We start from the raw sequence: 288,358 nt of genomic DNA, 5'->3' as shown, positions 1-288,358 counted from the left end.
AACAACAAATGTTGTCGAGGATGTGGAAAAAGGGGAATCCTCTTACACTGTTATTGGGAATGCAAGCTGGTAGAGCCACTCTGGAAAACACTATGCAGGTTCCTCATGAAGTTAAAAATAGAGCTATCCTAGGATGCAGCAATTGCACTACTAGGTATTTACCCCAAAGATACAAATGTAGTGATCCAAAGGGGCACCTTCATCCCAATGCTAATAGCTGCAATATCCACAATCGCCAAACTATGGAAAGAGCCCAGATACCCATTGACAGATGAATGGTTAGAGAAGATGTGGCATATATATACAGTAGAATATTACTCAGCCATCAGAAAGGATGAAATCTTACCATTTACATTGACTTGGATGGAACTGGAGGGTATTATGCTGAACAAAATAAGTCAATCTGAAAATGACAATTATCTTATGGTTTCACTCATATGTGGAATAAAGGAAACAGCACAGAGGACCATAGGGGAAGGGAGTGAACATTGAATGGGAAGAAATCAGAAAGGGAGACAAACCATGAGAGACTCTTAACTATAGGAAACAAACTGAAGGTTGTTGGAGGGGAGGTGGGTGGGGAGATGGGGTACCTGGGTGATGGGCATTAAGGATAGCACATGATGTGATGGCCACTGGGTGTTATATGCAACTGATGAATTGCTGAACTCTACATTTGAAACTAATGCTATTCTATAAGTTGCTTATTGATTTTAAATTTTAAAAATGGTCTGAAGACACGAATAGACATTTTTCCAAAGAAGACATACACATGGCCAACAGACACATGAAAAGATGCTCAACATCACTCATTATCAGAGAAATACAAATCAAATCTACAACAAGATATTCACTTCACAGCAGTCAGAATGGATAAAATTAATGGTGCAAGAAACAACAGGTGTTGAGGAGAATGCAGAGAAAGGGGAACTCTCTTTCACTGCTAGTGGGAATGCAAACTTGTGCAGCCACTCTGGAAAACAGTATGATGTTTCCTCAAAAAGATAAAAATAGAAGTACCTTATGATTCAGCAATTGCACTACTAGGTATTTACCCAAATTATACAAAAGTACTAATTCAAAGGGATACATACACCCCAATATTTATAGAAGCATTATACAAGATGGAAAGAGCCCAAATATCCATCAACTGATGAATGGATAAAGAAGATATGGTATATATATATACAATGGAATATTAGCTACCAAAAAGAATGAAATCTTGTCATTTGCAATGACCTGGATGGACCTAGAGAGTATTATGCTAAGTGAAATAAGTCATCAGAGAAAAACAAATACGATATGATTTCACTCATATGTGGAATTTAATAAACATAATAAATGATCATAGGGGAAAAAAAGAGAGGAAAACCAAGAAACAGGCTCTTAATTAACTATAGAGAACAAGCTGATGATTACCAGAAGGGATGTGGGTGGGGTATGGGTTAAATAGCTACTGCAGATTAAGGAGGGCACTTGTTTTGTGAGCACTAGGTGTTGTATGTAAGTGTTGAATTGCTGAATTCTACACCTGAACCTAATATTACACTAAATGGAATTTAAATAAAAACTTTAAGAAAATGTACTTAATATTTCAATTTTCTTAAATTTGCTAATACTTGTTTTATAGCCTACTACAAGATCAATTCTAGAAAATGTCAAAGAGAAAGAAGACCCAAATAAATAACATCACAAATGACAGAAGATAAATAAAAACCAACACCACAGAAATACAAACAATTATGAGAATACTGTGAAAAAAATAATCAAAGAGGTACCTCAAAAAATAAAAAAATAGAACTAACAACACAAAGAAATGGGAAAACATTCCATGCTCATGGATTGGAAGAACAAATATTGTGAAAATATCTATGCTACCTAGAGCAATCTACACATTTAATGCAATCCCTATCAAAATACCATCCACTTTTTTCAAAGGAATGGAACAAATAATCCTAAAATTTGTATGGAACCAGAAAAGATCCCGAAGAGCCAGAGGAATGTTGAAAAAGCAAAGCAAAGCTAGTGGCATCACAATTCTGGACTTCAAGCTCTATTACAAAGCAGTAATCATCAAGACAGTATGGTACTGGCACAAAAACAGACACATAGGTCAATGGAGCAGAATAGAGAGCCCAGAAATGAACCCTCAACTCTATGGTCAACTAATCTTTGACAAAGCAGGAAAGAATGTCCAATGGAAAAAAGACAGTCTCTTCAGCAAACGGTGTTGGGAAAATTAGACAGCCACATGCAGAAGAATGAAACTGGACCATTTCCTTACACCACACACAAAAATAGACTCAAAATGGATGAAAGACCTAAATGTGAGACAGGAGTCCATCAAAATCCTTGAGAAAAACACAGGCAGTAACCTCTTTGACCTCAGCTGCAGCAACTTCTTCCTAGAAACATCACCAAAGGCAAGGGAAGCAAAGGCAAAAATGAACTATTGGGACTTCATCAAGATAAAAAGCTTTTGCGCAGCAAAGGAAACAGTCAACAAAACCAAAAGACAACCAACAGAATGGGAGAAGATATTTGCAAATGACATATCAGATAAAGGGCTAGTATCCAAAATCTATAAAGAACTTATCAAACTCAACACCCAAAGAACAAAGAATCCAATCAAGAAATGGGCAGAAGACATGAACAGACATTTTTCCAAAGAAGACATCCAAATGGCCAACAGACACATGAAAAAGTGCTCAACATCACTTGGCATCAGGGAAATACAAATCAAAACCTCAGTGAGATACCACCTCACACCAGTCAGAATGGCTAAAATTAACAAGTCAGGAAACGACAGATGTTGGTGAGGATGCAGAGAAAGGGGAACCCTCCTAAACAGTTGGTGGGAATGCAAGCTGGTACAGCCATTCTGGAAAACAGTATGGAGGTTCTTCAAAAAGTTGAAAATAGAGCTACCCTACAACCCAGCAATTACACTACTGGGTATTTACCCCAAAGATATAAATGTAGTGATCCGAAGGGGCACATGCACCCCAATGTTTATAGCATCGATGTCCACAATAGCCAAACTAAGGAAAGAGCCTAGATGTCCATCAACAGAAGAATGGATAAAGATGTGGTATATATATATATATATATATATATATATATATATATATATACACAATGGAATATTATGCAGCCATCAAAAAAATGAAATCTTGCCAATTGCAACCATGTGGATAGAACTAGAGGGTATTATGCTAAGCAAAATAAGTCAATCAGAGAAAGACAAGTACCATATGATATCACTGATATGAGGAATTTGAGAAACAAGACAGGAGATCATAGGGGAAAGGAGGGAAAAATGAAACAAGACAAAACCAGAGAGGGAGACAAACCATAAGAAACTCTTAATCTCAGGAAACAAACTGAGAGTTGCTGGACTGAAAGGAGGTGGGAAGGATGGTGTGGCTAGGTAATGGACATTGGGGAGGGTAAGTACTATGGTGAGCACTGTGAATTGTGTAAGACTGATGAATCACAGACCTGTACCCTGAAACAAATAATATATTATATATTAATTAAAGAAATAACATTCATTATTTCATAATAAATATGATTTTGGCTTAAAAAAATAGAACTAGCATATGATCTAGCTATCTCTCTTCTGGTTATTTATAAAACGTAGATGTGATCAGTATTTTGAAGTGATGTTTACACTCCCATGTTTATTGTAGCATTAATTATGATATTCAAGATCTCAAAAAATCTTAAGTGCCCATTGACAGATAATTGAATAAAAAATGTGGTATATACATACAATTAATTATTATTCAGTCATTAAAAAAAAGAACTTCTGTCATTTGAAGAACATGAATAACTTGGAAGACCTCATTCAAGGGAAGCAAGCCCATCAGAGAAAGGAATTTTTTTTTATGATTTCATTCATATGTGGAATCTAAAAATAAGAAGTCAAATACATAGAAACAGTAAATGGTGGTTTCTTGGGCCTGGGGAGTGGGGACAATGAGTAGATGTTGGTCAGAGTGTACAAATATTCATTTATAAGATGTATGAGTACTGAGGAGCTAACCCATATTGTAGTGACTATAGTTAATTCTGTATTACATATTTGAAATTTGCTAAGATAATCTTTTCTTTTTCATTTTTTAAGGTCTTTATTTAAATTTCACTTAGTTAACATACAGTGTAATATTAGTTTCACGTGTACAATATATTGATTCAACACTTACATACAACACCCTGTGCTCATTACACAAGTGTACTCCTTAATCTCCATTACCTATTTAACCCTCCCACCCACCCACCTCCCTTCTGGTAACCATCACTTTGTTCTCTATAGTTAAGAGTATATTTCTTGGTTTTCCTCTCTCTCACTCTTCTTTTGACTTAGCTCATTTGTTTTATTTCCTAAATTCCATACATGAGTGAAATCATATGGTATTTGTCTTTCTCTGAATGACTTATTTCACTTAGCATAATACTCTCTAGCTCCATCCATGTCATTGCAAATGGCAAATTTTCATTCTTTTTATGGCTAATATATATATACATCTTCTTTATCCATTCATCAGTTGATGGACACTTAGGCTGTTTCAATGATTTGGCAATTGTAGATAATGCTGCTAGAAACATTTAGGTGCATGTAACCCCTTGAATTTTTATTTTTGTATTAGTAGGGAAATACCTAGTAGTGTAATTGCTGGCTGGGATGTAGGATAGTTATAGTTTTCACTTTCTGAGGAACCTCCATACTGTTTCCACAGTGGTTGCACCAGTTTACATACCACCACCAAGGGAAAGAGGGTTCCCCTTTCTCCACATCCTTGCCAACACTTGTTGTTTCCTGTGTCATTCTGACTGGTGTGAGGTGATATCTCATTGTAGTTTTCATTTGTATTTCCCTGATAATGAGTGATGTTGAGCATCTTTTCATGTGTCTGCTGGCCATGTGTATCTCTTCTTTGGAAAAATGTCTATTCATGTCTTCTGTCCATTTCTACTTGGAGTACTTCTTTTTGTGTGTTAAAATTTATATATTCCTTATATATTTTGGATACAAACCATTTATCAAATGTGTCATTTGCAACTATTTTCTCTCATTCCTTTTAGTTTTCTTATTTCCCTCACTGTGCACAAGCTTTTTATTTTGATGAAGTCCCAATAGTTTATCTTTCCTTTTCTTTTTTTTCTTGCTTCAGAAGACATATCTAGTAAGAAGTTGCTGTGACCAATGTCAAAGAAGTTACTGCTTGTGTTCTCCTCCAGGATTTTAATGGTTTTCTGTCTCACATTTACATCTTTAAACTATTTTGAATTTATTTTTTGTGTGGTATAAGAAAGTGGTCCAGTTCATTCTTCTGCATGTAGCTCTCCAATTTTTCAAAAACTGACTGTTGAAGGGATTTTATGTTTTCCATTGTATATTCTTTCCTGAATTGTCTAAGATTTATTGAACATATAGTTATGTGTTCATTTCTGCATTTTTATTCTGTTCTATTGATCTATATTTTTGTGCAAGTACCATACTATCTCGATCACTACAGTTTTGTAATATAACTTGAAGTCTGAAATTGTGATGCCTCCAGTTTTGCTTTCTTTTTCAAGGTTGCTTTGGCTATTTGGGGTCTTTTGTTATTCCATACAAAGTTTAGAACTGTTGTTTCTAGCTCTGTGAAAAATGCTGATGGTATTTTGACAGGGATTGCATTAATGGGTAGATTTCTTTGGGTAGGATAGACATTGTAACTATATTTGTTCTTCTGATCCATGTACATAGAATGTCTTTCCATTTCTTTGTGTCATTTTCAATTTCTTTCATCAGTGTTTTATAGTTTTCAGGTACAGATTTTTCACTTCTTGGTTTAGGTTCATTCCTAGGTATATTATTGTTTTTGGTGAAATTGTAAGTCGGATTAACTCCTTAAATTCACTTTCTGTTGCTTCATTATTGGTGTATAGAAATGCAACAGATTTCTGTACATTAATTTTGTATCCTGTGACTTTATTGAATATGTGTATCAGTTCTAGCATTTTTGATTGAGTATTTCAGGTTTTCTATATATAGTGTCATGTCTTCTGCATATAGTGAAAGCTTTACTTCATACTTGCCAATTTTTATGCCTTTTATTTCATTTTGTTGTCTGGTTGCTGTGGCCAGGACTTCCAGTACTATGCTAAATAACATCCCTATCTTGTTCCTGACCACATAGGAAAAGCTCTCAGTTTTTCATATATGACCCTTATTTTGTAAGGTATGTTCCCTCTAGACCTAATTGTTGAGGGGTTTTATCATGAATGGATGTTTTACTTCGTCAAATGTTTTTTTCTGCATCTATTGAAATGATCGTATGTTTCTTATCCTTTCTTTTATTAATGTGGTGTTTTACTTTGACTGATTTGTGAATATATGAACCACTCTTGCAACCCAGGAATAAATCGCCCTTGATTGTGGTGAATAATTTTTTAATGTATTGTTGGATTTGCTTTGCTAGTATTTTATTGAGAATTTTTGCATATGTGTTCATCAGGGATATAGGCTTGTAGTTCTCATTTTTAGTGCAGTCTTTATCTTGTTTTGGAATCAGGGTAATTCTGGCCTCATAGAATGAATTTGGAAGTTTCCTTCCTTTTCTATTTTTTTGGAATATTTTCAGCAGAATAAGTATTAATTCTTCTTAAACGTTTGGTAAAATTCTCTGCGAAACCATCTGGTCTTGGACTTCTGTTTGTTAGGAGTTTTTTGAGTACTGATATAATTTCTTTGCTGGTTATTGGTCTGTTCAGGTTTTCTATTTCTTCCTGTTTCACTTTTGGTAGTTTCTATGTTTCTAGAAATTTATTCATTTCTTCCAGTTTGTCCAATTTGTTGGCATATAGTTTTGATAATATTCTCCTATGACTGTTTGCATTTCCAGGGTGTTAGTTGTTATTTCTCCTCTCTCTTTTGTGATTTTTATTTGGGTCCTTTTCCTTTTCTTTTTGAAAGTCTGGCTGTAGTTTTATCAATTTTTAAATTTTTTTTCAAAGAACCAGTTTCTGGTTTCATTAATCTATTCTATTTTTTTTTTTTTTTTTAGTTATTTCATTTATTTCTGCTCTAATATTTATTATTTCCTTCCTTCTGCTGGCTTTAGGCTTTGCTCATTGTTCTTTCTCTAGCTCCTTTTGGTGTAAGGTTAGAATGTTTATTTTAGATTTTTCCTACTTCTTGAGGTAAGCCTGTATTGATATATACTTCCCTCTTAAGAGTGCTTTTGATGTATCCCAAAGGTATTGGACCTTTGTATTTTCATTTGTTTCCATGTATTTTTTTTTTTAAATTTTTTCTTTAATTTCCTGGTTGACCCATTAATTGCTCAGTAGCATGTTGTTTAACCTCCATGTATTTTTGGTCTTTCCAAATTTTTTCTTGTGGTTGAGTTCTAGTTTCCTTATATTGTGGTCAGAAAAGTTGCATGGTATGACTTCAATCATTTTGTGTTCATTGAGGTCTGCTTTATGAAATAATGTGTGATCTATATTGGAAAATGTTTCATGTGCACTTGTAAAGAATGTGTATTCTGCTGTTTTAGGATACCATGTTCTGAATATATCTGTTAAGACCATCTGGTCGAGTATATCATTCACAGCCATTGTTTCACTGTTGATTTTCTGTTTAGATGATCCATCCATTGATGCAAGTGGGGTGTTAAAGTCCCCTTTTCTTACTGTATTTTTATCAATGAGTTCCTTTATGTTTGTTATTGTTTTATATATTTGAATGCACCCATGTTGGATGCATATTTACAATTTTGGGGTCTCCTTGTTGGATTGTCCCCACTCTTATGATATAGGGCACTTCTTTGTCTTTTGTTATAGTCTTTGTTTTAAAGTCTAGTTTGTTCACTATATGTATTGCTACTCTGGTTTTCTTTTGACATCCATTTGCATGATAAGTGTTTCTCCATCCCTTCACTTTAAATCTGCAGGTTTCTTTAGCTCTAAAATGAGTCACTTATAGGCAGCATATAGATGAGTCTTTATTTTAATTTTTTAATTTTTATTTTTTTATCCATTCTGACATCCTATGTCTTTTGATTGGAACATTTAGCCCATTTGATATCAAAGTAAGTATTGAAAGACATGTATTTATCACCAGTTTATTTTTTGTTTTGTCATTGTTTCTGGGGATTTTTTTTCTGATCCATTTTTGTCTTTGTCACTTTTGATCTCTCCTTTGCACTCAAAGAATCCCCTTTAATATTTCTTGGAGGGCTGATTCAGTGGTCATGAACTCCTTAATTTTTGTTTGTCTGGGAAATGCTATCTCTCCTATTCTGAATGATAGCCTTGCTGGATAGAGTATTCTTGGCTGAAGATTTTTCCCATTTAGCACTTTGAATATATCATGCTATTCTCTTCTAGCTTGTCAAGTTTCTGTGGAGACATATCCAGCTAGTCTAGTGGGTCTTCCCTTGTAAATTAAGGACTTCTTTTGTCTTGCTGCTTTTAAGTTTTTTTTTTTTTTTTTTCCTTCATCACTATATTTTGCAAACTTAATTACAACATATCTTGGTATTGGCTGGCTTTTGTTGATTTTGATGGGAGTTTTCTGTGCATCCTGGACCTGGATGTCTGTTTCTTTCCCCAAATTTGGAAGTTTTCATTTATTATTTCTTCAAATAAATTTTATTCTCCCTTTCTTCTCCCTTTTCTCTCTTCTTCTGGGATTCCCATAATACAAATGTTATTACATTAATGGAGTCACTGGTTTCCCTAAGCGTGTTCTGATGTTGCATAATTCTTTGCTCTCTCTTTTGTTAGGCTCCATTACTTTCCATATTTTGTCTTCTAAGTCACTAATTCATTCCTCTGCTTCTTCCAGACTGCTGTTCATTGCATCAAGCTTTTTTCCAATCTCATTTATTGCACTCTTCATCTCTGATTGATTTTTTTAACTCTTTTATGTCTGCGTTAAGGTTCTCGTTAATGTTTTCCATTCTTTTCTCAAGCCCTGTGAGTATCCTTATGATTGTTGATTTAAATTCCCCATTAGGCATGTTACTTTTATCTGTTTTGCTTTAGATATCTGGCCATGGCCTTATCTCATTCTTTCACTTGGGATAAATTCCTCTGTCTCCACATTTTGTTTAAGTCTCTGCCTTCTTCTCTGTTAGAAAAGTCAGTTATGTCTACTCTTCCTTCTTCAGTCTGGCCTCTTTCCCTTTAATTGTGGAGTTTGTTCTGTCAATCTTCAGGTCCACTTCTGGAGTATTTAGGATGATTTGATAGTTATCTAGTTGTTTTCCTGGGATGAGGTAGCCTAGGTCCTCCTACTCCATTGCCATCTCCATAGGCTCCCTTTCCTTCTTTTATTAAGGTTGAATAATTGTATGTATATACAGGCACACACTTGATGGTCTTTAGGTCCTTACTTGAATCTGTGAAATGAGTTTTAGAGCATGTGATGCCCAAGATCCCTTCCAAGCACAGTCTTGCTCACTGTAACACCCCAGCACTTATCATATGCCCAGGAGAGCCACAACCCACTGGTAGCTCCATAGAAACTTCTCAAGCCCAGCCACCAAGTAGGTTTGGGAGGACAGAGCTGGGCAGGAGCTCCACATGCCACCTCTCCTCCCACTGACTCCTGGTCCATGGGCATGGGAGTCCTAAGATAGTAGATCTTAAACATTGTCACCACACACACAATAAAAGTACTATATGAAGTGATGGATGTGTTAATTAACTTAATTGTGGCAATTAATTCACTATGTACACATATATAAAATCATTACATTGTGCACTTTAAATATACACAACTTTATTTGTCAATTATAACTCAATAAAACTGGAAAAAAAAAACAGAAAAAGAAAGTGAATGACAACATACAATAGAAGAAAATATAAAAGAATTGTATCTAGAATAGATAAAGAACACTTATGACTCAATACTAAAAAGACAAAAGAAAATTAAAATGAGCAAAAGATTTGAATAGAAATTTCTCCAAAGATGATATACAAATGTTATATAAATACACATGCACATACATAATGCTTAACATCATGATAATCATTAGAGAGGTGGAAACAAAAACCACAGTTAGATGTTACTTCACAACATTCAAATGCCTATAATAAAAATTACAGAAAATAGTAAGTTTTGGTGAGGATGTAGAGAAATCAGAACACTCGTAAACTATTGAAGGCAATGTAAAATGATACAGCTGCTTTCTAAAACATTCTGGAAAATCCTCAAATAATAATAATATATTAACTTATAAATATTACCCAGCAATTCCATTCCTAGGTATATACCCAAGAGAAATTAAAATACATAACCACACAAAAAGTTGTAAAGAAATGTTTGTAGCAGTATTATTCATAATAGTCAAAATTGGAAACAAACCAAATACCCATGAAGTGATGAATGCAGAAATCAATGTGTTATATCCATACAAAGGAATATTACTATGCCACAGAGAAAATGAAATACTGAGTCATGCTACTGTGTGGAAGAATCTTGAAAACATTATGCTAAGTCAATGAAGCCAGACGCATAAAACCCCATATTGTGTGATTCCATTTATATGAAAGTGCAGAATAAGGAAATACATAGAGGCAAAATTAGATTAGTGGTTAAAGAAGTGATGAAAAAAGACTTAGGAGTTCCTACTAATGAATAAAGTTTTTTTAGATAAGAGATGGAGTAGTCTGGGATTAGTTTAGCAGTAAAGCTTGTAAAGCTTGGAAATATACAAAAAATGCACTGAATTATAGTTTTAAAAGGTGATTTTTATGGCATATTAATTACATCCCATTAAAAAAGAATAGATAGGGACAGTCTTTACAGAATTATATTGAGATGATCTCCTGAAGGAATGTTCCCCAGAATAAAGATACTGGTCCATTATGACTACCTGTATATCTAAGAATGTGGGCATAGTGTTAACTAAATCTGTTCTCTTCTAACTTGCCTAGTCATTCAGAATGCACCTCGAATACCCCTAGACTTCAGTGGTTGAAGTAAGAACATTTCTTGGTTCTACTGGCAGTCAGTCTTTGTATCTTGGATTTCAAAGACAAGAAATTCACATAAAAAGTGACTAGTTCTACAACATCATTCTTTCTTCATCCATCTATCTATCCTTTCATCCATCCAATATTTATGGAGTACCATTTACTGAGGATACAATAAAGAAAACAATGGTTTCTGTACTTTTGGAGTTTATCACCATGAATGCTAAGTGCAGTCATTCCATGAAATTTTTTTTTGATAAATCAACTTAGAATTAAAGATTTTCTACTATTAAATTCTACACCTGAAAATAATATTACACTGTATGTTAACTAACTGGAATTTAAATAAAAACTAAAACAAAGAAGCAAAAGAATTAAACTTATTCAGCAGACTGGAACCAATTTATGTTATTAGTTCCCCTTGTTCACATAGGTGTGTCTATTTAACATGTTTCAAAAAACATTCATAAACTGTGCAGTGAAATTAAAAAATAGTGGATTCAAAATATTGTTTAAAAGATAAAACTGGGTGTTGAGTTTGAGTTCTTTATAGATCCTGGAAATCAGCACTTTGTCTGTAATATCATTTGCAAATATCTTCTCCCATTCTGTGGGTTACCTCTTTGTTTTGTTGACTGCTTCCTTTGCTGTGCAGAAGCTTTTTATCTTGATGAAGTCCCAAAAGTTCATTTTTGCTTTTGTTTCACTAGCCTTTGGAGATGTCTCTTGAAAGAAGTTGCTGTGGCCGATGTCAAAGAGGTTACTGCCTATGTTCTCCTCTAGGATTTTGATGGATTCCTGTCTCACATGGAGGTCTTTCATCCACTTTGAGTTTCTCCTTGCATATGGTGTTACAGTCAAAAATGGGCAGAAGACATGAACAGACACTTCTCCAAAGAAGACACACAAATGGCTAACAGATACACGAAGAAATGTTCATCATCATTAACCATCGGGGAAATTCAAATCAAAACCACATTGAGATACCACCTTACACTAGTTAGAATGGCAAAAATTGACAAGGCATGAAACAACAAATGTTGGAGAGGTTGTAGAGGAAGGGGAACCCTCTTACGCTGTTACTGGGAATGCAAGTTGGTACAGCCACTTTGGAAAACAGTGTGGAAGTGCCTCAAAAAATTAAAAATAGAGCTATCTTATGACCCAGCAATTGCAGTACTGGTTATTGACCCCAAAGACACAGATGTAGTGAAAAGAAGGGCCATATGCACCCCAATGTTCATTGCAGCAATGTCCGAAATAGCCAAACTGTGGAAAGAACCGAGATGCCCTTCAGCAGATGAATGGATAAAGAAGATGTGGTCCATATATACAATGGAATATTCCTCAGCCATCAGAAAGGATGAATACCCAACTTTTACATCAACATGGATGGGACTGGAGGAGATTATGCTAAGTGAAATAAATCAAGCAGAGAAAGTTAATTATCATATGGTTTCACTTATTTGTGGAACATAAGGAATAGCATGGAGGACATGTCTTCTGCCCATATTTTGACTTGATTATCTGTTTTTTGGGTGTTGAGTTTCAAAAGTTCTTTATGGATCTTGGAAATCAGTGCTTTGTCTGTAATGTCATTTGTAAATATCTTCTCCCATTCTGTGGGTTGTCTTTTTGTCTTGTTGACTGTTTCCTTTGTTGTGCAGAAGATTTTTATCTTGATGAAGTTCCAAAAGTTCATTTTTGCTTTGTTTCACTAGCTTTTGGAGATGTCTCTTGAAAGAAGTTTCTGTGGCCGATGTCAAAGAGGTTACTGCCTATGTCCTCCTCTAGAATTTTGATGGATTCCTGTCTCAATTGAGGTCTTTCATCCATTTTGAGTTTCTCTTTGTGTATGGTGTTAGAGAATGGTTGAGTTTCATTCTTCTGCATGTGGCTGCCCAATTTTCCCAGCAACATTAGGAGAAGGAAAGGAAAAATGAAGTGGGGGGGGGGAATTGGAGGGATAGATGAACGATGAGAGACTATGGACTCCAAGAAACAAACTGAGGGTTTTAGAGAGGAGGGGGGTGGGGTGATGGGTTAGCCCAGTGATGGGTATTAGGGAGGGCACGTACAGCATGGAGCACTGGGTGTTATATGAGAACAATGAATCATGGATCACTACCTCAAAAACTAATGATGTATTGTATGGTGACTAACATAACATAATAAAATTAAATTAAATTAAAAAAATAAAGAATGGCAGTTACAATTACATAAGTATTTTTTTTATTTATTTACCTTTAAGCCTCTCATGAGTAATGAAGACTAGAGCAAGGTGCACTTCTAAATAATGAGTGGTGAAGTCCACCATTGCTTGTAATAATTAAAGAGAAAAACACAACTCTGTTTATAGTTTAAGTTCTTTCACCTCTACTTATCAGGTGGGCCCCTCGAAGCAGTGGTTTATGAAAGTGCTTAACTCCCCATTTTATAAATTGTTATGGCTGGCATGACCAAGGTACTAGTCAAGTGAGAAGATAGATACTGAGATTCTGAGATAGCTGATTAGATTGTGACCCTAGTTACCTAAGGAAGTCCAGAATGATAACAGCAAGAGAGATGAAGCAAGCCAACATGATTGGGGGAAAATATAGTCATACACAAAGGAGACAAACTGCAAACACACGTCAAAAATTTCTGAGACAGGATTAGTCCTGGGATGTAGACTTGCATATTTAACAAACATTTCTGCCTAGTTTTCTCATGTTGCAGTGTTCAGCTCAAAATAAGACTTAAATTATTATTGGTTTAGGACTTAAATTATTTTTTGTTTCAAAAGTAAAACTGCAAGTTGTAAAACTATATACTCCATATAGACATATATAATAATACATACCAATAGTAGTGTGTGTTATTTTAATTTATAATGAACAAAAAAAATCAACATATATAGTTTTTTTGCTCAGAATATTAGCCAAATTATTAATAGTGAATATCTCTGGAGCTTGGAATTTGAGGAAAAAAGATTTACATTTTCTCCTTTACACATCTTCATGTTTTATTTTTTTACCACAAACATGCATTTTTTTATTATGTAAGCATTATAATAAAGAAAAATCTTGTTAATTTCTAAAATAAAGTATTATTGAATGAAGAGTGGATAATCAAATGCCAGATGATTAACAGAAATATTTTATCTATGGTATTTCATATCTCTCCTGAAAATAAAATAATTTAATAACCTTGTTTAATGGCCTCATTGCTACCAACATATGCACGAAAAGTTACATTAGCTGCTGTCATCCCAATCTTGGAACTAGGCATTAAGTCACTTTGGATTATTGACCACCAATCACCTACAGCAAATCACCAGGTCAGCTTATACATTACAAGAAAATGCCTAAAATCCTAAAATAAACAGATATAATTATATCCAGTAGGGAACAATTCAAGAGGATAAAGTGAGTTTCTCCCACTACTGAGTATAATGTTAAGTGACAGAAGACAGAGAAAGACAAATACCATATGATCTCACTCATGTGTAATTTGAGAAACAAAACAAATGAACAGAGGGAAAAAGAGAGAAAGAGAGAGAAACCAATAAATGGGACTCTTAGTGATAGAGAACAAATTGAAGGTTACCAGAAGGGAGGTGGGTGGGGGAATGGGGGAAATAAAGGATGAGGATTAAAGAGTACACTTATCGTGATGAAAAGCAATTATAATAAAATAAAAAGTATATTTTAAAAAATGAGTACCTCCTCAAGGAAAAACTTGACCAACAGCAACAAAAAAAAAGTTGACCAACAATTTTAATCAGAATTGTGAGTTGTTTCAGAAAGTCTCCTAGTATAAGCAGATCCTAGGGGTCTGGACTTTTCTAAAACCAAACAAATAAAAAACTTGAGCAATCAGTTGCAGAATATAATTTTTTACCCAATTTAACTGTAGAAGGCAATGGATCAGTGGAACTACACTGCAATACATTAGGGAATGCTACCATCTTATGGTCAAGAGTGGGAAGTTGACCAAAACGTATGGGCTCAAAAAACAGTCGGATGGGAGGGAGGATAATTTAATTAAAAACAAGGAGACATAAGCTGTAAAAGTCATCAGTTCACACCAGTCAATTTGATAAGTTTCAAGGGCAAGTGAAGTTGATACAATTTTTTTTTTTAAAGAATGATTATATTCAAACAGAATGGGTCAAGGTACTCGGTGATCTATTATATAGACAACAGGTGCTTCTCATAACCTCATGCCTCAGCACCTGCTCACAGTGGATGTTCACTAGATGGCAATTTACTGGCCCATTCTCCCTTAAAGAAGAAAGGGTGTTTTCCCTCATTTAATTCCACTTTTTGTACTCCTCCTCTAATATTGTAACTGCTAACTCTTGCATAGATCTCCCCAGAATCCACTGGAAATGAATCAAAAGAAACATTTCTTAAGCACCTACTTTAGGAGAGGCCATTGACTGGAAGATCTGAGATATAAAATAAGACTTCTTCCCTCTAGGACAGCAAAGTCAATTGTTTAAGTTTTTGCAGGATAAAAATGACTGACTGGCTGACTGACTGACTGACTGACTGACTAAATAAATAAATAAATAAATAAGTTTTTGCAGCTTAAACTAGAATCAATTTTGTGAAATGTTATACTTAATCAAATTATATATTAGAAAAAAATGGAAGTTTTTTAAAAAATAAAAATTTAAAAAAGGAATAAAATGAAATTGTTTTCATGATATGTATGGAATGGAATGAAGCCCAAACTATTTATGTCTACTTTTTTTTAAGATTTTATTCATTCATTTGAGGGAGAGTGAGAGAGAGAGATCACTAGCAGGAGGAGGGGCAGAGGGAGAAGCAGGCTCCCAGCTGAGCAGGGAATACGATGTGGGGTGATCCCAGGGGCCTGGGATCATGACCTGAGCTGAAGGCAGATGCTTAAGCAACTGGGCCACCCAGGCACTCTGAAGCTGAACTGTTTGGTGCTTGCTCCCTGCTGGGGTATTTTGGGATGCAAGAAACAAGATATTCAGGCTTCCTCAGCTAATAGGGTTTATAATGAGTATGGAAACTCATTTTATTGAGATGTTAGGAGGTGAAGATGGTGGTGGAGTAGAAAGTTCCTAGGCTCACCTCGTTCCATAAATACAACTAGATAACTATCAAATCATCCTAAATACCCCAGAAATCAACCTGATGACTGGCAGAACAAGTTCTACAACTAAAGGTAGAGAAGAAGCCACATTTAAAAAGGTAGGAAATGTGGAGAGAGAGTTTGGGAGAGAAACAGATCATGGCTGCTGTGGTGGGGAGGGAGCCAAAGTCACAAAGAAGGGTGAGAGACTAGCACACAAAGGAGCAAACTGGGAAAATAGATTCCCATAGCAATTGGTTTGGAAAGTGAGAGAGGCTGATTTCCTGCATTCTTACAATCAGTGGGGCTTAAAGCCTGGAGTTTTAAGATCAGTGGGTTTGGCAGGGATAGAGTCCAGGGGACATTGGGTTTGCTCTTGGAGAGAAGAAAGGGCAAACAGCCCATGGACATACAGCAGGAAAGAGTGATATGGAGAGCACCTGGGGCACACAGTGGGAAGGTATTTGCTCATCTCAGAACTTGTTTCAGAGAGGCAGCATTCACAGAGAGACGCCCTCCAGGAACAAGAGAACTGATAGTCACCATTTCCCTCCCCTACACCTCAGCAGAAGCACAGGTCAACCTGTGGGAACTAGGGAAGCAATGACACTCACTAACTTGCTTACACCAAGCTCTACCCTGTGTTCTGGCAGAATCGCCCTTCCCAGTTATGCTTGCCTCAGACTCAGCTCAGTGTGTCTCTTCCCCCAGAAGAAGTCAGTTACATCTCCTGTTCTTCCCAAGTCCTTGCCAACACAATACATCCCAGCCCAGGAGTTTTGCAGAGCCTCAGTTCTGGCAGCAGTGGTGACAAGTATCATTCATAAGCAGACCTGAGCAGATGTAGTTAAAATGTGCCACATTCAGGCCAGGGGCCAAACACTGCCCACAACAGGCAAAGACAAACTCTCCAAATGACTGGCCTGAAGGATAACATGGCAAGGACAAAACAGCAGAGCACACAGAGCACACACTGGAGACATTCCTGGAAGCACCAGGCCCTGGAGAACAAGAGACAATACACAGCAGGCTGCTACAGGAACTTTTCTTCATGAGGACATTACCCTGAAGAATAGGAGACATAGCTGACTTCCCTAACACAGATAAACAAGCTCAGAGACTTAGACAAAATGAAGAGACAGAGAAATTTGTCCCAAATGAAAGAACAGGACAAGGCCATGGCCAGAGATCTAAGTGAAACGGATATAAGTAACGTACCTCATGGAGTATTATTTAAAACAATAATTCTAAGGATACTCAACGAACTTGAGAAAAGAGTGGATGATATCAGTGACACCCTCAACACAAGATTAAAAAAGAACCAATCAGAGATGAAGAATATAATAAATGAGATGAAAAACACCATTGATGCAATGAACAGCAGGGTGGAAGAAGCAGAGGATGGAATTATTGACCTAGAAGATAGAGTAATGGAAAGTAATCAAGCTGAAAAAAGGAGAGAAGAAAGAATTATTCAAAACAAGAATAGACTTAGGGAACTTAGTGACTGCATCAAACATAATAATGATTGTACTATAGGAGTCCCAGAAGAAGAGAGAGAAAAAGGGACAGAAAATTTATTTGAAGAAATAATAGCTGAAAACTTCCCTAATGTGGGGAAGGAAACAGATATCCAGATCTGGGAGGTACAGAGAACCCCCAACAAAACCAGCAAAAGCAGATCCACACCAAGACATTTTAACTAAATTGGCAAAATACAGTGGTAAGAAAAAAATAAATAAAATAAAAGCAGCAAGACAAAAAACAAAAACAAAAAACAGTAACATACAAGGGAAACCCCATAAGGCTATTGAGATATTTCAGCAGACACTTTCCAAGGCAGAAAGGAGTGACATGATATATTCAAGGTACTGAAAGGGAAAAATCTGTAGCCAAGAATACTCTATCCAGCAAGGCAATCATTTAGAATAGAAAGAAAGATAAAGTGTTTCCCAGACAATCACAAATCAAAGGAATTCATGACCACTAAACCAGCCCTCTGAGAAATATTAAAGGGGACTCTTTGACTGGAACAGAAAGACCATAAGTGAAAGCATAAAAAGTAAAACAAAAACAAAAACAAAAACAAAAACAAAAACAAAACAAAAACAGTAAAAAATAGGTATTTCTATAAAAATCAGTCAAGGTATTCATAAAATAAAAGGTTGTAAAATATAATATCAAATATCCGAAAGGTGGAGGGGAGAAGAGTAAAGAAGGAGTTAAAATTAAGTGACAATCAGCTTAAAATAGACAGCTATATGCTGAAGATATTATATATAAACTGAGTGGTTACCACAAATCAGAAAAACAGTAATAGATATGCAAAAAATAAAGAGTAAGGTATCCACATATATCACTAAAGAAGACAAACCACGGAAGAGAGGAAGAGAAGAAACATTCAGAAAAAAGCTATAAAAACTATCCCAAAACACATAACAAAATGGCAATAAATACATATCTATCAATAATTACTTTGAATGTAAATGCACTGAATGTTCCAATAACATAAGGTGACAGAGTGGGTAAGAAAACAAAATCCATCTATATGTTGCCTACAAGAGATGTATTTCAGACCTAAAGATTGAAAGTGAGGGGATGGAGAAACACCACGCAAATGGATGTCAAATGAAAGCCTGAGCACATATATCAGACAAAATAGACTTCAAAACAAACTCTGTAAAAAAGACAAAGAAGGGGGCACCTGGGTGGCTCAGTCAGTTAAGCGGCTGCCTTCAGCTCAGGTCATGGTCCCAGGGTCCTGGGATCGAGCCCCGCATCAGGCTCCCTGCTCGGCAGGAACCCTGCTTCTCCCTCTCCCACCCCCCTGCTTGTGTTCCCTCTCTTGCTGTGTCTCTCTCTGTCAGATAAATAAATAAAATATTAAAAAAAAAAAAAGACAAAGAAGGACAATATATAATAATAAAAGAAACAATCAAGAAGACAGAACAATTATAAATATTTATGCATCCAACATGGGAGCACCCTTATATTTAAAGCAGCTAATAACAAACATAAAGGAACTAATCAATAGTAATACAATAATACTAGGGTACTTAACATCCCACTTACATTGATGGACAGGTCACCCAAATAGAAAATAAACCAGGAAACAGTAGCTTTGAAGGACTCACTGGACCAGATGGATTTAATATATATATTCAGAACGTTCCATCCTAAAAGAGCAGAATACACATTCTTTTCAAGTGCACGTGGTACATTCTCCAGAATACATCACATATTAGGTCACAAAACAGCTCTCACCAAATACAAAAAAAAAAAAAAAAAAAAAAATCAAAGTCATACCATGTATCTTTTCTGACCACAACACAATGAAACTAGAAATCAAGCACAAAAAAAAATCTGGAAAGATCACAGATACATGGGGGTAAGAAAAACATGCTAAACAATGAGTGGGTCAACCAAGAAATCAAAGAAGAACTCATAGAAGAAATAAAAAAGTACATGGAAACAAATAGAAATGAAAACACAAAGATCCAAAACCTCTCAGATGCAGCAAATGCTGTTTTAAGAGGAACGTTTATCCCAGTACAGGTCTACCTCAAGGAAGCAAGAAAAATCTCAACTAATAACCTAACCCTAAATCTAAGAAGGCTAGAGAAAGAAGCAGAAACAAAATCCAAATCCAGCAGAAGGAAGGAAATAAGCAATAAAGGCAGAAAAATTATAAAGAAAACTTAAAAAATATAATAGAACAGATCGATGAAACCAGGAGATGAGATGGTTCATGGAAAAGGTCAACAAAATTGAGAAACCTCTAACCAAACTCAGGGAGAGAGAAAGAAAGAGAGAGCGAGAAGGAACTCAAATGAACCAAATCACATGTGAAAAAGGAGAACTAACAACCATCCACAGAAATACAGACAATTGTAAGAGAATATTATGAAAAACTATATGCTAACAAATTGGACAACATAGAATAAACGGATAAATTCCTAGAAACATATAAACTACAAAACTGAAGCAGTAAGAAATACAAAATTTGACCACACTGATTACCACCAAGGAGATTGAATCAGTAATCAAAAACATAACAAACAAAAGTCCAGGACCAAATGGGTTCACAGGGAAATTCTACCAAATATTTAAAGAAGACTTAATACTTAGTCTTCACAAAGTATTCCAACAAATAGAAAAGAAAACTTCCCTTCATTCTATGACACCAGTATCACCCTGATACCAAAGCCATATAAAGATAATACCAAAAAAAAAAAAAAAAAAAATAGAACTATAGGCCAGTATTTTTGATGAACATAGATGCAAAAAATATCAACAAAATACTAATAAGCAGAATCCAACAATACATTAAAAAAAAAATCATTCACCACAATCAAGTGGGATTTAGTCCCAGGATGGAAGGGTGGTTCAACATTTGCAAATCAATCAATGTGATACATCACATCAATAAGAGAAAGGATAAAAACCAAATAATCCTCTCCATACACATAGAAAAAGCATTTGAAAAAGTACAACATCCATTCATGATAAAAAAAAAAAAAAAACAAACAAACCAAACCTTCAACAAAATAGGACTAGAGGGGAACATACCTCCACATAATAAAGGCCATAAAAAAAAAAAAAAAACAGAGAACATCATACTCAATTTAGAAAAACTGAGAGCTTCCTCCCTAAGGTCAGGAACAAGACAAGGATGTCCAGTCTCACCACTTTTATTCAACATAATACTAGAAATCCTAGCCACAGTAATTAGGCAACAAAGATAAATAAAAGGCATCCAAATCAGTAAGGAAGAAGTAAAAGTTTCACTATTTGCAGATGACATGATACTATATAGAGAAAACCCAGAAACTCCACCAAAAAACTACTAGAATTGATAAATAAATTCAGTAAAGTCACAGGCTACAAAATCACTGTGCAGAATTCTTTGACATTTCTATACACTAATAGTAAAGAAGCAGAAGGAGAAATTAAGAAGACAATCCCAGTTATGACTGCACCAAAAATAATAAAATACCTATGAATAAGCCTAACCAAAGATGTGAAAGACCTCTATCTGAAAACAATAAAACATTAATGCAAGGAATTGAAGACTACACAAAGAAATGAAAAGATGTTCCATGCTTATGAATTGGAAGAACAAATATTGTTAAAATGTCTATATTACCCAAAGCAGTCTATACATTTAATGCAATTCCTATCAAAATACCAACAGCATTTTCCACAAACTGGAAGAAAAAAAATCCCAAAATTTATATGGGACCACAAAAGACCCCAAACAGCCAAAGCAATTTTGAAAAGAAAAGCAAAATTAGAGGCATCACAATTCCAGACTTCAAGTTATGTTACAAAGCTGTAGTGATCAAAACAGTTGGTACTGGCACAAAAATAGGTCAATGGAACAGAATAGAAAACCCAGAAATGAACCCACAATTATATCATCACTTAATCTTCCACAAAGCAGAAAAGAATACCCAATGGGAAAAAGACAGTCTCTTAGACAAATGGTGTTGAAAAAACTGGACATCCACATACAAAAGAATGAAAGTGGACCACTTTCTTACACCATACACCAAAAATAAATTAAAATGGATTAAAGCCCTCAATGGACACAGGAAACCATAAAAATCCTAGAGGAGAGCATATGCAGTAATTTTTTGGATATCAGCCTAGCAACATTTTTCTTGATATGTGTCTGCTGAGGCAAAGAAAAGAAAAGTAAAAATGAACTCTTGGGACTACATCAAAATAAAAAGCTTCTTCACAGTGAAGAAAATGATCACCAAAATAAAAGGCAACCTATGGAATGGGAGAAGATATTTGGAAATGAAATATCAGATAAAGGGTTAGTATCCAAAATATATAAAAAACTCATACAACTCAAAAACAGAAAAACACATAATTCAATCAAAAAATGGGCAGAAGACATGAATAGACATTTTTTCAAAGAAGACATCCAGATGGCCAACAGACATAAAAAGATCCTCATCATCACTCATCATCAGGGAAATGCAAATCAAAACTACAGTGATATATCATCTCACACCTGTCAGACTGGCTAAAATTAAAAAAAACAAACAAACACAGGAAACAACTGGTGTTGGCAAGGATGTAGAGAAAGGAGAACCCTCTTGCACTGTTTGTGGGAATGCAAAATGTTGCAGCCACTATTGAAAACAGTATGGAGGTTCTTCAAAAAGCTATAAATAGAACTATCCTGTAATCCAGGAATCACACTACTGGGTGTTTACTGAAAGACTACAAAAACCCTAAGTCAAAGGGATACATGCACCCCTGTTTATAACACTACTTACAGTAACCAAATTATGGAAGCAGCCCAAGCATCCATTGATAGATGAGTGAATAAAGAAAATGGTATATATACACATATATATATCACATGTATACCATATATATATATGTATGATTTTATTTATTTATTTACCAGGGAGAGTGCATGAGAGAGAGCACAAGCAGGGAAAGCAGCAGAGGGAGAAGCAGGCTCCCCACTGAGCAGGGAACCCAATGTGGGGCCCAATCCCAGGACCTTGGGATCATGACCTGACCCGAAGGGAGACGCTTAACACATTGAGCCACCCAGACACCCCAAAAATGGCATATGTATGAAATGCAATATTATTCAGCCATATAAAATAGTGAAATCTTGCCATTTGCAATGACACGGATGGAGCTAGAAAGTATAACACTAAGTGAAATAAGTCAGTCAGAGAAAGACAAATACCATGTATTCTCTCACATGTGGAATTTAAGAAACAAAACAAATAAGCAAGGGAGAGACAGAGAGAGAGGGAGGGGAGAGAAAACAAGAACCAGACTTCTTAACTGTAGAGTACAAACTGATGGTTACCAGAGGGGAAGTGGGTGGAGGGATGGTGAAATAGGTGATGGGCTTTAAGGAGTGTGTTGTGATGAGCACTGGTGATGAATGAAATTGTTGAATCACTATATTGTGCACCTGAAACTAATATAACACTATATGTTGATTATACTGGAATTAAATTTTAAAAAAACCTTTTGTAAAGGTAAAAAAAGAAAAAAAAAACCTGTGTTTTTTGTCAGTATCTTTCCTTTTTCTATTTTAAAAATTACTGTTCTAGTACATTTCCTATCAAAGCAAACTAGATTGCTTAGACCAGTTAAAGTTTTTTTTTAAACTTGATTAAAAAATAAACAGTTATTTCGCTCAGCATAACACCCTCCAGTTCCATCCACGTCGTTGCAAATGGCAAGATCTCATTCCTTTTGATGGTTGCATAATATTCCATTGTGTGTGTGTGTGTGTGTGTGTGTGTGTGTGTGTGTGTGTGTGTATAGCACATCTTCTTTATCCATTCATCTGTCGATGGACTTCTTGGCTCTTTCCATAGTTTGGCTATTGTGGACATTGCTGCTATAAACATCGGGGTGCATGTACTCCTTCAGATCCCTACATTTGTATCTTTGGGGTAAATACCCAGTAGTGCAACTGCTGGATCATATGGTAGCTCTTCAGAGAAAGACATGTATCATATGACCTTACTGATATGAGGAATTCTTAATCTCAGGAAACAAACTCCAGGGTTGCTGGAGTGGGGGGGGTGGGAGGGATGGGGTGGCTGGGTGATAGACATTGGGAAGGGTATGTGCTATGGTGAGTGCTGTGAATTGTGCAAGACTGTTGAATCACAGATCTGTACCTCTGAAACAAATAATGCAATATATGTTAAGAAAAAAAAACAGAAGAAGAAGATAGCAGGAGGGGAAGACTGAAGGGGGAGAAATCGGAGGGGGAGACGAACCATGAGAGACGATGGACTCTGAAAAACAAACTGAGGCTTCTAGAGGGGAGGGGGGTGGAAGGATGGGTTAGCCTGGTGATGGGTATTAAAGAGGGCACGTTCTGCATGGAGCACTGGGTTTTATGCACAAATAATGAATCATGGAACACTACATCAAAAACTAATGATGTAATGTATGGTGATTAACATAACAATAAAAAATTTAAAAAAAACAGTTAACCTAGTGATGTAATGAACTTGATTGAGACTTTCTTATTTGAGAGTTTTTTTCAATAATCACATCAATATAGGTTATAGACATAGACAGGCTTAAAAGGTAAGAGGGGGGCACATTACTACTAACCTCTCTAGACATCCTACTAGTTTCTACTGTTCTTTACAGCAGTGTGATTTAGGATCTTCATAGAAGAGGAATAAATAAAATGAACTGTGTGGTCTTGATAGAATGTAATGGAAAAATGCCAAGTTACCATACATATTAGGTAAGAATGAGGAAATACAGATATATAGAATGCCAAAATAACCATCCTTTTTTTCTCTCCATTTTACTAAAAATTTTCTCTAAAATTTAGCATCCATCCATTCATATATCATTTAAAAGTAGGTCACCAGAGACCTAGTAGTTATCCATTCTGCCTTTTATACTTTAAGTCAAATCAACTCACACAAATGCCCCACAACATAAAAACAAGTCACAAATACCCAAGCAGTTCATGCCATTTGTTCAAACACACTCCTATTCCTAAAAAAGTGTCCTAACATCCAGTTCTCTGTGTAAAGAGTTTGGAAGCTACCACTGTATTATAATAGCAAGTTAAAAGGCTGAACAGACTGAAAAATCAAATATTCTAGTATCTTTAAGATTGGTGAGGACACAGGGCAAACTGTCCCCAGAACTGGAGAGACCTACAGGCAAATACACAAAATAATAACTTACCAGAGTAGAGACTCATGAGCAGAAACCACAACAGGGACCAGTGCCAGGGTAGGAAAACTAGAAATGTAATTGATAAATTGCTAGAAGTTCAGTATGGACAATTTTGAGATTTAAAAACTCCAGGTCCACCAGTTGTAGAAAAGCCCCCACAATTTTGTATCCTTTAAATACAGGAGCTAGACCAGGCTTACACAGTAAATATCGGAGAAAAATCCTTTCCTACTTCCGGCGAGGAGAGAGGAAAAGGAATCATTTTGAAATATGCCAGAGCACTCTATTCTTAACAAGGCCTGCCCTCAGTAAGACCTAGTTAACCAGAGCCTAACCTGCTGTAATGTCATCAGAACCTAACTACAGTGGACAAAGTACCCAATAGAGTCAGCTCTGGCCTTCCACAGGCAAGGAGGGAAATATCCAACTCCAGCCAGCTCTAACCATCTGGTCCCACCTAAAGGGAGAGAAAAAAAATGTGAAGTTTACAATCCAGAGGCATAGGCCCACTAAAAGTTGGAGAATAATCACAGTATTATAGAACACTTCCCCTTACCCCACACCTCATCACAACATTATTAAAGGCCTGTTTTTAGCAGCTCCTTTTACCTTATACATTATGTCCAGCTATCAAGAAAAATTATAAAGCACACTAAAAGGTGAAAAACACAATTTGAAGAGACAGAACAAACATTAGAACCAGACATGGCAGAAATATTGGAATTATCAGACTGGGGATTTAAAACAACTATGAATAATATGCTAAGGAATTGTTTTGTGCTGGTCTCAAATTATTAATAACCAATATTGTGGCTGGACCAGACTAACCAGGAGCTTATGATTGCAAGATGCCCTCGACAATAACAATTAGGAAACTTTGAAAGAGACAGATTTATTGATTACAAATCCTGGAATTTACACAGCACACCCAGGGCCACACAGCACAATTGTGAGGGGGCAGAGAGAGCATGCACAGGCCTGGGGTTCTGGTTTAATTGGATTCAAGAGAGGGGGTGCTGGGGTTTCACAGTTTCATTCTTTAGTAGTAAATTCAAAATATGAGTGGAAATTTAAAGCATAGGAAGAGACAAAAAACAAAACAAGAAACAAACAAGCAGCCCAAATGGCTGGTTATGGAAATCAAAGGAGCTGGTGGGAGGGGGGCAGCAATTTGGCTCTTAATCACATCATGTGGCTGGCAGTGTGTTCATTCAGATAGCCATTTCTAAGTGGATGCCCTTTGAAGTGCATGCCTCAGCAATCAAAGTTTAATTGAGGTGCTTGCAACACAAAAAAAGAAAAATCAATATCAAGGAGTTATAAGGAGATTTACACTATAATCCACCCTGTGATGCTGCAGGCATCAGATTTAATGTTAAAGCTTTTAATGGACTGGGAAGAAGATATGGTAAAAATCAGGGGTAAAGGTGTGTTGTAAACAAGAAAGGACATGTTGAAATAGGACTACAATAGCAAATCCTATAACAAGTATAGAAGCAATAATCTGAAACCCAGTCTTAGCCGTTGTCCCAAACTTCAAGTTTCCAGTCATGAAAATAGGTCAGGGTTCTCATGGGCCCTAGGAATCTGTTCAAAGATTGGGTAATATTGTGGAATATTTTAACATCTTGGAATAGCTGGTGTAAGTAGGTTTGAACCTGACCTGAGTTGTTAGATTGCTCCATATCGCATTGAACCAGTCTTTTAGTCTTGAGTATAGGTCAGTTTAGTTAAACGGTCATGTCTCATTTCAGGAGGCAGTGAGGCAGATGTGTTCCCAAAGTTAGGCTTATATGGTACAAATATATATACCAGGTATGTAATAAGAGTCAATTCTATGGAAACAAAAGGAAAGCAATGGCTAATTGTTACAGGATTTCTTCTCCTTTACTGCCTGTGGTTCTTGGTCATGCCGCTTTGAAGAATGAAGAGGTAGACCAGACGAAGAGTGGTGGGCAACAAAGTAAGGTTTATTGAGCAATAGTAAAGTTTGAATGATAGTACAAAGCTCCCAAAGAGGGAGGGAACCCGAGAAAGTTGTCACCAGAGTTTCTAAGTCTAGGGGTTTTGACAGGTTTGTTGGTGGGCTGTATTAATCTGATAAACCCTCCATGAGCCTGTCACCCAGTCAGGTTTTTGTCATCTGCCTACCACATGGGAAAGGGTGGAGGGCTCCTTCAAGGGTGGTGTAAAATCCTTTTAATGGTAGTTTCCTCATAGGGTAAACCCCTTGTCCCTGCCTGCCTTTCTTCCAACTATCCATCATCATAATGATCAGAGCCAACTATAAACCCAGTCTGAATTGGCCAGTTGAGATTTCTAGATGTCATGCTCAAAACATCTTCGGATGAAGTGAGGACAGGCAGTGGCAACCTGACAGAGTATCCTGTTTTATAGTTTGAATGTCTCTAGTAATCTTTCTGAGGGGTGCACATAGTAATAGGAATAAAGACTGTCTATACATGAGCTGTTGTACTGATTTTGATGCAGTTTCTTTGAATGTTGTTGTGTTGGTGGGGTCCAGAGCTGACAGCCAAGAAAGAATTCTTGAGATGTCTTCGGTGCAAAATGATGGTTTTATTAAAGCATGGGGACAGGACTCATGGGCAAAAAGAGCTGCTGCCACTTCTCCCTGCTGCTCCCTGCTGCCCCAGGATTGTGAGGAGCAACTGATTATATATTTTGGGGTTCGGAGAAATAAAGATAAGGGAAGTTCCAAAAGGACTTCCATATGTTAAAGGAGACTCAGGATCCTGGAGGACTGTTATAACCTGCCTATCTCAAGTATTTGTCAACGGGCTACAGGTTATAAGGAGATTTAATTTTATCTACATTTCCTTCTGCCTCTGTTTCCCACATCAATTTCTCTGAAGTTTTTATTAAGTTATCCAACTTTAGCTTGCATAGCTTCAGAAAAAGGTGACATTTCTTAATAATTCCAAGTTAGAAGGATCGGAGAAAAATTGGAAACATTAGTTTGGAGATTTGTAGCCAGCTACTGCAGAAAACTAGAATTCAACGTCCAGTCCAGTTTACAGGCAAGCAACAAAATTTTAAAGACAATTAAGAGGACTAAAATATGATATCAACAAGGGTGTACTATAGCTTTCCACTGAAACATATTTTTCCCCCTATACTCACCCCCATTTCAATCAGAGATAATCAAAGTAAGACTGATCTGGCTGCAAAATAAATCTAGTTTCATTAAATTTGGCCTGATTATTTACATAACTGAAGCAAGAATAGTGATTGACTATATAGGCTCTTTTAAGTCTGCTTTACTGGACATTTTCACATGGAATGTCAGAGTGGACTCTTAAAAGCCTCTTGATAATAGCAAGCCAAAGATTTGCTATCAGACTTTGTCTGCATTATCTATGGGTTTGAGTAAGTTCTTATCTTCTTTTTTTTTTAAGATTTTATTTATTTATTTGAGAGAGAGAGAATGAGAAACAGATAGCATGAGAAGCAGACTCCCTGCTAAGCAGAGAGCCCAATGCAGGACTCGATCCCGGGACTCCAGGATCATGACCTGAACCGAAGGCAGTCACTTAACCAACTGAGCCACCCAGGTGCCCCAGTTCCTATCTTCTTGAAGTCCCTAAAATATCCTGAGGTTCCTGGGCCTGCCAGAAAATGCCCTTTCTTACTCACCTGGTAAGGCAGCTGAGAACTCTGGCAGCAAGGTACCAGGCCAACTTTTCCAAGGGGCTTTATTGGCTTCATAAATTCAACCTTAGTTCCTTAAAGATGTCTGGTCATATCTGAGTCCATGCATATTTCTCCCAGATATGGTATTCCAGTCAGAGACTTGGTAATATAGCCAATGTTTCCAATTATGTCCTATTACAAGAAGAAGAGATTCTTATTGAATTCATGCAAATAACTATATTGCCTTGAAAATAAGAATACTCACTGAAAGTTCAAATTCTAGAGGGATCAGTATAGATAAAAAAAGAAGAATTGTTTAAATTTTGTTCCCAAAAATATACTTTGCCAAATTGTGGTAAGTCATAGATAGCTTAGGAGAAGAGGTTTCCTTAAATCTGGAAAGAAACACAAAATTTTAAAGAACTAACAATCTTAAAACAAAAAGTCATAAAAATTTATAAACTGTGATCTGTCTATTATATCAGCTTCTGTAGATTGACAAATTTATGAATACATTTCATAATTTCTGGAAGCATATGATATTTTACTATAATTTCAACATAGTACTGGACATATTTGCTAACACACCCAAATATCTTTAGCTTCTCTGTAATAAGCTGGAAGTCAATAAAACTATGTTCAGTAATTAATGTTTCAGTATTTTATCTTATTTAGAAATAATCTAGATATTCAATTAATTTCCATCATTTAACTTAATTTAGAAAAACTCTAAGGGTGTAAGTTACTGAAGAGATATGGGAAACTGTAACCAAACCACCATGAGTTTGCTCCTTGGTCAGTCACAGATACACCAGACAGAGTTGTTGCACAAAGTAAACTTTATTTGCAGCAAATAAGGAGGTCCTGGGGAATAACTTCCAAAGCCATGTCTTCCCAAGTGAGGGATGCATGGGTTCCTTTTATTTAGGGCTGGATGAATATTTAGATAGGGAAGCCTTGCCATCATATGTAGAGGTGGGCATAAGGCTGTGCATCCACCTTAAGGAAACATGGTTATACATACATTGTATGTTATATGGATGAATTTGTGCTCCTCCTTGGGCAGAGATTTTAGTATTATAATGAGGTAAAGGTAGTTGTTGGTCATTCTAGAGGTCATTCCGTGGTCCATCTGGGCAGGTACAAGATGGGGATTACTCTCAAACTGGTCTGGTCGTCTGGGTTGGCTGGAGGCCTTTTCAGGGCAATTGCTATTTCTAGAGGGGTGGTTTCAGTTTCCATTTGCCTGAGTTAAGAGATAAGCTGGAAAGGAGCCTGGGTGGCCAGTTGGTTGAGCATGTGACTCTTGGTTTTGTCTGAGGTCATGATCTCAGTGTCATGAGATTGAGCCCCATGTGGGGATACACTCAGGGTGGAGTCTGATTGTCCCTCTCCCTCCCTTTCTGCCCCTCCCCCCTGAAAGGAATAAATGAATTTTTAAAAAGAGAGATAAGCTGGAAGCAAGAGCTTAAGGGAAAAGGTGGGACAAAGGTCAATGAGTACAAGCAGGTAGTGAAGGTCACGTCTTGGAGTCGAGCTGGTGACAAAACTATTTAAGTAGACATATCACAAAACATAATTGATGTTGAAAAGTTCACTTAAAAACTTTTACCTCATTGAAATTTATTTAATTTATTGATTCTTAACAATTAAATTTATATTACTTATGAAAATGTCATAAGACACTAATATGGCTAACCATCATGACAAATTTTGTAACAAAGATAAAATGAGCTTATTTGACTAATAAACTCAGGTGAAATAAAAATTGTATGTCTGTTTTATGTTTAATGCTGATAACTCTGAAGCCATTTTAATTAAACCAACTAACAACTATCTTTTATTTATTGAATGTTATCCCAGATCATGCAAACTTGAAAACCATTGGATCAGTTTCTATTATATTTCTTAGAGTTTAGAAATATTTAATTTGATAAGTACTTATTTTTCTTAAGCCAATTAAACAAAAGTTTTAGTATAAATTAATTTTGACAATACCATTCAGAGGTAGAGAAAATTCACATATATATAACACACATCCATAGACATACATAAACACAGACACAGACACAGAGACCCTATAGCTTCTATTCTAACAAATTTTGCCATGAATCAGATACATTACAAAATTAACTAGTATATATATATATATATATATATATATATATATATATATACACACACACAGCTGTATTCAAATTGTGTCTCTGGCAGATGGAACAAGTAAAATTTACCTGCTCTAATGACTAATTTTTTTACTAATATTTCTGTAGAATATTTTTAAGATTTGTATTTGTCATTGACAAGTAATCTTGAGGCTATGGATAGATTTTGGTCAAAAGAGCTATTATAGCAGTTGTATTTTAATAGGCCTCCCCACCCCCCCTTTTTTCGCCTTCAGTTTTAGGTAGTTATGGGTAATATTTTAGTTACCTCCTGGGGTGTTTATGTAAGATATGGCAAGATTTACAAATACAGGAACTCCAACAAGAAAGTCAACAAGTTACCATTAATACTCTCAATGACATTTCTACCTGGCTCAATCCAAAAAAACTGGTTCTCTGGGCTCAATCTCCCCTCTTGGTTTTACATAGCTATACTGCTTTTAATGATTTTCTTTCTCGTTATAATCATTAAGGCGAGCTGCTCCTGCTGTTCTGCCTGGAGGACCCGATACACACTTGTAGCAACCACACAGATCCTCTCCACCCCCTTGGTAGCCCACCTACAAATCCCAGTAAACGAAAAAGGGGAACTGTGGAGTTATTCTTAGAAAATGTATTGTAAATCCTAAAGGGTGATTGTGGAAGCAGCTGAAACATCAGCAACATTCCTGTTCTTGGACTAATGAACCCAATAGCCTGGTATGAACAGGATCCCATCATCTCCTGGGGCAGGGCATAGATTGGGAGCTATGAAAGAAAGTAACGCTCAGCTCCCCTTCCTGCCTCAGGCAATTGCTAGCACAAACATCCCATTCCTCCCTTATCCCATGACTGCCTCCCTGCGTGCCCTCGTGTAGGGGAAGGTGCAGGCCTGCTTTTCAGCTTCAAGATAATTGCCGTCTCTTTGTATTCTTTCCCCATGCTTTGAGAAATCTGTCCTTGCTTTTTTGATAATAAAATAAAATAAAAGCTATGTGCAGAATTCAGCTTCTGCTACTCTCCCTTGTAAAAGCAGCCCTGCACGACTGCTCAGATTGGTATCTGAGAGCTTTATTTCAGTGCATGACCACAATTTGAATTCAATTAATTAACATATAATGTATTATTAGTTTCAGAGGTAGAGGTCAGTGATTCATCAATCTTATATAATACCCAGTGCTCATTACATCACGTGCCCTTTTCTAGGTATTTATCCAAAGGATACAAAAATAGTGATCCGAAGGTGCACATGCAACCCAATGTTTATAGCAGCATGTCCATAATAGTCAAAATATGGAAAGAGCCCAGATGTCTATGGACTGGTAAACGGATAAAGAAGACGTGTTATATATGTGTGTGTGTGCATGTGTGTGTGTGTATAATGGAATGTATATATATGTGTATATATATATATATATATGTGTGTATATATATATATATAATGGAATGTGTGTGTGTGTGTGTGTGTGTGTGTGTGTAATGGAATATTACTCAGCCACCAAAAAGAATGAAATCTTGTCATTTGCAACAACGTGGATGGAACTAGAGTGTAATATGCTAAGTGAAATAAGTTAATCAGAGAAAGACAAATACCATATGATTTCACTTTTATGTGGAATTTAAGAAACAGAATTGAACACAGGGGAAAGGAAGGAAAAATAAAATAAGATAAAAAAAGAGAGGGTCAAACCACAAGAAACTCTTTTTTTTTTTTTTTTTAAGATTTTATTTACTTATTTGACAGAGAGATACACAGTGAGAGAGGGAATGCAAGCAGGGGGAGTGGGAGAGGGAGAAGCAGGCTTCCCGTGGAGCAGGGAGCCCGATATGGGGCTCAATCCCAGGACCCTGGGATCATGACCTGAGCTGAAGGCAGACACTTAACAACTGAGCCACCCAGGCGCCCCATCAAACCCCAAGAAACTCTTAACTATAGGGAACAAACTGAGGGTTGCTGGAGGGGAGGTCAATGGGGGAGTGGGGAAATTGGTTGATGGGCATTAAGGAGGGCACTTGATGTAGATGTAATGAGCATTGGGTGTTATATGCAACTGATGAATCACTAAATCCTAAGCCCTGAAACTAATAATACACTATATGTTAACTAACTTGAATTTGAAAAAATCTAAAAGAAAACAACAAAGAACAAATGAAATATATCTATATATATCTATCTGTATCTATCTATATCTATATCTATATCTATATCTATATCTAGATATATATATATTGGAATATTAGCCATCAAAAAGAATTCAATCTTGCCTTTTGCAACAATGTGAATGGAGCTAGAGAGTATTATGCTAAGCAAAATAAGTCAGTCAAAGAAAGACAAATACCATATGATTACACTCATATATGGGATTTAAGAATCAAAACAAAGGGGAAAAAGAGAGAGAGAGAACCAAACCAAGAAACAGTCTCTTAACTATAGAGAACAAACTGATAGTTACCAGAGGGGAGATGGTGGGGAAGTTGGTTCAGTTGGGGATTAAGGAGTGCACTTGCTGTGATGAGCTCTGGGTGTTGTATGGAAGTGTTGAGTCAATATATTGTACATCTGAAACTAATGTACCATATGTTAAGTAACTGGAATTTAATAAAAACTTTATAAAAAAAGAGAAAAAGAAAAAAATTGACAATATTCAGCATCTATTCATGATAAAAACTCTCAACAAAGTGGAGTGAGAGAAAATTTTTCTCAATATAATAAAGGCCATATATGAAAACCCACAGTTACCATCATACTCAATGGTGAAAAACTGATAAATTTTCTTCTAAGTTTAGAAACAAGACAAGGATATCCACCCTCGCTATGTTTATTCAACATAGTACCAGAAGCAATCAGACAAGAAAAAGAAATAAGAGATATCCATACTGGTAAAGAAGAAGTTAAACTCTCACTCCTTTCAGATGACATGATACTCTACATAGAAAATCCTAAAGACTTCACCAAAAAACTACTGGAAGTAATAAACGAATTCAGTAAACTGGCAGGATACAAAATTAATACCCAGAAATCAGTAACATTTCTGTATGCAAATAATAAAGTAGCAGAAACAGAAATTTAACAAAACAATGCCATTTATAATTGTACCAAAAATAATAAAATCCCAAGGAATAAACTTAACCAGAGGTGAAAGATCAGTACTCTGAAAATTATTGAAATGAAATTGAAAGAAATTGAAGATGAAAAACAAATAGAAAGATAGTCCAAGCTAATGGATTGGAAGAATTAATATTGTTAAAATGTCCATATTACTTGAAGCAATCTATATATTCAATGCAGTCCTTTTCAAAATACCAATAGCAGTTTTCACATAAGTAGTGCAAATAATATTAAAATTTGTATGGAACCACAGAAGACCCTGAATAGCCAAAGCAATTCTGAGAAAGAAGAACAAGGCTGGAGGTATCACATTATCAGATTTCAAGATATACCACAAAACTCTTGTAATCAAAATAGTATGGTACTCTAACAAAAATAGACACATAGATCAATAGAACAGAATAGGGACCCCAGAAATAAACCCATGATCATAATGTCAATTAATTTATGACAAAGGAGACAAGAATATACCATGGGGAAAGGATAGCCTTTTCAATAAATTGTGCTGTGAAAACTGGACAACTACATATAACAGAATGAAACTGGACCACTTTCTAACACTATACAAAAAATAAACTCAAAATGGATTAAAGACTTAAATGTGAGGCCTGAAAGCATAAAAATCCTAGAAGAGAGCATGAACAGTAAATACTCTGACATTGGCTGTAGCAACATTTTTCTAGGTATGTCTCCTAAGGCAAGGGAAACAAAAACAAAAATAAACATTGGGACTACATCAAAATAAAAAACCTCCACACAGCAAAGGAAACCATCAACAAAACAAAAAGACAATATACTGAATGAGAGAAGATATTTGCAAATGATATATTCATAGGTTAATATCCAAAATAAATAAAACTTATACAACTCAATACCAAGAAAAAAAAATAATATCATTTAAAAATGGGCGGAGGACCTAGATAGACACCTTTTTTCCATAAAAGACATAGAGATGGCCAACAGACACATGGAAAGTTGTGCAATGTTACTAATCATCAAGGAAATGGAAATCAAACTCACAGTGAGATATCACTTGTGCCAGTTAAAATGGCTAAAATAAAAATGACAAGAAATAAGTGTTGGCATGGACGTGGAGAAAATGGAACACATGCACTGCTGGTGGAAATGTGTAATGGTACAGCCACTGTGAAAAAAAAAACAATATGGAGGTTCCTTAAAAAATTATAAATAGAACTACAATATGATCCAATAATTCTACTATTCGGTATTTACCAAAAAAATAAAAACACTAATTCAAAAAAATATATGCACCCCTATGTTTATTGTAGCATTTTTAACAATAGCCAAGATATCAAAGCAACCTAAGTTCACCAGTAGACAAATAGATAAGGAAAATGTGACACACATGTACACACACACACACACACACATGCACTAAAATATTATACTGTCAAAATAAAAGGATGATATCTTGCCATTTGAGACAACATGGATGGACCTAGAGGGTATTATACTAAGTGAAATATGTCAGACCGAGAAAGACAAATATCATATGATTCCACTTCATAAATGGAATCTAAGGAAGAAAAAGAAAAACAAATGAATAAACAAAAAGCAGAATTAGACCTATAAATACAAAGAACTAATAAAGAGTTGCCAGAGTGGAGGGGGGTGGAGGGTTGGGCAAAATGGGTGAAGAGGAGAGGGAGATCCAGGCTTCCAGGTATGGACTAAATAAGTCATAGGAATAAAAGGTACAGCATTGGGAATACAGTCAATGATATTGTAATAGCAATGTAATGAATGGGACAGATGATAGTTACACTTGTGGTGAACACTGCAAAATGTATAAACTTGTCAAATCACTAAGTTGTATAACTGAAACCAATGTAACCTTGTGTATCAACTATACTCAAAAAAAAAAAAAAAAAAAAGTACCAGGCATGCAAAGAAGCAGGAAAATACAACCCATAGTGAGGAGAAAAATCAATCAATAAAAACAGTCCCAAAAGTGATGCAATATAATAGATTTAGTAGAGAAGCTGACATTAAAACAGCTGTTGGGGGGCACCTGAGTGGCTCAGTTGGTTAAGCGACTGCCTTTGGCTCAGGTCATGATCCTGGAGTCCCAGGATCGAGTCCCACATCGGGCTCCCTGCTCAGCAGGGAGTCTGCTTCTCCCTCTGACCCTCCCCTCTCTCATGCTCTCTGTCTCTCATTCTTTCTCTCTCACTCAAATAAATAAATAAAAATCTTTAAAAAATAAAAAAATAAAAACAGCTATTGGTATATATATTCTACATGTTTATTGCCTACCTGTAAGGTCATAAACATACTCTTAGTTAACCCACTTGATTTTTGTGTATATGCAAAATAGAAATCAAGATTCACTTATTTTTGTTACTATATGGATATCCAGTGAACCAAACATCAGTAATTGACAAAAAATATTTTCCCTTGCAATACAGGTGTCACCTCTGTCACAGTGTGTTCACATAGGAATAAGTCTCCTTGTTGTCTATTCGGTTTTGTTAGTCTAGTTTCCTAAATCTCAACAGCTTTTTTACATTTAGGACACTAAAGGAAAGTGCCACTTTCAGGTGTCATTTCTAGTGGTCTCTTTCCACATGTCCCCCAGTTGCCAGTGCATAAGATCCACCTGTTAGGCCAAATTGGCCATACCTACTCCTTTTTCTGCAACCTGGCTTAGACTCATGGGAAACTGGATGATATCTATTGTGCATAGTCTTACCCACAAGTAATTATGGAGGGTGTGTGATTTTTGCCTTCATTCAATTAGCAATGTCTCTGCATAAGGTGATTTCTCAAAACTTGTTCTGCCTCTACTAGAGTTCTCAAAGATTCACAAATAAATGAGATTCCCATTGCTCCTTCATTGAGACAACCTTAAGCATCATAAGTTTCTTAGGGCCCTTCATGTTTTGAATGTCTCCTCTTAGCAAACGCTTCTGTTGGGATTCCTAAAATATTTTTTTAGCATTGAACCATCTCTAAAATCATGCTTGCTCTGACTCTTGCAAAACACAATTACACATCTGTGAGGTCTCCTTCCAGTATTCTGTATAGTTGTCCCCTAGTTTTATTGAGAAATAATTGACATATACCACTGCATATGATTAAGGTGTACAGCATGGTGGTTTGAATTACATATATTGTGACATGTTTACCCCAATAGGTTCAGCAAACTCCTATCTTCTCAAATAGATACAATAAAAATAAAGAATTAAAAAGGGAAAAATTACCCTTCTGATGAGAACTCATTATTTACTATTCCTATATATATTATTCCTATATATAATACAGCAGTGCTAGCTATAGTCATCAAGTTGTACAGTACCTCCCTAGCACTTATGTTATCTTATAACTGGAAGTTTGTACATTTTGACGACCTTTTTCTAATCTCCTCTCCTTCCACCCTCTGCCTCTGATAACCCTAAGTCTGACTTATTTTTCTATGAGTTTTGGGGTTTTTTAGATTCTACACAGAAGTGATATCATAGTATTTTTTTCCTCTGACTTATTTCACTTAGCATAATGCCTTCCAGTTGTACTTTTTAAAATATGGCTCAGACTTTGAGTCTTAGTGGCACTCTTATCTATCTCCACTAGGGGTCATAACAGCCCCAGGCTTTTTATGTTGCTATGGTTTGAAAGTAACGATTTCATTTTCGTAACAAATGTATTGACTAGCAAGTGTATAATTTTAAACTGTACAACGATTCTTAATGATCACAGAGAATGTCACCAAAATTTGAATTGTCCAATCAAGCAATCACCACTCAGATATGTGCAGAGGAAGCTCACTTTATTTTCAAAACTGCACACACTGTTCTTGGCCCTGAAAACCCCAATCTGTCTAGAGCATCTTATTTGTAAACTATTCCATTTCAAAAAGTTCTAAGTAGTTATCAAAATGCCAGGCTCTTCATTTCAGTAGCTATTTCACACACTCATATGTTGAAATATTGAACATATTTTACATAAAAAAACATTTAGCATAATTCATAAAGCGAATAACCCTGTTTCATTGTGCATTAATTTTACAAAAATTTTATTTTTTTAATTTTATTTATTTGAGGGAGAGAATACACGAGCAGGGGGAGGGGCAGAGGGAGAGGGAGAAGCAGACTCCCTGCTGAGCAGGAAGCTGGTTGGGGGCCCAATCCCAGGACCCAGGATCATGACTTGAGCTTAAGGCAGACGCTTAACCGACTGAACCACCCAGGCGCCCCCCTTTTCTCTTTTCTTTTGGATAAGTCTGGCCAGAGGTTTATCGATCTTATTAATTATTTCAAAGAACCAGCTTCTAGTTTTGTTCATCTGTTCTACTGTTCTTCTAGTTTCTATTTCATTGACTTCTGTTCTAATTTTATTATATCTCTTCTCCTGCTCAGTTTAGGCTTTATTTTGCTATTCTTTGTCCATCTCCTTTAGATGTAAGGTTAGCTTATGTATTTGGGACTTTTCTAATTTTTTGAGAGAGGCTTGTATCTCAATGTGCTTGCCTCTTAGGACCGCCTTTGTTGTATCCCAGAGATTTTGAACCTATGTATTTTCATTATTATTAGTTTCCATGAATTTTTAAAAATTCTTTAATTTCCCTGTTGACTCATTCATTCTTTAGCAGGATGCTTTTTAACCTCCAAGTGTTTGAGTTCCTTTCAAATTTCCTCTTGTAATTGAGTTCAAGTTTCAAAGCATTGTGGTCTGAAAATATGCAGGGAATAATATCAATCTTTTGGCATCAGTTGAGGTCTGATTTGTGACTCAGCATGTGATCTACTCTGGAGAATGTTTCATGTGCACTCGAGAAGAATGAGTATTCTGTTGCTTTAGGATGGAATGTTCTGTACATATCTGTGAAGTCCATCTGCTCCAGTGCGTCATTCAAAGCCCTTGTTTCTTTGTTGATTTTCTGCTTAGATGATCTCTCCGTTGATGTGAGTGGGGTATTGAAGTCCCCCTCTATTAATGTATTATTATCAATGTGTTTCTTTACTTTGGTTATTAATTGGTTGATAAAATTGGCTGCTCCCATTTTGGGGGCATACATATTTACAATTGTTAGATCTTGTTGGATAGACCTTTTAAGTATAAGATAGTATCCCTCTTCATCTCTTATGACAGTCTTTGGTTTAATATCTAATTTGTCTGATATGACGATTGCTACCCCAGCTTTATTTTGAGGTCCATTAGCATGGTAAATGGTTCTCCATCCCCTCACTTTCAGTCTGGAGGTATCTTTAGGTCTAAAATGAGTCTCTTGTAGACAGCATATGGATGGGTCCTGCTTTTTTATCCAATCTGATACCCTGTGTCTTTTGATTGGAGAATTTAACCCATTTATCAGAGAAACTATTGAAAGGTATGAATTTAATGCCATTGTATTGCCTGTAAAGTCCCTGTTTCTGTAGATTGTCTCTCTTTCTTTCTGGTCTATATTACTCTTGGGGTCTCTCTTTGTTTACAGTATCCCCCTTAATATTTTTTGCAGGGCTGGGTTGGTGGTCACATATTATTTCAGTTTCTGTCTATCCTGGAAGCTCTTTATCTCTCCTTCCATTTTGAATGACAGCCTTGTTGGCTAAAGAATTCTTGGCTGCATTCTCTTCCCATTTAGTACCCTGAATATATCATGCCAGCACTTTCTGGCCTCCCAGGTTTCTGTGGATAGGTCTGATGTTATTCTGATGTTCTTCCCTCTGTATGTAAGGAACCTCCTGTCCCACGCTGCTCTCAGGATAGTCTCTTTTGCTCTAACATTTGCAAGCTTCACTATTTATTATATATAGGGGTGTTGATCAATTTTTATTGATTTTGGGAGTGGGTCCTCTCTGCCTCTTGGACACAAATGCCTGTTTCCTTCCCCAGATTGGGGAAGTTCTGAGCCATGATTTGCTCAAATATACCTTCTGTCCTTCTCTCTCTTTCCTCCCCCTGAGGCACCCCAATAATTCTGACATTTTTTTCTTTTCAGAGTATCTGAATTCTCAAAGCCTTTCTTCATGTGCTCTGTTTTCTCTTCGTGTTTCTCTCTTTTCCTCAACTACCTTCCTTTCCATCAGTCTGTTCTCTAGATCACTTATTCTCTTGTTTGCCTCATTCACCCTAGCTGTTAGAGCATCCAATTTAAACTGAATCTCAGTTATAGCATTTTTAAGTTCAATCTGATTAGACCTCATTTCTGCCCTTAGAGATTCTCTACTGTCGTTTATGCTTTTTTCAAGCCTAGCTATTAACTTTATAGTTGCTATCCTGAATTCCTTCTCTGACATCTTAACTTATATCCATATTGATTAGCTCTGTGGCAGAGAACATTGCCTCTGTTTTTTTCTTTTATTTTGAATTCCTCCTTCTAGTCATTTTGTCCAGAGAAGGATGAGTGAGCGAGTGAGCAAAGTCCAAAGTATCAACCATGACCCAAGCAAAATACACCCTAGACAAATCTGAAGTTGTTGGAAACCACAATAGTCAAGCAAACAAAACCAAAAAAAAAGCGGGGAGGGGGGGAACTATAATCTCACAGGGTCAACAAAGCAGGGTCCACTTGTTCCTGATTGAATTTTGGTGTCTAGGTTAGAAGACACTACATCCCAAAATTTCAAAGAAAGCAAAACTTGAATAGAGTGAAAGCAAAAATTGAATAGAGTGAAAAATACTAAAATGAAACATATATCTCTAAAATGTATGACCTTGATTATTTTGAGGTATGTTCCTTTTAAACCTACCTTGTTGAGGGTTTTTATCATGAATGGATGTTCTACTGTGACAGTTTTTTTTTTTTTTTTTTTCCTGCATCTATTGAAAGGATCATTCGGCTCTTATACTTTCTCTTATTGATGTGATGCATCACATTGATTGATTTATGAATATTGAACCACACTTGCAACCCAGGAATAAATCCCACTTGATCATAGTGAATGATCTTTTAACATATTGTTGAATTTGGTTTGTTAGTATTTTGCTCAGAATTTTTGCATCTATGTTCATCAGGAATATTGGCCCATAGTTTTTTTTTTTTTTTTTTTTTAATATTTCAAGTTTTCATTTAAATTCTAGCTTGTTAACATATCGTGTAATATTAGTTTCAGGAGTAGAATTTAGTGATTCATCACTTACATATAATACCCAGTGCTCATCACAAGTGCCCTCCTTAATACCTATCACCCATTTAGCCCATCCCCTCACTCACCTCCCTTCCAGCAACCCTGTTTGTTCTCTATACTTAAGAGTCTGTTTTCTGGTTTGCCTCCCTCTCTCTCTCTCTTTTAGCCTTTCCCCTATGTTCACCTGTTTTGTTCCTTAAATTCCACATATGAGTGAAATCATATATTTGTGTTTCTCTTACTAATTCTGCTTACCATAATACACTGTAGCTCCATCCACATCATTACAAATGGCAAGATTTCATTCTTTTTTATGGCTAAGTAATATATATAATCATGAATGGATGTTCTACTGTGACAATTTTTTTTTCTGCATCTATTGAAAAGATCATTCAGTTCTTATACTTTCTCTTATTGATGTGATGCATCACATTGATTATTTTATGAATAATGAACCATCCTTGCACTACATCCCATATATAAATACCATATATATAAACATATATAAATACCACATCTTCTTCATTCATCAGTCGATGGACATTTGGGCTATTTCCATAATTTGGCTATTGTTGATAATGCTGCTATAAATATCATCTAGGTGCATGTGCCCCTTTGAATCAGGTTTTTTGCATCCTTTGCATAAATATCTAGTAGTACAATTTCTGGATTGTAAATTACTTCTACTTTTAATTTTTTGAGGAACCTCCATACTGTTTTCCACAGAGGCTGCTCCAGTTTGCATTCCCACCAACAGTGTAATAGGGTTCCCCTTTCTCTGCATCCTTGCCAACATCAGTGGTGTCTTTATCTACTTTTGGTGTCAGGGTAATGCTAGTCTCATAGAATGAATTTGTAAGTTTTCCTTCCTTTTCTATTGTTTTGATTGGTTTAAGAAGAATAGGCATTAATTCTTCTTTAAAAGTTTGGTAGAATTCTCCTGTATATCCATCAGGCCCTGGACTTTTGTTTGTTGGGAATGTTTTGATTACTAATACAATGTCTTTGCTACTTATTGGTCTGTTCAAATTTTCTATTTTTTCCTGTTTCACTTTTGGTAATTTATATGTTTCTAAGAATTTACCCATTTCTTCTAGGTTATCCAATTTCCTGACATATATGTTTTCATAATATTCTTTTATGATTGTATTTATGCAGTGTTATTTCTCCTCTCCCATTTGTGATTTTATTAATTTGAGTCCTTTCTGTTTTATTTTTTTCTTGCTAAGTCTGGCTTATCAATTTATCAATGTTATTGATTTTTATTCAAAGAACCAGCTTCTGTTTTCAATGATCTGTTCTATTGTTGTCATTTTTGGGTTTTGGGGTTTGTTGTTGTTGTTTTTTTTACTTTCTATGCCATTTTTCCTGCTCTAATCTTTATTGTTTTCTTCCTTTTGCTGATTTTAGTTTTTATGTGTGTGTTCTATTTCCAGCTCCTAAGTTTAGGTTGTTCATTTGAGATTTTTCTTCTTGAGGTAGGCTTGTATTGCTGTAAACTTCCCTCTTAGAACTTCTTTTGCTGCATCCCAGAGGTTTGGAAATATTGTGTTTTCATTTTCATTTGTTTCCATGTACTTTTTTTATTTCTTCTTTTATTTCTTGGTTGATCTAATTATTGTCTAGTAGCAAGTTATTTAACCTCCACATATTTGTGTTCTTTCCAGTTTTTTCCTATGTTTGACTTCTAGTTTCATAGCACTGTGATCAGAATATGTGCATGGTATGGTTTCCATCTTCTTGAACTTGTTGAGGTTTGTTTTGTGGTATAATATGTGATCTCTTCTGAAGAATATTCTGTGTTCACTTGAAAAGGATGTGTACTGTGTTGTTTTAGAATGTAATTTTCTGAATATATCAGTTTAATCCATCTGTTCCAGTATGTCATTCAAAGCCATTGTTTCCTTGTTGATTTTATGTGTAGATGATCTGTCCATTGATGTATGTGGAGTGTTAAATTCCTCTACTCTTGTGTTATTATCAATTTTTCCTTTATGCTTGTTATTAATTGTTTTACATATGTTGGTGCTACCAAGTTGGGGACATAAATATTTACACTTGTTAGATCTTCTTGTTGGATAGTTCCCTTTATTATCGTATGTGCACTTCTTCATCTCATGTTACAGTCTTTGTTTTAAAGTCTAGTTTGTCTGATATAAGTATTGCTACTGGGGGTCTCTTTTGACATTCATTTTCATGACAGATGTTTCTCAATCCCTTCACTTTCAATCTGCAGGTGTCTTAAGGTCTAAAATGAGTCTCTTGTAGGCAGCATATAGATGGGTCTTGTTTTTTAATCTATTCTGTCACCCTATGTCTTTTCATTGGAGCATTTAGTCCATTTTCATTCAAAGTAATTATTGATAGATATGTATTTATTGCCTTTTATTATTTGTTTTGCGGTTGTTTACAAAGATTTCCTCTGATCCTTTCTTTTATTTTTCCTTGTTTTGTTGATTTTCTTTAGTGATATATTTGAATTTCTTGTCTTTATTCTTTGCATATTTATAATTGTTTTTTGATATTTGGCTACCATTAGCTTTGGATATAACAGCTTCTGTATACAGCAGTCTATATTAAGTTGATGTTCATTTGAATATGAAACCATTCTTTTCTCTTCTTCCCCCCACGTTTTAATTAATTTGTGTGTGTTCCTTGACTGAATTGTTACAGAAATATTCATTTTTACTGCTTTTGTGATCCCTACCTCTATAGTGTCACTTTTCATCTCTCCTTTCTGCTCAAATAGTCCCCTTTAATATTACTTGTATGGCTGGTTTTGTGGTCATGGACTCCTTTAATTTTTGTTTTCCTGGGAAATTCTTTATCTCTCTTATTCTGAATGATAGCCTTGCTGGATAAAGTATTCTTTGCTGTAGATTTTTTCATTCAGCACTTTTAATATATCATGCCACTCCCTTCTGGCTTGGAATGTTTCTGCTGAAAAATCTCCTGCTAGCCTTATGGGATTTCCCTTGAAAATTAATGACTTTTTTTTTCTTGGTGCTTTTAAGAAATTTTATCGTATATTTTTCAAATTTAGTTACAATATGTCTTAGTGTGGTTCTGCTACTGTTGATTTTGTTGGGGGTTCTCTGTGCCTCCTGGATCTGGATTATCTGTTTCCTTCTGCAGATTAGGATAGTTTCCAGCTATTATTTCTTCAAATAAATTTACTGTCCCCTTTTCTCTTCTTCTTCTGGGACTTCTATAATACAAATATTATGTTTGATGGAGTCACTGAGTTCCCTAAGTCTGTTCTCATGTTCCATATTTTGTTTTCTCTCTTTTCTTCAGCTTGATTACTTTTCATTTCTCTGTCTTTGGGATCACTAATTCATTCCTTTGCTTCTTCCATCCTGCTGTTCATTCCATCAAACATGTTTCTCCTTTTGTTTATTGTGCTCTTTATGTCCTGTTCTGTTATTCCCTATCTCTGTGTTAAGTGTCTCTCTCATGTCTTCCATTTTTCTCAAGTCCAGTGGTCATTGCTTTATGATCATTGCATTAAATTCTCTATCAGGCATGTTACTTATATCTGTTCTGTTTAGATCTCTGGCTGTGGCCTTGTCCTGTTTTTTTGTTTTTTTTTTTTTAATTCAGGATAAATTTATCTATCTCCTCATTTTTTTGCCTCTCTGTGTCTGTTTCTCTGTGTTAAGAAAGTCAGTTATGTCAACGGCTCTTGAAAGTAGTGGCTTTATGAAGAAGAGGGCCTGGAGTGCCCTGCAGTGCAGTGTATGTTGTTCACCAGAACCTGGCCTTTCATGAGAGGATCCTTTGTGTGTTGCTTATGCCCTACTTTTGTGTCTGAGTTATTTTTCCTTTGTAGTATAGGCTACTGCACTAACTCTTCTTGCTGTGAGCTATCCTTGCTCTCTGTGGGGTTAGTGGTATGCATACAGGCCAGCTCTGAGGGGGCATGTCCCCCAGGGAACCTGTGAGTGGAGTGAAAGTATTAGTAAAATTTTCGCTGGGCCACTAATCCTACCATGGCTCCCTTGAAGTTCTGTGGAGGGTGGGGGCTGAATGCTAGGGACTGCAGGAGTAGTGAGGCTGGGCAGGGCTGGGCCCAAGTGCAAAGGTGACTGGGGGTGTGCACCTTAGCAGGGCATGCTATGGCTGCTGGGGGTATACTGCTGGGAGAAGAACAGGAAAGTACCTAAGTGTGCACAGCTGGGCACTGCTTGCAATGGTGCCTAGACATGCTGTGTGATTGTGAGTGGGGCACGAGGCTGGGCACGGGGTGGATAGGGGTGCACAGCTGTGCACCACAGGAGATATGCATGGCATATTGTGACAACTGTGGACTCTGCAGTTAATTGGGACACATGGGAGTCTTTTACAAAATTTGCCCTAGCCCAGGGAGTGGGCTAGTCCTCAGGAAAAGTTGTGGACATAGTACACTGCTAATGGGTTAAGTAGCAAGTGTCTATGATGCCCTGCCCCTTGCAAGTGGCACTTTGTTTATGTTGGGGGGTGGGAGAGGAAAATGGTGCCCGCTGGCTTCCTGAATTTAGAGAAGTCCTCCTACATGCTTCAAAATCAATATGAATAGATTTATCTCCTGTTTGTCCCCAGCGTTGCATAAATTGCCTTTTTTATGTTGCCTCTCCTTGCAGGCTGCTGTTTCTTTAAGGGCAGTGAGGGAGATATCACTCACCCAGGTCACCCAGTGCTGAGTTAGCAGACTTTTAAAGCTCCAGGTTCCAGGGGCGCCTGGGTGGCTTAGTCGTTAAGTGTCTGCCTTCGGCTCGGGTCGTGGTCCTATGGTCCTGGGATCGAGCCCCGCATCGGGCTCCCTGCTCGGCGGGGAGTCTGCTTCTCCCTCTCCCACTCCCCCTGCTTGTGTTCCCTCTCTCGCTGTGTCTCTCTCTGTCAAATAAATAAAATCTTAAAAAAAAAAAAAAAAAAAAAGAACTCCAGGTTCCAAATAGCACTGATTTTATAAACTCATGTAGTTCAGCCAGTCTGTTGGTTTTTGTTTTTGTTTTTGTTTTTTTATATTTTATTTTTAAGTAACCTCTACACCCAATGTGGGGCTCAAACTTATAACCCTTAGAACAAGAGTCACATGCTCTACTGACTGAGCCAGCCATGCACCCCAACCCATCTGGTTTTTAAAGCCAAACCTTATGGGGATTAGTCTTCCCTGTGTGAGCTCCCTAGTGAGAAGGCTCATTTCTCACCTGCTCCATGTGTACAGCTCTCTCCCTGCTGTGGGCAGCCTCCCTCTGCCTTTCTGACCTTCTTAACCTTTAAGATGCAGCTTCTTCTCTATATTTGGTTGTGGAGTTTATTCTGCCAGTCTTTGGATTACTCTCTGGTTTGTTGACTTAGGTGTGTACAATATCTAGTCAAAAATGTTGGACGGAGTGGGCTCAGGGTCCTCCTACTCTGTCATCTTCCCAAGCTGCTCCTGTTCCTTGCTTCTTAACCTGAAATGCTTTTTTGTATTTTGATTTCTTTTAGTATTAGTATGCTTTGACGTTTTTTTAAATCATGTTTCTTTGTGTAATAACTATAGGCTTTTCCTTTGTGGTTACCATGAAGCTTATAAAAAATAAAATGTTAACCCCCTATTTTAAACTAACAAGAACTTTAATGCTATATCTAACGTTTACATGTTTATTTATTTTTCTCCTTACCTTTTAAGTTATTGATTTTACAGTTTACATATTTTTATATTGTAAGTAATAACAATTACTATAGTCATGGTTGTTTTTACTACATTTGTTTTTTTAACTTTTAAACGATAATTGTAAATGAATTATGCACTAGCATTGTCATATTACAAAATTTAACTTTTACTATATATTCATTATTACCAGTGAATTTTACACTACCTTTTTGAATTTTTATATTAATTAGCATCATTTCACTTCCACTCAACTCCCTTTAGCATTTCTTGTAAAGCAGGTCTAATGGTAGTGAATTCCCTCAACTTTTTCTGTTCAGGAAAATCTTTGTCTCTTCATTTCTGAAGGACAACTTTGCTGGGTATAGAATTCTTGGTTGGCTTTTTCCCCCAATATTTTCAAAATATTATTCCATTCTTTCTTGGCCTGAAAAGTTTCCATTTGCTGATGGTGTTATGGAAGTTTCCTCGTGTGTCCTTTTTCTTTTGCTGCTTTCACCATTCTTTCTTTATCTTTAATTTTGACAATTTAATCATAATGTTTCTCAGTGTAGTCCTATTTGAGTTCAACCTATTTTGTGTCTTTGGGAAATCATGGATCTGGATATCCATTTCTTTTGCCAGGTTTAGGAGGATTTCAGCCATTATTGCTTTATTTATTTCTTCATTTCATTATTTATGTCTTTATTGAAGAATACTGGACATACAATATTATAGTAATTTCAGATTATAGCATAGTGATTTGTCATTTATATATATTATGAAATGCTGACCATGATAACTATAATTATCTGACACCATATAATCATATTACAATATTATTGACTATATTGCCTATGCTGTACTTTTTATCCCTATGACTTATTTATTTTATAACTGGAAGTTTGTACCTCTTGATCTCCTTCTACTAATTCACACACCTCCTTCCCCTCTGGCAACAACCTGTTGGTTCTCTATATTTATGAATCTGCTTTTGTTTTTATTTTTTTCCTTTGTTTTGATTTTGGATTTCATATATAAGTGAAATCATAAGTACTTGTCTTTCTCTGACATTTCACTTAGTGTATTAGGTCTAGGCTTATCAGTGTCACAAATGGCAAAGTATTATTCATTTTATGGCTGAGTAATATTTCGTGTGTGTGTGTGTGTGCATGTGCACATCATGTATCACATCTTCTTGATCTATTTATCAATTGACATATACATAGCTTCCATATTTTGGCTATTGTAAATAATGCTTCAGTAAACATAGGGTACATGTATCATTTCAGATTAGTGTTTTCATTTTCTTTGGGTAAATATCCAGAAGTGGAATTAATGGTTCATATCACATTAATATTTTTAATTTTTTGAGAAGACTCCACACTGTTTTCCATAGCGTATGCACCAATTTACATTCCCACCAACACTGCACAAAGTCTCCCTTTTCTCCACATTCTTGACCACAGTTGTTATTTCTTGTTTTTTGATACTAAGCATTTAGATTGGTGTGAGATAATATCTCATTTTGTTTTTGACTTGCATTTCCCTGATGATTAGTGATGTTGAGCACATTTTCATTTCTCTGTTGGTTATATGTAGGTCTTCTCTGGGGAAACTTCTATTCAGGTCTACCCAATTTTTAATTGTATTTTTAGTTTTTGGGGTTTTTTTTCTGTAGAGTTGTATGAGTTCTAAGTATATTGTTCATATTTGACCCCTTAATAAGATATATAATTTACAAATATTTTTTTCCTATTAAATGGGCTTGACTTTTCATTTTGTTGGTTTTCTTCACTGTGCAAAGCCTTTCTGGTTTGATATAGCCCTAATTACTTATTTTTGCTTTTGTTTTCTTGCCAGAGGAGACAGATCAAATATATATATATATATATATATATATATATATATATATATATATATATCTGTTAACACCAATGTGCAAGAGTTCACTGTCTATGTTTCTTTAAGGTGTTTTATGTTTCAGGTCTTGCATCTAAATTTTTAACCAATTTTGAGTTTATTTTTGATTATGGTATGTGAAATTTGTACAGGTTCATTTTATGAATGCAGCTATCTAGTTTTTCCAACACCATTTATTGAAGAGACTTTCTTTTCCTCATTGTATATTCTTGTCTTCTTTGTTATAGATTAATTGACTGTGTAAGTGTGTTTTTTTTCTGGGATGTGTATTCTGTTCTCTTGATTTATGTGTCTATTTTTGTGCCAGGACCTTACTATTTTGATTATTATAACTTTATAGTATAGTTTGATTGCTCTTTTTCAAGATTACTTTGACATTATGGGTCTCTTCCAGTTCAACATGAATTTTAGTATTATTTGTTCTTCTGTGAAAAACCCTATTGGTATTTTTATAGGGATTGCATTGAATCTATAGATTGCTTCCAGTAATATGAACATGCTAACAATATTAGTTCTTGATATTCATGAGTATGGTGTATCTTTTCATGTATGTGTGTCAGCTTATATTTCCTTCATCAAAGTCTTAAACTTTGTAGAGTACAGATCTTTTACCTCCTTGGTTAATTTTTTTCCAAGATATTTTTTGATGTAATTTTTAATGGATTGTTTTCTTAATTTTTTGTTCTGCTAGTTCAAATGCAACAAATTTCTGTAAATTAATGCAACAAATTTCTGTAAATTAATTCCTGCAAATTTATTAAACCCATTTATTAGTTTTAATGGTTTTTTAGCAGAATCTTTAAGATTTTTCTCCATATAGCATCATTTTTTCTGCAGATACTGACAATTATATTTCTTCCTTACCAATTTAGATGCCTTTATTTCTCTTTACCTTCTGATTGTTGTGACTTGGGCTCCAGTACTATGCTAAATAAAACTGGCAGGAGTAAACAACCCTGTCTTATTACAGATCTTAGAGGAAAAGCTTTTTGCTTTTCATCATTGAGTATAATACTAACTATTGAGTTGTCAGATATATGGCCTTTACTAAGTTGAGGTATGTTCCTTCTATGTCCACATTTTTAGAGCTTTTATCATGAATGGATGTTGAATTTTGTCAAATGATTTTCCACATTTATTGAGATGGCCATATGATTTTTCTTTTTCATTTTAATAATGTGGAGTATCACATCGTTTGATTGGTAGACATTAAACCAACCTTGCATCCCTGGAATAAATCCCACTTAATCATGGCAAATGATTCTTTTAATGTATTGTTGAATTCAGTTTGCTTTTTTTTTGTAATTTTATTTTTTTGGTAGGTTCTTTGGTTTTCATATTAGAGTAATACTGGACTCAGAATAAATTTGGCAATATTCCCAAGGAAGCAAGATGGTAGAAGAGTAGGGGACTTCCTTTCATTAGGTGTCTTGAATTTAGCTAGATAACTATCAAATCATTCTGAACACTTATGAATACAACCTAAGATATAAGAAAAGAATTGCTGGAAATCTACAAAGAGAAAACGCAACCACTTTTTACAAGATAGGAGGTATGGAGAAGTGAATCTGAGGGGATTTATCAGAAGATAAATGGCTGGGGGAGGGATTCTCTGTAGGCTGGCTACCAGTGAGTGGTATAGCCCCGGAACACAAAAATCAGAACCTTTAGAAATCTGCTCCAGTGAGAGACATCTCTGCCTGAATGATGCTCAGGTGGTAAAGTGAGGCAGAATCTTAGGTGGTAGAGTGTGGCCTCAGAATACCCAGGGTCACAGAAAGAATGGGGGTGCCTGAGCCAGCAGAGTTTCTAAGCATTGGAGTAGGGAAATTGGTTAAGTTCAGTGAGCCCAGGAGGGGGCTTTAAGCTTGGTTCACCATAAAACATGAACCACAGCATGATTCAATGACAGCTCTCTGTGTGGGGGTCCTGCAAAGGGCAGAAATATGACAACCTTCCACCTTCCCCTGGGAGGATCAGTGTGGGTGCATACCACAGGAATCTGCAGAGTTTGGCACACACAAAAGGGAAGGCTGCTTATCTCTGAGAGTTTACTGAAGAAAGGGTACCATGAACTTTCAGCTCTGGGGCTGGAGATCAGGGAACAGCCATTTTTCTTTTCATCCTCTAAAGCAGCGTGGAAATCCTTCAGGGAAGAAAAGCCACTTAGCACAACCTGAAGCAGCTTACACTGAGCCAGGCCCCCTCAAGGGATGGTGCAACTCCACCCAGGCAAAGACACGTAAGAATCAGTGCAGCAGGCCCCTCTACCAGAAGACCAGCTGGAAGAACAGGCAAACACCAAGTATATGGAGCACACAGGACTGCAAAACTCCAGTGCTAGGGGAAAATAATATATGGAGTTCGAGGTTTTTTCTCATGAGTTGTTTATCTTTCAGGTTAAAATTTTCCTTTTTTTTTTTTTCCTTTTTTTTCCTTTTCAATTAGTTTCTTATTGTATCAACTCTTTGTTTTTAAATCATTTTTTTAATTTTTATTTATTTATTTGAGAGAATGAGAGAGAGAGTGTGAGCATGAGAGAGGAGAGGAGTAGAGGGAGAAGCAAGCTCCCCGCTGAGCAGGGATATCGATGCGTGACTTGATCCCAGGACCTCGGGATCATGACCTGAGCCAAAGGCAGACACTTAACGGACTGAACCACCCAGGCACCCCTAAGTCATTTTTTAACGTTCATTTTTTACACTTACATTTTATACATATATTCTTCATTTTTGGCTTCCTTTCACTGTATTCAATTATATATATAATATATAATATATATATAATTGAATATATATATATATATATATATATATATATATATATAAAGTTTGGCTTTCTTTACAATTTTGGGATTTAGTGTCTGCTAACAAACAGACCAAAATATACCTAGGACCAAGTGGATCACCCTGTTTTGTCCACCTGGGAGATTATATTCTCTTTTTTCCCTTTCATCCCTTTCCTTTTTCTTATCTTTTTTGGTTTCTGCCCTCTTCGGATTTATCTAGTGTGTATTTCTTTTGTTTTGTGGTTATTTTTTTATTTTTTTCTCTCGTTCATGCATCTGTCTCTGGACAAAGTGACTAGAAGGAGGAATTCACAACCAAAGAAAGAACTAGAGGCAATACTCTCTGACACAGATCTAATCAATATGGATATAAATAAAATGTCAGAGTTGGAATTCAGGATAATGATTATAAAGTTACTAGCTGGGCTTGAAAAAAAGCATAAAAGACACTAGAGAATCTCTTAGTGCAGAAATAAAATCTAATCAGGCTGAAACTAAAAATGTTCTGAGATGCTGTCTAAATTCGATGCTCTAACAGCTAGGGTAAATGAAGAAGAAGAGAAAGTCAGTGACATAGAAGACAAGTTGATGGAAAGGAAGTTGAAGAAAATTGAGAAAAACAACTAATGGTCCATGAGGGAAGGTTTTGAGAAATCAGTGATACAATAAAGTGACACAATATTAGAATTATTGGGGTCCATGAAGAAGAAGAAAGAGAGAGAAGGACAGAAGGTATATTTGATCAAATTATAGCTGAGAACATCCTTAATCTGGGGAAGGATACAAGCATTCAGGTCCAGTATGCACAGAGAACCTCCCCAAAATCAATAAAAATAGATCAACACCCTAACATATAATAGTGAAGCTTGCAAATTTCCGAGATAAAGAGAAAATCCTGAAAGCAGCTTGAGACAGGAAGTTCTTAACCTATAGGGGTAGAAACAATAAGCAGGCAGCAGACAGATCCCCAGAGATCTGGCAGGCCAGAAAGGGTTGGGATGATATAGTCAGGGCAATACATGAGAAAAACATACAACCAAAAAGTCATTATCCAGCAAGGCTGTCATTCAGAATGTAAAGAGAGATAAAGAGCTCCCAGGAAAAAACAGAAATCAAAAGAATTTGTGATCACTAAAACAGCCTTGCAAGAAATATTAAAGGGGATCCTGTAAGTGAAGAGAGAACCCAACAGTAACATATACCAGAAAGAAACAGAGACAATCTTCAGAAACAGGGACTTTACAGGTAGTACGAAGGCACTAAATTCTTATCTTTCCATAGTTACTCTGAATGTAAATGGGATAAATGTTCCAATCAAAAGACACAGAGTATCAAATTGAATAAAAAAGCAAGACCCATCAATATACTGTCTACAAGGGACTCATTTTAGAGCTAAAGACATCCCCAGAATGAAAGCTAGCAGGTGGAGAACCATTTATCATGCTAATGGACATCAAAAGAAATCTGAGGGAGTGATCCTCATATCAGGAAAATTAGATTTAAAACCAAAGACTGTAGTAAGGGTTGAGGAGGGTCAAGTATGTTAAGTATATCATAGTTAAAGGGTCTATCCAAAAAGAAGATCTAACAATTATAAATATTTATGCTCCTCACTTGGGAGCAGCCAATTATATAAACCAATTAATAACCAAATTAAAGAAACACTTTGATAATAGTACAATAATAGTAGGGGACAACAACACCCCTCTCATGGCAATGGGCAGATTATCTAAGCAGAAGATCAACAAAGAAACAAAGGCTTTGGTCCAGGTGGACTTCACAGATATATACAGAGCATTCTATCCTAAAGCAACAAAATACATTCCTCTCTAGTGTCCATGGAACATTCTGTAGAATAGATCACATACTTGGTCACAAATCAGATCTCAAGCAGTAACAAATGATTGGGATTATTACCTGCCTATTTTCAGACTACAATGTTTTGAAACGAACTCAGTCACAAGAGGAAATTTAGAAGGAACTCAAACACTTGGAGGTTAAGGAGCATCCTACTAATGAATGAGTGGTTCAACCAGGAAATTAAGAATTTAAATAATTAATGGAAAGAAATGGAATTGAAAACACAACTATTCAAAACCTTTGGGATACAGCAAAGGCAGTCCTAAGAGGGAAGTACATAGCAATACAAGCCTTTTTCAAAAAATTAGAAAAATCTCAAATATACAAGCTAACCTTACACCTAAAGGAGCTGGAGAAAGAACAGAAAATAAGGCCTAACCAAAGAGAGGGAGAGAAATTATAAACATTAGAGCAGAAATCAATGAAATAGAAACCAGAACAATAGAACAGATCAATGAAACTAGAAACTGGTTCTTTGAAAGAATTAATAAGATCAATAAACGCCTAGCCAGACTTGTCAAAAAGAAAAGAGAAAGGACGCAAATTAATGAAATCATGAATGAAAGAGGAGAGACTATGAAATGAGGCAATAATCAAAAATCTCCCAACAAACAAGAGTCCAGGGCCAGATGGCTTCTCAGGTGAACTCTACCAAACATTTAAAGAACAATTACCTATTCTTCTGAAGGTGTTTCAAAAAGTAGAAATGGAAGGAAAATGTTAAAACTTGTTCTATGAGGCCAGCATTACCTTGATCCTCAAACCAGACAAAAACCTCATCAAAAAGGAGAATAACAGACCAATATCCCTGCTGAACATGGATGCCAAAATTCTCACCAAGATTCTAGCCAATAGGATCCAACAATACATTAAGAGGCTTATTCACCACACCCACATGGGAATTATTCCTGGGCCACAAGGGTATTTCAACATTCCCAAATCAATCAACGTGATACATCACGTGAGTAAAAGAAAAGACAAGACCCATATGATCCTCTGAATAGATGCAAGAAAAGCATTTGACAAAATACAGCATCCCTTCTTGGTTAAAACTCTCCACAGTGTAGGGATAGAGGTAACATACCTCAATATCATAAAAGCCATCTACAAAAAGCCCGCAATGAAATATCATTCTCAACAGGGAAAAACTGAGAACTTTTCCCCTAAGATCAGGAACATGACAGGGATACCCACTCTCACCATTTTGTTCAACACAGTACAAGAAGTCATAGCCTCGGCAATCAGACAACAAAAAGAAATAAAAAGCATTGAAACTGCCAAAGAAGTCAAACTCTCACTCTTCACAGATGACATGATACTTTATGTGGAAAACCCAAAAGACTCCATCCCAAAATTGCTAGAACACATACAGTAATTTAGCAATTTGGCACAGAAATCAGTTGCATTTCTATACACCAGCAATGAGATAAAAGAACCAGATATTAAAGAATTTATCCCATTTACAAGTACACCAGAAACCACAAGATACCTAACCAAAGAGGTAAAGGATCTGTACTCTAAAAACTACAGAACACTTATGAAAGAAATTAAGGAAGACACCAAGAAATAGAAAAACATTCCATGCTCATGGTTTGGAAGAACAAATATTGTAAATGTCTATGCTACTCAGAGCAATCTACACATTCAATGCCATCCCTACCAAAACACCATTGACATTTTTCACAGAGCTGGAACAAATAATCCTAAAATTTGTATGGAACCAGAAAAGACCCCAAATAGCCAGAGGAATATTGAAAAAGAAAAGCAAAGCTGGTGGCTTCACAATGCCAGACTTCAAGCTCTATTACAAAGCTGTACTCAGCAAGACAGTATGGCATTGGCACAAAAGCAAACATATAGATCAATGGAACAGAATAGAGAACACAGAAATGGACCCTCAACTCTATGATCTACTAATCTTCAACAAAGCAGGAAAGAATATCCAATGGAAAAAAGACAGTCTCGTCAATAAATGGTGTTGGGAAAATTGCACAGCTAATTGTAGAAGAATGAAACTGGACCATTCTTTTACACCATATACAATTATAAACTCAAAATGGATGAAAGACCTCAATGTGAGACAGGAATCCATCAAAATCCTAGAGGAGAACACAGGCAGCAACCTCTTTGACCTCAGTCATAGCAAGTTCTTGCTAGACACATCTCCAGTGCAAGAAATGTCAGAACGACTAAAATTAACAAGACAGGGAACAACAAATGTTGTGGAGGATACAGAGAAAGGGGAGACCTCTTACTGCTGGTGGGAATGCAAGCTGGAACAGCCACTCTGAAAACAGTATGGCGGTTCCTCAAGAAATTAAAAATAGAGCTACCCTACGACTCAGCAATTGCACTACTAGGTATTTATCCCAAAGATACAAATGTAGTTGTCAGAAGGGACACCTTCACCCCAATGTTCATAGCAGCAAAGTACACAATAGCCAAACTGTGGAAAGAGCCAAGATGTCCATTGAGAGAAAAATGGATAAAGATGTGGTGTGTGTGTATATATTATATATATATATATATATATATATATATATATATATATATATATAGCCATCAGAAAGGATGAATACTTACCATATACATCGACGTGGATGGAACTGGAGGGTATTATGCTGAGAGAAATAAGTCAGTCAGAGAAAGAGAATTATATGGTTTCAGTCATATGTGGAATATAAGAAACAGCACAGAGAATCATAGGGGGAGGGGGGGAAACTTAATGGGAAGTTATCAGAGAGGGAGAAAAATCATGAGAGACTCTTAACTATAGGAAACAACTTGAGGGTTGCTAGAGGGGAATTGGGTGGGAGGATGGGGTAACTGGGTGATAGGCATTAAGGAGGGCATGTGATGTGATGAGCACTGGGTGTTATATGCATCTGATGATTTATTGAACACTACATCTGAAACTAATGTTGTAGTATATGTTGGCTAAATGAATTTAAATTAAAAAATGGTTTGATAAGAATAAATACAACTCTTCTTTAAATGTTTGTTAGAATTTACCTGTGAAGCCACCTAGTCCTGGAATTGTGTGTTGGGCGCTTTTAAATTACTGATTAAATTTCATTACGAGTAATCTGTCTTCATATTTTCTATTTATTCTTGATTCAGTCTAGGAAGATTGCATGTTTCTAGAAATTTTCCAATTCTTCCAGGTTGGCCAATTTGTTGGCATTTCATTTTTAGCAATAGTCATTTACAATCCTTTTTATCTCTGTGGTGTCAATTGTAACTTCCCCTTTTTTATTTGTGATTTTATTTACTTGAGTCTTCTCTCTTTTTCCTAATGAATCTTGCTAAAGTTTTATCAATTTTGTTATTTGTCAAAGTGCCAACTCTTAGTTTCACTGATTTTTCTATTGTGTTTTTAGTCTGTCATTTATTTCCACATTGATATTTATTTTTTTCTTTATTGTTTGGGCTTTGGGAAGAGGAGTTAATATGGTGAAGGAGTAGAGGGACCTTTAGCTTGTGTCTTCCCTCAAACACATCTAGGTAAATATCAGATCATTCTGAGCACCCAGGAAATCAATCTTAGGACTGAGAGAACAAAACTGCACATCTATAAGTAGAAAAACAACCATCTTGTGGAAGGTAGGATCTGTGGAGAGTTGATTTTGGGGAGAAAAGAACTGCAGGTGCTGCGAGGGGACAGAGCCCTGATTGCAGAGAGAGGACCAAGAGGGAGTGAGAGAGAGAGAGAAGCAGTAGGCAGGGGATTACAGTCTTCTTTAAAACCACTGACTGTGAAAAGGAGAGGGGCAGACTACCACAAGTTATTATAAGCAGCAGAGCACTAAGTCTGAATTTTTAGAAGCTTGTGCCATCGCTGAGGTCACGCCTAGTGGGCTTAGAGGCGCTACTGCAAGGTAGGAGGGCAGAGACCTGGGATCAAGCAGCGTGGTCTGAGGATCCCCTGGGTCACACAAGGAGAAACAGTTCCCCTTCTTGGAGTGCATTTGGGAGTGGTGGCACAGCCTCTCCAGGGACAAAAGAACTGGCGATGCCAACATGCTGCCCCATTCCCTAGCATAGGAACAAAGACACCAGCTGAGGGCAGTAAAACTTGGTACTGGATTTTTGGTGCGCTTTACATAAACTCTGAACCACTGCATAGTCATGTGACTGCTTTTCTGGGACAAACTGGGAAATGACAAAAGCACGGCGAGACCCTCCCCCAGAGGATCAGCACAGGTCTGCGCCACACAGGTCCCTAAAATTTGGAGTTTTGAAACATAGCTGTACACCTGAGATAAACCACGGGAGTACTGTGCCCCCTGGCAAACAGACCGCTTGCCCACAGGGTGAAGGCAGGGATCTGATGGAAGCTGGGGACACAAAGAGGGGTTGTTTGCTCTTCTGTGAGGGCTTCCTGAAGAGTGGTGGGCACAAGCTTCCCCGCTCCAGGGACAAGAGAGCAGGGTGACCAGATATTACACCCCCCAACCCAGCAGAACTGATCAACTTCAGTGAGCAACACAGTGCCCCCCAGTGGAGAATGAAGCTGCTTACACCAAGTCCCGCCCCTTGCACCCTGCAGCTGCTTCTCCACTACAGTCAATGCTTCCTGATAATCAACACAGCAGGCCCCTCCCCCAAAAGATCAGCCCAACCCCCTCACAAGCAGCAAGTCTACTCATCACAGAGTGCTGCAAAGCTTCAGCTCTAGGAGAAATGGAATCTAGCAACCTTTTTTTTTTTTTTTTTTTTGATATAGCTTCTTTTAACAAATAAACCAAAACACACCCAGTTAAAGCCACACAGTGGACAAGTTCCAATCAGCCCCCCTCTGCAGGAAAGGAGAAACTCTGCAGAACACTGACCTGAGGGTAGGAGAAGCCAAAACACAACAGCAGACTGCATATAGGACCCCCCCCCTTTTTTTTTTTGTCTTAGACCTCTTCTTAACATAGCCATTACTCTCAGGAGCAGGAATATAACAGGCTTTCCTAACAATCTCACAAAAAAACACACTGACCTAGACAAAGTAACAAGATGGAGGAATTCATCCCAAAAGAAAGAACAGGAAGAAGTAATGGCCAGGAATCTAATCAATACAGATATAAGTAAGATGTCTGAAACAGAATTTAAAACAACAATTATAAGTATACTAGCTGGGCTTGAAAAAAGAAGACACTAGAGAATCCCTTACTGCAGAAAAGAGAGAGACAGACTTTTAACTATAGAGAACAAACCAATGGTTACCAGAGGGGATGTCTGTGGGGGGATGGGTTAAATAGGTGATGGGGATTAAGGACTGCACTTGTGATAAGCACTGGGTGTTGTATAAATGTGTTGAATCACTAAATTGTACACCTGAAACTAATATTACATTGTATGTTAACTAACTGGAATTTAAATAAAAACTTTTAAAAATATTTAATGTGTTTTTTATGAGCCCATTCATCTTTTCAATTAGGCCTGCAGCAGTGGGATTGTATGGCAGGTGGGAAGTCCATAATATATCCTAGGACTCTGCCCATTCTCAGACCTCATGTCCAGTAAAATGTGTCCCTTGATCACTATCTGAATTGGCGTCACTCACATGCTCTCCGGCTTTGTTAATCCCTTTTTAGTTGCAGTACCACAGGCAAAAGCATATACAAATCCTGTGGAAGTGTCCCTGCAGGTCAGTGCACATCTGTGCATTTTCAATTCTGGCAAAGGGCCTGTGGAATTTACTTGCCAGAAAGAATAGTGTGTGTAGTCTGCTAAGTACACCCTGGTGTATGGCATAATGGCCTGAGGTGACATTGATGAAGTTCTTGTCAGCAGCTTGTAGATTGAAATATTTTATTTTTTAAATTTAAACTCAATTAATATATAATGTATTATTAGTTTTAGAGGTAGAGTTTAGTGATTCATCAGTTGCATATAACACCCAGTGCTCATTACATCAAGTGATCTCCTTAATGTCCATCACCCAGTTACCCCATTGCCCCACCCACCTCATCTCCAGCAACCCTGTGTTTGTTCCCTACAGTTAAGAGTCTCTTTATGGTTTGCTTCCCTCTCTGTTTTTGTCTTATTTTATTTTTCCTTCCTTCCCCTATGTTCATCTATTTTGTTTCTTAAATTCCACATATGAGTGAAATCATTTGGTATTTGTCTTTCTCTGACTGACTTATTTCATTTAACATAATACACGCTAGCTCTTTTCAGGTTGTTGCAAATGGCAAGATTTCATTCTTTTTGATGTCTGAGTAATATTCCATTGTACATATACACCACTTCTTTATCCATTCAACAGTCAATGGACATTTGGGCTCTTTTCATAATTTGGCTATTGTTGGTAATGCTGCTATAAACATCATGGGGGTCCATGTGCCCCTTCAAGTCACTATTTTTGTATCCTTTGGGTAAATACCTAGTAGTGCAATTGCTGGGTCATAGGGTAGTTCTATTCTTAACTTTTTGAGGAATCTTCATACTGGTTTCCAGAGTGGCTGCACCAGTTGGCATTCCCACCAATGGTGTAAGATGGTTCCCTATTCCCTGCATTCTCACCAACATCTGTTGTTCCTGTATTGTTAATTTTAGCCATTCTGACAGGTGTGAGGTGGTATCTCATCATGGTTTTGATTTGTATTTCCCTTATGATGAGTGAGTGATGTTGAGCATCTTTTCATGTGTCTGTTGGTCATCTGTAGGTCTTTGGAAAAATGTCTATTCATAACCTCTGTTCATTTCTTAACTGGATTATTTGGCTTTTGGGTGTTGAGTGTGGTAAGTTCTTTATAGATTTTGGATACTAACCATTTATAAGATATGTCTTTTGCAAATATCTTCTCCCATTCCATTGATTCTTTTAGTATTGTTGACAGTTTCCTTCACTGTGCAGAAGCTTTTCATCTTGATGAAGTCCCAATAGTTCATTTTTGCTTTTGTTTCCCTTGCCTCCAGAGACATGTATAGTAAGAAGTTGTTACAACCCATGTCAAAGAAGCAGTTGCTTATGTTCTCCTCTAGGATTATGATGGTTTCCTGTCTCACATTTAGTTCTTTCATCTCTTTTGAATTATTGTTGTTATGGTGTAGGAACATGGTCTGTTCTCATTCTTCTGCATGTTGCTCTCCAGTTTTCCCAACACCATTTGTTGAAGAAATTGTCTTTTTTCCATTAGATATTCTTTCCTCCTTTGTTGAAGATTAATTGACTATGTAGTTGTGGGTCCACTTCTGGGTTTTCTATTCTGTTCCATGGATCTATCTGTTTTTGTGCTAGTACCATAATGTCTTGGTGACTACAGCTTGGCAATATAGCTTGAAGTCCAGAATTGTGATGCCTCCAGCTTTGGTTTTCTTTTTCAAGATTGCTTTGTCTATTCTGTGTTTATCATGATTCCATACAAATTTTAGGATAGTTTGTTCTAGCTCTGTGAAAATTGCTGGTGGTATCTTGATAGGGATTGCATTGAATATATAGATTGCCTTAGGTATTATAGACATTATGAAAATATTCATTCTTCCAATCCGTGAGCATGGAATGGTTTTCCATTTCTTTGTGTCATCTTCAATTTCTTTCATAAGTGTTCTCTAATTTTTAGAGTACAGATCTTTTACCTCTTTCCGTAGGTTTATTCCTAGATATCTTATGGGTTTTGGTGCAATTGTAAATGGAATCAATTGCTTGATTTCTCTTTCTGTTATTTCATTATAGGTGTATAGAAATGCAACAGATTTCTGTAAATTGATTTTTTATCCTGCAAATTTGGTGAATTTGTATATCAGTTCTAGTAATTTTTTGGCAAATTTGGTGAATTTATATATCAGTTCTAGTAATTTTTTGGTATAGTCTTTTGAATTTTCTATATACAGTGTCATGTCTTCTGCAAACAGTAAAAGTTTGACTTCTTCCTTGATGATTTGGATGATTTATTTCTTTTTGTTTTCTGATTGCTGAAGCTAGGACTTCCAGTACTATGTTAAATAACAATGGTGAGAGTGGACATGCCTGTCTTGTTCCTCACCGCAAAGGAAAGTCTCTCCTATTTTCCCCATTGAGGATGATATTAGCTGTGTGGCTTTTGTATTTAGCCTTTATGATGTTGAGGGATATTCCCTCTAGCTCTACTTGTTCAGTGTTATTATCAAGAATGGATGCTGTATTTTGTCAATGCTTTTCCTGCATCTTTTGAGAGGAGTAATTCTTTGAATAATTCTTTTTTTTTTTTTTTAAGATTTTATTTATTTATTTGACAGAGAGAGACACAGCGAGAGAGGGAACACAAGCAGGGTGAGTGGGAGAGGGAGAGAGGCAGGCCTCCCGCGGAGCAGGGAGCCCGATGTGGGGCTCGATCCCAGGACCCTGGGATCATGACCTGAGCCGAAGGCAGACGCTTAACGACTGAGCCACCTAGGCGCCCCTCTTTGAATAATTCTTTTAATGTACTGTTGGATTCGATTTCCTGGTATCTTGTTGAGAATATTTGCATCCATGCTCATCAGGAATATTGGCCTGTAGTTCTTTTGTGTGTGTGTGTGTATGTGTGTGTGTGTGTGTGTGTGTGTGTCATGATTCATTGTTTGTGTATAACACCCAGCGCTCCATGCAGAACCTGCCCTCTTTATTTTTTATTTTTTTAAAAAGATTTTATTTATTTATCTGACAGAGAGAGACACAGCGAAAGAGGGAACACAAGCAGGGGGAGTGGGAGAGGGAGAAGCAGACTTCCCGTGGAGCAGGGAGCCCGATGCTGGGCTCAATCCCAGGACCCTGGGATCATGACCTGAGCCGAAGGCAGACGCTTAATGACTGAGCCACCCAGGCGCCCAAACGTGCCCTCTTTAATAGCCATCACCAGGCTAACCCATCCTCCCACCCCCCTCCCCTCTAGAACCCTCAGTTTGTTTTTCAGAGTCCATCGTCTCTCATGGTTCATCTCCCCCTCAGATTTCTCCCCTTCATTCTTCCCCTCCTGCTATCTTCTTCTTCTTCTTCTTCTTTTTTTTTTTTTTAACATACAATGTATTATTTGTTTCAGAGGTACAGATCTCTGATTCAACAATTATCTAGAATCAAGGTAATGCTGGGCTCATTAAATGAGTTTGTAAGTTTTCCTTCCATTTTTGTTTTGGAACAGTTTGAGAAGAATAGGTATTAAGTCTTCTTTAGAAGTTTGGGAAAAATTTCCCTGCAAAGCCGTCTGGCCCTGGACTTTTGTTTGTTTGGACATTTTTTACTACTGATTCAATTTCTTTGCTAGTTTTCATGCTGTTTAAATTTTCTATTTTTTCCTGTTTCAGTTCTGGTTGTTTATATGTTTCTAGGAATTTGTCCATTTCTTCCAGATTGCCCAATTTGTTGGCATGTTATTTTTTATAGTATTCTCTTATAATTGTTTGCATTTCTGTGGTGATAGTTGTGATCTCTCCTTTTTCATTTGTGATTTTATTTATTTGGGCCCTTTTTTCTTTTCTTTTTGATAAGTGTAGCTAAGGTTTATCAACTTTATTAGTTATTTCTAAGAACCAGCTCTTAGTTTCATTGATCTGTCCTACTCTTTTTCATGGGGAGGGAGTGGTTCTATAGCATTTATTTCTGTTCTAATCTTTATTATTTCCCTTCTTCTGCTGGATTTAGGCTTTATTTGCTGTTCCTTTTCTAGCTCCTTTAGGGGTAAGGTAAATTTATGTGTTTGAGACTTTTCTTATTTCTTGAGGTAGACATGTAGTGCTATGTACTTCCCTCTTATGACCGCCTTTGCTGCATCCCAAAGGTTTTGGACTGTTGTGTTTTCATTTTCGTTTGCTTCCATGTATTTTTTATTTATTCTTTAATTTCCAGGTTATCCCATTCATTCTTTAGTAGTATGTACTATAACTTTCATGTGTTTGTGGTCTTTCCAAATTTTTTCTTGTGGTTGACTTCAAGTTTCATAGTGTTGTGGTCTGAAAATATGCTTGGTATGATCTCAGTCTTTTTTTTTTATTATTATTAATTTCAGAGGTAGAATTTAGTGATTCATTAGTTGCATATAACACCCAGTGCTCATTACTTCAAGTGCCCTCCTTAATACCCATCATCCAATTATCCCTTCCCCCTACCTCCCCTCCTGCAACCCTCAGTTTGTTTTCTAGAGTTCAGCATCCCTTATGGTTGTCAATCTTTCTGTACTTGTTGAGGTCTGTTTTGTGACCCGGTATGTGATCTATTCTGGAGAATATCCCATGTGCACTAGAAAGGAATGTGTATTTTGCTGCATTAGTATGGAATGTTCTGACTATATCTGTTAAGTCCATCTGGTCCAGTGTGTCATTCAAAGCCATTGTTTCCTTGTTGATTTTCTGCTTAGATGATCTGTCCATTGTTGTAAGTGGGATGTTAAAGTCCCCTCATATTATTATATTCTTTTCAATGAGTTTCTTTATGTTTGTTATTAATTGACTTATATGTTTGGGTGATCTCATGTTAGGGGTATAAATATTTATAATTGTTAGATCTTCTTCCTGGATAGACCACTTTATTATGATACAGTGCCCTTCTTCATCTCTTGTCACAGTCTTTGGTTTAAAATCTAGTTTGTCTAAGGATGGTTATTCCAGCTTTCTCTGGATATCCATTAGCATGATAAATATTTCTCCTTCCCCTCAATTTCAATCTGCAGGTGTCTTTAGATCCAAAATGAGTCTTTTGTAGGCAGCATATAGATTGGTCTTATTTTTTATCCATTCTGATACCCTATGTCTTTTGATTGGAACATTTAGTCTATTTACTTTCAGAGTGATTACTGATGGATATGAATTTAGTGCCATTGTATTACCTGTGAAGTCATTTTTTTTCTGGAGATTTTCTCTGTTCCATTCTTGTCTTTGTTGCTTTGGGTCTTTCTTTCTCACTCAGTGAGTCCCCTTTAATATTGCTTGCAGGGCTGGTTTAGTGGTCATGAACTCCTTTAGTTTTTGTTTTTCTGGGAAACTATCTCTCCTTCTATTCTGAATGATAGCCTTGCTGGGTAAAGTATTCTTGGCTGCATATTTTTTCCCATTCAACATGTTGAATATATCATATCACTCTCTTCTGGCCTGCCAATTTTCTGTGGAGAGATCTGCTGCTAACCTTATTTGTCTTCCCTTGTAGGTTAAGGATTTCTTTCCCCTTAGTGCTTTCAGGATTCTTTCCTTATCTCTGTATTTTGCAAATTTTACTATGGTATATCTTGGTGTTGGCCTGATTTTGATGATTCTGATGAGAATTCTCTGTGCCTCTTGGATTTTTATGCCTGTTTCATTCCCCAGATTAGGGAAGTTTTCAGCTATAATTTCCTCAAATAAACCTTCTCCCCCTTTTCCCCTCTCTTCTCTTCCTGGGACTCCTATGATACAAATGTTATTATGGTTTATGAAGTCACTGAGATCCCTAAGTCCACATTTGTGATCCAATATTTTTCTTCCCCTCTTTTTTTTAGCTTCTTTATTTCCTATAATTTTATCTTCTATATCACATTCATTCCTCTGAGTCTTCCATCCTTGTGGTCATTATATCCAGTTGGTGTTGCATCTTGGTTATAGGTTTTTTTTAATTTCAGGCTGACTAGACTTTAGGTCTTTTATCTCTGTGGTTTGGGCTCCCTGGTGTCTTCTATGCTTTTCTCAAGCCTAGCTAGTATCTTTCTGATTGTTGTTTTAAATTCTGGCAGAGACATATTACTTACATGTTTTGATTAGTTCCCTGGCTGTGACCTCTTCTTGTTCTTTCTATAGGATGAATTCCTCCATCTTGGCATTTTCTCTAGGTCTCTGTCTTCCCTATGTTAGGAATGCCTGTTGTGTTTCCTGCTCCTGAGAGTAATGGCTATATTAAAAAAGATGTCATATAATGTCCAGGGCTTGACACTTCAGGAAGTGTTTCTAGCATATACTCTGTGCACTCTGCTGTTGTGTTTTGGCTGCTCTATCCCTCAAGTCAGTACTATGCAGAGTTTCTCCTTCCCAGCAATGGGGAGAATTTGGACCTTGTCCACTGTGTAGCAAGTTTAACTAGGTGTGTTTTGGTTTGCATCTTAAAAGAGGCTAGATCTTATTTCCCCTAGAGCTGAAGCTTTGCAGCTCTCTATGATCCATAGACTTAGTGTATGTGTGGGGTTTCTGCTGGTCTTCTGGGGTTGGGGCCTGCCCCTGCTCTGGCTCTCAGGCACACTAGCCCTAATTTAAAAGCACTTATATAGCACAGGGAGGCAGGGCTTAGTGCAAGCAGCTCAAGCCTCCACTGTGGGCACTGTGCTGCTTACTGAAGTCCATCTGTAATGATGGGTGGGGGAGGAAATGGCATCAGCTGGCTCTTTCACCCCCAGAAAGGGGATTTCATGACTGCCACTCTGCTGGAAACCCTCACCGAAGAGTGAAAAATTTCTCTTCATTTGTCTGAGGAATCCCTCAGATTCCTGCCTGTCTTCACCCTGTCTTTGTCTGAGCCATCTGCCCACCTTGGCACAATGCTCCTGTTGTTTTGTTTTGTTTATCTCAGGTGGGTCAGCTGTGTTTCAAAACTCCAAATTTTAGGGACCTGGCTTAGCCTGGACCCATACTGATCCTCTGGGGGAGGGTTTCTCCAAGCTATGGCTGCTGCCAGTTTGTCCCAGAAGGCCAGTTGCACAAATGCACAGGACCTTGGAGTTTATGGTAAAGCACAGCAAAAACCAGTGTCCAGGTTAGCTGCCCTCAGCATGCATCTCTGCTGATATGCTAATGAATGGGGCAGGTCAATGGCATCCTCCCGCTCTTTTGTCCCTGAAGAGGCAGTGCCACCTCTCCCAAATGCACTCCAAGAAGGGAAACTGTCTTTCCCAATGTGGCCCCGGGGATCCTCAGATCAAGCTGTCTGCTCCTGGGCCTTTGCCCTCCTCCACAGGAGCATCCCTATGCCCACCAGACTCCAAATGACAATTGGTATGGACTTCTAAAACCTCAGGCTTTGTGCTCCATCCATTGCTTGTTAAAACTTGCAATAGTCAGCCTCTCTTGTCTTCCCTGTCAATGGCTTTTCTTATGCAACGCCCTGTGCTCTGTTCTCTCTTTCTCTCCTCTCTCCTTGATCAAGGCTCCCTCCCTTCACAGCACTGGTGATTTTTTTTCACCCCAAATCATGTCTCAGCACTTCCTACATTCCACAATGTGGCCTCTTTTCTCCCTTTAGTTGTGCAGTTTCTTCTCTCAGTCCTCAGATCGATTTCCTGGGTGTTCAGAATGATTGGGTATTTATTTAGCTGTGTCTGAGGGATGAGGCAAGCATAGGGTCCTCCTACTACTGCTCCAACCTAACTCCTCCTCCCTACATAAGAATCTTTAAAACACATGGCTAAAGACCACCATTGGGAAGAAATCTCTTGGACATGTTTAATTTTCCAAACAATAGTTAACATTTATTGAATTTGTATTATGTTCAGTCACTGTGTTTTACATATATTATATAATTCTACCTTTAAAGCAGTCCTTTTGGGAAAGTCCCATTTATAGATAAAGAAATCAAAGCATTGAGATATTAAGTGATTTACCTAATGCCACATAGACAGTAAATGGTAGAAATAGGGTTTGAACATGAGTAGGCAAGTTCCATATATTCAATCAATATTTAGTCACCATTTTGAATGGTGAAAGTGGCTGTCATAATTAGTGTGGCCCTTTAACAAATTATAGTCATGTAAGGGCATCTCAGAGTTTTCAAGATGGAATGGACGTTAGAGATCATCTAAATTACCCACCTAACTGAAACTGAGTGAGGCCATTGTTACATCTTTTATTCTGAAAATGACAAGTTCAGCCACATCAACTAATCAAATTAAGCTAGAGAAACAAAGCTGAGAGAGAAAGAGCTAAGCTTAGATTCTGCTCAAGACCAACACTAATAGGTAAGTTAGGCTTTTTAAGGATTCCTTCAGACTATTTCAGTAAAGGGGACTAGCTCTTTAGAAAACTAGAAAGGTAACAAGACTTCCTAATGTTGTGTCTATTGTGTAGGTTAGTGAGAAAAAAGATATTTATTCGAGCAGAATTCTAAATGACCTTCCTTTAAGTCCCAACAACAAATTAATTCAGTATATGGAAGTGAAGGGACTGATTTGATTTACTACAAATTTCTGGAATCATAACCTGCCTTATTTAAAAGAAATCTAGCTGTGAACCTGTTATGAAAAGAGAGTATATTGGTTATAAGTTAATTAGAAAAAAATTTGTAGAGTATACTACTTAACATTTTTTTTTCTCTTACTCTATAAGAGCATCCTTCAAATCAGTTGAAAGGAAATGGACTAATTAGGTTTTGACTTTGTACCTTTTAATTTTGCTTTTAATTCAACAGTCCTAATGTAGTGAGAACCAGTATTTCTTTTATTCCAAAACCTCAGCCCCCAAAACAAGCTTTACTATTTTATTACCTTTACCTCTTTGCTGGTATAAACTTAAAAGGTAACTTCACTCGCTTGTGGAAAGAGAAAAGAGAAAAGGCAGCCTTTGCAGAGCCTCCTATGGAGTCCCTGAGAACTGTCCTGCCAAAAGGGATGAATGCCCACAACCATGCCACTCAGGCTGGGTGTCTTCACTACTTACTACACGCATGCGCACACACACACACACACACACACGCACACACATATTCCTTTAGGCCTTCAGGGAATTGTACATATTCTTTCTGTAAAACTACTCCCTGTCCTTTATATATTTTGTCAAAGGCCCACATGACGGAAGGCATATGGGACAGTGTTTACATACAATGGCATTGGTATCAAAGACAAATGAGTTCAAATTCCAGCTTAGTCCCTCATTAGCTGTGTTACCCTGGGTGATTTATTTGACTTCTTTGAGACTGAATTTCCACATCAGAAAAAAAATAGGGATAATAATAATACCTAATTTATAGGGATGTTATGTGGTTTAAATGAGGTAATGAAAAACATTTTGATCAATATCTGGCATATAGAAATCAATAAATGGTCACTGTTATTGTTACTCATTTCAAGCTATAGGTCTATTGTTTTTGCTTGAAGGTTTATGCTTATCCAGAGACCTCCTCTTACAATATTTTCAGTGCAAACATTTTTTTTTATATCTTCTGTCTTGCATCATCATCTGTTTCATATGTTAAATGTAAAGAAAAATAATTTTGTCTGGATAAAGTTGTGATAGAGCTTTTAGTTTTGACTCTGCCAAGAAAGTACAAATTGGTATTGTAAGCCCATATTCAAAATTTGGACAAGTTTTCTTTATGTAGTGTCTTTCCTCTGTGAAATCTTCTTGGAAAAAGCTAGAAATTAATTACTAATGTGTATCCTCTGGCCTGGCAACAACTCAAAGACTAAGGCTTTTGCCAAAGAATATCCAGGAAAAAACGTTTACAGACTGTCTAAACAGAAAGAATGACACCATATTGCCAGGTTAATAGTGAGATATGTGCTGTTTTCATGTTCACACATGGTCTTGAAATTAAAAGAATGCATTTACCTGCCAGACATCCTTATTTCATTAAGGTTCTAACAGCTTGAACTTTGCAGAAATCCTGGGGAAAGGAGCATCAGGACAAAAAGACTTAGAGAAGAAAATTTATGATTCCTGACTATTGAAATTTGTTGAAAGTATATGGGTCCTTGGGGTTAAATAATCAGTTTTTCTACTTTTTAAAGTATCTGGACACCTTAGATAATGATTTTGAGATGTCCTTATTTATAATCAATGACTGTCTAAATGATGTGGTAGAATGACAGAGGGAAAAGGAAGGATCATTTCTTGATGAAAAAACATGGCGGAGTTTGGGCAAGATGGCAGAAGAGTAGGGGACTCCATTTCAACTGGTCCCTGAATTTAGCTGGATATCTATCAAATCATTTTGAACATCCATGAAATCAGCCTGAGATGTAAGAATATATATCTGGATCCCTACAAGCAGAAAAGCGACTGCATTTTGCAAAATAGGATGTGAAAAGTCATACATCTGCAGGGAGATATCTGAAGATAAATGGAAGGGGGAGGGAGCCTCCATAAGCTGGCTCCTGGAAAGTGATATAACACTGGAACACAAAATCAGAAACCTTAGAAATCTGCTCTAGGGAGAAACATCCCTCTCTGAAGGGGGCTCTGGAAATGAAAAGGCAGAATTCTAGGTAGGGCATGGTGGTCTCAGGTTACAAGAGACCACAGAGCAAAAGGGGATTCCTGAAATGGTAGAGGGCCTGAGCATTGGAGCCAGGAAGCGGGTTATGGTCAGTCAGCCCAGGAAGGGAGTCTCAGCTCTGATCTCCATAAACCAGGAACCCAGCCAGTCGATAACCGCTCTTTCCTTGTACAGCCTGAAGAAATCTGAAACCTGCACCCATGACCAGGCAAAAACTCCAAGAGCGGTAGTGGCTGAGAAAGGGCTTTAGGGCAGAACCCAGACCTGACTCCAGAGTTTCAGGTGCAAGCTCTCTCCAGCCTGCAGCCAGCCGCTTGCGGTTTTAGAAACGCAAAGGGCAGAGGCACTCCCAGGCCCCTGAGACTGCCTCTGAGAGAGTAACTGTGGGCGCGCACCATGGGAGGCTGTGGTTTTCAGCCTCACAGGCAGAAGTGGAGACTGTTTCTCCTTGAAGGTCTATTAAAGAGGGCAGACTGAGATTTTTCTGCTCTGGGCCAGAGGTTTGCCTGCAGCCATTTTTGCTCTGATCTTCTGAAGAGGCACCCGGGAAAAGCACCCAGGGAACAAAAGACACACAGAAGACCGGTTTCCATTGAGCCCATCCACCAGACAGGGGGTGGGGCAACTCCACACAGGCAGGATTACCTGAGAAACAGTGCTGCAGGCCTCTCCCCCAGAGGACAGCTGGAAGAACAAGTGGATGACAATTCTGTGGATCCTATAAGACTATAAAATCCCAGCACCAGGGGAAAATTGTATATTGAGCTCCAGGTGTAGCCTGACGACCTGTTAATTTCTCAGATAGAATTCTCCTTTTCTTTTCTCTCTTTCTTTTTCCTTTTCTCATGCTTTTTTCTCTATTGTATTTTTCTTTTTACCTTCTCCTCATTTCAATTAGATGTCTATTAAATCCATTTATTTTTCTTTTTTTTGATATTATTAAATTACTTTATTTCTGAGAAGAGTGAATCTGAATACTTAAAGTTTTATATGACCACAATTTATTTTTATATTTATTTTTTTAATTTAATTTTATTATGTTATGTTAGTCACCATACAATACACCATTAGTTTTTGATGTGGTGATCCATGATTCATTGTTTCCATATAACACCCAGTGCTCCATGCAGTACATGCCCTCCTTAATACTCATCACCAGGCTAACCCATCCCCCACCCCCCTCCCCTCTAAAACCCTCAGTTTGTTTCTCAGAGTCCATAGTCTCTCATGGTTCATCTCTCCCTTTGATTCTCCCTCCTTCATTTTTCCCTTCCTTCTCCTAATGTCTTCCATGCTATTCCTTATGTTCCACAAATAAGTGAAATCATATGATAATTGACATTCTCTGCTTGACTTATTTCACTTAGCATAATCTCCTCCAGTCCCATCCACGTTGATGTAAAAGTTGGGTATTCATCCTTTCTGATGGCTCAGTCATATTCCATTGTATATATGGACCACATCTTCTTCATCCATTCATCTGTTGAAGGGCATCTTGGCTCTTTCCACAGTTTGGCTATTGCGGACATTGCTGCTAAGAACATTGGGGTGCATATGGCCTTTCTTTTCACTACATCTGTGTCTTTGGGGTAAATACCCAGGAGTGCAATTGCTGGGTCATAGGGTAGCTCTATTTTTAACTTTCTGAGGCACCTCCACACTGTTTTCCAAAGTGGCTGTACCAACCTGCATTCCCACCAACAGTGTAGGAGGGTTCCCCTTTCTCCACAACCTCTCCAACATTTGTTGTTTCTTGCCCTGTCCATTTTTGCCATTCTAACTGGTGTAAGGTGGTATCTCAATGTGGCTTTCTTTTTTAATTTAATTTAATTTAATTATGTTATGTTAAATACCATACATCATTAGTTTTTGATGTGGTGTTCCATGATTCATTGTTTGCGTATAACACCCAGTGCTCCATTCAGTACGTGCCCTCTTTAATACCTATCACCAGGTAACTTATCCCACCCCCCCCAGAACCCTCAGTTTGTTTCTCAGAGTCCAGAGTCTCTCATGATTTGTCTCCCCCTCCAATTTCCCCCCTTCACTTTTCCCTTCCTACTATCTTTTTTTTTTTTTTTTTTTTTAACATACAATGTATTATTTGTTTCAGAGGTACAGGTCTGTGATTCAACAGTCTTACATTTTGATGTAGTGTTCCATGATTCATTGTTTGCATATAACACCCTGTGCTCACTACAATACATGCCCTCCTTAATACTTATCACCGGGCTAACCCATTCAAAGCTCTTATTTCTTTGTTAATTTTCTGCTTATATCATCTTTCCATTGCTGAGAGTGGAGTGTTACGGTCCTCTACTATTAATGTATTATTATCAATATGATTCTTTATTTTGGTTAACAGTTGGCTTGTATAGTTGGCTGCTCCCATGTTGGGAGCATAGATATTTACAATTGTTAGATTTTCTTGTTAGATAGACCCCTTTAAGTATGATATAGTGTCCCTCTACATCTCTCACTAAAGTCTTTGGTTAAAAATCTAATTTGTCTGGCTGTGAATTGTGCAAGACTGTTGAATCTCAGATCTGTACCTCTGAAACAAATAATGCAATATATGTTACGAAAGAAAAAAAGAAGAAGAAGAATGTAGCAGGAAGGGAAGAATGGAGGGGGGGAAATCGGAGGGGGAGAAGAACCATGAGAGATGATGGACTCTGAAAAACAAACTGAGGGTTCTAGAGGGGAGGGGGGGTGGGAGGATGGGTTAGCCTGGTGATGGGTATTGAGGAGGGCACGTTCTGCATGGAGCACTGGGTGTTATGCACAAACAATGAATCATGGAACACTATATCTAAAACTAATGATGTAATGTATGGGGATTAACATAACAATAAAAAAATTTTAAAAAAATTAAATTATATGATAAGAATAATACAATATAAACATTAAATATATAAAAAAAAATCTAATTTGTCTGATATGAGAATTGCTACCCCAACTTTCTTTTGAGGTCTGTTGGCATGCTAAATGGTTCTCCATCCCCTCACTTTCAATCTGGAAGTGTCTTTAGGTTCAAAATGAGTCTCTTGTAGACAGCATATGGGTGGGTCCTGTCTTTGTATCCAATCTGCAACCCTATGCCATTTCATGGGAGCATTTAGGCTGTTCACGTTGAGAATAACTACTGAAAGATATGAATTTAGTGCAATCATATTACCTGTACAGTCCCTGTTTCTATAGATTATCTCTGTAAATTTCTGGTCCACATTACTCTTGGGGTCTTTCTTCTTTTGTAGAATCCCCCTTAATATTTCTTGCAGGGCTGGGATGGTGGTCACATATTCTTTCGGTTTCTGCCTGTCCTGGAAGCTCTTTGTCTCTCCATTCATTTTGAATGACAACCTTGCTGGATAAAGTATTCTTGCCTGCATGTTCTTCTCATTTAGTACACTGAATATGTCTTGACAGCCCTTTTTGGCTTGCCAGGTCTCTGTAGACAGGTCTGACGTTATTTTTATGTTCCTCCCTCCATACATAAGAAATCTCTTCCCCCAGATGCTCTCAGGATAGCTTCCTTGGCTCTAAGATTAGCAAGATTTACTATATATGCTGGGGTGTTGGTCTATTTTTATTGATCTTGGGAGGGCCCTCTCTGCCTCTTGGACATGAATGCTTGTTTCTTTCCCCAGATTAGGGAAGTTCTCAGCTGTGATTTCTGAAATATATCTTCTAGTCCTCTCTCTCCACCCCCTCGGGGATCCCAATAATTCTGACATTGGAACGTTTCATGGCATTATTGATCTAAGTTTGTTCTCGTGGGCTTCCAGTTGTTTATCCCAGTCTTCCTCAGCTTCCTTCCTTTCTATCAGCTTATCTTCTGGATCACTAATTCATTCTTCTGCCTCATTTACCCTGGTTGTTAGAATATCCAGATTAGACTTCATCTCATCCATAGCATTTTAAGTTCGGCCTGATTAGATCTCATTTCTGCCCTTAGAGATTCTATATTGTTGCTAATGGTTTTCTCAAGCCAGGCTACTGATTTCGTAATTGCTACCCTAAAATCTATCTCTGACATCTTGCTTATATCCATACACATTAGGTCCATGGCAGAGGCTATTGTCTCTGCTTCTTTTCTTTGTTGGGAGTTCCTCTTCATTCATTCTGTTGAGGGATGGTTGAGGGAATATACAGAGTCCAAAATATCAACCAAGACCCAAGCAAGATGACCCTTGGAAAATCCGGAGTGGTCGGAAGACACCACCGAAAAAACAAAGCCAAAATGAAACCCAAGAATAAAATTTATAGAATTAAAATTTTTTTAAAAAAATTTAAAATTTTTTAAAAAGTGTGGGTGTGAGAATGGGGGGCTATAATCTCTCCTTGTGGACAAAGTAGGGTGTTTCATTTCTTCCTGGGTGTATTTTGTTGTGTTTGCCAGTGGGCACTACTTCCCAAAATTACAGGGATAGTAAAACTAGTGTATATATAAAAGTAATATTGAATAGGGAAAAAAGGACTACACTGAAGTATATATCTATTTAAAAAATATAGGTGTGACAAAGTACAAGTTAAAAAGCTACTATGAAATATAAGTTGATATATTGAACATCTGGTTGAAATGAGAAAAAGGTAAAAAGAAAAAACAGAGAAGAAACATAAGAGAAAGAGTAAAAAGAAAAAGAGAGTTGTATCTGAAAAATACACAAGCCATGAGGCAACGCCTGGAGCTCAATATACTATTTTCCCCTGGAGTTGGGGTTTTACAGTTTTATGGGGGCCCTAGGGTTGTCCTCCTCTTGTTCTTCCGGTCTGTCTTCTGGGGGGAGGGGCCGGCCATGCTCTTTCTCAGGTAACCCTGCTTTGGCAGAGTTGCCCTGCCCCCTGTCGGGGATCTGGGCTCTGTGGAAACCGTTTTTTTGAGCTTTTGTTTTCTGGCGGCTTTCCGTGCCTCTTCTGAGGGTCAGAGCAAAAAAATGGCTGCACCTAAGACCTCTGTCTCAAAGCAGAGAAATCGCAGTCTGCTCTTCTCTGAACCCTTCAGAGCACACAGTTTCCATTTCTGTATGCCCTGCTGAAACCCGCAGCCTCTGGGAGCCGTGCATGCCCACAGCGACCTTCTCAGTGGTCTCTCAGGGACCAGGCTTTTCTCTGCCTTTTGTGCTTCTAAAACTGTGAGTGGTCCCAGGTTCTTGCGCAGCTCACGCAGCTCCTGGATCCTGTTTGTGCGCTGCTCTAATGCCCTTTCCCAGCCACTATTGCTCTGCGAGTTTTTGCCGGTTCCAGTGCAGGACACTTTTCTGCTCTGGCATTATATCACTTTCCAGGTGCCAGGTTATGGCAGCTCCCTCCCCTTTCTGATTATCTTCTGGTATCTGCTTGTAGATTCAGGACTCTGCCCTTCCTACCTTGGGACAGTCAGCAATTTTCTGCTTACAGAGATCCAGATATACTTACATCTCAGGCTGATTTGATGAGTGTTCAGAATGGTTTGGTAGATATCCAGCTAAATTCAGGGGACCAGTTGAAACAGGGTCCCCTACTCCTCTGCCATCTTGCCCCCCTCCTCTTGTTACTTGTTTTATGGGGTTTTTTTGCAGTTCTTCTTTGTTCCTGTTTTCTCCTTTTCTCTTCTCTTATGGTTTGGTGGCTTTCTTTAATGATATACTTGGATTCCTTTCTCTTTATTTTTTGCATATCTATTACTGGTTTTTCATTTGTGGTTACCATTAGGTTTATATATGACATCTTATGCATATAGCCATCTATATTAAGTAGATGGTCACTCAAGTTTGAACCCATTCTAAAAGCAATAAATTTTTACTCTTCTCCCCCCATGCTTAAGTGTATGGTGTCATACTTTACATCCTTTAATTATGTGAATCTCTAAACTGATTTTTATAGATATACTTAATTTTACTGTTTTTGTGCTTCCTACTTTTCTTACTCCTCCTTATGTTCTTTTCTTTCCACTCAAACTTCCCTTTAACATTTCTTGTAAAGCTAGTTTAGTGGTGAGGAATTCCTTTAACTTTTGTTTGGGAAACTTTTTATCTCTCCTTCTATTCTTAATGATAGGCTTGCTGGATAAAGTATTCTTTGTTGCACGGTTTTATTTTTTTGTCTTGTTTTTTGTTTTTTTTTCTCTTAGCACTTTGAATGCCACTCCCTTCTAGCTTGCAATGTTTCTGCTGAAAAATCAACTGATAGCTTTATGGGGGTTTCCCTTGTGTATAATTTTCTTTTCTCTTGCTACTTTAAAAATTTTCTCTTTATCACTACTTTTTGCCATTTTAATTACTATGTGTCTTGGTGTGAACCTCTATGGGTTGATTGTATTGTAAGGTGCTCTCATTCCCCAGATTAAGGAATTTTTCAGCAATCAATTCTTTAATTAAATTTTCTACCCCCTTTTCTCTTTCTTCTTCTGGGATCCTATGATCAGAATATTATTAGGCTTGATGGTGTCACTGAGTTTTCCTTAATCTATTTTCATTTTGTATTATTTGTTTTTCTCTCTCCTGTTCAGTTTGATTGCTTTCCATTACTCTGTCCTTCAGGTCACTGACCCATTCTTCTGCTTCCTCTAGTCTACTATTGATTCTCTCATGTATTTTTAATTTCAGTTTTTGTGTTCCTCATCTCTTATTGGTTCTTTCTTATGTTTTCTCTCTTCGTTGAGGATCTCACTAAGGACCTCCACTCTTCTTGCAAGTCCAGTGAGTATCTTCGTGACTGTTGCTATAAATTCCCTATCAGGCATATTACTTTATTTCATTTTGGTCTCTTGCTGTGATTTTGTCCTGTTCTTTCCCTTAGGACATATTCCTGTCTCCTCATTTTGTTTAACTGTGTCTGTTTCTATGTGTTAAGAAAGTCAGCTATGTCTCTTGCTCTGGAAAGTAGTGACCTTATGAAGATGTCCTATAGTATCTTGCAGAGCAATATCCCCTCTTCACCAGAACATGGCACTACCAGGGTGTCTATGTGTGTTGCTTGTGCCCTACTGTTGTGGCTGAGCCATGTTTGCCTTCATTCCAGTCTTTTGCAATAACTGTCTTCCTGTTGTGGCAGGGTTTGGTCTCTGTGTTATTAGTGGCCCAGTCTGGGGCCACCTTGGGCTTGAGTTGAGTCGGACCAGGTGTGTGCCCGAGATGAAGTAACAGTGAACTGTAGGGCACTCTCCTTGTGTTGTCCCCTGAGACACTTTCATTGGTGGTCAGGTCCACTGTTAGACCAGATGTCTGCCCTCAGGCCACTGCTGGAGCTGCAGTTGGACTGCTGTGTGTGGTTATCTTCTCCTCTCCCTGGGGTAGGAGTCACTTTGGAGTGGTGCTATCTCCTACTGGGGCTGCTTGCACTCTGCCAGGCCCTTGTCACACTGCCAAGGGCATGTTGGAGGGGGCAATTTCACAGGAGTACATTGGGGCAGGGCATGTGTGCCAGCAAGGTTTGCACTGGTCCTTTGTGGGATGGGACCTGCAGCCACCTGGGAAAACTGCTAAGGCTGGGATGGAGGAGGTAGGTTCCCAGAAGAGTGTGGGGGCTGGGGCACTCTGTTAGCAAGCTAGGTGGAGAGAGCTTTTGTGCTGTGCTGGTTTCTGTAGGTGTCTGTGTTATCTAGGTTGGTGGGGGTGGGGTAGGGAAATGGTGCCCACCTGCCTGTCCTTTTATTCTTTGAGAAGTTTCCCAAAGATTTCTGCCCTTCTAGCACATGTTCTGAGATTAATAAAATAAATCCCCACATGGCCCAGGCATTTTACAAGCTGCTGCTTCTATGCTTTATTTCAGTGGGGTTCTTTGTTGTCCTGTCTCTTTAAAAGCAGGGACTCAGTCTCCTATTACCCTCTTGCTCTCCCAGACCTGAGCTGCTGATTTTTAAAGTTCCAGGTGTTAGGCACCACTGATTTTAAGAATTAGCAAAGTTAAGGCCTCTGGTTTTCAAAGTCAAATGCTCTGGGGATTTATCTTCCCAGTGTGGGTCTCCCATGCCTGGATACTTGGTTGGGATGTAATTCTTTCCCCTCTCCATGCCCACAGCATCCCTCTCTCCTGTGGGCAGTCTTGTGGGTCAGTTTGGTTCCTGAACATATCTCCACCCTTCCTACCCTCTTAGATGTGGCCTCTTCTCTACATTTAGCTGTAGAGTCTATTCTGCCAGTCTTCAGGTCATTTTCCAGTTTATTTACCCTGATGTGGGTGTTATCTAGGTCTAACCATGGCATGAGGTGAGCCTAGGATCCTCCCACTCAGCTATCTTCCCTTTAAGTCCCTGAAAGTATGCTAAACTTTTAAAGGTGCCATGTCATCATAGTTCTCAAGCCTGGTAAAATCATGTGCTTATTCAAGCCCTAAACCAGTAGTTATCAAATGTAAGCATGTATCAACATTGCTTGAATTTAAACGCAAAGATCTCTGGGTCCCAGCTCCAGTTTCTGATTCAGTAGCTCTGTAGTATGCCTGAGATTCTGCATTCCTAACAAGTTCCTAGATGATACTAATGCTCCTGGCTTATAGGCCACACTTTGAGAACCACTGGCGTAAGTCAATTTCCAGTGCCTAAAGACATTGAAAGAAAGTAGGCTGCTAATGACAAATCTTCATTAAGGTAATCTAAATTCCTATTTTTGATGTGGCCATTAAGGGCAATGAATATAATTCAAGAGAAAAACAATAACAACAAGTGCTTAAAGATCAGGTGAGTAAGGGCCTCATTCCATTGCAAGGGCAAGAAGTCCTTATTCCAATCCAAAACTATTTTATATTCTATGGACTGAGGACCACAGCACTATTTCCCATCCTCCCATCGTCCAAATGATTTTTTTTATTCCAATAATCATGTTCTATCTTCCCCATTGTATGTTGGGATAGTTAAAATTTAGTTACATTTTTCTATGAATCACAGGCAAGTTGATCCAAAAGTTCATATAGAAAAATAAACACACAAGAATGGCCAGGAAAACATTGAAAAGGGAGATATTAAGGCAGAACTAGTCCCATCAGGTATTTAAACATTATACCATGAAACTTCCATAAGCAAAATACTGCAGCACTGGAGCATTGGAGAGTCAAATCAATGGGACAGAATAGAAAGTCCAGAGAAAAGACCTAACTACATAAAAATTGTAGTGTATGATAAAAGTAGTATATCTCAAATTACTTTGACAAAGTTAGTGTTTTCATAACTGGTGTTGGGAAAACTAGATTACCATTTGGAATGGATAAAAATTAGATACATTCTTAATACTACACACAAAGATAAAATTGAAAAGGATCTCAGAAATAAATGAAAAATATAAAAGTATACAAGTACTTGGGCGCCTGGGTGGCTCAGTTGGTTAAGCGACTGCCTTCAGCTCAGGTCGTGATCCTGGAGTCCCGGGATCGAGTCTTACATCAGACTCCTTGCTCAGCAGGGAGTCTGCTTCTCCCTCTGACCCTCTTCCCTCTCGTGCTATCTCTCATTTTCTCTCTCTTAAATAAATAAATAAAATCTTTAAAAAAAAGTATACAAGTACTGAAAGAAAACACGTGTTACACTATATCTTGGGTGTTGGGAAAGCCTTCCTAACTATGATTAAAAGCATTGCTATAATGAAAGACAAATATGATAATTCCGATTTAAAACATTTTTAGCATTTTTTCATGGAAAAAATATGATGAGCAACGTAAAAAACAAGTGACAAGCAGGAAGAAAATATTTGCAATATATATCAGATAATAGATAAAGGGCTAAAAGCCTTAATTTGTATAAAGGACTTTTAAAAGTTGAAAAATAGAGAAACCAAAACGTTATAGATACAAACATATGTAAATATATTAAACTTCACTCAAAATAAGAGAAATGTAAACTAAAAGTATACTGAGATGTTATTTCTTACTCCTCACCTTGACAAAAATACCAATGCCTATTAATACACTCTATTGGTGAGGCTATGGAAAAACAAGTCCTCTCATGCATTGCTGGGTAGAATGCAAAAGAGCATAACTCCTTGTCAATTTTTGCCATTCTAACTGGTGTAAGGTAGTATCTCAGTGTGGTTTTGATTTGAATTTCCCTGATGGCTAATGAGATTGACAAGACAAGAAAAAACAAATGTTGGAGAGGTTGTGGAGAAAAGGGAACCCTCTTACACTGTTGGTGGGAATGCAAGTTGGTACAGCCACTTTGGAAAACAGTGCGGAGGTGCCTCAAAAAGTTAAAAATAGAGCTACCCTATGACCTAGCAATTGCACTCCTGGGTATTTACCCCAAAGACACAGATGTAGTGAAAAGAAGGGCCATATGCACCCCAAAGTTCATAGCAGCCATGTCCACAATAGCTAAACTGTGGAAGGAGCCAAGATGCCCTTCAACAGATGAATGGATAAAGAAGATGTGGTCCATATATACAATGGAATATGACTCAGCCATCAGAAAGGATGAATACCCAACATTTGCATCAACATGGATGGGACTGGAGGAGATTATGCTAAGTGAAATAAGTCAGAGAAAGTCAATTATCATATGGTTTCCCTTATTTGTGGAACATAAGGAATAGCATGGAAGACATTAGGAGAAGGAAGGGAAAAATTAAGGGGGGGAATCAGAGGGGGAGATGAACCATGACACTATGGACTCTGGGAAACAAACTGAGGGTTTTAGAGGGGAGGGGTGTAGGGGGATGTTTGAGCCTGGTGATGGGTATTAAGGAGGGCATGTATTGCATGGAGCACTGGGTGTTATATGCAAACAATGAATCATGGAACCCTACAACAAAAACTAATGATGTACTGTATGGTGACTAACATAACACAATAAAAAAATTATATAAAAAATAGCATAACTCCTATGGAGTGGATTTTGGCAATAGCTAATAAAACTACATATGTACTTACCCTTCAATTAAGCAATTTCATTTTATAAATATACCTTGACCATACCACTTCAAAAATATGAAGATGTATATGCATAAGGTTATTTATGGCAGCATTGCTTATTATTGTAAAATATTGGAAACTATGTAAATGCCAAAGAATAAGAGTTTGGTTGAATAAACTATAGCACAGATACACATGCAGCTCTAAAAAGGAATATGGAAGATAGTTATGAACTGATACGGATTTCCAAAATACATTAAGTGAAAAAGCAAAGTGCAAGAGAACACATAGAGTATGCTGTCTTTTGTGAAAGAAGAATATAAGAAACATAGAAAGAATGAACTAGAAAACAATGAATTTGGTTACCTATAAGGGGTGTAGGAGATTAGGATAGGGAGGATACTGATAGAGGTGACAGTTCTTGGAGTATAACTTTTTGTATAGTTTTGACTTTTGGAAACATGTTGAAGTTCTACATATTCAAACAATAAATTTTTTAATTGGTAAAATATGTTTAAAAGGTACAAACTTTCAGCTCTAAGATAAATAAGTCACAGGGATGAAATGTGCAGTATGGTGACTATAGTTAACAATATTGTATTGCATATTCAAAAGTTAAGAGAGTAGATCTTTAAAGTTCTCATCACAATAAATAAACATTTGTATCTATATGTGATGATAGATGGTGAATAAACTTATTCTGATAATCATTTTGCTACATATATGTGTATATATATATATATATATATTTGCTATAATATGCCATATATATGTATATATATTTGCTATATATATATGCCATATATATGTTTGTCTTTTACTTTGCCCATGATATTTTTCCATGAAAAAATGTTTAAGATATTTAAAAAAATCTCTTGCAGAATTCTCATGCTTCTTGTCACATATTTATGTAGCCTATTGAGTTTCTCTTCTTGTCTTTCCTGTCATGAAGCTCAGAACTAAATTCAATGTTTAATTAAATTAACCATTAGCCCTGGCTGGTGGCATGTTTTTCATTTGCATGGGTTTGCATTTCAACTTTAATAGCCTTATTGCATACATGTGTGTTACTATAAATGAACTTGAATCTCTTTTAGAAGAAAATAAAATTAAATTAGTAATAGTGTCTGGCACAGAAACACAATATATAACTGTTAAGTAAAAAAAAAAAATGCATCTATTAACAAAGAAAATGTGTTTTTTCAGAATCTGAATAATTGGAGGTCAAATACAGTGGCTTACTTTAAAATAATGAAAAAAGAGAAAACTCTAAAATACCTATGTTCAGAAAATATAGCAAATGAGAGAAATGTGAGTCTTGAAGCAGCAAGAGAGAAAGGCATGGCCTGGGTTCTAACCTGTACTTAGGCAGGGAAGTGGGGCACAGGGATAAGGGAAGGAAAGATATAGAAAGAGAGGCCTCTATAGGCTTAAGTAGAGCAGGTTCTAATCCTAGAAGAAGCTAAAGTAAAAGGACATAAATTCTACCTTCAAAAATAGGTCCCCAATATTTTCAGTCTATCTCTCCAAGTAAATAGGACACTGGGGAATCATGGGAGAAACAAATTGTGGTCTGCTTCTTCTACTACTTACCGTACCCTCCAGGGCAACTTAAGATGATCAAATCAGCTTTAGCCTGGTAGGCCTGAATTATTTCAGGGCCCCACAGACCAAAAAAACACATTCCTTCCTTATCTTGGTAGCTAATGCTTAAAAGGAAAATGCAAAAAGAAGTAATACTTCAGTGAGAATAAGCTGCTTAAAGTATAATGATGTATACATGGTTATCAGATATTTTACTAAGGGGTTGGAAGGATGGAAGGCATGAAAGAGGCAAAAGCAGAAGAGAGATGCAAAAGAGGTGGCCAGTGGGAAAGCAGTTATTGCAGACTTCCCAAAGTTGCCCTAGGGTCTAACCTGTTTACCTTTAAGAAATTTAGAAAAATAGAAGATGTACAGAGATTTTGATTGCCAGCTCCAAATGCATTTCTGAACCTCATACAAAATTGTTTCTATATGTGTATGCATAGCTGCTACAACCTAACACTACAAATGTATGACTTTTGTTGGGGGGGGCAGAATTTATGTTATTCTACTTGATACCAAGCTTAAAATATTTTTTCCAATACCCAGAGACTAAGGTTTTAATTTGTTGTACTGTAGAAAAGGTTGTTACCTCAACTAACTTGCAGACAAATGTATTCTCCTGGTAAGTCCTAAAAGTATTGTAAGTTTTCATCTTCATTTTCTTAAATTACCTTGCCTTATAGGAACATGAGAAGAATAATACTAAAGTGGGTAATATTACAGTTCAGGAAATATCAAGGCAAATGCATAAACAAATATCTTGAAGCACTTTTTTTTTTCCAACTGGCTCCTAAACAATATTTAACAGCTTTTAATAAAATCTGCAAATAGCTGTATGTGTTTATAAAAGCAGACAGTTTTACATCTATAAATGATCAAGCAAGATCAACTGTAAAATGTTAGAAAGTTGCAGCCTTTTTATTTAGTACCCAGAGAATGCCAGCAATTTAACATGATATCGTGGTAAATGTTGCTCACAGAGTTTTAACAAGAACAAAAATAATTTCTATGTCATCTTTGGCATGTTGTAAATTCAAAATGATAGCCATTTCTTTAGCAGCACTGTGAGGGAAAGAAACAATGTAAAATGCACTACTGGATTTGATCTTATATGAAAAAAGTACAATGAAAACCATAATGTCAAAAGAAATAGTGCTTTAAAGAAAACATTTATAAAATAAATGATGGTATAAATTCCATAATGTAGTCAGAGAAAGAAATACAGTTATCTGAACAATTGGGACCTTTTTTTTTTTTTAATTGCAACTTTTGAGTTTTAAAGTACACACAATTTCTATTTAACACCACTTCTGCCTTGAGAGGTGTAATAAAATGCAAGTAAATATATTTTCTATATCAGAAAATAAGTTTAGGAATCCCAAAGTATATAGGAAGTGTTGGCAAGGCATTTTTAATTGTAACTTTAGCCCCAAACTTTGTTCTCTCTGCATAAACCTTATGTAACTCACAACTACCAACAGTACTGTTTTTTTTTTTTAATCAAATACAGAAAAACCATATTCTCTCCTTTTTTTTGTACTGTGGATTTTAATGCAAAATAAATTCTCATTTCCAAACCATGCTGGCATTTGGATATTTAACTAAGGTTTCTTCTATAACTTTTAAAATGGATGGGTTTTTTTGCTAGAATGCCTTTGTGATGTTAAAAAAAATTTTATTATATTAAAAAACAAACTTACATTTTTTGCTATTAGTGGTATCTATTTTCTGAGTGAATTTGAAAAGAGAACTCAAATGTGACCTGAGTAATATTAGTTTGATAGGAAAGAAAAAAGCAAATAAATCCAATTGGTCACATTATGACAATTTATTAATAAACTAATGCACTTAGTACGTTCTCTAGAACTGTTCTACATAAAATTAGATGTTTAATAAATACCCTTTGAAGAGTAAATTAGTTCACATAATTAGACAAATAGTACGAAAGCTAAACAGTCATCCAAGGAAGCTCTATTGTCCAAGGTTTAGAAATGTGAATATAGAACAAATCCTAACTTGCCAATCACATATATATTTATTTCTAAGCATTTAGCTAAGATTTCTTGCTGGTCAATAAAAAAGGTACATAATTTGTGGAATACATATAAACAAACTTGAATTTATATATTCTAAAAATACTTTCCCTTTGTATTTTTCTTCATATTTCAAAGAAACTTATCCTTACAATTTAGGACAATTTAGGACTACCTTCAAGAGTTAGCAACCAAACTGAATTTTAGGTGATCAAGCATTATCATTTTATTCAAATGATATGACGGACTTCACTATATTGTAAGGATAAAACCAGGAACAGTGCATCCATGAGTATAATTTATTTGTGAGTAATCACTATCAATGCCACTGCACTCTTGCATAGGAAGGCAGATAGCACACTACTGAATTGTTCTGTTAATTTCAGCAATCGTTTATATTGAGATACACATCAAAAATACCTAAATAAGCTTTGAAATGTAAGAAAATGTTCTAAAGGATTTTAATTGCAGTTGACTTAATATGGCTTGCATTCTTGTTGAGAAGATCAAGGATCTCTGTGTCCTGAAATGTAGACAAAGGATCTGCAGACTTGGACTCCACTGATAGTTTGTACTCAACATTTCTATGCTCTTATTTATCAATACAATAGGAATAGAGGCTGGGGGAGCTGGAGACTCCTTATGTTATAGGCTATGAACTATGAGAAGAATACAGATAGATATGCACTTAACAACTGTCTCTCCCTCCACACCATTCTATCATATAAGTTCATTGTGATTAAAAAGCTTGGAAGTTTCTTGGAAGAGAAAAAGTATACTGAGAAGTAGAAAGGATGAAGCAGGGCACAAAAGAAACAGTTTATGAGATAATCTGATCCTGGGGCATACTGTGTAAATTCCTTGCCCAGAAATATCTTCCCTGATAATAACTGATAAACAATTTATTCTCATCTGGTTAGATTGCCTAAAAATCCAGCAACTAGAAATTCATTAGATTAATGGACATCTTCCTTGAAAAATGCCAATTATTTATTAGCCACTGACAAAAAAAGAGAATTAATTTAAATGAGATCACTCTCCTTTCACACTTTTAGCTGAATATAGCTGCTCTGTGAGAATGGAAGTTCTGATTTGGGGAAGGGAAAGGGTGTGAGGTGCTTTTGGGGCAGAGAATCCTTCTGGAGTAAGCTTTAATCATGATGGAGTCCTCTGTGAGGTACGCAAGTAGGATAGCATGTGGGGACTGGAAAGCCAGGGAAAGAGAATATACAGAATGCACAGACATACTTTGCCTAGTTTAAATCCTAAGCTTTCTAGTTGATCTTAAGGCCAAGTTAAGCAGTTCTTTTCCTTATTCATATATGAAGGGCCTCATGCTGTCAGGAAAATACTATTCAATCAGTATGAGTAACTTTCTATGGACAGTACTACCTTAACATGATGTTTCAGTGAGGAGACATTGTAAACACCAAGCATCTGTTCTTAAGTTTGTGGGTTGGTTATACATAAGAAATCCCTTTGGGTTAACCAGAGGTTCTATCAAAATGTTTTACTATATGTAATTATCAATGACAATAAATTAAAAAAATAAAGTTTAGGCATTTCTGGGTCTAACAAAATAGGCTCAAGTTTGATTTTCATGAAATAACTGAAACCATTTTCCCCCACAAAATCACCACCACTAAATCTTAATTATCTTACCAATGGTTTCCTGAGTTTATTCATGATAATATGTGCTTTAGGATAATAAATTGTTGGCCTATCTGGGCAAACCTGCTGTTTTCCCTTTGAGGAAAAAAATATAATATCCTCTTCCTTCCAGAACAATAAAAACTCAAATTGTGCTATCATTAAATACTAGCAAGAACCATCAACTAGAAAGAAAAACAATGCAAATTAATTGTTCATGAATCCATTAAAAACAACAATATCCTAAAATTTTATAGAAAGGATTTGTTTCAGTGGTTAAGCATTTTAGAAGCCCCACCAAAAAAGCTCCCATTCACATCTGCCTTTTTTGCTCTAGCCAAAATGGACATTTTGGCTAGCTCTAGACATCCCTACCTGGATTCCTTCTACAAAATGAGGGTATATAGTTTGAAGACTTCCCTTACAGTAGGGTTGTCCCAATTACTGTTTTTAACCTACTTTGTTTGAACTTTCCAGCAGAAATGTTTTACACAATTATTGGGAAAATCCACTAGCATATCTGCATCCTTTATAATTTGTCAGTCCTCATTGAGCAATGAAGAATCATGTTGTTCATTGCTTAATTCTGTGTTCCTTTCATGAAAGGACTGTATGATAGTACCCTTCTGAGTAACCTCACTGAAAAATTAATTAAGATCAGCTACTTTTAAAAACTATTGATTATGGAAAGATTGAAAGTTATTTTGTGATAATTTTTCACTTTCCAATTTCACTTACCCTAATGCTATTACTAGAAAAGCATACATGGAAATATTATCTCTGTTCTGAAAAGTTCAACACCAAAATCATACCTCTTAGTTTGTTATATTAATTCCGATAAGAAGAAGGCATGACAGCACAAACAAGATGACAAGAGGAAAGTAAGTCAAAATATATGGACACAAATTGTTACATGCAAGTACTTCTAGTAATAAAGCAAAATGAGGAAAGAAAAGGCCAAATTGGGAAATAAAAATCCACAAGATATGATACCAGTCTATTTCTAAGTAATGTTTTCCATGTGGCATTAGATGTTTTTTTAATGTCTTTCAATTATTGCAAAAAGACATCTCAAATTAAGGGTATATACTTCTATACATCGCACCCAATAAACAGATTTTTGTACATGGAATATATATCACTTACATTACAAAGAGAATATGTATAGTTTCCTTTATTGAATACCGAAGTTACAAGTCTTCTAGCCTAAACTGTATACTTCAGTGCTCAGTAATCAACTTTCTCTCTGAATTAAACAAAATAAGATACACAGCAAACAGTACATTTAGCACTCACAAGTAGTTCATTTATATTCACTAAACAAAACTGTAATATCCTCCAGTTTACATTCATGAGTTTCTTTCTGTCAGTAGTAGTAGTAATAATAGTAATAGTAATAGTAGTAGCAGTAATGGTATTTTCTTCAACAACATGAAAAGATTCTTTAAAATTCCATCATTTAGAGAAAACAATATATATTACCCAGTGGTTCTGAATCATAAGTTTAATAAGACCAAATGTGTCAGACTTTTTTTATAAATACGATTAAAAATGTGTTCAGATTTTGTGTAAACCATTAATATTGCTTCCTTTTCAAAATGTCAGGTTATCTCTTTGTAGCATTATCTAAAGGTTTACTGAAATGCATTATACTGTATCATGTGTGCTAAGTCCACTACAATAAAATTTAAACTATATCACCATAGGATTCAAGGTAAATTAATATGTTACACTGTAATCCAATTTTGGAAGCCCAAAAAACAACAGTGTAGTTCATTATAAAAGGGACAGATAATGATTAAATCCAATTGATTAACTTGAAACTCAGCTTACATATCATGAAGGTAGTAGCAACACATGTACTTTATTTTCAAAGGCTTAACTATAACCTATTTAGTAGATTACAACACCAGTATAAAGCCTTTGGCTAAAAAATTTCTCAATTGTACTACAATTCCATTAGATGTAAAATTTACAGAGGACTTATTGAAACCTTTAATTCTTTTTTTTTTTTATTTCTAGATGAGGACATTTATGGGTAGTATACAGGTCTGTCTGCACACATAATTTGTGATTTAATTCTTCTGTAAAAACTTTGGCACCAGCTATATCAGGAGTTCACATATTAGCACAAATGAATGTAGTCCTTTGGTTGTACACAATAACAAGCTTCTATGATACATTTTTTTGTTTTTTCTTTTTAAAAAAGCCTATTCTTCAGGATCTGATGTTAAAAAATAATTTACATTGCTTGGCAAAATACTATTATATTTGTATCCTGATTATTGGTAATGATTCCCCAAATCATTATTTTATGAGACCAGAAAAACTATTAAAGTAACTTTTTTGAAAGGAATTTTACAAGTGAGTGTGCAGAAAAATTGTTAGGACCTTGTAGACACCAATTATATACGTGAACACTTGGACACTACTGCAAAACAACATTGTATGAGTACTGTGGACCTGTGTTTTTTAAATCTCATCTCCCTAAAAAAAGGAGGTTTAAATAGAATATTCAAGTAATGTAGCAGAAGATGATGCCTTTGATATAAGATTAGGCAAAAAGCCACACATTTAATTTTTTCTTCATCCAGTATGGCTGAGGTGAACACTAGAAATCTTACAGGCCAGTTGATGTTCGTTTCTTCATGCTGCGTCGCTGAGCTAAGTTTGAAGCAGCAACAGGCTCAAGGACTGGTTGAAAGGTCTTGTGAGTCAGGGCAGAATATGTGGTGACCACTGCTCCCTAAAATAATGAGAAATAAGACAAATTGAATAACAATCTTTGGAGGTAAAAAAATTCCATATTATATCATGAGAGATTTAACTAGAATACAACCTTATTTCTGAGGCAAGTAATTGCATACACTTGATCTATGCACTGATGTTCCCTTCATGAATTAATACCTGCTTATTTGTATATTTTTTTATTTCAATGACTATGCTTCTTCACATTTTAAAACATTAAAATGTATTCTTTTTATCAGCCTTTCATCACTCATGTAATTTGTTTTAAACATTTTAAGAATTTTATTTTTAATAGAAGTTGTATACATTTAAGACATGGAATATATTGTGATGTACATATATACAGTACAGTGATTACTACAGTCAAGCTAACATATCTTCTCTCACATAGTTATCATTTTTTGTGATGAAAGCATGTGGAATCTACTCTTATCAAATTTCCAATATTTAATACAGTATTATCAACTATAGTCATCATGCTGCACATTAGATACCTAGACTTATTCATCCTACATAACTACAACTTTGTACTTTGACCAATATATCCCCATTTTCCCCTCTTCCCTGCCCCTGGTAACCACCTTTCTACTCTCTGCTTTTAAATATTTGAGTTTTTAAAAATTCCACATATAAAAGAAATTATGTATTTTTTTCTTTATGTGTCTGGCTTATTTCATTTAGCATGTCTTCCAGGTTCATCCATGGTGTTGAAATGGCAGGATCTCCTTTTTTAAAGCTGAATAATATTCCATTGTATATATGTATACCACTATTCATTTATCCTCAAAGAGATCTCTGTGCTCCTGTGTTCAGCGCAGCATTATTCATAATAGCCAAGACATTGAAACAACCTAAGTAGGCATCAATAGATAAATGCATAAAATGCTAAAATCTTAAATCTAGGTTCAGTGTCTATAAATATGGGAATTTGCACCAACGGTTATTAATTTAGGAACTAATATCAACATTTTCTTTCCATATGAAACTTGTATTTAGTACACTTCTAGTCCCAGTGTCTCAAGAGCAAGTCAAACACAATCAAAGAATTCTTATTTATCATCAGAACGGCAACAGGTAGAGAAGATTAACAAGAATCCATGGTTGTTATTTAAAAAACAAAAACAAAAACAAAAAAATCTATAAATACACCTTTAAAAAATAAAGGTATTTAAGGTAATTATATGTGTTGTCAGTGAATGGCATGCAGGCTTTATTAAGCATTTAGGAGATGCATAAAAGTATGTTTGTTTTACCTTAATGACATGTGATGTATCATTTCTATTTGGCTGATCATTCAGCAACTGGTCTCTGTGGGTTATCCATGAGTGTTTTAATACTTGTTCTGTAGTGTATCGCTGATGTGGGTCCATATGTAGCATATGGGAGAGCAAATCCTAAAGTAAAATGAAAAAAATATATGTATACACTTATATGAAACTATTTAGCAGCAAAGGTTTTAATAAAATATATTATTTCACATTTTCTCAAAATATAAAAGCATCAGTAGCTTTGTGATCTGTTTTGTTTGACATATACGCAGGGAAAACCAAACCTATACTCTGCAGAGTTAACTGTCAGAATCTTCAAACAGATTTTTTGATATATGGTAAACCCTTATTTGTCATTTCTAAATCAGAGGATACCAAATCTGTGGAACTGGACTGTTAGTGAGGGAGGAAGAAAATGTAAAGTAGCAGGGGTTATCTTGGAATGTGCTAAATAGTCAAGGAGAAAAGAGGTATTGATCTTTGCTGGTAAGCTGGGCCCTAAAGTATAAGGGTATGTGTAGAATCATACAACATAGAAGGGAAGGTCCCATGTTGTTAATACACTCAATAGGTGATGGTTTAAGTATAAAATACTAAAGAAAGTAAGACATAAATCCAAGATTGGCAGCTGACTGCTAGCATTCTAGTGGTCAGAGTATCATAAGTTTCTCACAGACTAACTGTGAATATGCTTACTTTATCTCTATTACAATAACAAGTTGTAAATATAATATAACCTGATTATAAAACACAATTTTAAATATAAACTATCTCTACCAAGCATCTTTTAGAAGAAGGAAAAGTAAACTCTCCTTAACAAGCATCATCTAAAAAAAGTCATCATTTGTGAACATTTCATCAATAGCATAAGTAGTGAAACTAAAGACTCTAAGTAGTAACATCAGAATTTGAAAAATAATGAAAGTATGTAGGAGAATAAAACAATAAAAAATTTATTGGAGAAAGGACAAATATGCAAAAATGAATGGGGAAGTAATTTAGAAAATAACATTGAACTACTTCAATAAAACAGACCTAAATGATATTCATAAAAAATGATAAAAGTTCAATAGTCCAAGGACTTCTGCCTCTAGCCAAAATAGAATACCAGAGGCTGGATTCACCCACCTGTTTGAAACAACACTTCCCACCACACATACATACACACACACACACCAACCATAAAATACAGGAAACAACAGTTTTTCAGAGATAAGATATTAGGCAATAAAGGCAAGTGATCGCTAAGAGATGGGAAACAAATCAAGCAAGCCCTATGATTGCCCAAACTTACCACCTTGAGTGTTTTCAGGCTGTTGTGTAGGTAAGGGAAACCCAGGCAGTGCCTGGCAGGTTCCTTGAGTGGATGAGACAGAACTGAGAGTCAGGGAAGACCAAGGCAGACAGAGTTAGCAGGACTGACTACTAGAGTGGTGAGAGGAGCAGAGAAAATACTACAGAGACCTGTAGAGGGTCTTCCTCAATTATTCAGCAGATTATTGATAAAACAATATCTGTGGGAAAAACTATTTGAAAGGGTTAGAGGGAAATCAGAACTCATAGGGGTAGACAATATTGCTTGTTCTCACAAGTCAGACTGGAAAATCTCATAATTCATGGAGTATTTGGTAGAGTACTTGGAAGTAACTTGCCTGAGTAGTGTGTAGCCCTAAACACTGCTCTGGTCTTGCCTAAGAAATATTAAAAGGGAGACCCCAAATTATTAAATTGTTTCACATAACTTAATTGTGCCCCAGAATAAAGCTCAAGAATATGTGTAAGAATACAAAAGTGTCCAGCATACACGAAGGAAAAATTTACTATATCTGGCTTCTTATCAAAAATTGTCAAGCATACAAAAGAGAAGAAAAATAACATATGAGAAGAAACCAATCAATCAAAATTGGCCCATAATTGATACATATGTTAGAATTAGCAGATAAGGACATTAAAACAGTTATTATAACTCCATTCTATATATTAAAAATAGAGACACAGAAGATATAAGAAGTCACAAATCAAATTTCTAGAGATAAAAACTAAAATGTGAGACAAAAAATTTAAAATGAATGAAAATTTGATATGGTAGGTAAAAAGATTGGTAAAGACACAGCAATAGATTCTATCAAAAAGGAACACAGCATAAAAAAAAGAACAGAGCATCAGTGACCTGTGAGACAACTTCAAGCAGCATAATACACAAATGCAATTGGTGTCCCAAAAAGAAAGAAAGGAAGAAAAAATATGTGAGAGAATAATGTTTCCAAAATTTCCAAATTTTACAGAAACCATAAACCTACAGATCTAAAAAGCTCAATGAAGTCCGAGTGCAAGAAAAATAAAGAAAATTATATCAAGGACATCGAACCAAATTTCTCAAAATCCAAGGCGGAGAAAACTTTAAAAGCAAATAGAGATTAAAAAAAAAAAAAAAAAAGACATGTTACATATAGTGAAAAAAATATCAGAATGATAGAAGATTTCTTGTGAGAAAAAAAAAATCAAATAACAAGACAATAGAACTCCTGAACAACCAACGGGTCAAAGAAAAAAACAAATGGTAAGTTAAAATAAACCAAAACAGAAATAAAACATGCCAAAACTTATGGGATGGAGCAAAAACAGGTTTAAGAAGGAAAGTTTATAGCAATGAATGCCTACATTAAGAAAAAAAGAAAGATCTCAAAAAAGAAATAGGGAAACAAGAAAACTCTCAAATAACTCAACCTTATACTTCAAGGAACTAGAAAAAAAGAAAAAGCTCTAGAACAGGAGGAGGGACATAATAAAGATCAAAGCAGAAATAAATGAAATAAAGAGCAAAAAAACAATACAAAGAGAGAACTCAGAGCTGGCTTTTTGAAAAGATAAATAAAATTGACAAACCTTTAGGTAGACTAAGAAAAAAAAGAAGACTCAAATTAAATGCAAAATGAAAGAGGAGACATTACAAATGATGCCACAGAAATAAAAAGGACCATGAGACTACTATGAAAATTTATATCAACAAACTGGATGACCTAAAAGAAATACATAAATTCCTAGATATACATATCCTACCAAAAGTGAATCATGAAGAAAAAGAAAATCTGAATAGACCAATACTATGTAAGGAGACTAAAGCAGTAATCAAGAATCTCCCAACACAGAAAATCCCAAACAGATGGTTTCACTGGTGAGTATACCAAACATTAAAGAAAATAAATGCCTACCCTTCTAAAACTCTTCTAAAAATTGAAGAGGAGGAAACATTCCCAAACTCATTTTATGAGGCCAGCATTACCCAATATTAAACCCATATAAAGATACTACAAGAAAATACAGGCTGCTATCATTGATGACTATACATGCAAAAATTCTCAACAAAATAGTAGCTAACCAAATTCAACAGCACATTAAAAAGAACACACAACATGATCAAGTGGGATTTATCCCTGCTTTGTAAGGGTAGTTCAATATTCTCAAATCAATCAACATGATACACTACATTAATAAAGAAAGGTTAAGAACCACATGATCACTTCAATAGATGCAGAAAAAGCATTTGACAAAGTGCAACATCCATTCATGATAAAAGCCCTCAACAAAGTAGGGTTAGACGGACCATACCAAACCCAATAAAGGTCATATATGAAAAATGCACAGCTAATATCATCCTCAATGGGGAAAAACTGAAAGTTGTTACACTACAGTCAGGACAAGACAGGGATGTCCACTCTCACCACTGTTATTTAACATGTTACTGAAGTCCTAGCCACAGGAATCAGAAAAAGAAAAAAAAAAAAAAAAAAAAAAAGAAAGAAATACAAAGCATCCAAATCTGCAGAGAAGTCAAACTTTCATTAATTGCTGATGACATGATACTATATATAGAAAACCTAAAAGACTCCACCAAAAAATTGCTAGAACTGATACATGAACTCAGTAAAGTCACAGGATACAAATTCAATATGCAGAAATCTGTTGCATTTCTATACATAAGTAATGAAGCAACAGAAGTAGAAATCAAGGAATCAATCCCATTTACAATTGCACCAAAAGCCATAAGATACCTAGGAATAAATCTAACCAAAGAAGTGAAAGACCTGTACTCTGAAAACTATGAAACACTGATGAAAGAAATTGAAGATGACACAAAGAAATGGAAAACATTCCTTGCTTGTGGATTGGAAGAACAAATATTGTTAAAATGCCCATACTACCTAAAGCAATCTACACGTCCAATACAATCCCTATCAAAATACCACCAGCATTTTTCACAGAGCTAGAACACACAATCGATCCTAAAATTTGTGTGGAACCACAAAAGACACTGAATAGCCAACACAACATTGAAAAAGTCAAGCAAAGCTGGAGGCATAACAATTGTAGACTTGAAGCTCTATAACAAAGCTGCAGTGATCAAGACAGTATGGTACTAGCACAAAAACAGACACATAGATCAATGGAACAGAGTAGAAAACCTAGAAATGAACCCACAACTATATGGAAAAAAAGACGTTCTCTTCAACAAATGGTGTTGGGAAAACTGGACAGCAACATGCAAAAGAAGGAAACTGGAACACTTTCTTATACCATACACAAAAATAAATTCAAAATGGATGAAAGACCTAAATGTGAGGCAGGAAACCATCAAAATCCTAGAGGGGAGCACAGGCAGTAACCTCTTTGACATCAGCCATTGCAACTTCTTACTAGATATGTCTCCTGAGGCAAGGGAAACAAAAACAAAAATAAATTATTGGGACTTCATCAAAATAAAAAGCTTCTGCACAGTGAAGTAAATGATCAACAAAACTAAAAGGCATCCCATGGGGTGGAAGAAGATATTTGCAAATGACATGTCTGGTAAAGGGTAGTATCCAAAATATAAAAAGCACTTATAAAACTCAACAGCCAAGAAACAATCCAATTAAAACAATGGGAAAAAGATACCAATAGACATTTTTTTTCCAAAGAAGACATCCAGATGACAACACACATGAAAAGATGCTCAACATCACTGACTATCAGGGAAATACAAATAAAAACTACAATGAGATATCACCTCATACCAGTCAGAATGGCTAAAATCACAACACAAGAAACAACAGATATTAGTGAGGATGTGGAGAAAGGGTAATTCTCTTACACTATTGAGAATGTAATATAATATTAAGTCTGGAATTGTGATGCCTAGAGTCTTGCTTTTTTTTTCTTTATCAAGGTTGCTTTGGCTATTCAGGGTCTTTTGTGGTTCCACACAAATTTTAGGATTGTTTGTTCTAGCTCTGTGAAAAATGCTGTTGGTATTTTGATAGGGAATATGTTCAATGTGTAGATTGCTTTGAGTAGTATGGACATTTTAATAATATTTGTTCTTTTAATCCACAAGCAAGGAATGTTTTCCATTTCTTTGTGTCATCTTCAATTTCTTTCATCAGTGTTTCATAGTTTTCAGAGTACAGGTCTTTCACTTCTTTGGTTAGGTTTATTCCCAGGTATCTTACAGCTTTTGGTGCAGTTGTAAATGGAATCAATTCCTTGATTTCTACTTCTGTTGCTTCATTACTCATATATAGAAATGCAACAGCTTTCTGTCTATTGATTTTTGTACCCTGTGACTATACTGAATTTGTCAGTTCTAGCAATTTTTTGGTGGAGTCTTTTGGGTTTTCTATATAGAGTACCATGTCATCTGCAGGTAGTGAAAATCTGATTTTTTCCTAGCTAATTTGGATGCCTTTTCTTTCTTTGTGTTGTCTGCTTGCTGTGGCTAGGAGTTCCAGCAGTATATTAAATAAAAGTGGTGAGAGTGGCATCCCTGTCTTGTTCATAACCACAGAGGAAAAGCACTCAGTCTTTCCCCATTGAGGATGATATTATCTGTGGGGCTTTTTTTACATATGGCCTTTATGATGTTGAGGTATGTTCCCGCTAACCCTTCTTTGTTGAGGGTTTTAATCATGAATGGATGTTCTACTTTGTCAAATGTTTTTTCTGCATCTGCTGAAAGGATCATATGGCTCTTATCCTTTCTTTTATTAATGTGGTATCTCATGTTGATTGATTTGTGAATATTGAACCATCCTTGCAACCCAGGAAAAAAATCCCATTTGATCATGAGGAGTACTATTGGATTTGATTTGTTAGTATTTTGTTTAGAATTTTTGCATACATTTTCATCAGGAATATTGGCCTATGGTTCTCTTTTTTGGTGGAGTGGTTATTTGGTTTTGGTATGAGGGTAATTCTGGCCTCGTAGAATGCATTTGTAAGTTTTCAGTCCATTTCTAATTTTTTGAATAGTTTGAGAAGAAAAGGTATTATCTCTTCTTTAAATTTTTAGTAGAATTCACGTGTGAATTCCCCTTGTCCTGAACTTTTGTTGGGAGATTTTTGATTACTGACTGAATTTCTTTGCTGGTTATCAGTCTCTTTAAGGTTTCTATTTCTTCCTGTTTCAATTTTGGTAGTTTATATGTTTCCAGGAATTTATCCATTTCTTCCAGGTTATCCAATTTTTTGGCATACAATTTTTCATACTATTCTCTTAAATTGTTTGTATTTCTGTGGTGTTGGTTGTTATTACTCCTCCCTTATTTGTGATTTTATTCATTTGGGTCCTTTCTCTTCTTTTTGATAAGTCTGGCTAGGGTTGTTTTTCAATTTCATTAATTTTTTCAAACAACCAGCTCCTGGTTTCATTAATCTGTTCTACTTTTTTTTTTTTTTTTTTTTTAGTTTCTATGTGATTTATTTCTGCTCTAATTTTTATTATTTCCCATCTTCTTCTGGCTTAAGATGTTTTTGTTGTTCTTTTTCTAACTCCTTTAGGTGTAAGGTTAGGATGTTTATTTTGGATTTTTCTTACTTTTTGATATAGGCCTGTATTGCTCTATACTTCCTGCTTATGACCACTGTTGTTACATCCCACAGGCTTTCAACTGTTGTGTTTTCATTTTCATTTGTTTCTATTTATTTATTTTTTATTTCTTCTTTGATTTCCTGGTTCACCCATTCATTGATTAGTAGCATGTTATTTAACCTCCATGTGTTTGTGGTCTTTCCATATTTTTTTCTTGTGGTTGACTCCAAGTTTCTTATCACTGTAGTCTGAAAATATGCATGGTATGATCTAAATCTTTTTGTATTTTTTTGAGGCCTGACTTGTGACCCAATATGTAATATATTCTGGAAAATGTCCCATGCAGAGTTGAAGAGAATGTGTACTCTGCTGCTTTAAGATGAAATGTTTTCAATATACCTGTTAAGTCCATTAGGTCCAGTGTGTCATTCAAAGCCATTGTTTCAATGTTGATTTTCTGCTTAGATGATATATCCATTACTTTAAGTGGAGTGTTAAAGTCCCCTACTGTTATTGTATTATTATCAATATGTTCCTTTATTTTTGTTACCAAGTGTTTTATATATTTGAATGTTCCCAAGTTGGGGGCAAAAATATTTACAATTGTTAGATCTTCTTATTAGACAGTCACTTTTATATTGATATAGTGCCTTTCTTCATCTCTTGTTAGGGTCTTTGGTTTAAATTCTGGTTGGTCTGATATAAGTATTGCTACTCCAGCTTTCTTTTGATGTCCATTTGCAATGATAAATGTTTCTCTGTCCCCCCACTTTCAATCTGCAGGTGTCTTTCAATCTAAAATGAGTCTTGTAGGCAACATGTCGATTGGTCTTTTTTTTTTTTTTTTTTAATCCATTCTTATACCCCATGTCTTTTGGTTGGAGCATTTAATCCACTTACACTCAGAGTAATTATTGATAGATATGTATGTAGTGCCATTCTATCACTTGTTTTGTCATTGTTTCTGGAGATTTTCTCTGATCCTGTCTAGTCTTTTTCACTTTTGGTCTTTCCCTTCTACTCAGAGTCCCCTTTAATATCTCTTGCAAGGCTGGCTTAGTAGTCATGAACTCCTTTCATTTTTGTTTGTCTGAGAAACTTTATCTCTCTTTCTATTCTGAATGATAGTCTTGCTGAATAGAGTATTCTTGCCTTCAGATTTCTACCATTTAGCCTGTTGAATATATCTTGCTTGCCAACTTTATGTTGAGAGAGCTGCACCTAACCTGCAGTGTCTTCCTTTGTAAGTTAGGGACTTCTGTCTTCTGCCTGTAGGATTTTTTCTTTGTTGCTATATTTTGCAAATTTAACCATGATATGTCTTGGTGTTGGCCTGCTTTTGTTGATTTTAATAGGATTTCTCTGTGTCTCCTAGATTTAGATATCTATTTCTTTCCCCAGATTAGGGAAGTTTTTGGCTATTATTAATGAAATAAATTTTCTGTCCCCTTTTCTCTCTCTTCTTCTTCTGGGACTCCTATGAGTGTTATTATGTTTGATGGAATCACTGTGTTCCCTAAGTCTATTCTCATGTTCCACAATTCTTTGTTCTCTCTTTTGTTCAGCTTCATTATTTTCTATTACTTTATCTTCTGTATCACTTTTTGTTCCTCTGCCTCTTCCTTCCTTGTGTTCATTGCATCCGGTCTGTTTCAAATATCTATTGCATTTTCCATTTCTATTTTTTTATCTCTTTTATCTCTGTGGTAAGTGTCTCCCTGAAGTCTTACATTCTTTTCTCAAACCCAGCAAGTATCCCTATGATTGTTGCTTTAAATTCTCCATTAGGCATATTGCTTATATCTGTTTCACTTAGATATCTGGCTGTGACCTTATCTTGTTTCATTTTAGATGAATTCCTCTGTCTCGGCATTTTTTCTAAGTCTCTGTCTTCTCTGTGTTAGAAGAGCCTGTTTTGTGTCCTGCTCCTGAGAGTAGCTTTATACAGAAGAGGTCATATAGTGTCCAGGGTCTGGTGCTTCAGGGAATGTCTCTTTTATGCATTGCAGGCACTCGGCTGCTGTGTTCTGGGTGCTTTATCCTTCAGGCCAGTCATCTGAAGAGTCTCTCCTTGTGTGCAGTGGGCAGTGTTTGGTCCTTGGGCAGAGTTGAACTTTACTTAATACAAACATATATAGAAGAAATTTTACTCTAATATCTTCTTTTACTGCATCCCACAGGTTTTGGAATATTGTTTCTTTTTCTTTTGTTTGCAGAAATATTATATTTGATGTTTTATTTCTTAATTGGTCCACTGCTTGTACAATAGTGTGTTGTTTAATATTTACATATTAAATATTTAATAATTACATTGTAGATTTTCTAGCTTGGTTTTACTGTTGATTTTTAGTCTTGTACCATTGTGGTTGGAATATACTTGGTATGATTTCAGTCATCTTAAATTTGTAATATTTGTTATGTCTCCTTTTATGTGATTTAACCAGGGTATTTTTCTGTACTTGAAGAAAATGAATATTCTACTTTTCTTAGATGGAATGTTTTATATGTATCTTTTAGAACCATGTATTGTTAACTATGTGTCAATAAAAATGTTCTTGTTGAAAAAAAATAACTGAGGGTACTCGTTTAAAACAAAGTATATCAGAGTGGAAATGGGTTGGGGGATGGGTGAAATAGGTGAAGGGGATTAAAAGTACACTTATCATGATGAGCACTGAGTAATGAGGTATAGCACTGTTGAGAGTTTTCCCCCAAGGTCAGGAACATGGCAGGGATGTCCACTATCACCACTGCTATTCAACATAGTGTTAGAAGTCCTAGCCACAGCAATCAGACAACAAAAAGAAATTAAAGACATCCAAATCAGCAAAGAAGAAGTCAACTCTCACTCTTAGCAGATGATATGATATTTTTTGTGGAAAACCCAAAAGACTTCACCCCAAAACTGCTAGAACTCATACAGGAATTCAGTCAAGTGGCAGGATATAAAATCAATGCACAGAAATCAGTGGCATTCCTATACACCAACAACAAGACAGAAGAAAGAGAAATTAAGGAGTCGATCCCATTTACATTTGCACCCAAAACCATAAGATACCTAGGAATAAATCTAACCAAAGAGGTACAGAATCTGTACTCAGAAAACTATAAAATACTCATGAAAGAAATTGAGGAAGACACAAAGAAATGGAAAAACTTTCCATGCTCATGGATTGGAATAATAAATATTGTGAAGATGTCAATGCTACCTAGAGCAATCTACACATTTAATGCAATCCCTATCAAAATACCATCCACTTTTTTCACAGAAATGGAACAAACAATCCTAAAATTTGTATGGAACCAGAAAAGACCCCGAATAGCCAGAGGAATGTTGAAAAAGAAAAGGAAAGCTGGTGGCATCACAATTTCGGACTTCAAGCTCTATTACAAAGCTGTCATCATCAAGACAGTATGGTACTGGCACAGAAACAGACACATAGATCAATGGAACAGAATAGAGAGCCCAGAAATGGACCCTCAACTCTATGGCCAACTAATCTTCGACAAAGCAGGAAAGAATGTCCAGTGGAAAAAACACAGTCTCTTCAACAAATGGTGCTGGGAAAATTGGAAAGCCACATGCAGAAGAATGAAACTGGACAATTTCCTTACACCACACACAAAAATAGATTCAAAATGGATGAAAGACCTAAATGTGAGACAGGAGTCCATCAAAATCCTTGAGGAGAACACAGGCAGTAACCTCTTCGACCTCAGCTGCAGCAACTTCTTCCTAGAAACATCACCAAAGGCAAAGGAAGCAAGGGCAAAAATGAACTACTGGGACTTCATCAAGATAAAAAGCTTTTGCACAGCAAAAGAAACAGTCACCAAAACCAAAAGACAATCGACAGAATGGGAGAAGATATTTGCAAATGGCATATCAGATAAAGGGCTAGTATCCAAAATCTATAAAAACTTATCAAACTCAATACCCAAAGAACAAATAATCCAATCAAGAAATGGGCAGAAGACATGAACAGACATTTTTTTTTTTTTTTTTTTTTTCCAGAGAAGACATCCAAATGGCCAACAGACACATGAAAAAGTGCTCAACGTCGCTCAGCATCAGGGATATCCAAATCAAAACCTTAATGAGATACCACCTCACACCAGTCAGAATGGCTAAAATTAACAAGTCAGGAAATGACAGATGTTGGCAAGGATGCAGAGAAAGGGGAACCTTCCTACACTGTTGGTGGGAATGCAAGCTGGTGCAGCCACTCTGGAAAACAGTATGGAGCTTCCTCAAAAAGTTGAAAATAGAGCTACCATACGACCCAGCAATTGCACTACTGGTTATTTACCCCAAAGATTCAAATGTAGTGATCCGAAGGGGTACGTGCACCCCGCTGTTTATAGCAGCAATGTCCACAATAGCCAAACTATGGAAAGAGCCAAGATGTCCATCGACAGATGAATGGATAAAGAAGATGTGGTATATATATATATATATATATATATATATATATATATACACAATGGAATATTATGCAGCCATCCAAAGGAATGAAATCTTGCCATTTGCAATGACGTGGATGGAACTGGAGGGTATTATGCTGAGCGAAATAAGTCAATCAGAGAAAGATGTATCATATGATCTCACTGATATGAGGAATTCTTAATCTCAGGAAACAAACTGAGGGTTGCTGGAGTGGTGGGGGGTGGGAGGCATGGGGTAGCTGGGTGATAGACATTGGGGAGGGTATGTGCTATGGTGAGCGCTGTGAATTGTGTAAGACTGTTGAATCACAGACCTGTACCTCTGAAACAAATAATACATTATATGTTAAAAAAAAAGAAGATAGTAGGAAGGGAAAATTGAAGGGAGGGAAGGCAGAGGGGGAGACAAACCATGAGAGACTATGGACTCTGAGAAACAAACTGAGGGTTCTAGAGGGGAGGGGGGTGGGGGGATGGGTTAGCATGATGATGGGTATTAAAGAGGGCACGTTCTGCATGGAGCACTGGGTTTTATGCACAAATAATGAATCATGGAACACTACATCAAAAACTAATGATGTAATGTATGGTGATTAACATAACATAATAAAAAAATAAAGACTCATGCTTGGCAAAAAAAATAAAACAAAATAAAATAAAAGCTATGGTACTAGAAGTTCTAAAAGGATTTCATTATAATATTTTAAGTATTAAACTGTTCTGTAATATAGATTATGTAAATGTTAAGTTTCAGTATACTTGATTTTCATATTATATAAAAGAACTGGGTGAACAAGAACACCTTTGCTGTTATGATTAAAGGTTTATAGACCTCTCTCTTTCATTCTACTCACGTAAGGCAAACTAATAAAGCCTTTTTTCTCCAGAAAGTCTTCTCTATCTTATAGTAGAATGAAAAGAATACTGGACTGAAAATCAACTCCAGCTCTGCCATTCATTGGTGTATGACCATGGACAAGATAAATTATACACACCTTGGTTTATCTAACTACACAATGATGGACCAGGTCCCTTCCAGCTCCAGAAATCTATGACTTCGAAATACGTAAACAAAGACTCTTCTATTAAAAGAATGTTCAAGCCAAAATGAAAAATAAATATTTATGTAAAACCTGGCCACTTATTGCAAATTTAGTCATTCACAATAGGACAGTATCTATCTTTATATACAGACAGAAAAATCTTAGTGTGCAAATTAACAATGGAAGGTATATCTGAAGAAAAGATTAGTTTATGAAAAAGTATTCAATTAAGTATTATGCTAAGTGTGTTAGAAAATGTAAAAATGAGTATGACATTTAAACACTGAGGAGGAAGAATAAAAATGCACACAAATACATGACAAAGGAGAATGTGTTAAGTGCTCTAATAAAGTACATACAACATAGTAATGGGAACACAGTAGAGGACATGTAGAAGTTGCTTTTTTTACAGGAGACGAGGGAAGAGGTCATAAATAATTGTCCCATAAGAACTTCTACTGGTCAACTCTTTGTTGGTTAAAGGTCTATGTACTTGAAAAAAGTAACACTTTGTTTACTTAAAATATTATAAAATTTAGATAGAACAGTCTAATTAATCAGGTATTATTGTGTTTACATGGAGTGACACTATGAGATTTTCATTACTCTTGCCTCTTCTACTTTTGCTTAGTTTACAAGATACTTTTTGTCTTCCCTGTTTTACAAAAGGGAAGCAGTAAAATGCCAATGTTCTTGAAGCCTGCAGTTTGGAGGTGAGGAGTTAGCTGAAACTGTTGTAGCAATAAAACACATAAAACTATCACCTCTCACACCTACCACACTTTAACTGAATGAACAAAGTTTATGAACTCTGCATGGACAGGAGGCAAACAGAATCATCTTCTATATGCTTCTGGTGTTGGCATTCACCAATCGCAAGAAGAACATTTAAAAATTGTAATGAACTGCAATTAAGTAAAGCAACTGTCAAGAGATGATTGTAAGCCAAACCATGAGAGACTCTTGACTCCAGGAAAACAAAACAAAACAAAACAAAACTGAGTGTTGTGGAAAGGTAGGTGGGTGGAGAGTTGGGGTCACTGGGTGATGGACATTAAGGAGGGCACATGATGTGATGAGCACTGGGTGTTATATGCAACTAATGGATCATTGAACAGTACGCCAAAAACTAGTGATGCACTATATGTTGGCTAATTAAATTTAAATAAAAAAAAAGAAAAGAGATGATAGCAAATGCCACAATTCTCACAACTAAGGGGTGCTAGTTTAAGGAGTTATGGGCAACTGAAGAATAGTTTACCTTTATCACTAATTTAAAACAATCAAAAAAATCAAACTGTTAAAATGTACAGGAGATAGGTTTTTTTTTTTTTAGAAGGTTCATGTAAGTTCCTTTGCTCAGTATTTGCCACCATTTTCAGAAAACTTTCAAAGATAGAACTAAAGTCACTTGATCCATAAAAAGGGAATACATGAAAGACCTTGTGAAATATTTCAACAATATCCCCCAATATCTTTTCCTATGTTAATTATTCCAGAATATCACACTAAAAGAGGAGGTGAGAATAAAACTAAACTGTAATATGTATTATTATTTCTTTATTTTTTAGCAGGGGGAGCAGCAGAGGGAGAAGCAGGCTCAATCCCAGGACCCTGGAAGCATGACCTGAGCCAAAGGCAGATGCTTAACCAACTGAGCCACCCAGGTGTCCTGTATTATTATTTCTTAAGCACTAGACAGACTCAAACATAAAACACATGGAACATGGAAAACTGAAATCTAAGCATAATTGTCATATGAATCTCTATTTCAGCATTACATTCACTGTTGCTAGTTTTTTTTTTTTTTAAAGAAATGCAAGAGGATCATATGTATAGCTTTAAACATTGGACTTACTCCTTGGGAAAATGCATTTTCTGACAAACAAACTGGCTGACTAGAACATACATGTATTTATTGAATAATACTAGTAGTTTCAATCACTTTACATGGAGAAATACAACAAATTATAAATAAACCGAACTGCAAAGAAATGGAATTTTGGAGAATTTAGTCCCCAAATTTTATAGATGAGAAGACTGAGACAGCTAGTTAGTAGTTCACAAACTAATAGTCAGTACTCCTGGCTTCCAATCGGGTGTTTTTTTACTATACCACACAGTACACTTGTCTCATAGCCAATATCCAAACATAATTCCTTATGTGTTTTTCTAATGTTTAAAAGGTAGTTACAATCAAATCCCTGATTTATTTACTCTATAATAATTAGGATATGAGATTTACTCCACAATATACTCTACAGATAAGCTAGTATTCTTGAGACAGTTATGTTTTATAATTAGCAGCTATTAAATATAAGCAATTCCTTTTGTCTTAAATTGTTTTCTACTTCAAATTGCAGCTTAAAAGCTTCAGGACCCTATAAGCCACATGCTGACAGCCTTTGCATTTTTGTTTTAAAACTCAAAATTTTTAAATTATATATGTTAAAAGAGTTCATAGTCAAGGTTTGATCAATTTTTTTCCCCTAAATTAAATCAGGCCGGTTACACTGAACCTGTACAGCCTACTATGGCAGCCACTAGCCATATGTGGCTATTAAGCCTTTTAAAATGTGGGTAGTCCAACTTGTGGTGAGCATAGTATAGTGTATAAACTAGTTGAATCACTATGCTGTATACCTGAAACTAATGTAACATTGTGTGGCAACTATACACAAATAAATTTAATGAAAAAGAAAAATAATTTTTGAAAAATGTGGGTAGTCTAAATTTATATGGGCTCTAAGTATAAACTACATAGCAGGTTCTGAAGACTTAGTATAAAAAAAAGAATGTAAAATATCTTATTAATTTTTATACTGTTTAGATATTGAAATGATATATTGTGGATATACCAGGTTAAATAAAAGATATTCTTAAAATTAATTTCACCTGTTTCTTTTTTGTTTTTTAATGTGGCCACTAGAAATTTTTAAATTACATATGTAGCTTACATTATATTTCTATTGGACAGCTCTAAGTTTTCAATAATAAATATCTAGGTGGTACTGATAAAAAGTTTGTATATTCTCAAAGAATAAGTTAGCATTAAAACTGCATAATCACTAGTCAATGTCTGTGCTAAAGAAGAAATGATGTGTAAAAATACACTAAATACAGAAATCAGCTCTAGTTGGCTTTAAATTTGTGTTTTCCCCCAGTAGATTTATATTTTTAGTTTTGGTTAATACTGAAAATAGTTTATATTCCTTGAACACATATGAACTGATATGAGAGAAATATCGCCTAGAAGCATGGTAGAAAAAAAAGTCAGCCTTCATCTTGTTCAAACCACATATAAATGTGAGTTGACTTAAAAACAAATACTGACATATAACACCATCAGATACTCTGCAAATACAGACTAGGCTACAACTTAAAGGTTTTAGCAATTTAAAGTGAATGCAACAAAACAAAAGATATTTATAATTTATACCTTTGCTCCATCTGAAATATTGTCCCAGTTTCCACCACTCAATGAGAACTTGCCATTGCCTATACGTAGCAGTATCTCTTCAGGAGTATCACTGGGGCCATTAGCAAATGGAGTGTAGCTATTAATAAAATAGATTTTAATAGACATTAGGGCCTAACATACAAATTAAATCTAATTAAAAGTGAAGAGGATAAGACAACATGAAAATATTTACTACAGCAAATTGAGTATCATCTAATATTTTCCTTCATTCTTCATATCAAATTTTATATTTCAATGAACTTAATTCTAATGAATTAATTAATAGAGAGTCTTGCCTACATCGATATTTTTTTCCTTTGATCAGTTAATCAATGTAAAATAAAATAAAGGTGGCATTTCATGTAAAGCTATAGGCTTAAAATTGGACCAGAATAAAACATGCAAATTTTGTATTCTCCCAGGCATAAGTTAGCAAACCAAATATACCTACTATGAAGAAATCGTCAATTTTATATATTTAGAATGTATTTATCGATTAGTTCAAATTTATTCATTAGCATTTTATCAGTATTATCCACGGGAACAGGTTAACAATATTTTAATTAATGTCTATAAACAATGATTTAAATATTTATATCAATATAACAAAAAACCTCTATAGTTGAAGACAAATAGATTGTACAATGTTAAAGTAGTTTAAAAATTAATTATGGAATAACAAAAGTGATCAGTTTTGTAACATTCTAACAGGTGGACCTGAAAATCGTATTCAAATTTGGGAATAGAAAGGCTTATGGTTAAGAAGTATGAGGAAGATATCTTAATATGCTAATGCTTAATTCTCTTATGTAACAATTAAGTAGAGATAATTACTCTTCGCTTTAGTACTTCCTGTGGTCTATAACTAAATATTTTGTATATGTATATAGCATATCTATAAATATTTGGAATACACTGATATATGTAATTACCACCAAGTCAATAAATAATTCAGTCACAATATTCATAACATATTTACAACACTCCTGTTATGTCAAGAATATTTAAATTATATGAAACGCCTTCTTTAAAAAGTCACACCTAAGTATATTATATAATTACATTATAATTCTTCAAATTCCATTCTATGCCTTTTTCTACAGCCATATTTATTCTTTTTTTTTTAATTTTTTTTATTGTTATGTTAATCCCCATACATTACATCATTAGTTTTAGATATAGTGTTCCATGATTCATTGTTTGTGCATAACACCCAGTGCTCCATGCAGAACGTGCCCTCCTCAATACCCATCACCAGGCTAACCCATCCTCCCAACCCCTCCCCTCTAGAACCCTCAGTTTGTTTTTCAGAGTCCATCGTCTCTCATGGTTCTTCTCCCCCTCCGATTTCCCCCGCTTCATTCTTCCCCTCCTGCTACATTCTTCTTCTTCTTTTTTTCTTTCTTAACATATATTGCATTATTTGTTTCAGAGGTACAGATCTGAGATTCAACAGTCTTGCACAGTTCACAGCGCTTACCAGAACACATACCCTCCCCAGTGTCCATCACCCAGTCACCCCATCCCTCCCACCCCACCCCCCACTCCAGCAACCCTCAGTTTGTTTCCTGAGATTAAGAATTCCTCATATCAGTGAGGTCATATGATACATGTCTTTCTCTGTTTGACTTATTTCGCTCAGCATAATACCCTCCAGTTCCATCCACGTCGTTGCAAATGGCAAGATCTTATTCCTTTTGATGTACAGCCATATTTATTCTTAAATAACATTATTATTAAGACTAAAACAGCACTTATATTATTTGTAAATTACCAATAGTAAAATAATCCAGTTATTCCTTTTTCTTTTAGTATTTATCTTTTTCAGAGAAGGCTGCTGTGTATGTTTCTGTAGTTTAGTATTCTGTTGCTATTTATATTTTTTATAAAGCTCAGTCTTACTTAATCTCTATCACCAGGAAAGCCAGAATTCAAATATTTTAAAAATTTAAATCAGTATCAACAAGCTCAATGGGCAAACACCCATTGAAAGAAGAAATTATTTTATGTTCAAGTAAACATTTTCAAACCTTAATGGACTGAAAGTAAAATACCAAAATAAAAATATGTGCTTTATTTTTAAAAGTTTTAGTTCTAGTTGAAAATTCTTTTAATGTATATATCTGAATAATGCCTCATCAAATACCTTACTTCATGTTTTCACATTTTATAAATAAACAATAGATGATATTTTAAAATGTTCATAGCATTTTACTTAAGGCTATTTTCATCTATCCATTTCTTTACAGATAGAGATATATAGATGAAATTCAAATTATGATGTGTATTATTATTTCTTACCCAGCCAGCATCGTGTAAAAAAGGACACCCAGGCTCCAAATATCACAAGCAGCATCATAGCCCTGCTGCATAAGAACCTGAGAAAGAAATACACATTATCTGGTATTACTCAGTATAAATTCGGTTTTATTATCCAAAAGGCAGTTGTATTTCCAATAATCTCACAAATGTTCACAATGTAAAAGCTTAGATCATTTAAATCTTTTCAATAATAGATTCATGTAATGTCAAAGGCAAAGTCTTTTGCAATTAGCAAGCATTAAGTAAATGGCTATTAATAAGGTGATTGAGTAACATGGGTCATTAAAAAAAAAAAAAAACTTTGAAGATATGATCCCTGACCCTAATGAGTTTTCACTCCTCCTCTTAGAAAAACCAGACACAGACAACAAAATTTAAGATTAATATTGTATAGAGAGCCTAATATGTACTATACACAATACTGTCTTTTCATCCTGACACTGACTCTATGAGGTAGATATTACTCTTTCTATTTTGAAGATGAGGACACTAAGGCAAATATATTATAATTTGCCCAACATCACAAAACTAGTAAGTAGTACAGTTGGTATTCTTACTCTAGAGATTGTGCTTTTAGTATCTATGATAATTGCCTCCTTACCATGCAAAAGATGGTAAGATAATATATGCTCTCATGAAAGCAAGATGCATTTATATTTTACATCAAAGCCTTATATGTTTTGGGAAGAGCAGTATATTTCTGGATCACGAAAACACATTTGATACATTCCAAATGGTTTCATTAATTTTTCATGCAATAGTTCAGCTAGTTGTTCTGTGTCTTAGAGCTAGTGATTATATCAAATAATATGTTTATTATATATTCATGTGAGTTTTCTCTATGAAATTAATAAAGTTTGTTGAAAAATAAAGAGATGACATGGATTACAAGAACAAATACTATAGGGCGCCTGGGTGGCTCAGTTGGTTAAGCGACTGCCTTCGGCTCAGGTCATGATCCTGGAGTCCCGGGATCGAGTCCCGCATCGGGCTTCCTGCTCAGCAGGGAGTCTGCTTCTCCCTCTGACCCTCCTCCCTCTCATATGCTCTCTCTCTCTCTCATTCTCGCTCTCTCAAATAAATAAATAAAATCTTTAAAAAAAAAAAAAAAAAAAGAACAAATACTATAAAAATCTCTATAGTACCCAAAGCAATCTACACACTTAATGCAATCACTTAATGCAATCAAAACACCACCAGCATTTTTCAGAGTTAGAACAAACAATCCTAAAATTTGTATGGAACCACAAAAGACCCCAAACAGCCAAAGCAATCTTGAAAAAGAAAAGCAAAGCTGGAGGCATCACAATTCCAGACTTCAACTTATATTACAAAACTGGAATGATCAAGACAACATGGTAGTGGCACAAAAATAGACACATAGTTCAATAGAACAGAATAGAAAACCCAGAAATGAACCCACAAATCTATGGTCAATTAATCGTTGACAAAGCAGGAAAGAATATCCAATGAAAAAAAGAGTCTTTAACAAATGGTGTTGGGACAACAGGACAGCAACATGCAAGAGAATGAAACTGGACCACTTTCTAACACCATACAAAAAAATACACAAAATGGATTACAGACCAAAAAATGGATTAAAGACCTAAATTAAGACAGGAAACCATAAAGATCCTAAAAGACAACTGAGGCAGTAACCTCTTTGATACTGGCCATAAGAATATCTCTCTAGAGGGTGCCTGGGTGGCTCAGTTGGTTAAGAGACTGCCTTCGGCTCGGGTCGTGATCCTGGAGTCCCTGGATCGAGTCCCACATCGGGCTCCCTGCTCGGCGGGGAGTCTGCTTCTCCCTCTGACCCTCCCCCCTCGCATGTGCTCTCTCTCATTCTCTCTCTCTCAAATAAATAAATAAAATCTTAAAAAAAAAAAAAAAAAGAATATCTCTCTAGATGAGATCAGGCACGTTCAGGGTGGTATGACCTAACCTTACACCTAAAGGGGAAGGAGAAAGAACAGCAAATAAAGACTAAATCCGGCAGAAGAAGAGAAATAATAAGGAGGAGCAGAAATCAATGAAATAGAAAACAAAAGAAGAGTAAAAAAATATTTAAAAAAAAAGTGTTTCTTTCTTTACAATTTTGAGATGTAGTTTCTTCTAACAAACTGACCAAAATACACTCAGGATATAGTGTATTGCTCTGTTCTGTTCACCTGCCTGTTTATATTCCTTATTTTTTCTCTCTTTTTTGTATTTAAATTTTCATTTTACAGTTACATTCCATCCTTTCATTGTATTTAATTTATTTTTGTACATATATAAGTTTTTCTTTCTGTACATTTTGGGATCTACTTTTCCAGCAAAAGGACCAAAATACACAGGATCCAGTGTATTGTTCTAGTCTGTTCATCTGTCTGATTATATCCTCTTTAAAAAAAATTTTTTTTTCAGTTTCAGGTCTCTTCTGATTTGTTTAGTATATATTTCTCTGGGGTTGTTATTGCCATTTTAGCACTTTGTTCTCTTGTCCATCTATTCTCTGGATAGAATCACAAGAAGGAAAAACACACCTCAAAAAAGAGAACAAAAGGCAGGCAGTACTGACCGCCAGGGACCTAATCAGTACAGACATAAGTAAGATGTCAGAACTAGAGTTCGGAATACCGATTATAAAGATACAAGCTGAGCTTGAAAAAAGCATAGAAGACACTAGAGAATCATTTTCTGGAGAAATAAAAGAACTAAAATCTAATCAAGTCAAAATAAAACAGGCTATTAATGAGATGCCATAAAAAATGGAGGCTCTAACTGCTACGATAAATGAGGCAGAAGAGAGAATTAGTGATATAGAAGACAAAATGATGCAGAATAAAGAAGATGAGAAAAAAAAGATAACTACTGGATCATGAGGGGAGAATTTGAGACATAACTGACACCAGAAAGTGAAACAATATTAGAATAATTGGGATCCCAGAAGAAGGGGAAATAGAGACGGGCAAGAGGTATATTGGAGCAAACTATAGCAGAGAAATTCCTTAATCTGGGGAAGGAAATAGGCATCCAAATCCAGGAGGCACAGAAAACCCCCCTCAAAGTCACCCCAACATACAATAGTGAAACATGCATATCTCAGAGACAAAGAGAAAATCCTGAAAGCAGCTCGGGACAAGAGGTCCATAACCTAAGAAATATTAGACAGGCAGCAGACATATCCACAGAGACCTGGCAGTCCAGAAAAGGCTGGCATGACATATTCAGTGTACTAAATGAGAAGAACATGCAGCCAAGAATACTTTATCCAGCAAGGTTGTCATTCAGAATGGAAGGAGAGATGTAGAGCTTCCAGGATAGAGAGAAACTAAAATAATATGTGATCACTAAACCAGCCATGCAAGAAATATTAAGGGGGATCCTGTAAGTGAAGAGAGCCCAAGAATAACATAGACCAGAAAGGAACAGAGACAGTCTATAGAAACAGGGGCTTTACAGGTAATACAGTGGCAATAAATTCATATCTTTCAATAATTACTCTGAATGTAAATGGACTAAATGCTCCAATCAGAAGACATAGGATATCAAAATGGATGAAAAAATGAGACCCATCAATATTCTGCTTCAAAAAGACTCATTTTACACTGAAAGACACCTCCAGATTGAAAGTGAGAGGGTGGAGAACTATTTATCATGCTAATGGACATCAAAAGAAAGCTGGAGTGGCCATCCTTCTATCAGACAAACTAGATTTTAAACAAAAGACTGTAACAAGACATGAAGAAGGACACTATATCATAACAAAGGGTCTATTAAACAAGAAGACTGAACCATTGTAAATATTTATGCCCCTAAATTGGGAGAAGCCAAATATATAAACCAATTAATAAGAAAATTAAAGAAAATCATTGATAATAATACAACAATAGAGGGGACTTTAACACCCCACTCACAGTAATGGACAGATAATCTAAGCAGAAGATCAACAAGAAAACAAGGGCTTTGAATGACACAGAGGACCAGATGGACTTAACAGATATATACAGAGCATTCCATCCTAAAGTAAAAGAATACACATTCTTCTCGAGTGCACATGGAACATTCTCCAGACGAGATCACATAGTGGGTCACAAATAAGGTTTCCATGGGTACCAAAAGTTTGGGATTATTCCCTGCATATTTTCAGACAATGCTTTGAACCTGGAACTCAATCACAAGGGGAAAGTCGGAAAGAACTCAAATACATGGAGGCTAAAGAGCATCCTACTAAAGAATGAATGGGTCAACCAGGAAATTAAAGAAGAATTAAAAAAATTCATGGAAACAAATGAAAATGAAAACACAACTGCTCAAAATCTTTGGGATGCAGCAAAGGCAGTCCTAAGTGGAAAGTATATAGCAATACAAGCCTTTCTCAAGAAACAAGAAAGGTCTCAAATACACAACCTAACCTTACACCTAAAGGGGAAGGAGAAAGAACAGCAAATAAAGACTAAATCCAGCAGAAGAAGAGAAATAATGAGGAGCAGAAATCAATGAAATAGAAACCAAAAGAAGAGTAGAACAGATCAACAAAACTAGGAGCTGGTTGTTTGAAACAATTAATAAGATTGATAAAGCCCTGGCTAGACTTATCAAGAAGAAAAGAGAAAGGATCCAAGTAAATAAAATCATGAATGAAAGAGGAAGATCACAAACAACACCAAAGAAATACAAGCAATTATAACAACATATTATGAGCAACTATATGCCGACAAATTAGACAATCTGGAAGAAATGTATGCATTCCTAGAAACAGATAAACTACTAGAGACATAAACTACCAAAACTGAAACAGGAAGAAATAGAAAACCCGAACAGACCAACAACCAGGAAAGAAACTGAAGAAGTAATCAAAAATTTCCCGACAAACAAGAGTCCAAGGCCAGATGGCTTCCCAGGGGAATCCTACCAAACATTTGAAGAATTCATACCTATTCTTCTGAAGCTGTTTCAAAAAATAGAAATGGAACGAACTTCCAAACTCTTTCTATGAGGCCAGCATTACATTGATCCCAAAACCAAAGACTCCACCAAAAAGATTTACAGACCAATATCCATGATGAACATGGATGCCAAAATTCTCACCAAAATACTAGCCAGTAGGATCCAACAGAACATTAAAAGGATTATTCACCACGCCTACATGGGATTTATTTCTGGGTTCCAAGGGTGATTCAACAACCACAAATCAAGTAATTTGATACATCATATTAACAAAAGAAAGGACAAGAAACATATGATCCTCTCAATAGATGCAGAGAAAGCATTTGACAAAATACAGTATTCTTTCTTGATTAAAACTCTCCACAGTGTAGGGATAGAGGGAACATACCTCAATGTCATAAAAGCCATCTACGAAAATCCCACAGCGAATATCATTCTCAATGTGGAAAAACTGCGAGCTTTTCCCCTAAGGAGGAACACAACAGGGATGTCCACTATCACCACTGTTGTTCAACGTAGTACTAGAAGTCCTAGCCTCAGCAATCAGAGAACAAAAAGAAAGAAAAGACATCCTAATCAGCAAATAAGAAGTCAAACTCACACGTTGCAGATGACATGAAACTCTATGTGAAAAACCCAAATGACTCTACTGCAAAATTGCTAGAACTCATACAGGAATTCAGCAATGTGGCAGGATATAAAATCAATGCACAGAAATCAGTTGCATTATATCTATTAACAATGACACAGAAAAAGAGAAATTAAGGAGTCAATCCCATTTACAATTGCACCAAAGGCCATATACCTAGGAATAAACCTATCAAATGAGGCAAAGGATCTGTACTCAGAAAATTATAGGATGCTCATGAAAACATTGAGGAAGACACAAAGAAATAGAAAAAATGTTCCATGCTCATGGACTGGAAGAACAAATATTGTTAAATTGTCCATGCTACCTAAAACAATCCATTCAATGCAATCCCTATCAAAACACCATCGACTTTTTTCACAGAGCTGGAACAAACATTCCTAAAATTTGTATGGAACCAGAAAACACTCTGAATAGCCAAAGGAATGTTGAAAAAGAAAACCAGAACTGATGGCATCACAATCCTGGACTTAAAGCTATATTACAAAGTTGTAATCATCAAGAAAGTATGGTATTGGCACAAAAACAGACACATAGATCAATGGAACAGAAGGAGAACCGAGAAATGGATCCTCAATTCTATGGTAAACTAATCTTTGACATAGCCGGAAAGAATATCCAGTGGAAAAAATACAGTCTCTTCAACAATTGGCGTTGGGAAAATTAAAGAGCCACATGCAGAAGAATGAAACTGGACAAATTCCTTATACCATACACAAAAATAGACTCAAAATGGATGAAAGACCTAAATGTGAGTCAGGAATCCATTAAAATCCTAGAGGATAACACAGGCAGCAACCTCTGTGACCTTGGCCACAGCAACTTCCTTCAAGACACATCTGCAAAGACAGAAATGAACTACTGGGACTTCATCAAGATAAAAAGCTTTTGCACAGCAAAGGAAACATTTGACAAAACCAAAAGACAACAAACAATGGGAGAATATATTTGTAAATGACATATCAGATAATGGGCTACTATCCAAAATCTTTAAAGAACTTATCAAACTCAACACCCAAAGAACAAATAACGGAATCAAGAATTAGGCAGAAAACTTGAACAGACATTTCTCCCAAGAAAACATACAAATGCCAATAGACACATGAAAAAATGCTCCCCATCACTTGGCATTAGGAAATACAAATCAAAACCACAAGCGATACCACCTCACACCAGTCAGAATGGCTAAAATTAACAAGTCAGGAAATGATAGATGTTGGCGAAGATGCAGAGAAAGGGGAAGCCTCTTACACTGTTGTTGGGAATGCAAACTGGTACAGCCACTCTGGAAAACAGTATGGAGGTTTTTCAAAAAGTTGAAAATAGAGCTACCCTACAACCTAGCAATTATATTACTAGGTATTTACCCCAAAGATAAAAACGTAGTGATCTGAAGGGGCACCTGTACCCCAATGTTTATAGCAGCAATGTCCACAATAGTCAAACTATGGAAAGAGCCCAGATGTCCATCGACAGATGAATGGATAAAGAAGATGTAGGATTTTTGGGGCAAAGACGGCAGAGAAGTAGGAGATCCTATCTCAACCAGTCCCCTGAATTCAGCTGGATATCTACCAGACCACTCTGAACACCCACAAAATCAGACTGAGATGTAAGAAGATATATCTGGATCTCTACAAACAGAATATCATTGGTGGATGGTTTCAAGGTATGAAGTGGGGAGCCGTAATTTCGGAGGCAAATATCGGAAGATAAATGGAACAGGGAGGGAGGCTCCGGGATCCTGTGCCACTGGAGTGCAAAAGCCTCCCATGCTGGAGACCGGGCAAAGACTTGCAGACTGGTAGTGGTGGGGAAAGGACTTTAGGGCAGTCCCCCGGATTGAAACCTGGAGCTCCGAGGGCACAGGTGCGAACTGGGGGCAGCTGGTGGTTTTAGAAACACAAGAGTAGAGACAAGCCTGGACCTGGAGGCGAGGGCTGGGAGTGCTGCTGTGGGGCACACAACCCAGGTCACCACAGTTTTAGCAGCACAGACAGAAATGAAGACTGTGGCCTGGACAGCTCACTGAAGAACAGACTGTGATCTATCTGTTCTGAGGCAGAGGTTTGGAAATGATCAGTTCTGCTCTAAGTGTTGGAAGAGACATGGAAATCTGCCAGGGAAAGCAACCAGAGAACAAAAGCCCCCCCAAAACCGGTTTTCACTGAGCCCATACCCCCCACGCACAAACAGGGAGCAGGGCAACTCAGCCCAAACACGGTTGCCTGAGTAACAGCGCAGCAGGCCCCTCCCCCAGAAGACAGGCTGGAAGAACAAGAGGCCGGCAACCCTAAGGTACCAATAAAGCAGGTGCATCTTGCTTGGGTTCTGGTCAATAATTTGGAATCTGTACATCCCCTCAACCACCCCTCAACAGAATGACTAAGAGGAGGAACCCCCAAAATAGGAAAGACTCAGAGATCGTGACCTCTGATGCGGAACTGATGGATATGGATATAAGCTAGATGTCGGAAATGGACTTCAGGGTCACAGTTATAAAGACAATAGCTAGGATGGAGAAAACGATTAATGGCAACATAGATTCTCTAAGGGCAGAAAAGAGAGCTGATCTGGCAGAACTTAAAAATACTATCAGTGAGATCCTATCTAATCTAGATACACTAACAGCTAGGGTAAACAAGGGAGAAGAATGAATTAGTGATCTAGAAGACAAAGAGAGAAAAGAAGGAACAGGAGGAGGCCTGGAACAAACAGCTTAATATCCATGAAAACAGAATTAGAGAAATAAGTGATGCTATGGAACATTCCAATGTCAGAATCATTGGGATCCCTGAGGGGATGGAGAGAGAGAGAGGACTAGAAGATATATTTGAGCAAATCATAGCTGAGAACTTCCCTAATCTGGGGAATGAAACGAGCATTCTTGTCCTAGAGGCAGAGAGGACCCCTCCCAAGATCAAGGAGAACAGACCAGTGCCCCAGCAAGTAATAGTAAAACTCACAAAACTTAGAACCAATGAAACCATCGTAAGGGAACTTGGGGGAAGAGATTCCTTATGTACAGAGGGAGGAACATCTGAATAACATCAGACCTGTCCACAGAGACTTGGCAAGCCAGAAAGGGCTGGCAAGACATATTCAGGGTACTAAATGAGAAGAACATGCAGCCAAGAACACTTTATCTGGCAAGGCTGTCATTTCGAATGGATGGAGAGATACAGAGCTTCCAGGACTGGCAGAAACTGAAAGAATATGTGATCACTAAGTCGGCCCTGCAAGAAATATTAAGGGGGGGTTCTATAACAGGAGAAAGACCCCAAGAGTGATATAGAACAAAAATTTACAATCTATAGAAACAAGGATCTCACAAGCAACATGATGACAATAAAATCATATCTTTCAATAATCACTCTCAACATGAACGGCCTAAATGCTCCCATGAAATGGCACAGTGTTGCAGACTGGATAAAAAGACAGGACCCATCCATATGCTGTCTACAAGAGACTCATTTGGAACCTAAAGATACATCCAGACTGAAACTGAACGGATGGAGATCCATCTTTCATGGCAACGGACCTCAAAAGAAAGCTGGGGTAGCAATTCTCACATCAGACAAATTAGATTATAAGCTAAAGACTGTAGTTAAAGACACAGAAGGACACTATATCATTCTTAAAGGGTCTATTCCACAAGAAGATCTAACAATTTTAAATATCTATGCCCCCAACATGGGAGCAGCCATCTACATAAGCCAACTGTTAACCAAAATAAAGAGACATATTGATAATAATATGTTAATTGTAGGAGACCTAAACACTCCACTCTCAGCAACAGACAGATCATCTAAGCAGAAAATCAACAAAGAAACAAGAGCTTTGAATGACACACTGGACCAGATAGACCTCAAAGATATATACAGAACATTCCACCCTAAGAAAACAGAATACTCATTCTTCTTGAGCTCACATGGAACTTTCTCCAGAATAGACCACATACTGGGTCACAAATCAGGTCTGAACTGATACCAAAAGACTGAGATTATTCCCTGCATATTCTCAGACCATAATGCTTTAAACTGGAACTCAATCATAAGAAAAAATTTGGAAGAAATTCAAACACTTGAAAGCTAAAGACCACTCTGCTTAAGAATGTTTGGGTCAACCAGGAAATCAAAGAAGAACTTAAACAATTCATGGAAACCAATAAGAACGAAAACACATAGGTCCAAAACCTATGGGCTACTGCAAAGGCTGTCCTGAGGGGGAAATACACAGCCATCCAAGCCTCACTCAAAAAAGTAGAAAATCCCGAATTCACCAACTAACTCTACACCTTAAAGAACTGGAGAAGAAACAACAAATGATGCCAAAGCCATGCATTAGAAGAGAAATAATTAAGAGTACAGCAGAGATAAACGAATTAGAAACTAGAAATACAGTAGAGCAGATCAGTGAAACTAGAAGCTGGTTCTTTGAAAGAATTAATAAGATTGATAAACCACTGGCCAGACTTATCCAAAAGAAAATAGAAAGGACCCAAATTAATAAAATTATGAACAAAAGGGGAGAGATCACAACTAACACCAAGGAAATAGAAACAACTATTAGAAATTATTACCAACAACTATATGACAATAAATTAAGCAACTTGGAAGAAATGGATGTCTTCTGGGGAAACCTACAAACTACCAAGACTGAAACAGGAAGAAATTGACAACCTGAATAGACCAATAACCAGTAACGAGATTGAAGCAGTGATCAAAAACCTCCAAAAAAACAAGAGTCCAGGGCCTGACGGATTCCCTGGGGAATTCTACCAAACATTCAAAGAAGAAATAATACCTATTCTCCTGAAGCTGTTTCAAAAAATAGAAACAGAAGGAAAGCTTCCAAACTCATTCTATGAGGCCTGCATTACCTTGATCCCCAAACCAGGCAGAGACCCCATCAAAAAGAATTTCAGACTGATATCCCTGATGAATATGGATTCCAAAATCCTCAACAAAATCCTAGCTAACAGGATCCAACAATACATTTTTTTAAAAGATTTTTATTTATTTATTTGACAGAGAGAGACAAAGCGAGAGACGGAACACAAGCAGGTGGAGTGGGAGAGGGAGAAGCAGGCTTCCCGTGGAGCAGGGAGCCCGATGCGGGACTCGATCCCAGGACCCTGGGATTATGACCTGAGCCGAAGGCAGACGCTTAAGGATACAAAATCAATGCACAGAAATCAGTTGCTTTCTTATACACTAACAATGCAAGTATAGAAAGAGAAATTAGAGAATCAATTCCATTTATAATAGTACCACAATCCATAAGATACCTCGGAATAAACCTAACCAAAGAGGTAAAGGATCTATACTTTAGGAACTACAGAACACTCATGAAAGAAATTGAAGAAGACACAAAAAGATGGAAAAACATTCCATGCTCATGGATCAGAAAATAAACATTGTTAAAATGTCTATGCTGCCCAGAGCAATCTATACCTTCAATGCCATACTGATCAAAATTCCAATGACATTTTTCAAAGGGCTGGAACAAACAATCCTAAAATTTGTATGGAATCAGAAGAGACCCTGAATCGCCAAGGAAATGTTGAAAAAGAAAAACAAAGCTGGGGGTACCACGTTGCCCAATGTCAAGCTATATTACAAAGCTGTGATCACCAAGACAGCATGGTACTGGCACAAAAACAGACATATCGACCAAAGGAACAGAATAGAGAACCCAGATATGGACCCTCAACCTACGGTTAAATAATCTTCGACAACATAGGAAAAAATATGCAATGGAAAAAAGTCTCGTCAATAAATGGTGCTGGGAAAATTGGACAGCCACATGCAGAAGAAGGAAACTCGACCATTCTCTTACACTATACAGAAAGATAAACTCAAAATGCATGAAACATCTCAATGTGAGACAGGAATCCATCAAAATCCTAGAGGAAAACATAGGCAGTATCCTCTTCAACATTGGTCACAGGAACTTCTTTCAAGAGACATCTCCAAAGGCAAGGGAATCAAAAGTGAAAATGAAGTTTTGGGATTTCATCAAGATAAAAAGCTTCTGCACAGCAAAGGAAACAGTCAACAAAACAAAGAGGCAGCCCACGGAATGGGAGAAGATATTTGCAAATGACACTACAGACAAAGGGCTGATATCCAATATCTATAAAGCACTTCTCCAACTCAACACCCAAGAAACAAATAATCAAGTCAAAAAATGGGCAGAAGACATGAACAGACACTACTCCAAAGAAGACATACAAATGGCTACCAGACACATGAAAAAATGTTCATCATTCACCATTAGGTAAATTCAAATCAAAACTACATTGAGATACCACCTTACACCAGTTAGAATGGCAAAAATTGACAAGGCAGGAAGCAACAAATTTTGGCAAGGATGTGGAGAAAGGGGAACCCTCTTACATTGTTGGTGGGAATGCAAGTTGGTACAGCCACTTTGGAAAACAGTGTGGAGGTGTCTCAAAAAGTTAAAATAGAGCTACCCTATGACCCAGCAATTGCACTATTGGGTATTTACCCCAACGATACAGATGTAGTGAAAAGAACGGCAATATGCATCCCAATGTTCATAGCAGCCATGTCCACAATAGCCAAACTGGAAGGAGCCAAGATGCCCTTCAACAGAGGAACGGATAAAGAAGATGTGGTTCATATATACAATGGAATATTACTCAGTCATCGCAAAGATGAATACCCAACTTTTCATCAGCATGGATGAGACTGGAGGAGATTATGCTACGTGAAATAAGTCAAACAGAGAAAGTCAATTATCATATGGTTTCCCTTATTTGTGGAACAGAAAGAATAGCATGGAGGACATTAGGAGAAGGAAGGGTAAAGCGAAGGGGGGGTAATTGGAGGGGGAGACGAACCATGGGAGACTATGGACTCCAAGAAACAAACTGAGGGTTTTAGAGGGGAGGGCTGTGGGGGGATGGGTTGGCCCGGTGATGGTATTAAGGAGGGCACATATTGCATGGAGTACTGTGTGTTCTACAGAAACAATGAATCCTGGAACACTACATCAAAAACTAATGAAGTACTGTATGGTGACCAACATAACATAATAATTTTTAAAAAATTAAAAATAAAAATAAATAAAAATTAAAAAACAATGACTAAAGTAAAAAAAAATAATAAAGTAACTCAGGGAAGTAGGAAGTGGAATGTTGATGTAACAAGATTGGCCATGCTTAAGGAAAAAAAAAAAAGTGGCATATATATATACAATGGCTTACTACTCAGCCATCAAAAAATGCACTGACGTGGATAGAACTAGAGACTATTATGCTAATCAAAATACGTCAGTCAGAGAAAGATGAATATTATGTGATTTCACACATATGTGAAATTTAAGAAGCAAAAGGTGCAAAGGAGAAAAAAGGAGACAGAGAGGCAAAGCAAGCAATAGCCCCTTAAGTATAGAGAATAAATTGATGGTTACCAGAGGGAAGGTGGGTGGCAGGATGGGTTAAATAGGTGATGGGGATTAAGGAATGCACTTGTGATGAGCATTGGGTGGTATATGGAAGTGTTGAATCACTATATTGTACACCTGAAATTAATATTACACTGTATGTTAACTAACTGGAATTTAAATAAAAACTTAAAAATATAAAAAAAATGGATAAACCCACTGCTAAAGCTTTTAGACATAAAAACAAAATATAAATATTATTAATGCATTAACACTGTGAATTGCATAACCAGCAGCATGGACATTTTATTTATAAAAGGCTAAAAATATTAATGTTGGCTTTGACAATTACCAGACATAAATAACGAGTATCTATCTCACATAAAATTCAAGATATAAATTTTTCCTAGTCAAAGAGTACTTATAAGAACAATCAAGTGCACGTATTGAATGGAGCAGTGGGTGTTATATGCAAACAATGAATCATGGAACACTACATCAAAAACTAATGATGTGGGGTGCCTGGGTGGCTCAGTCATTAAGTGTCTGCCTTCAGCTCAGGTCATGATCCCAGGGTCCTGGGATCAAGCCCTGCATTGGGCTCCCTGCTCCTCGGGAAGCCTGCTTCTCACGCTCCCCCTGCTTGTGTTCCCTCTCTTGCTGTGTCTTTCTCTGTCAAATAAATAAATAAAATCTTGAAAAAAAAATACTAATGTAATGTATGGTGATTAACATAACATAATAAAATAAAATTTAAAAAAAAAAGAACAATCAAGTGCAAACTTGAAAAGCTAATATCAAAATACCTATATAACTAGCTTATGTAAGTAATAATAGGGACCACAAAGGCTCTAATGAATAACGAGTTATTGCTAAACAACTCACATCAGACAACTTCCATCCAATTTATTGTAGGTTCCTTTAAGTCAGGCTCATTTTTAGACTTCAGTACACATTAAACATTAGTAGAAAAATATCATGTGTTTACTTTTATAAAGAATAAAATATTTCTGGAGAATATTAATTTTTGCAATACAGTTATAGTAGAAAAGGACATCAATGAAGTAAAGCTTAGAAGGTTGATTGATACATATCAAAAAATGAACAAATATTTCTTCCTTATTAATAAGTCAAAATTGTACTAATTAGAATATCTCTTAGCAAATAAGGACTCTATTTACTATGATGAGATAGTGAATTTATACTCCCATAAATGCTATTATTTATTCAAATATCTGCATGGATACTTGAATCTTTCTGATTCTAGTTTAAAAGATAATGTATTTCATATACTTTATTCCTAATTTTTGAAAAGGTCTGAAATTTAGAAAGAAATCTTACCTAAAATCTCTGTATTTCATTCATAAAAATTATAAATATTAATTTATTGCTAGCAGAGGCTTCAGCACTTGATCATAAAACCTTTCAAAGTATTTTGAAAATACAAATACTACCCAAAGATAGCTGAAGTACTAATTATGGAGAAGTGGTCTCCAGGCGCCCACTTGAAAACCTTCACTACTACAGGGGAAGGGGTTAAGATGGTGGAGTATGAAGGGGACCCTATGCTTGCCTCATCTCTTGAAAACAGATAGATAAATATCAAATCATTCTGATCACCCAGGAAATCAATGGGAGGATGGACAGAACAAACTGCACAACTACAGGGAGAAAAGAGGCCACATCAAGGAAGGTAGGAGGTGCAGAGACATGATGTGGGGGAAAAAAATCACAGGTGTTGCAGAATGGAGGGAGCTCTGTTGACAGCAAGGGGAGAGAGAGAAAGATTGAGGAGTGCACAGGGGATTGCACAAGAAAAACATTTCCCCCAAACCACTGATTGGGAAAACAAGAGGGACTAGGGAAAACAAGAGGGGTCTTAGTTTGCATGAGGAGAAACAGTTCCCACTCTTGGGAGTGCATTTAGGAGAGGGGGCACTGCCTCTCAGAGGACAAGAGTTGGCAGGTGCCATTGCACTGCCTCACTCATTAGCATAAGAGAAGAGACACCTGATGAGGGAAGTTAACCTGGACACCAGCTTCTTGCTGTTCTTTACTATAAACTCCAATCCTCTGTACACTCATGCGACTGCCCTTCAGGGACAATCCAGCACCAGCCACAGTGTGGTGAGACCCTTCCCCAGAGGATCAGTTGGGTCCAGGCCATGCTGGTTTCCCAAAATTTGGAGTTTTGAAACCTAGCTGGCATGCCTGAGATAAAACACAGGATCACTGCGCCACCAGGTGGGCAAACAGCTCAGATACAGACAGAGTGAAGGCAAAAATCTGAGGGATGCCTAGGACACACAAGGAGAGACTGTTCATTCACTCTTCTGTGAGGGTGAACTGAACAGCTATGGGTGTGAACGTCCCTCTCTGGGGACAAGAGAGCAGACCGATGTCATTTCTCCCCTTGCCCATCAGCACAGATGGAATTCAGTGAGCAGCATAGCAACCACAGTGAAGACTTGAGCTGCTTACACCAAGCCCTGTCCCCCTGTGCTCTGCAGGTGCTTTTTCACTAGGGTAAGAGTGCCTGAGAGTCACATCAGCAGTGGGCTCCTCCCCCAAAAGACCAGTACAACCCCCTCTCCCCTGCACACACCAAATCAACTGACCATAGAATACTGCAAACCTTCAGCTCTAGTGGAAATAGGATTTGGCCTCTTTTAACATGCAGACAACTACTTAAAACTCGACACACACTGGACAAGGTCCAAACACTCTCCACTACATGCAAGGAAAACTGTGCAGGGGACTGACCTGAGGAAAAGAGCAGCCAAAACACAACAGCAGAGTGCACACAGCATACACCAGAAACAATTCCCGAAGAACCAGATCCTGGACAGTATACGAATTCATCCCAAAAGAAAGAACAAGAAGTCAAGGATAGGGATCTCATCAAAACAGATATAAGTAATATGCCTGAACCAGAATTTAAAACAACAGTCAGAAGGATACTGGCTTGGCTAGAGAAAAACACCAGGAGTCCCTCACCACAGAGATAAAAGACCTAAAACCTAGTCTAGCCAAATTAAAAAATGGTATAATGGAGATGTGAAACTGACTGGATGTAATGACCACAAGTAGGGAACAATCAGAAGAACAAATAAGTGATAAAGAAGATAAAATTGTGGAAAATAATGAAGCTGAAAAGAAGAGGGAAAGAAAAATACTGGACCATTAATGTACACTTAGGGACCTCAGCAACTATATGAAGCATAATAACATTCATATCATAGGGGGCCCAGAAGAAGAAGAGAGTGAAAAATGAGCAGAAGGTTTATTTGAGGAAATTAGAGCTGAAAACTTCCCTAATCTTGGGAAGGAAACAGATATCCCAATCCAGAAGGCACAGAGAACTCCCATCAAAATCAACAAAGCAAACTAACACTAAGATATATTATAGTTAAATTTGAAAAACACAGTGATAAAGGTAAAATCCTAAAAGGAACAAGACAAAAAAGAAGTCCCTAACTTATAAGGGAAGACAAATAAGGTTAGCAGCGGATCTCTCCACAGAAACATGACAGGCCAGGAGGGAGTAGCATGATAGATTCAACATGTTGAATGGGAAAAAATATATATGCAGCCAAGAATACTTTATCCAGCAAGGCTGCCATTCAGAATAGAAGGAAATATAAGTTTCCCAGATAAAAACTAAAGGAGTTCATGACCACTAAACCAGCCCTGCAGGAAATATTAAAGGGGACTCTTTGAGTGGGAAAGTAAGACCAAAAGCACCAAGGACTAGAAAGGAACACAGAAAATCTCCAGAAACACTGACTTTACAGGTAATACAATGGCACTAAATTCCTATCAATAATCACTCTCAGTGTAAATGAACTAAATTCTCCAATCACAAGTTATAGGGTATCAGATTGGATAAAAAAACAAGACCCATCTATAAGCTGCCTAAAAGAGACTCATTTTAGACCTAAGGACACCTGCAGATTGAAAGTGAGGGGATGGAGAACCATTTATCATGGTAACAGATGTCAAAAGAAAGCGAAAATAGCCATACTTCTATCAGACAAACTAGATTTTAAACCAAAGCCTGCTACAAGAGATGAAGAAGGGCACTATATCATAATAAAGGGGTCTATCCAACAAGAAGATCTAACAATTGTAAATATTTATGCCCCCAAATTCAGAGGACTGAAATATATAAATCAAATAATAACAAACAAAAAAGAACCCATTGATAATAACACAATAATAGTAGGGGACTTCAACACCTCACTTATATCAATGGACAGATCATCTAAGTAGAAAATCAACAGGGAAACAATGACTTTGAATGACATGCTAGACCAGATGGACATATAACGAATATATTTGGAACATTTCATCCTAAAGCAGCAGAATACACATTCTTTTCGTGTGCATAGGAAACAGTCTCCAGAAAAGATCACATATTGGGTCACGAATCAACCCTTAACAAACAGAAAAAGATTAAGATCAAACCATGCATGTTTTCTGACCACAACACAATGGAACTAGAAGTCAACACAGGAAAAAATTTGGAAAGACCACAAGTACATGGAGGTTAAGGAACATCTTCTTACTGGAGAATGAATAGGTTAACCAGCAAATTAATGAATATGTAAAAAAAAATACATGGAAGCAAATGAAAATAGGACAGTCCAACACATTTGGGATGCAGCAAAAGCTGTCAAAACAGGGAAATGTACAGTAATACAAGCCTACCTCAAGTAGCAAGAAAAATCTCAAATATACAACCTAGCCTTACACCTAAAGGAGGTAGAAAAGGAACAGAAAGTGAAGCCTAAAATCAGTAGAAGAAGGGAAATGATAAAGATTAGAGCAGAAATAAACGATAGAGAAACAAACAAAAAACAGAACATATCAATGAGGCTAGGAACTGTTTTTTTGATAGAATTAATCAAATTGATAAATCCCTAGCCAGTCTTATCAAAAAGAAAAGAGAAAGTACCCAAATAAAATCACAAATGAGAGAGGAGAGATCACAGCCAACACCACAAAAATACAAACAATTGTAAGAGACTATTATAAAACTGGGCAATCTGGAAAAAATGGATAAATTCCTAGAAACATACAAACCACCAAAACTGAAACAGGGAGAAATACAAAATTTGAACAGGCCAATAACCAGGAAAGAAATTGAATCACTAATCAAAAATCTATCAAAAAACAAAAGTTCAGGGCCAGATGGCTTCCCAGGGGAATTCTACCAGTTAGTTATTTAAAGAAGAGTTAATACCTATTCTTCTGAAACTGTTCCAAATATAGAAATAGAAGGAAAGTTTCCAAATTCATTCTATGAGGCCAGCATTACCTTGATTCCAAAACCAGACAAAGACACCACCAAAAAGGAGCAGGATAATATCCCTGATGAACACGGTTGCAAAATTTCTCAACAAAATACAAATCAAATTCAACAGCACATTAAAAGAATCATTCAACACCATCAAGTGGGAATTATTCCTGGGCTGGAAGGGTGGTTCCATATTTGCAAATCAATCAAAATGATACACCACATTAACAAAAGAAAGGATAAGAAACATATAATCCCCTCAATAGATGCAGAAAAAACATTTGATAAAGTACAGCATACATTCTTGATAAAAACCTCAACAATGTAGTGATAGAGGGAACATATATCAACATAATAAAGGCCATATATGAAAAACCCACAGGTAATATCATTCTCAATGGAGAAAAACAGAGAGCTTTTCCTCTATGGTCAGGAACAAGACAGGGATATTCACTCTTACTTTATTACTTAACACAGGACTAGAAGTACTACCTTCAGGAATCAGACAACAAAAAGAAATAAAATGTATCCAAATTGTCAAGGAAGAAGTCAAATTTTCACTACTTGCAGATGACATGATACACTCTGTAGAAAACCTGAAAGACTCTACCAAAAAAATACTAAAACTGATATAAGAATTCTGTAGAGTTGCAGGACACAAAATCAATGAACAGAAATCTGTTGCATTTCTATACACGAGTAATGAAGCAGCAGAAAGAGAAATCAAGGAATCTATCCCATTTACAACTGCACCAAAAACCATAAGATACCTAGGAATAAACCTAATCAAGGCGGTAAAAGATCTGTACTCTGAAAACTATAGAACACTTATGAAAGAAACTGAAGTGGACACAAAGAAATGGAAACACATTCTATGCTCATGGATTGGAAGAACAAATATTGTTAAAATATCTATACTACCAGCAATCTACACATTCAATGCAATCCCTATCAAAATACCACCAGCATTTTTCACAGAGTTAAAACAAACAATCCTAAAATTTGTATGAAACCACAAAAAACTCTGAATAGCCAAAGCAATCTTGAAGAAGAAAAGCAGATCTGGAGGCATCACACTTCCATACTTCAAGCAATATTACACTCAAAACAGTATGTGCTAGCACAGAAACATACACATAGATCAGTGGAACAGAACAGAAAACCAAGAAGTGGACCCACCAATATACTGTCAACTAATTTTCAATAAAGCAGGAAAGAACATCCAATGGAAAAAAGTCTCTTCAACAAATGGTGTTGGGATATCTGGACAGCAATATGCAAAAGAAGGAAACTGGACCACTTTCTTACACCATACACAAAAATAAATTCAAAATGGATGAAAGACCTAAATGTGAGGCAGGAAACCATCAAAATCCTAGAGGAGAATACAGACAGCAACCTTTTTGATATCAGCTGTAGCAACTTTTTACAAGGCATGTCACAGGAAGCAAGGAATCAAAAGCAAAAATGAACTATTGGGACTTCATCACCACAAAATGCTTCTGCACAGTAAAGGAAACTATCAAAACTAAAAGGCAGGGAGCAGCAAGATGGCAGAGGAGTTGGAGACCTAAATTTCGTCTGGTCCCAGAAATTCAGCTAGATAGGGATCAAACCATTCTGAACACCTACACCTATGAACTCAACAGGAGATTGAAGAAAAGAATAGCAGCAACTCTCTGAACAGAAAAGTGATCACTTTCTGGAAGGTAGGACGTGCGGAGAAATGAATCCGAGGCAATATTCAGGAAGATAGACGGCGGGGGGAGGGAGCCTCCGTCAGGTGGCTACTGGCAAGTGATAGAGCAGCAGAGCACAAAATCGGAAATTTTAGAAGTCGGCTCTGCTGAGGGAAGATGCTCCAGTGGCTAAGCCAGGGGTGGAACACTTGCTGGGACAGTGTGGTCTCAGGACCCTCAGGGTCACAGAAAGACCGGGGTGCCTGAGTGCGGCAGAGCTCCCAGGTATCAGAGCAGGGAAGCTGACTACAGAGATGGAGCTGAGGAGTGGGCTCTAAGCTCGGGGTTGCCATAAACCGGGATCTGCGGCACAGTCAGGCCACTGCTCTTCCAGCAGGGACCCAACAAGGCAGATCAGGGGAGACTCCCCTTCCTCCCCCCAGGAGGAGCGGCACAGGAGCGCACTGCAGGAATCTGCTGGGTTTGGAGACTCCAAATGGGGTCATGTGCTAGAGACGGAAATGCTCGGTCACAGGCTGGGTGAGCTCGGAGTGCGGCCGGAGACCGGGGAGACAGGAGTGATTGACTGCTTTTCTCTGGGGGCTCACTGAGGAGTGGGGCCCCCAAGTTCTCGGCTCCTCCGGGGTAGAGATTGGGAGGCCGGCTGCCATTTTCACTCTCATCCTCCAAAGCTGTACGGAAAGCTTGCAGAGAACAAAAGCTCCCAAGAGCAAACCAAAGCAGATTACTTAGCCTGGCCCCCAGCAAGGGCGGGGCAATTCTGCCTCTGGCAAAGACATTTGAGAACCACTGCAACAGGCCCCTCCCCCAGAAGACCAGAAAGAACAGCCAGCCAAGACCAAGTTTACCTATCAATGAGAACGGCAGAACTCGAGCACTAGGGGAATATTGCACATAGAATTCATGGCTTTTTTCCCATAATTCTTCAGTCTTTCAAAGTTAAATTTTTTAATTTTCTTTTTTTTCTTTTTCTTTTTTTTTTCTGTTTCTTTTTCCCTTTTTCAACCAACATCTTATCAATCCCTTTTTTAAAAAATCTTTTTTATTTTTCATTTTTAGAGTCATAATCTATCCCTTCATAGTAGTTAACCTTATTTTTGGTATATATATATAAGTTGTTCTCTCTTTAAAATTTTGGGATACAGTTTCTTCTAACAGACCAAAATATACCCTAAATTTTTAGTGTATGGCTTTGTCCTAATCTCCTGCCTGATCACATTCTCTCTCTTTTTTTTTTTTAATCTTCTTCTTTCTTTTTTCAACCAACTTATCTTATCAATTCCTTCTATAAAAATTTTATAATTTTCATCTTTACATTCATATTCCATCCCTTCATCATATTTACCCTTATTTTTGTACATATATAAGCTTTTCTTTCTTTAAAATTTTGGGAGGCACTTTCTTCTAACAGACCAAAATATGCCCAAAATCTAGTGTGTGGCATTGATCTATGCACCAGACTGATCATATTTGATTATATTCTCTTTTTGATTTTTGTTTGTTTGTTTTTTATCTTTTTCTCTTTCTTTTTCTTTATTTCCCTTTCTTTTCCCCTGGTTTCAGGTCTCTTCTGATTTGTTTAGTGTATATTTTTCTGGGGTTGTTGTTACCCTGTGAACATTTTGTTCTCTCATTCCTCTGTTCTCCTCTGGACAAAATGACAAGATGGAAAAAATCACCTCAAAAAAAAAGAACAAGTGGCAGTACCGACTGCCTGGGACTTAATCAATAGAGACATTAGTAAGATGTTGGAACTAGAGTTCAGAATGACGATTCTAAAGATACTAGCTGGGCTTGAAAAAGCATGGAAGATATTAGAGAAACCTTTTCTGCAGAAATAAAAGAACTAAAATCCAACCAAGTCGAAATCAAAAAGGCTATTAATGAGGTGCAATCCAAAATGGAGGCTCTAACTGCTAGGATAAATGAGGCAGAAGAATTAGTGATATAGAAAACCAAATGATGGAAAATAAAGAAGCTGAGAAAAAGAGAGATAAACAACTACTGGATCACAAGGGCAGAATTCCAGAGATAAGTGATACTATAAGATGAAACAATATTAGAATAATTGGGATCCCAGAAGAAGAAGAAAGAGAGAGAGGGGCGGAAGGTATATTGGAGCAAATTATAGCAGAGTACTTCCCTACTTTGGGGAAGGAAACAGGCATCAAAATCCAGGAGGCACAGAGAACCCCTATCAAAATCAATAAAAATAGGTCAACACCCCGACATCTAATAGTAAAACTTACGAGTCTCAGAGACAAAGAGAAAATCCTGAAAGCAGCTCGGGAGAAGAGATATGTAACCTACAATGGTAGAAACATTAGATTGGCAACAGACCTATCCACAGAGACCTGGCAGGCCAGAAAGGACTGGCATGATGTATTCAGAGCACTAAATGAAAAAGATATGCAGCCAAGAATACTATATCCAGCTAGGCTGTCATTGAAAATAGGAGAGATAAAAAGCTTCCAGGACAAACAAAAACTAAAGGAATTTGCAAACACGAAACCAGCCCTACAAGAAATATTGAAAGGGGTCCTCTAAGCAAAGAGAGAGCCTAAAAGTAACATAGACCAGAAAGGAAAACAGACAATATACAATAACAGTCACCTTACAGGAAATACAATGGCACTAAATTCCTATCTTTCAATAGTTACCCTGAATGTAAATGGGCTAAATGCCCCAATCAAAAGACACAGGCTATCAGATTGGATAAAAAAACAAGACCCATCGATATGCTGTCTGCAAGAGACTCATTTTAGACCCCAAAGCACTCCCAGACTGAAAGTGAGGGGGTGGAAAACCATTTACCATGCTAATGGACACCAAAAGAAAGCTGGGGTGGCAATCCTTGTATCAGACAAATTAGATTTTAAACCAAAGACTATAATAAGAGATGAGGAAGGACACTATATCCTACTTAAAGGGTCTATCCAACAAGAAGATCTAACAATTGTAAATATCTATGCCCCTAACATGGAAGCAGCCAATTATATAAGCCAATTAATAAGAAAAGCAAAGAAACACATCGACAACAATACAATAATAGTGGAGTACTTTAACACCACCCTCACTGAAATGGACAGATCATCTAAGCAAAAGATCAACAAGGAAATAAAGACTTTAAATGACACACTGGACCAAATGGACTTCACAGATATATTCAGAACATTCCATCCCAAAGCAACAGAATACACATTCTTCTCTAGTGCCTCTGGAACATTCTCCAGAATAGATCACATTCTAGGTCACAAATCAGGTCTCAACCGGTACTAAAAGATTGGGATCATTCCCTGCATATTTTCAGACCACAATGCTTTGAAACTAGAACTCAATCACAAGAGGAAAGTCAGAAAGAACTCAAATACAAGGAAGCTAAAGAACATCCTACTAAAGAATGAATGGGTCAACCAGGAAATTAAAGAAAAATTTTAAAAGTTCATGGAAACAAATGCAAATGAAAACACAACTGTTCAAAATCTTTGGGATGCAGCAAAGGCAGTCCTAAGAGGAAAGTATATAGCAATACAAGCCTTTCTCAAGAAACAAGAAAGGTCTCAAATACACAACCTAACCCTACACCTAAAGGAGCTGGAGAAAGAATAGCAAATAAAGCCTACACCCAGCAGGAGAAGAGAAATCATAAAGATCAGACACAAATCAATGAAACAGAAACCAAAAGAACAGTAGAACAGATCAACGAAACTAGGAGCTGGTTCTTTGAAAGAATTAACAAGATTGATAAACCCCTGGCCAGACTTATCAAAAAGAAAAGAGAAAGGACCTAAAAAAATAAAATCATGAATGAAAGAGGAGAGATCACAAGCAACACCAAAGAAATACAAACAATTATAAGAACATATTATAAGCAACTCTATGACAGCAAATTAGATAATCTGGAAGAAATGGATGCATTCTTAGAGATGTATAAAGTACCAAAACTGAACCAGGAAGAAATAGAAAACCTGAACAGACCTATAAACACTAAGGAAATTGAAGCAGTCATCAAAAATCTCCCAACAAACAAGAGCCCAGGGCCAGATGGCTTCCCGGGAAATTCAACCAAATATTTAAAGAAGAATTAATACCTGTTCTTCTGAAACTGTTCAAGAAAATAAAAATGGGAGGAAAACTTCAAAACTTGTTTTATGAGGCCACCATTAGCTTGATCCCAAAACCAGAGAAAGACCCCAACAAAAAGGAGAATTATAGACCAATATCCTTGATGAACATGGATGCAAAAATTCTCACCAAAACACTAGCCAATAGGATTCAACAGTACCTTAAAAGGATTATTCACCATGACCAAGTGGGATTTATCCCTGGGCTGCAAGGTTGGTTCAACATCCGCAAATCAATCAATGTGATACAATACATTAATAAAAGAAAGGACAAGAACCATATGATCCTCTCAATAGCTGCAGGAAAAGCATTTGACAAAGTACAGCATCCTTTCTTGATCAAAACTCTTCAGAGTATAGGGATAGAGGGTACATACCTCAATATCATAAAAGCCATCAATGAAAAACCCACAGCGAATATCATTCCCAATGGGGAAAAACTGAGAGCTTTCCCCCTAAGGTCAGGAATGTGGCAGGGATGTCCACTATCACCACTGCTATTCAACATAGTACTAGAAGTCCTAGCCACAGAAATCAGACAACAAAAAGAAGTAAAAGGCATCTGAATCAGCAGAGAAGAAGTCAAACTCTCACTCTTTGCAGATGATATGATACTGTACGTGGGAAAACCAAAAGTCTTCACCCTAAAACTGCTAGAACTCATACAGGAATTCAGTAATGTGGCAGGATATAAAATCAATGCACAGAAATCAGTGGCATTCGTATACTCCAACAACAAGACAGAAGAAAGAGAAATTAAGGAGTCAATCCCATTTACAATTGCACCGAAAATCATAAGATCCCTAGGAATAAATCTAACCAAAGAGGCCCAGAATCTGTACTCAGAAAACTATAGAATACTCATGAAAGAAATTGAGGAAGACACAAAGAAATGGAAAAACGTTCCATGTTCATGGATTGGAAGAACAAATATTGTGAAGATGTCAATGCTACCTAGAGCAATCTACACATTTAATGCAATCCCTATCAAAATACCATCCACTTTTTTCACAGAAATGGAACAAATAATCCTAAAATTTGTATGGAACCAGAAAAGACCCCAAATAGCCAGAGGAATATTGAAAAAGAAAACCAAAGCCGGTGGCATCACAATTCCAGACTTGAAGCTCTAATACAAAGCTGTAATCATCAAGACAGTATGGTACTGGCACAAAAACAGACACATAAATCAATGGAACAGAATAGAGAGCCCAGAAATGGACCCTCAACTCTATGATCAACTAATCTTTGACAAAGCAGGAATGAACGTCCAAGGGAAAAAAGACAGTCTCTTCAAAAAATGGTGTTGGGAAAATTGGACAGCCACATGCAGAAGAATGAAACTGGACCATTTCCTTACACCACACACAAAAATAGACTCGAAATGGTTGAAAGACCTCAATGTGAGACAGGAGTCCATCAAAATCCTAAAGGAGAACACAGGCAGCAACCTCTTCTACCTCAGCCGCAGCAACTTCTTCCTAGAAACATCACCAAAGGCAAGGGAAGCAAGGGTAAAAATGAACTACTGGGACCTCATCAAGATAAAAAGCTTTTGCACAGCAAAAGAAACAGTCAACAAAACCAAAAGACAACTGACAGAATGGGAGAAGATATTTGCAAGTGACATATCAGATAAGGGGCTAGTATCCAAAATCTATAAAGAACTTATCAAACTCAACACCCAAAGAACAAATGATCCAATCAAGAAATGGGCAGAAGACATGAACAGACATTTTTCCAAAGAAGACATCCAAATGGCCAACAGACACATGAAAAAGTGTTCAACATCACTCAGCATCAGGGAAATCCAAATCAAAACCTCAGTGAGATACCACCTCACACCAGTCAGAATGGCTAAAATTAACAAGTCAAGATACGACAGATGTTGGTGGGGATGAGGAGAAAGGGGAACCTTCCTACACTGTTGGTGGGAATGCAAGCTGGTGCAGCCACTCTGGAAAACAGTATGGAGGTTCCTCAAAAAGTTGAAAATAGAGCTACCATATGGCCCAGCAATTGCACTACTGGGTATTTACCGCAAAGATACAAATGTAGGGATCCGAAGGGGTACGTGCACCCTGATGTTTATAGCAGCAATGTCCACAGTAGCCAAACTATGGAACAAGCCAAGATGTCCATCGACAGATGAATGGATAAAGAAGATGTGGTATATATATACAATGGAACATTATAGAGCCATCAAAAAGAATGAAATCTTACCATTTGCAATGACGTGGATGGAACTGGAGGGTATTATGCTGAGTGAAATAAGTCAATCAGAGAAAGACATGTATCATACGATCTCACTGATATGAGGAATTCTTAATCTCAGGAAACAAACTGAGGGTTGCTGGAGTGGTGGTGGGGTGGGAGGGATGGGGTGGCTGGGTGATAGACATTGGGGAGGGTATGCGCTATGGAGAGTGCTGTGAATTGTGTAAGACTGTTGATTTACAGACCTGTACCTCTAAAACAAATAATACTTTATATGTTAAAAAAAAAGAAGAAGATAGCAGTAAGGGAAAAATGAAGGGGGGTAATCGGAGGGGGAGATGAACCTTGAGAGACTATGGATTCTGAGAAACAAACTTAGGGTTCTAGAGGGGAGGGCGGTGGGGGGATGGGTTAGCGTGGTGATGGGTATTAAGGAGGGCACGTACTGAATGGAGCACTGTGTGTTATATGCAAACAATGAATTATGGAACACTACATCAAAAACTAATGATGTAATGTATGGTGATTAACATAACATAAAAAAAAATGTGTAACTAAAAAAAAAAACTAAAAGGCAACCTATAGAATGGGACAAGTTATTTGAAAGTGACATATCAGATAAAGGGTTCGTATCCAAAATATATAAAGAACTTATAAAAGTGAATATCCAAAAAACTACCCAGTAAGAAATGGGCAGAAGACATGAACAGAGATTTCTCCAAAGAAGCCACAGAAATGGCTAACAAATACATCAAAAATGTTCAATATCACTCATTATCAGGGAAATATAAATCAAAAGTACAATGAGATACTACTTCACACCTATTAGAATGGCTACAATTAACCACACAGGAAACATCAGATATTGGCAAGGATGTGGAGAAAGGGGAACTCTCTTACACTATTGAGAATGTAAAATGGTTCAGTCCCCTGGAAAACAGTATGTAGGTTCCTCAAAAAGTTAAAAATAAAACTATCCTATGACCCAGGAATTGCAGTACTAGGTATTTATGCAAATACAAAAATACTGATTTGAAGGGACACATGCAGCCTGGTATTTATAACAGCATTACCAACAATAGCCAAATTATGGCAAGAGCCTAAATGTCTACCAACTGATGAGTGGATAAAGAAGATGTTATGTGTACACACACACACACACACACACACACACACACACACACACACACACAGGAATATTACTCAGCCATCAAAAAGAGTGAAATTTTGCCATTTGTATCTACGTGGATAGAAGTCAAGTGTATTATGCTAAGTGAAATAAGTAAGTCAGAGAAAGACAAATATATGATTTCACTCATATGTGGAATTTAAGAATGAAAACCGATGAACATACGGGATAAGAAAAAAAAGGGATGTAAACTATAAAAGACTCTTAACTATATATAACAGTCTGAGGGTTGCTGGTGGGGAGGTAGGCAGGGGGATGGGCTAAATGGGTGATAGGTATTAAGGAGGGCACTTGTTGTGATGAGCACTGGGTGTTATATGTAAGTCATGAATCACTAAATTATATTCCTGAAACTAATATTAAGCTATATGTTAACTAAAATTTAAATGAAAAAATAAAATAAAATACCTTCACTGTTACAATGATGAGAATGTCTTACTCTAATGGAAGTCTGTTAAGATAAAAAGCATCAATGGGCTGTATTTTACTCTGTGGATCTGCACTCATTTAAAAATATTTACCTAACCATTAACCTAAAAATATTTACCTTATCATTAATCGAAATACAGACATACTGTGTATTTTTCCTTTCAACGTCTGTTTTTGAGATGTTCATTTGGGACACATTTATCCCTAACCTTTTTCCAGTGAGATGTTTCCATCATACCAGGTCTACAAGATCAAGTCAATATTAAGAATTCATCCATTAAAATGGTTAATCTATACTCTTCTGTGTGTCTATTGCATAAATACATTAGAATATTTATAATGACTGTATATCCTTTATTTGATGAAAAGCCCAAATCTCAAATATTCTGTCCTCCTATCCTTATAAAACCATTAAAATATTCTAGAAAGGCTAATTTTTTCTTTTTTTAAAGATTTTATTTATTTATTTGACAGAGAGAGAGACAGCTAGAGAGGGAACACAAGCAGGGGTAGTGGGAGAGGGAGAAGCAGGCTTCCCGCAGAGCAGGGAGCCCGATGCGGGGCTTGATCCCAGGACCCTAGGATCACGACCTGAGCCGAAGGCAGACGCTTAACGACTGAGCCACCCAGGCACCCTAGAAAGGCTAATTTTTTAATGTCTAAGTTATATCTCTTAAAACTAGGGGCAGTGCAATGACCCCTTCTTGGATCATGTATGTGTTCTAATTTTTATTTTGGGAAATATAGTTTCTATATATTGTAATGTGATAAAAATTTGTACATTCATTATTCTATGTATTTAATTAAAATATAGATTAAATTACATTCTCCAGATAGGTACATAATTTTTATACGGCAAACCTCTTATCATAAAAACCCTGTAAAGCAGGTATTATGGTTCTTCAACATTAACATCTTAAAGGAAGGCAATAAATTTTAATATGGGAATTTTTCTTTATTAATATGTTATTTTTCTATTTTGTATATTTCTATTTTCATTATTAGATATACTACTTTTCATACCTGAAACTAATAACACTGCATGCTAATTTTACCTCAATAAAAATATTTTTCTAATATATACTTATTAAAATACAGATTTGTTGATATTTAAATATGAATGTCTTGCTATATCTGATGTGAATTATTATCCTGAAAGGGATAGTATTTGATATAAAAAATCAGAAAACATGCACATGAGGTAGGAATTTTTTTTTTTTTAAAGATTTTATTTATTTATTTGAGAGAGAGAGAGAGAGCACATGAGAGGGGGGAGGGTCAGAGGGAGAAGCAGACTCCCCGCTGAGCAGGGAGCCCGATGCGGGACTCGATCCCGGGACTCCAGGATCATGACCTGAGCCGAAGGCAGTCGCTTAACCAACTGAGCCACCCAGGCGCCCCCATGAGGTAGGAATTTATCCTCAAATTATTTTACTCTTCTTCTCTGTCTTGGACAATTCAATTTTTCAAACCTGAAGATTTTTATGTATCTTGCTTTGTGCTGAACATATGATAATTCATATGGGTTAGCATTATTCATAAGATATAAGAATAAATTCTAACTTACAAACAAAGAAATTATATGGCCAGTGCAATCCCTGATTCATTTTTTAAAATTTATTTTAGAGAGAGAGAGGAGAGGGAGAGGCAGAGGGAGAGGGAGAGAGTCTTAGGCAGACTCCATGCTGAGCTGGAGCCTGACTCGGGGCTCAATGCCATGACCCTAAAGTTACCACCCCAGCTGAAACCAAGAGTTGGATGCTCAACTGACTGTGCCAACCAGGCGCCCCCCAATTCATTTTTGATCAACCATATTTTCACTGCTGTGGGAGTTGCTACTGTCAAAGCTCCCATCCCCAGTATCAGAACTGACTGTTGGAGTTTGATAAATGTGAAACCTATACCGCTTAACCTCCCCAGACTCACCTTTCCTGACTCTTCCCTCTAAGATCTACATATGAATGTTATTTGCCAAGAAAAGTCCCCCTGCTTATAAAAATCCCTGTGAAGCTGTTTTCTCCAAGAATTAGATCTTAAATACAATCAGGGGTGGCACTGTCCTTATATGTTATGTATAATGTTAAACAATATAAATTACCTCTTGTTCAGCACAAACTGAAATACCTGAAAATCTATCCTGGCTTTATTACTAAGTGAATGCTGGGTCTTGAAAAACTTATTTAAAGTACTTTGAGCCTCAATTTCTTCACTTAGAATATTTAATATGTTGAAGATGGGGTTATCTCTATTCTCCCTCCCAGCTCCAAAAGTGTATGATTCTGATGGTAGTACATAACCCAACAGAAAAGAGTAGTCTGATGATTATACATTCAGGCTGTTTTCAGATGCTAGTTACTAGTCTGACTATTTATGTTAGAGGTTATCAGAATTCACTAATTTAAAGAGCTTTATAGTTGGGAAAGGATAAGATAACTCAGCTTTTACCTATCAACTGCAACATATTCATGACATCATATATATTCAACTAAAGGAAAAGAACAAAAGGCCAATACTAAAGTTTTAAAGAATACCTCAGGTGCTACAAAGTTTGCAGTGTAGCATGGAGTCAAGAGAAGTCCATTTTCCCCTCGAAGTTGTTTTGCAAACCCAAAATCACAAATTCTAATGGAGTCTGCATTGGCTGATTCATCCATATATAAAATATTACTAGGCTTAAGATCACGATGAACAACCTTGAACATAAAAGAAAAAAAATTACATTTCTATAGTGAACTAAACATCTATGAAATAAAACACTTTACTATCAACTATTTCCAGGAGAAGGAACTTTCTAAATCATAAAATTTTGAAAATGACACTTTCTCCAACCTTGATAGCCTTGACAGCCTGAAGTATACAGAAGAAATGATCTCTGTCCAATAAATGTTCCAGCTTCTATTCAAGCCATAAGTTTTGTTAATCATTTCCAATCTCAAAATATCAAAATTCAAGTCTCAAGTTCCATTTCTGGAAATAATGGACTAAGACCCTACTTAACACTCTCTTCTCCACAGTAAACAGCTCTAAAACTTGAACATAATTAAAATATCAACTACCTGAAGGTACTGGAGAATGAACAGAAGCAGACAGACTCTGAGGGAAGTATACACTTTGTCGAAGGAGGAAATATAGGGAACTATAAGCAAGGTTCCCATATCTGTGGTTTTTAGCTTAGGGTTAAGTGCAGTTCCTGTCACACAGTGATGGTGAAAACACATGTGGAAAAGCCCAGACTTTCTGGCTGGGAGGAACAGAAAAGAGATGCTAGGAAACTGAACGCTCAGGAGGAATTCTGTAAGGAAAAGAGCCAAAACTGACCCCTGAATCAAAAGTGTATAGAAGAGGCTCAATGTAATTCATACAAAGATAAAAGATACAGAGACCAGAGCTGCTGCCCAAAATGCAGAGTTTTCAGTGCCAAGAAAATTATCCACCAAAACAAAACAATAATAATCATTGAATAAAAAAACTAACAATACAAAAAAATCTACTTAATATTCAAATGTGCAGTATATAATCCAAAATTATCTGATATACAAGGAACCAAGAAAATGGAACACAGTTTCAAGAAAAGAGAAAATCTATCAATTCCAACTCCAAGATGAACCACATTGGACCTAACAGACAAGATTTTAAAGTGGCTATTATTACATGTGACATGATGAAGGTATTAACTAATTCCATGGTGGTAATCATATTGCAGCACATAAATGTATCAAATCAACATGTTGTACAACTTAAATGTACATAATGTTATATGCCAATTATATCTCAATAAAAATGTATTTATTCAAAATTCACAAAACAAATAAAGATAAAAGAAATATTAAAAATAAAGTGGCTATTATAACTATATCAATGAAGTAAAACAAAAACATGTTTTCAATGCATGAAATTCTCAGAAGAAAAACAGAAACAATGAGAACCAAATGAAATGTTAGAAATGGAAAATATTCTGAACTTCTCTATGTGATGATTTTCCTACTAATATTATCCACTTCAGTTATTCTAGTCTTATTTTTAATCAGCATTTTACTACACTGAAAGTTTTTTAAAGACAAGGACCAAGTCTTACTCATGCTTGAATCTGCATCACCTTTTACAATGCCTGGCATGTAGAAATGCTCAATATATATCTATTATTGATTTATTTAATTGATGTAAGAATCTGAAGGTTTCTAAAATAATAAAAAATAGTTATTTTACTTTTCTCAAAAACCCTGATCACCCTTTATTTTAGAGAGTGTTGATGAAGACTATCAAGGAATTAAATTATAATAGAATTATTCCTTTAGCACTATACAGTGTATATTTCAAAATATTTAAAATATACTCTCTTAAAACACACACTAAGTACTGGCTTATTTTTCTTAATTATAAGAAGGATCCCTATAGAATTTTCACTATGTCAATTCTGAATTGTTCATTTTTAAATTTTTTATACTTAAGTGAGTACATATGTACTATTACAATTGATTCAAACTTAAAATTTTAAATTATTTGTGACTTTGTTTACTTGTATAGCTGTATATAATAAAAATTGACCTTTTTCATAACTCAATTCATTTGCTTTCTTTATGAAGACATAGGAAGCAAAATAACAGACCTGTTCCTCCACCATAAATTTTAATACATTAGTATTTCAAATGCTTAGAATCCAAATTTGTTACTGTATTTGTAGGAGGGGTTGGCAAGGGTCAAGATATATAGTCCTCTGGACATTTTTCCAAAGAAGACGTACAGATGGCCAACAGCCACATGTAAAGATGTTCAGTATCACTCATCATCAGGAAAATGCAAATCAGCACAATGAGGTATCACCTTACAACTATCAGAATGGTTAGAATCAAAAAGACAAGAAATAACAAGTATTATCAAGGATGTGGAAAAAAGGAACCCTAGAACACTATTGATGGGAATGTAAACTGATAATAGCCATTGTGGAAAACAGTATAGAGGTTCCTCAAAAAATTAAAAATAGAAATACCACATTATCTAATAATTTCACTACTGGGTATTTGCCCAAAGAAAACAAAAACACTATTGAAAAAGATATAGGCACCCCTATGTTTATTGCAGCAGTATTTACAATAGCCAAGATATGGAAGTAACCTAAGTGTCCATCCATAGATGAATGGATAAAGAAGATAGGTGTGTGTGTGTGTGTGTGTGTGTGTGTGTGTGTGTGTGTGTGTGTAATGGGATATTAGCACAGCCATAAAAAAATGAGATCTTGCCATTTTCAACAACATGAATGGACCTAGAGGGTATTATGCTAAGTGAAATAAGTCAGACTGGGAAAGAGAAATACCATATAATTTTACTTTCAAGTGAAATCTGAAAAACAAATGAATAACAAATAAACAAAAAGCAGAATCAGACCTAAAAATACAGAGACAAAATGATGGTTTCCAGAGGAGAGTGGGTGGAGGTATGGGCAAAATGGGTGAAGGGGAGTGGGAGACACAGGCTTCCAGGTATGGAATGAGTAAGTTATGGGAATAAAAAGTATGGCATAGGGAATATAGTCACTGGTAATGTAATAGCATTGTATGGTGACAGATGGTGGCTACATCTGTTGTAGTGAGTACAGCATAATGTATACAATTGTTGAATCACTATGCTGTACACTTGAAACTAATGTAACATTGTGTGTCAACTATACCCCCTGAAAAAGATATACAGTCCTTTTACTGCCAGAACTTTATATGTTAGATACAGTATAATTTGAAAAATACTCACAACATGTCCTTGTCTGACTTTTAAGTTTGATTAGGTTTAATAATTTCAAAGTCAAGGTTAGATATATTTATATAATTCAAACCATTTTAAAACTAATATGCTCTTAAATCAGGGCAACAGGCAGAGTGAAGAGAATTAAAGTATTACCCAATTTCCTAAATCTCTAACTTTCACTACATTATGAATTTTATTAGGATATTCTCTATAGAAATATATGTTACAGGAAAATTCATTTTGAGTGGCATCTCCTAGATCTAATTTTATGAAGATATATAAGTCCCAAAATTGAAGGGGAGAATATAACTACAACTTACTCCTTGACAATGAAGATAGTCAACTGTCTTAGTTATTACAATCAGTACATCACTAGCTTCCCGTTCTGAGAAACATTTTTTTTTGAGAATACGGTCAAGTAGTTCTCCTCCTTTCATCAAATCCGTAACAAGGTAAACATATCTACCATCATCATAAACCTAAAAAAAAAAATTTTTAAATATTATTATTTATAATTATAATTCTGAAATTTTGAAATTATATTTACTTTCCTTTTCTAGTGAACCTCTATTGTTAAAAAAGGACATTAACCCCTTGCTGTTAATATAGTACAGGCTACAGAGAAGATTAAAATGGCTAAACAACCTCCTATACAGTCTTGAGACCATGTTAAACATATAATTGCATTAACTTTTGAAGTTGTACATTATACTTCATCAAATTATATAAATGGAACAATAGAACTCTGTGTCTCTCAAATAGCATCTATCTCATTTTTGACTATATTATAGCCACTTCTCTTGCCTACTAATAATAAGCTTCCTTCTGGCAGTAAATACATTATTTTTAAATATAGTCCTCACAGTCCATTATCTGATATGGTGTCTTAAATATTTCATTGAATTCAAATACTATATTAAGGAGAATAAATAAGAAAAATATGTGTACCCTTTCAGGGCATGTGAGATGTTTGTATACACAGATGTGCGTGTGTGTGTGTGTGTGTGTATGTATATATGTATATATACATATATATATATAACAAAATACTGCTTAAAGATTACAAATCAAAATGCATAATACTATTTCACTCAAGGAACAATCCATAATGCTATAGCCATTTGCTATATAATCAAAAAAGTAAAATATTTTAGAATTTGGCAGATTCCAAATCTCCTATATCTTCTATATTTATAGTACTACAGGATAATAAATGGTGCTGGTTATAATGTTGATTAGTTGACCAGTCAGAATATATTCAAGCCATCAGGACACTGTCATTTACCAACCATCATAGTTCCTTTTTGATGTTGTATAAGAAGGGTAGGAGTACAGAATCACGGGAAAAAAAAGAACTGAAGTGGCAAATTTAAGATTTTTGAGATTTTGTGGCTTAAAAGTAGAATATACCATAAACATGAAAAGTTTCAAAAAGAAAATAAAGTGTCAAGTCATAACTTCATTAGCTTAGCTGATACATAGATTTTGAATACCTACATCCTTTAAAGTAATAACGTTGGGGTGTTGTCCATAGCGCATCAAAATTTCAATTTCTTCTGAGGGGTCTCTCTTACCTTTGTCAATGATCTAAGAAATAAGTCAAGAAAAATTTCAGAGAAAACTAAATTATTTTCTTTGTCTAAAAATGAATGAAATATTTTCCATTTGGTTATATTTTAAGCAAACACTTAAGAGTGATGCTTGTTTCACATTATTTTAACATTTAAAAATTTCCTATAACTGAAACTTAACAATAAAAAAACAGAACACTTTTCTTTAACATTATATTCCACTTAACTGAAACTATATCAACTGATAATGTGATCCAAATGTAACAGTAATTGTCACAATTGCATAATCTTACCATACTATATTAAAATAAAACTATTTAAAACAAGACATTCATGAAATATACCATTCCTCCAAAATAAAGTCTTAGAAAGAAATTCAAATGAAAATATTGTCTTAAGACTTTTCCCCCATCTATGATGAGTACTGGGTATTATATGTAAGTGATGAATCACTAAATTCTACACCTGAAACTAATTTTACCATGTATGTTAACTAACTAGAATTTAAAAACTTGAAAAAAAAACTTCCCTTATCATCTTATCTTTGCTATCTCCACTTGCTCCACTGAAAAATGTCTGTAAGTTACCCTGTAATTTAACTTACATATATATATATATATATATATATATATAAAACAAACAAGTTAGGCTCAGAGATAATACCTTCACTGCAAATTCCATGTTGGTAGCTGTATGAATGCATCGCTTGCAAACAGAATAGGAGCCAACACCAATATCCTCTTTTAATTCATATACTTCAGCAAATTGTGTAGCATTTCCATTTATCTGTTTTTTTAAAGTAAAATATTAAAGAGAATGAAATATTTTCACAAATTTTATCTTCTCTTCTAAATATTCATTAATATGAAATCTTTTTAAAAATTCATTATAGAGAAGTTTTATCAGTATTTATAAATGGTTTAAGGAGATTCTTTGTTAATCCTAAATTTTAGGTTTTCTAGATCCCCAAAGCCAATACAATAAACCAACTAGTTTATACACTGCCATTACATTTTTCTTGTCAGAAAAGATTACATAAATATAATTAAAGGTTACTACTATCTGTATTTTTTCAAAACATATGGAGACATCTTTAAGTCATATTATACACAGAGATAAATTAAGAAGTTAAAAATCACTTAAAATGTTTAATGTCTTGAGGAACCCCCACACTGTTTTCCAGAGTGGCTGTACCAGCTTGCATTCCCACCAACAGTGTAAGAGGGTTCCCCTTTCTCCACAACCTGCCAACACTTGTTGCTTCCTGTCTTGTTAATTTTGGCCATTCTAACTGGTGTAAGATGGTATCTCATTGTGGTTTCAATTTGTACTTCCCTGATTGTTAGTGATTTTGGACATTTTTTTGGGATGAGCACTGGGTGTTATATGCAACTAATGAATCGTTGAACACTACAACAAAAACTTAAGATGTACTATATGCTGGCTAACTGAACATAATAAAAATAAATAAATCACTTAAAATTATTGTAAATCCATTAGCAAAAACTGAAAGAAATAGTTATCCCTACACCGAATAATCTGATTAAGTGGAATTTACCTGAACAATTGGTAACACGTTTGCACTTGTAACAGGAGTGATTTTATATTCTTCTGCAATAGAAGTTGCAACAAAGCTGAATCCTTTGAAGAGTTGATGAGCATTAGCACTAGCTGGCAAACCAGGAGAATCTAATGTCCAAATAATTATATTTAATTAGAACTACACAGAATTCTATGATATGAAATGTTAGCATTTCTTTAAATATAAAAGAAACCATTAAATGTTTCCATCAGACACTGTATGTTTTTGATTTACTGCATATTATCTGTCTCCCCATCTAGCTACTATGCAAGCCCCATGGATTGTAATTTTTGCCTGTTCTGTTCACTGCTGCATCTTCAGTGCTTAATACCTTCAATATTTGTTGGTATTCAATATTTGTTGAATGAATGTATGAAACAGATGCTACTCTATGTAGACCTCATTAAATTATAAACTTTAAGAGTCAGTGATATATCTCATCTTACCTCCTACTCCTTACCCTATAATGCATTAGCATGTCAAAGGACTTTTAAAACAAGAATGAAAAAATTTTACCCTTTGCTTTAACCCTTGCTTCCCTGATAAATATTTCCTATTTAAATCCTCTGTTTGAAAGATGCCCATGCAATGCTGTATATAAGATCCACACTTTCATATAAGGCAAACAAACCCTCTGCAAACTTAAAATTCATTTAGTTTCTACCTAAGAAGCTAGTTTATTTTTAACAATCTGATTGAATGAAAGCCCTGATATTACATATAAACATGCATTACCTTTAGGTGTTTTTGCAGTAAATTCAGGATCAAAACAAAAAGTATCATCCGGTTTTCCAGAAGCAGGTTTGAAAGGAGGCTGAACTTCTCTTCTATATAATTTCTAGAAGAAAAAACAGGATAACACAAAATCATATTAACACTTTAAAATTACTATATTTTCTAAGGGAAAGCAGAATATAATATTAATAGTCCTTAATAGAAGACTCACGATTTAATAAATAAAATTTTAACAGGCTTCGTATACCTGTTAACCAAATTCTAAAAATTTGAGAGATAATCACAGTCAAATGAGACCAGGAAACACAACAGTGATGCCAAAAGTTGCATACACAAAGAATGATGTTCAATTTTGGATATCAAAAACTGACTTTAATTCTCACTGGTAAAATAACCATGTAGAATATATCACAATGTGACCATACAGAAGTAACTAATAACATTCAAGAATTTCAAAACTAATAGATTATCTTCAAGAAGTATATATTTCACCTAAAATATTTTGTTGTTACATAAAAATATGTCTTAAATACACTGTTTAGAGCTATTATTAAATAATTTAAAAATATAATCTTGTCTAACAATTTAACTTCCTAAAATTTTGTTTTTGAAAGACCTTTAAAACATCTTAAAATATATGAAAATCTACTACCCTCTTTTAAAAATCTGCTTTTTTAAAAGGTCACAGTCCTATAGTGGAGGAAAATTAATAATTACTTTGATTTTCATTTATTTAAATATATAAACAATATATTCTTTTGTTATTTAAATTAATAGCAATGAACATAAACTGTTTAGATATAAGAATGATGTAAAAAAGGAATTGCGGTTGTCTAGTTAAGAAGAAAGGAAGAGTAGACAAGCATTAGGAAAAAAAATGACAAGCGGATATAAGGACACCAAGAAAGGGATGCACACACATACGACACAGGACAGACTCCCATGTAGCATGCCCACTGAGTGGCCTTTCAGGGTATTAATACTAATGGCTTATGTTGTGCAGTTGTACAATTATAAAAAAAATCATTTTTTCCAACTTTTAATTTAAACTCCAGCTAGATAACATACAATGCAATATTGGTTTTAGGTGTAGAATTTAGTGATTCAAAACTTACATATGACACCTGATCTTCATCATAACAAGTGCTCTCCTTAATCCCATCACCTGTTTAACCCATTCCCCACCTACCCACCTCCCCTCCAGCAATCTTCAGTTTCTTCTCTAAAGTTAAGTGTCTGTTTCTTGGATTGCTTCTCTTTTTTTCCCCCATGTTCATTTGTGTTGTTTCTTAAATTCCACATGAGTGATATCATATGATAATTGTCTTTCTCTGACTTTTTTCACTTAGCATAATACACTCTAGTTCCATCCATGTCATTGCAAATGGCAGGATTTCATTCTTTTTGATGGCTGAGTAATATTCTATTTTATATATATATATACACACACACACACACACACACACACACACACACACACACCATTCATCAGTTGATGGACATTTGGGCTGTTTCTATAATGGCTATTGTTGATAATGCTGCTTATAAACATTGGGGTGCACGTGTGAATTGAATTAGTATTTTTGTATCCTTTGGGTAAATACCTAATAGGGCAATTGCTGGGTCATTCGGTAGTTCTATTTTTAACTTTTTGATGAACCTCCATCCTGTTTTCAGGGTGGCTACACCAGTTTGCATTCCTACCAACTGCGTAAGAGGATTCCTCTTTCTCTGCATCCTTGCCAACACCTGTTGTTTACTCTGTTGTTAATTTTAGCCATTCTACCTGATGTAAAATGATATCTCACTGTAGTTTTGATTTGTATTTCCCTGATGATGAGTGATGTTGAGCATCTTTTCATGTATCTGCTGGTCATCTGTATGTCTTTGGAAAAATGTCTATTCATGTCTTCTGCCCAGTTTTTAATTGGATTATTCATTTTTTGGGTGTTGAATTTTATAAGTTCTTTATATATTTTGGATACTAACCCTTTATCAGATATGTCATCTGCAAATATCTTCTCCCATTCCTTAGGTTGCCTTTTAGTTTTGCTGATTGTTTCCTTTGCTGTACTGAAGCTTTCTACCTGTTAAGTGTGGTTATTCTCTCCTATTCTCAGTTGGGGAATGTGAAGGAGGGAGAAAAATGTACATAGATCCACAGATCTTAATTTGCCTTATCATTCACCCCCTTATCCATTTCTCTCCCTCCTGCACATTCCCCAACTGAGAATAGGGGAGAATAGTAACTACACTTAATAGGTAAAACATATGAGTAACAAAAATTTACTAAATATCATCCACACATCTACTGGTTCAAGGTAATTGTCATGACATCTATATCTCTAAATAAAAATCTCATACCAAAAAAAAAAACTAATTAAGTTTTATCAACAAAGTCCAAATATAACAATTTTATTCTTCAGTGTTAGTTCATATTAAAGTCACTCAGTAACAAATTTTCTACTGAACTTACATTCCAGTCAACATTTGCAAAAAAAAGATGTCTTTTGATTTCCTCAACTCCTTCTGAACCTATAAAAAAAGAAATAATTTTTTACTGGTATAATTTTTTTAAGCTTTCTACCTGGCTTCTCTGCTATTATCTGTACAAGAGTATATACATTTCATAGATTCCTTGCAGTGAAAATTTTATGATTTATCTGATATTTTACTGTGTTTTTTGAATTAATATGATAAAATATATCTGATGTTCACATTGAAGCACATAAAGTATCATGAAATACTGAAATGCCTCCCAAGTTAAATCAAAATGGTGTTTAACATATAATTAAAATTGAAGCATATTTTATTTCTTTCGCAATAAAACTTATGACCTTGTATCTCAATGCCAAATTAAAAAGTGCAACAGAATAAAGTGACATTGAAATTTTAACACAAGTCCACAAATAAAATGATAGGATCACATCTGGATCCAGGAAAAGGTTACCAGTACGTGGACAAATAATGAGAGACTATGGATATATTTACCTTGAAGATTTCTGGAAGGGACAGAATAATTACCTTCAAATATCTAAAAGGATTACCTATATAAGGGATAATTTTGTGAATTATTTTAGAAGAGGTACTCCACACGATATACATAATGATATGTATTAAACAGAAGTTCTGAATAACTAGACCACTCCATTCTTAAATTATGGACACAACAGAGTTTACTGGATCTATGTACATACAAAATGCAAACTTCTAGGTATAAATATATAGCAACAGTAAATGAACTAAGCCAGAAAACAAAGTTACAATTATTCTCCCAAAGCATGCAGTGTATTGTTATAAAAGCTAAGACAACAAAGAATACCCAATCTATTTGCTGGATTCCTTTTGAATAACATCCTTAGGAGACTTTGTGCCTCAGCACTAAGAAACTGAGGCATCCCAAGTTTTGCTCTGAAAAATAAGATTTTAGAAAATTTCACTTAAATCTAGCCATACTTTAAATTGACAAATCTTAAAAAGAATTTAAAAGAATGCTTTAACAATGACAAATAATGTCCCTTTTATGGTAGGAGAAGAAAACAAGACAGTGTGAAAAAAATGTTCTTTTGTGTCAGTTGAAAACAAGATTCTCAAAACTGAAAGCAAGGAATTTTTCCCAAAAGAAAAAAAATAATGTTCACACTTACTTTAATATCATATTCATGGTCTCATTTCTGTCTTTACCTTGAAATGGCAGAGTACCAGTGAGCATTTCAAACTAAAACAAAAAGTAACACATTAATTTAGCAGAACTTAGAATATACAATAAAATTCTTTAGGAAAAATATTGAGACAAGTAATACATGACCATCAAATCACATAGGATCTACATGATAGGTCAAAATAGGACCAGAAAACTAAGTCAATTAAGGAACTATACTTCTGGTACCCCACTACATATAGCCCAACTGATAGGTGACCATAGGAAATGAAACAACCAATTTTTTTCAGTATTGTCTAATCTGGTTACTTTCCCAAACCAAAGCAATTTGAAAATAGACACACAGCATTTTCTTTTAAAACAAAAATACGCTTTTAAAGCAAACATTGAACAATGAATGGAAAATAAAAATAAGCACTGAACCATTTCAAATTCATACATGCTTTGTACAACTAACTGGAATTTAAATAAAACTTAAAAAAAGAATTTCTACAAAAGGCTGATAAGCTCATGAAAAGATGTTCAACATTACTAGTCATTAGTGAAGTAAAAAGAAAAAAAGATTTAACTATTCTTATTCTCCTCACTGCCCCCCCCAAAAGCAATCAAAACAGAACAAGAAGCTACACACATACAACAATATCTTAAAAAAGATTTTTTGAGACAGTTGTACATGGCGTAAAAAACATTTTCCCTAAGAGATTTAACTGCAATGTAGATAATTAGAACATTAAATAATGGTATAAAAAAGACTAGATCTAAAAATTAAGATCATTATAGTTCACTAAAGAGAAAACTTTGTATCTCTAATATTTAAGTCTTTTTTCATTATTTTTTTATTATTATGTTCAGTAAGTTAACATATATCTCTAATATTTAAATCTTGAACTTGGATTCAGTAATGGCTTTCGCTTCAGTCCTCTGCTCATTTATTTGAATTCACAACCTTAGCTTATCCATTCCATTCTTTCCTATACACTGATGACTTTCAAATCTGTTCAAGCCTCAATCTCTCTCAAGTCCCAGTTCTCCCTCCTAAATCTATAGTAATGTTTCTCAACTGGAAACTGAGTAAGTAGGGGTAGGAGCCACAGAAAGGGAAATAAGAAAAAAGAAAGTATAGTATATAGGGATCATTGTTCTCAAGTTCCAGTCCCCTGACTCCAAACCTAAAGTTATGGTTCTCCACTGGGGACTGGAGGAGTAGAGATGGTAATGGGAATGACAAAAAGAAGGGGGATATTATATTGGAATCATACCTCCCCCCTAAATTAAACTGTATATTGGCTGACTGAGCATTGTTTTTTTCAAAGTCTCCAGATGATTCTGATCTTCTCTCCACTTCCTTCTCCTAATTTATTACTACCAAGGGGTTAACCACAAACCCACAGTAACCTATGCAACATGTTATAAATAAATTATTTCTCCATTCCAAAACCAGCTCCCCTTCCCAACTATCTCTTTTCTACTGAACTTCCATTCTTTCAATTCCCTAAAGTTCATAAATTTTAAAGTTATCTTTATCTTTGACCCTTTCCTTCTCCTTCATATGTGACATTAAATCAGGTATTAAGATCAGCCACTTCTTCCTTCCTTCCTAATATACATTTTTTTCTCTAATTACCATTTTGTTAAAGAATCTACAAAAGTTTCCTACTACTCAGAGAATTGCATGCATACATTTATATGCTTATAGTCTCATTTCCTCCACCTTCACCCTCATTCTCCACTACTATTCTAATATTCTAATTGGTTCTCCAGTTCTTTGCTAATATGATCACAATACTATCCTTCCTGAGACTTGGAACTATTTAAATTTTATCCATGCTTCAGGATTTAAGTTCTACCTTCTCCACTTTTCCTAAATCAACTTATATGATTTCTTGCCTGAATTTCTAAGGTATACTGTCAGACCGTTTATTTAGCTGTTCCAATTGTTTCCCCAACCAGATTGTATGCCTTCTTAGGTGATGAAAAATGTCAAATATCATACTTCAAGTTTACTCCTACCCCATTACCCTCCCCAAATGCCAGGTTTATAATAGGCACTAATACATTATTGTGTCATATAGTATTGCATTCAGTAGTAAATAGGCAAAATGGATTATCAGCAAGATGGATTATACAAGCAAATTGATTCAATAGCTATTCATTTATCACTCTACTTAATACTGCAAATTCTGTTCTTAATTTATACCAGATTAGTCAGTTTGTATGCCCACTATGCCAGGTACCATGGGTGATGAAAAGTAGTATGAAACATGATTGCTCTCCTCAAGAAGTTTACAGTCTTTCTAGGGACATACATGAAACAATTTGACAATAAGACAGTTTATGGTGAAGTGCTAAAGTCTGGGATACCTAATTAATAAAACATGTGACAGTTAAACATAGTATTCTGAAATCTAAAATCTGGAAAGTCTTTTTCTAAGTTTTAAATTTGAATAGCTTATAAAAGAATGCTGCCATTTACCTTTTCATCTAGGAACTTTAAAAGAAATCAGAATAACAAAACCTTAATTCTTACTGTGTAACAGCTAGCCAGTCACAAGTTTTTTAGTAATCATGAATTATCAAAACTCTATTCTCACCTGATACATTCCAAAATTTAAATTAAAATTCTAAATAATATTAATTTTATATTGGTATAATTAAAAGATTAACACTACTTACCATAAGTACACCATATGACCACCAATCAGCACTCTGGGAATGGCCTCTCCTATTTACTACTTCAGGAGCCATATACTCCACTGTACCACAAAATGAGTAAGCCTTCTTTTCTTGATCTACTGATTCCTTGCTGAGTCCAAAATCTATAATAACAATATGTTACAAAAATATATCTGAAGATATTCAGAAAATAGAAAATACCAAAAGAAATAAAATTATGTGTTAGACCTTAAAACAATTCATGGATGGCCTATAATTACTCTTAAGAAACCTCTCCTACGAGACAATGGAATGCAACCTGTATTTCATAATGATACTCTTTAAGAGCATTTAAAGATTGCTCAGTAAATTTCATCATCAAAATACATGTTTTCATGTCTATACTAGAATATCATTCAGCAACTTTGAGAGGTCAACAATTAAATCAAAGCTGTCATAGTGATCTAAGTTTTAAAACAGACTAAGACAAAAAGGAGGGAGTAACTTACACTTTTTAAAACACTAAAAAAGCAAAGTGTGCTTTGGTTTTGGTGAACTTCCATTTTTGTTTAAGGCTTTCAAGAGCTAAAGGTACTAATATATAAAAATCAATCTTATTCCTATGTACTAGCAATGAAAAATTGGAAGCTGAAATTTAAAAAGTACCATTTATAATACCACCAAAAAAACCCCAAATGAAATCCACAGGTACAAATATACAAAGTATATGTAAGACCTGTATGCTGAGAACTAGAAACACTGATGAAAGAAATCAAAGTAGATCTAAAAAAATGGAGAGACACATTGTATGCATGGTTTGGAAGATTCAGTGTTGTTAAACATATCAATTCTCCTAAAAACTGATCTACAGAGTCAGTGAAAGTTCAATAATAATGTCAGCAAGATTTCTTTTGTAAAAATCATAAAGCTAAACTTAAAATTTATATTAAAAGACTATAGAAAATACAATAGCCTAAATAATTTTGAAGAAATAAAAACTTTGAAGGACTTACATTACCTCACTTTAATACTTAACATAAAGCTACAGTAATCAAGAAAGTGTGGCATTGGAGAAAGGCTAGACATATATATGTCATATATAGGACAATATATATTGATATACATATTGATATATATGAATGCAAAAGGACACTGTCCAAGAATAGACTAACACATATAGTTCTACTATAATGCTTGTTTTGAAAAAGCAAATTCGTTCCACTGTGATTGATACATTAGGAAACAATTTGATCACAACACAAATTTCAAATGGGGTTGGCTTATGTGCGGTTTATGTGTAATTTTGTCTATAAGAAAACACTAGATGAGACACTATAAAACTGTACCTAGCTGAAGCAAGCCAGGTAGAAATAGATACACGCACATACCCCAAACATCTGCCAGCTATTTCAGCTCACCATGTGTATTATGAGCCACTCCTGTCCACCTGTAGTGTTACTCCCAATTCCAGATAATCTATTTTCTACTACTTCACAATAACTAACAAACTGTAACCTTTCTGACAACAATTCTACAAGCAAATTTCAGTATTTTTTTCAAACTAAGGTTCCTACTTATTGTAGTATTTATACATTCTTAAACATTTAGAATGTGTAAAACAATGCTATCATTTTTATCAACTTCCTATCTTTCTTTTGTGTGTCTGGTTATGTATTTGAGTGTTAAGCCCCCAACCCCATTTTCCCCATTAAGCCCTGTGCTTTTTATTATGTAATTATTCATAGTGGAGTGATTTTTTTTTTAAGATTATATGTGCTGCATTAGAACTGGCTATATATTGTTAATTGATTTCTGATAAAGGTGTAAAAGCAATTCCACGAAGAAAGTTAAGTTCTTTTCAACAAATGGTGCCAGAACAATGGGATATTAATATACAAAAACATCCTCATAACATAAAGAAACATTAACTAAAAATGAACCTTAGAACTAAATGTAAAACCTAAAACTGTAAAATTTTCAAAAGAATAAAAGGAGAAAATCTTTTTGATCTTGAATTAGGCAAGGATTTCTGAGATACAACATCAAAAGTAAAATTCATAAAAGAAAAAAAGTTGATAACTGGACTTTGTCAAAATCAAAACTCTTCAAAAGATACCGTTCAGAGAAGAAAAAAAAAGAAGCTACAGACTGGAGAAAATATTTGCAGACTGCATATCTGATAAAGCTCTTGTATTCAGAATATATTTTAAAAACTCAAAATAACCCCTTGAAATTCAATAATAAAACAAACAATCCACATTTTTTAAATGGCTAAAAGATGTGAACAGATACTTCTCCAAAGAAATAAATACACGAAAAGATGCTCACTGCCAGTTATTAGGGGAATTCAAATTAAAATCCTAATGAATACTACTACATGCCTATTAGTAGAGCTAAAATAAAAATACTGACAATACCAAGTAATGACAAGGATGCAGAGCAACTAGAACTCTCATATGTTGCTGATGGGTATGCAAAATGGTGCAACCACTTGGATAACAGTCTGGAGGTTTCTCACTGAGTTAAAAATACACTTACCATAAGACCAAGCAATCCCTCTCCTTCAGTATTTACTCAAGTGAAACAAAAATTTATGTTCACATAAAACCTGCACATGAATATTTACAGTGGCTTTATTCATCACTGCCAAAAACTGGAAACAAGCCAAATACCCCTTAATTGGGGATTAGACAAACCATGGCATCATCATAAAATGGAACACTATTCAGCAATAAAAAAATAAATTGATACACACAATATAGATTAATCTCAAATGCACTGTATTAAGTAAATAAAGCCAGACTCAAAAGGCTATTTGCTGTATGCCTCTGTTTTACATTAAATCATGGAAAAGACAAAACCTTAGGGACAGAAATTAGATTGATATTTGTCTAGGGTAAAAAGGAGGATTAACTTATGCGGAAATTGTGGAGGGTGATAGAATTGTTTTATATCTTTATGTTGGTGGTGGGAATAAAACTAAACGTATTTGTCAAAGTTTGTAGAACTATAGATGAAAAAGTGATTTTTAAAAATTAAACCTTATATTTTGAGACAACTGCAAATTCACATGCAGTTATGTGAAATACTACAAGAGATCCTATTTGCCCTTTACCCAGTTTCCCCCATGGTAACATCTTACAAAACTATATTACAATATCACAACCACAATATTGACAAGGATATTGTCAAGATAAAGAATAATTCCATCACCACAAAGATCTGAAGAATGAGTTTTACTCTAATGTAAATTATACCTTAATTCTATAAATGAAAATAAAGCTCTAAGTCCTATATTGCTCTCTTAAAATAAAATACCAATATTAATAATTAATTTTAGGGTGTCTCAAAATTAATTTTCTAACCATGCTCAATATTTTCATTTAAAAATCACTTACCCTTGTATAATAACTCAAATGCATTATGATTTTTACCATAATTTTAAAATATCTTTTCAATGGACTACTACTTTATTTCTCTACATTTTGAGACTTTTAAACTCTTGCACACTCCATTTCAAAGATTAAATGTAATAAAAGCTAGTCTTCGAGGTCAGTTCAGCCAAATAAAAGAACATACCTTGTAGAGAAGAACACTGGCTTCTTTGGCCATTCCAGAGAGGAGGAGAAAGGGAAGAGAATTTTCTTATCCTCCATTACCTTTCAGAGATTTATACCACTCCATAGAGGTCCTCTGCTGTACTTTCTCTGACAAAACTGACATTTAACACTAGAATTTGCTCAGCAATCAAGTGACAAAATATTTTACAGTAAGAATTAGCTACAAGATTAAATAAGATATAAGTTAATCAGTGATTTTTCCAAGCCACTAATTTGAAAACAAAATACAGAAATCAGCTACATAAAGGCTTTTTTTGGGGGGGAGAGGGGAAGTATATCTTTGTAACCTTAAATGACTCTAAGACTTCAAATTTTAAAAGCATGCCTAGAAAACAATGATTTCATGACTACTATGAGTAAAAGTAATCTCAGTGACTAATTTGCAGATAGCCATAAAAATTATTAAAATTATTTTTATGTATACATTCTCTCTTAAATATCCAGCTCAAGTACTGTGATATAAATTTCTGACACTGTATATTTTTTCTCCCTTCTCTTTATAGAAATTACCCTGTATTATGTCCCTCCAAAAACATAATATAGCAACCACAGATAGTTGAAATTGTGTTCAATTTATAGTTTTTAATGGGATATTATGAGTAAACATTATTTTCTGAACCAGGCAAGTCATATTACATATTTAGATTTTATATAGACTATGAGGTGGGGTGTTACAGAAAAAAAATAAGACACAAAAACAATATAAATAATATATTGGCATTTATGCAGATATTTTGGGGTATTCATTCTCATTCTGTTGATCTCCTGCTATACAATCATATTCTCGGTATGAGGTCAATTAGGCTAAAACCATAGTCATACCGAGGAACATTTATATAGTCCACTGTCATTCTAGAGTAACCTGTTAAACATTAGGTCTATTCTTTTTATCTAGAGGATTTTTAAAGTGGACAGATAAAAAGAAAGATATTGCCCCTCTCTTATGATTAAGGAAAACCTCCTAATTCTTCCCTAAGCCTAAGAAGAAACAATCTTGGGAAAGACCCTGCCTAGATGAGACATTCCTAAATCACTATAGCCCACTGGTATCAATGACAAACAGCTATCAATCTGGTACTTTTGACTGTAGCATTCAAGGAAGAAGATAGGAAGGACAAGAGGAAAAGAGGGAGAGGAGAAGGGAGGAAAAGACACACAAAAGGAAGAAAAAGAAAGAAAAAGAAGAAAAATAAAGTAAGAAAGGATAAAAAGAAAATAAGTTAAAGGAAATAATGAAAAAAATAAAAGTAAAGTATAAGAATATTTGCTGTGAATGGTCACACTTTAACCAACCTTATTGGAATAGTGTTAGGTTAAATCCATATGTTTATTACTCATTACACAACTTTGAATTGGGCTATAATTATAAAACAGTGTAAATTATCTAATATTTATTATTGTATAATTTTTAAAAGAAATATTAACACCATTTTAAGGAAAATATATTGAATTGTTAAACATATTTATATCACCTTTTCTTCCTGTTATAAGCCTCTGTCCTTTGCTTATAAGTTTACGTTTTTTTCTAACTAATCCTTCCTCCTCAGCCAGTTTAAGTCCAAAAGCTATAAAAGCAGAATTTACATTACAAGACTAAATATAAAACAATTTGACATCATTATTCACCCAAATAACCTTAATGTAGAAAAGCGATATAGGTCGAATTTATTCTATTTTTTTCCCACCTCCCTTCCTCAACTCCTGACAAAACAGGTATAGTTTATTTTTAAAAATGAAAAGAATTAAATTCTAATTAGCTTTGCAACTAAAACTTGATTGATATAAAATAAAAATTATATAATGCATAAAATCTTAAAACGCTACTGTTCTCTCTTCCTATTATTTTTCTTTCCTTTTCCCTTTCCAATCCCTTTAAATCTACGTTGCTTCTTTTATATATGAAAAAGAGAATCAGGCTATGAATCAAAAAGATTTACTAAACTTTATTTGAACTTTGTCACATCTGCCTGAGCCTTCAAGTTAACAGTTTTATACTTTATTTTTACATTGAAGCGGTATACTTAGGAATTTAAAGCAACTTACCTTTAAAGTGTACTGGTCCAAAATTCTCTGTAAAGACCACATCTTCATTTTAACATTCTGATAATTAAATAAAGATTTTACTATCTATTTATAACATAAGTAACCTTTTGAGATTGGCTCACTCAGCATAATGCCCTTGAGTCCATCCAAGCTGTTGCATATATCAAGAGTTCTTTCCTTTTTACTGCTGGGTAGTATTCCATTGTATGGTTGTATCAGTTTGTTTATCCATTCATTCTTTGAAGGACATTTGGGACATTTCCAGTCTTGGGCTATTATAAATAGAGCTGCTATGAAAATTCATGTATAGGTTTTTATGTGGACATAAGTTTTTATTTCTCTAGGACAAATGCCCAGGATGAGTACTGTATGGTTCTATTTATATCATATTCTCAACATAATAAAACTAGAGATGTAGAATAGATAAGTAGTTGCCAGGAGTTAGGGGAGGGATGTGGAGGGCATGATTGTAAATAGGCAGCACAAGAGAGTTCTTTTGTAGTTGTAAAACAGCTTTGCATATTGATTGTGGTGGTGGTATTCAAATCTATACATGTGATAAAAAGTCATAGAATTATACACAGACAAAAAAATAAATGCACACAAAAACTAGTGAAATCCAAATAAAGTATATGGTCCAATGAGTTGTACTATACAAATCAATTTCTGGGGTTTGATAACACACTGCAGTTTTATAAGATGTCACCATTGGCGGAAGCTGGGTGATGGCTAGACAGGACCTCTCAGTACTATTTTTGTAACTTATTGTGAGTCTATAATTATTTAAAAATAAAAGCTTTTAAAATTGGTATAATAACGATATTTTACACTTAAGAATCCTGTGAGGATTAGCACCTTGTGGTATAGTAAACCCTCAATATTCAAAATAAAGACAAATAAAACATTTTCACAAATAAAGAAAAAAATGAACCTCTGATTCTGAAACACTTGGTTTAAAAGTTTATAATTCATTATATTTCAAATATGATAACTACTTATGATAAATCTTTCAGTCTAGACTAAAACTAAGATGATGTGTTTTTATCTAGAAAGCTAAATGTCATTTGTTAATTAGGATAGTAACTCTATTGTATAATTTTTTGGTATTACAATTAGAACATATTGAGAGCTATCTTATCTACCTTTTAAATAAATTTTAGTTCACTAAAGAGATGAATAAAACACAAGTCAAGGAAAAAAGAAAACAGGCTTAGACAAATATATATTAAAATATAGAAAAATATAAAATGGGTTTAGGGTAAAATAAGAAAATTTGCATACCTGTTAACTTGATATGTCCTATTTCATCAAGCAGAATGCTGTAAATCAAAATTCACACTCAACAAGATGGAATAAAGTATTTTTATACAAAACATTTACATAAAAATCATCATAAACTTTAAAATAATATTTGATATACTGGAAAATATTTAAATGATTAATTTCGAATCAACAGGGAAATAAAATCAATGGGTATCTTATAAAGATTACTTTTTTTAAGTAAGTTTCATATAATTATATAATTCATATATAATTTCATGTAATTTTTAAATAAAATAAATAAAAGACTTTATGGAGAAAAAAGTAGTTATAGAAATACTGGTAACAGGGATTCATAAGAAGAATATAGCTTTACTTTTCTGGCTTCAGGTCTCTATAGACAATTCCTAATTGGTGCAGATGATCCAAAGCAAGGGCCAGTTCTGCAAGGTAGAATTTCACATCTTCCTCTGTAAACAGAACCTAGAATACAATAATTTACCATTTGATCCTTTTTCCAATATTGAATTTTTAAAATTTGCTTCATTAAAAACCAATAAACAGACAAATCTAGATAAGTAAAAAAAAATAAAAAATAAAAGAAGTAGATAGATTAAACTACTCTTTAAGAATCCTTCTCTTCAATATTAACTGTTTTAATGTAAATCTTCCTAAAGCATATTATGGAGTTTACATACCTTCTACACTGAAGAGTCAAATTAGCTTATGTGGAAAAAAGCTTTGTAAATTATGAAATGCTATGTGTGTAACCATGAGGTATAATTATTATAGGTTTAGGTCTATATTCATTCATAAGTGAGTGTTAAATTTACACACAAAATTAGGCACTACTCAACCATTAGATGTATTTTTTTTTCCATTGGATGTAATTTTTAAGATTTATCAAAGGCTTTTGATTGGCAAAACAAATAATTTGTCTAGAAATTGGTTATTTTCACTACAGAAATCTCTGAATTATTAGGAAAGTTCAAAATTTGAATGAAACATCATTAAATCTTATTAGTGACTTGCGCATTTAGAATTATGGCCATTGAATTACATAATACAGACTCTGGTTACTAGTAAAACTGCTGAGAATGAGCAGTTAAAGATAAATTTTGAAACTCTACCTACTTTTTATTAAAATGATCTATAGAAAAACAAAGATTGTGCATTATCTAACTTTCAGGGAGTTCATTTGAATATTATAATGGTAAAGTTATAAAAACATAATTTTCACTTGATACTTTTTTATTAAGAATAAACATATTTGATATTTTATTAAGAATAAAAATATTTGTTACTTATTTAACTTCTCAGGAAGGCTAATCAAAATTTTCATTTAAACCTAACACATAAGGAAATCCTTAACAAAAATCTTTCTAACTTTAAAGAAGCTTTGTCCAGGTTACAGTTTTATGGCAAGCATATTATTTTGTCATGAAGCTGTCTCTGAAAAGCCTCATGATAGACACAAATAAGAAACTTACTAAGTAGCAATTATATGCCAGTAACTTTACATTCATCATGTTATTACAACCTTTCAAACAACACTATGAGGTATATATTATCACCACCTTACATCTGGAGAAAGAGACTCAGAATCAGAATAGCTAGAATAACATAGCTAATAAGTAGGCCCACAATTTGAACTCAGGAATACTTATCTCTAAGAACTACCTCTTCCCAGAAGCCACTTCCACCATATGTTGTTTCAACTAATGCTTTCCTATTTACTAATCATCCTATCACCAATGAACCCATGAAAGAAAATCATCTAAACCCTAGCACCTTGAGTTAACCACTGCTAGTCTTTTGTTGTCTGCTCTTCAAATCATTTGTGCATGTGTGTTTTAACATATTTAAGATCACAGTATATATACTATTTAGTGGCTTCCTTTTTACCCACTTAATATTATAACATAAGCAGTCTCCCATATTTTTAAAATTTATTTATAGTTTTCAATAGTTGCATAATATCAACATACTAATTTACCATAATTTACCTAAATGTTCATTTGGATTATTTCCAGTTTTTCATTATTTAAATAACTCTGTAATATGCATATATATTTTTATATTTATTTCCCCAAAAAGAATTCCTAAGAAATAAAACAGGAAATACTGGGTCTGTGAAAATAAATAGTCCAAGATTTTGACATATAGAATAAAATTATTTTCCAAAAAGTTTACAATAATTTCTACTCCCATCAGCAATTTATGAAAGCATTTGTCTTACACATCCACAACAGCACTATTTGAATATTACTCTTCAAAAATATTTTTTAATTTGATACACAAAAATGCCACCAATTGTTTTAATTTAAATTTTGATTCCTAGGCTAAACATTTTTCCATGTCCTTTAGGCCTTTCTATTTTGTAAGTAAATTATTGGTAATGTTTTTGCCTATTTTCCATTATTTACTTACTGTTTTTTTCAATCAGTATAAGCCCTTTAAATATTAAAAATGTCAGTTCTCCATCACATTACTTGTAAATATTTTCACCATTCTCTGCTTGTTTTTGACATTCAGGAATTCTTAATTTTATGTAGTCAAATTTATCTATCATTTCTGTATGATTTTCCTTCATTATTTTAATGATTAAGGAGAAACCTCCACTAAGTGGTCAACTGCAAATTTGGCTGCATTTTCTTTTAGGACAATTGTTTTTCCAGATTTAACTCTTAAGTAAAATTTATCTTTGTATGGTAGAGATGAAAATTTAAAATGATATTCTTCTGAAATATCTAACTGATTTATCATATACTATTTATTGAACAATCAGTCTCTTTGCCATTAACTTGTGATTCTCCTTTATCATAATAACATATGGTAAATCATATACACCTGAGTATTTGGGGGCTTTATAGTATGGGTTTAATCTTGTGTTGATATTCTGATGTTCTGCTTATAGCAGCAGTTTTACAAAGTTTAAAATAAGAGGTAGGGCAAGAACAGTGTGTTATTTTCAAAATGTCTTAGTTTTTTTTTTTTTTTCATTTGTTTACTTTCCTAGATAAGCTGGTAAAATTATTCTGTCACTTTCAAACAAACAAAAATTCCCATTGGGACTTTGCTTGAAAACATTTTTAAACCTATAAATTAATTCTGGAAAAATTGGCAGCTTTATACTTATCACCATTCATCCAAATATATTTTCTTAATATTAGCAAAGTAAAACACGGCTTAAGAGTTTTGTGTGTTTGTCTGTGTGTTGGGGGGGAGGTGTTTGGGGGAGAGAAATTTGGGGAGGTACTGTTCCCTTTGAAATATATATGACATATAATATTCTTTAACACATACAAAAATATACTTTTTAAAGTCTTTTACTAAGGCATGAAGAACATGACCTCATTTTGGATGACATAACAGGTTTTTTGTGTGTATATACAAGTGAAATATAACCAAAAACAACTTCTTATTAATAAGTTGTCTATAGAAGTAACAAATCACGGGGCGCCTGGATGGCTCAGTTGGTTAAGCGACTGCCTTCGGCTCAGGTCATGATCCTGGAGTCCCTGGATCGAGTCCCACATCGGGCTCCCTGCTCGGCGGGGAGCCTGCTTCTCCCTCTGACCCTCCCCCCTCTCATGTGCTCTCTCTCTCTCTCTCATTCTCTCTGTCTCAAATAAATAAATAAAATCTTTAAAAAAAAAAAAAAAGAAGTAACAAATCATTTGCTAAAAGCCTGTTCAATGAATATACTAATTTATTGCCTTTGGCAAATGCATTTAAAATGCTTGCTCTTACCTAATATTCCAGACTTAGGAATCAAAACTTACTGACTGCACCTCTGTGCTAGTATGGGTTTAGATAGTCCCACATCGAGAATGAAGGTCTGAAGAGTTTAAAAGAAAATTAGAAATGACTAGGAGTAAAAATTTCTCAAACACATTCTTGAAAATTCTACACTGTAACACAAGAACTCATGAATTCTGGGGCCCTGTTTCACTGCTGCCATTCTGTGTCTTGACACAAGCTTTTAACAAGGTCATTTATAACCCTCCTTGGAAGTGGGTCCTAATTTATAACCCTCCTTGGAAGTGGGTCCTAGACAGACCCTACCATAAACTGAATTCTGTTCTATAATAAATAATATACCAAGATCACAGTCTATGTTCATGCATGGCATGTTCTACACTGGACGTAGACAGATACAAGCCAGAGACCTTAGCCACTTAAGCACTGGCTAGCATAGAGTTCCTTTTTCACAGCAAGTTCCAGAGCTCTGGGAATCAATAATAGCTCTCCCACACTCAACATCTTAATTCTGGAAGTGAGATGTTGAAACACTATCACCCAATTAAAATGCTATTCCCAGACTGCCACTTTAAGACAAAATGAAGTAGACAAGGACAGGATATATTTCCTGCCTGAAACAACTAAAACACAGTACAAAATCTATGAAATGACACTTTTCAAAACATTAGCCATCAGTCAACAAAGGACAATGAATACTGAAAAATGGGAAACAAACAAGGTAAGCGCTACAGCTGTCCTACCTTACTATCTAGAAAGAGTTTCCAAGCAGCTATGTAAGGAGAGTCAAGTCAGGCAGAGCCTATAAGACTCCCTGAGTTAATGAGAGGCTGGGGAGACAAGAAGGATAGAATTCACAAGATAGCATATAGAAAGGAGAACTTCAGAGAGAGAGAGAGAGACAGAGAGAGCGCTATAGAGTTATGTAGAGGTCTCCTTCAAGCATTTACCAGAAAAATGCTTAGGACACAGGAGTAAGGAAATTATCCTGAGCTAGAAAACAATCAATGAAAGGATTAGAAGACTGTTCAATGGAACTTACACAGGGCCAGGAATACTTCCTGTTACCTCCAACCACAGCAGAAAACCTCATATTTCACAGGGTATTGGACAGAGTAATCCAAAGTGTTTTGCTTCAGAGTGGTGCAAAATTAGTCCCTGATTAAATGCTGTTCTGGTCCAGTTTAACAACCTGAAAAAATCAAACTAGTTTTATATTCCAAAACAAATCTCAATATTTGTAAGAATATAAAAATATGATCACCTAACAAGATAAATTTCAGAAAGTCTGCCATCCAATAAAAAATTACCAATCATGGATCTGAGGAAGCTACTTGAGCCCAGGTAAGCCTAAGGGATTAAAAACAAGAATTCACAGAATTCACAAAGTAACAGGATAGTTCCTATTCTCAAAAGTGAGAGTGAAAAACTTCATAATTCACAGGGTACTGGTTTAGAGTACTAAGAAGGGTGATGTTTCAGTATTGGGAAAAATTAATTCTAGACTAAATTCTGCTCTGGTCCCACATAACAAAACTTAAAAGCAAGACTCAAAAGGTTAACTGTAGGGGCGCCTGGGTGGCTCAGTTGGTTAAGCGGCTGCCTTCGGCTCAGATCATGATCCCAGGGTCCTGGGATCGAGCCCCGCATCAGGCTCGCTGCTCGGCAGGGAGCCTGCTTCTCCCTCTCCCTCTGCCTGCCTCTCTGCCTACTTGTTCTCTCTCTCTATCTCTCTGTCAAATAAATAAATAAAATCTTTAAAAAAAAAAAGGTTAACTGTATCCAAGAACAAAGCTAAATACTACTTATAAGAAAACAATAGGGGGTGCCTGGGTGGCTCAGTCCGTTAAGTGTCTGCCTTCAGCTCAGGTCATGATCCCAGGACCCTGGGGTCAAGCCCCACATCAGGCTCCCTGCTCAGTGGGGAGCCTGCTTCTCCCTCTCCCTCTGCCTGCCACTCCCCCTTCCTTGTGCTCTCTCACTCTCTCTCTATCAAATAAATAAATAAAATCTTAAAAAAAAACAATAGTATCCAGAATATAAGAAAAATAAATTCATAAGGCCTATCATCCAATAAAAAATTACCATGCAATTTCACTGCCATTGAAGCATGAAAGCAGACATAGACATAAGACATACTTAAACCAAAGGATGTGGCTGTGTTCCAATAAAACTGTATTTACAGAAATAAGCAACTGGCCATATTTGGCCTGAGACCACAGATTCCGATTCCTGAGTTACAAATTTATACTATAAACACTAAAATAACTATTAAAGTAAAACAAAAAAGTGTTATAGATAAAAACAGTTAAATTAAAAATAAGGCAATAAAGGTGGGGGGGTCCAAATAGTGCCATAGGAAGATCCTGAACTCACCTCCTCCCATGGACACACATAATCTATGGCTACATATGGAAAAGTTCCCTCTGAAAGAGACCTGAGGGGTGCCTGGGTGGCTCAGTCAGTTAAGCGTCTGCTTTCAGTGTCCTGGGATTGAGCCCCACGTTGGGCTCCCTGCTCCCTGCTCAACAGGGGGTCTTCTTCTCCCTCTGCCCCTCCCCCTGCTCATGTTCTCCCTCTCACTCTATGTGCTCTCTCTCAAATAAATAAATAAAATCTTAAAAAAAAGAAAGAGACCTGAAAACTAGCTAAACAGATTCTTCACAAGAAATGGTAAAAGGCCCACACATTTAGAGGCTACAGAGGTGGACTGAGGAACATAGGCCAGGGGACACACCTTTGTGCCCTCTGTCAGCCTTGCTACAGCTCATTGGTACCTCACAGAAAGGAACTTGTACACTCATATGAAGCTCTAATTTTTGCAACTATAGCCCAAGGGACCCACTCTAGATTGCCTGGTCTGGAGGCTAGTAGGGTTTACAACTGCAGTCCAAAGGGATGTATATATTGGCATGCTTTAAAACTCCTGCCAGAGGACCTGGCTTTCAATCAGCCTGAAACTAGGTGCTGACTGAGATCTTTCCATTTGGAACACTGACAGGTCTTGGCACATCATCAAAACTGGGACCTATAAACAATAAATCAGGCTGCTTTGACAATAATGGTTTTGTTTTAAAGGTTTTATTTATTTATTTTGAGAAAGATAAAGACAAAGAGAGAGAGAGAGGAAGACAGAAAAGAGAGAGAGAGAGGTGAGAGGCAGAGAGAGAGGGAGAGAAGCTCAAGCAGACTCCATGCTGAGTGCAGAGCTGGACATGGGGCTTGACCTCACAACTGTAAGATCATGACCTGAGCCAAACTCAAGAGTTGGACACCTTACTGACTGAGCCACCCAGGCGCCCTGACAATCATGAAGGTTTAAGAGACAACCATGAGCTCAGGTATGGTTGAAAGATAAGATTCATCTCTTACACAAGACCACTCTTTCAAGACTGGGAGAAGTATATGTTTCACCTAATGTATATAAAAACAGAAAGTCAAGCAAAATGAGGAAATAGAGGAATATGTTCCAAATGAAATAACAAGATAAACCCTCAGGAAAAAAAAAAAACCTCAATTTAACATAGATAAGTAATTTACCCAATAAAGAGTTCAAAGTAATAGTTATAAAGATGCTCAACAAACTACAAAGAAAAATGGAAACACAGTGAAAACTTCAACAAAGAGATAGAAAATAGACAAAAGTACCAAACAAAGATCATAGAGCTGAAGAATAAAATAACTAAATTGAAAAATATACTAGAGGGGTTCAACAGCAGACTAGATGGAGCATAAGAAAGACTCAGTCATTTAGAAGACAGGGCAGTTGAACTCACCCAAAAAGAGCAGAAAAAGAAAAAATAATTTAAAAAAGTGAAGACAGCTTTTGTGTCCTATGGACAACATAAAGCAGAATAACATTCACATTATAGAGGTCCTAGGAGAGAGAGAGGAGAGAGAGAAAATGGCAGAAAATTTATTTGAAGAAACAATAGCTGAAAACTTCTCTAACCTGGAGAAGGAAACAACATCTAGATAAAGGAAGCCCACAGAGTTCCAAATAAGAAAAACCCAAAAAGATCCACACAAAGACACATAAGTAAAATTTCAGAAGTTAAAAATAAAGAGGTAATCTTAAAAGTATCAAGAGAAAAACAACTTATTACACACAAGGGAACCCCACAGGACTATCAACATTATTTTTCAACAGAAACTTTGCAGGCCAGAAGAGAGTGGCACAATATATTCAAAGGGCTGAAAGGAAAAAAAAAAAAAAAAAAAGAAGAACTGTACAAGAGTACTCTACCCAGTAAGATTAGCATTCAGAATTGAAAGAAAAATAAAGAGTATTCCAGATTAGAAAAAGCAAAAGAGTTCATCACCACTAAACTGGCCTTATAAGAAATGTTAAGGGACTTCTTAAGTAGAAAAAAAGGGTGTTAATTATTAACAAGAAAACATGTGGAAGTATAAATCTCACTAGTCAAGGTAAATACAGGAGTCCTCCCCATTATTGGCAAGAGATATGTTCCAACACACTCCTGAAACTGAAGGTAGTACCAAACCTTATACATACTACGTTTATTCAGTACATACATATCTATAATGAAGTTTAACTTAATTTTAGCATAGTAAGAGATTAGCAACAATAACTTATAATGAAAAAGAACAATTATAACATTATACTGTAATAAAAGTTACATGAATGCAGTCTCTGTCTCTCTCAAAATAATTACTATACTGCGCTCACCCTTCTTCTTGTGATGATTTGAGATGATAAAATGCCTAAGTGATGAGATGAAGTAAAGGGAATAACATAGGCATTATGCCATAGCACTAGCCTACTGATCTTCTGAGGATATGTCTTAAGTAGGATAATCTGCCTCTGGACCATGGGTTCCCATTGGTAAATGAAACCAAACAAAGAAAAACTGTGGACAATGAGGGACTATTGTATATAATAAAGGTGGGTTAATTGTTTACAACAGTAGTGTGAAGAATAAAAGACACAAGTAGTAAAAATAAAGATAAATACAATAATCGGTTAAGGGATACACAAAATAAAAAGATGTAAAATGTTACATCAAAAACATAAAATGTGGCAGAGGGAGTAAAAAAATGCATAAAATATATATGTATAGAGAGAGGGAGAAAAAGAGGGGGAGAGAGAGGAAGAAAGAGGAATAGATGGAGAAAGAGGAGAGAAGGAAAATGAGGGAGAGTGAGGGAGAAAAAGATAGAGATAGAGGCTGTTATATGTGAGCCCCATGGTAACCAAAAAGCAAAAACCTATCGTAGATAAAAAAGATAGTAATAAAGGAATCTAAGTGTTACACTGAAGAAAGTCATCAAACCACAAAGGAAGAGTGCAGAAGAAAGAAAAAGAAACTATAAAACAGCTAGAAAATGATTAGCAAAATGGCAGAAGTACCATACCTATCAATAATTATTTAAATATAAATGGACTTATTTTTTAAATCAAAGGACACAGAGTGGCTGAATAAATATAAAACAAGACCCATCTATATGCTGTCTACAAAAGACTCACTTTAAACATAAGGACACACAAACACATACACACACAGTCTAAGGACACACAGACTAAAAGTGAAGGCATGGACAAGTAACAAAATGGTAATAAATGCATAGCTACCAATAATTACTTTGAATGTAAATGAACTAAATGCTCAAATGAAAAGGCATAGGATGACGGGGAATAAAAAAACAACAACTATCTAAATACTCCCTACAAGAGACTCATTTCAAATTTAAAGACAACAACGATTGAAAATGAGAGGATAGAGAAATACTTAGCATGCAAATGGATGTCAAAAGAAAGCTGGGATAGCAAGATATATATTAAACAAAAAGACTTTAAAACAGAATATAACAACAAAGACACTATATAATAATAAAGGGGACAATCCACCAAGAAGATGTAACAGTTTTAAATATTTATGCACCAAAATGGGAGCACCCAAGTACATAAAACAGTTAAAAACAAATTAATAGTAATACAACAACAGCAGGGGACTTTGCACCCCACTGACATTGATTGACAAATCATCCAAACAAAACCAACCAGGAAACTGGCTTTGAATGACACACTGATTCAGATGGATATAACAAATATATTCAAAACATTCCAAACTAAAACAGCAGATTACACATTCTTTTCAAGTACACATGGAATATTCTCCAGAATAGATCACATATTAGGCCACAAAACAAGTCTCAACAAATTCAAAAAGGTTGAAGTCATACCATACATCATTTCTGACTACAACACTATGAAACTAGAAATCAACCACAAGAAAAAATCTGGAAAGAGCATGAAAACATGGAGCTTAAATAATATGCAACTAAATAATGAATGGAACAACCAAGAAATTCAAGAAGATTCAAAAATTACATGGAAACAAATGAAAATGAAAACAATGATCCAAAACCTTTGGGATGCAGCAAAAGCAGGTATAGGAGGGAATGTAATAGCAATACAGGCCTACCGGAAAAAGCATAAACACAGAACCACCTTGGGTGACAAAGCTGCAAAACAGGCTGCCTAACCTGCTTAAACAAAGAACCGCAATCCTGAGCTATGCTGGTCCTACCCCTCACAGTCAAGTTAGCCACAGTCCCAGGGATGAGGGCTCCTTCCCCAGAAGACCAGCAGAAACACCTGTCCACACCACGTCTCCCAACCAGAGAGTTCTGCAAGGCTTCAGTTCTAGTGGAAGTACCAACAGGACTCATTTATCAAGCCGACCAAAGCACACCTAGTTAAAATTCACCACACTCTGCCCAAGGACAAAACACTGCCCACTGCAGACAAGGAGAGCCTCTCCAAACGACTGGCCTGAAGGACAGAGTGCTAGAACACAGCAACAGAGTACACGTAGCACACACCAGAGACACTCCCTGAAGCACCAGGCCCTGGACACTATATGACCTCTGCTGCAAAAAGCCATTACTCTTAGAAGCAGGACAAATAACAGCTTTTTCTAACACAGAACACAGAGACAAAGAAAAAATTCCAAGATGGAAGAATTCACCCCAATGAAACAACAAGAAAAGGTCAAAGTCAGAGATCTCAGTGAAGCAATTATAAGTAACATGCCTGATGGGGAATTTAAAGCAACAATTCTAAGGATACTCGCTGGATTTGAGAAAAGAATGTAAGACATCAGGGAGGTCCTTGCTGCAGAGATAAAAGAGTCAAAAAACAGTCAGAAATGAAAAATGCAATAACTGAAATTTGAAACAGACTGGATATGCAATGAAAACAAGCATGAAAGAAGCAGAGGAACATTTTAGTGATATGGAAGATAAAATAATGGAAAACTATCAAACTGAACAAAAGAGAGAAAGAAGAATTATGGAACATGAGTAGAGACTTAGGGAACTCACTGACTCCATCAAATGTAATTACTTTATATCATAGGAGTCCCAGGAGAAGAAAAGAGAGAGAAAAGGGGACAGAAAATTTATTTCATAAAATAATAGCTGAAAACATCACTAATCTGTGGAAAGAAACAGATATCCAGATCCAGGAGGCACAGAATCAACAAAAGCAGGCCAATATCAAGACATATTGTAATTATATTTCCAAAATATAGTGATAAAAAAAATCATAAAAGCAGCAAGACAAAAACAGTCCTCAACTCACAAGGAAAGACCCCTAAGGCTAACTGCAGATCTCTCAACAGAAACATAGCAAGTCAGAAGGGAGAGACATGATATATTCAAAGTTGTGAGTAGGGGAAAAATCTGAAGCCAAGAAAACTCTATCCATTCAGGCTATCACTAAGAATAGAGGGAGAGATAAAGAGTGTCCTACACAAAAACTAAAGGACACTGTGACCACTAAATGAGCCCTGTAAGAAGTATTAAAGGGGGCTCTTTGAATAGAAAGGAAAGAAAAGGTGACAAAGACTCTTTGGAACAGAGAAAATCTCCAGAAACAATGAGAAAACAAGTGATAAAATGGCATTAAATACATATCTATTGGTAATTACTATGAATGTAAATGGATTAACACTCTAATCAAAAGGCATAGGGTGTCAGGGAAGGAGGAAAAGATGGCGGAGGAGTAGGGGACCCTATTCCAACCAGTCCCCTGAATTGAGCTGGATATCTACCGGACCACTCTGAACAATGATGAAATCGGCCTGAGATGTAAGAAGATATATCAGGATCTCTACAAACAGTATCGAAGGTGGTTGGTTTTGAGGTATGAAGCTGGGAGCCATGATTCCGCAGGCAGGTATCAGAAGATAAACGGAAGAGGGAGGAACCTTTGGAATCCAGCACCATCGGTACACGAAAGCCTCTTGTGCTGGGGACGGGGCACAGATTCACAGACTGGTAGCCGTGGGGAAAGGATTTTAGGGCAGTCCCCCAGACTGAAACCTGGCACAGCAGGGCCGTGCATGTGAAATGGGGGCAGATGCTGGTTTTAAAGCACATAGGGTGGAGCCACACCTAGATCTGGAAGCTAGGATTGGGAGTGCTGCTGAGGGGTGCACAACACAGGAGACACTGCAGTTTTTAGCAGCACAGACAGAAACGGAGATAGTATGGCCTAGAGAACTCAAAGAAGAACAGACTGTGATCTCTCTCCTCTGAAGCAGAGGGTTTGAAACGATCTCTTCTGCTCTGACTCTTGGAAGACATGCAGAAAGCCACCAGGGAAAGCCTCCAGAGAACAAAAGCTCCCCAAAAACTGTTTTTCACAGAGCACATCCCCCCCCAACAGGGGGCAGGGCAACTGTCCCAAACAGAGTTGCCTGAGTAACAGTACAGCAGGTCCCACCCCCAGAAGACAGGCTGGGAGAACAAGAGGCCAACAACACTAAGGTCCCTAAAAAACATGTGCATCTTGTTTGGGTTCTGGTCAATAATTTGGATTCTGTACATTCCCTCACCCATCCCTCAACAGAATGACTAAGAGGAAGAACCCCAGAAATAGGAAAGACTCAAAGACAATGACATCTGCCACCGATTTACATATGGATACAGATATAAGCAAGAAGTTGGAAATGGACTTCAGGGTAAGAGTTACGAAGATGATAGCTAGAATGGAGAAATCGATTAATGGCAACATAGAGTATCTAAGGGCAGAAATGAGAGCTGAACTGGAAGAAATTAAAAATGCTATCAATGATCCAATATAATCTAGATACTCTAACAGCTAGGGTAAATGAGGCAGAAGAAAAAATTACCGATCTAGAAGACAAATTAATAGAAAGGAAGGAAAAAGAGGAGGCCTGAGAGAAAAAGCTTAAAATCCAAGAAAACAGAATTAGAGAAATAAGTGAGGCCATGAAACATTCCAATGTCATAATTGTTCGGTTCCATGAGGGGGTGGAGAGAGAGAGAGAGAACTAGAAGATATATTTGAGCAAATCATAGCTGAGAACTTCCCTAATCTGGGGAATGAAACAAACATTCACATCCTAGAGGCAGAGAGGACCCCTCCCAAGATCAAGGAAAACAGACCAACACCCTGGCATGTAATAGTAAAACTCTCAAATCTTAGAACCAAGAAAACAGTCTTAAAGGCAGTTAGGGGGAAGAGATTCCTTATGTACAGAGGGAGGAACATCAGAATAACGTCAGATGTATCCACAGAGACCTGGAAAGCCAGAAAGGGCTGGCAAGAATATTCAGGGTAATAAATCAGAAGAACATGCAGCCAAGAATACTTTATCTGGCAAGGCTGTCATTTAGAATGGATGGAGAGATGCAATGCTTCCAGTCTGGCAGAAGCTGAAAGAATATGTGACCACTAAGCCGGCCCTGCAAGAAATATTAAGGGGGGTTCTATAAAAGGAGAAAGACCCCAAGAGTGATATAGAACAGAAATTTACAGGGACAATCTATAAAAACAAGGATCTCACAGGCAACATGATGACAATAAATTCATATCTTTCAATAATCACTCGCAATGTGAACTGCCTAAATGTTCCCATGAAATGGCACAGTGTTGCAGATTGGGTAAAAAGTAAGGACCCATCCATATGCTGTCTACAAGAGACTCAGTGGGAACCTAAAGATACATGAAGACTGAAAGTGAAGGGATGGAGATCCATCTTCCATGCCAAAGGACCTCAAAACAAAGCTGGGGTAGCAATTCTCATATCAGACAAATTAGATTTTAAGCTAAAGACTGCAGTTAGAGACACAGAAGGACACTATATCATTCTTAAAGGGTCTATCCAACAAGAAGATCTAACAATTTTAAGTATTTATGCCCCCAACGTGGGAGCAGCCAACTATATAAGCCAACTGTTAACCAAAATAAAGAGACATATTGATAATAATATGTTAATTGTAGGAGACCCCAATACTCCACTGTCAGCAATAGACAGATCATCTAAGCAGAATATCAACAAAGAAACAAGAGCTTTGAATGATACACTGGACCAGATGGAACTCATAGATATATACACAACATTCCACCCTAAAATAAAAGAATACTCATTCTTCTCCAGCGCACGTGGAACTTACTCCAGAACAGATCACACACTGGGTCACAAATCAGGTCTCAACTGATACCAAAAGTTTGAAATTATTTCCTGCATCTTCTAAGACCATAATGCTTTAAAACTGCAACTCAATCACAAGAAAAAATTTGGCAGAAATTCAAACACTTGGAAGCTAAAGACCACTCTGCTCCAGAATGTTTGGGGCAACCAGGAAATCAAAGAAGAACTTAAACAATTCATGGAAACCAATGAGAATGAAAACATATCGGTCCAAAACCTATGGGATACTGCAAAGTCAGTCCTAATGCAGAAATATATAGCCATCCAAGCCTCACTCAAAAGAATTGAAAAATCCCGAATTCACCAACTAACTTTACACCTTAAAGAACTGGAGAAAAAACAACAAACGATGCCTAAGCCATGTATTAGGAGAGATATAATTAAGATTAGAGCAGAGATCAATGAATTAGAAACCAGAAACACAGTAGATCAGATCAACAAAACCAGAAGCTGGTTCTCTGAAAGAATTAACAAGATCAATAAACCACTGGCCAGACTTATCCAACAGAAAAGAGAAAGGACCCAAATTAATAAAATTATGAATGAAATGGGAGAGTTCACCACTAACACCAAGGAAATAGAAACAATTACTAGAAATTATTATCAACAACTATATGCCAATAAATTAAGCAATGCGGAAGAAATGGATACCTACCTGGAAACCTATAAACTCCCAAGACTGAAGCAGGAAGAAACTGACAACTTGAATAGGCCAATAACCAGTAACGAGATTGAAGCAAAAATCTCCCATAAAAAAAGAGTCCAGGGCCTGATGGATTCCCAGGGAATTCTACCAAACATTCAAAGAAGAATAATACCTAGTGTCCTGAAGCTGTTTCAAAAAATAGAAACAGAAGGAAAGCTTCCAGACTCATTCTATGAGGCCAGCATTACCTCATTCCCCAAACCAGGCAAAGACCCCATCAAAAAGGAGAATTTTAGACTGATATCCCTGATGAATATGGATTCCAAAATCCTCAACAAAATCCTAGCTAATAGGATCCAACAATACATTAAAAGGATCATCCACCACGACCAAATGGGATTTATCCCCGGGATGCAAGGGTGGTTCAACATTCGCAAGTCAATCAATGTGAGAGAGCACATTAATAAGAGGAGAGAGAAGAACCATACGGTCCTCTCAATTGATGCAGAAAAAGCATTTGACAAACTACAGCATCCTTTCCTGATTAAAACTCTTCAGAGTATAGGGATAGAGGAAATATTCCTTAAGTTCATAAAATCCATCTATGAAAAACCCACAGTGAATACCATCCTCAATGGGGAAAAGCTGAGAGCCTTTCCCTTAAGATCAGGAACATGTCCAGGATGCCCACTCTCGTCACTGTTGTTCAACATAGTACTAGAAGTCCTAGCAATAGCAATCAGACAACAAAAAGAAATAAAATGTATTCAAAATGGCAAAGAAGAAGTTAAACTCTCTCTCTTCGCAGATGATGTGATACTTTATGTGGAAAACCCAAAAGACTCCAACCCCCAAATTACTAGAACTCATACAGAAATTCAGTAATGTGGCAAGATACAAAACCAATGCACAGATATCAGTTGCTTTCTTACACACTAACAATGCAACTGTAGAAGGAGAAATTAGGGATATGATTCCATTTACAATACCACCAAAACCATAAGATACCTCAGAATAAACCTAACCAAAGACATAAAGGATGTATACTCTAGGAACTACAGAACACTCATGAAAGAAATTGAAGAAGACACAAAAAGATGGAAAAACATTCCATGCTAATAGATCGGAAGAATAAACATTGTCAAAATGTCTATGCTGCCCAAAGCAATCTATACCTTCAATGACATCCCAATCAAAATTCCAATGACATTTTTCAAAGTGTTGGAACAAAGAATCCTAAAATTTGTATGGAATCAGAAAAGACCCCGAATCACCAAGGAAATGTTGAAAAAGAAAAACAAAGCTGGGGCATCATGTTGCCTGAATTTAAGCTATATTACAAAGCCGTGACCACCAAGACAGCAAGGCACTGGCCCAAGAGCAGACACATACATCAATGGAACAGAATAGAGAGCCCAGGTATTGACCCTCAACTCTATGGTCAAATTTTCGACAACACAGGAAAAAATATGCAATGGAAAAAAGACAATCTCTTCAATAAATGGTGCTGGGAAAACTGGATAGCTATATACAGAAGAATGAAACTTGACGATTCTCTTACACCATACACAAAGATAAACTCAAAATGGATGAAAGACCTCAATGTGAGACAGGAATCCATCAAAATCCTAGAGGAGAACATAGGCAGTAACCTCTTTGACATAGCCCACAGCAACTTCTTTGAAGATACATTTCCAGGGGCTAGTGAAAAAAAGAAAAATGAACTTTTGGGACTTCATCAAGATAAAAAGCTTCTGCACAGCAAGGGAAACAGTCAACAAAACAAAGAGGCAACCCACAGAATGGGAGAAGATATTTGCAAGTGACACTACAGACAAAGCACTGATTTCCAAGATCTATAAAGAACTTCTCAAATTCAACACCCAAAAAACAAAAAATCAAGTAAAAAACTGGGCAGAAGACATGAACAGACACTTCGCAAAAGAATACATACAAATAGCTACCAGACACATGAAAAAATGTTCATCATCATTAGCCATCAGGGAAATTCAAATCAAAACCGCATTGAGATACCACCTTACACCAGTTAGAATGGCAAAAATTGACAAGCCGAAAGACAACAAATATTGGAGAGGTTGTGGAGAAAGGGGAACCCTCCTATACTGTTGGTGGGAATGCAAGTTGATACAGCCACTTTGGAAAACAGTGTGGAGGTGCCTCAGAAAATTAAAAATAGTGTTACCCTATGACCCAGCAATTGCACTACTGGGTATTTACCCCAAAGACACAGATGTAGTGAAAAGAAGGGCCATATGCACCCCAATGTTCCTAGCAGCAATGTCTGAAATAGCCAAACTGGAATGAGCCGAGATTCCCTTCAACAGAAGAATGGATAAAGAAGATGTGGTCCATATATACAAAGGAATATGACTCAGCCATCAAAAAGGATGAATACCCAACTTTTTACATCAACATGGATGGGACTGGAGGAGATTATGCTAAGTGAAATAAGTCAAGCAGAGAAAGTCAATTATCATATGGTTTCACTTATTTGTGTAAGATAAGGAATAGCACGGAGGACATTAGGAGACGGAAGGGAAAAATGAAGGGGGGGAAATTGGAGGGGGAGATGAACCATGATAGACTATGGATTCCGAGAAACAAACTGAGGGTTTTAGACGGGAGGGGGGTGGGGGGATGGGTTAGCCCAGTGATGGGTATTTAGGAGGGCATGTACTGCATGGAGCACAGTGTTATATGAAAACAGTGAATCGTGGATCACTACATCAAAAACTAATGATGTTTTGTATGGTGATTAACATAACATAATAAAACTAAATTAAATTAAAAATATACTCATTCAAAGGAATACATACACCCTGATGTTTATAGAAGCATTATCTACAATAACCCAATTATGGAGATATTCCAAGTGTCCATTGACTGATAAATACATAAAGACGATGTGGTATGTATATATATATATATGAAGGAAATAGCTCAGCCATAAAACAGAATGAAATTTTGCTATTTCTAATGAGATGGATAGAGGTAGAGAGTATTACGGTAAGCAAAATAAGTCAGAGAAAGGCAAATACCATGTGATTTCATAGATATATGGATATAAAAAACAAAACCAACAATCAAAGGGGAAAAAAAAGAGAGAGAGAGGCAATCCAAGAAACAAATTCTTTTTTTTTTAAAGATTTTATTTATTTGACAGAGACATAGCGAGGGAGGGAACACAAGCAGGGGGTTTGGGAGAGGGAGAAGCAGGCTTCCCGCAGAGCAGGGAGCCTGATGGGGGGCTTGATCCCAGGACCCTGGGACCATGACCTGAGCCGAAGGCAGACGCTTAACGACTGAGCCACCCAGGCGCCCACAAGAAACAAACTCTTAACTCTAGAGAAAAAATTGATGGTTACCAGAGAGGAGGTAGCTGGGGGAGATGGGTTAAATAGTTGATGGGGATTAAGGAGGGCACTTAGCTTGAGGAGTTTGGGGTGTTATATGGAAATTTTGAATCACCATATTGTACACATTAATCTAATATTACATTGTATGTTAACTAACTGGAATTTCAAAAACAGCTTATCAAAAAGAATTGATACAACTCAACCCAACAAATAATCTAATTAAAAAATAGGCTGAATACATGAACAGACATTTCTCCAGAAAAGACATACAGATGGCCAATAGACAGATAGACACATGAAAATCTGTTCAAAATCACTCATCAGGGAAATGCAAATTAAAACAATGAGATATCATATCACTCCTGTCAGATTGGCTAAAATCAAAAACAAGAAACAACAAGTGTTGGTTAAGATGTGGATTAAAAGGAACCCTCATGTACTATTGGTAGGAATGTGAATTGGTGGATCCACTTTGAAAACAGTATGGAGGCTCCTCAAAAAGTTAAAAATAGATATATCCTATGATCCAGTAATCGCAACACTGGTTATTTACACAAAAAACAAAAACAAACAAAATAAAAACCACTAATTCATAGGGATACTGCACCCCTATGTAGCATTATTTACAATAGTCAAATTATTGAAGCAGCCCTAGTGTCCGTCAATAGATGAGTGGATAAAGAAGATACGGTATATATTTGTACAATGGAATATTATTCAGTCATAAGAAAGAATGAAATCCTGCTATTTGCAATGACAGGATAAACCAAATTGACACACTTATTTTTTTAAAAGATTTTATTTATTTATTTGACAGAGAGAGGAAGAGAGAAAGAGAGAGAGAGAGCACAGTAGCAGGGGGAGCAGGAGAGGGAGAAGCAGGCTCCCCACTGAGGAGGGAGCCTGATGCAGGGCTCGATCCCAGGAGACCTGGGATCATGACCTGAGCCAAAGGCAGTTGCTTCAAAGACTGAGCCACCCAGGTGCCCCAAATTGACACCCTTTAGCTTGACTCACCAGGAAATAAAGAAAAATGGCTCAAATAAATAAAATCAGAAATGAAGGAGTGAGGGGAGTTCCAAGAGGGCAGAGTAGTATTAGTAGGGGAACGCTGAACTTGCCTCATCCTTTGAATACAACTAGATCAACCTTCAACTATTTTGAACAATTAAGAAGAGGATCTGAGGAGTACAGAAACAATCTGCACAGCTAGAGTGAGAAAATTTGGCAGAGATGAGGTTCGGAGACCTGAATTGGGGGATTGGGAAGCTGTGTGGCTGGGAAGGGGAGGAAGTGCAGTTCCTGGAGCAAAGTCAGGAGCAGGGAGAAAGTTGCAAAGATCGCAGTGGTTTGTAACCACACAAAAAGCTGTGGTGAGTGGATCCCTGGGTTGCTCAGGGAGAGATTGCTCCCCTTCCAGAAGGGCATTTGGAGGAGCATATTTGTCCACTCCAGAGAAAAAGGGACAGCTGTGGAGCTCTTGAGTGGAGCTCAGCAGTGGGTTTAGAAGGGTGTGCAGAGGGCAGAAAGCCTCTTAATTTTATGTTGTGAGCACACAGACTCAAAACTCTGTGTGCACGCCAAACAGCTGCTTTTCTGAGACTAACTGATGAGAGCACAGAGACTTGAGCAGAATGTAGATAACCTTGCAGCTTTTTGCCACAATAGATTCAAGCCTCTGCAACGGCTTCTATGTGACAAAGAGGAGTAGGGGACTGAGTCAAGTGCAGATGGCTGATAACCTGGCTCAAGTTTATCAGTGAGCATTACAATAAACTCAAGCCTCTGCGCATGCAGAGACAGCCGGTGCGAAGGCTTTTCAGGGACAGGATAGTGCTGGGCACGCCCTGAGCCTCCCAGCCAGGGGACGGGAGTGGGCACGCATATCACCAGGCCATTTAAAACTTGGAGTTTTGAATCCCAGCCACCGGCCAGAGATAAAATACAGGAGCTCTATGGCTCTGGGTGTGCCAACAACACACACAGGTTAGGGCAGGGAACTGAGGAGGTACCAGCTCACAGGAGATTGTTGGCTTTTCTAAGAGGGCCTCCTGAGCAGCAGCTGCCAGGAGTTCCACTCCCCAGGGACAAGAGGGAGAGGTGATGCCATATTCTACCTCCTATACCATCCTTTTCTCCTCTCACCCACCAGCAGAGTCAGACTCCTCAGAGAAACACAGACACTCTAGTGGAGGCTGGAGTCCCCTACAATAAACCCCACCCCCCTGACCTGTCAGGAGCATCTTTAGGAGGGCAAGTCAGCTTGTGTGCCAGCACAGCAGGCCTCTCCGTCAGAAGACCAACACAAACCCCTGCATCTACCAAGTCTACTGATTAAAGAAAGCTCCAAAACATCAGCTTCTGGCATAATTTCACAAACAATTCAAAGCATACCTACTTAAAGGACCAAACACTCCCTATTACAAGCAAGGAGGAACTCTGTAGAGGAAAGACCAGTGGGGAAGAGCAGCCAAAACACAACAGTAGAGTGTACACAGCATACACCAGGATCACTTCCTGAAGATATTCTTGTTGTTCTTTATATTATTATTTCTGTCACTGCTGCTTTTCTTTTTCTTTTCTGTTTCTTTTTTTCCCTTCTCTTTCTTTCCTATCTTTTGTGTACAAAATGACTAGGAGGAGAAGTGTATAGCGAAAGAAAGAACCAGAGGTAGTACTCTCTGCCACAGATTTAATCAATATGGATGTAAGTAAGATGTCAGAAATAGAAATCAAAACAATGATTATAAAGATACTAGCTGGGCTAGAAAAAAGCATAAAAGACACTAGAGAATCCCTTATTGTAGAAATAAAAGAACTAAAATCTAATCAGGCTGAAATTAAAAATGCTATTCTGAGATGCAGTCAAAAATGGAGGTTCTAACTGATAGGGTAAATTAAGCAGAAGAGAGAGTCAGTGATACAGAAGACAAAATGAAGAAAGTAAGGCTGAGAAAAAGAGAGAAAAACAATGACTTAATTATGAGAGGCAACTCTGAGAAATCAGTGATACCATAAAGCACAATAATATTTGAAAAATAGGTGTCCCAGAAAATGAGGAAAGAGAGAAAAGGACAGAAGGTTTACTTGAACAAATTACAGCTGAGAACTTCCCTAATCTGGGGAAGGAAACAAGCATTCAAGATCAGGGGGCACAGAAAACCCCCATCAAAATCAATAAAAATAGGGAAACATATAATCCCTGACAAATAATAGTGAAGCTTTCAAATTCAGAGATAAAGAGAAAATCCTGAATGAAGCCAGAGACAGGAGGTCCTTAACCTAAAAGGGTAGACACATAAGGCTGGAAGCAGACCTGCCCACAGAGACCTGGCAGGCCAGAAAGACTGGCATGATATATTCAAGGTGCTAAGTGAGAAAAATATGCAGGCAAGATACTTTATCCAGGAAGGCTGTCATTCAGAATGGATGGAGAGATAAGGAGTTTCCAGGACAAACAAAAACTAAAAGAATTTGTGATCACTAAACAAGCACTTCAAAAAATATTAAAGGGGATACTGTAAGTGAAGAGAGAACCCAAAAGTAACAAAGACTAGAAAGGAACAGAGACAATCTACAGAAACAGTGACTTTACGGGTAATACAATGGCACTAAATTCACATCTTTCAATAATTACTCTGAATATATATGGGATAAATGCTCCAATCAAAAGACACAAGGTATTAGATTGGATAAAAAAGGAAGACCCATTGATATGCTGTCTACAAGAGACTCATTTTAGACCTAAAAACACCTCCAGATCGAAAGTGAGGGGGTGGACAACCATTTCTCATACTGATGGACATCAAAAGAAAGCTGGGGAGGCAATCCTTCTATCAGACAAAATAGATTTTAAACCAAAGACTGTAATGAGAGATGAAGAGGGATACTATATAATAATTAAAGGTTCAATCCAACAAGAAGCTCTAACAATTCTAAATATTTATGCCCCTAACTTATGAACAGCCAATTAAATAAAACAATTAATAACAAAATTAAAGAAACACATTGATAATAGTACAATAATAGTAGGGGACTTTAACACCCCACTCACAACAACACAGATCATCTAAGCAGAAGACCAATAAGGAAACAAGGGCTTTAAATAACACACTGGACCAGATGGACGTCACAAATATATGCAGAGCATTTTGTCCTAAAGAAACAGAATACATATTCTTCTCAAGTGCACATGGAACATTCTCCAGAATAGATCACATACTTGGTCACAAATCAGTACTCAACCAGTACCAAAAGTTTGGGATTATTCCCTGCATATTTTCAGACCACAATGCTTTAAAACTTGAACTCAATCACAAGAGAAAATTTGGAAGGAACACAAATACATGGAGGTTAAAAGCATCAACTTAACAATGAATGAGTCAACAGGAAATTAAAGAAGAATTTAAAAAATTCATGGGAGTAAATGAAAATGAAAACACAAGAGTTCAGGACCTTTGGGATGCAGAGAAGGTGGTCCTAAGAGGGAAGTATAGAGCAATACAGGCCTTTCTCAAGAAACGAGAAAGATCTCAAATACACAAGCTACTGTCACATCTAAAGGAAATGGAAAAAGCACAGCAAACAAAGCCTAAACCAAGCCAGAGAAGATAAATAAGAAAGATTAGAGCAGAAATCAATGAGATTTGGTTGATCATTTGATTCATCAACGAGAAAAGTAGAACAGATCAATGAAACTAGGAGCTAGTTATTTGAAATAGTTAATAAGATTGATAAACTCCTAGCCAGATTTATCAAAAAAAAGTTTGGGTTTATTTATTCACATTCACATTCAACATTCACAAATCAATCAACATGATACATCACATTAATAAAAGAAAGGACAGGAGCTATATAATCCTCTCAATTGATGCAGAAATAGCATTTGAGGGGCGCCTGGGTGGCTCAGTCGTTAAGCGTCTGCCTTCGGCTCAGGTCATGATCCCAGAGTCCTGGGATCGAGCCCCGCATCAGGCTCCCTGCTCCGCGGGAAGCCTGCTTCTCCCTCTCCCATTCCCCCTGCTTGTATTCCCTCTCTCGCTGTGTCTCTTTCTGTCAAATAAATAAATAAAATCTTAAAAAAAAAAAAAAAAAAAGAAATAGCATTTGATGAAATACAGCATCCTTTTTAGATTAAAACTCTCCACAATGTAGGGATAGATGGAACATACCTCAATATCATAAAAGCCATCTACAAAAAGCCCACAATAAATATCATTCTCAACAGGGAAAAACTGATACCTTTCCCCTAAGGGCAGGAACATGACAATGATGTCCACTCTCAGCACTGTTGTTCAACGTAGTACTAGAAGTCCTATCCTCAGCAATCAGACAACAAAAAGAAATAAAATCATCCACAGTGGCAAAGAGGAAGTCAAAACGTCACTCTTCACAGATGACATGATACTCTGTGGAACACTCAAGAGTCAACCTAAAAATTGCTAGATCTCATACACAAATTCAGAAAAGTGGTAGGACATAAAATCAATGCACAGAAATTAGTTGCATTTCTATACACTAACAATAAATAGAAATTAAGGAATCTATCCTATTTACAATTGCACCAAACACCATAAGATACCTAGGAATAAAGCTAACCAAAGAAGTAAAGAATCCATACTCTGAAATTATAGAACACTTGTGAAAGAAATTTAGGAAAACACAAAGAAATGGAAAAACATTCCATGCTCATGGATTGGAAGAATAAATATTTTTAAAATGTCTATGCTACCCAGAGCAATCTACACATTCAATGCAATCCGTACCAAAATACCATTGACAAACTGGGTGATAGGCATTAAAGAGGGCATGTGATGTGATAAGCACTGGGTGTTATATGCAACTGATGAATTATTCAACATTACATCTGAAAATAATGATGTACTGTATGTTGGCTAATTGAATTTAAATAAAAATATACCAACTACATTTTTCACAGAGCTGGAAAAAAATGCTAAAATCTGTATGGAACCACAAAACACCCCAAATAGACAGAGGAATGTTGAAAAAGAAAATCAAAGCTGGTGGCATCACAGTGCCAGACATCAAGCTATATATTACAAAGCTGTAATCATCAAGACAGTATGGTACTGGCACAAAAACAGACACATAGATCAATGGAACAGAATAGAGAGCCCAGAAATGGACCCTCAACTCTATGGATAACTAAACTTTGAAAAAGCAGGAAAGAATATGCAATGGAAAAAAAACAGTCTCTTCAACAAATGGTGATGGGAAAATTGGACAGCCACATGTAGAAGAATGAACCTGGACCATTATCTTACACCATACACAAAAATAAACTCAAAATGGATGAAAGACCTAAATTTGAGACAGGAATCCATCAAGATTCTAGAGGAGAACATAGGCAGCAACCTCTTCGACCTCAGCCACAGCAACTTCTTGCTAGACACATCTCCAAAGGCAAGGGAAACAAAAGCAAAAATGAAATATTGGGACTTCATCAAGATAAAAAGCTTCTGCACAGCAAAGGAAACAGCCAACAAAACTAAAAGGTAATCCACGGAATGGGAGAAAATATTTGAAATATCTCATCAGGTAATGGGCTAGTATCTGACATGTAAAAGAACTTATCAAACTCAACACCCAAAAAACAAAGAATCCTGTCAAGAAACGGGCAGAAGACTTGGACATTTCTCCAAAGAAGACATACAAATGGCCAACAAACACATGAAAAAATGCTCCACATCACTTGGCTTCAGGGGAATACAAATCAAAACCACAATGAGATACCACCTCACACTGGTCAGAATGTCTAAAATTAACAAGTCAGGAAATGACAGATGTTGGCGAGGATGTGGAGAAAGGGGAACCCCTTACACTGTTGGTGGGAATGCAGCTAGTACCGCCACTCTGGTAAACAGTATGGAGGTTCCTCAAATAGTTAAAAATAGAGCTAGCATATAACCCAGCAAATGCACTACTAGGTACTTACCCAAAGGATACAAATGTAGTGATCCGAAGGGGCACGTGCACCCCAATGTTTACAGCAGCAATGTCCACAATAGCCAACTATGGAAAGAGCCCAGATGTCTCTCAACAGATGAATGGATAAAGAAGATATATATATATATATATATATATATATATATATATATATACACACACACACACACACACACCTATATATATTCCATTATATATATATATATATATATATATATATATATAATCAAAAATGAATTCAAGCCATCAAAAATGAATTCTCGCCATTTGCAACAACATGGATGGAAGTAGAGGGTATTATGCTAAGCAAAATAAATCAATCAGAGAAACACAATTTTCATATGATTTCACTCATATGTGGAATTTATGAAATAAAACAGAGGATCATACTGGAAGGGAGGGAAAAGTAAAATAAGATGAAATCAGAGAGGGAGATAAAGCATTAAGAGATTCAACTCTAGGAAACAAACTGAGGGTTGCTAGAGGGCATGTGGGTGGGGGGACAGGGTAACTGAGTGATGGGCATTAAGGAGGGCATGTGATATAATGAGCACTGGGTGTTACAGGCAACTGATGAATTACTGAACTCTACCTCTGAAACTAATGATACACTACATGATAATTAATTGAATTTAAATATAATAAAATTTAAAAAATGCAAGAACAGAAAACAAAACAAAAACAAAAAAAGGAAATGAAGGAGGTATTACAACTGTTAACAAAGAAATATGGAACATTATAAGAGGCTGCTATGAATAATTATAAGCCAGAAGATTGGACTACCTAGAAGGAATGGTAAATTCCTGGAATCCTATCATAATCCAAGCCTGGATCAAGAAGAAAGAGAAAATCTGAACTAACCAATTAGTAGAAATAAAATTGTATCTTTTATAAAAAAAAAAAAAAAATCTCAACAAAAGCCAGACACCTTCACAGATGAATTCTACCAACCTTTTAAAGAAGAGATAATACGTATCCTAGAACTATTTCAAAAAATTAAAGTGGAGGCAAAGTTTCCAAAATCATTTCATGATGTCAGCATTATCCTGGTAACAAAACCATACAAGGACACTAAAAAAATCAAAAGGAAGAAAAATAAAAACATAGATATTCCTGATAAACACAGATACAAAAATTCTCAACAAAATATTAGCAAACAAATTCAAAAATACATTAAAATTATTGCGTATCATGATCAAGTGGGATTTATTACAGGAATATAACAATGATTCCACTTCCACAAATCAAACAACATGATACACCACATTAACAGCATAAAAGATAAAAATTATATGGTCATGTCACTAGATGCACAAAATGCATCTGACAAAATTCAACATCCATTTAGGTAAAACCTCTCAAAAACGTTGGTGTAGGGGCGCCTTGGTGGCTCAGTCATTAAGCGTCTGCCTTCAGCTCAGGTCATGATCCCAGGGTCCTGGGATCCAGCCCCGCATCGGGCTCCCTGCTCAGCAGGAAGCCTGCTTCTCCCTCTCCCACTCCCCCTGCTGTGTTCCCTCTCTCACTGTGTCTCTCTCTGTCAAATAAATAAATAAAATCTTAATAAAAAAAGTTGGTGTATAGGGAACATACCTCAACATAATAAGTCCACAGCTAACATCATACTCAACAGTGAAAAGCTTTCTAAGATCAGGAACAAGATAAGGATGTCCACTATCTCCACTTTTATTCCACATATGTATTAGAAATCCTAGCCAGAGCAATTAGGCTTGAAAAGGAAATAAAACGGCATCCAAATTGGAAAGAAGTAAAACTGTCATTACTTGCATACACTATCATTTTGTATATAGAAAACACAGAAGACTCCATTAGAAAAAAGTGTTAGAACTAATCAACAAAGTCAGTAACCTTGCAAGGTATAAAATCAACATGGAAAAATCTGCTGCATTTTTATAAACTAATAATGAACTATCAGAAAAATAAATTAAGAAAACTATCCATTTACATTATATACACAACTAATGAATTGTTGAACACTACATCAAAAACTAATGATGTATTATATGTTGGCTAATTGAACATAATAAAAACTTTAGAATAAAAAAAGAATAAAATATCTAGTATAAACTTAACCAAAGAAGTGAAAAATCTGTACATTCAAAACTATAAAACACTGATGAAAAAAACTGAAGAAAACACAAATAAATGGAGAGATATTCCAAACTTACAGATTGGAAGAATTAATGTTGTTAAAATGTCCATATTACCAAAAAATGTACAAATTCAATGTAATCCCTACCAAAATTCCAATGGCATTATTAAAAAAAATAGAATGAACAATTCAAAAATCTGTTTGGAATCATAAAAGACTGCAAATAGCCAAAGCAGTCTTGAAAAAGAAAAAATAAAAGTTGTAGTTATCAAGCTCCCTGATTTGAAACTATATTTCAAAGCTATAGTAATCAAAACAGTACAGTATTGGCATAAAAACAGACATACACCTCCAGAGAACAGAATAAAGAGCCTAGAAATTAACCCACGCATATATGGTCAATTATTTTATGACAGAACAGATAAGTAAATACAAGGGGGGAAAGATAGTCTCTTTAATAAATGAAGTTGGGAAAACTGGACAGCCACATAAAAAGAATCAAACTAGACTATTATCCTATACCATACACAAAAATTAACTCAAAATGGATTAAAGAGTTAAATATAGGACCTGAGACCATAAAACTCCTAGAAGAAAACTTAGGAAGTAAACTCCTTGACATCAGTCTTGATTTTTTTTTTTTTTTAACTGACTCCAAAAGCAAAGGTAACAATAAAAAAATAAACAAGTGGGACTACATCAAACTAAAAAGTCTCGGGGCACCTGGGTGGCTCAGTCATTAAGTGCCTGCCTTCGGCTCAGGTCATGGTCCCAGGGTCCTGGGACTGAGCCCCGCATTGGACTCCTGCTCAGCCGGAAGCCTGCTTCTCCCTCTCCCACTCCCCCTGCTTATGTTCCCTCTCTCACTGTGTGTCTCTCTCTGTCAAATAAATACATAAAATCTTAAAAAAAAAAGTCTCTGCACAGCAAAGAAAAACATCAATGCAATGAAAAGGCAATGTATGAAATGGAAGAAAACATTTGCAAGTCACAGATCTGATAAGGTGTTACTATCCAAAATATATAAAGAACTCCTGCAACTCATCACGAAAAACAACCAAACAATTCAATTAAAAAAAAAAAAAAAAAAAAAAAAAGAGCAGAGGATCTGAATAGACATATTTTCAAAGGAGATATCACTAATCATCAGGGAAATACAAATCAAACCCATGATGAGTTATCACCTCATACCTGTTAGAAAGGCTATCATCAAAAAGACAAGAAACAATAAGTGTTGAGGAGGATGTGGAGAAAATGGAACACCTGTGCACTGTTGTTAGCGATGTAAATTGGTACAGCTAGTATGCAAAACAGTATATGAAGTTTTCTCAAAAAGTTAAAAATAGAACTACCATATGATTTAGGAATTCCAGGACTAAATATTTATCCAAGGGAAACAAAAACACTAATTTGAAAAGATATGTCTACCCCTATGTTCACTGCAGCATTATTTACAATAGCCATATATGGAAATTATGTAAGTGTCCACTGATGTATGAATGGATAAAGAAAATATAGCATAGATATACAATGGAATATTATTTAGCCATATAAAAGAAGGAAATCTTGCCATTTGTAACAAAATGAGTGGCCCCTGAATGTGTTATGCTAAGTGAAATAAGTCAGAGAATGACAAATACCATATTATCTCACTTATATGTGTAATCTAAAAAATAAAACAAATAAATAAAATAAAAGTCATGGATATAGAGAACAGAGTGGTGGCTGCCTGTGGGAGGATGGTTGATGGGTGGGGGAAATAAAAAATAAAAAAGAGAGAAGATACAAAATACCAACATCAGGAATGATACAAATATCACTAATGATTCCACTGCTATAAAAAGATAGTAAAGGACTATTATGAACAATTTCATGTCAATGAATTTGATAAATTTACTAAAATGGTTAAATTCCTTAAAAGACACAAAATACCAAAGCTCACTCAAAAAATAAAAGATAAACTGAATACCTCCAAGTCTCTTAAATAAATTGAATTTGTAGTTAAAATGCCTTTCTATTAAAAAAACTTCAGGCCCAGATAGCTTCACTGGTGAATTCTACCAACCATTTAATGACAATTTTACAATGAATTCTTCTAGAAAATTGAACAGGAGAAAACACTACCCAACTCATTCTATAAAACCAGAATTGCTATGGCATTAAAACTAGACATAAAAAATACAAGAAATCTATAATCAAATATCTCTCACAAAAATAAATGTAAAAATTCTGAAAAAACATTTAGGAAATATCATCCACCAATATGCAAAAAACATAATACACCATGTCTACATGGGGGATTCATCCATAGGCAAGACTGCTTCAACATTTGACAATCAATCAATTTAATTTACCTATTAAAAGATTAAAGAAGAAAAAACACAGTATCTCAATAATTGCACTGAAAGAATATTACAAAATCTAATGTACATACCTGATAAAAATTCAACAAACTAGTAACAGAAGAGAACTTTCACAACCAGATAAAGAACATGTAAAAAGACCTATACTGAACTTTGTAATTCATGCTAAAATGATGTTTTTCCCCTGTGATAAGGCAAGAATGTCTGCTCTTACCAATTCTATAGAACACTGAACTGGAGGGTCAAGACAGTGCAACAAAGACAAATAAAAGAAATAAGTGATGTCTATAAAGGAAAAAAAAGTAAAAAATCCTTGTTTGTAGGTTATAAATAGAAAATTCTATGGAATCTACCAAAAAAAAAAAAAAAGCCATTAGGTGTAATAAGTAAGTTCAGTTAAATTCTGGGATACAAGTTCAATATGCAAAAAAAAAAAAAAAAAATCAACTGTATTTCCATCCAACCTGAAAATGAAATTAATAAGAAAGCAATTCCATTTACATCATTTTAAAAAAGGAAATACTCAGAGATAAATCCGATAAAAAATGTGGAAGACCGATACACTGAAAATGACAAGACACTGCTGAGAGAAATTAAAGGAGACTCAAAAACTGGAGAAAAAATCATATTCATGAATTGAAGATTCAATATTGTGAAAATGTCGATTATCTGCAAATTGACCTATAGATTCAATGAAATCCCAATCAAAATCCCAGCAAGCTTTTTTGTAGAAAGTGAAAGGCTAATTTAAAAATTGATATGGAAATACAAAGGACCCAGAAGAGGCAAAAGAACTTTGAAAAAGAAGAGCAAAGGGGCGCCTGGGTGGTTCAGTCATTAAGCCTCTGCCTTCAGCTCAGGTCATGATCTCAGGGTCCTGCGATGGAGCCCCGCATTGGGCTCCCTGCTCAGCGGGAAGCAGGCTTCTCGCTCTCCCACTCCCCCTGCTTGTGTTCCCTCTCTCTGTCAAATAAATAAATAAATAAAATCTTAAAAAAAAAAAAAAGAAAAAGAAGAGCAAAGCTCAAGGATTTGTACTACCTTACTTTAAGACATATAGTATAGTAATTAAGGGTATAGTAATTAAGAAAACAAGTAGTGAAATAAAGATAAACAAATAGATCATTGAACAAAATAAAATGTCCAAAAATAGACCTTCACATATATGGTCAATAGATTTCCAACAAAAATGCAAGGTAATTCAGTGAAGAAAGCATAGACTTTTTTAATCACAATGCTAGAACACTGGGATATGTATATGCAAAAAAAAAAAAAAAAGAAAAAAGAAAAGGACTTCAACACATACCTCTCACCATACACTAAAATAAACTCAAAATGGATTATATACTTAAATGTAAAACCTAAAATTACAAAATGTCTAGAAAATATAGAATATCTATGTGACCTGAGATTAGGCAAATATTCTTTAAATAGGACACCAAATTCATAAAAGAAAAAATTCTAAGTTGGAATTCATCAAAATTAAGAACTTCTGCTTTTGGGGGCGCCTGGGTGGCTCAGTCGTTAAGCGTCTGCCTTCAGCTCAGGTCATGATCCCAGAGTCCTGGGATTGAGCCCCGCATCGGGCTCCCTGCTCAGCGGGAAGCCTGCTTCCCCCTCTCCCACTCCCCCTGCTTGTGTTCCCTCTCTCGCTATGTCTCTATCTGTCAAATAAATAAATAGAATCTTTAAAAAAAAAAAAAAAAAAAAAAAAAAGAACTTCTGCTTTTGAAAGACTATTAAAGAGAATGAAAAGACAAACCACAGACTAGGAGAAAGTATTTGCAAACAACATATATGATAAAGGACTTACCATCCAAAATATATACTCTCAAAACTCAGAAAACATACAGTTTAATAAAAAATGAGCCAAATATTTAAACAGACATTTTATCAAAGAAGATAAATAGATGCCAAATAAGTACATGAGGAGATGCTCAACATCATTAGTCATTAGGATTATGCAATTCAAAACCACAATAAGGTGCCACTAGACACTTATGTCCAAAATCAAAACAAGACTACTGACCATATTAAGGGCTGGAAAGGATGTGGAGCAACTGAAACTCTCATACACTGCTGGTGGGAAGATAAAAATTATAATCCTACCTTAGAAAACAATTTGATAGGGTCTTTAAAATAAGTTAAAACATATACCTATCAAATAGTCCAGTACATTATACTCCTAAGTATTTAATCATGAAAAATGAAAACATAACCATGAAAATGAAAACATATGTCCATACAGTTATTTGTGCATGAATGTTTGTAGCAACTTTATTAGTAATATCCAAAAACTGCAAATAACCCAAATATCCATCAATAAGTTAATGCATAAACAAATGGTGGTGTATCCATACAGTGGAATACTATTCAGCAATAAAAGTGAATGAACCACTGATACATACAACACCACGGCTAAGTCTCAAAATAATTATTCTGAGTTAAATAAGCCAGACAAAAAAGAATAGATACTATAAGATTCCATTTATATAAAGTCCTAGAAAATGTAAACCAAACAATGACAGAAAGCAGATTCAGTAGGGGCAGGGTGGAAGGGAGGCATTACAAAGGGGCACAAGAAAATGGTTGGGGATGACGGATAAGCTTATTATCTTGATTGTGATGATGGTTTCACAGGTATATACAAATGTCAAATTTTATCAAAGTATGTACTCTAATATGTGTAATTCATTGTATGTCAGTTATACCTTCATAAAGTTGTTGCAGAATAAATTAAACACTACTCCCAGAGGCATTTTGGTAGCTTGAGTAGCCAAAATCCTAGGCTTGCCCCTACTACTTCATCCAGTTATTTATATTGATCTTGTGCCTAAAGGAATAATGAGTAGCACACTGAGGAGATCTAAATGACAGGCAGACAGAAAATGCCATTAACTGGCACATCAACTAAATACTATGCAGTGAAATAAACAGAAGAATTATTTAAAATTTCTATAGAAAAAAATTAATCAGCAGAACACAAATGATTTTTCTTAGTTTTGTTTCAATAAAATATAGTAAAAATTTACAGATACCTACCTCTTTGGATAATCTTGTGAAGACATCTCCTCCCCTGAGAAAATCCAGTATTAAATAGAGCTTCCCTTCAGTCTGAAAGGCTAATTATAAATTAGAATGTAGTAACAGAACATTAACAGAATCTTAAAGCCTTAACGACCTTAGTATAATTTTTAATTAATATATATGTTTAGAGTTTTATCATTAAACACTATAAAGGAATTAAGCATTTATTCACATGGTCCAATGGATAACTATCTCAAAATTGAACTTAGTGCTGAAATAGCTATAAATCCCTTCCTAGAACATAATCAACTTTACATGTGGTTTTACACAGAAACTTCTACCGCCATTGTTGTCCTGATTTATGGTGCATCATGCTCTACTCCAAACTGCTTGAACTCCACCTCCCTACCTACTGAAAATCTACTAATTCTTTCAAGCTCAACAAAAATGCCACCTCCTCCATCAAGCTTTCCTCTATTAAGGATTTCTCTCTTTTCACAATTTCATAGCATCCTTACCCTCTTCTCCAAAAGAATTACTTGCTACTACTTTTGAGATCTCACTGTTCCTTATTTATGTCTCTCTTATGGCACTTACTCCATTTTTATTTGTACAATTAATTTGTTTACATGTCTGCGTTCCAATAGATTAGAAGTTTTTTGAGTCAGAGATTGTTTCACCTCTAGAGCCTACTTCATTCAATAGAGCATTTTGCACCAATTGGTATTTACTGATTAATGTAATGTACTCCTGGTGATTCAAGGAAGTGGGACTTTAGATATTACTATTTTCCATTTAGGATAACAAGGAGTGAAAGAATAATGGGTGTGAATTTTTTGAGGATTTTTTAAAATAATTTAGTATATACTTTAATGCATTATTTTTCAAAATTTCCTAAGAATAAAATCAATAGCTGCTACTTTTTTAAATCTTGAAAACTTAGTGATATCAGAGACTATATCAGTGATTTAATGATGTATATATCTTTGAATTCTCCAGGAAAGCCAAACTGCACAATCTCATGTATCCATAAATTATCAATGGAGCCATGATTCAAACTCAGCACTGTGTGACTCCAAACTCATGTTCTTTCCATTATATTTACTGCTTCTTTTTGGTATTCCTCTTCCCCCAAATAAAAGAAAGAATAACTCAAATGGACTAATATAACTACATGGTCCTCTTCAATACAGCTAGGAAATAAATTAATAAGCTCATTATGAACATGTAAGAGGAACACATCCAAACATCAGATGTTTTGAATAAATTATCACAGTTTATAGCCTCAGATCATTAAAGGTACAGCCTAGCGGAGTAAAGAAATACTACCAGACAAGTAATCAGAAGACACTATCTTATTACCTTAGACAAATTAACCAACAGATAAAGAAAATACAATTCAAAATTGGATATTGATTCTTATTCTTATTTCAGATAAATATATTTTACATAGTTGAATGTATTAAATAATTTTGAAGTATTTATTTCCTGTTATGTTATTGTTTGAAGGGAAATCTTAATTCTCTAATTCCATAAATTAAAACAAACAAACATGACATACCATAGTGTAATTTGACAATAAATGGATGATTTACTTCCACCAGTATATCCCTTTCCATCTTTGTCCGAACTCTGTCTCGAACTAAAAATTATAGAAAGGTAGAATATATTACTCTTCTATATAAAATTTCAGTAGAGATCCATCAATAATTCACCAAACAAAAATATGAAAATATAAGTGTGTAAGTGCTTAAATTTGCAATCTATATATTTCTAGACAGTAATTACCATATTCTTAGAAAGCCAACAAATTCAGTTTAGATCTAGATGGATTAAAGTGACATTAAGTAGGTATTTGGATAATATATATTTATTATGTATTGGTCTCCAATTTTCAAATGAGTTCAATGATTAAAACTGAGCACAGTGTTACTGCTATCAAAGCCTAGAAGATGGTGTAAGTGTATCCAGGTGGTTGTGCTTTTTCAATATGCAAAATCAACAAAGATGAAACAGAAAAAAAAATAAGAATCTTAAAAGAATATAGCTTACTAAAATAAGTCCACTTTATATTAAATAAAATGCGTCACTTTTTATACAATTAAATTTTTACCAGGGTACAGTCTAACTAAATTAGAGCATATGCCAATATCAAACCTAGAAATATCACTTACAGGCTAGAAAACTTACTAATGTTTAAAGGAATCTGAGTCTACTCAACTTATACAAACAATACACAGCATATTTCTTAAAACAAGCTTTATCAAATTCTATCTTAATAAGCTTTGTAATTTTCTACCTTTTAAAGAAGCCTTTTTTAACACCTTCATTGCATAGAGCTGCCCAGCATCAGGACCAGTCTTCTTTCGAACAAGAAAAACCTAACAGAGGATTTTTTTTTAAGTGAAATTCATATTTCAAGACATTCTTGCTATACACATTAGCACACATATATGTCCATGCATTTCCTCTAATTTTATAAAGATATACTTTTCTCTATAAATTATACTCTTAGTTAACTTTTCCTCAATTTCATTCATTTAGTAAATCACACTATCATACATACTACTGTAAGGAAAGAAAATTTTTAAAATAGATGACATGGTCATGACTTCAAGAAGTTTGTGATGTATGAAATAAGCAACATAATGAAAGGCAATTTGATCTAAGGGAACTACTTTTAAGAACCACGCACCTTTTTCTTGCCTTAATAAAGACCAAAGAATTGTGATGACTGCTAATTTGATACCTTCATTTCTACTTCCTTATTTGTCCATTTTAGAAGGTACCAGGCATTTTATTTTCTAGTAAGAAATCAGAGGCAATTATACCTGTCTGCCAGGTTGAACAATCAAGATGGTAAAGTATCACAGTAAACAAATTAAACTCTTTAAGATTACTGAGAAAACTTGAGTAATACTACCTCATATTTTCAAACTAAGATTATGACTCATTAAAAGTGGTTTTTAAAAAGCTTCAGTTATGAAAATAAATATGAATAGATTAAACTTTTATAGGAGTTATTTATTAGTAAAGGGCTGTTTCATTTTTAAAAATTAGTAAAATTTGCTCACTGCTGTGAAATAAATGCTACAGAAACTAAAACAACAACAACAACACAGTAGAACAGATCAATGAAACCAGGAGCTGCTTCCTTGAAAAATTAATAAAATTGATAAACCTCTAGCCAGACTTATCTAAAAGAGAAGAGAAAAGACCCAAGTAAAAAAAAAAATCACAAATGACAGAGGAGAAATAACAACCAACACCACAGAAATATAAACAATTATAACAGAATATTATGAAAAACTTTGCCAACAAATTGGACAATCTGGAAGAAATGGGTAAGTTCCTAGAAACATATAAGTTACAAAAACTAAAACAAGAAGTAGAAAACTTGAACAGAGCAATTACCAACAATGAAATTGAATCAGTAATTAAAAAACTCCCAACAACCCAAAGTCCAGAACCAGATGGCTTCAGAGGTGAATTCTAATAAATATTTAAAGAAGATATAATACGTATGCTTCTCAAACTATTCCAAAAAATACAAAAGGAAGGAAAACTTCCAAATTCATTCTATAAGGCCAGCATTACCCTGATCCCAAAACCAGATAAAGACACCACAAAAAGAGAACTACAGGCCAATATCACAGATAGACACAGATGCAAAAATTCTCACTAGAATACTAGCAAATGGAATCTACAACAGACTAAAAAAAAAAAAATCAGGAGTGCTTGGCTTGCTCAGTTGGTAGACCATGTGACCCTTGATTTCGGGGTTGTAAGTTTAAGCCCCACATTGGGTGTAGAGATTACTTAAAAACGAAATCTTAAAAATTTTTTTTTCACCACAACCAAGTGGGATTTATTCCTGGGTGGCAAGGGTGGTTCAATATTCATAAATCAATCAATATGATATATAACATTAATAAAAGAAAGGTTAAAAACAATGTGATCATTTCAAGATGCAGAAAAAGCATTTGACAAAGAACAGTATCCATTCATAATAAAAACCCCCAACAAGGTAGGATTAAAAAGAACATACCTTAAAATCATAAAGGTCATATATGAAAAACCCACAGCTATTACCATCCTCAATGGGGAAAAACTGAGAGTTTTCATCTACTGCCATGAACAAGACAGGAATCCACTCTCACCACTGTTATTTAATTTAGGACTGGGAGTCCTGGCCACAAGAATCAAACAACACAAAGAAATAAAAAGGCATCCAAATCAGCAAAAAATTCAAACTTTCATTATTTTCAGATGACATGAGCCCAAAAGCTCCACCAAAAAAATGCTAGAAAAACAAGTTCAGTAGAGTCGTAGGATACAAAATCAAAATATAGAAAACTGTTGCATATCTACACACCAATAATGAAGCAGCAGAAAGAGAAATCAAGGAATCAATCCCATTTACAATTGCACTAAAAACCATAAGATACCTAGGAATAAACCTAACCAAAGAGGTAAAGATCTCTTACTCTGAAAACTATGAAACATTGATGAAAGAAATTAAAGAGGACACAATGAAATGGAAAAACATTTTATTCTCATGGATTGGAAGAACAAATATTGTTAAAATGTCTATATTACCCAAAGCAATCTACACATTTAATGCAGTCTTTATCAAAATACCACCAGCATTTTTCACAAAGTTAGAACAAATAGTCCTAAAATTTGTATGGAACTACAATAGACCCTGAATAGCCAAAGGAATCTTGAAAAAGGAAAGCAAAGCTGGAGGCATCACAATTCTGGACTTTGTCAAGTTACATTACAAAGCTGTAGCGATCAAGACTTTATGGTACTGGGATAAAAACAGACACATAGATCAATGGAACAGAATAGAAAATCCAGAAATGAACCAACAACTCTATGATCAATTAATCTTCCACAAATCAGGAAGGAATATCTAATGGAAAAAAAAGACAATCTCTTCAACAAATGGTATTGGGAAAATTGGACAATAGCATGCATAAGAATGAAACTGGACTACTTTCTTACACCATACACAAAAATAAATTCAAAATGGATGAAAGACCTAAATATGAGACAGGAAACCATCAAAATCCTAGAGGAGAACATGGGCAGTAACCTCTTTGACATTATCCATAGCAACTTCTTACTAGATATGTCTCCTGAGGCAAGGGAAACAAAAGCAAAAATAAACTGTTGAGACTTCATCAAAATAAAAAGTTTCTGCATAGTGAAGGAAACAACAAAACTAAAAGGCAGCCAATAAAATGGAAAAGATATTTGTAAGGGATAGTATCCAAAGTATATAACCAACTTATAAAAATCAACACCCAAAAAAGATATAATCCAGTTAAGAAATGGGCAGAAGACATGAATAAACATTTTTCCAAAAAACACATCTAGATGGCCAACAGATACATGAAAAAAATGCTCAACATCACTCATCATCAGAGAAAGACAAATCAATACTACAATGAGACATCCCCTCACACCAGTCAGATTGGCTAAAATTAACAACACAGGAAACAGATGCTGTCAAGGATTTGGAGAAAGAGGAACCCTCTTACACTGTTGGTGGGAACACAAACTGGTGCAGCCACTCTGAAAAAGAGTATGGATGTTCATCAAAAAGTTAAAAATAGAACCTCCAGTTAAAGGTTAAAAATAGAATGATCCAGCAATTGCACTACTAGGTATTTACCTAAAGGATAAAAAAGTACTGATTTGAAGTGATACATGTGCCCCAATATTTATAGCAGCACTATCAACAATAGCCAAATTAAGGAAAGAGCCCAAATGTCCATCAACTGATGAATGGATAAAGAAGAGGTGGTATGTACATACAGTGGATTATTACTCAGCCATAAAACCAAATGAAATCTGGCCATTTGCAACGATGTGGATGGAGCTAGGGAGTATTATGCTAAGCGAAATAAGTTAGAGTAAGAAAAAAAAACATATGACTTCACTCATAAGTGGAATTTAAGACATAAAACAAATGGAAATAGAGGGGGAAAAAGAAAGAAAAATCAAGAAACAGACTCTTAAACAATAGAGACCAAAGTGCTGATTACCAGAGGGGAGGTGGACAGGGGAATAGGTTAAATAGGTGACAGGGATTAAGGAGGGCATTTGTTGTGCTGAGCACTGGGTGTTGTATGTAAGTTTGAATCAGTAAATTCTACACCTGAAACTGATATCACACTGTATGTTAACTAACAGGAATTTAAATAAAAAACTTGAGGTAAAAAGACCCAAAAGGAACAAAAAACAGAATGACCAATTGAATTTCCACTAAAAAAGTATCTAGAACACCAAGTCCCCTCTTTACCTCACTCCGTGGATGGCACCCTTGTTTATTCGTTATTCTCACCCCTAAAGAAGTTTGAGGTTCTTCTCTGGAGAGGTCTCTGAAATGCAGGATGCCAAAACAAACCCTAACCCTAACCTTAGCCCTGTGCCTATACCTAACTCTATCCCTTACCAATAACTACTAAACTCTACCACTAAACTAGTTCTAACCTTAAACCTAACCTCTGGAGAGGTATCTGAACTGCAGGAAAGGAGGGACATAGCCTCATTCTAACCATAACCCTAGCTCTAAATCTAATCCTAACTGAAATCCTAACCCCTAACTGCTAACCACTAAACCCCAACCCTAACTCTAATCCTAAACAGATCACTCTGGAGAGGTCTCTGAACTGCAAGATAATAGGCACATTCCTTCACCCTAGGCCCAACTCTAACCCTAGCCCTTACATTAGTCTTAAACTGAACCATAATCCTTGATCTGAGGAAAAAGAAAATTTGGTTCATAGATACAATGGAATATTACTCAGCCATAAAAAATGAAATCTTACAATTTGCAAAGACGTGGATCAAGGTAGAGAGTATTATTCTAAGTGAAAACCTAACACTAACCCAAACACTAACCCTAACCCCTAACCCCAACCATGCCCTAACCTTAACCCTAAAGTTACCTCCCTGGAGAGGTCATTGAACTGCAGGATAATAGGCCCTAATCCTAACCCTTATTCTGGCCCTAAACCAAACCCTAATCTTAGATGTGAAAAAAAAAAGATTTGATACACACGCACACACACACACACACACACACACACACACAAACAAACACCATGGAATATTATGCAGCCATTAAAAAGAATGAAGTCTTGCCATTTGCAAGGACATGGAAGAAGCTAGAGAGTAGTATTCTTAGTAAAATTAGTCTGTCAGAGAAAGACAAATACCATATGACTTCACTAAGAGATGGAACTTAAGAAACAACATAAACAAGCAAATGGAAAAAAAAGAGAGGCAAACCAAGAAACAGACTCTTAAATATAGAGAACAAACTGATGGTTACCAGAGGGGAGGTGGGTGGGAGGATGGGTAAAATAGGTGATGGGGATTAAGGAGTGCACTTGTAATGAGCACCAGGTATTGTAAGGGAGTGTTGAATTACTACATTGTACACCAGAATCTAATATTACACTATATTTTAACTAACTGGAATCAAAATAAAAACTTTAAAAAAAGAAAAAAATCAGATTAATTGAATTGCCACAACACACACACACACACACACACACAAAGCTTCAGCTAAACAAATGGCATTAACCCTAAGCACCAGACTCATAAGTTTCAGATACCCAGTTTCCTTTTTCCTAATCAATATCATGTGACCAATATAACGACAATAAAAGGAGTGAAGTCATTTCATGAATGATGACTCCACCACAAGGAGGAGAACTATTTTTATCAGACTCATAAAGGAAAGCAGTTCTCAATCCTTTTGGTCTCAGGAATTTTTTACAATCTTAAAAATTAGTGAAGACTCCAAAGAGTTTTTGGAGTTTTTTGTGGGTAATATCTATTGATATTTACCATATTAGAAATTAAAACAGAGAGGGGCCTGGGTGGCTCAGTTGGTTAAGCATCTGCCTTTGGCTCAGGTCATGATCCCAGGGTCCTGGGATCGAGCCCCACATCAGGCTCCCTGCTCAGCAGGGAGTCTGCTTCTCCCTCTCCCTCTGCCTCTCTCCCCAGCTTGTACTTTCTCTCTCAAATAAATAAATAAAATCTTTTAAAAAGAAGAAATTAAAACAGAGAAAAACATCTATGTATTGATTCATTAAAAATAATAAACTTGTTACATGTGAACATAAATATTTTTCTAAAGATAACTATATTTTCCAAAGCAAAAAAAAAAAATGTGAAAAGTGACAATAATAAACATTTTTGCAAATCTCTAATACCTGACTTAACAGAAAAGAGTTGGATTCTTGTATCTGCTTCTACATTCAATCTGTTGCAATTAAGTTGTTTCGCTTGAAGTAGAGAAAGAAAATCAGGCCTCACACAGATATGTATACAGAAAAGGGAGGAGTATTTTAATAGCTTTTTCATATAATTGTGCTTATTCTTCTTTCATATGACAGAAGAACTTAAAAAGTGTCAGTTTCTTAAAGGTTGGTTACAATAGAGAATCTGAAACCATATAAATTAACTGTCCATATTCTGTTACATAATAATCCATTGGTCTACCTTACACTTCGAATGGATTTTGTACTATCTGATTTGATATCAGTGTTGGTAATCTCAAAAATATTGCTTCACTGAGTTATGCAAATCTTCCAAATGTTGAATAGCAGTGATCTCATCAGAAAAGTTTTTTTGAGTATTAAGATGTCAAGCTCACAGTGTCAAATAAAAATTTTCCAAAGCTAATTTTTTGCTTCAAAGCTCAAATTTTATCACTGACAAAAATATTGTCAGTTGTTTCCATGAAATAACAGGATCCCTTCCATTCATTTTTGAGGAAACATCTACCAAATACCCAAGTTTAAGTAACCATAGTTTGTCAATCATTCTTTTTTTTAAAGATTTTACTTATTTGAGAGAGAGAGAGAGAGAGAGAGGAAGAGCATAAAGGGAGAGTGAGAGAGAGAGAAGCAATCTCCCCACTGAGCAGAGAGCCTATCGTGGGACTCGATCCCAGGACCCTGAGATCATGACCTGAGCCGAAGGCAGACGCTTAACCGACTGAACCACCCAGGTTCCCTGTCAATCATTCTTTCAAGTAAAATGGTGTTCTATGGAAAAAGTGGCTAGTTCAGCTTACAACTCAAAAAATCACACAAGTGCTTTGTTTTGATGGTATGCAGCTTCTGGTATACAGCTAAAGTTCTTTATATGTACTTCTCATTTCATCACACCACATTAAAAAGAAGTGTACTCAAGGGTTGGGATTTGAGAAATTTAATAATTGTTAACACCTCATCAAGGACATTTTGAAGTAAAACTTGCATTTTTTTAAACTGCCAAGTATGTAGCAATGAGTACAATGACTACTGACATAATTTGTAGTCACTGCTTTGGTTGTGCCAAGGTGTCAGAAGTTTTACAAATAGTATCTTAGTATTATTATAAAATAGTTTTGACCTTGAGGACCCCATGAAAGTGTCTTATGGATGCCCAAGAGTAGACAGACCACACATTGAGAACTACTGTTCTAAAACACAGCCCTTAGTAGGGATGAAAAGAATGGAATATAGAGGGCAAAAAGAAGCAAAGAAGAAAGAAAAAAAAATGGTCCAGACATTCAGGAAGACACTTGCACAAAGCAATCACTTTTTCCCTAGCTCTTCTAATACTCACTAGTATCCTAATATGGCATCTAATAGAAGCCATCATTTATAGTCTAGAGAAATAATTGTTTATTTGTTCATCACCTGATTTGTTCTTTTCAGATCTTAGATGGACTGAACTAGCATAAGAAAATATCCTCTCTGCTCTCTTCCCATGATCAACTATAGAAGAAGTTGCATGGCTTCAAACTACTGTATCTAAAAACATATCTATCTTGTTCAAAGAGGTTTCTTTTCAGTCACACTAATCCAATTCTTGGAAACAGTTCAGAAATGAGTGAGTGAGTTACTCCAATATACCTCTTTTGGTCACATGGACTTCTATACTTTCCATTAATAAGTACTCCATAAGTATTTGTTCACGTGAACTTAAAGATCACACAGCTTTAACATTGATTGAAGAGAAAAAACTGTAAGAAATTTTAAGATGTAAACATTTATAAAACTATCTCTTGAAAATGACTCAAGAGGGCAAGGGTTTAGTATTTTCAAAAATTCATTTTTAGGGGCAGCTGGGTGGCTCATTCAGTTGAGCATCTGACTTGGTTTCAGCTCAGGTCACGATCTCATGGGTGGTGGGATCGAGCTCTGGGTCTGGCTCTGCAGTCAGCAGGGAGTCTGCTTGAAATTCTCTCCCTCTTCCCCTCCCTCCACTTGTGTGCATGCACGTGCATGTGCTCTCTCTCTCTCAAATAAATAAATCTTTTAAAAATTTCATTTTTAAGTCCTATACTGTATTATCACATAAGTAAAAAAATTATAATCCACGAATGTTAAAAGGTATGTGTTGTATAAATATTATTTGGCATGTGAAATACAAGGAAAGCTAGTCTGACAATTTCAGACATATTTTCATGTGTTTTATTTGATGTGTTTTAAAATAATTAATATAAGCTGTTTGGTATACTACATTTCAATCCATATATTAATGATCATTAATAGCATTATACTTGTTGTGTTCAGTACAGAATTTTATATGCTTATTTCATGAGATAATGCAAGCTTCTTTGAAATACAACTTTAAAATGATTTTAATAGTGTTTTCCCCTATTAAATATGCTACAAAAATATCTAATTGCAAGGCTTTATATAGGCCATAATTCTATTTATTGCATTTTAACAATGGAACTTTTGCAGACAACTAAATAAGGCCGCAGCCCAAAGTTTCTTGGAATTTCTCCTACACTTTGATTTGCAGCTTTGGCCAAATTCCTGCATAGGTTCAGCATATAACAAGTCACATCTACCCAATGTCCATGCAAATGTTGTAGTACTAACAAGCATGTAGGTTCACATCCTAGGAAAAAAAAAATAAGCCACCTCCTTAATATTTCTTTGGTTGATGAACTGCATGAAGATCATTACTTTGTATTTTAGTATTACAAATTTTAAAAAGTCTTCTATGATATCCTTGTTAAACTGAAGTTCCTGCACAAAGCTGAGTATTTCCTGAATTTAAGGACTACATTGACAACTTGTCCACATGTTGCTATATTTAATGTGAAGATGTTATTGAAGACATTACATTATGTTATATTGTAGTCTATGAATCCCCATGAGAAAAAAAAAATTGTTCTGGTCTGTTAGATCTGTTTACAACCTTAAAGATACTGTCATAATCATGCAATTAAAAGTATCAACTTCTTTATAATGGCTGCCAGAAATTTTAAGTCTTCATTTTGGTCCCACTTCTAGGAGACTCATAGGCTTTTATGTCATTTGTAAACAACAAGATTATATCACTGGCTTCATCTAATCTTTCCTGCTGTAATCATCTCAACTTATTTTTAACTTTATTTTATTTGGTATTCATCTATGAAAACCTTAAATCATTTCTGGAGCAAAGCTGGATATAAATAAATATATATATGAATAGATATATACATCAAATGAAAAAGCAATGATTTTAATGGCTTGAAATGTTTGCCTGGTGAAATTTTAAAGTTGATATTTAAGCATTTATACATTTGGGATATAAAAGAACTGCATCTCTGTTCCTCTAAAATTAACATCATAAAAATACAATGTAAAATAATTAAGAGAATATTGTATTTTAAGAAATTTGAAAAAAACATATAGGTATGCAGAATGCACATGCCTACTCTACAGGTCAGTTCTATAAGCACACCCCACACACACAATCTTTTAAAGTTTTATTCTCCCCAGTACAAGTATTCAGGTCTTATCTCCTTGTCTTCATATACCTCCTGTACCAATTTACTATCAAACCATAATCTACCATAGTTTGTCTTTGTTGTGACCTGAAAACATTTCTCTGTATTTAATATGTTACATTCTATACCACATAGATATCAGATTACTTTAAGACAATGTCAATTTTATATTCACTAATACTGCTTTTATAAATGTGCACATACTGGGTGTTCAATAAATATCTTTCTTTTAAAATGATTCAGATCATAATAATCACCATTCAGTTACCCCACTTTTCCCTTTTGAAACTAAATATTAGACACCCTCAAATTAGTAGCTTCACTTTATCTTTCTCCCCTTACATTGTTGTTGTTGTTGTTGTTTTCTTAAGGGCTGTTAATTACTGTGTGTGTACAGTAACTTTCATGTCTTGGATGTTATTAGCTGTACAAACGTCAAGAACCAGACCTACACACTTCTGAGAATCTTATGGCAGTAAGCACTTAATAAACAGTTTCAGTGATTTCAGAGTTAATCTTTCTCAATTTTGCTCTCTCCCTTGAAATTTAAGCTCCTTGAAGGCAGGAGTTTCACATCATCCATATGTCACCCAGTACCTGCCCCTGCTGTAATTTATATACATACTGCTTTAACAGATAATAGGTGAATTCATGCACTCATATATGAATTGGTAATACATTCTGACATTTGTGATAGAGCTAAGGAATATAGATAAAATCACTAGGAAAGAGCAAGCTGCGATCATGCCAGCATATGAATAGAGAAAAAAGGAAGACTTTAAAAAAAAAAATCAAACTACTTTGATTTAGGCAGTTAATAAATAGCATCCTATATTTTGTCCTAAAAAATGAGTGAACCCATGGTACTGGAAAACACTGATTATTATACATAAGTATAAAGAAATGGGACTAAAAGTACAACAGAAATAAAAAGAGTAAAATTAGAGAGTTACCTTTGTGTGTATCCTTTGACAAATTTAGAAATGGCATATTTTCCAAATTTCTATCTATATGTATATTATTTTGGCTAAATGTTCAGAAGAGAAAAAAATGTGGAATAAAACATTTATTACCTTTCCAAAGGATCCCTGACCAAGAACCTTGAGCAACTCAAACTGTGCAGGATCGGCCTTCTCATATCCTTCCTTAACATGATGAGTAATAGGGATTTCTTTAACAACACCTGCATCCTGTAAAAAGAAATCCAAATAACACTCAAATCCAGTTGCAACATCTAATGATTAGCTCAATTTAGAACCAGAAATCACACCAGAAATTAACTGACTATCGAACCCTTTCACCTTAACACAGAGTTTTATGAGCTACTAGTATATTCACTTCCCTATTTTCTAACACATAGAGATACACCACCACCCCTATTATATAACTGCATGTAAATATAAGCACATAAAATCTATGCTTCAGGATTCCCTTCCAACTAGGTAGTGACAAAAGAAAAACATCAAAAACTAACAGTTTTAAGGCCCTCACTGGAGGGGTGCCTGACCGGCTCAGTCGGTTGAGCATGCAATTCTTAATGTTTGTAGAGCATGTGATTTGATCTCAGGGTCATGAGTTCAAGGCCCACATTGGGTGTAGAGCCTACTTAAAAAACAAAACAAAAGACCCTCCCTGGAGTATGAATTATGAGAATAGAGTAACTAGAGAAAGTCAAGAGACAGATAAAACCTTGTAAATTATAGGGCATGGCAAAATATGTGAGCTTCAAAAGTTCTCTGAAATGGAATTTCAGTAGCCTTTTAAGTAGTGATATATAAATGTTTAAATGTCCAACTAGCTACATCATTGAAAAGAAAAACTGGCTATAGGCAAACAAAATCTGCAAAGCCCAAACACATGTTTCCAGGCCATGACCCTATTTTTATTGAAACTTTGCATATAAATTATATGCCAGATTTCCTACAACCTGGGTCAGGCAGAAAAGAAGCCACCCAGGGAGTGTTCCTGCTTTTTGATGTAGGACTCTATTCAGCTGTGAAGATTATACTCAAGTGAGGTGTAATTCTAGTCCCTAGAGAAGCACAGTAGCTAGGATGAAAAAAACCTCAAATGTATTACATATCACAAAATAACAAGAGCTGGGATATAGTATCTAACATTCTAACTATAGAGGAAATAATTGAGGCCCACAGAGTTGAAGTTCACATGACCACTTAATCACAATGTCTAGAAGTCTTGGTAGCTTTCCAGAACACCATATTAAATTCTGGTCTGGATGGCAAAAAATATTCTCAATCAATTCATGCATTAATTGATTGATTAATAAATAGTGACTATGGCCCAAGTGGGTGTGAGCAGAATCCCAAGTAAACTAGACTTCACGGCAGCTATTAAAATAACTTCCATGTTACACAAATAGTCAAACATTCACTCTCTCATGAGGGTAGGCAAAGGAATTTTAGCTTTAGGTATCTGTAATCACTAATCAGCCAGAAATGACGAATCAGCTCTAAAAGTATGTCCACGGATGTTTGTTTTACATTAAAATAGTATTTCAGCAGACTGCTAAGTAGATATGAGAGTGACTTTCCCAAAAAAAGTCAAAAACTTTTTTTAATGGAAATGCATATGCTTTGTAGCTACCATCCTGGGATTAAAGTACAGCATATCTGTATGCACCTTTGCAATAGAATATGTGTATAACAAAAGCAGTATCACTGTATACTCTTAATATTATGGTTAACTGAGTTTTCACCACATACTATGAATATACTACTGGTCTTCAGAGCATATAATAAAAACACGTATTGGAATTTTTCTCCACCTGAAAGAACACTAGTAGAAGAGTCAGTAGACTAAGTTTTGCTCCTAGCTCTGCCATACATAAGATAAGCAGCCTTGGCCAAATCACAAACTATTCTTCTTCACTGTTCTCACATGACAAACAGGTTATATCAGATGGGTCTTTAAGGTTCTCCACAAGTCTGTGATTCTATGTTGAACACAGTACAGCATTTTTACGTTTAAGTACTTTAGTTTCTGCCATTTAAGATCATCATTATAAACATGGGTCATGATGACATTAGGTTTTTAAAAATGTTCAGAGCTAGGAAAAAACTGTACTCTATTCTAGTTACTATCACCAAGGAAACAACTATACTCTAGTTAGTTTCACCAAACCTAAGAATGTCTTCCAAATGAAAGTGTCTGCCCAATGCCTCTTCTCTTAATTAAAATCCACAGATGCCCGTCTTTCAAAAATATAACATACCTTTCAATTTTTGGCAGCATTACCATAAAAAGTTTCCAACATGAAAATACTACTAGATTAGAAAAGACCACTTTTCCCAGTGGATTGCCCCCATAAAATATTGTTACACTGTGTCCTAATAACTCATTAACTTGTCTTTCTCTCCCACTAGACTGTGAGCTTCCTGAATGCAGGTATTATCACATTCATTTCTGCATTCCTAAGGCTTACCACAATACTTGTTTGATTTTATGGGAGCAGACAGCCATAGAAATTGACGCAATTTCATAAAAAGGGAATGAAGGAAAACTTGTTTTAATTTATATATATATACATATAAATTATGGGCTCCTGGTATATTCACTATATATAGTATATATTATGGTACAATAATACCATACAATACCATACAATAATATTTGTTTTTATTTATTTGGTATTTATTATGGTATAATAATAATTTGGTATTCATTATGGTATAATAATACCATATAATACCATACAATACTTGTTTTAATTTATGTATATATAAATTATTAAATATATATAAATATGTATATATAAATTATGGGCTACTGGTATATTCACTATAATATATAGTATTTATTATTTTTTAGTATAGTTGACATACAATTTACATTACTTTCAGGTGTACAAGGTAGTGATTCAACCATCCTATATGATATCCTATGCTCATCACAAGTGTAGCTACTATCTGTCACCATACAACGCTATTACGATACCAGTGACTATATTCCCTAATGCTGTAGCTCTTATTCCCATGACTTATTCATTCTGTAACTGGAAGCCTGTATCTACCAATTCACTTCATCCATTTTGCCCATCTTCCAGTTTCCCTTCCCTCTGGCAACCATCAGCTTATTCTCAATTGTAAAAAGAAAGATTTTAAAGATAAATTAACTAGTAAAAAAAAAAAAAAACCCTCAAAATTATTTTTAAATGCCTTGAAAAGAAGGAGAAAAATACTTATCCAGAATGATTTTTTTTTAATATATAAAGGAAATAGGGAAACAGGAATTCATTCTGGATAATGGAATTGTGTCAGTTTTGAACAGAACTGACTTTATTTCCAAATTTAATGAAATAAGCATTTTTTTTTCCTTAGAGTGTGAGGAATATAAACATTTTTCCAGATTATTCATGGTCAGTATTTTTATTAGACTGTGTTGTACTCAACATAAATGAAGGGCATAATGACTCCAGAATCTGTACTTTTAAAAAATGCTGATATTAACTTACTGATTGGTCATCTGTCTTCTCTATTAAAAACATATGGTCCTGGGCACCTGGGTGGCTCAGTTGGTTAAGCGACTGCCTTCGGCTCAGGTCATGATCCTGGAGTCCCGGGATCGAGTCCCGCATCGGGCTCCCTGCTGAACAGGGAGCCTGCTTCTCCCTCTGACCCTCCCCCCTCTCATGCTCTCTCTATCTCATTCTCTCTCTCAAATAAATAAATAAAATCTTAAAAAAAAAAACATACGGTCCTAAGCAAACAACTATTATGCATTACATTACTAAATTATGGCCAGTTTGCCTTGAAGTAAACAGTAGTTTACAATGCCCTAGCTGCAAATAAAAATCACTAGTAAAATAAATATTTATTTAATATATATGTTTGAGTCCCACCCTCAAAGATTATGGTTCAGTAGAACTAGGGTGAGACCTAGCATTTTTTAAAACCTCCCCAGATGATTCTGATACATGCTCAGGATTGAACAGTACTATTTAGGTGCTTCTAAGATACAGTTATATAGGTATATAAATATAGATATCTACACAAATACACACACACACATACACACAGCTACTTATTACAGAAGTGTTTTATAATTTGCATGTGCTCTTTTTTTTTTTTTTTTTTTTTTTTACTGCCAAATTATCTGATACTCTCTGTGTCATAATTTCCAATATTGGTCTTTCTTATTTCATCTTCTCCCCAACCCATTCTTGCCTATTGCCTAACATTTCTCAGCTTCTCCAAGGCTATACTTATTGATGTTTACTATTAAAACATTTTTTTGTCAACTGCAGCCCTCCTTCCTTCCTCTACTTCACTTTCTTCTGGTTCTGCAACATTCCAAAGCTTTAGACTGGCAGCATTCTAGCCTGAAATAAGATAGTAATGTACCTATCAGCAATCCATTTGTTTTCTCCTAAGAGTGAATCATCTTCAAAAAATTTTCTCTATCTTGGTATAATAAAGTTGTGATATATTACATAATCTTCCCATATATACCGCCTTTTATCTTTAATTATTCACTCATTCAGAAAAATCAACAGCATTCATGGAGCACATGCTATGTATTAGGCACTGTGCTACCCACTGGGGACACAGAGATAAAATTTGGAGTTGAGGATAACAAATTTTGTCAGATATATCACTTCCCTTAATGAAACAAAAAGGTACACAATATGTTAATGGGATGAACTGTTTCCCCTCAAAATTCATGTGCTGAAGTCTCAACCCCCAGTACCCTGTTCGGAGACAGGGCCTTAAAAAAGGTAATTCAGGTAAAATAAGGTCATTAGGATGGACCCTTATCAAATATGACTGCTGTTCTTACAAGAAGAGGAGATTAAGACATAGATACACACAGAAGAAAAAGCATGTGAAAGCACAGGGAGAAGACAACCATCTACAAGCCAAGGAAAGAGGCCTCAGAAGAAACCAACTTTGCCAACATCTTGATCTTGAACTTCTAGCCTCCAGAATTGTCAGAAAATAAATTTGTTGTTTAAGTTACTTAGTCTGTGGTACCTAGCTATGGCAGCCCTAGCAAACTTATACATAGTACCTGATCATAGTTGATCTCTGTAAAGAAAGTCGCTACTGTGAAATTAAAATCTAATAACTTTGAAATAGGAACCACTGTTCTTTTCAACACCATATGACAAATCTGAGACAAGGATGATTGTGAGTTTGTGGGTTTTTTTGGAATATCATAGTAATTGTTGATAAATATAAAAATTATGAAGGCTCAATCACAACTAAAATAGTATGCTCTGACCTCTACACTCTGTGATCATCTTTTTAATTCAGGGGCCCAACAAGGCTATAACACTGGGAAAATATACTGATAGAGTACAAAACAAACTGCCAAATACACTAATGCTTCAAACTTTTGATTAGCTGATTTGAAATCACCTGTTAATGAGAAAGAGAAGCTGAAGACAATCCATTAGGAAATCATACTATATATTGCTATTATGACTACTTCCTAGGACTATGGTACTGAACATAGATACCTCCAGAAAACAGGTCAAAACAAAATAAGAGGGATGGACCTAGAGAGTATAATGCTAAGTGAAGTAAGTCAGAGAAAGACAAATATCATATGATTTCGCTGATACATAGAATTAAGAAACAAAAGAAATGAGCAAAGGAGAAAAAAGAGAGAGAGAGAGAGAAGGAAGGGGGGAGAGAGAGAGAGAGAGAGAGAGAGAGAGAGAAGCCAAGAAACAGACTCTTAATTATTCAGAATAAACTGGTTATAGGAGGGAAGGTGGTGGGGCATAAGTGAAATAGATAATAGGGATAAAAGAGTGCACTTGTCATGATGAGCACTGGGTGATGTATGGAATTGTTGAATCACTATATTGTACACTTGAAACTAATATAACACTGTATGTTAACTATACTGGAATTAAAATAAAACTGAAAATAAAGAAGAGAAATTTTAAAGCATAATTGTTTGGGTTTTATGTAATAATGCAATATCCATCTGTTCAAACATTTGCTATATTTCTGGGTAGATAGGCCAGTTTGATCACCCAGAAATTCCAAGAGGATTTAGTTGTGGATTTGTTAAAATGTACATGAAAAGATCTGGGAAACAGCTTCATGTACTCTTCTCATGCAGTGAATAATCTAGGGTCATTGAAAATCAAGCTAAGTATCAGCCTACTTTGAAAGAGCGTTAATAGTAATAATAATGTAAATGTCAAGACACAACTAGGGTGAACAAAACACCTCAAATAATGTACATATTGGAAAGTAATTACAGAATATTTAGGTTAGGAAAATAGTATCAATTTGTCCTGACTGAAAACCAAACAAGGGTGGCAAGCTAGTTCCCATGTGGCTTGGATTATTCTATTTACTAGGATCAGCTCTTTAGTTCCCTCATCTATAAAATGGCAATAAAACCGACCCTATCTATTTCAGATCTGGGTGACAGAGTCAACTGAGAATTTTGAAAACCACAAAATGTCTATAAAAATTGAAGTTATTGAATTATTTATACTATTTATCTTTGCATCCCTTGTGGTATAGCATAACTACACCTTCTATTGGTTAGGCATCAATATTTAGATGAACAATAACTGTTTATCAAAGAGTTTTGCATATCTATAGGACAAGGGTTTGAATTTTTTCTTTTGCAGAAATTTTCCCTTTATCACATTATCACTATTTTTATACTGCATTATATTTTTTCAAGTTTTTCTTTAAATTCTAGTTAGTTAACATATATTGTAATACTGGTTTCAGGATTAGAATTTAATGATTCTTCACTTACATATAATACCCAGTGCTCATCACAAGTGCCCTCCTCAATACCCATCACCCATTTAGCCCATTGCCCTGCCCACCTCCCTCCATCAACCTTCAGTTTGTTCTCTATAGTTAAGAGTCTCTTATGATTTGCCTCCATTTTTTTTCTTCCACTTCTATATTCACCTGTTTTGTTTCTTAAATTCCACAGATGAGTGAAATCATATGGTATTTATCTTTCTCTGTTTTCACTTAGCATAATACACTCTACCACCATCAGTGTCATTGCAAATGTCAAGCTTCATTCATTTTATAGCTGAGTAATCTTCAGTGTATATATATACAACATCTTTATTCATTAATCAGTTGATGGACACACAGGTTCTTTCCACAATTTGCCTATTGTTGATAATGCTGCTGTAAACATCGGGGTACATGTGCCCTGCAGAATCAGCATTTCTGTATCTTTTGCATAAATACCTAATAGTGTGATTGCTGGGTCATAAGACAGTTATATTTTTAAATTTTTGAGGAACCTCTGTACTGTTTTCCAGAGTGGCTGCACCAGGTTGCATTCCCACCAACAGTATAGACGGTTGCGCTTTCTCCACATTCTCATCAACATTTGTTTTTTTCCTGTGTTGTTAATTTTAGCCATTCTGACAGGTGTGAGGTGGTATCTCATTGTAGTTTTGATTTGTCTTTCCCTGATGATGAGTGATGTTGAGCAACTTTTCATGTGTCTATTAGACATCTGTATGTCTTTGGAAAAAAGTCTATCCATGTATGTCTTCTGCCCATTTCTTAACTGGATTATTTGCTTTTTGGGTGTTGAGTGTGATAATTTCTTTTTTTTTTTTTTTAAGATTTTATTTATTTATTTGACAGAGAGAGAGAGAGACAGCGAGAGAGGGAACACAAGCAGGGGGAGTGGGAGAGGGAGAAGCAGGCTTCCTGCCGAGCAGGGAGCCCGATGCGGGGCTCGATCCCAGGACCCCGGGATCATGACCTGAGCCGAAGGCAGTTGCTCAACCAACTGAGCCACCCAGGTGCCCCAGAGTGTGATAATTTCTTTATAGATTTTGGATAATAACCCTTTATCAGATATATCATTTGCAAATATCTTCCCCCATTCTGTAGGCTGCCTTTTAGTTTCCTTCACTGTGCAGAAGTTTTATCTTGATGAAGTCCCAATAGTTCATTTTTACTTTTCTTTCCCTTTCCTCAAGAGAAATGTCCAGTAAGAAGCTGATACAGCTAATGTCAAAGAGGTTACTGCCTGTGTTCTTCTTCAGGATTTTTGTGGTATCCTGTCTCACATTAAGGTCTTTCATCTTTCATAAATTTTGAATTTATTTTTTGTATGGTGTAAGAAAGTAGTATAGTTTCATTCTTCTGAATGTGGCTGTCCAGTTTTCCCAACACAATTTGTTGAAGAGACTGTCTTTTTCCCATTGGATATTCTTTCCTGCTTTGTCGAAGATTAATTGACCATATAGTTGTGGGTGCACTTCTGGGTTTTCTGTTCTGTTCCATTGATCTATGTGTCTTTTTTTGTCCCAGTACCAGACAGTCTTGATGATGACAGATTTGTAATATAGCTTGAAGTCAGGCATTGTGATGTCCCAGCTTTGGTTTTCTTTCTCAACATTCCTCTGGCTATTCAGGGGCTTTTCCTGTTCCATACAAATTTCAAGATTGTCTGTTTCAGCTCTGTGAAAAATCCTGGTGGTATTTTGATAGGGATTGTATTAAATGTGTAGATTGCTTTGGGTAGTATAGACATTTTAACAATGTTTGTTCTTCCAATGAATGAGCATGGAATGTCTTTCCATTTCTTTGTGTCATCTTCAATTTTTTCATTAGAGTTTTATGGTTTTCAGAGTACCTTTCTTTTACCTCTTTGGTTAGGTTTATTCTTTGGTATCTTATGGTTTTTGGTGCAATTGTAAATGAGATCAATTCCTTGATTTCTCTTTCTGCTTCTTCATTATTGGTGTATAGAAATGCAAATGTACTTGATTTTCTATCCTGTGACTTTGATGAATTCATATATCAGTTCTAACAATTTTTTGATGGAGTCTTGGGGGTTTTCTACATAAAGTATTGTCATCTGCAAAGAGTGGAAGTTTGACTTTTCCTTGCTGATTTGAATGCCTTTTATTCCTTTTTGTTGTCTGATTGCTGAGGCTAGGACTTCCAGTACTATGTTAAATAACAATGGTGAGAGTGGACATCCTAGTGTTGTTCCTGACCGTAGTGGAAATGCTCTCAGTTTTTCACCACTGACAATGATATTACCTGTGTGTCTTTAATATATGGCCTTTAGGACGTTGAGGTATATTACCTATTCCCCTACTTCATTGAAGTTTTTTATCAAGAATGAATGCTATATTTTATCAAATGCTTTTTTCTGTATCTATTGAGAGGATCATATGGTTCTTGTCCTTTCTTTTATTAATGTGGTGTATCACATTGATTGATTTGTGAATACTGAACCACCTTGCAGCCAGATATAGATACCACTTGATTGCAGCAAATAATTCTTTTAATGTACTGTTAGATTCAATTTGTGAGTATCTTGTTCAGAATTTTTGCATCCATGTACATCAGGGATATTGTCCTATAAATCCCTTTAGTGGGATCTTTGCCTAGTTTTGGAATCAAGGTAATGCTGGTCTCAAAGAAAGAGTTTGGGAGTTTCCTGCAGGGCTGGTTTAGTGGTCATGAACTCCTTTAGTTTTTATCTGGGAAACTGTTTATATTTCCTTCTTTTCTGAATGGCAGCCTTGCTGGATAAAGTATTCTCGGCTGCATATATAATTTTTTCCCATTCAGCATGTTGAATCTATCATGCTACTCTCTCCTGGCCTGCCATGTTTCTGTGGAGAGATCTGCTGCTAACCTTATTTGTCTTCCCTTGTAAGTTGGGGACGTCTTTTTTGTCTAGTTCCTTTTAGGGTTTTACCTTTATCGCTGTATTTTGCAAATTTAACTATGATATATCTTAGTGTTAGTTTGTTTTGTTGATTTTGATGGGAGTTCTCTGTGCCTCTGGATTGGGATATCTGTTTCCTTCCCAAGATTAGGGAAGTTTTCAGCTCTAATTTCCTCAAATAAACCTTCTGCCCATTTTTCACTCTTCTTCTTCTGGGCCTCCTATGATATGAATGTTATTATGCTTCATATAGTTGCTGAGTTCCCTAAGTGTACATTAGTGATCCAATATTTTTCTTTCCCTCTTCTTTTCAGCTTCATTATTTTCCACAATTTTATCTTCTTTATCACTTATTTGTTCTTCTGATTGTTCCCTACTTGTGGTCATTATATCCAGTCAGTTTCACATCTCCATTATACCTTTTTTGTTTTTGTTTTTTTGTGTTTTTTTGGCTAGACTAGGTTTTAGGTCTTTTATCTCTGTGGTGAGGGACTCCTGGTGTTTTTCTCTAGCCAAGCTAGTATCCTTCTGACTGTTGTTTTAAATTCTGGTTCAGGCATATTACTTATATCTGTTTTGATGAGATCCCTATCCTTGACTTCTTGTTCTTTCTTTTGGGATGAATTCCTCCATTTTGACATTTTGTGTAGCTCTCTGTCTTCTCTGTGTTAGGAAAGTCTGTTACGTTTCCTGCTCCTGAGAGTAATGGCTATATTAAGAAGAGGTCGTATACTGTCCAGGACCTGGTTCTTCGGGAATTGTTTCTGGTGTATGCTGTGTGCACTCTGCTGTTGTGTTTTGGCTGCTCTTTTCCTCAGGTCATTCCCCTGCAAAGTTTCTCCTTGTCTGCAGTGGGGAGTGCTTGGACCTCGTCCACTGTGTAGCAAGTTTAAAACAGGTGTGTTTTAGTCTACTTGTTAAAAGAGGCTAGATCCTATTTCTCCTAGAGCTACAGCTTTGCAGCTCTCTGTGGTCAGTAGACTTGGTGCAATGGGGCAGTTTGTGCTGGTCATCTGGGGGTGGGGCCTGCTGATGCTCTGAGTCACAGGGACACTTGCCCCACTGTAACCAAGAAAAAAAAAAAAAGCACCTGGTGTAAGTGGGCAAGCTTCCACCCTGGGCATTGTGCTGCTCACTAAAGTACATCCTTGCTGATGGGCAGGGGTAAAAATTTTATCAGCCGACTCTCATCCCTGAAGAGGGGATTTCATGCCCACAGCTATTCAGGAAGCCCTCTCAGAAGAGCAAACAATCTCCCCTAGTTTGTCCCAGGCATCCCTCAGATCCCTATCTTTACCATCTGTGTCTGAGCCTTCTGCACACCAAGTGGCACAAAGCACCTGTGTTTTATCTCAGGCATGCCAGCTGGGTTTCAAAACTTCAAATTTTAGGGACATGGCACTGCATGGACCCATGCTGATCTTCTGGAGGATCGTCTCACTGAACTGTGGCTGGTGGGGTTTTTTTCCAGAAGGTCAGTCACAGGAACATGTAGGGGCTTAGAGTTTATGGTAAAGCACAGAAAAAAGCCAGCATCCAGGTTAGCTGCCCTCAGTAGGTGTCTCTGTTCCTATACTAATGAACAGACCAGCTCAATGGTGCCCCCGGACTCCTCTGTCCCTGGAGAGGCAGTGACACCTCTCCTAAATGCATTCAAAGAATGGGAACTGTCCCTCCTAGTGTGACTCAGAGGATCCTCAGACCACACTGTCCACTATTGGGCCTCTCCTCTCCTTCTCCACAGGAGCACCTCTATGCCCACCAGGCTCCACACTGGTGATGGCATAGACTTCTAAAACTTCAGACTTAGAGCTCTACTGCTTGTAAAATTTCTGATAATCAGCCCCTCTTGTTTTCCCCATCAATTGTTTCGGGGGAGTGTTTTTTTAAGCAATGCCCTGCATTTGTGTTCTTTCTCTTTCTCTCTCTCTCTCTCTCTCTCTCTCTCTCTTTCCCCTCTCCTTGATCAGGACCCCTTCCTTCTGTAGCACCATGATTCTTTTCTCCCCCAAATCACATCTCCACATTTCATACCCTCCACAATGTGGCCTCTTTTCTCTTTCTAGTTGTGCAGATTATTTTCTCAGCCCTCAGATCGATTTCCTGGATGTTCAGAATGATTTGATATTTATCTATCTGTGTTCAGGGATGAGGCAAGCATAGGGTCCCCCTACTACTCTGCCACCTTAACTTCCAAGGGTTCAAATTTTTTTTTAAAAATTCTAAATGAATAAAAAGCAGAAGTAAGGACCAACTTTGCAAGGGAAGAAAAATATTGAAGCACAGCAAGGATAAATGTCCAGAATGGAAGGAGAAGTAAAGGAAGGAAAAATCCACCCTATGAGAAGCAGGCACCCCAACTTAAGGGACTTCCTACATATAGCTACACATGAGTTTAAGTAAAACACACTTGTAATAGAATATTTCTTAAAGGATTATTAAGACAGACATATGTCAAGAGTGGTTTCTAAAATTAGATATGTAGGGCTTAAAAATATCAGTAAATCAGTTTTTTATGTACATTTTCAGTTAAATGTAACCTTTATATTTCTGGGTAATAAAAATATATATCAATTTAGAGACTAAACATGCTACTGATGTTGTACTAATGTAGTGAACAAAAATCTAATAGTTCACTGATTCTTCTTTTGAAATTCCTAAAACATCGGTAGCGTTAAAAATATGTATTTTATTTGAGGTAGTAATAGTCATTCCATACAAACTTTAAAAGTAAATATGAATGGATTCTAAACTACCAATATAAGACATCTCTACTTATTTTGAGAACATAAAATAATCAATTCATGTCAGTAATCTACTAAAGAAGAATCATAACATCTTTTTTTTTCTAACCTGGACATTGTTGGGAGAAATAGGGGACTAGGTGGTGAAATATGATATCATATATCTCTTATCACTGACCTGTTACTTAATGATTACCAAATATGAACACTGTCTTGAGAAATGGAAAAAATCATTATTACTAATCTGGATATATTAAAATTATACTAACTATAATTTAGCTTTGTTAATCATAAGCTAGATGTATCTATCTACTTATATCTATATCTATATCAAGAGTGTGGGAAACAATTTACTTCATTTTGCCTGTTTTACCTGAAGAAAAGTGATCAGATGATCATGAAATTTCAAAGCTACGATAAGTGATATAAAGTAGATTAGCTGTCTAAATCAGTCAATAACAAAACAGCATCAGGCAAAATAGGCAATTCCCAAGTTCAAATTTAAAGAATATTGCTTAAAGAATCTATGCACCACAGAGCAATCTCTACAACTCTCCACTATCTAAAAATAAATAAATAAATAAAAACAGCCAACCACAAAAAAACACAGCTCCCAGCATCACACTGGAATAGGCAACCACAGCCCCCAAAATCCTATATATGAAAACATTAAAGAAAGAGATAAATTTATACAGTTAGTGTTTATCATCACTCATATAATTTAAATGACACCAATGAGTACCTAAACCATCACACAGCAAATGTACTTTAAGTTCAGATAACACAGGCTATAAACTAAATCAAATTCTGGGGCACCTGGGTGGCTCAGTTGGTTAAGCGTCTGCCTTTGGCTCAGGTCATGATCCCAGGGTCCTGGGATCCAGCCCCTCATTGGGCTCCCTGCTCAGCAGGGAGCCTGCTTTTCCCTCTCCCTCTACCTGCCGTTCCCTGTGCTTGTGTGCACGTTCTCTCTCTCTCTCGCTGTCTCAAATAAATAAAAATCTTAAAAAAAAAAAACCCTAAATCAAATCCTTACAAGTGATTCTAGGTCCCTTGTTCTCCAAAACTTCAGATTTCCCTTTCTTTTTTTTTTTTTTAAAGATTTTATTTATTTATTTGAGAGAGAGAATGAGAGAGAGAGAGAGAGCACAAGAGGGGGGAGCGGGAGAGGGAGAAGCAGACTTCCCGCTGAGCGGGGAGCCTGATGCGGGACTCGATCCCGGGACTCCAGGATCATGACCTGAGCCGAAGGCAGTCGCTTAACCAACTGAGCCACCCAGGCGCCCCAGATTTCCCTTTCTACCCACTGAAGGTGACTTGACTAATTTAGATGACATTAGCATCAATCATTATATATTTTTACTGTCTTTCCATAAAAAGTATATTTCCTGATTCTTTTTTTTTTAAATTGGAAAGGTAAATATTTGACAATAACCCTATATATATACATCTATGTGTTTATGTTGGCTACACATGTACATATGTGCACATGCACACACATACATTTTTTCTGCCTCCTATGGTGTGGGGCATAGTATTTCCCTGTTAATTTATTAATTCTCAAATATACCCTTCCCCACTGCCTTTTGTATTTTCCTACACTTCATCTTTTATAAACTAGTAACATAAATACTATGCCTCTTAGTACATATGATCTGTAGAGAAAGCTTTAGATGATTTTATTTTTTTTTATTTTTTTTAAAGATTTTATTTATTTATTTGACAGAGAGAGACACAGCGAGAGAGGGAACACAAGTAGGGCGAGTGGGAGGAGAAGCAGGCTTCCCACTGAGCAGAGAGCCCGATGTGGGGCTCGATCCCAGGACCCTGGGATCATGGCCTGAGCCAAAGGCAGACACTTAACGACTGAGCCACTCAGGTGCCCCGAGAAAGCTTTAGATGATTTTAATAGAAGCTTACACTTAATTATACTCAAAATTAACATGTTATTTATATTAAGTAAATTGCAAAAGAAATAATGATAACATTTTATCTGTTAATCAGAACTAAGATTATTGTTACATCATCACAACCTGCAGAGATAGTGAATTTTTACATATATTTCAAAGAAGAATCTTGGACAAACCCAACTTAAATATCTCTGCTGGTTCTATCTGAAAAAGTCCTCTTATAACACAGTTTCAAGGGGAAAAAGATATCAAGGTTGATTTTATCTGTAACTAAATAAGAGAAGGATGATGCCTTTCTTATTTTCCACTTCTTTGAGTCTACACAATACACAGATGACTTAACATGAGGAGAACTATGACATAAGTCTCACTTCTGCTACTTGTAACTTTGATGATCTAGTATAAATCAGAACATCTGCAGGTCTCAACAGACTTAACTAAACAATGGGATTATTACAAAATATTGTCTCTAATACTCTTTCTAGCTTTAACAATCCATAATCCCACCCCCAAAAAACTATTGAAATGATAATCATAAAATAACAAAATAAATGTGGATGAACATCTTAGGCAGACCCTTCTTAAAATCTTAAGAACACTCTTCTGTAAAACAAGATCTTGTACAACAAGGATCAAGTACATAGGCCTGACACAGAATGGCCCAATAGCTAAATGGTCTTTTTTTTTATTTTATTATGTTATGTTAGTCACCATACAATACATCATTAGTTTTTGATGTAGTGATCCACGATTCATTGTTTTCCTCTAACACCCAATGCTCCAAGCAGTACGTGCCCTCCTTAATACCCATCACTGGGCTAACACATCCCCCCACCCATCTCCTCTAAAATCCTCAGTTTGTTTCTCAGAGTCCATAGTCTCTCATGGTTCATCTCTCCCTCCAATTTCCCCCCCCTTCATTTTTCCCTTCTTTCTCCTAATGTCCTCCATGCTATTCCTTATCACAGATAAGTGAAACCGTATGATAATTGACTCTCTCTGCCTGACCTATTTCACTTAGCATAATCTCCTCCAGTCCCATCCATGTTGATGTAAAAGTTGGGTATTCATCCTTTCTGATGGCTGAGTCATATTCCATTCTATATATGGACCACATCTTCTTTATCTATTCAACTCTTGAAGGGCACCTCGGCTCTTTCCACAGTTTGGCTATAACAGATACCGCTGCTATGAACATTGGGGTGCATATGGCCCTTCTTTTCACTACATCTGTGTCTTTGGAGTAAATACCCAGGAGTGCAATTGCTGGGTCATAGGGTAACTCTATTTTTAATTTTTTGAGGCACCTCCAAACAGTTTTCCAAAGTGGCTGTACCAACCTGCATTCCCACCAAAAGTGTAAGAGGGTTCCCCTTTCTCCACAACCTCTCCAACATTTGTTGTTTCTTGCCTTGTAAATTTTTGCCATTCTAACTGGTGTAAGGTGATATCTCAATGTGGTTTTTATTTGAATTTCCCTGTTGGCTAATGATGATGAACATTTTTTCATGTGTCTGTTAGCCATTTGTATGTCTTTTTCAGAGAAGTGTCTTTTCTTTTCTTCTGCCCATTTTTGACTGGGTTATTTGTTTTTTGAGTGTTGAGTTTGAGTAGTTCTTTATAGATCTTGGATATCAGCCCTTTATCTGTAGTGTCATTTGCAAATATCTTCTCCCATTCTGTGGGTTGCCTCTTTGTTTTGTTGACTGTTTCCTTTGCTGTGCAGAAGCTTTTTATCTTGATGAAGTCCCAAAAGTCCATTTTTGCTTTTGTTTCACTAGCCTTTGGAGATGTATCTTCAAAGAAGTTGCTGTGGGCTATGTCAAAGAGGTTACTGCCTATGTTCTCCTCTAGGATTTTGATGGATTCCTGTCTCACACTGAGGTCTTTCATCCATTTTGAGTTTATCTTTGTGTATGGTGTTAGAGAATGGTTGCGTTTCATTCTCCTGTATATAGCTGTCCAATTTTCCCAGCATCATTTACTGAAGAGACTTTTTTCCATTGCATATTTTTTCCTGCTTTGTCAAAAGATTATTTGACCATAGAGTTGAGGGTCTATATCTGGGTTCTCTATTCTGTTCCATTGGTCTATATGTCTGTTTTTGTGCCGGTACCATGCTGTCATGGTGATCACTGCTTTGTAATATAGCTTGAAATCAGGCAACGTGATGCCCCCAGCACGTTTTTCTTTTTCAACATTTCCTTGGCAATAAAGGGTCTTCTCTGATTCCATACAAATTTTAGGATTGCTTGTTCCAGCACTTTGAAAAATGTCATTGGAATTTTGATTGGGATGGCATTGAAGGTATAGATTGCTCTGGGTAGCGTAGACATTTTAACAATGTTTATTCTTCCGATCCATGAGCATGGAATGTTTTTCCATCTTTTTGTGTCTCCTTCAATTTCTTTCATGAGTGTACAGATCCTTTACTTCTTTGGTTAGGTTTATTCTGAGGTATCTTATTTGCTGCTATTGTAAATGGAATCGTTTCTCTAATTTCTCTTTTTACTGTTGTGTTGTTAGTGTATAAGAATGCAACTGATTTCTGTGCATTGATTTTGTATCCTGCCACATTACTGAATTGCTGGATGAGTTCTAGTAATTTGAGGATGGAGTCTTTTGGGTTTTCCAAATAAAGTATCATGTCCTCTGCAAAAAGAGAGTTTGACTTCTTCTTTGCTAATTTGAATACTTTTTATTTCTTTTTGTTGTCTGATTGCTGTTGCTAGGACTTCTTGTACTATGTTGAACAATAGTGGCGAGAGTGGGCATCCTTGACATACTCCTGATCTTAAGGGAAAGGCACTCAGCTTTTCCCCATTGAGGATGATATTCACTGTGGGTTTTTCATAGATGGATTTTATGAACTTGAGGAATGTTCCCTCTATCCCTATACTCTGAAGAGTTTTAATCAGGAAAACATGCTGTATTTTGTCAAATGTTATTTCTGCATCAATTGAGAGGACCATATGGTTCTTCTCTCTGCTCTTATTAATGTGTTCTATCACATTGATTGATTTGTGAATGTTGAACCACCCTTGCATCCCGAGGATAAATCCCACTTGATCATGGTGGATGATCCTTTTAATGTATTGTTGGATCCTTTTAGCTAGGATTTTGTTGAGGATTTTGGAATCCATATTCATCAGGGATATTGGTCTGAAATTCTCCTTTTTGATGGGGTCTTTGCCTGGTTAAGGGATTAAGGTAATGCTGGCCTCATAGAATGAGTCTGGAAGCTTTCCTTCTGTTTCTATTTTTTAAAACACCTTCAGGAGAATAGGTATTATTTCTTCTTTGAATGATTGGCAGAATTCCCCAGGGAATCCAACAGGCACTGGAATCTTGCTTTTTGGGAGGTTTTTGATCACTACTTCAATCTCATTACTGATTATTGGCCTGTTCAGGTTGTCAATTTCTTCCTGTTTCAGTCCTGGGAGTTTATACGTTTCCTGGAAGGCATCCATTTCATCCACATTGCTCAGCTTATTGCCATGTAGTTGTTGATAATAATTTCTAGTAATTGTTTCTATTTCCTTGGTGTTAGTCATGATCTCTTCCCTTTCATTCATAAAATTATTAATTTGGGTCCTTTCACTTTTCTTTTGGATCAGTCTGGCCAGTAGTTTATCGATCTTATTAATTCTTTCAAAGGACCAGCTTCTAGTTTCATTTGATCTGATCTACTCTTTCCGGTTTCTAATTCATTGATCTCTGCTCTAATCTTAATTATTTCTCTTCTAATGCATGACTTAGGCAACGTTTGTTGCTTTTTCTCTAGTTCTTTAAGGTGTAGAGTTAGATGGTGAATTCGGAATTTTTCTAATATTTGAGTGAGGCTTGCATGGCTATGCATTTCCCCATTAGGCCCACCTTTGCAGTATCCCATAGGTTTTGGACCAATGTGTTTTCATTCTTATTGGTTTCCATGAATTTTTTAAGTTCTTCTTTGATTTCCTGCTTGACCCAAACATTCTTGAGCAGAGTGGTCTTTAGCTTCCAAGTGTTTGAATTTCTTCCAAATTGTTTCTTCTAATTGAGTTCCAGTTTTAAGGTCTGAGAATATGCAGGGAATAATCTCAATCTTTTCGTATTGGTTGAGACCTGATTTGTGACCCAGTATTTGGTCTATTCTGGAGAAAGTTCCGTGTGCGCTCAAGAAGAATGAGTATTCTGTTGTTTTAGGGTGGAATGTTCTGTATATATCTATGAGTTCCATCTGGTCCAGTGTGTCATTCAACACTCTTGTTTCTTTGTTGATTTTCTGCTTAGATAATCTGTCTTTTGCTGAGAGTGGAGTATTGAGGTCTCCTAAAATTAATGTATTGTTATCAACATGACTATTTTGGTTAACAGTTGGCTTATGTAGTTGGCTATTCCCATGTTGGGGGCATAGATATTTACAATTGTTAGATCTTCTTGTTGGATAGACCCTTTAAGAATGATATAGTGTCCTTCTGTGTCTCTAACTGCAGTCTTTAGCTTAAAATCTAATTTGTCTGATAAGAGAATTGCAACCGTAGCTTTCTTTTGAGGTATATTGGCATGGAAGATGGATCTCCATCCCTTCACTTTCAGTCTGGATGTATCTTTAAGGTCAAAGTGAGTCTCTTGTAGACAGCATATGGATGGGTCCTGTCTTTTTATCCAATCTGCAACCCTGTGCCATTTTATGGGAGCATTTAGGCCATTCACGTTGAGAGTGATTATTGAAAGATATGAATTAATTGTCATCATGTTGCCTGTGAAGACCTTGTTTTTATATATTGTCCCTGTAAATTTCTTTTCTATATCACTCTTGGGGTCTTTCTCCTGTCATAGAACCCCCCCCCTTAATATTTCTTGCAGGGCCGGCTTTGTGGTCACATATTCTTTCAGTTTCTGCCGGTCTTGGAAGCTCTGCATCTCTTCATCCATTCTAAATGACAGCCTTGCCAGATAAAGTATTCTCGGCTGCATGTTCTTCTCGTTTAGCATCCTGAATATGTCTTTTTTTTTTTTTTAAAGATTTTATTTATTTATTTGAGAGAGAATGAGAGAGAGCACATGAGAGGGGGGAGGGTCAGAGGGAGAAGCAGACTCCCTGCCGAGCAGGGAGCCCGATGCGGGACTCGATCCAGGGACTCCAGGATCATGACCTGAGCCGAAGGCAGTCGCTTAACCAACTGAGCCACCCAGGCGCCCTCCTGAATATGTCTTGCCAGCCCTTTCTGGCTTGCCAGGTCTCTGTGGATAGGTCTGACATTATTCTGATGTTCCTCCCTCTGTATGTAAGGAATCTCTTCCCCCTAACTGCCCTTAAGATTGTTTCCTTGGTTCTAAGATTTGCGAGTTTTACTATCACATGCCAGGGTGTTGGCCTGTTTTCGTTGATCTTGGGAGGGGTCCTCTCTGCCTCTAGGACACAAATGTTTGTTTCATTCCCCAGATTAGGGAAGTTCTCAACTATGATTTGCTCAAATATATCTTCTAGTCCTCTCTCTCTCTCTCCACCCCCTGAGGCATTCCAATAATTCTGACACTGGAACATTTCATGGTGTCACTTATTTCTCTGATTCTATTTTCATGGATTCTGTGTTGTTTTTCCCTGGCCTCCTCTTTTCCCTTCTTGTCTATTATTTGGTCTTCTAGATTACTAATCCATTCTTCCACCTCCTTTACCCTAGGTGTTAGATTATCTAGATTAGATTGGATCTCATTGATAGCATTTTTAAGTTCTGCCAATTCAGCTTTCATTTCTGCCCTTAGAGACTCTATGTTGCCATTAATTGATTTCTCCATTCTAGCTACTGTCTTCACAATTGCTAGCCTGAATTCCATCTCTGACATCTTGATTATATCTGAATTAATTTGTGAATCTGTGGCATAAATCATAGTCTCTGAGTCATTCCTATTTTGGGGGTTCCTCCTCCTAGTCATACTGTTGAGGGGTGGTTGAGGGAATGTATAGAGTCCAAATTATTGACCACAACCCAAGCAAGATACACTTGTTTTCTAGGGACCTTAGGGTTGTTGGCCTCTTGTTTTCCTAGCCTGTCTTCTGGGGGAGGGTCCTGCTGCGCTGTTACTCAGGCAACCCTGTATGGTCAGAGTTGCCCTGCCCACCTTGGTGGGGGATGAGCTCAGTGAAAACCTGTTTTGGGGGGCTTTTGTTCTCTGGTGGCCTTCCCTGGTGGCTTCCACATCTCTTCTGAGAGTCAGAGCAGAAGAGATCATTTCCAACCCTCTGCCTCAGAGCAGAGAGATTGCAGTCTGCTCTTCAGTGAGCTCTCCAGGCCACACTATCTCCATTTCTGTGTGTGCTGCTATAAACTGCAGTGTCCTGGGTTGTGCGCCCCTCAGCAGCATTCCCAGTCCTCGCCTCCAGGTCAGGGCACGTCTCTGCCCTTTGTGCTTCTAAAACCGCCAGCTGCCCCCAGTTCGCACGTGGGGTCCTGCTACTCCAGGTTTCCATCTGGCGGGCTGCCCTAAAGTCCTTTCCCCATTGCTACTGGTCTGCGAGTCTGTGCCCTGTCCCCAGTGCAGGTGGATATTGCTCACGGGCGGCGTAGGATCCCAGTGGCTCAGCTCTGTCCCCCTGGATTTATCCTCTGATATCTGCCTGCAGAATCATGGCTCCCTGCTTCGTACCTGGAATCCAGCCGCCTACAATATTCTGTTTGTAGAGATCCAGATCTATCTTCTTACATCTCAGGCTGATTTCCTGGGTGTTCAGAGTGGTCTGGTAGATATCCAGCTCAATTCCTGGGACCGGTTGGAATAGAGTCCCCTACTCTTCCGCCATCTTTTCCTCTCCATCGCTAAATGGTCTTTAAAACTAATTAGAAGGACACCTGGGTGGCTCAGTTGTTTAGGCATCTGCCTTCAGCTCAGGTCATGATCCCAGAGTCCTGGGATTGAGTCCTGCATCGGGCTCCCTACTCAGTGGGGAGCCTGCTTCTCCCTCTCTCTATGCTGCTCCCCCTGCTTGTGTGTGTGCTCTCTCTCTCTGTCAAATAAATAAATAATCTTAAAAAAATAAAACTAGTTAGAAAATTCTGATATAATTTAGATGTAGTACTTTTTCAAAGCCAGGAAATGGATTTTAAATGACCTCAGGTTAAATATTTCTACATTAGATCTCTTTTCTACCCCAAAGTTGAGGTAATTTTATTTAGTTTAATTCAGAGGATTCTGTATTTAAGTAACCCAGTTACTCATATACTAGCAAGTAAAAATTTCATTCATTATTACACTTAAGATGGGTGAATTTCATGGCATATAAATTATACCTCAATAAAGTTGTTTAAAAAAATTTCCATGTAAAAATTTCTGACAAAAACTGTCCTGTGTTTTAAACTATCGTTTTATTAATAATTGAATTTGCTTATTATCAACTTACCTGAATAAATTTCTTTAACAGATGATTTTTCTCCTTTCCCATTATTCTCTTTCTTTATATTTTAAAAATGTAGCATAATGGGTTAATGAAATTACTTACTTGGCAAGAATCTGCTTCTCCCTCTTCCATTGGCTCATCAACCATTTGAAGACCATTTACCTGAAAAATATTGTTCAAAAACTGAAGTTTAGGATTACTAGAACAAGAGTAAGAACTAAGACATTTACCTGAAAAATATTGTTCAAAAACTGAAGTTTAGGATTACTAGAACAAGAGTAAGAACTAAGAATAATATAACCCCGGCATTTCCCATCATGATCTAACAAGATCCACACTTACTGAAACACAAATTTTCAAAGGACACATAGAAGGTACTTAGAAAAGGAACATTCTTAATATGGTTTTCAGATTGTTCTCGAGAATCCTTAACTTTCAGAGCTGAATGTTTCATCTCAAATTATTTAGAGCTTTGCTATGATTTATTAACATACATTAAACATATGACCTTTGTGCTTTCAGTAATATTGTCCCCAGCCAAACACCAAAGGAAAAAGAAAGCATTCAATTAAAAATGGGCAGAACTATATGAGGACTCTGAAAATTAAATAATAGCAAGCAGATAAGGGAGGGAGAACAAAATTCAAAGAATAACCAGCATTATGGTGAGTTTCCTGGGTTTATTTCAAACCTTTATCTCTTGACTTTGACCCAAGAAGATACTAACTGAGTCATGGAACTCCACAGTGGGTATGAATAATATTTGCAAGAAAAACCTCACTTTCTGGAGAAAGGAACAGGAAAATATGCACTTTTGAGCTAGTGAACATAAGAATTACAAGCTTTTTTCCCACTTTTTTTTTTCTTTTTTGATTCCCAGTCCTGCTCCAAGGCAAGCCCCAATCAAGAGAAACCTATCTGATCAGAGAGACCAGGAAAAGAGGCTCATATGATTAAAAAATAAAAGTGTGTGTAAGGGGAGGTATTTCCTGTTATATTTTTCATGCTCTCCTTCACTTCATCCAAAGGGCAGCCCTAATAGTACAAACCTGTGTGACATCATGAAAGACTAAAATTTTGAGAGAAACTAAGTTCTGGTCAGAGGAATCAGGATAAAGGGCCCATGGGAATTGAAGAATCCATAGAAGATATCATGGAAAAGATAGAATGGGAAAAGGAGATCCCCTAATTCTGTGTACAGACACAATTCCCGGCCTCAACAACAAACTGCATGTGTGTGGAATAGAATCTAAGAAGCCTAACAATGGGCTTGAAAACTGAACAGCAACATCAACCACTGATATGGTCTAAAACTAACTACTGAGTTAGTACGTGCAGAGTTCTGACCCAAACAATCTGAAGACATAATTAATGTTGGAACCGTCACACAGAAAGGGTGAGATAGAACTTGAACCTAATCAGGCAGATTGTATGCTGAAACAGTCAAAATTAATAGGTATCAATTCCAGGATAACTCTGATGTTGAAACATCCGACAAGGATTATGCAGCTATTATAACTATGCTCTTTGGTTAAAAATAAACACACTTGAATGGAATGATAAAAAGTTATCAGCAGAAAATATAAACTATAAAAAATGTAAATAATTTTAGACAAAAATAATAATATATGATTTAAAAAAATACTGGATTAGCTAAGAAAATGGAGATGGTGGAGGAAATAGTAAACTTGAAGATACAGCAACAGAAATTAACCAGTATGAAGAAGAAAACGAAAAATGGTTAAAAGCAAATGAACAGAGTCTCAGAGACATACGGAATGTGAGAAAATCTAAATTCCATATAATTAACATCCCAGAAAAAAAGAGAGATACAGAAAGAATTATTTAAATAAATAATGGCAAATCCATCCATATAAATTTGGAAAAGAGAAAAATCTATTGAGACAGAAAATGAACTAGTTATTGCTTAGGGGTATGGGATAAGGAAATGGGGGCAACTGATAAAGGGTAAAATGTTTCTTTATGATGTGATAAAGTTCTAAAACTGTGGTGATAGCTGTGCATATCTGTAAATATTCTAATATTCTGCTGTGTAGAAGCATTTTAGTTTTTTGAGATAACTGACATACAATATTACATTATTTTCAGGTGTACAACACAATGAATTCACATTTGCATACACTGCAAGATGGCCACCAAAATAAGTCTAGTTACCATCTACCACCTTACATATTTAATACAATGTTATTGACTATATACATCATATACACATGACTTATTTGTTTTATAACTGGAAGTTGGTACTTCTTAATTTCCTACAATTACACCTCCCCAGTGCCCTACCCTTCTGGCAACCACCAATCTGTTCTCTGTATTATGAATCTGGGTTTTGTTTTATTTTTATTGCACATGTACATAAGATCATGCAGTATTTGTCTTTCTATGTCTCACTTATTTCATTTAGCATAATACCCTGAAGGTAAATCCATGTGGTTGCAAATGATAGGATTTCATTCATTTTTTATGGATGAGTAATATTCTCTCGTGTGTGTGTGTGTGTGTGTGTGTGTGTGTATACATACATAAATACATGACTTCTTGTTTATTCATTCATCATCAATTGACACTTAGGTTGTTTCCATCTCTTGGCTATTTAAATAATGCTGCAGTAAACATAGAAGTGGAAATATCTCTTTGAATTAATATTTTCATTTTTTTCAATGTTACCCAGTAGTGCAATTGCTGGATCCTACCTACAGTAGCTCTATTTTTAATTTTTTGAGAAACCTCAATACTATTTTCCATAGATGCTGCACCCACATATATTGCCACCAAAAAAACATATGAACATCCATTTTCAGTTGCATCAAAATGAATAAAACAAAGTTTTATTTGTTGTTTTTTCCACATTCTCCCCAACACTGGGTATCTTTTTGATAATAGCCATTTCCACAGGTGTTAGGTAATATCTCTATAGTTTTGATTTGCATTTTCCTGATAAATTAGTGACATTGAGAATATTTTCATATACCTTTTGGCCATTAGTATGTCTTCTTTGTTAAAATGTCTATTGAGATCCTCGACCCATTGTTTTAAATTTTTTAAGTTTTATTTTTTAAGTAATCTTCTAAACCCAACATGGGGCTTGAACTTAAAACCCTAAAATTAGGAGTCGCATGCTCTATTGACCAAGCCAGCCAGGCATGCCTCTCTGCCAATTTTTTAAAACTTTTGCTTTGGTTTGCTTTGGTTTGGTTTTTTTGTAATTGAGTTGTAGGAGTTCTTTCTATATTCTGGATATTAACCCCTTACCAGTTATATGATTTGCAAATATGTTTTCCTTTCAGTAGGTTTTTTTTTTCATTTTTTGTTGGTTTTCCTTTGCTGTGCAGAAGCTTTTTAGTTTGAAGTAGTCCCATCTGTTTATTTTTGCTTTTGCTTCCCTTGCCTTTAGAGTCACATCCAAAAAATATATTGCTAAAACTGACTGATCAAAGAGATTACCATCTAAGTTTTCTTCTAGGATTTTTACGTGTCTGGTCTTATAGCTAAATTTCTATTACATTTTGAGTTAATTCTGTATATAGTGTAGGAGAGTGTTCCACTTTCATTCTTTGGATGTAGCTGTTAAGTTTTTCCAACACTATTTATTAAAGAGACTGCATTTTCCCCATTGTATATTATAGCCACCTTTGTCATAAATAAATTGACTACTGATGTTTTCACTTCTGGACTCATTATTCTACTCCATTGATCAATGTGTTTGTTTTTATGCCAATACCATACTGTTTTGATTAGTTTTGCAATACAGTTTAAAATGAGGGTGCATGGGGGCACTTGGCTGGCTCAGTTGGTTAAGCATCTGCCTTCTGCTCAGGTCATGATCTCCGGGTCCTGGGATCAAGCCCTGCATTGGACTTTCTGCTCAGCAGTGAGTCTGCTTCTTTCTCTCTCTCCCTCTGCCCCTCCCCACCACTCGTTCTCTCTCTCTCTCATTTTTAAAAATTAAATAAATAAATAGTAAATAAATAAATAAAATCAGGGTGCAGGATACCTCCAGCTTCGTTCTTTCTCAAGACTGTTTTGGCTATTCTGGGTTTTGTGGTTCTATACAAATCCTAGAATTATTTAAAATGTTCTAGTTCTGTAAAAAAATTTCAGTGTAATTTTAATAGGGACTACATTGAATCTGTAGTTTATTTGAGGTAGTTTGGACAGTTTAATAATACTAATTCTTTCAATCCATGAGCACAGAATATCTTTCCATTTATTTGTTTCTTCTTCAATTTCTTTCATCAATACTTGCTATTTTTCAGTGTACAGATCTTCACCTCCTTGGTTATATTTATTCCTGTTTTATTCATTTTGATGCAACTGAAAATGAATTTGTTTCCTTGATTTCTTTCTTATTAGCTCTGATAGTTTTGTGGTGGAGTCTTTAGGGTTTTCTATATATAGCATCATGTCATCTGCAAATAGTGAGTTTCACTTCTTTCTTACCAATATGAATGCTTTTATCTCTTTTATGCACCTACTTGCTGTGGTTAGAATTTCCAATACTATGTTGAATAAAAGTAAAGATAATAGGCATCTTTGTCTTGTTCCTGATCTTAAGGGAAAAGCTTTCAACTCTTCACTGTTAAATATTAGCTGTGAATTGGTCATATATGGCCTTTATCATATAGAGGTACATTCCCTCTATACCCACGTTGTTCAGAATTATCATAGATGAATGTTTAATTTTGTCAAATCCTTTTCTGCATCTACTGAGAAGTTATGATTTTTATCTTTCATTATGTTAATGCAGATTATCATGTTGATTTATTTGTAGATGTTGAATCATCCATGCATCCTTGGAATCAATTCCACGTGGTCATGATGTATAATCCTCTATTTAAAAGATTTTATTTATTTGAGAGAAAGGGAGAGCACAAGCAAAGGGAGGGGCAGAGGGACCAGCAGACTCCCCAAGTGGGGAGTCCAACATGGTGTTTGACCCCAACCAACTGAGCCACCCAGGCGTCTCAAAAATTGATTATTTATTTATTTATTTATTTATTTATTTATTTATTTTAAAGAGAGAGAGAGAGGCAGATGGAGAGAGAGTCTTGCAGACTCTGCACTGAGCATGGAGCTGGACGCAGGGCTCAGTCATGACCTGAGCAGAAACCAGGAATCACACGCTCAATTGACTGTGCCACCCAGGCACCCCATATAATCCTTTTAATGTATTGTTGAATTCATTTTCTAATATTTGGCTGAGGTTTTTTGCATCTCATTTCATTAGGGATATTGGCCTATAATTTTTTTTTTTAAGTCTATGTGTCTGGTGTTGGTTTCAGGTTAAAGCTGGTCTTATTATAATTCTTCATAATAATCTCTTATGACCCTTTGTATTTCTATGTTATCACTTGTAGCTTTTCTTTCATTTCTGATTTTACTTATTTGAGCCCTCTTGGTTTTTTGTTGGCAAGTCTAAAGTTTTAATTTATTTTATCTTTTCAAAGAATCAGCTCTTAATTTAATTGATCTTCACTACTGTCTTTTTAGTCTCTATTTCACTTATTTCCTCTATTATTTCCTTCCTTCTACTAACTTTGGGATTTTTTTCCAGTTTAGGTGTAAAGTTAAATTGTTTACTTGAGATTTCTCTTGTTTCTTGGGGTAGGCCTTTATTGCTATGACCTTCCTTCTTAGTACTTTGCTGCATCTGACAAGTTTTGGTATGTAGTATTTCTGTTTTCACTTATCTCTAGATATATTTTTTTTAATTTCTCCTTTGATTTTTTCTATGACCCTGTAGTTGTCCAGTAACATGTTGTTTACTCACCCTGCATTTGTAGTTTTTCCAGTTTTCTTCTTGTAATTAATTTTTAGATTCATATCACTGTGGTCAGAAAGATGCTTCATATTATTCTTCTTGGATTTATTGAGACTTGTTTTGTAGCCTAATATGAAATCTATCTGGGAGAATGTTCTATGTGCACTTCAGAAGAATGTGTATTCTGCTGCTTTTGGATGGAATGTTCTGTATATATCTATTAAGTCCATCTAGTCTAATGATCATTGAAGACCAATGTTTTCTTACTGAAACAAGGTTCATATATGTCTGGATATAATCTATCCATTGATGTAACTGGTATGTTAAAATCCCTATTATTGTATTGCTGTCAATTTCTTCATTTAATAATTTCTCCCTGTTAATATTTGCTTTTACATATTTTGGTGCTCCTACCTTGGGTGCATATATAAGTATTAGATCTTCTTGACCCCTTTATCATCATATAGAGTCTCTCTTTGTTGTTCAGTATAGTCTTTGTTTCAAAGTCTCTTTTGTCTGATATGAGTGTAGCTATACCACCTTTCTTTTCATTTCCATTTCCATGAAAAAAAATTTTCCTATCTTTTCACTTTGTCTGTGTGTCCTTACTTCTGAAGTAAATCTCTCATGGGAAGTATATAGACATGTCTTTCTGATTTGTTTTGGTTTTGTTTTTTTAACACATTCAGCCACTCTATTTCTTTTGATTGGAGGAGTTAGTCCATTTACATTTAAAGTAATTATTGATAGGTACGTACTTATTGCCATTTCATTTTGTTCCAAGATTAGTTTGTTTTTGTAGTTCCCCTATGTTCCTTTCTTCTTTTTCTCTTTATTTCCTTGTGGTTTGATGACTTTCTTTAGTGTTAATATGTAGATTCCTTTTCCACTTTCTTTAGTGTATTTATTATAAAATTTTGCATTGCGGTTATCAGGAGGTTCACATATATGAGTCTATGTAAAAAAAGTCTATTTTAAGTTGATAGCAACTTATATTTGAACACATTCCATAACTCTACATTTTTACTCCCCACCCTACATTTTGTGTTTTTTATTTACACAAAATGAGCAACCCTTTTAGAATTTCTAAAAAAAACAGTTTTATTCAAGCTCAAGTTAGGACTGTCTGGTATACACAATCTTCTTCACAAAGAAGAGAGTGCTTCAGTAGGGGAACATTTAGTGTAGGGTATATACATTTTTTTACATAAACAGTTACAAATTATTACACAAAGAACATTGCAGAAAGTTGTAGACCTTAAGCTTCTAGTATATGCTGGGCTGTATGACTTTAATCTTATGGGAACCAGGGAAGTTTCTTACTTTCTCAACTTTTGTGTTCAGAATGTTCCTTTTTGGTTATTTTCTTTAATGCAGGAGATGTATGATGTGTGATTGGGCCAGAAATAGAACCCATGCTTTGAGGTTTTGCCAAATCATTTTGACCTTGGTAAATATTGAAGTATAGCTTCCCTGGGAGCCTAGGACCAGGCCTCACAAACATTAAAAGGTGAAAACTTCCTTTATCAGATTTTGCATTGTGATTATCATGAGGTTCACACATATGATCCTATGTATATAACAGTCTATTAAGTTGATGGCAACTTACATTTGAACACATTCCATAACTACATTTTTACTCCCCACATTTTATGGTTTTGATGTCACATTTACAGCTTTTTATTTTATAAATCTCATAACTAATGATTGTAGTTTTAGTTAATTTTACTACTTTATTTCCTTTTAATCTTTTTTTTTTTTTTTAAGATTTTATTTATTTATTTGACAGAGAGACACGAGAGAGGGAACACAAGCAGTGGGAGTGGGAGAGGGAGAAGCAGGCTTCCCGCGGAGCAGGGAGCCCGATGCGGGGCTCGATCCCAGGGCTCTGGGATCATGACCTGAGCCGAAGGCAGCCGCTTAATGACTGAGCCACCCAGGCGCCCCTATTTCCTTTTAATCTTAATAGAAGTTTATAAGTGACTTAACCATTACCTTAACTCTATATTTATCTTTTCCAATGAGATTTTTACTTTTGTATGTTTTCTTGTTATTAACTACTGGATTTCTTTTCAGAGTAAAGAAGCCCCTTTGATATTTCTTGTAAGGCTGATTTAGTAGTGAGGAACTCCTTTAGCTTTTGCTTGTCTGGAACACTCTTTATCTTTCCTTCAAAGCTGCAATGATAATCTTCCTGGGTAGAGTATTCTTACCTGGATTTTTTTTTTTTTTTTTTCCTTTCAGCACTTTGAATATGTCACTTTGAAACTCCCTTCTGCTTTCAAGGGAGTTGAGCTGAGAAATCTGCTGATAGCCTTACGAGATTTCCTTTGTATGTAACAAGTTGTTTTTCTCTTGCTGCTTTTAAGATTTCATATCTAGGGGCGCCTGGGTGGTTCAGATGGTTAAGCATCTGCCTTCGGCTCAGGTCATGATCCCAGTGTCCTGGGATCAAGCCCCACATCAGGCTCCTGGCTCAGCGGGGAGTCTGCTTCTCCCTCTCCCTCTGCCTCTTCCACTGCTCATGCGCTCTCTCTCTCTCTCTGTATCTGTGTCTCAAATGAATAAATAAAATTAAAAAAAAAAATTTCATATCTAACTTTTGACATTTTAATTATAATGTGTCTTGGTGTGGCTCTCTTTGGTTTTTTCTACTTGGAATTTTCTGGGATTCCTGGACCTGGATGTCTGTTTCCTTCCCTACATTAAGGGAATGTTTAGCCATTATTTCTACACATAAGTTTTCTGCCCTTTTTCTCTCTTCTCCTTCTGGGACCCCTATAATGTGAATGTTATTCTGACTGATGTTTTGCCAGGGGTCTCTTAAGCTATCTTCATATTTATTTTTATTGTGTTTTCTTCTCCTGATCCATCCAGGTGAGTTCCATTGCTTCACCTTCCAGCTTACTGATCTGTCCTTCTATTTTATCTAGTCTGCTATTGAACCACTCTCATGTATTTTTCAGTGCAGTTAATGTAGTCTTCAGCTCTGTGACTTCTGTTTGGTACTTTGTTTTCTATATCTTTGCTGAAGTTCTGTGTTCATTGATTCTTCTCCCAAAACCAGTGAGCATCTTTGTGAACATTACTTTGAATTCTTTATCACGTAGGTTCCTTATCTACATAATATTAGGTCTTTTTCTGAGGTTTTGTCCCTTACTTTCATTTGGAACATATTTCTCTGTATCCTCATTTTACTTTTCTATGTGTATTTCTATGTATTAGGTGTAACAGCCACCTCTCTCAGCCTTGAAGAAGTGGCCTTGAGCAGGTGATGATCCTTCTTGTTCAAACTTGCCCTAGCTCTTAGTTGTCTCTTGCACCTTTATGGCCATCTAAACCACCTGATTTATTCTTGATATGCCCCCATTGCTGAGAGTATGTCAAGACCTGTCAATAATCCAAGTGGGTGAACTTCAATTAGCTCAAAGCCAGATGCTCAGGCAGCAGTTTTTAATGTATGTAAATATATACAGTTCTGTGGGGCCATAACCATAATCCCTGTTGGCTTCTGGACCAGGAGATCTAGAGGTGTCCCCTGGATGACAGTTGCAAAACTCAGGGCTCCAGATGAGTGTATAAGCTCTTTTCTGGGAGGTCTTGTCAAATTGTAGCAAAGCCAAAGGGGTGTGCAAGATGGTGCCTTCCTGCTTACATTCCCTGGGGATGCCCCTTAGCCTCTAGATATGTGGGTAACCAGAAACCTTTTCCTTAGGCTGAAGCTCCAGGACAGGTAAATGGGCTTTTATACAGCAAGACTGGGGTTGTGTTTCATTCTGCTCTATGTGTAGTGCCCTGGGGCCTGCCAAGTGCTGTCTTTCCAATTGTTACAATTCCATGGAGCTCTTAAATTCCAGCCCTCTTGGCCACCAGGGCCAAGCAATCAAGTGGTGATCCCTGTGTGGATTTCATGCTCCTAGTGGCTTTAGCAAGGCAGCTGGAGAGTGTAGTGGGTGGGACACACTTGCAGGCTTCAGAAGGCAAATGTGGGAAACATGTCTGCAGGCACCTATGGGCTTCAACCATTCAGAGAGAGCCTTTGTGCACATACACACAGGCTTCAGGCTGGGAACTGGAGTATGCTGTGACAACTCACACTCACCAGTCCAGGCAGGGTGTGGGTAAATGTCATGACCACCTGTGCTTGCAGATTTTAGCAAGGGAGCAGGAGAACTCCATGATCATTCATACTTGCCCACCCCAGGAAGGAAACTGGGTAGTACTGCAACAATCCATGCTTCCTCCAGTTTCAGCAGGTGTCATAACTGCTCACCCCTGCCTGGCCCAGCAAGGTGGTGGATGGGTGCTGCATTTGAACCAGTCCACCTGTGCTAGCAGGCTATGTGGAGAGCACAACAGTGGCATCCACCAGCATCTTTCTCTCTAGGGAACATCTGGACTGTCTCCTTTTCCAGAAGATGCCCCCAAATACACAAATGAATCTCTCTCACATATAATCTAGGCAGTTTTGGAACGGCTCTTTTTTTCTCTGGGTCTTGAGGCAAGCAGGACCAACCACCAGCCCTGAAAAAAAGGAATCTCAATGTCCTACAGCACTTTGGCACCCCCAAACATCAGTCCCATTGGTTTTCAAAGCCAGATATTCTGGGCACTCATCCTTCCAGTGCAGATACCAGGGGAGAGTGCATAATGTAAGGCACCAACCCCTTGCTCCTCAGGGAGAAGCACCAGTCTGGTGAGATTCTTCCTTACTGTGTGTTGCTGTGCTGGGGGTTGAGGTTTTTGGTAAGACCAGGTCTCTGATTCTCTGTCTTGATCCTTTTATTTTTTATTGTGGAGGGGATTCCATCAAGTTCTCAAATCTTTTGGAGAGAGAAATGATCCATACCTATTTGTAAATATGGTGTGTCTGTGAGAGGAGGAGAATTTAGGACCTTCCCACACCACCAACCTGGACCCTGCTCTGTACATATTAAATGGGTGAATTGTATGGTATGTGAATTGTGTTTCACTAAAGCTGTTTTTCTTTTAATGGTTAAGAATTTCCCAAATTGGGTGAATTATATAAATTTACAATTTAAAGAAGCTTAGTGAACCTCAAAAGGGTAAAATTAAAGAAAACCACCCCAAGGCATATATTAATCAATCTACTTTAAAACAAAAGAGAAAAGGGGGGAAGTCTGGAGAACAATGAGAGAAAACAAACATATAAACATCAAATTGAATAACTGCAGATTTCTTATAAGAAATCATGGAGGTCAGAAAACAGGAATATATTACCTGAGATATTTGGAAACTTATGTTAATACAAAAATACAGACATGATTGTGTATAGAAGCTTTGCCTGTAATTGTCAAAAACTGGAATCATTCAGATGTCCTTCAATTGGTAAATGGAGAAAGAATACTCATCAATAAAAAGGAAGAGCTACTGATACTTTCAACAACATGGTTAAATCTTAAATGCACTGAATCCAGACCCAAAAAGCTAAATGTTTTACAACTACATGTATATGACACACTGAAAAATACAAAACCATAGGGAAAGAATTTGTATCATTATATTCCAGGGGCAAGAAATAGAGGAAGGGGAATACTAATTAGCAATGAAAAGGAATGATCTATTTGATACATTTAACAACATGAATGAATCTCAAATACATTACTGAAAAAAAAAAAAAACTGAAAAGGCTACATACTGTATGGTTCCATTGATGTAGCATTATAGCAAAGGTAAAATTATAAGGTATGGAGCAGGACTTAGCAGTTGTCAGAGGTTAGGCTACGGGTGGGGTGAATTAAAAAGAGGAAGCAATGGGAATTTTGGAGGGTGATGGACTATTCAATAGCTTGATTTTGGTTGTGGTTACACAGCTCTATGAATCTGTCTAAACTCAGAAACATACATGAAAATGAGTCAAATTTACTGTATATAAATTTTAAAATAAGCTTATTAAGAAGTAAATGACCAAAAAAGAAAAATCCACAAGTAAATGACACCCTACCCCACAAAAAAGTAAATGACCCAGCATTATTTATTTGATTAGCATCTTTCTTTTTTTTTCCCTCTCTTTTTCAACCAGGTAAAACTGGTATATAACATTATATTAGATTCAGGTATACACCAAATATATTTGATACCTGCATACACTACAAAAATGAACACCAAAGTAAGTTTAGCTCCCATCTATCACCACATAATTGACCTTCTTCATACTTTTTGCCTACACCCCAAATCCCCTCCCCTTCGATAATCTACAATCTTTTCTCTGTATCTATGCATTCTGCTTCACTCATTTGTTTTATAGATCCCACTTACAAGTGAAATCATGTGATTTGTCTTTGACTTACTTTACTTAGTATAATACCGTCAATGTCTATCCATGTTGTCACAAATTACAAGATTTCCTTCTTTTTTATGGCTCAGCAGTATTCCAAAGTGTGATATATATATATAGATATATCTCACATCTTCTTTATCCATTCATCCATAGATGACACTTAGGTTGATTCTGTATCTTGGCCATTATAAATAACACTGCAATGGACATAGGGGATAGGGGTGCATGTATCTTTCTGAATTAGTGTTTTGTTTTCTTTGAATAAATACCCAGAAGTGGAATAGTGGGATAATATGGTAGTTTTATTTTTAATCTGAGGAAACGCCATACTGTTTTCCATAGTGACTATCCCAATTTACATTCCCACCAAGAATATGAGATTACCTTATCAACATCATCTCTCCAACACATATTACATCTTCTCTTTTTGATAATAGTATTCTGACAGGTATGAGATATCTCATTGTGGTTCTGATTTGCATTTCTCTGATGATTAGTAATGTCAAGCATCTTTTCATGTGCCTCTTGGCCTTCTGTATGCATTCTTTGGTAATCTATTCAGATCCTCTGCCCACTTTTTAATCAAATTGTTTTCTTTTTTATTATTGAGTTGTATGAATTCTTTTATATATTTTGGATATTAGCCCTTTACTGGATATATGATTTACAAATATTTTCTCCATTCAGAAAGTTGCCTTTTTTGTTGATGTTTTCCTTCACTGTGCAGAAGGTTTTTAGTTTGATGTAGTCTCATTTGTTTTTACTTTCATTGTCACTGCCTTTGGAGCCAGACACAAATATCTCCAAGAGCAATGTCATGGAGCTTACCACCTCTTTTCTCCTAGGAGTTTCGTGATTTCTGGTCATACATTGAAGACTTTAATCCATCTTGAGTTAGTTTTTGTGTATGGCGGAAGACAGTCATCTTCCTTCATTCTTTTACATATAGCTATCCGGTTTTCCCAAAACCATTTATTAAAGAGACTGTCCTTGCACCATTGCATATTCTTGGCTCCTTTATCATAAATTAATTGACCATATACGTGTGGGTCTATTTAATGGCTCTCTATTCTGTTTCCACTGATCTATACATCTGTTTTTATGGTAATACCACACTGATTTGATTACTAGTTTTATAATATAGTTTAAAATGTCATAAACTAATTGACCATATATGTATGGGTCTATTTAATGGCTCTCTATTCTGTTCCATTGATCTATATGTCTATTTTTATGGTAATACCACACTGATTTAATTACTATAGTTTTATAATACAGTTTAAAGTCAAAGAATGAGATTCCTCCAGGTTTGTTCTTTCTCAAGATTGCTTTGACTATTCAAGGTCTTTTGTGGTTCCATATAAATTTTAATATTATTTGTTCTAGTTCTGTGACACCACCATTGAAATTTTGATAAGGATTGCACTGAATCTATAGATTTCTTTGGGTAGTATGGACATTTAACAATATTAATTCTTCCAATTCATAAGCTCAAAATACATTCCCATTTTTTTGTGCTTTTAATTTCTTTCATCAATATCTTATAGTTTGCAATGTACAGGTCTTTCTCCTCCTTGGATAAATTTATTCCTAGGTATTTTATTCTCTTTATTGCCACTGTAAATAGGATTGTTTTCTTAATTTCTCTTTCTGGCAGTTTGTTATTAGTGTATAGAAACACAACCAATTTCTGCATATTGCTTTTCTATCCTGCAATTTTACTGAATCTATTAGTTCCAAGTTTTTTTGGTGGAGTCTTTAGGGTTTTCTATAGATAGTATCATGCCATCTGCAAATAGTGACAGTTTTACTTCTTCATTTCAATTTGTATTCCTTTTATTTTTTTCTTGCCTAACAGCCATGTCCAAATCTCCCAATATTATGTTGAATAAAAGTGACAAGAGCGTGTATCCTTGTCTTGTTCCTGATCTTAGTGGAAAAGATTTCAGGTCTTCATCACTGAGTATGATGCTTGCTGTGGGTTTTGACACCACATACAGCCTTTATTATATTGAGGTACATCCCCTCTATATCCACATTGTTGAGAGTTTTTCTCATACATAAATGTTGAATTTTTTTAAATGTTTTTTTCTGTCTATTGGGAGAATCATATTGTTTTTATCTTTCATTTTGTTAATGTGGTGTATCATGTTGATTGATTTGCAGATGTTCAACCATCCCTGGATCCCTGGAACCAATTCCATTTGATCATGATGTATGATGCTTTCAATGCATTTTTGAATTCAATTTGGTAATATTTTGTTGAGGATTTTTGCATCTATGTTCATCAGGGATATTAACTTGTAATTTTCTTTTTCTTTTCTTTTTTTTTTTTTTTTCCATGTCCTTGTCTGGTTTGGGTATCAGAGTAATGCCTGCCTGGTAAAATGAGTTTGGAAGCTTTCCTTCCTCTTCAATTTTTTGGAAGAGTTTGAGAAGGATAGGTTTTAACATAGGTTTCATTCATAAGTTTTATGAAGGTTGCAATCATCTTTGAATGTTTGGTAGCGTTGACAGTGAAGCTCTCTAGTTCTAGACTTGTTTTTTGGGAGGTTTTTGATTATTGATTCAATCTCCTTATTAGTAATAAGTCTGTACAGATTTCCTATTTCTTCATGATCCAGTTTTAGAAGATTGTATGCTTATAAGGACTTGTCCATTTCTTCCCTTTCTAGTATGTTGGTGTATAATTATTCATATTAGTCTCATGATCTTTTGTATTTTTGTGGTGTCAGCTGTAACATCTCTTTCATTTCTGATTTTACTTATTTGAGCCTTCTCTTTTTTCTTGGTGAGCCTACCTAGTGGTTTGTCAATTTTGTTTATCCTTTCAAAGAAGCAGGTCTTAGTTTCACTGTTCTTTTCTATTGTTCTTTTGTCTGTATTCATTCCCCTTCTAATCTTTATTATTTAATTCCTTCTATTAACTTCTGGCTTTTTTTGCTCTTTTTCTATTTCCTTTAGATGAAAATTAAATTATTTACTTGAGATTTTTCTTTTACCATAAGGTAGGCCTGTATCACTATGAACTTGTTTTAGAAATGCTTTTGCTGTCTCCCATAGATTTTTGTTTTTTAAAGATTTTATTTATTTGACAGAGACACAGCGAGAGAGGGAACACAAGCAGGGGGAGTGGGAGAGGGAGAAGCAGGCTTCCTGCCTGCTTAGCAGGGAGCGCAATGCGGGGCTCGATCCCAGGACCCCGGGATCGTGACCTAAGCTGAAGGCAGATGCTTAACGACTGAGCCACCCAGGTGCCCCTCCCATAGATTTTAGTAAGTTGTATTTCCATTTTCATTTGTTCAATTTTCCCCCTTTAATTTCTTCAGGAACCCATTGGTTGTTCAGTAGCATAATGTTTAATGTCCACATATTTGTGATTTTTCCCATTTTCTTGTAATTGAGTTCTAGTTTCATACCACTCTGGTCATAAAAAATGCTTAATATTATTTCAGTCTTCTTAAATATATTGCAACTTGTTTCATGGCCTAAAACATAATCTAGCCTGAAGAACATCCCATATGTACTTGAGAAGAAAGTGTATTCTACTGCTTTTGGATGATATGTTCCATATGTGTCTATTAGATCCACCCAGTTTAATGTCTTTTAAGGCCGTTGTTTCCTTACTGAGTTTTCTGTCTAGATCATCTATCCTTTGTAGTGGGATATTAAAGTCCCCTACTATTACTGTGTGCTGTGATTCTCCCTTTAGGTTTGTCAGTATCTCCTTTTAGGTTTATCAGTATCTACTCAATTTAGGTGCATAAATCTTTACAAATGTTACATCCTCTTGTTGGATTGACCCCTTTATCATTATGTAATGCCCTTCTTTGACTTTTTACAGTATTTGTCTCATCTTTTTTGTCTGATATGAATATAGTTACACCAGCTTTCTTTTCATTTCTTTTTCCATCCCTTCACTTTAAGACTGTGTATGTCCTTAGAACTTAAATGAATATCCTGTAGGCAATAAAGAGATGAATCCTGTATTTTAATCTACTCATCAATTCTATCTTTTGATTGGATATGTAGTCTGTTTATATTTGAAGAAATTATTGATAGGAATTTACTTATGTCATTTTGTTGTTTTCAGACTGTTTTTGTAGTTCCTCTGTTTCTTCTCTTGCTCTCTTCCCTTGTGGTTTTGATGAATTTCTTTAGTGTTATGCTTAGATTCCTTTATCACTATGTTTTCTGTATCTAAGTGCTTTCTTTGTGGTTACCATGAGGTTCACATGTAATGGTCTTTATATACAGAAGTCAATTTTAAGTTAGTAGCACTTAAATCTGAACACATTGTAAAAACTCTACATTTTTATCTCCATGTTTTATGTTTTCACATCATATTTTATATCTTTATTATGGGTATCCCTTAACTAATTATTGTAGTTACTTTTACTACTTTTGTCTTTTAACCATCATACTAGCTTTGTAAGTGGTTAATCCACTACCTTACTATATATTTGCCTTTACCAAGGAGATTTTTTAGATTTTTTTTTTTTTTTTTTTTTAGTTTCCTTTAACATTTCTTGTAAGACCAGTTCATTGGTGATGATCTCCTTGAGCTGTTTTTTTTCTGGAAAACTTTTTATCTCTCATTCAATTCCGAATGATAGCCTTGCCACATAGAGTATTCTTGACTGGAAGTTCTTTCCTTTTAGTGCTTTGAATATATCATGCCACTTCCTTCAGACCTGTTGAGTTTTGCCCAAAAATCAGCCCACAGTCTTATGGAGGTTCCCTTGCACCTAACTTTTCTCCTGCTGCTTTTAAGATACTTTTTTTTAAAACTTTGACATTTAATTATATTGTATCTCTGCAGATCTCTTTGGGTTCATTTTATTTGAAACTCTCTGGGCTTCCTGGACCTGGATGTCCAATTCCTTTCCCAGGTTAGGAAAGTTTTCAGCCTCTATTTCTTCAAGTAAATTTTCTGCTGCTTTCTCTCTCTCCTTCTTCTGAAATCCCTATAATGTAAATATTATTCCACTTCTTGTCCCATGAGTCTTTAAACTATCTGGACTTTTTTTGTTGTTGTTGTTGCTCTATTTGGGTTACTTCTACTGCCCTATCTTCCAAGTCAATGATTTATTCTTCTATTTTTTCCAGTCTGCTATTGAAACCCTCTCATGTATTTTTCAGTGCAGTCATTGTATTCTTCAGTTCTGTGACTTCTGTTTGGTACTTTCTTATGTTTTCTATCTCTTTATTGAATTTCTCACTATGTTCAGCCATTCTTCTTTCAAGTTCAATGAGTATCTTCATGACCATCAATTTGAATACTTCATCAGGAAGATTACTTATTTCCTTTTCATTAAGGTCTTTTTCTGAGGTTTGGTGTTGTTCTTTTGTTTGGAACACATTCTGCTTCCTCATTTTGCTTGACTTTGTGTTTATGCATTAGGCAAAACAGCTACTTCTCCCAGTCTTGAAGGAGTCTTTGTGTTGAAGATGAACGGTGTCATTCAATCTTGCCCTAGCTCTTGACTATCTTTCAAACTTTTGTGATTATCTAAGTAGCCTGATTTACCTTAATGGGTCCCACTTGTTGAGGGTGTACTAAAACCTGACAGTTTCTGAAAGGGAGTGATCTCATTCAACACCTAGGTTCAGGCTGATTGAAAGCCAGTTCCTCAGGCAGCAGCATTTAAAGTATGCAAATATATACAGTCAGACCACACTCATAGACCCTACTCACCTCCAGACTAGGAGATCTGGATTTATCCTTGGGTAAATGTTGCAAGGATTAGGACTTCAGAGAAGTATATAAGTTCCTTTCTGGGAGGTACCAGTGAGCTGTGGCAAGGCCAAGGGAGGGCACACAAATGCGTGTCCCCTTACCTGCATTCCTTCAGAGTGCCTCTGTAGCTTTTAGATTTGTGGATAACCTGAAGCCTGTCCCTCAGGTTGAAGTGTCAGGACAATGAAATGGGCCTTTTTCATGTGCAGACTGGAGGTATGTTTCAGTCTGCCCCCTGGGTGTGGTATCCTACCCAGAACCATCTTTCTGATTGTTATCATGCTGCAGAATCCAGGAGTGCAACCTCCTCTGGCCACCAGAGCCAGGGAATCAAGAGTATCCCCTGTGTGGACTACACTTACCCACCAGCTTTAGCAAGGTTACAGGAGAGTGTTGGGATCAGGGTATGCCCATGTCTTTCATGAGGCCAGGAAAGAGTGCTGGGAACAGGGCATGCCCATAGCTTTAGTAATGCTGGAAAAGAGACCCTAGTGGTGGGGCATGCCCATGGTTTTAGGAAGTCCTGAGAGGAGCACTGGGAGGGTAGGAAGACCTGAGAGGAGCACTGGGAGAGTGGAGTAAAGCCATGACTATGGCTTTACTGAAGCCAGGAAAAAGTGTTGGGGGCAGGGCATGCCTACGGTTTTAGTGATGCTGTAAAATACCATGGGGGTGCAGCACCCCATGGATTAGCAAGGCAAGAAAAGAGAACTAGCAGTGGGGGATGCGCACAGTTTAGCAATGCTGGAGAACACTTGTCCTTAGCTTTAGCAAGGTTGTATCCACATACCACCTATGCTAAGTAATGGAAGAATGCAAAAAATGGTGCTCTCCAGCATTTCTATCCTGGAGGAAAATCCCAACTAATCCCTGCCCCTCCAGCAGACTTTCTAAGATTAGCAACTGAATCACCTTCACATATAATCCACTCATCTCTCAAACTGCTTTGTGCTGGCTCCCAGGATAAATGAGTCCATCAGCAAACCCCTTTAAAGGAGTATCTCAGATCCCCACAGACACCCCTGGTCTCCTGGGTGTAAGTGCCATTGGTTCCCAAAGCCAGATGTTCTGGGGACTTTGTCTCTCTAGTGCATGTCCCAAGGGTTGGGATGCCCAATGTGAGGCACAAACCCTTCACTCAAAAAGGAGAGGCTCTGGGCTTCTGAGACCCCTCACTATTGTTTGTTGCTGTACCAGGGATGGGGTCTTTGGCCAGACCCCATCTCTACCTCTCGTATTTGTCTCAATGTGGCACTTTTATCTCTCATTGTAGAGGAAGCTGTTCAACTGGCTTTCAGTTCTTTTTCAGCGGGAATCATGCCATGTGTAATTATAGATTTAGTGTGTCCATGGGAGGAGGTGAGTTCACGATCTTCTTATGTTGCCATCTTAAACTGGACATAGCATCTTTCTTTTTTGGAGGGTTTTATTGTTTTATTCTTAAAGATTTTATTTATTTATTTGAGAAAGAGAGAGAGCACTAGCTGGGGGGGGATGGCAGCAGAGAGACAGGAACAAACAGACCCCCTGCTGAGTGGGGAACCTGACATGGGGCTTGATCCCAGGACCCTGAGACCATGACCTGAGCCAAAGTCAGATGCTTAACCGACTGAGCCACCTAAGAGCCCTGGACATAGCATCTTTCTTCTAAAACAACCCATGAGTAACAAATAGTCACCAATGATGTCTATTTTGCTAATAGATCCATCAGTCCTCATCTTACTTGATGTTGCAGTTGACAACTCTTTCCTATTTAAGTCTATGGATTCTGTGGTATCACACTTTCATTATTTTTGTTCTTTTTCAGTATCGATGAAACATTGTAGATCCCTAGGAAATGGACTTGGGTCACCTTCTCATCACACTCTACTTTCTTTCCCCAGACAGCTAAATTACTGACATGATTCACATTTACTCAGAGACTATTCTCCTGAACTCCTGATCCATATACGCAACTACCTACTTGACATTTCCACTTGCTTATCTCACATCTCTCAAAAATAACGAATACAAAAAAGGAATTGGTGATACCCCCACATAAACACACATAAAAATTGCCTTTATTTCAGGGTTCCCAATTTCAATAAATAGTACCACCATCTACTATCTTACCTCAAAGGCACATATAATACAATGGAGGATAAAAAAAGAAAAAAAAACTGTGACTGATTCATCAGTAACATACAGGAAGAGGCACATTAAGCAAAAACAGTTCACAAACCAATATTAAGACAGAGTCCTAACTTAAAAAAAAAAAAAAAAAACACAGAGTCCTGATAACTGAAATTTTACTACAAAATGACTCTCAGGATTATCCATAGAAAAGGTAATACTGCTCTCCTCTGTTACCTTAGTTATTGGTTACTTCCTTATCAGACTATCTTATAACAAATTTACGATGAATTTATAGGTCTGAAAAAACTAGAAATAAAATTAATCCGAATGAGTCCAAGAGATCACTGCATACTAAAAATCATTTCAGTCCACAGAAATCTTTAACAACAGAACATTCCATTACTCTCATCTCATCTACCTTCAATAAGGTACCAAGTTCTCAATATAAGAATACTCATTCCTATACAGAACCTCAACATTCACTAATATTTACTAAAATTTAAGTCATTTCAACCTGTATGAAAACAAAAATATTTTCAGAATTCTCTGGGATAATAAACCTTTATTTCAAAAATAAAATTTGTTATTTGAAAAGATAATCAGACATGTTGTTTCCACCAATTAAGGGCCAAATAGGGATGAAACCATTTTCTATAGAAGATTCTGGAAAGCTTAACAAAGTTAGGTAAAAACTTATTCAGATACTCCAAAACTCAAGTAAACAGACTCTCATATCAGAACCTAGTAAACAATTCTTTAAAACTATTTTCATTTTCTCAGAAAATAGTTAAACAGATCACTTTAAAAGATTCTGAAGAAAAAAAGTTTCTGGGAAAATAGTAATACTAAACTGAGTTGCAGTACTCACCTGATCTCAAAAGATCACATAGGTCATCTCAAAACAATCATTTCTTATAACTAACGACACAAACATCTCATCATGGAAAATTGAACTGAGAAAAAAAAATATTTTTCCCTTCAGAACCTTAGAATTGGAGGTGGTGTGGGAAAATGAACATATCAGTACTATAATTTTGTAAAAGAGTTATTATGCAGCCATGATAATTCTATTAAACATATACCTGTTTCACAGAGTTGAATTCCAGACTAAATAGAGCTCATGGCTTGGTGTTTAAAGATATACTGAAGAAGGAAATAGAGAGATAAACAAGTAAGGAAGAACAAGTTACAAGGTGAAAAGAAATATGGGTGAACAAAAGTTAACAATGTAGCTTTGTTGCTATGAAAGAAGTTATCAAAATAAAAATGCAATGAGCCCAGAACATATCCTAGGATTTGCTTTTTCAAAATAATTCCACCACAGGTGAAAAGGTGGAAAAATTTGAACCTTTGAGCACTGTTGATGGCAATGTAAAATGGTACATCTGCCATGAAAAACAGTATAGCAGTTCCTAAAAAAAATTAAAAATGAAATGACTATAATATTAAACAACCCCACTTCTGGGTATATACCCAAAAGTACTGAAAGCAGGATCTCAAAGAGCTATTTCTATACCATGTTCAACACAACATTATTCATAAAAACCAAACGGTGTAAGCAACCCAAGTGTCTACCAAAAGATGAATGAATAAACAACTAGGTACATATATACAATGGAGTGTTATTCACCCTTACAAAGGAAGGGTGAACTCACTTCCTTACAAAGGAAGTAAGTTCTGACACATGCTACAACATGGATGAATCTTAAAAATGTTATGCTAAATGAAATTAGCCAGTCACAAAAAGACCAATACAGTATGCTTCCATTTATATGAGATATCTAGAGCAGTCAAATTCACAGAGACAGAAATGAGAATGGTGGTTGCTTGGGGCTGGGAAGAGGGCACAAGAGGGAGTAATTATTTAAGGATCAAAGAGTTTTCAGTTTTGCAAGATGAGGATTTCTGAAAATCAATGGTACAATATGAATGTACTTAATACTACTGAACTATACACTCAAAACTGGCTAAGATGGTAAATTTTCTCTTGTGTAACAATTTTTAAATACTATAAAATAATAATAAAATAGGGGTGACTGGGTGGTTCAGTTGGTTAAGCATCCAAATCTGGATTTCAGCTCAGGTCATGATCTCAGGGTCCTGGGATCGAGCCCCATGTCATGCTCTGTGCTCAGCTGGGAGTCTGCTTGAGGATTCTCTCTCTCCCTCTCCCTCTGCCCCACCCCCTGCTCATGTGCATGTGCGTGTGCTCCCTCTCTCTAAAATAAATAAATAAGTACTTAGAAAATAATAATAAAATAATAATTCCACAATGACATAAATTTCTTGTGTATCTATTTAGACTTGAAGCATTTTGAGAGCAGATACCATGCTTTATTTATGAGAGAGGCATAGTAGTAGTATTCAAAAAACAGCAAAGTTTTAATGTCAAGCAAATCTAGATTCCTATTCTAAAACTCTACTTTTACTGCCTTGAGAAAATGTCTTAAGCTTTCTAAGTCTCAATTTCTTCATCTGTAAAATAAGCAATTTACGGTTGTTATAAGGATTAATGTTCTTAAAGCAGCTGGCAGTATCGGACATGTGCTCAATAAATGCCTCATGTGTGATGTTTTCCTGCCAAAAAGAAAATACAAAAAAGTATACGAAACATTTTAATTAATAATTCACCAAAGATGAATGATGCTAACTATAAACAATAAAACATTTCTGAATCAAAACTTACTACTATATCATAATATGCTACTTAGTTTCAACATGTCATACAATTGTGGGAAGATTACTTTTAAAATAATGATGGAATCATTTTTGGTCAACTTGAATCTTCCAAGCCATAAAGGTACATACATACTCATGAATATACATCTTGCTTTTAAGAATCACAAATTGGAGAGAAGTGAAAAGTATCTTTGTATATTTTTACTATAACACACTTTATCAATTCCACTAAGTATTTAGTTGGGCATTTCCAAGAATAAAGATCTTCTTGTTTTCAATTCTACATGGAGGGTTTCATTTACATACTGAGATTTAAACTACAAAATGTTTTCAAAGCTGTATTAAAAGTTATGGCCATAAAAGAAATTATGGCCATTTCTCCAGTAGACTATCTTTTTAATCTTTTAGACTGAATTTTATACTCAACATACTACTTATGGAAATTTTGATAGCACCCACAATATTCATTTAAAATGATTTGCTGGATCTATTCTGGTTTTCTAATCATACAATATTCCTGTCATTTTTATCCCAATAGTTTAGTCCTTTGAAACACCCACCTAACCACCGTCACTGCTTCAGGGCAATTTTAAGAAAGGACAATTTTATTTCAAATCAACCTGAAAGAGTTGTCTGTTAAAGAGTCTCAGGTTGGGCAAGAGTGTACCAACTCCAAGCTATTATCCTTCTAAGTCAGGGATTTAAAAACAATTAGAGGTTCTAGTATAAAAACCATAAGCTGATAAAGCATAAAACAGACCAAATCTAAATGTGAATGGTATTTGAAGTGTTTCTCATTTTGGGTTACCTGTGCTTTCAAATGTCAACTTATCAAGACTCAATGATACACCACCCCTTTTTCATTCCACCTTACCAGACACAGACTTCTATCTATAAATACTATCTTCTTATTATCTGTTCCACCCCTCCATCAGACTGTAAACTCCCTGAGGAAATGGATCATGGATTATAACTATTCATAACCTTAGTATACAGCATATTATCTAAAACATAGCAAACCAAAGAAAAACAAAGCTGGGGGCATCACAGTGCCTGACTTCAAGCTATATTACAAAGCTGTGATCACCAAGACAGCATGGTACTGGCACAAAAACAGACACACAGATCAATGGAACAGAACAGAAACCCCAGAAATGGACCCTTAACTCTATGGTCAACTAATCTTTGACAAAGCAGGAAAAAATATGCAATGGAAAAAGTCTCTTCAATAAATGATGCTGGGAAAATTGGACAGCAACATGCAGAAGAATGAAACTGGACCATTCTCTTACACCATACACAAAGATAAACTCTAAATGGATGAAAGACCTCAATGGGAGACAGGAATCCATCAAAATCCTAGAGGAGAACATAGGCACTAACCTCTTCGACATCAGCCACAGCAACGTCTTTCAAGATACGTCTCTAAAGGCAAGGGAAACAAAAGCGAAAATGGACTTTTGGACTTCATCAAAATAAAAAGATTCTTCACAGCAAAGGAAACAGTCAACAAAACTAAGAGGCAACCCATGGAATGGGAGATTTTTGCAAATGACATTTCAGGTAAAGGGCTGGTGTCCAAAATCTATAAAGTACTCCTCAAACTCAACACTCAAAAAAACAAATAGCCCAGTCAAAAAATGGGCAGAAGACATGGACACTTCTCCAAAGAAGACTTACGAATGGCTACCAGACACATGAAAAAATGTTCAACATCATTAGTCATTAGGGAAATACAAATCAAAACCACATTGAGATACCACTTTAGACCAGTTAGAATGGCAAAAATTAACAAGGCAGGAAACAATAAATGTTGGAGAGGATGTGGAGAAAGGGGGACGCTCTTACACTGCTGGTGGGAATGCAAGTTGGTGCAGCCATTTTGGAAAACAGTATGGAGTACTCAAAAAGTAAAAAACAGAGCTACCCTATGACCCAGCAATTGCACTACTGGGTATTTACCCCAAAGACACAGATGTAGTGAAAAGAAGGGGCACATGCACCCCAATGTTCATAACAGCAATGTCCACAATAGCCAAACTGTGAAAGGAGCCAAGATGCCCTTCAACAGACATGGATAAAGAAGATGTGGTTCATATATACAATGGAATATTACTCAGCCATCAGAAAGGATGAATACCCAACTTTTGCCTCAACATGGATGGCACTGGAGATTATGCTAAGTGAAATAAGTCAAGCAGAGAAACACAATTATCATATGGTTTCACTTATATGTGGAACATAAGGAATAGCATGGAGAACATTAGGAGAAGGAAGGGAGAAATGAAGGGGGGCAGGGAAATCAGAGGGGGAGATGAACCATGAGAGACTATGGACTCCGGGAAACAAACTGAGGGTTTCAGAGGGGAGAGAGGTGGGCGGATGGGTTAGCCAGGTGATGGGTATTAAGAAGGGCACGTATTGCAAGGAGCACTGTGTGTTATAAGCAAACAATGAATTATGGAACACTATATCAAAAACTAATGAAGTACTGTATGGTGACTAACCTAATAAAAAAATAATTAATAAATAAATAAAACATAGTAGATCATGGAAAAATATTTCTGGAATGGAATGACTGAATTTCTATTCTAAATGAACTCAATGTAAAAATAACTTCAATGACAAATAACTGTGATACATTTACCTTAGATTTTATTTTCTTACTTGAAATATTTAAAATAAACTTTAAAATTTAATCATAAAGTATTTTTGGTAAGTCATTTTGCTTATCACTTCTAACTCTTAATTTTAAATTCTAAGAGCCAACAGAAATTCAGCTCTTTCAAAATCATTTTTAAAATAGATAGCTTGAGGGCACCTGGGTGGCTCAGTGAGTTAAACGTCTGCCTTAGGCTCAGATCACGGGCCTATGGTCCTGGGACTGAACCCCCTGTTGAGCTCCCTGCTCATCAGGGAATCTGCTTCTCCCTCTCCCTCTGCATTTTATGTTCTCTCTCTGTCAAATAAGTAAATAAAATGTTTAAAACAAAAATACGTAAGTTGGGTCATTCACGTGATTTTTTAAGTATCTTATAAATTGTTGATATTTCATATCTTGCATGGAAATTATTTCAAAGAGGTTTTTTTTTTTTTTTCAGCTGGATTCTTAACTGAAAATTTTGTCATCAAGATTAGTAGAAATTTAACTTCACAAACCACATGCTTTTTAAAAAAAAATAATTCCAATAGAGTTAACATACACTGTTGTATTAGTTTCAGGTGTAGTGATTAAACAATTCCATACATCACCCACTGCTCATTGCAACAAATGCATTCCATAATACCCATCACCTCTTTTACCCATTGCCCCACCCACTCCCCTCTGGGAACCATCAGTTTGTTCTCTACCATTAAATCTGTTCCTTGATTTGTCTTCCTTTTCTTTTCTCATTTTTTTGTTTCTTAAATTGCACATGAGTGAAATCGTATATTTGTCTTGCTCTGACTGACTTATTTCACTCACCATTATATTCTCTAGCTCCATCCATGTCCTGGCAAATGACAAGATTTCATTAATTTCTATGGCTGAATAATATTCCATTGTAAACATATACCAATTTTTCTTCATCCATTCATCTATGGAGGGACACATGACCTGCTTCCATAATTTGGCTATTGTAAATAATACTCCTATAAACGTAGAGAATCTTTAAAAAAAAAAAAAAAAAAAAAGGGGCGCCTGGGTGGCTCAGTCCTTAAGTGTCTACCTTCGGCTCAGGTCATAATCCCAGAGTCCTGGGATCAAGCCCCATGCCGGGCTCCCCGCTCTGCGGGAAGCCTGCTTCTCCCTCTCCCACTCCCCCTGCTTGTGTTCCCTCTCTCGCTGTGTCTCTGTCAAATAAATAAAAATAAAATCTTTAAAAAAAAAAAAAAAAAAACGTAGAGAAGCATGTGTCCCTTTGAAATAATGTTTTTGTAATATCTGGGTAAATACCCAAGAGTGAGATTGCTGGATCATAGGGCAGTTCTATTTTTAACTTTCTGAGGAACCTCCATACTGTTTTCCACAGTAGCTGCCCATTTGCATTCCCACCAAGAGTGCAAGAAGGTTTCTTTTTCTCCACATCCTTACCGACACTTATTTCTTGTGTTTCTAATTTTAGCCACTCTGAAAAGTATGAGGAGTTATCTCATTGTAGTTTTGATTAGCATTTCCCTGATAATGAGTGATGTTAAGCATCTTTTCATGAGTCTGTTGGCCATCTGTATATCTTCTTTGTAAAAATGTCTGTTCATTTCTTCTGCCAATTTTTAAGTGGATTATTTGTTTTTTGGGTGTTCAGTTTTATAAGTTCTTTATACATTTCAGAAACTAATGCTTTCACAGATATGTCATTTGCAAATACCTTCTCCCATTCCATTGGTTACCTTTTAGTTTTCTTGTTTCCTTTACTGTGCAGAAGCTTTTCATTTTGATGTAGTCCCAATAGTTTATTTTCACTTTTATTCCCCTTGCCCCAGGGGCATATCTACTAAGAATTTACTATGACCAATGTCAGACACATAACTGCCTGAGTTCCTGAGTTCTCTTCTAGATTTTTATGGTTTCAGGTCTCACACGTCTTTAATCCATTCTGAATTTATTTGTGTGTAGAGTGCAAAAGAGTAGTCCACCTTCATTCTTTTGTATGTAGCTGACCAGTTTACCAACACCACTTTTGAAAGGACTGTCCTTTTTCCATTGGATATTCTTTCCTGTCTTGTCGAAGATTAATTGCCCATAGAATCCTGGGTTTGTTTCTGTGTTTTCTATTCTCTTCCACTGATCTGTGTCTAGTTTTGTGCCAGTACCATACTGCCTTGATCACTACAGCTTTGTAATATACCTCAAAGTCTAGAATTGTGATACATCCTGCTTTGCTTGATTTTATCAAAACAGCTTTGGCTATTTGGGGTCTTTTGTCATTCCATACAAAATTTAGGATTGTTTGTTCTAGCACTGTGAAAAATGTTGGTATTCTGGGATTTTTTTAAAAGATTTTATTTAGGAACAGAACATATTAGAGAGGAAGGAAAGATGGTGGAGAAGTAGGGGACTTATTTCAACTGGTCCCCGGAATTGAGCTGGATATCTACCAGACCACTCTGAGCACCCACCAAACCAGCCTGAGATGTAAGAAGATCTGGATCTCTAAAAACAGAATAACGGAGATGGTTGGTTTCGAGGTACGAAGCGGGGAGCCGTGAGTCTGCGGGCAGATATCGGAGGATAAATGGCAGCGAGAGGGAGCCTGGCCATGGGGATCCTACACCACCGGTGAGTGACACCCTCACTTGCTAGGGACGGGACAGAGACTCGCAGAGCACTAGTGGCGGGGAAAGGACTTTATGGCAGCCCCCGGGGCGGAAACCCAGAGCGGCGGGGACATGCATGTGAACTGAGAGCAGCAGGCAGTTTTAGAAGCACAAAGGGCAGAGACATGCCCTGACCTGGAGGCAAGACTGAGAGCGCTGCAGAGGGGCACACAACCCAGGACGCTGCAGTTTATACCAGCATGGACAGAAACGGAGACAGTGTGGCCTGGAGAGCTCAATGAAGAACAGACTGCAATCTCTCTGCTCTGAGGCAGAGGATTGGAAACGCTCTCTTCTCTCACTCGCAGAAGACACGCAGAAAGCCGCCAGAGAACAAAAGCCCAAAAACTAATTCCCACTGAGCCCAGCCCCTGCCACAGGGGGGCAGGACAACTCGACCCAAACAGGGTTGCCTGAGTAACAATGTGGCAAGAACCTCCCCCAGAAGGCAGTCGGGGAAAACAAGAGGCCAGCAACCCTAAGGTCCCTAGAAAACAGGTGCATCTTGCTTGGGTTCTGGTCAATAACTGGGACTTCATACATTCCCTCAGCAACCCATCAACAAAATGACTAGGAGGAGGAACCCCCAAAATAGAAAAGAATCAGAGATTATGATGTATGCTGCAGATTTAAAAATAGATGCAGATAAAACCAAGATGTCGGAGATGGATTCAGGCTAGCAATTGTGAAGACGGTAGCTAGAATGGAGAAATCACTTAATGGCAACAAAGAGTCTCTAAGGGCATGAATGAAATGAAAGCTGAATTGGCAGAACTTAAAAATGCTATCAATGAGATCCAATCCAATCTAGATAATCTAACAGCTGGGTAAGTGAGGCAGAAGAACGAATAAGCGACCTGGAAGACAATATAATAGATAAAAAGGGAAAAGAGGAGGCCAGGGAAAAACAACACAGAATCCATGAAAATAGAATCAGAGAAATAAGTGACACCATGAAGCGTCCCAATGTCAGAATAATTGGAATCCCGGAGGGAGTAGAGAAAGAGAGAGGACTAGAAGATGTATTTGAGCAAATCCTAGCTGAGAACTTCCCTAATATGGGGAAGGAAACAAATATTTGCATCCTAGAGGCAGAGAGGATCCCTCCCAAGATCAAGGAAAACAGGCCAACACCCCGGCATGTAATAGTAAAACTTGCAAATCTTAGAACCAAGGAAACCATCTTAAGGGCACTTAGGGGGAAGAGATTCCTTACATACAGAGGGAGGAACATCAGAATAACATCAGACCTATCCACAGAGACCTGGCAAGCCAGAAAGGCCTAGCAACACATATTCAGGGTACTAAATGAGAAGAACATGCAGCCAAGAACACTTTATCCGGCAAGGCTGTCATTTAGAATGGATGGAGAGATGCAGAACTTCCAAGACCGGCAGAAACTGAAAGAATATGTGACCACTAAGCCGGCCCTGCAAGAAATATTAAGGGGGTTTTATAAAAGGAGAAAGACCCCAAGAGTGATATACAACAGAAATTTACAGGGACAATATATAAAAACAAGGTCTTCACAGGCAACATGATGACAATAAATTCATATCTTTCAATAATCACTCTCAACGTGAATGGCCTAAATGCTCCCATAAAACGGCACAGGGCTGCAGATTGGATAAAAAGACAGGACCCATCCATATGCTGCCTACAAGAGACTCATTTTGAACCTAAAGATACATCCAGACTGAAAGTGAAGGAATGGAGATCCACCTTCCATGTCAGCGGACCTCAAAAGAAAGCTGGGGTAGCAATTCCCATATCAGACAAATTAGATTTTAAACTAAAGTCTGTAATTAGAGACACAGAAGGACATTATATCATTCTTAAAGAGTCTATCCAACAAGAAGATCTAACAATTTTAAATATCTATGCCCCCAACATGGGAGCAGCCATCTACAGAAGCCAACTGTTAACCAAAATAAAGAGTCATATTGATAACAATACATTAATTGTAAGAGACCTCAATACTCCACTCTCAGCAATAGACAGATCATCTAAGCAGGAAAATCAACAAGGAAACAAGAGCTTTGAATGACACACTGGACCAGATGGACCTCATAGATATATACAAAACATTCCACCCTAAAACAACAGAATACTCATTCTTCTCGAGCACACATGGAACTTTCTCCAGAATAGACCACATACTGGGTCACAAATCAGTTCTCAACCGAAACCAAAAGATCGAGATTATTCCCTGCATATTCTCAGACCACAATGCTTTAATGCTGGAACTCAATCCCAAGAAAAAATTTGGCAGAAATTCAAACACTTGGAAGCTAAAGACCACTCTGCTCAAGAATGTTTGGGTCAGGCAGGAAATCAAAGAAGAACTAAAACAATTCATGGAAATCAATGAGAACAAAAACCCATCGATCCAAAACCTATGGGATACTGCAAAGGCGGTCCTAAGGGGGAAATACATAGCCATCCAAGCCTCACTCAAAAAAAATAGAAAAATCCCGAATTCACCAACTAACTCTACACCTTAAAGAACTTGAGAAAAAGCAACAAACGTTGCCTAAGCCATGCACTAGAAGAGAAATAATTAAAATTAGAGTAGAGATCAATGAATTAGAAACCAGAAATATAGTAGATCAGATCAACAAAACTAGAAGCTGGTTCTTTGAAAGAATTAATAAGATCAATAAACCGCTGGCCAGATTTATCCAACAGAAAAGAGAAAGGACCCAAATTAATAAAATTATGAATGAAAGGGGAGAGATCACGACTAACACCAAGGAAATAGAAACAATTATTAGAAATTATTATCAACAACTATATGCCAATAAACTGAGCAATCTGGATGAAATGGAGGCCTTCCTGGAAACCTATAACCTGCCAAGACTGAAACAGGAAGAAATTGACAACCTGAATAGGCCAATAACCAGTAATGAAATTGAAGCAGTGATCAAAAACCTCCCAAAGAACAAGAGTCCAGGGCCTGATGGATTCCCTGGGGAATTCTACCAAACATTCAAAGAAGAAATAATACCTATTCTCCTGAAGCTGTTTCAAAAAATAGAAAGAGAAGGAAAACATCCAATCTCATTCTATGAGGCCAGCATTACCTTAATCCCCAAACCAGGCAAAGACCCCATCAAAAAGGAGAATTTCTGACTGGTATCTCTGATGAATATGGATTCCAAAATCCTCAACAAAATCCTAGCTAATAGGATCCAACAATACATTAAAAGGAACATCCACCACGACCAAGTGGGATTTATCCCTGGGATGCAAGGGTGGTTCAACATTTGCAAGTCAATCAGTGTGATAGAACACATTAATAACAGGAGAGAGAAGAACCATATGGTCCCCTCAATTGATGCAGAAAAAGGATTTGACAAAATACAACATCCTTTCCTGATTAAAACTCTTCAGAGTATAGGGATAGAGGGAACATTCCTCAAGTTCATAAAATCCATCTATGAAAAACCCACAGTGAATATCATCCTCAACGGGGAAAAGCTGAGTGCCTTTCCCTTAAGATCAGGAACACATCAAGGATGCCCACTCTCGCCACTATTGTACTAGAAGTCCTAGCAACAGCAATCAGACAGCAAAAAGAAATAAAACGTATTCAAATTGGCAAAGAAGAAGTCAAACTCTCTCTTTTCGTAGATGACATGATACTTTATGTGGAAAACCCAAAAGACTCCACCCCCAAATTACTAGAACTCATACAGCAATTCAGGAATGTGGCAGGATACAAAATCAATGCACAGAAATCAGTTGCTTTCTTATACACTAACAACGCAACTGTAGAAAGAGAAATTAAAGAAACGATTCCATTTACAATAGCACCAAAAACCATAAGATACCTCAGAATAAATCTAACCAAAGATGTAAAGGATGTATACTCTAGGAACTACAGAACACTCATGAAAGAAATTGAAGAAGACACAAAAAGATGGAAAAATATTCCATGCTCATGGATCAGAAGAATAAACATTGTTAAAATGTCTATGCTACCCAGAGCAATCTATACCTTCAATGCCATCCCGATCAAAATTCCAATGACATTTTTCAAAGTGCTGGACCAAACAATCCTAAAATTTGTATGGAATCAGAAAAGACCCCAAACCACCAAGGAAATGTTGAAAAAGAAAAAAAGCTGGGGGCATCATGTTGCCCAATTTCAAGCTATATTACAAAGCTGTGATCACCAAGACAGCATGGTACTGGCACAAAAACAGACATATAAACCAAAGGAAAAGAATAGAGAACCCAGATATGGACCCTCAACTCTATGGTCAAATAATCTTCGACAAAGCAGGAAAAAATATGCAATGGAAAAAAGACAGTCTCTTCAATAAATGGTGCTGGGAAAATTGGACAGCCACATGCAGAAGAATGAAACTCAACCATTCTCTAACACCATACACAAAGATAACCTCAAAATGGATGAAAGAGCTCAATGTGAGACAGGAATCCATCAAAATCCTAGAGGAGAACATAGGCAGTAACCTCTTTGACATCACCCACAGCAACTTCTTTCAAGATACATCTCCAAAAGCTAGTGAAACAAAAGCAAAAATGAACTTTTGGGACTTCCATCAAGATAAAAAGCTTCTGCACAGCAAGGGAAACAGTCAACAAATCAAAGAGGCAACCCACAGAATGGGAAAAGATATTTGCAAATGACCCTACAGATAAAGGGCTGGTATCCAAGATCTATAAAGAACTTCTCAAACTCAACACCCAAAAAACAAATAATCAAGTCAAAAAATGGGCAGAAGATATGAAAAGACACTTCTCTGAAGAAGACATACAAATGGCTAACAGACACATGAAAAAATGTTCATCATCATTAGCCATCAGGGACATTCAAATTAAAACCACATTGAGATACCACCTTACACCAGTTAGAATGGCAAAAATTGACAAGCCAAGAAACAACAAATGATGGAGAGGGTGTGGAGGAAGGGGAACCCTCTTACACTGTTGGCTGGAATGCAAGTTGGTACAACCACTTTGGAAAACAGTGTGGAGGTTCCTCAAAAAATTAAAAATAGAGCTACCCTATGACCCAGCAATTGCACTCCTGGGTATTTACCCCAAAGTCACAGATGTAGTGAAAGATGGGCCATGTGCACCCCAATGTTCCTAGCAGCAATGTCTGCAATAGCCAAACTGTGGAAAGAGCCGAGATGCCCTTCAACAGATGAATGGATAAAGAAGATGTGGTCCATATATACAATGGAATATGACTCAGCCATCAGAAAGGATGAATACTCAACTTTTACATCAACATGGATGCGACTGGAGGATATTATGCTAAGTGAAATAAGTCAAGCAGAGAATGTCAATTATCATATGGTTTCCCTTATTTGTGGAACATAAGGAATAGCATGGAGGACATTAGGAGAAGGAAGGGAAAAATGAAGGGGGGCGGAAATCGGAGGGAGAGATGAACCATGAGAATGGACTCTCAGAAACAAACAGGGTTTTGGAGGGGAGGGGGGAGGGGGGATTGCTTAGCCCGGTGATAGCTATTAAGGAAGGCACGTACTTCATGGAACACTTGGTGTTATGCAAAAACAATGGATCATGGATCACCACATCAAAAACTAATGATGCATTGTATGGTGACTAACATAACATAATAAAATTTAAAAAAAGAAGAAAAGAAGTATGGTATGTCTTTAATCTTTTAGAATTTATTGAGGCTCTTCTGTGGCCTAATATGCGGTCTATTTTGGAGAATGTCCTATGTGTACTTGAAATGAATGTGTTTTCTGTTTTAGTTTGGAATGCTCTGTATATATCTCTTAAATCCATCTCACCCCGTGTATCATTCAAAGCTGCTGTTTCCTTGTTGATTTTGTTTGGATGATCTGTCCATCAACGTAAGTGGGTTGTTACATCCCCTACTATTATTGTATTACTGTTAATTGTTCCTTTATTTTGTTATTAACTCTTTTATGCATTTGGGTGCTATTTCAGGTGCATAGATATTTAAATTGTTTTATCTTCTTTTGGGATTGTCCCCTTTATTATTATAAACTCTTTGACTCTTTTTACAGACTTTGTTTTAAAGTCTATCATGTCTGATCTATATATTGGTACTCCAGTTTTCATTTAACATCCATTGCATGGTAGATGTTTCCCCATCCCCTCAATTTCAATCTGCAGGTGTGCTTAGGTCTGAAATGAGTGTCTCATAGGCAGCATATGGATGGGTCTTGTTTTTTTTTTTTTTATTCACTTTGACACATTATGTCTTTTGATTGGGACATTTGGTACACTTACATTCAAACTAATTATTTTTTTTTCTTTACTGTCAATTTTAGAGAGTTCTTTTTTTTTATGTTGTTAGCCAGCATATAGTACATTATTAGTTTTTGATGACGTTGATGTTCAACGATTCATTAGTTGCATTTAACACTCAGTACTCATCACAACATGTGCCCTCCTTAATACCCATCACCTGTTACCCCACCCCCCCACACCCTCCCTTCTGTAACCATCAGTTTGTTTCCTGGAGTCCAGAGTCTCTCATGGTTTATGTCTCCCTCTCTGATTTCATCCCATTCACTTTTCCCTCCCTTCCCCTGTAGTCCTCCATGCTATTCCTTAGTTCCACATATAAGTGAAACCAATTGTTTTTCTCTGCTTGACTTATTTCACTTAGCATAATCCTCTCCAGTTCCATCCATGTACATGCAGATGGTGGGTATTCATCCTTCCTGATTCCTGAGTAATATTCCATTATATATATGAAACACATCTTCTTTATCCATTCATCTGTTAAAGGGCATCGCGGCTCATTCCACAGTTTGGCTACCGTGGACATCACTGCTAGGAACACTGGGGTGCATGTGCCCCTTCTTTTCACTACATCTGTGTCTTTGGGGTAAATACCCAGTAGTGCAATTGCTGGGTCATAGGGTAGCTCTATTTTCAACTTTTTGAGGAACCTCCATACTGTTTTCCAGAGTGGCTGCACCAGCATGCATTCCCACCAGCAGTGTAAGAGGGTCCCCCTTTCTCTACATCCTCTCCAACATTTGTTGTTTCCTGTCTTGTTAATTGTTGCCATTCTAACTGGTCTAAAGTGGTATCTCAATGTGGTTTTGATTTGTAATTCCCTAATGGCTAATGATGTTGAACATTTTTTCATGTGTCTGGTAGCCACTTGTAGGTCTATTTGGAGAAGTGTCTGTTCATGTCTTCTGCCCATTTCTTGATTAGATTCTTTGTTTTTTGGGTGTTGAGTTTGAGAAGTGCTTTATAGATCTTGGATACCAGTCCTTTATCTGAAATGTCATTTGCAAAAATATTCTCCCATTACATGGGTTGCCTGTGTTTTGTTTACTGTTTCCTTTGCTGTGCAAAAGCTTTTTATCTTGATGAAGTCCCAAAAGTTCATTTTTTCTTTTGTTTCCCTTGCATTTAGAGACATGTCTTGAAAGAAGCCACTGTGGCCAATGTCAAAGAGGTTACTATCTATGTTCTCCTCTAGGATTTTGATGGATTCCTGTCCCACATTGAGGTCTTTCATCCATTTTGAGTTTATCTTTGTGTATGGTGTAAGAGAATGGTCCAGTTTCATTCTTCTGCATGTGGTTGTCCAGTTTTCCCAGCACCAATTTATTGAAGAGACTGTCTTTTTTCCATTGGGTGTTCTTTCCTGCTTTGTTAAAGATTAGTTGACCATAGAGTTAAGGGTCCATTTCTGGGGTCTCTATTCTGTTCCATTGATCTATGTGTCTGTTTTTGTGCCAATACCATACTGCCTTGACTACAGCTTTGTAATAGAGCTTGAAGTCAGGCATTGTGATACCCCCAGCTTTGGTTTTCTTTTTCAACATTCCCCTGGCGATTCGGGGTCTTTCAAATTGGCAAAGAAGAAGTCAAACTCTCTCTCTTTGCAGGTGACATTATACTTTATGTGGAAAACCGAAAAGGCTCTACCCAGTAGTTATTAGAACTCATACAGCAATTCAGCAACATGGCAGGATACAAAACCAATGCAGAGAAATCAGTTGCATGTCTACACACTAACAATGTAACCGAAGAAAGAGAAATTAAGGAATCAATTCCATTTACAATAGCTCCAAAAACCATAAGATACCTAGGAATAAACCTAACCAAAGAGATAAAGGATCTATACTCAAACTAATTATTGATACATATGTATTTATTGCCATTTTGTTACTTGTTGTGTGGTTGTTTTGTAGCCTTTTTTCTGATCCTTTCTTCTTTCATGGTTCGTTGGTTTTCTTTAGTGATATATGTGGGTCCTTCCTCTTTATTTTTGCATATCTGTTACTGTTTTTTTGGTTTGTGGTTACCATTCAGTTTATATATAACATCTTCTACATATAGCAGTCTATATTAAGCTGATGGTCAATTAATGTTGAAGTCATTCTTTACTCCTCTCCCCCCCTCATTTCAGATATTTGCTATCATATTTTACATCCTTTTATGAATGTCTTGATTTTTACAGAAATACTTGTTTTAACTGTTTTTGTGTTTTTTATTTTCTATACTCTTACTGATGGTATTTCCTTTCCACTCAAAGAGTCCCCTTTAATATTTCTTGTAGGGCTGGCTTAGTGGTCATAAATTCCTTTACTTTTTGTTTGTCTGAGAATCTCTTTATCTCTCCTTGTGTTCTGAATGATACCCTTGCTAGATAAGACTAGTATTCTTGGCTACAGATTCTTACTTTTCATCACTTTGAATATATCATGCCACTCCCTTCTAGCCTGCAAAGTTGCTTCTGAAAAATTTGCTAATAGCCCTATGGTGTTTCTTTTGTATGTAACTGTCTTTTTTCTCTTTCAACCTTTAAAATTCTTTAATTATCTCTATTTTTACCATTTTAGGTCCTATGTGTCTTGGTGTGGACCTCTTGTCACACTGTATTTTTTTTCAACCTGTATATTCAACATACTTTTACTCCAATGTCCCTTGTACTCTTTTTAATTTGAAAAAAGGCCAACAAAATGGATTATTTTTTATGCTGTTTTGAAATCTAGAATTTTATTGGCTGAAACATGAAAAACACGTCCCTGAAGGCAGGAAGAATTATTTTTTAGATGCTGTTAATCTTAAAAAGAACCTAATACATAAGAATATTTAGCTCACTTTTTGGAACCTGCATAATTCAGCCAAAACCTTTCAATATTTTACTTTTGCCATACTAAGGGCTACAAGGTTTCAAAACAAAGAAAGTCAAACACACTGCTCCTTAAAAAATGTAGAATCTAAGAATGTAAAAACTGAAATGATACTTTGTTTCTCCCAAATTAAAAAGAGATAATGACCCTAAAGTTATAAAATTTACTCAATTGGGATGAGTCCCCAAAACAATAGCCTAATTCAAGATCACTCTCTTCAGAGATGCTGTTATTTCTAGAAAAATAGCCATGCCATGGCCCTCTTAATAATCTTTCTGTAACACAGAACCTGGTAGTTTAAATAAAAATGCTGAAGTTAGCCTCACATTATCTAGCCAAACCTATGTTTCACAGGGACTACTAATATGTATCTGTTAAAACTGTCACATATGCTATTATTTATCCTGCTATTCTGAACAATCTCAATGCAAATAGTGAGAAAAGGCCTAATTTTAAAATTTTACTATCATCACTACAATAGCAATTTATGTATTCTGCCATATTTGAGCACACACATCAGCAAGTTGGAGGTGGAATATACACAAAATCAAGTATCACTGAACTGAGACCTATTACTAGCAACTTGAAGGGTGACTTGCTAACCGAGAAAACCAACCTCTAGAAACATCATTTCAACACCAATGCAGCAAGTTCAAAGAACTAAGAAACCCAAATTCAAAGACAATCCATTAGTAAAAGTAAGTTTCCTTTCCCATATAGCGAAAATGATTGTAGAAGAACACTAAATTAAAGTAAGAGGGACATACGCCCAAACATAATCATCCTCTCCAACTGTCACAGTCAAATGCCAGGAGTAAGAGGAGGTACTTAAAACAAGAATAAAACACGAACTAAACTGCCATACATACTGTGACTCCATTCTTGACAGCTGATTTAAATAGAAGGAAATCTATTAATATTTTTTAAACTATCAATATTTTTTTAAGAAGCAAAGAGTGGAAAGGAACTATCAGTTAATCTGCAAGTAATAATACCACAGGAGTATAGAATTAAAACATTAATGTCCAGAAAGATGAAATTTAAGAAAAGCTTCTAATAAGCCTAAATTTATTGGTCTTTTTGACATAATATACTGTCCTTTCAGATATTTCCTTCTGACTATGCAAGAATGGATGCACAGTTAATTGGTTTTCACTTATCAAGGCAGAAGCCTAGAGCATTAACCAAATGATCCATATCTAATAACTAACATAACACCTTACACTTAAAAAGGCATTTAAAATAATCTGCTAAATAAATGCATGCAAAATATTTAGAACCAATTAAAGCCAATCTCATTATCATCATGTTTTAAGTTCTGCAAATGATAAATTATTATGAGTTGAACTAAGCATATCAATATTATATACACATTAGAAAGTATTTGTGGAACATTTGAGTTTTTAAAACTTTGGTTCAGTGACAGAGAAACAGCTTCCCTGGTTACTATACAGGCAGGAATTTGTTTACCCTGATTGGTTGAAATCAGAGCTAAATGACATTAATAGTTTTTAATAGCTCCAAAGGATTCCCAATGCCAAGACACTGGCCATCTGGCCAATCACATATGAGCTACACCACAAGCTTTGGAAAGTCTACTTTCAAAGGACACGTACATATATATGTACAGATGAATGCATGCATATACATGACATGTACATAACATGGTATTCTTTGGTAGTAATTCTTCTTATTGTAGTAACCTCTTAGAGATATGAGGTCCATGTAATTTCATTAAAATACTACCTTGGTCAATGTGAAATAAGTTTAAAACGTCCGTTGATTTATTTATCAGGACAAAAAAGTACTTTGTTTAGGACACCTAAATTTTAGAGTCATTTTGTTAAAACAACAAAACTTTATTATTCTTCTCAAACATTGTGTACAAAGCACAACTGTTTAGCTTCTCAAAATAATCAGAAATACATTACTTTCCATCTTATATATGAGGAAACTGAAGACCTTTATTTGTTTCTATACTTTTCTCAGATATCAGTTAAGCATATTTGTGTGGATCTATTTCTGGGTTCCCTCTTTTGTTCCATTGATCTATGCATCTATACTTCCATCAATATCACACTGTCTTAATTACTTGCAGTAATAAAGTAAACCTTAAAATCCCATATAGAGGGATTCCTTGCATTTAAGTCTTCATTTTAAAAATTGTTTTAGATATTCTAGGTCCTGTATAATTTTGAGTAGATATGGCTATTAAATCAAATCTGATTTACTGATCTGATATGGTTATCAACAATTTGTCTATATCCTCTCCTTATCTTTAATATTGTCCTTATGGTAGGGAAAGACAACAATGTATAGAGGAAAGAGCATGAAATTATTAAAATGATCTAGATTCAAATTCCAAATATGCCTCCCACTAATCTGTATGTCTTTTTCTCATAAAAAGACACACCTTTTTCTTACCAAGTTATGTTGAAGAGTGAATAAAACTGAAGAGATAATACATGCTCAATAAATGTCATATTTTTCTCCCTTAAGTTTAGAAACATTTAAGATGCAATGGATTCTAATGTCTTCTCAGGTAAAAAAAAAAAAAAAAAAAAATCGCATTAGGTGTTAGAATTACTATATTCCCTCTTAAAAGTCTGTCTCCAACCACTATATAGGAGAGGCAGATAAATCCTATAGTAAGAATAATTATCCAAGGACTTTGAAATTTTTGTTAGAATATTTGCTAGGGTATTTTATTGAAAATAGAGTCAATATCTCCTTATTTAGCTGATAATAAGGGACACAGATCATTTAACCGCCATGTCAAGGCTAAGCAATATCAAAATCAGCTAGGACACTTATATTTTGTTTTTACTCTATGGGAAAGCATGTTCCTCAAAACTACACAGCAGGAGCCTACAAGACAGCTCAAATACTCCCAATACCCCCGCCATATCTTAAAACAACAACAAAATGAAACATGCAGAAAAACCTTACAATTCACAGAAAATTAATTTTAGAGCTAACTGCTAGCTTTTAACTGATATGCTTACTGTTGTTGTTGTTAGATAATGAGAACTATATGACTATTTCTCTTTTCACTTTGGCCTAGAGCTGTGGTTCTTTATCCTTGGCTGTATACCATAATCATCTGAGGAATGATACTTAGGCCCCCACCAGATCAGTAAAATATCAATCTCTCTGAGGCACTAGCATGGACAATGGTTTTAAAACTCAAAATCCATTCCAACATTAGTGGTTAGTTAAGGTGGAAGAAAAATGAAAATGGAAGGTTCACCTCACAAAATATAAAGTATAACATAGCAACGAAATACAAATGTTAAAAGTACTTCATACAAAACACATCAAAAGTTTAAAAAAAAAATTAAATTCTCAGGCACAGGTACTGTAAAATGTGGATGGGCACCCCTCCAATGATCTCTCGGAAACACACAGCTGTAGTACTCATGCGGAATGTTTTCTGTATCTTGCAAAACTATTTTCTTACACGTGGTGCCCGTGGACCCCACCATCGCCATCCCCACCCTGCATCTGCAGCTGCATCTGTGCCTGCATCCTCACGATCATCTCCTGCATGCGGCGAAGCTCTGCTTCCTTCTCCAACAGGATCTGGTCTTTATTCATGTCCTCGTTTTCCACTTTTCTGCCGCCTCTTTTGAGCCTCTCGGAATGGAAGTTTTCATAGTGAAGGTCCTGGGTCACCTCCTGGAGATCCTGCATGTGGGTGAGGAGCATCATCTCCAGCTTCAGAAAGTCGTTGTGCTACGGGATCTCCACCTCCACAATGCCCCATGGGTAGAGGCGGCCTCTGACCTTCTTGCCCTTGGCTTCAATCAACTGATTGGATCCAACCACAGAGAACAGGATACTGGCCTTGAGAAGTCTAGTCTGCTCTTTAAAGTCCTCATCTTCATCTGATTCTGCATCAGGTAAGTGATAGATTTTGATGCTATGTTCTTCAGTTTCATCCAGGATCAGTCAGTATGTATAATTAACATTGAATTTCTTTGATTTGGCTGGCCTAATTGTTGAGCACTCTTGATTTCATTTCTAGAACATTCGGATGTAGCCAGCATGTGCCTGGGTGCTAGTGATGTGGACCCAGTGATACGGAAAGATGAGCTGGCGTCTGCAGGGCATTTACCTACCAGGTCACCAAGATGGAGATCCTCCCTTGCTTCGCTTTGTTTTGAGCACAACACTTAAAACCAGTTTTGCTTCTATAATTCAATACTGTTAATTCATCTGCACATTTACTTTTTTACCAAGTAAAACAATAGAATTATTATCTAATATGATATGTGTATACTAAAATAGCTCTTTTTAAAAAACAGGCAATTAGGAGCAAATTCTAAGAAGTCTTTGGATTCTGATGCTAGGTCATTTTTTAAGCTGCTCTGCTGAGAACCTGCCACAAGCCACGTTTTGTAGTGTTCCCCACTGATACTAGTTACCCTCTGCTATGGACAGCGAGCGTTCATGAGCTCCAGTTTTCATATTACAGCGGTGATTCTTACCCATGCAGAGAGAGCCAGTAAACGATTTTTACTCAACTAACGTGAAAAGTTACTTTTTTAAGGAAAATTAATAAATGATATATTTAGAAACCAGTCTTTTTACATTTTTATATGGCACTCTAATGTGCTTTCTGTAACTACAGGTTTATAAGACCTGCCTGAGCAGTGAGAATCAGGGTCCTTTGGGGGGTAGCCCTCTGAACCCAGACCTGTCCTGGGTCCTGAGGCTAATGGCCCCATAATGCCTGAATGCCGACCAGGTTTTTCTGATTTGGCTTTCCTTTAACTGGTTCTCTAAAATTTTTAATAGTTTTCTGAAAGGAGACAAATAGCAGCAGTCATTTTTTTATGTGCAGATTGTTACCCATTTTCAGCCACCATCACGTCCTTCGTTATGTGTACTACAAACCTCCCTGTATGTCGGGTGAGACTGAAAGACATTTCAAATCTGCACCGTGGTCTGACTGGTAGACCACCAGTCAGATCAGTCTTCTGTGCTCTGTGGCCTTGGCCCTTTCCTTCCTTCCAAGGGGTGCTGAGAGGCCCCGGGGCTTGCTTTTTTCAACATTTCTACTGACATTGGGAAAGTGGTCCCCAGAGAGTGATGGGTGAAAGGACACCTGGAGGGAGCAGGTGTTGGCTCCATGTTTTCATTTTGCTCTAACAAGAGGAGCAGAGATGCAGAAAACACTTCCCCTGAGGATGGGAAGAGTTTTTGCTTGGGCCAGACAAAATAAAGTGACGTGGTCAAAACACATTAGTCACAGAGGCGGGCTACAGACAGTAATCAGGTGTTCTCGAGAACTTTGTCTTCCCACTGTTGCATAATGGTGACTAGTCACAAGCCTTAGTTTCAGGCACAGTTGTACAGAGTTCTTACCAAGAGAAAGTGTTAAGTGACTTTAGCACCTCCGTGTAAGGCCAGCTATCTGGGTTATTTTGGCATTAAGTACACTAGCAAAAGCTGTTTAAAAGGTGGAGCTGGGGGCACATGTACACGTGGTGGCTGCAGGCCCCCCGTATGTTTGGGTAGAACTACGAGGGCCAGCCGCCACCTGGAAAGGGTTATGCAGGGTGGGTGGACCTACACTGTCTCACTTCTACATCCCCCTCTGTTTTGCTGCCCAAATCTAAATACTTTCACTTAGAGATAACTGCTTTTACTAAGAGATGATCTTTACCTATAGAAATGTATTTTGAAAACTTATTTTACACAGCAATTTTGTATCCGTTGAAACTAACCTTTTATCAATAAAGCACTACTGTTTGGCCATTAAAAAATAAAAAATAAATAAAAAAATAAAAATATAAAAATAAATAAATAAATAAAACTCAAAATCCTAGAGGAGAACCTCTTCGACATCGGCCACAGCAACTTCTTTCATGATACATCTCCAAAGGCAAGAGAAACAAAAGAAAAAAATGAACTTTTGGGACTTCATCAAGATAAAAAGCTTTTGCACAGCAGAGGAAACAGTAAACAAAACAAAGAGGCAACCTACGGAATGGGAGATTTTTGCAAATGACATTTCAGATAAAGGGCTGGTATCCAAGATCTATAAAGCACTTCTCAAACTCAACACCCAAAAAACAAAGAATCAAGTGAAAAAATGGGCAGGAGACATGAACAGACATTTCTCCAAAGAAGACATACAAATGGCTACCAGACACATGAAAAAATGTTCAACATCATTAGCCATTAGGGAAATACAAATCAAAACCACATTGAGATACCACTTTAGACCAGTTAGAATGGCAACAATTAACAAGACAGGAAACAACAAATGTTGGAGAGGATGTAGAGAAAGGGGAACCCTCTTACACTGCTGGTGGAAATGCATGCTGGTGCAGCCACTCTGGAAAACAGTATGGAGGTTCCTCAAAAAGTTAAAAATAGAGCTACCCTATGACCTAGCAATTGCACTAGTGGGTATTTACCCCAAAGACACAGATGTAGTGAAAAGAAGGGGCACATGCACCCCAATGTTCCTAGCAGTGATGTCCACGGTAGCCAAACTGTGGAAGGAGACGAGATGCCCTTTAACAGATGAATGGATAAAGAAGATGTGGTTCATATATACAATGGAATATTACTCAGCCATCAGGAAGGATGAATACGCACCATCTGCATGGACATGGATGGAACTAGAGGGGATTATGCTAAGTGAAATAAGTCAAGCAGAGAAAGACAATTATCATATGGTTTCACTCATATGTGGAAAATAAGCAATAGCATGGAGGACATTAGGGGAAGGAAGGGAAAACTGAAGGAGGTGGAAATCAGAGGGGGAGATGAACCATGAGAGACTACGGACTCCGGGAAACAATCCGAGGGTTTTGGTGAGGGGGAAAGCCTGGTGATGGGTATTAAGGAGGGCACATGTTGTAAGAGCACTGGGTATTATCTGCAAATAATGAATCATTGAACGCTACATCAAAAAAAGAAAAGAAAAGGGGCGCCTGGGTGGCTCAGTCATTAAGCGTCTGCCTTTGGCTCAGGTCATGATCTCAGGGTCCTGGGATCAAGCCCCACATCGGGCTCCCTGCTCAGCAGGAAGCCTGCTTCTCCCTCTCCCTCACCTGTATTCCCTTTCTCACTGTGTCTCTCTCTGTCAAATAAATAAATAAAATCTTTAAAAAAAAAGAAAAGAAAAGAAAAATTTCTGTTGTTTAAGAAAAAAAAAAAACCTCCCTGGTATATATGACAGTCAGAGTTGAGAACCCCAAGGAACTTCAAGGACAAATTTGCAATTCAACTATATTTTAAATGTATAGTAGACCCTTAGAGCCTGCTTACCTGTGTTCTATTTCACTCTCCAACCTTTCTCCATCCTTTCCATACATCTCCTACTTTGTTTTTCCTTATCCTGAATATCAAAATAGTTTTGTTATTGGATTGTATTTCCTATAAACCATCTCAAAGATTTTGTGAAATGAAGCAAGGTATAAGTAAAATTCTCTCTCTCTCACTCATGTACACACACACACACACACACACACACACACACACACAGCAGGACCTACTTTAAACGTATAGATATAGGTTAAAATCTAGCAGCAAAATCAGTTACATAGAATGCCTCCAGGACAATTCAGAAAACATTTCTATTATCTACAAAAACCCAATTAAGCTTAGCTCTAAGTCTCTCCACCTTCCAACTCCTTTCTTACTTCTCACCTAAAAACAAACCAGAAGAAAACAAAGTACACAAAAAAAGAAAACTACCAGCAAGAATAGTAAATAATCTTTGAAAATAACATATACATGTAAACATTATATAACAAATTCTGACAAAGTACTAAAAGGCTTACCTCAATATTCCAAGTGCTTACCAGATCTTCAGAACTGCTGCTAAAGACAATGACAGCATCTACCAATAAAGAAATTTTCAAGAAGGGAAAAAATCTTGTATTTGTTTCTCAACATTAGAGATCAAGGACACTATAAAGAGGGGTGGTACCGAAACAACAATATGGGCCACAATAGCAACAGCAGCAAGTCAGGCCTTATTATGGAATGGTAAGATAATGATTACCTCTCTTGATGAAATAATCAAGGTAGGGAAATACAAAGATCCTTTCCTGAAGGAACTAACTGGAATATTTCCAGACCAGACTAGTTTAAAAGAAAATAACTTTGGAGGAAACTGGGAAGGCACCTGTGGTAGAGAGAGCAGGACCCTATTGGCCCCTCCCTCTTCCTATTCCAAATAAACCTGGTGAAAGCCCATAAGAAATACAGATGTCCCTATTCTCTTTTCTACATTCCAGAAAGTAGCACTGACCACTATTTTCAGAACGGCCCTCTGCACCCAGGGGCTGCTGACTATTTAAGACGAATATTGATGAAGCAAGAATTACAGGTCCAAGGATCATTTTAAAAGCATGAAAAGTAAAAAAAAAAAAAAAAAAAAAAGCATGAAATGTTTGTTTTTTTTTTCTTTAGCTAAGTAATACATTTGCCTGTAGTAGTAAAAATTTTAAGCACACTAAGAAATCATCAGAGTGGTTTTCTCTTGTTCAAGACAATGTGAGAGAGGAGAAAGTTCATTTAGCTTTCTATCTCCCTATGCTGCAAAGATCTACTTAGCTTGGTATTAGTTCAGTGGCTAACACAAATACTTATATGGGCTGGCATGCATTAAATATCTGTTAAATTAAGTCCTATCAAAACACTCCTCGTATCTGTTTTTCCCTCTTACTTCTTCCCTCTTCTATCAGTTGCCAAATTCTAATTAGTTTATCTCTGCAAGTTCTATCCCATCAGTCCCCTCTTTTCTTCCCGTTTTGCCCTAGTTCAAAAATCTCACTACTACTTCCACTAATACAATAGCCTCTTAGCTGGTATTCCCCACCTTCAGTCTCTCCCCCACTCTAACCCCTCCTACACACGGTCATCAGTTATTTTTCAAAGCATAGATCTGGTCATATTAATCATGGCCTTGACAACCTTTAGTAGCTCCCCTTTACAAATCAACATTGAACCCTTAAACTGGCTTTAAAAGTCCCATACAATCGGGGCTTAGCCTACCTTTAGTACATCCCCTACCTCACCTCACACTATGTCTTCACTCTCACATCACAGACTTATATCCTAGCAATATTAGATTCTCCCTTCCTCTAAGACTGCCTCCATGTGTTTGCTTATATTGTCCCCATCCACCAGAAATATGTTCCCTTCATCTCTGTCTGTGAAAATATTATCCAATCTCTATTGCCCTGTGCAAATTCCACATCTTTAACAAGGCATTACCAGATCTACCCCTAAACCACTACCACAACCACCTCATTGTTGATGGTCTTTTGATTCATATAATCAGTTTCCACACATGTCTATCTTGCCTACCTAAATGTAAACCCATGGGAGTGGGCTGAGACTCAGGGTGGTATATCTTTAGACATTTCACATTACAGTACTATGTACTGCACTGCCTTGTACCCTATAAACACTTGATGAACTGAACAAATTCCTACCATGGCAAAAGTTCAGAAAGGGAAAAAAAAAAAAAGTAAAAAGTAAATATCAATGACACACCTCAATAGCCAGTTACAGCAAATGGAATTGTCTCTTATTCCCCATAGTGCTCCTAACTTCATATTTTATCCCTGAATCATCCTATCTGTGATTGCAAATATGATTACTATACTTCAATGAAATGCTCAGATATAGGAAGGAAGTCTTAAGAAAAACTGTGCATAATAGGGAAAGCTGGGGGCTATGACCACAGCTATCTAAATCCCAAGATTTTAATATAGGTGACAATAATTCAGAGTTTAAGGGCAGGGAAAGGGGAATAATGATGACTATGGGAAAAGAGAAGGAACTACTGTGTATTAGAGATCTACTATATGCAAAGCACCTCTTATTTATTCTGTTATCTTTAGGATTTTTTTAACAAAAACAGTCATGGTTAAATTTGATGAGGTTACACCCTTTTCAGTTAAATTGTATTCACTATCTATAAAACATCTCCCAGCATTTTGTAATGAAACAGACTATTTTGTCCAAGAAATTAAGCTAGACACATTCCTGTTGCTATCCTACACACCCTCTTCTGAACAATAAACCCAAAGCATCAAAAGGCTAATTATTGGGGCACCTGGGTGGCTCAGTTATTAAGTGTCTGCCTTCGGCTCAGGTCATGATCCCAGGGTCCCAGGATCGAGCCCCGCATCGGGCTTCCTGCTCCGCGGGAAGCCTGCTTCTCCCTCTCCCACTCCCCCTGCTTGTGTTCCCTCTCTCGCTGTGTCTCTGTCAGATAAATAAATAAAATCTTAAAAAAAAGGCTAATTATTTATGCATAATACTGCTACAAAAACTAAAAACAAAATTTGCTTGTAGAGCTGAAATAATATTGAATTTATTTTCCCCTTCCATAAAACAATTTCATTGTGAAAGACATATGCCCTCATTTTTGTACCGATAGATACAGTTTCATTTTGTTTTGTTTTCAAAGCACCTTGATAACTGTATTAAGCCCAGTAATGAATGAATTTGTTTACATAACAATGCTTGAGGATTTTTTTTCCCCATTTACAGATGAAGAAACTAAGTCTCAGAGAAGTTAGGTAACTTGCATTGGGTCACATATCTAGTATGACTTGGAGGTGAGTTTGGAATCCAGATTAATAAACCTCCAAATCCCATGTTCTTTCCTCTATTATTACAGGGTCTCATTAAATTAAAACTAGCACTTTTTCCCAATCTGCCATATATTTGCCATTCTGGTTAAATATTTCAAGTCTGTGCCTTTAATCCCAAACTGTTTTTTATCAGTGAACTTTATTACTTTCAAAATTAACTTATTTAAACAAAGGCAGTGTTTAAGCTAAAGAAGTAATATAAAAGTACCAATTACAGAAATGAAGATGGCGGCATAGTAGGAGGACCCTTGGTTTGTCTCCTCCCTAGAACACAACTAGATGACTATCAAGTCATTCCAAATACCCAAGAAAAACAACCTGAAGACTGACAGAACTCTACAAGTAAAGGGAGAGAAGAAGCCACATCAAAGAAGAAGATAGGAAGTGAGAAGACATGGTTTGTGAGAGAAATGGATTGCTGGTGCTGAGGAGGGGAGGGGACCATGGTACCAGAGAAAGGTGAGAGAGAGAGAGAGGAGCATACAGGGGAACTCATAAGGATAACACTTCCCCGAAGCCACTGGCTGGAAAAATGAGACGAGCTGATTTTCATGAGTTTTTGCCACCAGCAGGGCCTGAAGACTGGAGTTTTAAAGGTCAGCAGGCTAGTCTGGGATAAAGCCCTGAGGATGCTGTGCTCCTCCTGGAGAGAGGCAGGCAAACAACTCCAGCGGCAGACAGAGTAGAAAGAGTGATCTGAGGAACTGCTTGCGTAACACATCGGGGAGATTACTGGCTCTTCTAGGAGCTCCTCCATGAGAGACAGCATTCACAGACGTGCCTCTCCATTTTCCTCCCCCAACCCTCAGCATAAACACAGAGCCACCTGCCAAGGGCAGCTCGGCCCCCACACTAGCCACCTAGCATGCTTACTCTGGATCCCACACCCCTGCGCTCTGGCACAAATGACCTTCCAGGTCAAGCCTCCCTCAATCCCAGCACACTGAAACACTCTCCCAGAGGACTGACACAGGCGACTGACAACATCTTCCCACCTAGAGCCTAGAGTTCTGAAAGTCCCCATGGTTGGCTGGGATAGAACCTGGAGGGTGCTGCACTGTTCCTGGAGAGAAGGCAGTAAAACAGCCCCAAAACAGACAGCATGCAGATAGCGATGTGGAAGGGTACATGGGACACACAGCAGGGAGACTATTTGCTTCTCCTGGGGTGATTCCCTGAAAGCAGCAAGCACAGAGACCCCACTCCAGGGACAAAGGAGCTGGCTGACACCATTTACCACCCCCACTCCTCAGCATAGAAATAGGACCACCTTCCGCACCACAGAGCCAATACTGGCAGCCTAATTTGTTTACACCAGGCTCCACACCCCTGTACTCTGCTGGTGTGGACCTTTTAGGTCAAGTTTGCCTCTGTCTCAGTGCAGTGGGCCTCTTCCCCAGAAGACCAGCACCACCTCTCCCAATCAGAGAGCTCTGCAAGTCTTCAGTTCTAGAGGAAGTAGCATCGGGACTCATTTATCAAGCCAACCAGAACACACCTAGTTAAAATTCACCACACTCTGCCCAAGGACCAAACACTGCCCACTGCAGGCAAGGAGAGCCTCTGCAGACAGGCCTGAAAGAGAGCAGCCAAAACACAACAGCAGAGCACATATAGCACACACCAGAGACACTCCCTGAAGCACCAGACCCAGGACACTATATGAACTCTTATGCATAAAGCCATTACTATCAGGGTCAGGAAACATAAACAGGCTTTTCTAACACAGAGAAGAAGACAGAGACTTAGACAAAAGGACAAAATGGTGAAATGTATCCCAAATGAAAGAACAAGATAAGGTCATGGCAAAAGATCTAAGCAAAACAGATATAAGTAACATGCCTGATGGAGATTTTAAAGCAACAATCATAAGGATACTTTCTGGGCTTGAAAAAAGGATGATAGACTTCAGGGAGGTCCTTCTGCAGAGATAAAAGAGTCAAAAAACAGTCAGAAATGAAAAATGCAATAACTGAGATCTGAAACAGACTGGATGCAGAGAACACAAAGATGGAAGAAGCAAAGGAAAGAATAAGTGATATAGAAAAGAAAATAACGAAGCTGAACAAAAGAGAGAAAGAATTATGGAATGTGAAAATAGGGAACTCAGTGACTCCATGGAACATAATTACATTCATATTATAGGAGTCCCGGAAGAAGAAGAGAAAAAAAAAGGGACAGGAAATTTATTTCAGGAAATAATGGCTGAAAATTTCCCTAATGTGGGGAAGGAAACAGATATCCAGATCCAGGAGGCACAGAGAACTCCCATCAAAATCAACAAAAACAGGGCGCCCGGGTGGCTCAGTTGGTTGAGCGACTGCCTTCGGCTCGGGTCATGATCCTGGAGTCCCTGGATGGAGTCCCACATCAGGCTCCCTGCTTGGCGGGGAGGGAGTCTGCTTCGCCCTCTGACCCTCCCCCCTCTCATGTGCTCTCTCTCTCTCATTCTCTCTCTCCCAAATAAATAAAATCTTTAAAAAAAAATCAACAAAAACAGGCCAACACCAAGACATATTGTAATTAAATTTGCAAAATATAATGATAAAGACAAAATCCTAAAAGCAGCAAAACAAAAGCAGTGTCTAAATCACAAAGGAAGACCCATTAGTCTAGTTACAGATCTCTCAAAAGAAAGTTGGGAAGCCAGAAGGGAGTGGCATGATATATTCAAAGTGCTGAATGAAAAATCTGCAGCCAAGAATACTCTATCCAGCAAGGCTATCATTCACAATAGAATGAGAGATAAAGGGTTTCCCACACAAACAAAAACGAAAGGAGTTCGTACCACTAAATCAGAGTTCATAACCACTAAACCAGCCCTGCAAGAAATATTAAAGGGGATTCTTTGTGTGGAAAAGAAAGACCAAAAGTGACAAAGACAAGAAAGGAAGAGAGAAAATCTCCAGAAACAATGACAAAACAAATACTAAAAGGACACTAAACACATAACTATCAGTAATTACTCTGAATGCAAATGAACTAAATGTTCCAATCAAAAGACATAGGATGTCAGAATAGATTAAAAAAACAAGACACATCTATATGCTGCCCACGAGAGACTCATTATAGACCTAAGGATACGTGCAGACTGAAAGTGAGGAGATAGAAAAAAATTTATCATGCAAATGGATGTCATAAGAAAGCTGGAGTAACAATACTTATATCTGACAAACTAGATTTTAAACCAAAAACTATAACCAAAGATGAAGAAAGGCACTATATCATAATAAAGGAGACTATCAAATAAGAAGATCTAACAATTAAAAATATTTATGCCCCCAACATGGGAGTAACCCAAATATATAAAATAATTAATAGCAAACTTAAAGGAACTCATTAATAATAATAATGTAATAGTAGAAGACTTTAATATTCCACGTACATCAATGAACAGATCATTGAAGCAGAAAATCAACAGGGAAACAATGGCTTTGAAAGACACAGTGGACCAGATAGACTTAACTGATATATACAGAACATTCCACCCTAAACAGCAGAATACACATTCTCTTCAAGTGCACATGGGACATTCTACAGACTAGATCATATATTATGTCACAAAACAGGCCTCAAAAAATACAAAATGGCTGAGATTAATACCATGCATATTTTCTTACCACAACACTATAATCCTGAAAGTCAATCAAAAGAAAAAATCTGGAAAGACGACAAATACATGAAGGTAAAAAATATGCTACTAAAGAATAAATGGGTGAACCAGGAAACCAAAGAACAAAAAAATACATGGAAACAAATGAAAATGAAAACACAATGATCCAAAACCTTTGGGATGCAGCAAAAAGAGTCATAAGAGGGAAATATATAGCAATAGAGGCTTATGTCAAAAAGGAAGAAAAAATCTCAAGTAGACAACCTAACCTTACATATAAAGGAGCTAGAAAAAGAAAAATGAATGAAGCCCAAGCCAGCAATAGAAGTGAAGTAAAGATTAGAGCAGAAATAAATGATATAGAAACTAAGAAAACAATAAAACAGATCAAGGAAATCAGGAGCTGGTTCTTTTATAAAATTAATAAAATTTATAAACTTCTAGTCAGACATATCAAAAAGAACAGAGAAAGGAACCAACTAAGTAAAATCACAAATGACAGAAGAGAAATAAGAAGAAACACCACAGAAATACAAACAATTATAAGAGAATATTATGAAAAATTATATGCCAAAATTGGACAACCTGGAAGAAATGGTTAAATTCCTAGAAACATATAAACTACAAAAACTGAAACAGGAAGAAATAGAAAACTTGAGGAGACCAATAATCAGCAAAAAATTCCATTAGTAATCAAAAATCTCCCAACAAACAAAATTCCAGGACCAGAAGGCTTCACAGGGGTATTCTATCAAACATTTAAAGACTTAATACCTATTCTTCTCAAGCTATCCCAAAAAACAGAAATGGAAGGAAAACTTCCAAACTCATTCTATGAGGCTTGCATTACCCTGATTCCTAAACCAAAGACTCAACTAAAAAAAGAGAACTCCAGGCCAATATCCTTGATGAAAATGGTTGTAAAAAAATTCTCAATAAAATACTAGCAAATTGAATCAAATAGTACATTAAAAGAATCATTCACCACAGTCAAGTGGGGTTTATTCCTGGGCTGCAAGGGTCATTCAATAATCAGAAATTAATCAATAATCAATAACAATAACAACACCACAATAATAAAAGAAAGGATAAGAACCATATGATCCTTTCAATAGATACAGAAAAAGCATTTGACAAAGTACAACATACATTCATGATAAAAATCCTCAAAAAAGTAGGGTTAGAGGGAACATACCTCAACATAATAAAGGTCATATATGAAAAACTGAGAGCTTTTCCTCTATGGTCAGGAACAAGACAGGGATGTCTACTCTTACCACTGTTATTTAACATGTTACCAGAAGTCCTATCCATAGCAATCAGGCAACAAAAAGAAATAAAAAAACATCCAAATCAGCAAAGAACTCAAACTTCCACTACTTGCAGATGACACGATACTCTATACAGAAAACCTGAAAGACTCCAACAAAAAAAAAACTGCTAGAATGGATACAGGACTTCAGTAAAGTCACAGGATAAAAAATCAACATACAGCAAATTGTTACATTTCTATACACCAATAATGAAGCACTAGAAAGAGAAACCAAGAAAATGATCCCATTCACAATTGCACCAAAAACCATAAGATGGCTAGAAATAAACCTAACCAAAGAAGTAAAAGACCTGTACTCTGAAAACTATGAAACACTGGTGAAAGAAACTGAAGAGGACACAAAGAAATGGAAAAACATTCCATGCCCAGGGACTGGAATAACAAACGTTGTTAAAATGTCTATACTACGCAAAGCAATTTACACATTTAATGCAATCTTTATCAAAATACCAACAACATTTTTCAGAGCTAGAATAAACAATCCTAAAATTTTTATGGAACCCCAAAAGACCCCGAATAGCCAAAGCAATCTTGAAAAAGGAAAGCAAAGCTGGAGGCATCACAATTCCAGACTTCAAGTCATATTACAAAGCTGTAGTGATCAAGACAGTATTGTACTGGCACAAAGATAGACACATAGATCAATGGAACAGAATAGAAAACCCAGAATTGAACCCACAACTATACAGTCATCTGATCTTTGACAAAGCAGGAAAGAATATCCAATGGGAAAAAGACAGTCTCTTCAACAAATGGGGTTTGAAAAACTGGGCAACAACATGCAGAAGGATGAAACTGTACCACTTTCTTCCACCATACGCAAAAATAAATTCAAAATGGATTAAAGACCTAATTGTGAGACAGGCAATCACTAAAATCCTAGAGGAGAACACAGGCAGTAACCTCTTTGACATCAGCTGTAGCAACTTCTTCTTAGATAAGTCTCCTGAGGCAAGGGAAACAAAAGAAAAAAAAAAAAAAACTACTGGGATGTCATCAAAACAAAAAGCTTCTGCACAGTGAAGGAAATAAGCAACAAAACTAAAAGGCAACCTAGCGAATGGGAGAAGATATTTGTAAATGGCATATCTGATAAAGGGTTAGTATCCAAGATATATAATAACTTATAAACCTCAATACCCAAAAACCAAATAATCCAGTTAAAAAATGAGAAGACATGAATAGACATTTTTTTTTTTATAAATAGACATTTTTGCAAAGAAGACATACAGATGCCCAACAGACACCCTGAAAAGATGCTCAATATCACTGATCATCAGGGAAATACAAATCAAAACTACAATGAGATATGACCTCATACCATTCAGAATAGCTAAAATTAACAACACAGGAAACAAGAGATGTTGGTAAGGATGCAGAGAAAGGGGAACCCCCTCATACTGCTGGTGGGAATGCAAACTGGTGCAGCCACTCTGGAAAACAGTATGGAGGTTTCTCAAAAAGTTAAAAATAGAACTACCCTATGATTACACTACTAGGTATCTACCCAAAGCATATAAAAACACTAATTCAAAGGGATACATGAACCCGAATGTTTATAGCAGCATTATCTACAATAGCCAAGTTATGGAAACAGCCCAAGTATCCATCGAATGATGAATGGATAAAGATGTGGTGCGTGTGTGTGTGTGTGTGTGTGTGTGTGTATGTGTGTATATATATATATATATATATAAATATAAATATTTCTCAGCTATAAAATATTATAAAATATAAAATATTATAAAAATATTTCTCAGCTAAAAAATATTTCTCAGCTATAAAAAGAATTTGGAAGGACATGGATGGAGCTAGAGAGTATTATGCTAAGTGAAATAAGTCAGTCAGAGAAAGACAAATACCATATGATTTCACTCATGTGGAATTTAAGAAACAAAACAAACAAATATGGGGGTAAAAAAGAGAGGAAAACCAAGAAACAGAATCTTAACTATAGAGAACAAACTGATGGTTACCCAAGGGGAAGTGAGTGGAGCAATGGGTTAAATAGGTGATGGGTATTAAGGAAGGCACTTGTTATGAGCACAGGGTATTGTATGTAAATGTTGAACTACTAAATTCTAAACCTGAAACTAATATTACACTGTATGTTAAGTAATTGGAATTTAAATAAGAACTTGGGAGAAAAATTAATAAATAAAAGTACCAATTACAGTGTAATATGATATGATATAATATGCAATTTGAAAACTATAATCAATTCCTCCTTCAGGAAGCAAGCACTCTCTCACCAAAAAACAACCAACCAACCAACTAAATGCATACTGTAATGTACATAGCACTAACTCATGAAAAGTTCACTTTACTATATCCGGCTGTTCTTTATAACCCTTACCCAGGAATGCCCATTACCCAATCACACCTCAAGTAACACCTCTTCCCTCATCTTGACAAAATCTGGTCAAGAGCTAAAATTGTGTCTTCCTGTGGGGTGATGCTCCTTGAAGTCCCTATTCCTAGTATACCTAATTGAGACAGTCCCTGCAAGAGCTCTCACAACCAAAGCTTCTTGCTTATCCTATTTCCCTTCTCCCAAGAACCTTCTTCCCAGTAGCCAAAAGAACCCATATTTCCCCTCTTAAGGCCAATTTTCCACCTCTCACTGGGACAAAGCTAGTTCTTATTTCGAACCTCCAACACATTTTCCCACAGGACAATTTTACAAACAGTGGTTAGGCTCTTCATCATTATAGCTCCCTATTGCGTGCCCTGGTCTAAAAATGTAACTGTTAATAACTGTTTCCTGTGAAAAAGCATGTTCAGCACCTCAAACAACCAATCCTCACACTTCTGAATAATTCAGAGGTTAACAACTGCCCATGAAACAAGACAAGTAAAAGATACTGAAAAAGACTCCGCAGTATATAATAGAGCACATAATCTTTAATTTTACCAGGATTCAACACACACAAAAACTGACAGAAATTACTTTCTTTGACATTAAAGTTAACACATTCTCACTCACATTTTCTTTAAGGATTCCAACACATTTTCAAAAAATATATTCTACAATGAAAGTGCCTAAGGTCCTAAAAACTATCATGATTGGGGCTGCAAAGCTCATGCTGAAGGGTTAACATTTCTAAAGCCAACATCAACAAACATGTAATTAAAAGTCAGTCGGAGAAAGACAAATATCATATGATTTCACTCATATGTGTAATTTAAGAAACAAAACAGATGAATATAGGGGAAGGGAAGGAAAAATAAAATAAGATGAGATCAGACAGGGAGATAAACCATAAGAGACTCTTAACTATAGGAAACAAACTGAGGGTTGCTGGAGGGGAGGTGGGTGGGGGGATAGGGTAACTGGGTGATGGGCATTAAAATGGATCGCACTTGATGTAATGCCCAGTGGGTGTTATATGCAACTGATGAATCACTAAATTCTACCTCTGAAATTAATAATATATACTGTATGTTAATTAAGTTGAATTGAAATAAAAAATTTAAAAAAAAAAGAAACTCTGGGAGGGGGCGCCTGGGTGGCTCAGGCGATTGAGTGTCCACCTTTTGGTTCTGGCTCAAGTCATGATCTCAGGGTCATGAGATTGAGTTCCATGTCGGGCTCTGCACTCAGCGGGAAATCTACTTGAGATTCTCTCCCTCTGCCCCATCCTAGCTTGTGCTCAAGCTCACTCTCTCTCTCAAATAAATAAATAAATCTTTAAAAAAAATTAAAAAATAAAGTCTGTGAGGTAAAATTGTTTCCTTCTTATCAAAAGAATACTGTTATAAACAAACAACAACAACAAAACCCTATTTTACATGCTAAACAGGTCTGTTCAGATGTAGCAGTTTTCACCTAGAATATTTTTAACTAAGTCACTTGAAGCATTAAACCTAATCAATCATAACTGTTTTAGACAAAGGAGGCAGAAATACTATCTTTGCCACATTACCTTCACCTTTTGTTTTACTTTACAAGATTTAGCAATTTTCACTTGAGTATTTTTCCAAATTGATGACTTAGAGAGACCCATTGTTAAATCTCTAAAACATACTGCAAACAACAAAAACACCATATGTGGTAATTATGATTCAAAACATTTCTCCATTCTAATTTAACAAAAATAATAAAATAGTAGGCATGCAAAAGGCTCTCCATCTCCCACCCCATCCTTATAGACAAACATTTAATTGTTTTTATATACCAGATACCTGAGACTATAAGTCAACTGATTACATACGTGAATAAAATAAAATTCCTCTCCCTTTGAATGGTCTTGCTAGAAAATTCTTGCAAGTATGAAACATCCTTATATTCCAAGAAGAAATTTACCTTTCTTCACTTATCCTGTTCTTAAGAGATGTAGAATATTAAAATGCATTTTGGAACTCCTTAGTTTACTAGTAAAATATTTACTATAGGGGAGAGGGTTCAACTTTAGACTCCTTCTGAATTTATTTCTATTACATTTCTTGTTAAATGTTATCCTGGCACGGAATTTTAACCACAATTTAGTTGGAAATGTGAAAAAGAAAAAAGAATGATTTAAACAGAGAACAGTCCAAAGTGTATTTTTAAGGATGGAGCAAGTACTGGAAGACAATTTAGCATCCTGAGATGTGGAGGATTGTGATTGCCAGTCCTACTTCAAAATATCCTACTGTGAGTCAATTTGGCATTCAAGACTTTTTATGAGCTCTACTGTGGCCTCTACTAGAGTATTAAGCTGCTAATCCATTAAGTTATTAGAAAAGGATCTGACTTTCTATCCCAAAAGGCTCATTTTTAGAGTTTAAATGCTGCCCGCTTCTAACAACAACAATAGCAGTAACACTAAAAACAGAATACCTGTGCACATCTAAGTTTTCACTGCACAGCTGACCTAAGTCCAACCAGAACAGTTTCAGAAGAGCGGGAAGAGAGGAGAACCAAAATATTCTGGTTGAACCTCAAAGTCTTCCAAAGATTCATCTTACAAGAGCTAGGGTTTACTTTGTGTTTTCTTTTACTGACCAACGGGGCGGGGACAGCAATTGGGGAAAGAAGGACAGGAGGAAGAGGGTGGTAGAAATGAGGGGACCACAGAACATCGCATTAACGTCAACAAAGAAACCTGGGCACAAATTAATCTCCACTCGGGTTGTTACAAAACCCACAGCATGCCATGGAGAAACTAGAAAGCTAAGTAAGGAGCACACATCCCTATGAGCAAATGTCCCCAGAGTTATTCTGTCACCTAGGTGTGTGTTTTGGTTTGGTTTTTGTGTGTGTGTGTGTGTGTGTTTTGTTTGTTTTGTTGTTGTTTTGCGCTGGGTTCCTAAAGTACCCGGGTTCAACAGCCTGCTGGAATCAGCAGCTGTCCGTGAAAGTGGTCCCAGAGAGCAAACCTGGCGCAACAGAGAAAGAGGAACGTGCTGAGCCAGGCGCGGCACCTGGCGCGTTCCCCAGTCCCACTCCAGGTCGCAAAGTGAAGAAACTTAGTCACAACTCCAGCGTGGCCCGGGAGGCAGGAGCTCCTTCTGAGATCGAGCCCGGGCCGCGGCTGCTCGGACTCCTCACGCCCTAGCCCGCCGTCTCCGGAGCGAAAGCACAGTCGGGGTACTGCGTGCTTCGCCGTCCCGCAGCCTCAAGGGAGCTTGCCTGGGCACCCCGCTCCCTAGCCCCACGACCTTCTCTCTCGGGCCTCCAGCCAGGGTCCTGGGGGGGGGGGGGTTGGCTCCAGCCCTTGGCCACCACACTAACCTCGCCGCTGCTCGCGCCGCCTCCGAAAACCTCCATTTCTTGGTTCCAGAGCTCGTCCTGAGGAGAAAACGGTAGCATCGCCCCTTCAGGAGCACTTGAGCAGGAGCTGCCAACCACTGGCGCAGCCGCGCATCCCGCCGTTTGAGCTTGCCGGCCGCCGCCACCACCACCAGAACCCCCAGCCCCTCCTTCAGCGACCGCTGCCCTAGCTGCAGGGTGCCCTCAGAGGCTGTGAGCGGAGGATCGCCGCCGCGGGGAGCCGCTCCCCATAGACAGGAAAACTCTGTGCTGCCTCACGGAGAGCTCTACTCGGCTTGTGCTCACCACTGCCGCCACCGCGACTGTAGTTCGGCGTTGACTCTGTCCCCCACCCCGTTTCCTAGGGCCCCCTCCCAGTACCCAGCTCCGTCAATATGGCGGCAGCGGCGGCGTTACCTGTGCAGCGCCGGGAACAACCCCCCCCCCCCGCCCCCCGCCCCGGGCGGCAGCACAGTAGCGTCACCCGAACGTCAGTGGAGATTCCCCAGCCTAGGGTGAAGAGGGGGTGGAAACAAAGAGCGGGGGTGAATACCGAAGACCGCGTGGTTGGGGGTGGGTAAGAGAGGAGGAGGACGCGCTGGGCGAGGAGGCGGGAGAAGAGTAGTAAAGCCACTGGAGCGCCGCAGTAAACCTACCCACTACATGGAGCATGCGCGTCGCTGTTCACACATGCTCAGCAGGCCCTCCCAAGTCTACGAAGCCGGCTTGCAGGCGGGAGGATTCCCAAAACGAATGTGGGAACCGGGAGACACTCTGGAGCATTGGAGGAGTCAGTGTCAGGGGAGGACTCCAGGAATATCTGCTTGCAGGGCTCACAGAAGGAGGTGTCCTATACACCGAATCACACCCATTTTTTTATAGTGACGAATAGTGGAGCGGGGATTTTATACATTGGGCTTCTAGAAACTGGAGGCAGGAAGAAAATGCATTTAAAATAAACTAGTATACCTGCACTCCCTAACTCTTCCACCCCCTGTCCCTCTCCGCATTTCCATAGTATTGATGACATGCAGTGTTTCTAGTGTTCACACACACATGCACACAAATATGTCACTTATTGAACTCTACTTGTGGCATTGAAGGCAGAATGTACGAAGCTAATTTCACCCCTACCCCGCTCTGAAGGTATTAGACCTGTAGTGAAATAATCATTTTTCTATCCTCTTCCAATGGAACGTTTACTGCTTTGCTACTCTGAGCCACACACTGTACTAGGAGCTAGCGATATAACTAAGATAAATAAAGTACAGTCTCATACACGGGGGATGATCAAGATCTTTACTGAAACACTTCAGAACCCATGGTAAAAAAGTGATTCCACCTTTGACACTTCAAGGAGACTTAAAATAGCAAAGGTAACAGCGACAAGGCGGCTCAGTACCTTGGAGAGGTTTCTAATGGTCAATGTAAAACGCAAGCACCCTTTCCCCACTGCTATACCTACGGCTGCTGTGTTGTGCTCGAGGAAAACACTGAACTATGCCCTCCATTTATTTCACCATCTGGCGTCCAGCACTATGTAAGTAAAAAGCAGACCACAGAGGTTGGCACTGAATAGCAAACAAGGATCACTAAAGGTGCCCTCCCACCCACACTGCTTAAAATCCCAGGGAAAAGAGTGAGCTTTACAAATATGATTCTGTAAAAGTGAAAACTTTCAAAGTAGTGGGTGCATGGAGCTATAAACAGTGAAAATGTGCATGTGCACACACTTGCATAAATTCCTGTTTGGCTGAACTGGCAGTGTTCTTAAATAAGGCCCACCATTTTGAGCACTGGATTTCATCCTTTCTTGCCGCTCAAAGGCTTTGTTCTGCAATTCTCCATCACCAACCCCTTCGCATCATATATTTTTGTCCCTTTACTGGACCTTTCCCATCAGCAAAAATGTATTGTTGTTACTGACCTTAACTTGCTGACCTACTCATTAACATTTGATGCAGTTTATGACTCCTTTATTTTATTTTATTTTTTTATGACTCCCTCCTTATTTAAACATTTTCTTCACTTGGCCTCCAGAACAAAACTGTTCATTTTCCTCCTACATCACTGGCCATTTCTTCTCAGTGCCCTTTGCTGGACAATCCCTCATTTTCCCAGTATCTAGAAGTAGAAACTTCAGGGTTCCATTCTCCATCTATCTTTCCCAGCAGCCTAGGTATTTCCATAACCCATCCATTTCCATGGCTTAAAATATCATCTCTATGCTGAGAACACTCAAATTTTATCTCTAACCACAAACTCTTGAAGTCAAGACTTATACATGCAACTGTCTATTTTACTTAGATCTAATAGGTATCTCAAACTTAATCTATTCAAAACTGAATTCTTGATTCAACCTCAACCAATGTGCTCCTTGCCTGGACTTCTCCAGGCAATTAATGACCTCCACCATCCACCTAGTTTGCTGCACAAATGTCACTTCAGAGTGCTTCTATGACTGTCCTTTCTACAATGCAATTCCCATAACTCTCTAACCACTCCCTGCCTTTTCTTCATAACAGCAATCAACATAGGGTCTATATTTGTTTATTTTTTCCTATGAGCACCAAATATACTGCCTGGAACATAATGGAGCTCAGTAAATATTTACTGAACAAATTAGTGTGTCCTTTGCTATTATTGTTTTGTGCATTTGATAAATACATCACATCAACGATATCAAGAAGCTTCCTCACTATGAATGTATTTCTTTTTTTTCTTTTTCCAAATTTTTATTTAAATTCCAGTTAGTTAACATAAAGTGTAATATTAGTTTCAGGTGTAGAATTTAGTGATTCAACACTTACATACAACACCCAGTGCTCATCACAGCAAGTGCCCTGCTTAATACCCATCTCCTATTTAACCCATCCCCTCTTTCAGGAACCCTCCATTTGTTCTCTATAGTTAAGAGTCTCTTCTTGGTTTGCCTCTTTTTCCCCCCTATGTTCATTTGTTTTTTAAATTCCACATATGAGTGAAATCATATGGTATTTGTTTTTCTCTGACTGACTTTTTTCACTTAGCATAATACTCTCTAGCTTCATCCATGTTGTGGCAAATGGCAAGATTTCATTCTTTTTATGACTAAGTAATATTCCATTATGAATGTATTGGGTTTCTGTGTTAAATTTAGCCTTCATATATGTTCATTCATTCAACAATCCTCTTAGCTTATAAACATACATACATCTCTCTCATTTAAAAAAATCAAAACCCTTTCCTCAACTCAAGGATTTTAATAAATTCCTGTTTCTCAGTTCTTTCAGTTAACATGTCCTTTTATGTCTACCTCAAATATTTTTTTTATTTTTTAAAGATTTATATTTATTTATTTGAGAGAGACAGAATGAGACAGAGAGAGCACATGAGAGGGGGGAGGGTCAGAGGGAGAAGCAAACTCCCTGCCAAGCAGGGAGCCTGATGCGGGACTCAATCCAGGGACTCCAGGGTCATGACCTGAGCCGAAGGCAGTCGCTTAACCAACTGAGCCACCCAGGCGCCCTCAAATATTTTTTTTTTTTAAATATCTGCTCCATCCTCCATTGTCATTGCCTCAGTTCACCTCATAGAATATGCCCTTGAACTAGTGATACTAATGATTCCTCTTATCTTGACTTTCTGACTCTAAATTTATACTCTTTGTCCAATCCATCCTCTTCACTGGCAGCCCAGGAATCAAAATTCTTCAATGATACTCCATCATCTCTAGTAAAATATCCACACTTGTTATCTCTGAATGCAAATGTTCTCACCAACTGGCCTCTGACTATCTTTCCAGCTTCATCTACCATCTCAAATTCCAGTCAGATCTATGCACATCTTATTGTATCTTCCCTCTCTTAGTCTTCCTAAACAACTTACTTTTAATAGCAGTCAATACTAACAACTACTATTTACTGAGAGCCCACTATGCTCCAAGCATATGCTCTTCATGAATTCATTTAGCCCTTATAAAAATTTGTAAAAATTTGTATTATTTGTATTTTACAGATGAGGAAACTGAGCCTGGAAAAGGTTCAGTGATTTTACCAAGACCTCACAGACATTAAATGGAAATTCTAGAATTAAAACTACATCTGTCTGATGCCAAAACTTCTACCCCACTCTGTTGCTCTGTGAAACCCCTCTGATATTACCTTCCCCTCTCCATACCCTCCTTACACTCATCCCTGGGGAAAATTAGTCACCCATTCCTCTTTACTTCCATAAAATCTTTTCCATATCCTTATTTCAACACTTCTTTAATTTTCTTTACTAACAAACTTTGAGAATTTGATGTTAGTGAATTAACCTATTAAGCTCTGTACTCACAGGATATGTCTGGTGCTCAATACATCGGATGGACAAACAATATTTTTCTACTCTAGCCAGACACTGTGTTAAAGCTGTGGGCTAATATAAAAATGTATGACAGTACTTAACTCTGCAGAGTTTAATACTTATTTGCTCTATTTTGATTTCTTATATCAAAGACATATTGTCTGATTTTAAGTTACTAGTAACCAGGACCTATTATATACAATTTCGACTAGTTCAGAGGTCCTTAGCTTCTTGGTGAAAAACATGATGACTTTATTTAGCACAAAGGCAGGTATTAAGGAAGACTCAAGCTTCAGTCTTCTGCAAAGTAT

The 288,358-nt window shown here is 36.4% G+C and overlaps 1 protein-coding gene and 1 pseudogene across 4 annotated transcripts; both read right to left on the bottom strand.

The window, feature by feature from the left end:
- Window positions 1–82,368: 82,368 nt before the first annotated feature.
- Window positions 82,369–284,080, bottom strand: LOC118528854 (ribosomal protein S6 kinase alpha-6). Of its 4 annotated transcripts, XM_078065436.1 has the most exons (23): window positions 283,704–284,080; window positions 225,455–225,514; window positions 203,729–203,845; window positions 193,149–193,230; window positions 192,411–192,491; window positions 190,865–190,944; window positions 158,485–158,591; window positions 158,130–158,167; window positions 151,207–151,349; window positions 148,520–148,590; window positions 148,195–148,283; window positions 147,349–147,407; window positions 144,873–144,975; window positions 144,114–144,244; window positions 143,219–143,341; window positions 142,482–142,571; window positions 141,305–141,463; window positions 137,780–137,941; window positions 107,270–107,346; window positions 104,948–105,065; window positions 90,467–90,529; window positions 89,158–89,298; window positions 82,369–87,902 (listed from the first exon to the last, which is right to left on the bottom strand). In XM_078065436.1, exons 1-23 carry the CDS (start codon window positions 283,779–283,781, stop codon window positions 87,777–87,779), a joined length of 2,298 nt encoding a protein of 765 aa, XP_077921562.1. In that variant the 5' UTR covers window positions 283,782–284,080; the 3' UTR covers window positions 82,369–87,776. The 4 variants fall into 4 exon arrangements, with proteins under 4 accessions (XP_077921562.1, XP_077921563.1, XP_077921564.1 ...); XM_078065437.1 differs by lacking the exon at window positions 90,467–90,529; XM_078065438.1 differs by lacking the exon at window positions 137,780–137,941.
- Window positions 265,624–266,358, bottom strand: LOC118523849 (septin-2 pseudogene; annotated as a pseudogene).
- Window positions 284,081–288,358: the final 4,278 nt, after the last annotated feature.

This window comes from Halichoerus grypus, chromosome X (genome assembly GCF_964656455.1).
Source record: "Halichoerus grypus chromosome X, mHalGry1.hap1.1, whole genome shotgun sequence".
Taxonomy (NCBI): domain Eukaryota; kingdom Metazoa; phylum Chordata; class Mammalia; order Carnivora; family Phocidae; genus Halichoerus; species Halichoerus grypus.
Note: the sequence above shows the minus strand (reverse complement) of the source record. Positions and strands in the feature narration are given on the sequence as shown.

Coding starts and splice junctions, on each gene's coding strand:
- LOC118528854 (XM_078065436.1), bottom strand. CDS start 283,781: ATGCTACCGTTTTCTCCTCAGGACGAGCTCTGGAACCAAGAAATGGAG. Junction 193,231..203,728: donor GTCAGGGATCCTTTGGAAAG/GTAATAAATGTT, acceptor ATCCTCTGTTAG/GTTTTTCTTGTTCGAAAGAA. Junction 151,350..158,129: donor AGGACATATCAAGTTAACAG/GTATGCAAATTT, acceptor TTGTTATTATAG/ATTTTGGACTCAGCAAGGAA.